At 42.3% G+C, this 287593-nt stretch overlaps 6 protein-coding genes and 1 non-coding gene across 14 annotated transcripts; 4 read left to right on the forward strand and 3 right to left on the reverse strand.

Moving 5' to 3' along the window:
• Window positions 1–23033: 23033 nt before the first annotated feature.
• Window positions 23034–78991, reverse strand: ARMH4 (armadillo like helical domain containing 4). 3 transcript variants are annotated; one of them, XM_032187623.1, is made up of 8 exons: window positions 78918–78991; window positions 72749–74144; window positions 71303–71509; window positions 69935–70153; window positions 57057–57308; window positions 31449–31480; window positions 27760–27894; window positions 23034–27548 (listed from the first exon to the last, which is right to left on the reverse strand). In XM_032187623.1, exons 2-8 carry the CDS (start codon window positions 74085–74087, stop codon window positions 27480–27482), a joined length of 2253 nt encoding a protein of 750 aa, XP_032043514.1. In that variant the 5' UTR covers window positions 74088–74144; window positions 78918–78991; the 3' UTR covers window positions 23034–27479. The 3 variants fall into 3 exon arrangements, with proteins under 3 accessions (XP_032043514.1, XP_032043513.1, XP_032043512.1); XM_032187622.1 differs by lacking the exon at window positions 78918–78991 and adding an exon at window positions 77967–78155 and having other exon boundaries at window positions 23034–27545; XM_032187621.1 differs by lacking the exon at window positions 78918–78991 and adding an exon at window positions 77967–78155.
• A 10413-nt stretch (window positions 78992–89404) lies between these two features.
• On the forward strand, window positions 89405–102896 carry ACTR10 (actin related protein 10). Its single transcript, XM_032188493.1, has 13 exons — window positions 89405–89553; window positions 91610–91682; window positions 92164–92246; window positions 93205–93313; window positions 94963–95070; window positions 95431–95498; window positions 95805–95884; window positions 96284–96319; window positions 97881–97960; window positions 98049–98122; window positions 98518–98599; window positions 100102–100303; window positions 101455–102896. Exons 1-13 carry the CDS (start codon window positions 89477–89479, stop codon window positions 101634–101636), a joined length of 1254 nt encoding a protein of 417 aa, XP_032044384.1. The 5' UTR covers window positions 89405–89476; the 3' UTR covers window positions 101637–102896.
• A 1048-nt stretch (window positions 102897–103944) lies between these two features.
• On the reverse strand, window positions 103945–104017 carry TRNAK-CUU. Its single transcript has one exon. It is a non-coding gene; the product is annotated as a tRNA-Lys (tRNA).
• A 125-nt stretch (window positions 104018–104142) lies between these two features.
• PSMA3 (proteasome 20S subunit alpha 3) lies at window positions 104143–115604 on the forward strand. Its single transcript, XM_032188044.1, has 11 exons — window positions 104143–104225; window positions 104941–105023; window positions 105804–105927; window positions 106923–107024; window positions 107151–107224; window positions 107792–107864; window positions 108814–108879; window positions 112397–112443; window positions 114600–114667; window positions 114807–114871; window positions 115409–115604. Exons 1-11 carry the CDS (start codon window positions 104205–104207, stop codon window positions 115451–115453), a joined length of 768 nt encoding a protein of 255 aa, XP_032043935.1. The 5' UTR covers window positions 104143–104204; the 3' UTR covers window positions 115454–115604.
• A 12016-nt stretch (window positions 115605–127620) lies between these two features.
• On the forward strand, window positions 127621–174636 carry ARID4A (AT-rich interaction domain 4A). The gene is made up of 25 exons (XM_032188590.1): window positions 127621–127694; window positions 128096–128164; window positions 129326–129436; window positions 131866–131931; window positions 132884–132974; window positions 143553–143632; window positions 143727–143821; window positions 144424–144556; window positions 146492–146571; window positions 148482–148558; window positions 150231–150394; window positions 158582–158654; window positions 160805–160899; window positions 161058–161155; window positions 162665–162893; window positions 164339–164589; window positions 166762–166959; window positions 168234–168318; window positions 168483–168678; window positions 168890–168952; window positions 169899–171029; window positions 171215–171319; window positions 172125–172340; window positions 173281–173427; window positions 173804–174636. The coding sequence occupies exons 2-25, from the start codon at window positions 128159–128161 to the stop codon at window positions 173905–173907; spliced, it is 3894 nt and encodes a 1297-aa protein (XP_032044481.1). The 5' UTR covers window positions 127621–127694; window positions 128096–128158; the 3' UTR covers window positions 173908–174636.
• Window positions 174637–185052: 10416 nt separating this feature from the next.
• On the reverse strand, window positions 185053–192272 carry TIMM9 (translocase of inner mitochondrial membrane 9). Of its 5 annotated transcripts, none has more exons than XM_032189166.1 (4): window positions 192180–192272; window positions 188651–188714; window positions 188207–188302; window positions 185053–185569 (listed from the first exon to the last, which is right to left on the reverse strand). In XM_032189166.1, exons 2-4 carry the CDS (start codon window positions 188687–188689, stop codon window positions 185435–185437), a joined length of 270 nt encoding a protein of 89 aa, XP_032045057.1. In that variant the 5' UTR covers window positions 188690–188714; window positions 192180–192272; the 3' UTR covers window positions 185053–185434. The 5 variants fall into 5 exon arrangements, with proteins under 5 accessions (XP_032045057.1, XP_032045054.1, XP_032045053.1 ...); XM_032189163.1 differs by having other exon boundaries at window positions 188651–188719; XM_032189162.1 differs by lacking the exon at window positions 192180–192272 and adding an exon at window positions 191947–192065 and having other exon boundaries at window positions 188651–188719.
• A 175-nt stretch (window positions 192273–192447) lies between these two features.
• KIAA0586 (KIAA0586 ortholog) lies at window positions 192448–262088 on the forward strand. Of its 2 annotated transcripts, none has more exons than XM_032189159.1 (31): window positions 192448–192504; window positions 193766–193845; window positions 194614–194683; window positions 195580–195646; window positions 196336–196513; window positions 196894–197127; window positions 197711–197882; window positions 198415–198582; window positions 200045–200165; window positions 200992–201136; window positions 202215–202256; window positions 203160–203386; window positions 204379–204451; window positions 204775–205035; window positions 205419–205593; window positions 210889–211077; window positions 212282–212469; window positions 213613–213720; window positions 214957–215037; window positions 220891–221087; window positions 221291–221409; window positions 222024–222208; window positions 224205–224364; window positions 224917–225142; window positions 225653–225894; window positions 226403–226470; window positions 227265–227399; window positions 232569–232749; window positions 234320–234459; window positions 239073–239154; window positions 261843–262088. In XM_032189159.1, exons 2-31 carry the CDS (start codon window positions 193843–193845, stop codon window positions 261983–261985), a joined length of 4380 nt encoding a protein of 1459 aa, XP_032045050.1. In that variant the 5' UTR covers window positions 192448–192504; window positions 193766–193842; the 3' UTR covers window positions 261986–262088. The 2 variants fall into 2 exon arrangements, with proteins under 2 accessions (XP_032045050.1, XP_032045051.1); XM_032189160.1 differs by having other exon boundaries at window positions 234323–234459.
• Window positions 262089–287593: the final 25505 nt, after the last annotated feature.

Consider the following 287593-nt stretch of genomic DNA (forward strand, 5'->3'; position numbering starts at 1 on the left):
AGAATGAGAAATGGGAGTGAGTAGCAAAGACAAGAACTGAACAAAACAGAAAATGTGAATAAAGAGGAGGCCAGTAAGTGAGATGTGTCTGTGCAGACACTGTAACAGTGATAACGTGTGCTAGAAAACAGTACTGCCTTCTTGATCCCGATCTTGGCTGTGGCTTTCACTCCTGGAAGGGGACCAGCTCTGACTCACTTGGGGCACTAAGAGGCAGAGGGAGGTAGCGCGTGCTCCCAGGATGTACAAAAATGCAAGCCCCCAGCTCTGTACAATGATTATAACCAGAGCTAGCAAGGAAAGAGCTTTCACAGCAGTCATTACTTTTGTTTGCAAATATCGAAGGGAGGCAGTTACTCCTCGGAGCCCATGCTCTCAATCATTTCCTGGAAACATTTATTTAGCAGGAACACTGTCAATATATTGATGTTTGTTGCAAAGAGAGGGGAAACAGGGAAGAGCCTCTCAGAGTCACGCAGAATCACAGGCTGGAAGGGACCTGTGGAGGCATCTGTCCTACCCCCTGCTCTAGCAGGGCCACCCCGATCAGGGTGCCTAACACCACATCCAGGCTGTTTGGAGCTCTCCATGGAGGAGACTCCACAGCCTCTGGGCAGAAATGCTTCCTGGTGGTTAGACAGAACCTCCCCTGCTCCAGTTTGTGCCCAGTGCCTCTTATCTTGGCACTGAGCACCACAAAACAGAGCCTGGCTCCTCTTTACACCCTCCCATCAGGTGTTTATGGACATTGATGGGATCCCCAAGCCACCTCCTCTCCAGGCTGAGCAGCCCCAGCTCCCTCAGCCTCTCCTCACAGCAGAGCAGCTCCAGGCCCTTCGTTGGGCTCTCTCCAGCATGCCCAGGTCTCTCCTGTACTGGGGGGCCCAGAACTGGACCCAGCACTCCAGGTGCAGCCTCACCAGTGTTGACCAGAGGGGAAGGATCGCCTCTCCTGACCTGCTGGAGATATTTTGCCAAATGCAGCCAAGAATACCACCGGCCTTCTTAGTAGCAAGGACACATTGCTGAATAATGTTCAACGTGGTGTCCACCAGGACTCCCAGGTCCCCTTCTGCAGAGCTGTTTCTCACCTTGGTGGCCCCCAGCATTTTGGGGAAGAGGGGAGGCTGTTGAAATTGCAACTGGCTGTTGCAGGTATTTGCTCCCTAAAGACCATCCACATCACCCCTGCTCATTCTCAATTACTCTCAGTTACAAGACTCCATACAAATGCAAATAGCACATGGGTACTGTGTTCTACATCATGGACCACAAGTCAAGATGCCAAGAAAGGACTCATTTTTGCAAAATACTGCTTTTTGCCTTGTTTCTTTGACAGCTAAGCTCATTACAGTACATTACAGCTCATTTACAGCAGCTGATGGGCTGGTTTGCTCTACATTTTCAAATTCAACCTCTTCTGCAAGGCCTGAGAATGATCAGTGTCTCTTATGAATAGCCACAACCAGGTTCTTCTGCTGTTCTCAAGAGAGCTGTGGGCATTTAGACCCACAGAAGAGCTTTGTTGGGGGCAGTGAGAAGCAGGGCAGAGAGAGTACAGCGAGACATTCAGCTTCCAGGCTGACTGCAGTGGTAGGACTGGGAAAGGAAATGGCTGTTTGTAAAGACATTGGTTTTTAATGGTTTGTTTGTTTGTTTTTATATAAATCTATATTGCTATTTCCAAGGAACAACTTTCCTGCCCTTCCCACTCAAGCCAGGATTTGATTTCTGAACAATCTTTTTGCAGTGTTTGAGAGGCACGGAGGAATTTGATTTCTACAGTGTGACTCAGAAATCAGCTGTGATGAGAGCCACACTGATTGAAAGAACGTCTGGTAAGATTTTGGGTACTTCTCCCCATCCCTGGAATTAGGGCTGGTGCCACAAGGAAGTGAGCACGCTGAGGCACTGCCATGGAAGAGGATGGCTGGCAGCCAGGTCAATACTGAGCTTATGATTCAGTGTCTGAAATTTCCTCTGTCCTGCAATCTTCTGTGCCATCTTTTTCAATTGCTTTTGACATCAGCAGGAAGCACAGCGAGACCCACAACAAGCAGCAGTCCGTGCAACTCACAAAAGAGATCTGCAACCCTGGGCAGTCTTACAAAACAGCTTTCTTGTGGATGATAAAAGTCCTGGCCCTTTCAGTACATCTGCACCTATGAAGGTTCCCAGATGGTGTTTTGAGGAGATAAGAGTTCACAAAAAGTGACATGCAAAAACTTAAAAATCTCTACTACCTCCTGGTGGCAGAGACTTGCTCTCTGTATACGTAGAAAAGATGCTGACGGAACGAGGCTTATTCACGTGGCATCATTGTACAGATTGTGGTGGCTTCAGATCAGCTCTATAACCCCTAAAAGTTCCCCAGGGATACCTAATGTACCTGAGCAGCAGCTGTCGAGCCTGTCCTCAGCTTCTCCTTCCCACCCTTCTCCCTGCCTGTGTCAAGCCAATTCCTTTAGGCTTCTCCCCGTTGTGGCCAGCTGAGCCAAAAAGAAAGATCTTGTCCTCTGCCTCCTTCCTTCTGACATATCTCGTGCTGCTGGAGAAGGTGAGCTCCTCCCCAGGCTCGCCCCGAAACACAAGGAACTTACAATAAGCGATGTGACAACCCCTGCAGCGAGATGAGTCGTGCCCCTTTGGGCTTCCCAGCTCCTGTGGGAGGATAAATAGAGCCTCAGCTCCTGTTGATGCCCTCGCTGAATCTATACCTGGTGCCTAAAGAGAGGTGTCGCCTTGCTGATCACCTCCTGAGGACTGAGCAGCTGGGTGACACAGCTCAATGCGCCCCTGGGACTCTGCAGAGCCAGCTCCTGGGGAAGAGCTCGCAGCTGCTCCCCAGGGACCCTTCGTGACCAGTTTCCCATCACACACGTTGCACTTTCACTTCAGAAGGCAAAAGCTCGTTCTTAATGTGGATCAGGGCTCAGTTCGGTGACCTGAACATCATCATCTGGTGTTGTCTGAGAACACAGAGGGCTGACAGGGGACCCAAGGATACGGTACGCTTCTGTGCTGGCAGCAGGCCACCATGCAGTGTATCGTAGCACATCCCAGATATCTCTAAAGGTTTCTACGAAGCCCTCAGTGTCATCACTACGTAATTGGTCCCTGTGCAAATTGATTTGGAAAAAAAAAGAAAGTCATCCCGATGCCTCTAAGGGCAGAGACACTTCATCCTGAGTCATGCACGCTTCCAGGAGCCAGGAGAGCAGGCTCTTGCATCGTCCCAAGCATGACAGATTTGCTGACTGCATGCCTTGAGTTGTCTGAATTGCACCTGGGAGGTTACAGAGCAGCACAACTCAGCAGAGGCCAATGGCAAGCACTCAGGTTGGCTAAATGTGTGTGTTTATGTGTGAACAACTCCCTTTAAAATATGCCATCCAGTTAGAAACATCATTACGTGAAGAAAGCAAGCTGCCCCAGACCTGGGAGTGGACCTCAGCTGATTTCTGCTTTCCCTGCTTGCCTCGGGATGCTGGGTACAGCAGTCTGGGGAGGTACAGATGCAAGCTGAACCTTTTTGCTTTGGGGAATGAGGTTCTTAGGGTGTGAACCACGTGTGAAGGTGAGTTGGTTTTAGCTTTTCTTTCCATCTGCTTGCCGTGCTGGGCTAAGTCAAGCAGATTGCAGTCCTCCCTGCCCAGTGCCAGCACCCTGACTTTGTCACATCACCAAGCAGAGCTGACAACCCCGACCCCTCTCCATAGGGACCTCACAGACCTGTCCCTGTAGAAACACTGCATCACAGCCAAAGAGCCTGCAAAGCATGTGAGCACCTTGACAGCCTCCCTGCCCATGTCCCCTCATGTAATGCAGCCCCGTCACCAGAGTATTCAGGTGTATTCCTATCATATGCCCCAAATCTAGGATTGCTCGTGATAGGAGATAATCTGGAAGGGGCTGACCCTTCCCTAAACCATTCTGAGTCCTCTCCACAATATTTTCTGCAATGCATATTTTGAGACTTCACATTTCCCACCTTGGCAGCTAGTTCGTAGCTGTGGGAGCAAGCTTCATCAACTAACACTTTCTGTAAGTGATCGGAGGGCAGACTATGGTTTTTAACATTTGAGGAAACTCCTCAGATTGGGTGCATTTGTAAGAAAGAAATCTGGTGTCCCGCTCCCTCTGCTGGTGCAATTTTTCAGCCATTACTTCGTACCAAAGACAGAGCTGTCCCAGTGCTGTTTTCCAACACCTAACATGGCTCTGCCTTTTTGAAAATTTATCACCCTGTCCAAGGAGAAAGCTTGAGAGAGATGGCAGATCCCTTCTGCGGCCAGTTTTCTCATCAAATCCAGGTTGTCCCAGATGGCACCGCATGTTTTATGGCTGCCTCTGACCTTTCTGCTTGAGCTCTGCTATTGGGAGATTTATTTCTGCATCTGCAGAGACACCTCATGCTACCCAAACTTTTCTGCTGTTATTTTTTTTCTGCTTCCACGGCCATTTCAAAATTCACATTTCTTCCTACAGGATCACCTAACTGGCTGCTATTGTCATTTTAGTGCTTCAGCTGTTGGAGGGAAGATCCCAGTGTACCTGTGTCATTCTCCTCTTCTCAATGACATCACATCAAAGAGCTTTCCAGACTGCTGGGCAATCCTTTCATCCTGACATCCTTATTTATAATGAAGCCTCCTGGCCTGTTTGGCCTATGTTGGTCAAACAATGCATACCTGTATAAAATGCAGCAGAAAATGAGACAGGCTGCCTGGCACTAATAAGCACAGGCAGGGATATCCCTTCCAGAGCCCTGAATATATTCTGCCTGGAGCCAATGCTGATGAATTGGGGACTGACCTGATCCAGGTGTGCCCCTCCAGAGCCAGAGGCTGTCCCCAGGGTTCCCAGGTCCTGAAGTCATTGAAAGCTGCACCTGAAACATCATCTCAGGAGGTTGTCACATCCAGTTTTTCTCTCAGCTGGAGGATCAGCTCCATCTGTAACCACCCTGTACCTAAAATGACAGCCACCCCACAACAGAGAGTCCATCCAGCCCCAGAGCACCAGCAAAATGGTCCTAGATGCTGTGATGTTAAAAAAAAAAAAAAAGTCCTTCTTACTCCCTCTTCATCACAATACCCAATTCCAGTTCTAGTTAGTTCAGTTTTATTATGCAAGCTATGATAAAATGCAATCCAATAGGGTCAGAAGGAAAATGGTGATCGAGTTCTTCCTTTAACAACCCCCTATAATGCATTGCAGTCATTTAAATATGGTCTTTGGTATCTACATGATCAGAGTGCGGCTCGTATATCTAACAGGCTTGTCAAATATCAGCACAGACCAACATAGTCTGCAGCCAGAACAAACTATCATATTGAAATACTGACCTGGATAACGTCAGAAATATTCACTATTCATCACATAAATTATTAAACCTTCCATCAGGACCAGAGCCAGCTGTTACTGTCTTTAGATAAATAAATTATTTTTTAAATCATAGCACTTTCTTCTGTTTTCCAAAGTACTGCAACTTGCCATGACTGCTTTCAGTGTCTGGTGGTGTTACTTTTCTGCTTCAAATAATAAATCCTTGCATCATATCAAATGCTGTTGGTAACATCAGTGTTTAAAGACAAAAGTGGTACTTGGTGTGGCACAGACCTCCTCGAGAAAGTGTCAGAGACCTCTGGCCCCAGAGAAGGGCTTTTGTTGTACGATACCCCAAAGGTATTTGACAAAAGTCACGCTGCAGGGCAGGAAACCTGCTCCCGTCTCAGCCAGAGCTGCACTGGGTTTCTGCTGGAAGCGTAACATGGAACTGGACATATTTGTTAGCATAACATCTAGGAAAAATAAGCTTGCTAATCCCAAGGCTGTGAGTATTTCAGTGTTGAAAGTTAGAGCAGTAACAAGTAGTCCCTGGCACTCTACACGAAGGATAAGGCCTTCCAGTCCTTTCCCTTTTTTTGTAATAAGCTGCCTCCCTGCTAGCTATTTCGCCGTGGTATAAATCAAATGTTTCCATTTCAAGGTGATGCCATGTGCCTCACCTTTCTGTTGTTACCTCTCAATTTATTACATTGAGAACCCATCCATTACTGCTGAGGTCACAAAGTCAAGCGCTAAAAAGTTCCGAAATACCAGGCATCAGGGCTGTGCTGGATGTGCTTTATCCACCTGTTAAATCCGTGCCCCACACCCACCCCAGCTGTTACAAAATGGCTCTGACAAATCCCCAGCGCAGGTGCTCCACTTCCAAAAGCTGAATTATTTATGCCTAGTTCAGAGCATGGCTCATGGCTCCTACACCCTTGCCATACGCCTTGATGTGGACTCAGAGCCATCCCCACTCTTGTTCCTTCCACACTTGTCTTTAGGACTTGGTAAGCAGCACACCCTCAGCCTGTACCTATCCCTCTGGCTCCATCCTCCACGACACACCAGCACTCCATTTTTCCTGCAGGTCTCTTATCTCCCGGAGGTGCTGACAAGACACCAAGCCACTATTTTTCCACACATGGCATACGTGAGAGCTGAGACCTTACCCTCCACACAGCACCAAACCACTGCACTGAGCAGAAAGTGAATAATTCCCCGTGGGGCTTTTCTAGGACACTGATCACAGGAGAAACTGGGAGCTTTGCAAAGTGCAAAAGTCACTTTTTTGACTTGATCTTCTCAACACACTGCTAACATCAAAAAGCATCGCTGCCCTCCTTTCAGAGGCGGGGAAGTAGGTGCAGAGACAACAGCCCCAGCTGCTGAAGGAATTTGCCCAAGTTCTGTTTTCAGTCTGTTTTCTCCCCTCTTGGCCCTGGAGCCACCCCATCTCGTCCTGGTCCCCTCTGGGTCTCCTTCACCTCTGTTCAGGGCACTGACTGCTGTCCCTGTGCTTTGCCAGGATTAGGCCAAAAAAAACTCAGCTTCTTGCTGCCTTGTTTGATCAGGGTTGAGCTCATCGCCTTGTAGCTGAGAGAATTTTTCTTCCTACGAGCATCGGCCAAGTCATTTCCAAGGCGAATTTGTCAGAGATGGTGAGAATTATCATCACATCTTCCGTTAGCTGTCCAAAATGTACACATCTAGACTGAACCAAATCTTTGTATTCCTCCTGTAATCAACAGAGAAAGCCAGCTCCAGAGGCTGTTCTGTCCCAGCCTGTCCAAACGCCTAAGACAAGTGGCATGACATTTTTCCAGGACTGCTTAGCTGTATCTTAAATGACTTTTCTTCCCTCATTTTTGTGAATGCCTGTAGGCTTTTCCATAAACAAAGTCCTAAAACAACGTATTATTGCATAAATATGCACATTGTGAGAAGAAATTCATTTTTATTTCTTTAAAGCCTCCCACCAGATCACTCACTAGTGCCCCTTAGTCTCCTTACTATGAGAAGAGTCTTTAACAGTTCATCTCCATGCTACTGCTGCCTTTACAAACCTCCGTCATATTCACCCCATGTTCATCGCTGTCCCGAGCTGAAGAGTTTTTTCCCCCGTAGCACAGATCTTGTTCCATATCTTTAGTCATCTCTGATGTCCTTCGCTGTGCCTTTCCCTAGCTCTGCCTGTCCTTTCCGAGGCAGGGGAGCAGAACTGCACACAATGCAAAACGCAGCCACGCTGTCAACGTGCAGAAAAGCCCAAAGATATTTTCTGATTTGTTTATTCCTGCCTAATAATCCCTCCCATGCTGTTCTGATTTTTGAGCGCTGCAGAGCCTGGAAGTGTTTCAGAGATGTTGCTACTATTTGAAGACCTCTTTTCTGAATTGCTGCTGCTAACTTAAGAGCTCATCCTTGTGAATGTCTGGTAACAACACATTGCTCTGTGTTTACTATCTTTGAACATTATCTAACATTTTATCACCTCAATATCTGAAGATCCTTTATTTGCCATTTGCTCTTGCTTTGCATGTTTACCACCCCGAGGAGAAGGCGCTTTGGTGACAGCCACAAATAGATTTCTACCTTTTAGGATCAGAGCCGAATAAGCGCTTGAAAGAAGATTAAACAAAAACCTTTCCAAACAAAAATCTCTGAAAGCAACACAACAATTTCCATGACTTGTGGCTCAGAAGAAACGTCTCGCTGCCAGCATGACTTTAGGCCAAATTTTCAGTCCTTTTGTCTCTGGCTTCCCCAGATGGAAAACAAAGATGCATCCATAGCATGTGGCAGAGGCCAGAAGACTTCACCCATCCACATGCATCACCATCAGCCTCACAGGCTGCCGGAGCTGCTGCATGCTTTTTAGAAGATATCCTGCCTCTGAAATTCCTCCTGATGGAGAATACTGAAGTGACTCGTCCAAATAGACAGTTACTCCCACTGTCTGGGGGAAAACTTTTATATAGAACCTCAGCTTATTAAACCCTGTTAAAAGTGTATTCTCCTTTGTAAGTAGCTTGTGGATCCTGTAGGTCTAAAGCATGGCACAGCCAAGGTTAATCAGCTTTCCCTGTAGGCAAATACCCCTCTAACCTGATCTCCAATGTGTTACAGGTGGTAGAGTACACAGCATCACTGCTAGCTACCTGTAAAAATAACAATAAAAAAAAAAAAGAAAAAAAGAAAAAAAAAGAAAAAAAAAAAAAACATTTCTCCTTTAAACATCTCCAATGCTTCTTACCCAGGGCATCACCAGGAGGTACCCCATCATCCAGAGGTGCTAACTCTCAGCTCAATCCTACAGCAAAGGGAGGCAGACCCTCCACCCCATTACATCCAGAAGCATTAGAAGCTTTCTAACCTACAGATTAGAAGGCAGAGTTTGCCAGCAGCAGGGGCAGAGAATGATTTACTTTCACTGCAGAATTTCATTCCTGACCCACAAGGAGTAAGCTAGCCCCTCCAGCTGCCTGGGCAGCCAAGGGCAATGTGTGAGCAGGGGATGGAGGGCAGGAGTGACCACCAGATCTCCAGTCTCCAGACCAGCTCCACAAAGACCCTTGTCTAGCTGACAATTTGTGTTGCCCAAGAAGAAATTCACTTGCACCAGCCACTGCCGAGGCCCTCAGCAGCCGACCCTTGAAGCAGAGTTAGCATCCCCAGCCAGCAAATGCCCGTTCCAGTCTGTGGGATGCACTGTGAGCAGGGGCTGAACGGCAGCATCTGGTGATCAAAACCAGCAGCCAAAGGCACAACATCAAATACGAGACAGCCATAGCCCTGGTGAAGGCAGCACAAGGGAAGACAGGAGGCTTTGAGCTCCATTTTAACCCCAATTTTGTGCGAGTGATCAAAGCCCCCTTGTCACGCTGCAGGCAGGAGCTGCTCTGTTTTGTCTGCATCGGGTGACATGCAGACAACAAGGCATTAATGTGATGCTGTGCCTCTTACCTGGAATATGAGGTGGCAAGAAGAGGAAAGAGTACAAGATCATGCCAGAAACTGGCACCCAGAAAGATGTGACACAGCCAGCAGAAGGTATTTTTTTGCTACAACCTGCCATTAAGTCTCATTTCTGCTCCAGCAGCTCCCTAGACTGGGATCTGGCTCCTCAGGGACACACCAGTACCTCACTCCTTGCCACAGAAAATCCTGAGTGTGGAGCTCCAAGGGTCACTACTGAGAGAAGGATGCTCAGAAACCAGATGTACAATGCAAGGCTGGGCAGAAAGCGAGCCAGCCTGGCTCTTGGAAGGAGCAGACGCTTTGTTCAGTGCTTTGCTCACTCCAATTAGCACGACTTAACCTATGACTGCATACAGTAGCTGAGCAAGCTTCAGTTAATGCCTTTACATTATACATCATGTAAGGACAAATGAAAGGCCCTCCACCAGTCAGAAGGGCAAGGTATAAGACAGGACTGAATTTAAGGAATAAAATAGAATAGTTCAGCTGGAAGGGCCCTACAAAGATCATCCTGTCCAACTGCCTGACCTCTGCAGGGCTAGCCAAAAGCTGAAGCATGTTACTGAGAGCAACCCTTTTCTGTCTGGGATTAATGTATTGCTCTTAACATACAGTAAATCCATACCAAGATTGGACAACAGGCTTGTTAAATTGGGCGTGCATACGTAAATACTCTCTTTGATTTGATGTGGGGACTTACACATCCGTATCCCATGTCCAAATCATCCCAACCACCAGGATAGTGACACGAGTCTTGGCTGGTCTCCTCTCTTAGAGCTGTTCTGTACAATAAGAAAATGTTCATTGGGGCACAAAAAAAAAAAAAAAAGTCTCTAAGCAAAAATCTGGGCACTCACCAGCAGCATGGGTTCAGCCCTCCATCCACCTAGGAGAAGTAAGTACAGTGGTGGCAGATTGGCTCCCTCCTTTTCACAGTGAGTTTATCCATCTCTCAGAAGAATGAGTTCTTTACCCCACCCTCATTTGGGATTGAAACCAAACCAATCAAAACGTACCACAGAATAAAATCTTACTTGGAGAAGCCAAATGCAGGAGTCCAGACAGGTCTCACTTCTGAAGTCTTGTGGTCCGGGAGGAAGAAAACAACAGGGGAGGGAGAAAATCTAAGACAAGAACAAAACAGTTGACACGGAGGCTCAGAAATCTTCTGTGACTGTCAGTAGCTTTTGCTGAAGTCAGAGAGCACCTTGTAATAGCTAAAGCCTGACTTTGGTGTGTTCTGATCTGAACTGAAAGGCTTTGTCTACAAATTGTCAGTGGGTAAGCACGCAAATGACAACTACTCCTCTAAAGAGAGGGGAAGGTTAATTCCCTACAGATGGTGGCCAGCACCAGCTTACTGCTCCTCTTATTTCTCCAACAGAAGCTGCCAAACAAAACCCTCCACAGGGACCGTATGTGCAGATTTGAAGCATTTAGCATACAACCAAAAGAAAACATCCCAGCACTGTTTGGGGAATGACAGAACTCACAAGCAATAAGGAAGGAAAGAGCCATATTAAAGCAAAGCACAAGGAGGGAGTTTGTGGTATCTCTCCAATTAACATCAAAATATCTACCAGCACAAGAAAATGAACTAAGGCTGACTGTATAAGTCACAGCTGAGTGAGATACTCGAGGCAGCAGGCTGAATTCCTCCAGCAGGAACCCAATGTGATCTTCTTTCCCAGCAATTGAGTACGTTTTGCTCAAAACGTGAGGGTTTTAGGGGCATCATTCCCAACCAGCCACTCACAGTGGGGTGGGTGGTATAAACACTGCATTAAAGTTGTGAATTATTTGGTCAAATATTCAGAAATGCCCCAAAAACATTACTGAAACTCCGACAGAGGCTGAAAACAGAAGGCTCACACTTCTTCCCCAGCAGCACCGCACGGTCTGACGAAGCCCATCTTTCTCAGTCTTTGTTTCAAGGTTCCCTTGCGCCAGGGAGGTTTGGAAGCAATTACAATGGCTTTCTCAAACCTGTAATTTTTATATTTAGAGTTCAGATACTGATAGTAAGTATGACAAAGGGGCAATAAACCTTTAAGTAATTCAAAATATTGCAGTGCTCAGAGTAAGGCGGACTGAATAAGGAGCCAGGAAGATTTTTATGCAGACCGTGTTATCAGAAACATTTAAGGAGACTGCATTTATAAAGGAAATTCGTACAGCCAGTTATTAGTCAATAAGTGGAGCAGTTCATTGGCAGAGACACTGTAATACACAGCAGGTTGCTGCAGCTCTTAGGGAAAACACAATTAACTTGATAACAAAATTAAATATAGTAGAACTATAATAAGTGCGAGCAGCTTATAGTAAACCCAAAGGGAGTATTTAGAATTCAATCCATCAATCATCACAGCACGTAACCACCCCTGGACAACATTTCTGAAAACCTGTTTGCAATTTTATGCCTGCTCCAGTTGCTGTGCATTTGAATAAAGCTGATCTTTGATTTAACTGCTACAGCCCCTTAAACTTTAACGCAGAAATGCTACTTCATGCACACCAGTTTGATATTCTCAATCTTCATATGTGTGTTAAGTGATGTAGCCTACAGCTTTACCACTGGACTGGATATTTAAAAAGATTTGCACCAAAACGTGACTGTCTCCATCTATAAAATACAGATAGTGGCATTCCCTTCCATTATGAATTGACCAGAGCCCTAAGGCTGTTTAGCAGAAACATGCTGGTAGTGCTGCAGCCAAGTCTCCTTTTACTTAACCTAAAGCAATCAGGAGTAATGCCATGAACTTATTGAAGTTATCATGGTAAAACCTCAGCAGGAAAAAAGACTGTCTCCAGCCATTCTAAAGAAAATCATCAAGAATATTATTGCAGCTTCCAGGAAACAACCTGATGTAAAGAGTTGTTGCCTACCCTGTCTTACTATGATAATCACATTTAGGCTCCACAGTGGTGATTTGAAGTTACAACACGTCCACTCAACAAGCCAGCCTTCTTTGCAGCCATTCCTCACAGGACTTGTGTTCCAGACACACCACTAAGTCTAATAGAGCTGTGGCTTTCAAATGTTATGCTGATTTTCAGAAACAGCGCCTGGATCACTGACCACATCTTCTCAATGCTCCCCTACACGACAATATCGCCCACTCACTGCTGCTTTCACCTCCCCTGGGACTCCTGCCAGCCCAGCCATTCACAGCCCTGGCTAAACTGAATTTTTCTATGAGTTTCCCTGGAAAATATAATCTCTTCTTCCTCTTCAAGATAACATTACCCCAATTACCAAATTACCCCAAGTGGAAATCTCAAGACACTGGCAAGAGTTCATAAGACCACCTTGTACTTCTGAAGCTCTCCAGAGGCAGACAGCCCTGGCACGTGCTGGCTCCCTTACCCCTAAAACAGCAGAGAAACCTCAGCTCCTAGGAATTCACACCAGGATGGGGAGACCTCGAAGGACACAAGACCTCCAAAAATGCAGGGAGAGGCAGAAAGACAGAGCATGCACTTGGAAACAGAGGAGCACTGCCAGTGAAATGCTTGGTGCAAGCTTGGTCTGAGAAGCTGCCACTATCTGCCCCCCCAGTGAAGATGAAGACCAACTCCAGCTGGAGTGGAGCAGTGGACAAGGATTTCCTCCAGCCCACAGCTTTCCCTTCCCCAGGGGAGGCAGACAAGCAACAGCTCTTGTCCTCAAAAACTTCATGTTGTCCTCTCAACAGACTGCATCTGCCCCACGGAGCAGCAGCCCTGTGACCAGGTAAAGCACTAATGCTGAAATTCCCCCAGCTGGAGCATTTTACACTCGGTCTCCACCCAAGGCAATTACAGAGAGATGTTAATCAGCATGCAGAACAGGGCAGCCTTTGAGGACCGTGTGATGAGAATTTGAGGGGCTGGAGTGAAAGCGCTTGCTCACACCGTTTTGATTCCAGGCCTGCTTTTTTCCTTCAGAAATATCAATCTAAGGCTCAACTCCCAACGTTTTCCCTTCTAGGCCTATTCAGCCAGGAATCGCCAGAGACCACTAACCAGATCACCACCAAGGAAGGTGTACACGAAAGCCACTGTTAACTTCAGAAAACATGACATCAACTTTCATTTTGTTTCCACTCTCAGGAGCATTTATTCAAGGGTGTAGGCAGGATGGATTGGCACATCTGCCACAAGCAGTGAAGACAAGAGAATGGCCAACAACACAGAGCCTATTTACACCTGGTGATGGAGAAGTTTGTTACCTGGCTGTTACCAGAGTGCAGCTCAGGTGAGGTACCCAAGCAGAGCAGCCTTTCATGGTTAATAGCACTAGCAGCTTAATCACCGAGGAGCCCCTGGGCCCTGCACATGAGACATTCTGATTTAAATAGCACGATCTGAGCCCTGCTGCCTGGCTGCAGAGACTTCCAGATGCCCTTCCTCTTGCTGCTGGCCATGAAGCTTGGAAGTGCCAGCAGAGATGATTCACATGCATGCGGGAGATGCACTGCTTCAAACAGGCTTTGGATCAGTCCCTAAACACGCTTAGTTAAGCCAGCTATTTCATTAAGTCACCGTGCCAGCACATGCATGCATGGATCTTGACAGCTTAGGAGAAAGATATTAAATTTTGATGCGGAGCTGCAGCTTCATCAGCGGAGAGCCATCTGTAATATTTAGCAGTGCTGCCACGCTGCAGCTCCCCAGGAAAGCATTACATTACATGGGATCCCAAGACCAAAAGCTGCTCCCCCCTCGCCTTATTGCTCTTTTTGTTGTTCATTGCTGGCAAGTTTGCATGTGCCTAGTGCAAAGTTCTCAGCCCTGTACAGAAAAGAAAGTTAAAAGTGGGAAAAATTCCTCATTAAAAAGTTTATTTACTACTTATAGTGCATAAACCAAATTTTTTTTTTTTTTTTTTTTTTCTTTCTTTTTTTTTTTTTTTTTTTCATAGAAAATAGAGGCTGTCCAAAAATTCCCTGAGTAAGACAGAAAGCTGCATGGGTGTTTCATAGATACATCTACATAAGGTCACATTGCTGCTCACTGGCTTCAGAGAAAGCTTGTGCCTTACTGCTCAGGACTTGGGGCTCTCCTGGTCCTGGGAGGGCTTCTGAAAGCAGCTCCTGCACCCAGAGCAGGTCTGTGGAGAACTTTGGCTGCTTTCAGCCTTCGTGGTGCTGGGCCTTGCTCTCGTGTCTGCAGGAACAGCTGGAACTCATGACAGGAGCAAACATGAGCTCAAAACAAAATTAAAATATGTTCTTCCCCTGAGTTGTAGGTTTTATTGTGTTGTGTTTTTTTTTAAAGCTTGCAATTCAGGGGCTGGAGAAAGTTGTCTTCTTTTGGTTTTTAAATATTTTTGGTGGGCCAAACAGCCAGCACGAAGACACTTTGTCAGGCTTGAAATAGAGACTGTTTTGTGAAGAGCTTAACATGGGCTTAAAAAAGGGAATTTGAAAATCCACCTTTATTAATCTGGAAACGGAGAGCTCAGCTTTAAGTCTTCTCCAGAGAGGACCAAGCACTGGCTACATCAGTACTGAAGTCCTGCCTTTCTTCAAGCACCCTCCTCTTAACCAGCCACAGCTGAGGGCAGAACAATCTTTCCCTAAAGCAACTGGGACAGTAACACCTAGCTGGGTCTCTGCTGGTGAGAATTGTGTCCTCTCCATCATAGCTGACGGAGCTGTGCTGGTTAATGAAGTGTGAAGGGAGCCGAGGAGCCTTAGATCTGGTGAACTTCTATTTTTTTCTGAAAAAATGCACAAGTGGGATGGGGGCTGAGATACACCTGGACACGTGTGGGAGGGCAACCAGGCAGCTGCCAGTTGGTGGCCATGCGACTTCTTGTGGCCAGACACAAGTGAGGTCTGTGCCCAGCCTGTGCCTGCAGCCCCTGCTGCATCACCCTCCTGCCCAGGCAGCCTTCTGCAAGGAGCTGCAGGCAGAGCACATCCTCCTTCTGTCACAGTCCAGGGCAAAAATCCAATTGCCTTCAGAGAAGGAGCAAGAATATTTATTTTAAAGAATTAATACGCATGCTCTCAGGGCTTATCAGCTGTCAGAGCAGGGTGGGTCACAGCAGCGTTTGATCTATAAGGCTCTACCAGCGGACAGCATGTTCTTTATGGGCAGCCAGATGCCTCTTTTTGTCTGTGTCAAGCAGATCTTTGCACTTGCAGCCATTTTTTCTTCCCCTTTAAGGACTCTGTGCTTTTAAATAAAGCATTAAATTAATGATTCAGGCCCCAGAGTCACCCCCAGTGGAGAGATGTGCTGCAAGGGCAGTGTGAATGGCACCTGTGGCTGCCTCGAGCCATGGCAGCTCTTTGCTGGTGTCCTGCAGCAGTGTCCCCATCCCAAACCAGAACCTCTCTGGGGGAACAACGGAGCAAAAAGGTCCAAAACGGGGGGCAGCCGATGGGTTGTCATCAAATGGTGGAGCTGAGACGCTGTTTAGCCACCAGGTAGATCTGTGTGTCAATGTGTCCACCCAGGGCTGGAGGGTTTTCCCTGTCATCCAGGCAAGAATTCCCCAGTTTCTCCTCCTGCAGAGGACAGCTGTGCCCACTGCCTCCCCGTCACCTCGATGGGTCCCAGATCAGACACATCCACAGCAGGGCTGGGATCCCCGGCCCGGAGCTGCTATGGAGCGAGGTGGAGAAACCAGGGGCAGATCCGAGCTCCCCCTCCCTAAGCAAGACCCAGCAAATCTGAAAGTCATGCTTTTGAGCAAAGAAAAGGGTCCCACTTGCCTTGAAGCAGTGGGAGGATAGATTTTGTTCAGCCTCAATCTTTCCCCTGAAAAGCAGCTGGTAGGAGAGAGGAGCTGGGGGGAGCATCAGGCAGAGACATCACAGGCACGATCCTCCCAGCACTGGAACCACCACTTGCTGAGAGGGTTTTCCCGTGCAGCCTGTGATGTGCTGTTATACCACATGAAAAGGACAGAAAACGTCAAGTTTAGAGCGGCTTGGCTGTTTCCAGTGGATTAATGCTATTTTGGCTCCGAGGTGAAGCGTGGTGCCATTCCTTGGGCAGGTGCACCTCAACGTCCAGCCATGGGGCGTGCAGCACCTGCCTGCAGAGCTGCTCCAGGACATCACTGCAGGGCTACTGAAGTTACCCTCCGTCATTCACCGAGCCCCCTGATGTGTTGGAAGGAGTCTACAGAGAGCAAAAGCTGGAGACCTGAGCTTAGAGAGGGTCAATGCGGCTCACGCAGCATCCACAGCCACGTGAAGAACTGAATATTCGTTTCCTACATCCCAGGTCAGTCCCCAGCTTCCGAATCATCATCTCCGATGAAAAGGGCTTAAAAAGATCCATTGAACCTGGTCCTTTTGTCATCCTTTATCAGACAATCCCAGTTCAGCTTCCAGCTGCTCAGGACACCAGCACTTCAACAACTTCCATCTCATCAGGGGTATTATTTTAAAGGGCAGGATAATCAAAAGCCGCACACAGCTTTTCCTTGCAGCGTTTGAAAGAAAAGTCCCTTTAATCTGAGATATAACACATCCTGATCAGGTACGGGAAAAAAAAAAAAAAAAAGCCACAACAAAACAGATCAGAGAGATTTTGCTTCCATGTGGCTCCAAGATAAATCATCGTGCAGGGCACCAGGCAGTAATTGTAACTCCCCTTTGAGTTTTACAGAGCATCAGAGGTCTGCAAGGGCTGAGATTGCTCGATAGCTACCGCTCCTTCCAGGCTCCAATTACCCTCCTGGCTGCTTCCAGTATCAAAAGCAAAAAAATTGCTTTCTTCACGCTAAATGATCCACAGAGTGGAACCAGACAGGCAAAGGGACTTGGAGAAATTATTGCGGGCTCTGCCGTGCCCAAGTCTCATCTGTTGCTTCAGCTCCTCTCAGAGGAGGAAAGGCTGCGTGGGAGGTGTGGGACGGGAGGTGCTGCTCTCTGCACCTCTCGCTGTCCCTGATGAGCTGGACATGAGCTTCAGGCAAAAAGAAAGTTAATCTCTGCTCAGAGTGTTCGTTGGACACCTCAATATATCAGAGAAGAAGAAGCAAACCCTGGAGAAAAGCCATTCTGTCTCACAATGCTCTTTCCACTGAGGCGCAATGCCTGCCCTGCAGCAGTGACTGTCAGAGCTCCACGTGTGAGCCACTCTCCCTCCTAAAGAGGGGAAACTGAGGCATGAAGCTGGTGAAATGAATTTGCTGGAGCCTCTCCAGTATGTGAACAGCAGCCTGCAGTGCTTCCAGCCCGCTGCTCTCTGGGAAGCAGAGACAGCCCCTGGAAAACTCACCATTCCCAAACTGGGTTCCCTCCTCCCGGGCAGAGCAGGACCTGCCAGGATGCTCAGCCTTGATCCAAATTGCTGTCAGGCATTGCTACTATCAAGGACACATCCTCTCTGTCTACTAAACCAACATGCAATGAATCTGGGTGCAAGCTGGCTTGGCTTTTAGCCTCGCTTAACGTTAGCTCCCCCCATACCAGTCGGCTGTGCTGTTCTGGCCTCCAGGCACCTCGCACTAGCAGTGCCTCCTGCACACACACGGACACACAAATGTTTCCCAGCACCACCAAAAACACTGCTGCTCCATTCCGATGTCCTGGGTTTGGTGAGCCCAGACTTTGATTAATTGGTGGCATCAGGCAGCACGTGCAGTGTTCAAGTTCACTTGCAAAATCCAGGCAATCAGCAGCGTGGCTCAGTGCATTTTGCTTTGCTGGAAGGTAAATGGTAAATAGGAGGATGCTTTTCTTGTTTCCTTTCTCATGAAAGTCCATGCTCGGCCATCCAAAAATATATGTTACTTTTGGCTTAGAGTTTCCACTGCCTCATCTCCTTCCTACACACAAAGTGATCATTTCACTGTTTCAGGGCAATACCATGTATTTTTAATCCCAGTAAACTGACTGCAAAACAAATATCCAATTAAAAACTCATTTTAAATAGATACTGTACAGCTTGAGTGCAGCCAAATCCCTTTACTAGCCTTCAGTTTTTAATGCTATTAAACTAAATTCCTCAGTTTCAATTTTAGAGGGATGTCTTTAGCGCATCCACCAGCCTATCCACCACCACTGAGCATTTAGCAATTCTCTGCTTTGCTGGATAGAAGGATGGACTTGGGTTACTTCTACTAGATTTATTATTATTGTTGTTGTTGTTACTAGTATTGTTTTGCTTTATTATTATTATTATATATATTATATTTACATTTATTTATTTACTTATTTATTTGTTTACTTATTTAGTTATTTAGTTATTTTTCCATCCATGTGGCACCAGGGCCACCGCCTGTTCCACGGCCTTGTCCCACCCACAGAGCTCAGCAATGTGTCACAGCCGGACTCCCCAAGGTTACAGGGACAATGATGGTGACACTCATGTGACAGCACCTCCCAGGGTGTCACTACAGACAGAGCAGCTTTCTGCTTCCGTGCGGGTAAAGCAAGGCTTTAAGCAGCTTCCTCTTCCTGTTCCAGTGTGTGGGGAAAAGGCATTAGACTTCTAGCCTTATTATTTATTTGAGATCATTATTTCTGGCCTATTTTGGTTACATGCGGGGATGTTGGGTGCCTTCAGCTTCTTGGGCTGTTCCTGGATGCCCCCTCCAGCCTCCTGCATTGCCGGTTCTCCTGTCTCCATCCCTTCTCCCCTGACAGAGACAGCACCAGCATGTTCTCGCTACGCCAGATTTGTCCTGTCCTCGTCTCTCCCTGTGCCTGCAGATCCCGCACCACTGATTTATGCACCGATATCCACACCGGCACCTTCTCTGCAACCCATTTCCCACCTGCAGGCCCAGCCCCAGCCACTTCTGTGTCTGTGCACCTCATCCTGGTGGAGCCGCTCTGCCCCAGGAGCTCACCCCAAAGGTCCCTGTGCAGACAGCAGTGGTTGCTGCCTCGTCCCAGTGCTGTGTGGGGAGCATGGCTGCTTCAGCAGCACACCGACAGGCCTGGTGTGACAGCACACGGATGTGCCATCCCCATCATTATTCCTCCCTTAGCACCCTTGGGCTGTAAATCAGCCTCATCCAGAAACCCATTTAGCACCTGAGTATATTACCCCCCCCCCCCCGTAGAGGAGATTAAATGTCATTCTTTAGATTAAGCTTGGCTTTAAAAACAATTACACTTGGCAAGGCAGGTTACAAAGTGCTTTTATCCTGCACTGCCTACAGACAAGCTTCACTTGCCTCTTACAGATAGGATTGTTCCTTGAAGACACGTCCGAACAGCCCTCAGCCACCAATTTTGATGTAGCCCACCCAAACACATGGGTCAGAGAAGCCAGAGACATGCATGCCCACAGAAAAGTTTTATGTACCCAGCACAGCCTTCTCTCACCGGAGCCCTGACGTGATGCATTTTACTACAGTCAAGTTTCAGTCTGTATCCAAGTGAGATTTAACCTGGCTGGAGTGAAACAGAAAAGCAATCAGGCGGTGGATTGGAAAAGAATCATTTGCTACTTTTCAGTATTAAAAACACAAAATGTAAATAATCTAAAAAAAAATACATCAGAGGCCCTGAATTTGGCTAAGTGCACATAAATGCAGGGTAAGTCATAGAATCATAGAAAAAATAAGGTTGGAAAAGACCTTCAAGACCTTCATCTGGTCCAACCACCCCCCTACCACCAATGTCACCCCCTAAACCATGTCCCCAAGCACCACATCCAACCTTCCCTTGAACACCCCCAGGGACGGTGACTCCACCACCTCCCTGGTCAACCCATCCCAATGCCTGACTGCTCTTGCTGAGAAAGAATGTGTCCTAATTGTTTTAACTGTTGCAGAGTAGTGCTCTTTGTCCAATTCTTGGTTTTAATTGTTGAAGAGTAGGGGCATGACGTTCCATTTTTCCACTCACCGTGAGCATCGCCTGACTGCCAGGACTTTTCAGCTATGATGGACAGAGGCTTGGCAACTCCATCAGCCAGTTCCCTCAGGACCCTGGGATTCATGTCATCAGGTCCCACAGACCTGTACCTGTTTAGATTCATCAGCTGGTCTCAAATGTGCTCTTCACTTACAGTGGGAGGGACTTTGATCCCCCAGCCTCCATCTATGAGTTCAGGGAAATGAAAGACGTGGGAAGCCCATCTACTGGTGCAGACGAAGGCAAAGAAGTTGCTGAGTACCTCAACCTTCTCCATACCTGTCATTGCCAATTACTCAGATACAGAAACTCATTCTTAATATAAGAAATTAGCCACCTATAATCACTTAAACACTTAGGCCCAGGCCCCCTGCTGCTGTATGGCTGAGGGGCCGGCCTGTTCCTTGTATCGCTGTGGTGCCAGTGATATCTCTGATACATGTCTGTGGGCCTCACACCGAGGAGGGCTGCTGCTCGCCTTGCTCTTTCTCTAGCCTTTCTCCTGCCTCAGAGGCTCTCAGAGGACCGAGTAGCTGAGCAAGTGATGGGCCAGCTGTAGGGGGGCCTCTTTTATAGGGCCAGGGGCAAAAGGTGGGGTGGTGGTGGCCACTGTGGCCTCAAAGAGCCTCTGTGATGCCCAACATGAGTGGCCCAAAGGAGGCTGTGCTGGGAGCAGCCTGGAAGATGCCCTCACGAGGAGGGTTGAGGGGGCTCACGGACCCTTTTCTGGGGCTGGCTCCTCCAGGCCCAGGCAAGGAAAAAGCAAAACCCATGGGCACAATCTCCAGAGGCAAATAAGTGAATGTTAAAGGGCATACCGACCAGTGGCAACAAAACTTAGAAAAATAACTAAAATAATAAAAATTCTAGTCAATCAATTATTCAAAATAAGGATTTTCAGCTTCCACGTTTCATGTATGATTAAACCCAGTAATAAATATTTTGACTGCAAAATCCCAGGTCTAAATTACACCCTGACCCTGGCAAATGATCTCATCATCTAGACTTTGCTTGTGTAATAGCAGCTGTTTTAATTTTCCTGCAGAAATTCGTGATTTATTTCTTAATTTACATGAATAGGGGCACATTTTTTGCATTGCTGTTGTTGTTGTTTTTAACCTTTTTTTTTTTTTTTTTTTTTTTTTTTTTACCATATTACCAATCTGTTCTCTGTTAAAGAAAAAATTGAAAAAATTGAAGTGCAGCAAAACTCTGTTAATATCAGCTTTTTCTTTGTAGCCCAATTCCGTTTTCTTTGCTTCAGGTGAAAATGAATTCATTAGCAACGATCCTCAATGACTGCAGCCCCTGCAGCTCCAGACATTTTGAATGAATGCAGTCCCATTCTGCATGTAAAACCTGGAAAATTCATCTTGAGTGAACTCCCACCTGTCAGTCCCTTTCCAAAACCCCTGGAAATATATTTTCCTGCCAAGCTCGTGGGCTCTGCTATGAGGATGCTGCAAGCAAAAGCTGTGAACACCCATGGAAAGGAGCCACCACGTTGGCCTGACCCAGCTCCCCCTGGATCTGTCCCCCGAGCACTGAATTTGGAGGAAAACCAGCTCAGACCCAAACCCTTTCCTTGCAGACAGCGGCTGTGCTGTCCCCATACCCCTGGGAGAGCATCACGAGATGGGTTCACCAGCAGAGCAGGCAGGCGATGCCTTTTGCTTTGTCCTTCCAAAACACATGGATTTAAACACCCCCAGGCTGGGCTGTCCATGCTGTTCTGCATCAATCGTGGCCTCACAGCCGACCACATGCTCGTGATTGACTTAGACCCATTCCAGCGTGACCTTGGGCTTTGCTCAGCCCCGGGGAGCCCACACCAGCAGTGCAGGGGAGGTCCAGCTCGTCCCCTCCACCAGAGCACATATAACCTTGTTAACATGTTTTTTTCTGTGGCCTCAGAATGGCTCTACACATGGTTTTCGGGGGGGGGAGAAATAAGGGGGCTGTTTTAAAATGACCTGTCTCCTAAAATCCGTGGTTTGGCCAGCAGTCAGGGGCATTAGGAGGACACCTAATGGATAGACAGACAGAGGCTCACAGCAAGGCAGTGTGATCGCAGAGTCATTCCCTTAGCGAATAAACCTATAGGAAAAAAATAAATAAAAAAGAACATTGTCATTGTTTATCTTCTTTCGGCAGGTTTTGTTTTTTCATCGGAAAAAGTCAGCAATGCAGCAAACAGCTTCATGAATACACAGATTGCTTCTGGCAGCTACCAATTAACAAAGACTGGGCTGGTTCAATCCCCACATGGATGTCTCCCTGGGAGTTTCTTGTTTTGTACAAACCATTTTTCATTACAGAAAATACACATGCTTCGCCCCACAAGTTCTCTCAAGCTTTTCTGATGCTTCTGCTTGGATGGCACGTACATGGAGGTGCATGAGACAACATTCATCTGCAGTCAGCCTGTGCTTCTCTGAGCCATTCACAGCACCTACATCTGAAACTCCAGGCTCAACCATACCATATCACTGAGGTTTTGAAAGATGTGTGCACTGACCTTTGTTCATGGGTCAAACCAGGCAGGAAAAAGTGTCCTGATATGGACAAAGAAACTTCTGGCTATATGTAAAGATCTACATCATACACATGTCAGTGTTGGGTCCCATTACAGCTACTGGAAATCCAGCCAGAGGAATTTGGGGTGTTACTCATTGTAGCCTAAAGCCGACACCTACCTCCAGGTAAACGCCCTACCCAAAACATCCCAGGCTGACACTCCTCAGTGTACCCCGCTGCAAGCCCAGCATTACACCTTGCATCAAACGTGGAAGAAGAAATGTAACATTTGGGTCTCCAAGCAATCACTTTACAGCTTTACCCGAGAGACAGAACATGCAATGAACCACAGATCAGGGAGACACGGTGCTTAAAGTCAGCTATGATGGACAGCTTTTTATTTTCCAATGTTTTAATTTAACAAAGTGCTACATTCCATAGTTACAGTATGAGGAGTTGGTCTCGTCTGAAATAGAAAACCACAAGAAAGCACGAGGACTGCTAATATCACTCTATGGAAGCAGTGCAGTCCAAAGGAGCCTCACCTAGGGTGAACATCTGGCCTTGGAGACACCTTTAAAAAACCAGCAGCTGTGGGGTGCAGGACCACTTCAGGGCAAGATCTGCACCCCAGGCAGGCTGGTTCCTCCTGCTGGAGATGGGGCTGGACACGCTGAAGGGGTGGCGCAACGCCTACAACAAATTCTGGTTTGTGCTATCAGGAAATCCCAAACTGGGCATCTACAGGGAAACCGAGGCGAGCTGCTCATCTTGTGCCAAGTCAGGAGATGGTTATTGCTGCAGCACAGTCGGCGTTGCAGCTGTGCCTTAGTGTGCTCAGGCTGCATTAGGAGTGCCGTGACCCACCTCTGTGTTCAGCATCTCGTGGGTCGCCCAGCACGGAGCATGCAGGGCCAGAGGGCACTTCTCTGCTGATTTGCTTTGTACTCTATTTTTTTCAAAAGATTCTGCTTGTTTGGCTGTTTATTTTAGAAATGCAGAGGTATAAATTAAACAGTAGTGCTTTATGAGACAAGAGGCTTCAGCTCCCACCTGAAACCCTCTCCCTGCCCCATCGGTAACCCGACAATTTCAGGCAAATGAATCTAACTCCAGGAACTGTTTATAGAATATTTTTAAGAGCCTGATCCAAAGTCTACTGGCCTTGGATAAGAGGAGAAAGAGCTGGGAGATGTTTGTGCTTTAAGGACCTGCAGAAATTTCACTGACGTCAGGGGCACTGCAGAAAACCCTGTCTGTGCTCCAAAAGCTCCTACATGTTTCACTGGCACCTGCGGCTGGTTTTGGCTGTCCCTCTTGCCTCCACTCCAAGGAGAACTGAACTGGAAGATGTAGGGAGCATCCAGGCTCTGGGGCAGCTGCCTAACCAAAAGTAACTATTATAAACACCTGTACTTCAAATGGATGTTGGTTGGGAGCTCTCTGCACTGCTGAGCTGCCCATAAAGTTGGCAAACAGAAAACTTGTGAGGGCAGCAGCTCCCAACCAAGGCACCATGCCCTTGGATAACAAACCTGGGAGCGATGCCATGGCACAGCAGTGTTCAGAGCCACAGCCAGGCCTGCGAGTGAAGCTGGACCATAAGCAAAGCTTTTGGGCAGCCTTCCCAGCCCACAAACTGGGCTCCAGCACAGACTGCAGAGCCAAGAGCTGTGCATTTGGCTGGACATCCCACTTAGCTCCAACTTGCCCACCCGTGGCACTGCTGATGTCCAGCATCACGGCCCCCCACGCCATGTCCTCGCTCTCAGAGACACCAGGACAGCCGGCCAATGCACCCAGACACCACCTTTGTCCCTCTGACAGACAGCACTGCCTTTAATTTCAATTTGTTACGTTGGGGAGGGAGAAGAGAGAGAGTGAAACTGATTGCCACTGTGGAAAGTTAGCGTTCCCCGAGCTGAGGATTTATTAGCACAACGAAAGGCCGCGGTGCCTCCCCAGCAGCCTTTCCCATCCATCAGTTTGACAACTCGCCCAAAGAGCTCTGCCAGGGCTGCGGTGTTTGCATTCAGATCAGTGCCTCACTCAGCCATCCCTCCTCCTCGCTGGCCAGGAGCCGGGCGTCTTGTCGGCCACGAACGCAACATGTGCGGTTATCACAAGCCTCACACACGTTACCCTTAGCAGGAAAGTGAGAGGAGGCCGCCCTTCACAGGCTGCTGCTGCACCAAGCTGATCTCCAGCTGTTCAGATCTCAGTGGTGCTATTTTGCAGCATCACCAGCAGCTCCTCTTTCCCAGCATTTAGCTCAGGTCTCTCCTTCAGGCACGCAGAGGCCTCGGCCCGCCCAGCTCCATGACAGACCCCCTCACACAGGCAGGGCAGTGCCCGTAGCCACCATGCACCCTCCCAGGCTGCCTGGCCACGCTCCTCAAAGCACCTTGCAGCTGCCTACGTGGTCTTGTCTGCTTGGTGCTGTACCTCAGGAGCTTTTCTGGACATGATCTCAAGCAGAGTGGAAGGGACGACCAGTCACTCCACCTCACAACCCCTGTCAGGGACATGTCATCAAAAAGCCCAAGGGAAAATGTTTCCTGGTTCCCCAAACCCCAGCTGCCAAGACGGGACAACAAGCAACGCTAACTGGGCTGTTAACACCTCCCAACCATCTCCAGGCTCTAAGAGATTTAGAAATGAGAAGGAAACAAGGAGAGATCAGTCCAGAAGGAAAGCTGTTAGCCTGGACCTGTGATGAAAACAGTGGGCTGCCAGTCAGCGGCTGTCGGGAGATCTGGGCTGCTTTTTGCAAGGCAAAATCCTGCTGATGAATTTTCAGGAATGAGAAGGGAGAGAGGAGAAGGGAGCCCTGGCTGGGAGAGCCTGTCCTAAAGGGACTAGGGAGTGGAGACAGCTCAGTGTGCTGAGGGACAGCTTTGTCCTCTGCCTCCCCCAACCTGCTCCCCATGCACTCAGTGGGATGGACGTGAGGGCCTCACATAGCTCCTGGGCTGGAAGACTAGCATTGGTAGCAGCATTTGGAATATAGGCTGTCCTACTTGGCCTTCTCACTGGATGTGATGAGAAGGCCTGCAGGGAAGGCCCTGGGCTCTGAAGAGTGTTGCTTGTCTAGAGCCAAACATCCATCTGATGACTTAATGCCCAAGAGACCCTGACCCTCTGAAGAGAGAAGTGAGCTTCAGGCTCTTCTGGTCTGGTCTTCTGAGTGTTGTCTCTACCACCCAAACCCACAAGACGTTTGCTTACCCTCACCTACATCTGTCTTTGCAACCTGACAGGCCTCTTCACCTTTACAAAGGATGAAGCCCTGCGTGGGTGCTCCTCAGACACACTTCCACCTCCTCAAAGACTCGGCGGGACTTGTCTCGGCACACATGCTGGCTGACCTTTTTTCTTTAATCAAGTCTCCTCTGGTGACAGCCGCTGTTCCTTGTGTGAAGGATGGTTCCCCACAGAACAGTGATTTCCACCTTGGAAACATGAATATTTTGCATAAATGTAAGATTAAAGAGTCATTGCACAACCGGCAAGAGAGCGAAAGAAATGCAGCCCTTTGTTTTTAGCTATTTTGACTGTGCAAAGCACCATTACCTTCCTCTGCTCTATTCCTGGAAGGCCAGACAATGGCTGTCCCCCTCTGCACCCTGGTGCCAGCAGCACAGAGGCTTGACCTCACCCCGTGCTTCACCTCCACAGCCCTCTGCAGCCGTCCATCCTACAGCTTCATCTCTTCCCCCAAGTTCGCACCTCAACCAGATCCTCCAGCCAGGGCAGCCGCTGCTTTCCAACTATCCCCCCATCAGCCATGAGTCCCTTGGCACCTCAGCAACTCAGCCGCTTTCAGTGCCTTCCTGCTTTTGGTGGCACGGAGACAAGACCCACCAGATCTCTCAAAGGTTTCACAAAGCTTTCAGGGGCTGAAAACGCAACTTGCAGTTGGGAAAGGAGGCAGACGCTCTGCTTCCACCGCTGTGTGAACGCAGCCTTGGGTTAGGGGTGAAGCAATCACTAGTACCTACAAACAGGGGGCAGAGGCTGAGGCAACCTCTGCCCCGTCTTTCCTTTTACCTACCTGCACACTGAACAAAAGCTAAGAGATCCATGCAAGACTACCCGTCAGTACGTGAGCGCTGGTATTTATTGTGCTGTAACAGACAGTGCTGGTTGAAAATGGACTAAGATTTTTGTCGTGAATCAAGTGTTGAGGCCATTCCCGTGTGTTTCCAAGAAGCGTGGAGCAGAGCTGAAGGGAGGGCTTGTAAAAGAAGGGGCGGGAATCAGGGAACAGAGCGTAGAAATGTGCTTCAAACTGTATCGACAACACGGTACTTGGGCACTTCTCAGGTGATGAGGGATACAGTTCAAGTGGATAACTCATTAATTAAGCAGAGCAGCTAATCTCAGCACTAATGAACTCTAGCTCAGGTAATGTAACATTTAAAATTAACAAATTGGACAGAAGTCATTCACAGCAAAGATTTCCATTCCCAGGTTAGGTGAGAGCAATTGTTATGATTAGATTACTGCCAGCCAAAGACCGAAATAGTACACCGGGGTAATAGGAGAATAATCATCCGTATAGATCAGCTCCCGCTGTAACAAGATGCGCTGTGGATCTGAATGAGGCGCCGGGTGCGAATGTGAAATCTCACTACGGTACCAAAACAAACATCACTGCGTGGTGCACGTAGAGCATAGCATGCCTGGTTCGCCGGGGTGGTACCAACCACTGCTCGGTGTTCGGGGTGGCTGAGAGCAGCGATGCAGCAGAAAGTCCTTCCTTCTTTTCCTCCCCCTCCCTCCTTTTAAAAGTCACTGGATATCACAAGGGCACTGCAGTTCGATTCAAAATTCGTCTTCGGAGCTGTCGGCTAAGAGCATTACTCGGTCTTGCATGCTGTTAAATTCCCTCTGCTAGGGGAAGAAAAGAAACATTAAAGAGCTCAATATGCAAACTGAAATGAGCAGTGTCTGGATCCCTCCCCCAGTACTCCAAGTGAGAAGTCCAGTGCACTTCAACCCAGAGAAACCACTCTCCATAACCAGTTGGCTCTAACATTACAACCGAAAGTTAACTGGAGAGTGGTGGGAACAGGTCGGTGGTTTTTGTTTGCAGTTGCTCTACCTTTCTTTTATGCCTCTTCGAGCCATTTCTCCTCCGGCGATTCATAATCTTAATGCTGTAGAGTGCTCCGAGGATGAAGAGGGCTCCAGCTATCCCGACTCCTACAGGAACCAGCATCCCCGACATGTATCCTGCCTGTGTTGGAAAGAAATAAGCAGAGCAACAATCACAACAGCATCCTTTCATAGGTATTTTCCACCAATCCAGGTGGAAAATATGGTTGGACCTGCTGATCTTGGAGGTCTTTTCCAACCTTCATGGTTCTATGACTGCAACACAACCCTACACTTTCATCAGACTTTACTGTATTTGTGTCCCTCTCCCACCCGCATAGGATGGGATCTACTCCCAGGATTCCAAAAAAAGCCTCAAACCAGCCCCACTGCAGGACCTGGATGGCTACCACAACTGCTCACTCACGCTCAGCTTTTTCTAGCAAATACTTCTTTCCAACAGCTGAGAGCTCAGCATTTGCCCCCTTTGGCATGGAGCTGCGAGTGCCGGGGTGACGTGTCTGCAGATACACTTAGCAGTGTCTTCCTGGACAGCTCTTATTGCTAGAACTTGTCTAACCACAACCAAACTGCTAAATATACCCTGAGATTTATGGAGCTTCCATGCTCCCCAGAGATACCTTTCATGGGAGAGTGAGTGCTCCAGGACCTGCCGGAGCCCCCTTGGCTTCATACTCAAAATCTGTGAACCAAATGCCTTTGTTTTGCATGGGAAGGGGTCACTTTGAGCAGGACAACGGTGTAGGGGGGTACTCATGCCTGCAGCTGGTCTTGTTGCAGAGCAGATGCAAATCAGCCTTAATGCAGTAGTTATGATCCATACGTTTGCATTGCCAAGAGTTTAAAATGTCAATAAATATATACATAGCACAAATAATTTGTAAACATTTAAAATCCTTCCAAAAATATCCCCACGTGATCATTACTTTACTGTTTAAATGAAAATTAAGCCAAGCTCTAAAGTGCCAAACTGCTCAGTGCTGTCTTCATTCACGCTGCAGCAGCGGCGTTCTCGGAGGCTTTACCCTTCTCCTCCTACACACCCCAAATCAGATTTTACACCTGCCGAGGGACAGATGCGCGATCCAGAGGATTACCAGGCACCTCTTAGCAAGACTCAGTCCAGTGCTCGCAACTGTGTTCATCTGCATTCCCAAACTGCAAGACGACCTAACAACACATGCTGACGCTGTAATTGCTTTTCTTCCATAATCCGCTGAGTGGGAAAAACAAAGGCAGGCAGTGCGTGCTGCCCTGGCTTCACAGGCTTATCTGGAGAATGAAAATACCTGCTCTCACCTGGGACAGACACAGATGAAAACAAGGGCTGTTGTGCCTTCACAAACCCCTCCAGAGCTCGGCTCTTTAAATAGTAACATCTTTGTGCCTGCACTGCAAAGCTGGAGGGCTCAGGCCTTCGGCTGCATCCCGCAGCTTCCCCGCGATGCTGGGGGCAGCTGTGTGTGGCACCCCAGTCCCCAAAAAGGAGGTTAGGGAGAACACAGCTAAAAGGTTGCATCTCTGTGAGGCAATTAAGGTGCCTTAATTGGGTGACCTAATTAGCGCAGCGTGGGTTGTGCTATTTCTGGAACTTTGCTGCTGGCACAGGCGGTGAGGGGAGGCTGGCAGTGCCTTTTTAGCTGCTGCCCAGTTGAGTTTCCGTACCAGAAATCGCTGCTTTTAACACGGTGAATTCTCCTGTCTGCCCGTGAGCCCTTCCCAAGCCTGGCCGGCAGATGCCCCTTTTGCAGCATTTCCCCCACAGCTGGGCCATTGGTTTATACCCCAAATGCCTGCGATGTGAGCCAGGTGCAGGGCCCGTCCTCCCAGCCCTTCTGCATCACTTAGCCCAAGCTGTGAGGGCTTTTGCACTTGCTTGATACAAAATCCCATTTCACAGGCAGCTCCAAAGCCATTTTTTTTACCCCTTGCCCATGGGAAAGAGAACATTTCTTTACAGACCCTAGGGATGCTTTTAGGATCCCTAATCCATCACCATAACCTTCCTGGCTCTGCTGGACATTGAGATAACAGCAATAGAGGACTTCAGAGGAACCTCATGTCCTTTATTTTCTGTTCCCAAGACAACATTTGCACAGTGTTTTCAGGGGACAGGACATATTTATCAGCTCACTGCCCCGTGCTCCTGGTCCCACACTGACCACACTGTTCCCTCTCAACAAGGAAGATGAGGAATCGGGGTGAGCAGGTTAATCTATGAGTGATGCGAGTGGGTTTTGTTGGGCTTTTCTAAGAGAAAAACATGATTAAGGAAAATGAGCAAGGTGAAAGATCTGCCTCCAGGTGTCTGCCATACCCTACAGGAGGGAGATATCTCTCTGGTCAGAGGACTCCAACAGATCCCTGGTTATACCAACGCTGCAAGAGGTTCAGGCCCTACAGAACAACTCTTCTGGTGAGTGGAACATGCACCCAGCTCATGGGGAAGGAAAGAGGTGACCCAAAAGATGCCAAAAGGGACGAAGTGAAAGCTCTGGCTTCAGTGAGAAGACACCCGATGCCCCCAAGCCTGTGTGGTGCCGGCCATGTAGGCCCGAAGTGAGCGGGTGACACGCATGCAGGCTGCATGCACCCCGTCTTGGTGTCTGCTTGTTACCTTCACCAGGAAAACCATTCTCTGTCCTTTCAACGTTCGCTCTGGCTGAATCCCAGGCCAAGATGCTCTGCTTTGAGCAAAGATGGTGCTAGACATGCCTCCTTCCTATTGCAGGCAGAAAACCAACTCAACAACGGCTGGGTAGAAACCCTCCTTAACCCTTCCCAGTCCTGGAAACAGATGCCCAGAGCCCTGCTCTCTTTTCAGACTTGGTGCTGCTGAAATTTTTTGGGGGTGACACTGGAGGTCTTTGCTTGCTGGGTGACAATCTGCTCAAACTTAGCCGTGTGTTTTCAGGGGCTGAAGTTTCCTATCGAGTCATCATTCCTTGAGTTTGTTGGTTTTTTTTTTCTATATTAACTCTGGTCCTATTCAAGAGTTTCTAAGCCCCGCTGAATTACAAAATGTTCTTGTCTAGAAACACTCCTGTCACCTCATTTCTAGCTTCACTGCTTTGCCATCGTCAACATAGCATTTGGAAGGTTTCACAACCATTTCCAAATGTTAATATTTGCCCTAGGGTAGCAGAGCCTGAAAATCTATCAGAGATTGTGCCTGGTACAAGTCCTGATTCCACGTACCACCGCTCTGTAATGTCAGGGAGAAAAGATCAGGAGCTGGTATCTTTTCAGTCTTCCTGTGTTCACTCTTTGTCCTTCCAGGAGTTTGCAGCTCCTCCTGCATGGGGGCAGGAGACCCAGCGGCAATGCACAGCCAAGACTTGGGCTTAAAGAAAAGGGGTGGAGGCAAATTAGAGGGCAATAAAAAATGTAACTTGGGTAGTGAAAAGAGAAGGTGATTTTCTGGTGCAGAGAGGTCCCTCGAACACCCCTGTCCCCTGTCCTGCTCCTAGCTGCTACTCATCAGGGATGTGCTGTGGATTTACACCAATACACGCAGCAGCAGCATCTGGTTCATTGTCTCCCAGAGAAAATGTTAAGCCCCTTCTCAATCATCTTTGTAGAGATAATGAACTGTGCTGGCAAGAGCTTATTTATTCCTGCAAGTGAAAATGGCTTTGCTTTTAAAGTCATTGAGAGAAACACTGAGCCTCTTACCTTATCTTTCAGCTTCTCCATCCAGCTTCTCACTGAAAAATAAGACAAAAAAGCTGTAATCATGTTACTTATATTAATTAGTAACAAATGATAATGAAAGCATTGAAATAGACACTAATTAACTTGACAAGCTGATAACATTTTTCATTAGATTTCCTCTTTTGTTCATGAAAAAGAGCAAATGCAGCAAATCAACAAGAGAAACTCTTTATGTGAGTTGGCAGGCAAGAAGCTTGCTTTTGCCTGTGCAGTTCACATCTTTGGAGTGATTAAAAGAGGAATCGGGATCCAGGAAATGGGATTTCAGGTTGGGGGTTTCCAACCAGTACTTCCCATACACACACTGGGATGGTTAATAAGGAGATCACTTTATGGCATGGCCAGCCCCTTCACTGGCCAGCTCTATGTAGATATTGCTCTCTCTGTTAGGCATAAGCCTGTAGAAATGCCTAAAATAAGTATTATTCCCTGTTTTTTATTCCCTTCCTCTTCTGGAAGCAGCGACTGCCTGCTTGGGGAAGTCACCAGGTAACACCTGAGGACTGGGAGAGCACTGGAGGTGCTACGCTACTAAATCAAGGAAAAATGTGCTGCCATCACGGAGACTTTCAGCTCTAACAGTCAGTTTGAGACCCATGAAATATGGTACCCGAGAATTAAACGCCTTTAATGGCATCTACTTGGGGATGAAATATTAAGCTGATCTCAGAGAACTGCAGGCGCTTGGCAGTGATTCCAGCAGCAGCTCTGCATTTGCCTGCACAGCACGGAGGACCAAATGCTCAGCATTTAAGATATCAGCTCTTGTTTCAAGCAAAGAGCTGAAGGTATCAGGGCTCAGCAACTGTGCTTTAAGCCCTAAGGAAGGATCCTTGGTGCTCCAGGAGGACATTGCTACAGACACAAGGGGGATCTCGGCTGCACCAATGTCTTTCTGAGGGTTATTTCTCCCAGGGTACATCAGATCCCAAACGTCACACGCTGTTTATGGCTGGAGACCCATTTCCAAGCTTGCTTTCTTACAGAAACTCTCTTCAGAGCTTTTGTTAGCAGCGTTGGAGCCTGCCTGTTGGTGTGCCACTCAGGGTAGCCATCCTTCTGCCGTGACAGCACGGCTGTGAGGGTGCAGCTCCAAGGCCGTCAGCAAATTACCTTTTTATGTCTCTGACACAATATTGAGCAGCACAGCCGTAAGGAAGTAATAAGACTCGGCCCAGACATCAGCACCACTGAACCAAACCATGAATTTGAACAAGTTTGAAGGAATTTGAACGCTCCCTTTTTTAACTGTCAGTAGCTTGACACTTTCCAACCAGAGGATCCTAAATTATCTAGAGGTGAAAAAAAAGCGTGAAACAGGCAGAGGAGCATACACACAAAGTCACCTAGCTCTGAAGGTAACTAAGGAGAAAAAAAAACTACCAAGGAGACATACTTGGACACCCACAGCACTAGAAGAGGACAAGTGGACTTATCTGACCAACTCTTCCTACCAGTTGTCCTGACTTGCATGGACTAACCCATGGTGCCACAAATACCCCAAACCAAAGGAAACCATCCCAAAACTCTTACCAAAGAGCCTTCTGATGACTCTCATTTTTTAACGATGCTGTTGTGCTGTATTCCAGGCTCCTGGGAGCAGCGACAGTGACTCAGAGGCACACAGCAACAACCACAGCTTCAAAACTGCACCGCATGTTCGGAAGCTCCTGGCTGATGTCCTCCATGCACACGTATGGACAGCTACACGTGTACCCTTGGTGTGTGCACAGAGCCACCTAAAGCTGCCACGATGCCCACCTGGCCCCAGCTCAAGCTAAGCACAAAGCCTGTTTTTGTGCCTTTCACTGTAACTGTGTCAGATCGGTGATCTCATCAGCAGCCCTCCTGCTTTCTCGTAGCTGAACAACAACAGAGCCTCTAAAGCAGCAATTAGCTCCGAGTATTTCTGACAGTTCACGTGTAGGGCTGCTATTTCCACCAGGGGATGATCTAATGACACTCTACTCCTTGCTTTCACCAAACGCAAGCTCTGGCTTCATTCCCTCTGCTCCACAGAACAACAGCAGCACATCTGTTGGGACTGACGGATGCTACGGTACGAACCCAAACTTGCTATTTATACAATTGCTTATTATTAAAACCAACCTCCTTTTCAGCAGGGTAGAGCACGTGTCAGATGCCTTCGGGAATCAGCCTAAAGCACTGGGCTGGCTGGATCTTGTGACAAGTCAGTGAGCATTACATTGAGCACGTTACAAACACTCACAGTGCTACTAAAGCACAGAATTGTTTTAACACCTTTGAGGAAATGACAAAGCACGGTGCCATTAAAACCGAGCACTTTTTGTTCCAATTATTCCCATACATGAGGACGCTAAGTGTGGGGAGGAAATAAGGCACTTTTTCAAGTTAGGCTTGATATCTATGCTAAATGGCTACCATCAGTTAAATCTGGACTGCAGCCTCTCATTAGGGATAATTATACATAATTAATATTCTGAACTTAGCCTTGGAAGAGGAACACTGCGGATGGCATCATCTCAGAGAAACAAAACACTCTCCAAGAACACCAAGAGACTTGCCAATGAGGCCAGGCAAATAATCAGTAACAATACTCCATTCCATGTGTTTTTCATCACACCCCCCCCCCCCCCTTTTTTTTTTTCCTTCCCCAGACACTGAATGTCCTGAACAAACGGCAACAGCCTCGGGGTGTGAAATTACTAACATGGGCCTGCAGTGCCAGCCCTATCCCGTGGCATTTTAAGGATCATGATCAGTACAAACTGTCTCAGCTGAATTTTGAGCCCTGGGTTTCACAGGGAGTTGAATTAGACCAGTGTGGAGCCCTTCTGAAAACGACGTGCATAATCTGACCTTTTCTCAGTGATTTATATAATGTCTGCATCTCTGTGAATGAATTTTAAATAACGTACAGCTTCAGATCACCGACAAAGGTAATCTGAGTAAAAAAAAAAAGTCTGAGCAGTGAGCTGCACAGGGAGTGAAATGCCTGTGCCAAGCACAGAGCACGTCTGGAACTGGCATCAGAGCAGCCCGGGATGAGTTCAAACAGTTGCACAGGGCTATTTTTATTCATTTTTACCCCTCAAAAGCCTGCAGACAGCTATTAAGAAGCCACGGTGCCAACAGCAGGGAAGTTATGCTCACTAAATGAGGTCCAACAACTCCTTTCACCCCTGGACTTTAAGATGCTACAAATCCAAACCAGCCCTTACAGGAGATGGCTCTGGCTTCTGCATCAGAAACCCAAAGGTCCAGGTGGCCCAGGGTGAGTTTCTCTGCTCTAGTACACATCTTCTAGCCATCCTTCAGCAAGTGGCCTGCAGCAGGACATCTCAGGTAAATGCACCACACCTCACCCATCAGCTACTAGCACCTCTTCCCACCTCATCCCACGTCTTGGCTCCCTGGAGGGGGCTGCAGCTCCTTGTGCCTCACCTGCACCTCCGGGGCTTCCTCCCACTGATTTAAGCTGTGGTTTCAGAGGAAAAAACGAGCAGTTTAAGCCTACAGATTATTCACCTTCAGGATATTTCTGAGTGTGCATTACCATCCCTCAACTTCCCTCTGCATCCCACAGTTTTGCATCCCCTGTAAGACTAGATTTAGTGTGCTTAACCAAACTACTCATATAAAGAAATATAAATATAATATATAAATATATAAAAAGAGTGATCAGATATAATTTACAACAAAGCATCATAGAGGGAGAGGTCTGGAAGCTGCTTGCAAGTTCAGCTGCAAAGGTCCTCCAGCAGTGAAGAATTTGCATGATTCACTTCAAGCAAAAATCCAGTGTTTGTCACTTCTGATTGAAAAAAAATAAAATTGGTTTAGTATGACAGAACATATTCACTGCAAGTCTCAACCACAGCCTGATGTTTTCCTCCCAGGGAAGAGCCCGACCTGGCGGTGCTGTGCTCTGGGATCTCTCAGCACCCTCACCTGACAGCCCTGCAGAGCAGAGCCCCTGCAAAAAGGGGCCTTGTTCCACATAACTCACCCAAAAGGAGAGAGGATGTCCAAAAGGAGATGGGAGATCTGGGAAAAACACACAAAACGCGTCCTCTGCAGTGACTCCTGTGGCTTTCCCACCATGGAAAAAAGTGGGTCCATCGGTACAGCTAATAGCTGGGCTCTCCTTCCCTCAATCTTATGGGTGGCCTTTGTTCACAAACTCACTTCTTGCTGCTATTCAGAGGACTGCTCACCTTCAAATATGTTCTTCTCTGTTGGTCAGGCCTTCTGAACCTCAGACCCGAAGGCTGCAGGGTGCCAGGGCCAGGCTCTGGGTTTCCACCCACTGTAACACACTGCCAGACCTCACCAGAGCCTTTTTCTGCTTCCCTCACCGCTGCCCGCAGAAATCAGGAGCACAAGGCCTCCAGGCTGCATGCTTTGTCAACTTGTAGTAATCCTCGCTGCCTAATTATCCACTCCAACGCAATGATAAGGCTGCTTAATGATGCTGTTCATTCATTCATTCCCTCCCCTCTCCAGATAAGAAAATGCAAAAACTGCACCTTCTGGTGATGACTGCGATCAATAATTTGTGCCCTCACACCACCAGTTCCAGCTCTCCCTTCCTCTCTTGGAGGCCCTGCTATTTTATCTTGTCACTTTAGCTTCCATTTTATCAGCTTGTTTTATTCATACTCCTTTTTTTAATCATCTAAAGCGACTCTGTTTTTCCATGACAAAGCAGCACATTATCCCTCTGCCCGGCACACCCCACTGCATTTTCAGATCCAGAGTTTACATTTTCATCCCAGAACTGCATGGTGATACTGATCTGCACATCCAGCACCTTCTCTTTCAACGATTTTCCATCGTGACTACAGAGACCAGTCCTGAAAATGTGGCACTCGAGTTCCTACATGTGCCCCAAAGGGCAGCGAAAAGGCCTGAGGAACGCCTGCATGGCTTACAACAAAATGCTGACCTTAGGACAAAATTTGGACCTGACAATTACATCTGTACCTCCTTAGATGCAACAGGCTGGGAGACCTGCACAAAGTTTAATTCTGAGACATCAGAAAATATCAGCCACTTGTATTCTGTCAGGGCATGAAACAATTTTGCTCCAACAGCTCCCGGTAATTGCTTTCACCTCTGTCTGAAGACAGAGCGCGGGCCTCCCTCCCTCACCCAGCTCTTTTTTTATCAGCTCACAACCCAGGTAAGACATCTCAGAACAAGACCCCCGCTGCAGCAGATGCTGTAGAGAACAAAACGACCAGCTTGGCATATTTGCAAGGATGTGGGCATTTAAAATATGTACCGGTGTGTGTCACTGCAGGGGAGGAATTCACTGCGCCCTGCAGCCGAAGCAGCTCAGCACAACTCTACCAGCACTTTTTTCTCTAAAACAAATGTATTCACCTGTTCCAGGTCTGCTCATCACCCTGCTCTTCCTCATCACCAAATGGCTGAGGTTTGGTGTTGCTCCCAGCCAGGGCTAAGAACGGGTGGTGGGGAGAAGGAGCAAACCTTGTCCTTAACCTTAAGACTTTGCTACCACCCTGGCAAAATAGCTGGCTCATCTGCGGTGAGAAATGGGATGTTACAGTCCTCTAAAGAACCTGCAACACCTCCGTGGCATGCGCCAGAGCCAGCAGCTTGCTGTAGGGAGCTCTCCTCCTCCCTCCCTGACATACCCAGAGGCACACACAAACCCCAAGCTCCGCACCTCGTTCCTGTGCAGGAAGTATAAAAATAAAGAAAAGATTGATTGCTTTAAATCAGTCTGGAGACACCAGGCAATCTGTCCTATTACCTTACAGACTTCATCTCTTTCAGGTAAAACTTTCTGCTAAATGAGGCTACAGAGAACAATTTTGCAAAAATGCTCCGTGCTTCGTCTGCTCAGCTCTGACAACTTAATGGCACAAGACTGCACCAGCTCCTTTTCCTTAGGAAACACAAAGACCAATTTACTTACTAGCACAAATAAATAATACAGAAAATGGCATTTTGCTGGGAGGCAGCATATTTTTAATTCCAGAAGAAAAACTATTTCTACTTGATGGGAAATTTGATGAATGCATTTCTCTCCATGCCCAATTTAAAAAGACTTGAAAGGCAGACAATCAAAGAGTCAAATCAACAGTTATCATTTATTTTTTTCTGGAAAAAAAAATAAACTTCTGCCAGGCAAACTTTGAATTGACCAAGGTAACTTTCACAGTTCCCATGCAACAGCCTGTTTTTGCAAAGTAAAACTGAATGTCAGGTGGCTGTGATGGGGGGAGCGAAAAAGCCAGAGATGCTGCAGCTGGAGAGAGCCCCACGCATCTTCCCTCTGCTCTCACAGCATCCCTCTGCTACTGCGGGACAGCAGCAGAACAGGCACTGTTATTGGGCTGAGTACCTTCAAAACCTCGAGCTGAGGCCACGTGTTCCTCCTGTCTACGGAGAGGAGAGGTCTTTTGGCCATGCTGCTCCTCATTCCACCCGTTCACTTCAACCTTCTCGAAATGCAAGCCACATAAACTCCCATGTCTTCCTCGCACGTCCTTATCTATCTTAAAGGATGAGCAGTTAAACAACAAAATTTCTCTGTACCTCAGTTTAAGTCTCATACTCACCAGGTCCCGAAAAAAAATCTTGGCTTGTTTTTTTTTTTCCTTCCTTTTAGAGCCAATGTACTTTTCAAAATCATTTTTCCTGGGGACGCTGTATGAGTGATCTGCCCGCAGCAAGCAATACTGAAATGGGGTACTTTCCATTTTTGTATTTAAGACAGAGGATGTATTTTTCTTATTTTGGCTGGAAAGATGCAGCGCTTGTCATGAAATGACATAAAGATCAATAAAGTACTAAATGGCTGGAAATAAAAATGATGGAGTTGACTTTCAAAGGAAAAAATAGATATCAAACCCTGTTTTCAGCAAACAATTATTCTAGTAATTAAACCACAAAGCCCTGAGCATCGATTAGATGCTCGAAATAAAATCTGATTATCTCAGAGACTCATGTTCATGCAAATACTACGGAACATCAGCAGACCGAGCAGTGAGCAGTGCTAGTCACAAGAGGAAGATGTATTTGCCAACATTTGCTAACAACAACAAAAAAAATCTGATTGCAAATTCTTTGTGCATCGAGAACCAAACTGATTCTCACCACGATGCAACGCTCCTGGGCTGCAAATAGCCAAAAAGGGGCTTAAGGTTCCTGGCTTGGACACCGGTTCGATAGCCTCGCAATTGACTTCTTGTATAACCGCAGGCAAGTAAATTAATCTCTGCTACTCCATTTCCCATCCTTACCACGGGAATATTACGGGCATACCAGATAATGTTGAGTTTGTCTTTTCTGTTTCTCTTGCTTGTGTCAGACTCCTCTTCCTACATATTTTAATGGCCTTTACTGTAATATCGCCGTCTTGGTGTGGGATGTTTTAGGGTTTGCAAGCTAATACAACACAAATAAATCTACCACATAAATCACAGTAAGACCGTGTTATTCAGAAACAAATGCTCTTTAGGAGGCCATTAGTTTGAGTATCAAAGTATCTCAGGTGCTAAGGAAAAACAAATGTATTGACCTTTCCCTGCTCTCATTAGCATGCACTCAGACAGAACACGGTAGTGCTTACTCTTGAACGCAGAACGTGCAGGGAAGTTTTTAACAAATGCTTGCAGGGAGAAGCAAATTGTCTTATAAATATAGGACCGAAGAGAGAAGAGCTCTGCTGCTCAGAAAGTGGCTCTACTCATGTTACCTGTGACAGTGCTTAATACAGAAATGGAACCTGTCCTCACTCCTGCTCCAGGGGGGGGGATAACAGACCACACTCAGCCTTCTCCTAAGTGGTGAAACTCCACTAACTTCAGCAGAGCTGCATCATTTCTACCAGGGGATGTGCCCTGTCCAGGTGTTTGCCTGTGGTGTCCAGTGATACCTGCAGTAACCTAAGAATTGTGCGTGGCACCAGGAGAAGCCCAGCTGCAGAGAGGAGGTGACACGCAACTGCTACTCATCAATCTGTGCACAAACTTCCTACCTGGTGAAATGAAGGGTCCACGAAAAGACACTGCTTCATTTAATGCACATAGGGCCTTACCTGCTGTCCACTAAGGTCAACATGACCCTGGCTGAAGACCATATGTATATGGTCTTATATATACCTTATATATTCAGTCCCAAATGGTCAATATCCATCTCCACTTACGGTAAAATTCACAAGTCATTGAAAAGGGGACAAATGAATAATCGAGTCAAATAAAGGCTGACTTTTTAAATTACTTTTTGCTTGGAGTCTTGATGGGCAACTCATATCTGCAGAGACTCAGCAATCACTTAATCTCTTCAAACGATTTCTCTTTGAATGCGACAGGAGAATCACAAGGTGCAAAAGAGAGAAAAAAAAATAATGTAGTGCTACAACTGTACAAAAATTTTAAAACTTCTGATCCAAATCATAAACAACACAAAGGAGCATCTCAAGCCCTAACAAAAAGGAACGCCATGCTCAGCAGCCTTCTGATATGCAGAGATGGTGCCAAAGCCTTCAGCTTTGCTGTCGCTAATCGCCACCGAGATGAAATATCTAGCAACGCCACATGTCAGTATTACGTTTTCAAGCAATTTTTCAAAGTAAATTATAGCACAGAACAAGCAAACCTAGGCAGTGTCATGTCTAAAACACCACCCTGCAGCACGGAGCTGTTGCACCTCCCTGCTGCTTCTCGGGCCAGCATGAGCTGAGGGCGCAAGGGAAAAGCAGGCAGCACCCCTCGGCCAGGGCTCCTGCTCGTGGTGTGCTTCTGGTGACTGCAAACTCAAAACTGTCCCGAGAGGACACAGCAGTAAAGGGAGACAACTCACAGGGCTGTGGGGACATGGTGACTCTGACTGTCACCAAACACTCCTGCGGTGAGGTCCTACCAGGCTACCAAGGAGCACAAGAGGAGAAGGCCTTGCCCTGTTCTTCTCCAAGCTGGGCTGGCCATGGGACAGGTCTCCTCAGTGGTAAAGTCCACAGAGGTGCTGAGGGATGTGACCATTCTGAAATTAGGTGCATGAAAGGGAAGATCAGACATCATCCCAGGAAAGCAGGAAAAGGAACAAGCCCTAGGTACAGTCACAATTTCTAAGCCCACTTCTGAGCCAACTGCAATTGCTGCAACACCACAAATGAGGTGTCCTATTACCTTATTACCTATTAACTGCCTGCAGTTAATGCTCTGGCAGCCCTCACACCTTGTCAGGCCTGCCGTGTTTCACAGGCTGCCTGTGAAACAAGCCTGGGTTGGGATAACTGAGAGCAGATTTATCCTGCTTCAGACACATTGTGTGCCATCTCCTCGGCCCTCAGCTTGCTCTCCAAAAAGCAGGAGCTGAGAGTATGGAAAGGAGTGAAGGTTTGCCCCATTTGGGGAGGTTGGAGGGAAATAAATCGCTAATTCATTATATATCCTGACATTGAGGATCATACCCTCACACTCTGCACTGGAATATCTGTTCTGAAAGTGAGCACGTGCCTGTGGCCCATGAGATGTGCTGAACCCTGATGATATTTGTAAAGCATCTCCTTGTTGCGGGTTTCCCATGGTATTTCTGAGAGTTGCATCCACGTTCCCTAATGGGCAATGAAAAGCCACGTACAGATGTCTGTAACAGGCTCAGACAGTCTCAGTGCTAGGACGCAGAAGCAGAAACTCTCTTACAAGTAAAAAAACAAGCAGATTTGCTTATTCAGCCATTAAAAAAAAAAAAAAAAAAAAAAAAAAAAGGAACAGCACAGAACAGCACTGACTTCTGTAAGTACATCCTGCAAGCACCAGGACAGGAAGAAGAGGTATGGAGAAAGGTAAAGCTAAATTGTTGCTCCAGGGACAGAGGGACCATGGACACTCAAGACCAGAAAATGAAAGGCTTCTCATTCCCAGAGCAACAAGGCTCTCTTCATTGCGTTGACCACACCTCAAAGTAGCTCTGAGATGGAGCTTGCCAGCAGAGGAGAATGGTATGGGATGGCTGCCCAACACAGAGAAGTGAGGTGGTCACCAGCATCTCAGGTCAGTGAGCTGGGACCCCTCCCTCTCATCACACCAAAGCTTCTCAGTGGTGTGGCAAAATTGTCTTTTGCCACCCCACGGAGAGAAGTCCAGAAATGATGAAATTTTCCCATCCCCACCAGTGAGAGTCGAACCTAGCCTTGATCAAGCAAAATGAGGAAACAGTCTCAGGTTGCGCCAGGGGAGGTTTAGATTGGGTATTAGAAATAATTTCTTCATGGAGAGGGTGGTCAAGCACTGGGACAGGCTGTCCAGGGAAGTGGAGGAGTCCCCATCCCTGGAGGTATTTAAGAGATGTGAGGTGGTGGCACTGAGGGACAGGGCCTAGTGATGGGACTTGGTAGGTCATGCTGATGGTCATACTTGGTGATCTTGAAGGTCTTTCCCAGCCTAGATGATTTTCTGATCCTATGTTTCTAAACTGTCTGCAATATGCCTGTGAATGGGGCTTGGGGATCATCTTCCTGACTGTGGCAACATCTGCTATAGCACTGACCAGAACAAGCCTGGAAACCTCGTTTAGAAAATGATAACACACTTGCCATCAGCACAGTAATTATGTCTAAAACTTCATTAACATGGAAAAGACAAACAACAAATTAGAATCAAGCATCTACAATTAAACTAAAAAGCCATAGCAAGTCATTGTTCTTTGCAAGAAATCATTTTTCATACCATTTACTGTGAATGAGGTCTCATTACGTTATGGTATTTAGCTCTTCCACCACTTTTTGGCTTTGCAGCTCTATTAATTGCACTCACAACAGTTCTCTAACATAGGCAAGCACTGATATCTTCATCTACTGACTGGGAGTGCAGACCTGATGGATCCAAATACAGGATTTGGATATCTACAGCCAAAAGGAGGCAGGAAGACCCAAGGCCAATGGAGAAAGCAGGGCCAAAATCTGCAAATATCTTGAGCACAGCCGTAATCCTGTTCCAGCTGAGAAGAGGAATTTCTATTTCAACACCAAGAGGTTCAGACCAGTGCTGAGCTCTGCCAGTCTCACCCAAAGCCCTTTTTTACTGTCATAACAAAATTACCTAGATGACAATTCCCATCCAGCTAATAGCAAAGCTTCTTATTGCAAGTTGGGCCACGCGAGGCAACGAGTGCTCAAAGTCAGTGGGTATTGCTCTGTAATAATGACTCACACACACGATGACAATCACCAAAATGGTTTCACTCAGCCTCTGCCGGCTGACGATAAAGCCAGCCTGACAGATGAAAACTCTGCTGGGAGGCAGAACGTGACAGCCTTGATGATGGGTTATCCAAATGAAGGAGCCCCAAATATATTTGGTAGATAAAGCTGGAGAAAGTAGCTCCCTCTTCATGGGGGGGAGATGTCTGATCTCAAATATGTTCACACTAAAAATTCTCTGAAAGAGAGTGCATTGAGGGAAAGGAGCAATTTTCATTTCTGGCTGCACTGGCGACTTCAAGGTATACACCTTGGGAGGCTGCAGCTTTTTTTTATTTGGTGTTTTGAACCAGCATGAGGCCAAATTCAACCTCCAAACATGCAGGCCTGGTTCCAGGGGGCTGATGGTGGAAGGCCCTTCTGGCAGGCCTCAGCACTGTGGAGGACAGTGGAACAGGGCCTGCACCTCCTGGTTCCCCCCCAGATTGCACCTATAGCACACAGAGGTGCCCTGGTTGGAGACAATAAACTCCAGACCAAGCACCAGCCCTACCTCCACATCCTTCTGGCCTTGCACCTTTAGCCAGTTAAGCATGAAGCTCTGCGGAGAAATGAATGTCCCAAAATCCTGTTGAAGTTTGCTGTCACCTGATGAACCTTGAAAACTTATCATCACCTCCCAGCCAGCTCTGCATGCTCCTACAAGTGAAAGGGTTAATTCATCCTCAGATTGTCTGTTATCTGCATTTTCCACTTATTTCAGTAATGGCACAGAGCACCGTTCCTGCCCAGCTGAGAGGTTAGATAAAAGTCTGGGTGACTCCAGTCTCCTTGGGGTTTGCTGCTGTGGCACACAGTCACTGGTGCTCCCTCTGGAGAGCCCAGCCTGAATGGTGGCAAACCCACCCAGCTCCCCAGAAAACATCTCTCAGAGCATCAAGATGTGTTTCATAACAAAAAGAGATGCAATTTTAAGAGCAATGCTATCTGCAGAGCACACCAGCTCCCCTGGTCTTACCCATGCCAGCCTTTCAGAAGAGAAATCTGCCCAGGAGGACGGGGATACAGCGAACAGGATAGGACGCTCCTGTGCTGTTTACATTGATGGTTGTGTCCTTGGTCTTCAAAATGCCTCAACACAAAGTCAGAGTTGTCAGAGGATGCTTTATGGCATTTTCTGCCCCAATCCTTCTGCTCAGAAATGAATGGATCTGGTGTTTCTCCAAGCAGATTAAGATAATCTCTAACAATTTACTTACACTGAAAGGGCATTACCCTGATTGGAGCTGGTCAGAGACCACTCTCTGATGAGGACAGCAATGAGATGAGGCTCTAAGAAGACATTTTGGAAAATGAACATTCCTGAATAACTCCTGATTTTGCTGCCATCATCTGTTCAAATACCAAGGAAGCGGTTTGACATGTGAGAACCTTCATGAAATTATCTGGATAAAGCTCACAACTTAATCTGCTTTCAAAGCAGCAGCAAATGGCTATTGTCCAAACACTGATGGCCACTCTGTGCAGCTCAACATGAAGTGGAACAAAGTTTGCTGTTCACCTGACAGGTGTATCAGGGTCTGATCAAGGCTCCCTCCTCCTCTGTGGCCCCCTGCAGCAGGCAGGTCTCATTCGGCCCGTGCTGATCCAGTGCTTCGTGCTCACCAGGTGAGACATGAAGAGGGGCAGAGCTCAAAGGGGGCTTCCCTCCTAGCTGTGGGGCACACACTCCTCCTGAGACCACCAGGTCCTTGTCAGATGATGGGATGTGTCCGGCTCATGTGCTCCATCACACGCAGAGACTCAACTCATTCCCTGAGCAAGCAGGGAGATCTTTGTCTGAACTCACTGCAGGCAACTCTCACCTCTGGGCTGGAAGGCTGTTAGGGCACAGCAACACCCACCAAGGGAAGAGGAGGAAACAAAGGTCAAAAAAGACAAGAAGCAGCAGCAGGGGAAGGCACAATGAAATATTAAAAGACTTTTGCCAGGAGTCTGTGTCTCCCGGTGTGCAGATAAATCTCCACATTACATGCTAAAAGTAATCAGCCTGGAGAAAGACACAGGCATTTCATCAGGCTTCAAGCAGGGGGCTGCTCGCTTATCTTCCAAAAAGTCTCGCAAAATCCTGCAAGTAAGTCAGTGAGCAAGCTCTAATCTCAAAGTCAATGCTAATAGCCTTCCCTCAGAAGGAAATTATTATCCAACAGCACATTTCAGAAATACACAAAGCCAAAAAAAAACAGGTTAGGAGCCAGAATTTTCTTCTGCTTGTTTTGTAAGTATCACAGCCCCTTGGTCAGGAGAGCTCTGGATTGCATTTTCTTTTCCTTTTTCTTTTTTTTTTTTTTTCCTTCATTTAAAACAGCAAACAATATGCACAGGGAATTTCTTGGGGAAAGATTTCCTTTTCCACAGCATGAGCAAAACCTCTCTGGATCACCTAAAATCTGCAAATCTTTGTAGGTACAGAAAGAGTAAAACCACTGAGCACTTCTGAAATGTAATTCTACACATGAAAGATAAATTACTGGCCTTGTCCTGTAATGCTGTGAATTGCTTGACAGATTCAGGCAATTACTGATCAAACCCAGTTAGAGGTTTGATCGACAGACCAGCTGAACTGTTGACTCAAATCAGTTCATCACAACAACCCGATTTATAAATCTGTACATTTACTGAGAAATTTACTGAAAAAGCCATTTTCTAAGAGATAACAAACAGATCCACTAAAGCCAAGAGCTGACAGACCACACGTCACAGGACAAGCTTTTGGACCCACAACCTAGGCAGCTATGGGAACCCACAGGCATTTTATGCATACAAGAAAATTTCCATCCAAATATCCATGACAGAGAATGAGACTGTGAAACAGAGAAGAGAAAGCCTACCTGGTGCCTTGCTGGAAAGGCCACTACTTTCTGTGCTAGTGCACAATCTTTTCTGCTTTGAGGACTCAAGTTATGATCCTGGCTGTGCTGCAAGGGGAATTAGTTCAGTCCGACAGTCACAAGCGCTGCAGGCAGAGCAGCCAAATACAAAAATGAGTCCTCAGCAAGGGAAGGGGACAACATGAACTCGCACTGATGTCTGTACTCTGCTGCACGTCTGGCCCCTGAGCTAAATTATCAACAGGCTCACGCCTCTGATTTCCGAATAACAATGCTTTATGTGGAGCTCTGTGAACCTGAAAGACACTGCACAACAAGAGCCTAGGGAGGTGCCTTGGGTTACTGAGTCACATCTCCCTGCAGCGAGCAAAACCAGCTGGTTGCTGGGGTTTCTGTCCTTGGAACAAGGCTAAGGGCTTCAGGGCAAAGCTTGTGCCGAAGGAAAAGCACATAAGAGCGGCTGTACTGGATCAGCTTCATGACATAACCCATCCCTGAACGCTCACCAGACAGCACAAAAGCAGGGCAAACTCACAGGGACACCTCCCTGGCTCACTCTCCAGCCTGTGGCCATTTACTGCTGATCATGTTGCCTCTTCAGCCAGCTTCAGTACACACTTTTGTCTCAGCAGCTATCAATATTTTTGTTTATCAGCCAAAAATAATACAGAGAGAAAACAAAGGAATTTCTGGTGAATTATTCCTATCGTTGTAAGTGCTGAATGCCCACCTGAGATACTATATTCATGTAATAAATGCTCTATAAACTCATAAAGAGAGACAGTATCTGCTCTAAAGAACCTGAATGAACAAACCACAGAGAAGCACTGATACCAGCCTGTTTATGGATGCCAGGACTCAGGAAAAGGAGAAGTAAGGGATTTGCTCAAGGTCACATAAGAAAGAAGTGGTACTGCTTCTTTCTGAAATTAAGCAGAGGAGAGCAGGCTATCCTTTTGGTTGCCTTTTGGTTCTTCTTCTATGTACTTTTTCCAGCTTTACTATATCGCCGTCTAGATGGGTAGAATGGCACAGATTATTTATGGTCAGAATGATGGCTGTTATTCTGCCCTCTGCTCCTTTCCCCCCCCCCCCATCCCCCAGGCCAGGGTTCTCTCTCAGGAGGATCTGGAGCAGAGGATTTGCTTTAATTTCTACTCCCTGCCAACCCAGCCTCCAGATGACCATCCCAACTCCCTGTTACAGTGATAGGACTAACAATAAAAATAACTCTCAGCTTAAATTCCCCCCACCCCTGGAACTTGACTGTCCCTAAAAGTTTCTCAAGGATCTGTTTTGGAAACGTTCTCTAGGCTTTCCTCCTCACCCAGGCATAAATAAATCCTGTTTTCTTCCATGATTCAGCAGGGATATTTACTTTGAGTGTTCACACCCACCCATCCCAAGCTCAAGGTGACTCAGGAGAGAAGCTCTGCATCGCTACCCAGGGCCTGGAAAGCTCCAGCCCTTGAGGACCCCGTTAGCAGAGCCTGGGTTTAAGCACCACAAAGCACAGAAGGGAAAGAAAAGGCAAATGACCATCAGGTTGTGAGGAGCAAACCAGGTTCCAGACAGGCTCTGGAGCATCTGTGCCTCATTTGTAAATCTCCCTCGTTACCTGCCTGCAGAACCACAAGGTCGTGCACAGAAATACTGAGCCCATGACACGGTTTTTCTCTGTCCCAGCGTTGCTGTCTTCAGAATGGGATAGGAGAGCGAGTGCCGTAACGGATGCCTTGAAGCAGATTCAGAATACATGAAGAATTATGAGTTCCACTGGCTTTTTAAACCCTCATATCCATCTTCAGAGCCCACACATTAGTGACTACTCAGTGCTTAATAACTACTCATTGCTGCTGTCAGTTAGCACCACTGAAGCGTGCGTTCCCTGCAGCAGGTGATTCAGGTCTGGGGACGCCAGCTCTAGGCAGCAGATACCTATTGGAGGACTATATCCCTGCCCCAATAAGCCCCAGAACATCTCCTAAATCAGCAGCATATTATTTACAACCAAGTGAAACCCACCCCTCATAAATAGCATCCCCAGAAATGTGTTCCAGCTACGGGAGAGCACATCTCTTCATCAAGGCTCTCCTTTCACTCCAATGCTTCACTCAATCCTCTACACAACACTCCCTACAGCCAAAAAAAATAAAAAGAAACTGCATTTAGCCACTTTTTCCAGATAGAAGAAATACCCAAGAGGAAGGTATTTTCCTGGCAGGCTGTCACCTGCCAGGCCATACGGGTGGTGTGGGGAGAGGGAGGTGACCCAGAGCCCTCTGAGATCCCCCATGGGTGTTAGATCCATCCCTGAGCACACCACAGAAAGAACATCACGACCCCAGGCGTGCAAAACTGCAAAACTGGCCTGTGCAAGTACCTGAGCAGTCAGCAGGAAGCAGGGGAGGTGTGGGGGAAGCAGCCTAGAAAAGGAACAAAATGGAGAAAATTGGGAGAGCTCCTGGGCTTGCTTCACATTAATAAATCCTCAGGCACTGATGGCATTGCCAGTATATTAAAAGAAATGATAGGTTATTGGGAACAGCTCTGCTGAAACCCTTTATTACATCCCAGGCTTGGATGAGGCTATGATTAGAGTTATTCAAACACAAGGCAAAAAAAAAATAAAAGGAAGCAAAAGCCTCCAGTAATTCTCACCGTATCGACCCCTCTTGGTGATTAATGCTGATACACAGCATTTTTGCAAAACACCAATTGCTAGCAGTTTGAGGTAATTATTTTATTGTCAGTCAAAATCCAAGCACTTTACTTATTTCCAATACGTGTCCCTAACTCGCTCTCAGGCAGGGCAGGATTTATATGTTTATCAAGAGAGCATCCTTCCAGGAAGGAACTTAGATCTCCTTTGATCCTCAAGTCATCTTAATTTGAGCAAACACCAGCGGGGAGGCAAGTTTAGCATCAGTCATCTGTGGCTTGCACTGCCCAAGCGGAGAGAGAACATATCTACTTTCTCATTAGAAAGGAATATTTTAAAACCATCTTCTCGATAAATTACCATCACTCTTCCTGGTACTAGTCGCAACGAGCTCTTTTCCTCCATTTTTCTCTTATCACTCTGCGATCGGAGGCTACATTTTAACCCAAAAGATCAGGCTCTGACGCAAATCCCCAGAAGAGGAGAGGAAATTCAAGGCCAACGAAGCTTTACATTCCCTCTCTCCATTTTTTTTTTTTTTTTGAGGGCTGAAATGTCATGAAAACAGATTTTTTTGCACTGTAGTATATATGTATCGCTACTAGAAAATAAATCTGACTTCTCCAATGTAAGGACAGTCTCGTTTCACGAGGCAAAGGCCACCTAGACGAGCACATCAAGCACAAATTAATAACTCTGACCCAGGGAGAGCTGCTAGCCTGCCTCTTTTTCTTCAATCAAGCTAAGTGACTGCTGCAGCCCAGTGGGAGAGGGGGCTGAACGCCATCTCCCCTGCCTGAACAGAGCTCGGATTTCTGACATATAAAAGCCGGAGGATAGAGGGCGAGGCAAGGCACGCTGAAATGTGACACACCGAAAGTGCAGACTTGAGAAGGAACGGGATTACTGCAGATTAAAAAGACAGCCGAGACACTTGGGTTTCTGTTACAGCAGGGCTGACAGACAGCAGGACGGACAGACTGTGCCAAAGCAGCTGACAGCACCGTGCACGCACAGGTGGTGCTGGGCTGCTCCAGCCTCTGCAGCACAGAGCAGTGCACTGGCTAATGGACCTTACCCCTTAATTCAGGCAGAAAATTAAAAATTCAGATAAATTACCTGGAGTAGTAAGTGCCGAGCCATGCTTCAAGGCAGACACATCCAAATTGTAAGACTGCCACTAATGGATGGATGGAGCCAGACAGCTGGAGAAGGTCAAAACGTTCAGCTGCTGGTGGGATCCCACACTTTGGGCGAGGAGGATGGCAGAGCCAAAAAAATAATGCCCTCTACACCTGCCCCCAGCTCCTGGGGGCAGTACTTGAGGACTGATAATGAGTAGGCTTAGCTAATCTTACCCTCAGATGGTTTTAACTAGAGGCTCATGGCAGGGCTGCTGTTTCAGTGTGATGTATCAGAGGAGGTGACAGTGCTGCTGTTTCTCAACATATGCCAGCAAAAACGTCAGGGCTAAAATATCAGCTTGAAGTTTCCTGCTAGAAGTTTGTGTAGAAAGGCCCCTGCTGCCTTCCCCTTCCTTTTGATAAATTGCAGGCACACTTTCTTTTACCGCAAGCTTTATTTCACCTGTTTCTGACAGCTGTTTGCTTCCAGAGCTGGGTATGAGTGACCAAGTCTCATATCTTCAGTTCCACTCATTGCTACCCCCTTCTCTTGGTCTTTATTTCTGCTCTGAGGACAATGTCAGAAGAGCTCCCTATAGGAAGAGCGTGGCACTGCCAGCTCCTCACCTTTAAAACACGCAGGCTGCATTGGCAGTGGCACAGCAGCCTTGTGCCAGATGTAAAAACGCAGCAGACACGATCCTCAAAGCACTTCAGGACGAAATTTGACAACAAGAAAAGGCTGACTGATGTGAATTATTCTCTTTTGGGAGCTGCTCTGTCATTATAAAAGCGTATGTCACAACAAGCCAGGAAAGAGGATCGCTGTTGCTGAGAGATATTTGGATGCAAAATTTCCCTTGACAAGGCAAGCCTGATTGAATATTAGCTTGCTGTAGGACTGAGGTAAAACCATGAGCAAACTCTTAAAACAGTTAAAACGAAGTAATTCCAAACAGCGCACATCCTTACGAGGAACAGAAACCAGAGATTCATGCACAGGCTGACGATGGGAGCTTTATTACCGACCTGGAGAGGGAAGGAAGCTAGTAAGGAGCATATGGAACCGTATAAATTACTTGAAGCACCCAGGAAGACAGTAAAAATAATCATCTCTATCGCCGAGACTGCTCATTTAAGTCTGCAGCCGTCTGGAAGACAGACCTCGCGTGGCCAATGCTGTGCGCAACAAAACATCCATAAACACACACGGGGCAAAGCTAAAAGGGCAGGACTGCTGCGAGCAGCCACGCTTTGAACAAACACACCACGAATTGCAGCTGCTGCTTATCCTGGCTCCTGTCAGCCACTCTCATCTGGGACTTCTGTGTGCTCGGTCCCTTCTGTTGGAATGGTGGCTCCGTCTTACCAGTGTATTTTCTCCCATGTGTGATCCCTTGTACTTTATCCAGGGAGAAATGCAGGTGCAAAGTCCTTCCTCAGGCACATCAGCTGGAGAATGGCAATGCCCAGGCATTGCTTCCTGCACCCAACACAAATCCCTGCTCTGCTAAAGGCTCCCTGTGAAACCGCTGGGGTCACTTGGCCTCTCCGTGTTTTTCCTTGGCACCTGTAAGACATGGATAACCTCCCCAGGGTAATTAAGAAGATAAATGCGTTAAAGATTAAAAGGCCCTCTGATATTCCAATAACACGAGCTGTAAGAGTGCTTAAAATAGATCCATTTGGGGCAGCAATTAAAGAACACACTAACTTCTGAGTCTCAGATTCTGTCTGCCTAATGCTGGCTATTTTTGCCCACAAAAGCATTAATCCCAGCTTCCTGTAAAAATGTCATTTCAAAATTTTACCATCTTCCGCTACTCTGCTGCTGCTGTTCTGCCTTACCACCACTAATCAAAGTGATATAGGTTGCATAGTTTATGTAGTATAATTTGCAGCCACAGATCTGCAACACAGCTATTTTCTGTTAGTCAGAGCTGCGAATATGTTTATTCCTTAAAAAAAACACGTGCTTCCAGTAGCGTGTGTTTATTAGGTAGCGACAAGGCACTTGCATAACGGAGACAGTTTTATGGCTTTCCATTATCGTATGAACCAAGATCACACACACAAGTACACGAAACAAAGAGTGGGTGTATATTTTGGAAACTGCATGTTGAGAATGATGTTGACACACTTCACAACTTCTTTATAACTCTGCTGATTTTTTTTTATATGTTTAATTTCCCATCTACAGCAATGGTCCAAACTCCTCCGTGTACAATATCTACATGGGCAGATGGAAACCAGTAACAGATGCTGTGGTATCTAGCAACTCATGGGACTTCTCGTGAGCTGCAGCACGATCACATAGCCCTGTAACATGGTACTGCTGTTGCCTTGCTATGAGGTTGTAAGGCCTCAGGATGGAGGCTTGTCAGGCTGTCTGAAATTTCCTTGACCTACCTACAGCTTTGCTTTTCTTGATTTAGCTGCAGCAGCATTTTTTTTTCTACCCAATGGTGCCTATGGCTATTATGTTTTACTTTTGTTTATTTTTGTGTAGTACTGAATGGTTTTAGGACTCTAACATAACAGTTCCATATGGGAAAACACATGCCAGGTATGAAAAAAAAATCCTCAAGTAATGGAGATACAGTGCTGAGCTCTGCCATAAGACAGGAGAGTGCTGGCACTGGAGTCCCCATGTCCATAAGCAACACGCCAATGGTCAGCTAAAGAAATATAGACCTGGACAAAAATGTTTTAGGATAAAAAAAGAGAACATAAAGAGTATCTAAAATACATAAAAGCCACCATAAATAGCTAACTGAGATGTAATATGGAGCTGCAGATCAATAAAGAAAGGGCAAGATGAAAAATTGTATCAGTAAACGCATAAAAATGACTTTAAGTGTATCCTAGACTGAGAAAGAAGAAACTATCAACATGAACATTATATTCCTCCAGGCAAAGGACTGCAGAAGTTGCTGACCCCACGCCAACGAGCCCACCACTAACCCCAGAATGAAGCCACCAACCTTAATGCTAACAGATGCGAGGGAAGGGTGAGCATAACACCAGGAAAAGGCACAGAAACCAAGAAGTGTAGGTACAGCAATTGTACCAGCACAATTATTTCCTTTTTTTTTCTTTCTGTTATAATAGCTATATCTAGTCTAATAATAATTAGATAGTTAAGATTTCATTTATATTAGCAGTAAATTCTTGGTTTTAGGTATAGATGAGATATGCCTTCTCTCTGCCTATAAAACAAGATTTTGAGCATAGCAACAGGTTCCTCTGTTAATGTTTTTGGTTCAAATCCATTTCTCCTCTGTTTACTGTTACCTCATATTAGTGGTGGCTTAGGATAAGCAACTGCTGGGTTTCAGTCAACATCTTTAAGAACCAAATTCCACCATAACCCTTTACGTAGATGATGTGAGCCATGCATTCAAAAAGTCACAACCCTGTAAGCCTCAAGAAGCAAATCCCAGCGTTGCTCCAAACAACTCCATATGTTTTGAATGCACAAAGCAAACTCACTTTAAGCCCCAAAGCAGCAAAGTTAGAGGATTAGCAAATTGCCCCGGTCCTCCTCCCCCTACCTGATTGTGGACCAAAAAATTATAAATTTTTATTCATTCCCAGAAAGCCCAAGTTTCCTGCCCCTCTGACGTTCTCCAAACAGTTTGTGTTCACCTGCTACATGCCACCCAGGTATGAATCAAAAAAGCAGACAGGTCATCTCAGAGGGATCACAAAGTACTGCCAACATGTCCTTTGCTAGCAATATCTGGAGACAAAGCATTTGAACAGGACACCAACAGAGATCCCAAAGCATATTGAGACCTTCCTTCTCCAGAGACACAGGCCATCAGAGCAGCGTTTGGAGGATCAACTTCTTTTTTTTTTTTTTGGTCTAAATATTGCCGTTTAGAGTCAACTGATGTACTGTAAAACTGACAGCCTCATTACTGGTGGATATAAATTGCTTTTGCTCAGCTGGAGTTAATGTAGGACCATCTGACTTCCCAGAATTGACATTTTTAATGATCCTCTTTCTCTGGCATTTTTTCATTGACCACTACAAAAATCCAAACTGTCTCTTGCTTTGCCAAGCTGTCTGTGGATCAAGTCACTCATTCTCTAGGGATTTTCAGCATGTCAGCTATCAAAGTAAACTCAATAATAACTGACCTGAGTATAGCTACTCCGATACTTCTGGACTCTTCTGTGCTATGGATTTTAGAGTTAAATCTCAAAATTCTGAAGGCCAGAGGAGAGCTGCACCCCAGGAGAAAGATGTATGTGCAAAGCATTTAAACGATGGAAGATGCCAACTGTAAAAGTTTGATGTTTAGGGAGCAAAAGAAAAAAGAGAATCCAGAAGAAACAAACCCATTCCTCTTCTCCATTTAGCAGAACAGTGACAGAAACAAACACAGGGGTAGAAAAATTGACTGCAGTGTGTGTACTGTAATTTACTCCAGCAGAAACATCTTCAGTTATCTCCTAGAGAAACCAGTCATTAATAAAGCAGACTGCAGTAACTTCACAGGATCTGTTGCAAGATATTGAGTCAATAATCTGCAAAATGAAGTATACAAATCCACGTTGTCCTGGTCACAGAACTGCATTGCCCTGTCTCCTCTGGTGTACCCTTACCTTGTACCTCGCTGGGTACTGTTACCTTTCTTCAGGACTTCCCTTACTGTGCCATATCCCAGGTTAAGCAGAATAACCTCCCCTCTAAGCCATATTTCATTTACGCAGAATGGGAAATTCTTCACTCCTCAGCACTGCTTGTGGATCCCAGGGAAGAGCTCTGCACCTCCCTGCCCACTCCCAAGACTCACCGTGGGCTGAGACAGGCAGGTGCAGCGTGCCCTGGCCCAGATGGATTCAAAACTGCAGTCCTCCCTTCTCCAGAGCTGTGACTAGGGATGTACAGTGGTTATGAAGCTGTCTTAAAATGAAAGTCAAGTTAATTTTAGCTGTAGAAGAAAAGCACTTAAAGGAAATGGATTTCAAAGAGCTACCTTTGGAAGAAAAGCACTTAGAGAAAAAGGGTTTCAAAGAGTCTATGCACGTGTCCAGCACATCTGAAGTTTTATGAGCCCTTCACAGTACGCCTGGTCTCCCCACACACTCCAGCAGAACGATGTGGGCAGCTCTTTTGGCCTCTTGTCAGGTTTGGGGTATTTCTTTTCTTCTTAACAATCCACCTCCTGCTGGCACAAGCTATATATTTTTTTCCCTCCTGTCTGTTCTCCTTTCTGAGCACCCCTGCTAATGTGCACCATAAAGAAGCATGCAGCCAGGACCAGGTACACACAGAGCACCAGCCCTGGCTGTGCACACTCACCCTGGACAAGGGACCTAAGAAAAAAAAACCCACTTGGCACAAGTGGGAAGAGGGGAGAAGGAGCCCAGCACCGCTCACATCTGCCGTGGAGATGCTCCAGCCTTGTTGGTATCTCCTGCTCCCCATCCACTCCCAGCATAGGACACTGTGAACACATGGGTTCAGTTCCTTGCGTGGCCTTGGGTTTTCCAGGTGAGCTGATGCAAGTCCTTGGTTTTCTTTGTGCCTCTGTCTAAAGCACAGATAATTTCCCTTCCTCTTAGGAGCACTGTAGATGGGGAAGATGAGCACATAAGCACACTCTAGATGGGGAAGGAGCCGATATCAAAAAGACGTTTAGGTCATCTAGCCAGAAAAAGAATAAATGGCTCTTTATGAAAGTGTTTACCTAGTAGAATAAGAGAGGTGAGTCAAAGTATAGAGTGATCCCACTGCTCCCCCTCCTTTCTCCACACCATCTCAGCACAGAAGTCCCACCCAGCCCCTGAGGATGAGCTCTGCTCACCCCCTCCCTCATGGCAGTATGCACAGACTGTAACATCTTCAAAATGAAGGCAAGCCAAACTATTTGGAAGCAGTGATGCATAACTCAGTGAGGCACTTACACAGAAAGCAGAAATTCACACCTGCCCAGTCCTTCAGGTGCCTGGGCTTTGACACTTTGCAGCTGAACTAACGTGACAGACCTCACAGCAGGCTCCTCCAATTTGCATGAGGGTACATAAAACACATGTGAGGGACAAAAACCTTGTGTTTTGCTGCACAGTCAACGCATTCGAAGTCTGAGTTTTTTGGAAAGACAACCTTGCCAAGGTCTAAGAAAGACAAAAGGTGATAGAGGATGAAGGCTGCAGGATGCAGTAATAATAAACATCAGAAACAGAACTGGGTCCCATACGTTCAGAAAAAGATACCGTAAGGAGCATCCTGCTCTAGGATAAGGACCCCTCCTAACAAATAATAATACAAGGAGTGTTAAAGCTACATGTTGTTTCACAGCCCAGCACCACTTATTTTCTGTGCATAGTTATTAAAGCCTCCCCAGGCAGGGAGGTTTGTTGCACACCAGGGTACCTTCAGCCTTTGGCAGCTGCTTATTCTCCTGCCTCATTATGAAGGTACCTGATGGGCATCATAACCCCGTGTTTCCTGTGCTTTTCCTCCCAGCACTGTCACATATCTCTCTAATCCAGCTTGCCAAAGCCGGCCAGAGAGCCACTAAATATTAGAATTATTCCCCTGACACAGCTCCTGTCCAGCCTGGTGGCACAATGGGACATGTGAAGCAGATCTGACACGAACCACCCGAAACAATGCTTTTCAGGCAAGAGTTAGTGGGACAGGGAGATACCAGACTTGATGCAAACTCAGCCCACAAAGGGCAACCCTCCCACAGGGCTCTTGAAATAAGTTCTTTGATTCATTTCAAAGGAAGCCAATAACACTCAAGCTGACTGGAAATAGGACTACATAGGGAGAAACATCAGGTTATGTCACATTTATAAATCCAGGGGAGGTGACAGTTGATATAACTCAACATATAAGAGTTTTGGGGTTTCTGCGTTTGATGAGCCTCTCAAAACAGCTAGATCACTACTAGTCACACAGAGACTTTCCCTACAGATGTGGTTCAACTCCCACTGATTCACCTGAAAGGTTCCCCCTGCTTTTGATGGAGTGTGGCTTGGAAATTGAATATGCTACAAAATGATCCCAGTACCCTTCCCAAGTAGCCAAACTGGGCTAATTCTACCTTGTCCCACACCAGCTTTGACTCACGTCAGATGGACAGCACACATGCAAACAGGAATCAGCTAATTCTAGGCAGAATAAATTAGTCCAGCCATAAAGCACAAGGTCTATACATACAGTGGGAATAAACTATATAAAGTTTTATACAGGCCTTGCAGGTCTGTCTTGCTTAACCACCACGGGGTCCCATGCCTGGACATACAACACTGAAGAAATGTCAGAAAAATGGCACAAGAATGCTGCTGAGCTAGCAATGGGCTGATTAGCAATTACCCTATTTGCTTCATCCTCACAGGACTTATATGCCCGCACCAACCCAACTCAGGCAAAGGGCGCTGAAATTTCCCCAGGAGTCTCACCTGAGCAGTATTCATTTTTCAACCCTTGGAGCCACACAACACTAAGCCCTGGGAATGAAGGAACAGGTCTGGAGTATTCAGAAAGACTCTCCCCAAACTAAAACCTCAGGGCACATCACCTGAGACCCATCCCAGTTCATCACTGGGGGACGGGGTTTCCTCAGAAACGCTGCTGCTCTGTGTTTAGCGACAGAGCTTGAAGGCCAACCCATGAGGCCACCAACACAACAGGATGTCCCATGCAAAGTGAAGAGCAAGAGACATGTCCACCATGAGGATAAGGGAAGAAGGGACCTTTCCTCTTACCCAGACCCTGGTTCTGCTGCTCCCACTCGATGGTATCGGGAACCTGGTAGGATACCCCAGCCAGCTGGGCCGCGGGGTTTTCCAGGCCAGCTATGGGCTCCTGGGAGGTCTCGCCTGGAAGCGTGAAAACCGGCAGCTCCGTGTCACCTTCCAAGCTTTCATCCATCGAATCTATGTCTTTGTCCTCTTCATCTTCCTCTTCCTCCTCCTCTTCTTCCTCCTCCTCTTCATCCTCTTCCTCCTCCTCACCCTCTGGGCAGAGAAAGACAAAAGTAGCATCAGGAAAGGTCCCACAAGGCAGAAGGTTCTTACATCTCTATCAGCGAGCACCGAGACAGCCCACTGCTACCACCTCTCCAAAGGCAAAGTTGTGCCTTCCCTTTTAGTTATAAAGACTCGAGGACTTCTGAAGCCACAAGTTCTGTCCAAGCTATTTAATAGCTACTAAGGGAACCACCCACTGTGAAAAAACAGTGCCTGGAATAATGACATAATTGAATTTTCAGCGGTTAATTTTTCAAAGCTAAAAAATAATGCATAACGTTCATGCACTTTACCTAATTTACACAGTGCTCTGCTCAGCCCTTTAACAAAAAATTCCTGGAGCACCCAACCTTGGAGAGCCATCACCCAGCAGCTGAGGAGCTGGTTTAGCTGGGGGTGGGGGGGCGAGGACCAAATTAACAACTAATCGCCCAGCCAAAGGTCAATAAGTTGGAGCAAGAAGTTGGAGCAGCTTGGGTGGGACACCCCAGGGGCTGGATGTGTCGAACCTGTTGTAAGTAAAGCAATCTGCACCTTATCAATTGTGTGATATTTCACCCTTTTCCCTTCTGCTCTGGGATGCAGTGGCACTCCAGCAAGGCTGCTCCCCAAAATAACCAAGAAAATAACTAGGGAACTTGGGGGGATCTATTTAATTGGTGGCTATCCAGCTTACTAATTAACGGGGGGAGATGGCCTTTATTTCAGAGATCAGGACACCTAGAGAAATCAATGTACATCATAAAATCAAGGAGTTCACAGTGCTGTTACATAGCATTTCCTTTCCTTCCAATAAAAAATTTGCTTTAAAGCACTGCATGTTTTTTTCCAGCTCACCAGACAGGACAATTCCTCTTGCCACCTTTCAGTTTTAGCCCTGCATTTCATACAAATGAGCTGCTACTTGAATTCCGCTGCATCATTCTGCTACAGCATGTCTTTTGGTATTTGGAAAGGAATGATCGCTCCTGTAAACAATTACACCATGCAGAGCATCTAATGGAGGCTGCAGGGATGTAGTTCGCCACTTAAATTCCCATTACATTTTACAGACAGCTTTTGTCTTATAATGTGCCCATCATTTCAAACCAACGTCGGAATTTTCTCTCTCAAGCTGCATGTTTCCATACAAAACACACAGCCTCTGTACACACAAGAACAGCAACCAGAGAGCGCTTGTAGGAAACCTGCAAAGATGACTTAAAGTAGGTCTTTTGCCTCTGTTGAGAGCAACACAGCTATAAACAAAAGATTTCCAAACTTCAATAGCAAAGATGCTAAACAGCCAGCACACTGGAGAACGGGACCACGAACACACTTTCCCTAGATGGACTGGATGAAAAAGCAGTTAAGAGAAAACAGGGATCAGATTTTATCTCTGAAAAACTAGCTTGGAACAACGTTTTCAAGTGATTTCTTGTGATTTTAGCAAGCTAATTGGAGGCACCTGCCAGGAGCTAATTTTGAAGGAGCAGATATCCATCTCTGCACCTCCAAACCCTAGCAGGCAGTCAAGCTGAACGCCTGAATCGAAGTGCCAAGGCTGCTTATCACATCTAAATCACCCAGCCACATTAATCATCCCACAGCCACAGCATAAGGATGAGAATAATGCATAACCCTCACAGCACAGCCACGGCAAGGAGGAAAAAAGGGCTCTTGACTCGCTTCTTTTTCTTCTCTATAGCTCGTTCACATGCCTGAAAACAGCTTTTTAACCCCCCATCCCAAAATGCTAACAGCTTGCCTTCCTGCAAGGTGCAGCACAGAGCACCACTTGGTGGTCACAAATAGGAATTAATGCTTCTAAAGAAAGGCAAACTTCACAAATGTCAAGATTTCAGGTGCAGAGGCACACCAGGAACCTGGCAGGTACGGACATAGCACCCAACAGTACTGTGGGATAGGAAAGGGTGCACACACCACAAAGCTGAACCCCAAAAGCTGCAGGTTTATGCCTCAGACCAGAGCCTTTTTACAAAATTACGTTTCTCCTAAACCACCCTCCTTGGACATTCAGAGCCCTCAGCAGCTGCTTCAAAGTTAACAAGAGACTGAAAGGACCAAAACCAGAAAGGCCAGCAGATTCAGAAGGCACGTGGGTTTCCACCTTCACATTCAACCCCTTGTGAATTACTTTGTGTATTGTGCTCGTGTATATTTGCAACTCTTGGCTAAGGTTCTTCTTGCAAAGGAAGCAAGATAAACGTACAATGAAATGTATCTCACGGTCAAGGCACTAATTCTGACAAAAAAAAAAATGCAAGTATGTTTTTCCTGGCTGCATGACTCTATCCAAACCAGGCACTTGGGTACAGAACAGGTGTATGAGCTCTTCTGAACATCTGGCACTAGTCACAGGTGGCCCCTTGCCCACTACAGCAGACATGCACACCACACACAGCAACTCATACTTGATTTTCTTTGCTTGCATCAAATTCTAACTTTTACTTGTGACACACAACATGAATCTAACAAAGCTCTGGAGAGATGACATCCTATCTCTTCTCCCTGTGACCCCAGGGCTTCAGCACCAAAACACAGTCCAAGATGCCCACAGTTTCTCCTGCAGTAAGGAGAAGGTATAAATAGGCTAGGAGAGAATTAGTCTCATCTTCAAGAGTGGAAAAATGAAAAAATTGCCACTCTGACAGACTAAATAAGCAATATGTTCTGTAACAGTGGCTCACTTTTTCCTTCTTTTACCCAGGAAAAAAAATATCAAGAAGTTTAACACCTCCCTGCTGTGATAACAGTGCAACCTAAGCAGCAGGAATCCCCATAAAAATGAGATTCCAGCTTCATCTGTCAAAGATTTTGGCTTTAGAGGACCTGACAACCCTGTAACAGGCATTGAAGTGCTTGGTTGTGGAGAAGGTGTAAGAGAGCACCAAGAAAACAAATTTAAGACAATAAAAAGTTTTTAGGACTGTTTGGTGAAAATGCCTTTATTAATAGTGTGCAGAAACAGCAAAACAACAATGGCTGGGCTTTATTGTGGGGTCAGGACTGATTCATTAGCATCCCTGATAAAATCCACAGCATGGGATTGGCTAGCCTGCGGTAGCAAGAAGTCCTTTGTGCCCTCACAACCCCTAGGTAAAGAAGGGTGGGGACCCAGGACCTATCCTATGACAAGGGGAGCATTGGGCCAGTTCTTCCTCCTGGCCCTTCCAAGTGGGAACAGCCCCTCCATTCTCCACAGATGGCTTCAGCCAAGCTTTGTACTTTTTACAGTCTTCATACAGCTGCAGAAAGCCACACTCCCCCAAAGCAGGAGTAGATCCACGTTATTCAGTAGTAATAGCACAGGACAGTTGCTGTAAGCCCAAGCTGCTGACTGACACCATCAGCAAGGCAGTGGAATGTACCAGCAGCCCTCCCAGCAGTGGAAACAGGCTACAAAGGCATTGACAGTTTGTGTTTTTTTGTTTGTTTTTTTAAAGTATAACACCATGTAACAAGCTGGAACAGAAGCACCCTTATCATAACCCCACTGTAGTGAGCGGGGCTTTGAGGTGAAGATACCAGCACTGAAGATGGATGTTCAGATATTTTCCATTAACGTTTACAAATGCTTTTATTCCTTAGAAGACTTTAGAACTCATTATTTGTCAGATTTCATGCACAGGAGAAATATCTGACTATTCCCTGAGCAGCAACACTCTCACCAAACATTAAGAGTCTGTTAGGCTGCAGTTTTATCTGTTACCCAACACCACAGGGTCTGAGTGCCTAAGAGCATCTAATGAGTGCCAACTATGTTGTGATTAATCAGAAGCCAATGCTAATTGGTTTCTAGCTGTGAGCCCACTTCTTGCATAACTTCTCAAGAAGGTGGAGCATGTGGAGCCCCCTCCTGTGCCAACACCAAGCAAAGCAGCCCAAGAGCTGAGTGACTGCTGCAGAGAGCTGAAGGAGACCTAACACCTACCTGCACGAGGTTCCTGAGAACAACACACATCAGGGAACCCAGGGGCTGCTTTGACATCTGCAACTGCCCCAAAGACAAAGGTGGCACACACCCCACAGCTCATTTTCTGCCCTCATCCACTCCCACCCACATGGCAGCACTGGGCCTTGGTCACACACACAACATAGGAAGCAGAGCTGTGTAAATAGGGATAGGGTTAGGAAGGCCCATGACTACCTTCTCTTGCCAGAAAAGGAAGAAGAGGCACTAAAAAGTCTCCACCAGCTCTTTTCTGCCCATGTACTTGCAGTGTTGGAATACAGCTCATTTTCTGCACTGCTTTTATGATCACAGCTGACTATCAATCCACAAAGACCTTTCTAGGAGAACTTTCATCATTAATCTGTTGCTTTCCTGTGATCAGTAATAATGTCACCATCTGATATTTCCAAAATGCTGCCAAGAGCAATCAGTTGTGACAGAACCCAGCATGGAAGGGGAGGGCTGGCAGAAGATGGGCTCTGCCCCTGCCCAGACAGCTTCCTGAGCTGGGTATGAGTGCCCAGGGGTGCACTGGGCACAAATCTACAGGGGTTTTGTCCTGATAGTTCAGCTAAACCCATCTACTTCCACGTAAAGCTGCCTAGGATGCCTGCAGACTCATTACATGACTGTAGCCGCTTTTTGCTGTAGAAGAGGTGTTCACAGGAGGAATTCAACACCTGGCCTGCTGTACAGATAAGGAAAGGGAATACTGGGAAGAACACATCTGTTGAATGGGATCCTATCTCACAAGGCAGGGCACTAATCCTACTACTATCCTAAGTTTCAACAGGAGAGGAAACATCCCAAGTTTTTCTGTAGAAGAATGTCCTTGCAACATCTAGGAGAGGCAACAGGGCAGCAGTGCTGAAATTTGGAGCTCCAGAATGTCTTCAGCAGCCACTTGCCAAAAAACACTCCGCAGAAACTGGTCCCCGGCAGAGGGCCCTATGACATTGCTAAGACAGTAAAAGGAGAGATTTGGATTCTGATCCTAACCTACCCCCACCCAAATCTGAGGCAATTCACACTTGCATTCAGTCCTGGTTCATCTCATTGCAGTGAAGCTGAGGCACTGAAGAGCTCTTGAGGGGAAAAAAAGGCAAAAATGTGCAGCAGGGACCATGGGTCTGCTTCTGCATTAAGATCAGAAATGATCGTTCCTAAAAGCTGTATTTCCAGCAGCATTCACCACAAAATTGCTTTCACACTGAGCCAGGCTAAGGAGTAGATTTAGCAACGCAGTGCTATTTTAGAGAAAAAAAGATGAATACTGCAGAATAAACAGTACTGACTAACAAGTTAGCTCACTAGTTCACTGCAGTACAGCTCCTCTAGTCTGGGGTAGGCAGTCGCTGAGCTGCCAACCAGTTAAAAAAGAAAGGTGATTTATCAAATTTTAATCAAATGAGGGTAGGTGAATCAGTCCAGATTTAACTACTGTGACCTGTAAGTGGATAGACCAGAGGAAGACAAATAGAGAGTTTACTTCTCTCAACAAAATGCTTTTATAGTGAAAAGAGCTGTGGGCATGGCATTCCCCTACCCCAAAGAGGTCTCAAGCAGAAATGTTAATCACACTGGAAGTTTTGATGGTGCCTCTTTAGAAGTCTAATTCAGCTACACTACTTACTAAATGCTTTCTTTACTCTTGGGCTGTTGAAGCTTCATTTTCTAGGCAAATCCATGGATGCAATCAGCACAGATCCATCACAGATGGATCTAGGACATGGACTGAGGGTGGATCTGTTATTATGGGCCACAGCCTCCAGGATACCAGTTACCTCAATTCCTATCCCATGCCATAAGGTAGGATGACTGCAAGCCCACTCCACTCATTTCTAGTCAGAGCTTCACGCCACTGAGCATGAAGCTCTAGGATTATCCTGACAGAGGCTATAAACTGTCAGAGAGGTTTCGAGAGAGCTAAAGCAGTTCAGCATGGTTTGCCTTGCACCTGATGCCCAAAGCTCCACAGAGAAGCCTCATGAGCAAGCCTCCTACGTGTGCTGATGGACCCCAAGCATCAGTGGCTCCAGAGAGAAATTTGATAGAAGTGATCCTTGCAAAGCCCTCAAAAGAAACTGCCGTACACCTCCTTACCTGAATCTGCCTCCCCAAAGCTGTGAGGGTGAACTAATCCCCAGATTAGAAAACAAGAATTAAAAAAACTTTCACCCACACACTCCAACTACCATTCAATAGCCACTGTAGGGGGTTCATCATTTTTGTTCTAGCTGAAAGACAAGCATGGGAAAGCTACAACATTTAGCTGGTGTTTAAGTGAACTCTAATTTTCTTGGACAAAATAAGAAGTCAGATAAAGTTAAGAAGTTTCAAGCATAGCCTGGCCAGAACAGCAAGCAGAGAGGATCAGACTGAACCAGGCCATCTAAGCAGCAGGAGGCAGAACAGTGGCAACCAGGATCATGCCTCTAAGCATACCAGAGCAAACACAATAACAAAGACTCTTTCCTCCTCAAAAGGAGACAGCATGCAGCTTATTTTCTGCCAGAGAGCTGGACAGACGTGTGCTAGCTCCCAGACATCTGAGAAAAACAGTGACATTAAACCACTCCTAGCAATTCGTACAGGAGTTGCTCTTAAAAAATAAGCACAGCAGATACAAACTTCTTGTACTTGGAAGTACAAAGCCATAAAGTGCATCTCCTTTGGCATACCCAGTCACTTAAGAAGAGATGTGTTTTTTGTGGTTTTAGTTAAACTAGAGCTGCCAGCACACCTGCAGCAGAGCAGGACAGCTGGGCCCATGTCTGCCTCTCTCTGCAGGGAGTCACCAACAAGGCCTCACGCAGCAGGAGTTTCCTTGCTCCTCTTCTAGCTATCCTTCAACTAGCCTAACATCCTCTTAGCTGTTTACCTGAAAGTTTCTGACTTTAAGGGCTTGATCACCCTCTACACCCCTTGATTTCATGAAACAAAACATCACCAGATTTGATTATTGCTGGTGCTTCAGTCAAATAATGTACTTGGGGTAAATATTAAAAGGCTTGGTTTTGATATAAAAAGCTGTCACAGCTTTTTTCCTCCCCAGTTTTTCACTACAAAGGAGAATCAGGGATGAACTATCATCTACTGTGAAAGACATCAAGGTCAACCTGCACCAAAGGGACAGTTCTTATTTAGTAACAACAATATACTAGAAGCAATAGGAAGTATGTACTAAATATTTAGTTACTAGTTCATCTTGCATGTGCTTTCTCTTAAATCTTCAAATTCTTGCCAATGTAGTTGATACCCAAATGATTGTATCAGGCTAGTTAACATGCTGGGCTAAGTACCCTTCTTATTTACACCCCTGCAAACTGATTTAAATTTTTAATGGGGTTGCAGAAGTTTAATGAGGCACATCTTAATCCACACAATGGTGATCCACTCAAAGCCTTAATTTTCATTAAAAGTTATTCTTCACACCCAAAAAAAGGTTTCATGTACTGCAACACAGCTCAGAAGTAAGAAGAGTGAAGTTTAAAGAATAAAGTTTAAGGAAAAAAAAAAAGATGTAAGCTACAAGTTCTGAAGTGTTTTCCCAAATAAAGGCAACTACTGCCTTCACTTTTAAGTATTATGCACAGCTTGGATGTCTCTGCACAGGAATAAGACCAAGTGGAAGCACAGAACTGCCAAAAATAGGTAGAGAAAGGGGAAGAATAGAAGAGCTCACTGAAATTAGCTAAGCCCCACTGTATGCTGGAATACAGGTACATAGATCAGAGCGAAGTGTGACAGGAAACGCTGAAACCCAGAGACCAAGGGGACATCATTACAATGTCATGAATATAAGGTCAAAACCTAAAGCTTCATACTGACCCTGTTCTGGAGCAGCCTTTATTGTAGTCAAAGCATAAGAATTAAACCTGCAGCCAAGATTCAGCAAAGGGGTGCCCTACAAGTGCAGGACACTGGATTTGCTAATATCAAAGGCAGGTCCAGCCCCTTGTCTCAGTACAGCTGAGGGACTTTGCATTAGGCAGGCATACAGCAGCTCACAGGGAACACTGTGGGCTGTCCTACACAGCAGGGACCTGGTACTTGTTAGATGGTTGATCCAAAAAAAAAAAAAAGTCTACCAACTGACTGGTGTTTTGTGTTTTCCTATAGAGGTCAGAAAGCTTTTAGAGCAGTCTGAGGGAAACACTTCCCTTAAGTTATGTTACAACACCCAGGAGTGCAGCCTCCCCATTGCTCAAGACAGGTTCCTGAGCCTGTACCTTGCTCCTCTGGTGGCTACCACCAGTAAGTGACTGTACAACAGACCCAACCCCACTGCTCCTTGCATTTTCACACCAGCACAAACTGGTGTTAGGAACCATGCTCAATTTATTTGTCAAGAAAAGCAAGGTGAAATTCCACCCTGAGGCAGTTGTTACTCAGCCTTGACTCACAACTGAACTTCATCTCCATACTTACACACTAGGACTCACCCAACACAGCTCTTGGCTGAACCTTAGTTTCTCAGCATGCCTTCCCAGCCCTGGGATCATGCCTCCACACTATTGACAAGGACTTTGCCAGCTACATGGTGAGAGCCAGCCTGATTAATCAGGAGCACCTCTATTCAAGAGCTATGACTACATTCTCCTCCCTCCAGAACAGAAAATTTAAGTTGCCTATTTTCAGAGATGTTCCTGACACCATACAACAGGCACTAAGTAGAGCATCTTCTACAAGTATCTTCCCCATCCAGCAGCCTACGTGAAAAGCTGAACTGTGAAAGCAGCTCAACCCCAGCAGCTATACTTGAAGCAGCCTAGATGACTGAACTGAAACCAGCTGAGGGCTTACACACTGCTGTAGTCATCTGGAATTTTTTTTTTGAAGGAGTGCATGAAAAATGCAATGGGCATATGAGCCTGCAAAAATACCTGCATAAACAGACCCTTCTTTTTAATTACCTTTAAAACCCCCCCAAAAGAATATAGTAAGAAACAGATTGTATCCCTCCCTCCATCCCAAAAACACCACCACAAGTAAACAGCCTCTAAATCCCCAGTTAATACTGGGGTGGGCCAAGCTGGAGCTTATTCAGCTGCAGGGAGTGGGCAGAACTGAACTTGGGCTGGTTTTCACTGTTAAATTTAGATGTGGCAAGGGTTGGTCTAACATGCAGGAGTCTAACAGCTGAAGAACTTGCAAGTTAAAAGAGAAGCAGCCTAGGAAGGCAACCCAGCACTGACATGTCTGCATCTCAAAAGATATTAAACCTTGCAGTCTGATGAATATCAAGATATTACCTCCTTCAGCCCTGCACATCTTGCTTCACAACCACCACCCCCAGCTGCCTAAGCAAGGTTGCAGCATGCAAAAAAACCCACCCTCACCAACAGCCACAGGCAGCGGTGCTGCGAGCTGTCCACACTGAACTGTTTTTTGGATGCAGGTTGTGATGGGCAAGGCATCACTCTTAGCACCAGGCCAGTTCTGTACCTGCTGGTTTAGGGTTAGCACAGGATAACATGACCTACAAAGTTCTCCTAGGATCTTCTGCTTTGCTCCGATGCATCTCCAAGTCACATCCTGTATGAACCAGTGACAGAAGCTGCTTGATGAATTGAGGGGAGCCAGCTGATGTTGTGCTCTGTCCCTCAAGGGCTTCAGCTAAACACTGCAAGGACCTTGCAGAACAGAGACTGTGACAGACTGCTTGCCACTTGGGGAAGTTATATCTGCCAAGTGCTGCCATGCTGAAGGAGTACAGCATCCCTGCACAGGGCTGATGTTATGGCCAAGGAATCTAGCCCTGAAGTAAAATAGTTCATTTTAAAAGAGCCGCTTCAAGAAATATGTTGGGAGGTTTACACAGTGATCCTGAATAGGCAAGTTAAGCTAGATTTTCTCTTTAGACCCTAACAGCCCCACAGAGAAAGCTACAATGTTAAGCTTCCCAGAGAGATGCTCAAGTTCTGGGCACAGGAACAAAACATAGAATTAAGTCTCCCAGACAAGTAAGGCTCATCCACTGCTGTGTCCTATTCCCATACCCTGTAATCCCTTTATAGGATTTCCTTGGCTAAGAAGGGCAAGTAAAACCAGTCTCACCGCACAGTCAAGGTAGGAAGACGTTTGGTACTCAACTAATCTCTCCAGAGCCCACTAGAGATGAGGATAAGCTCATCTAGAAAGCTATTCAAAGCACCTCATGTTTGTCTGTGCAACTTGAGGGTTTTTTTTTTTTTTTTTTTTAAAAAAAAGCAGTTTTGCATCCAAGCCAGGCAGGTGAATATACTGAGGCAATTAACTGCAGGCAGTTTAGCACAGATGGTCCCCAAGAAACCACACTAGCTGCACAGCAGGAGTCCATATTTAATGATGAACCAGGCAAAGCAGCCAGCCCCACTGAGGGCTGGGAGGCCAGCTGATCTCACTCAGCTCCTTGCACTTCTTCCACAGGTCAGCAAGGCACAGCCTGCAAGGCACAGCCTCCCTGCAGAGGGTCAGAGTCTCTCCCTGGGGACTCCACTGTACACCTGCAGTGGTGTCCAACCTCACATCCAAGAGCCTGGGCTGGAGCTCCATAGGAAAGCACTCCCAAGCATCTCATCTGTGGCAGCACATAGATATTTGAGTAAGCACTAGGTACTGAAATTCAGAAAGGATCAAAAAGAAAAACCAAACTTCCATACACCACTCCACCATGTGAGGGAGGTATCCACTAATTGCCACTAGAAAAAAAGAAATATTAGGAAAAAAACAGTTGCAGCTCCAAAGTTTCCTCTGTACTTAATTGGAGCAGCAGCATCCCCAGGCAGAAAGCCTGTCCCCAAGTGGTATTTGTCCCATTTTACAGGACGTAGATTGGTGATGATCCCTGACACCATGGAAAGTTCTGGCTCACTGCACTAAAGTCCAGGTTGTTATGAAGAGTTTTAGACCACAAAAAGCTGTGCCAGTTGTCAAAAAACACACAGCATGCCAAAGAGCACCACATACCTTGGATGACAGGTACCTGCAGAGCCTTGCCTCAGAGCCAAGAAACCCACAGGCTCCAGTTAGAGCCCTCATTTAGGAAAGCTGGTCCTAGCCACAGCCTGCACCTGCCCTCAAAGGGGCTGGGGGCATATTCAAGAGCAGAGGAAACAGGCCTGCAGCTGCACAAGAAAGCTTAGCAGGAATGCAAAAAAAAAAGTTAGTCCTATGTATGAGAAGGCTTTTTTTTTTTTAAGGCTATGCAGAAAGCCTCATTAACAGGAGGACCAGTGTGCAGTTAAAACAGAAATCCTCTTATCTTCTAGTGCAGAAAACCAGGCTTCCACAGGAGATCCCAGAGGACTCAAACTGTTTAGCTTCCTGAATCACACAGCCCTGGCTAAGCAGGGACCTTATTTCCCAGCCTGAAGATCACATTTTCATCACACCTCCCTCTCCCCCTGTTGCCACCATCAGGGACACATCCCTGCATTGCTGGATGCAAGGAAGATTCATCAGGGCACGGAGCATGCGCTGTAACTCCTGGAAGGAGTCAAAGCAAGCCTGACAAAGGGCAGGAGCTGCAGCATCTCACACATACAGTGGGGAGGGCTCCCTGCTTCTGCTGCCCTCTAAACTTACCAGGAGTTAAAGTTATCGCTTCACATGGAGAAAAGATGCTGATTAGCTGTTGTCTGTGGCACCCTACCTCTATTCAGAGGAAAAATACCATCTGGCATGCCACCCCTGGAGGGCTGCCAACCTTTGCAGTAAAATATGAAGGCAGGAGAAGGTCAAGATAAAGGAAGGGGAGCAAAACAGGCAGAAAGATTAATCCCTGCCAGGTGGTGTCAGCCCAGACACTGGAGTGCAAAATTGTAGATGGATGAGCAAGCAGAGAAGAGTTTAAGTAGGAGAAAGAGCAAGAAGAACAAGTGAAGCAGTTCTCTACAGGAAAGTTAAAAATGAGCTGAAGAAATATCAGGCCTGAGTTGCAGACAGGCTCCAGAGTAGAAATCACTTCGAAAACCTGCCTGTCAAATACCCATCAAGAAAGAATTTGCATCACTGAGTTCCAAGCACCTGAAGGCCAGCAGACAGGGAGCAGAGACTCCAAACCCAGCAGCAGGCAAAAGTAGTTTAAGAGAAGGGAGACCAAGGGGTGAGGTACAACTAGAGGAGCCAGGGGCAGGAGAACAGCTTAGCAGGCAGTGCCAAGATGGGAAAATATCTCAAAGGGGCTGCATTCTTTACCCCTCCTAGCACAGAGACATAAAGACCACAAATATTGTACCACTTGCTCTGGTATGGTGAACACAGGCATCCATCTCCTGCTGAGCACCCCCATTTGGGGTGAGGGCTTCAGCAGTGTGGCAGGGCCTCTCCAACTGTCTGAACGTGTTTCTGTGACTGCCTGCCTGGTACAGAGATTCTGCACACACCAGCAGTTAGTGGTGCACAGACCCAGACCCCACTGCAGCTCCCCCTCCAAGGAAAAGCCCACCCCTCCCACCACAACCACCTGAATTTCAGACATCTTCCACAATACTGCTCACTGCTAGTCTCCTGTACCACCTGGAAAGGGGACAGGTTGTCCAACAACTTTATTAGGAACAGCAACATATGCACATAACCGTGTGCCAGACAGACCGACTGGGGAGCCCATGCTGTCAGGGGAAGCGTGCCTCCCCACACGAAGCCTCCTGCCTTTTCGGCTGGGGAACAGCAGTACCTTCTGACTCCAGCCGGTCCAGCCCGTAGGTTACAGCCGTGCTGATCTTCCTCACAGCTGGAAGAGCTGTCCTCCTGACAGAAGAGGCCACTGATGCTGGAGTTACCAGGACCACGGTTCTGCTGGATGGTCCTTCTGTATATCCAGGCTGTGTAGCAGATGGCCCACCAGGAGCTGAAGCAGTCGTCTCGCTGGTGACCAGGATCACATCTGCAAAGTCTACATAGGACAAGAAGCAGCAGCATTTTGGCACAACACTATTAAAATCACCATTTAAGAACAAGCCCCTTAATGAAAGCTTCGCAGCTCAAATACTTGCATCTTTTGATACGTTTAAGTGACTGTACTGTAATGAAAGCTTTTCCTCCAGGACAGCCAGCTCAGGAGGTTCCCCCTCAGTGAGAGCTCAGCTAGGAATTACTCCCATTGCTTTGAGGACTGCCAGACACCACCCCACAGCAGGGTCAGAGCACTGGGTGAGCACACTGGGTGAGTTCTGAACCAGTGACAGATCTACATGTTTACCACAAAGAATCACAAATTCAGTTAATTCTTAAGTCCCAGAAGCAAATTAGTGGTAATTGCTGGAGGAGCCTTCTCTCCCTCTCTCCCCTGCAGAGCAACCCTACTGTAAGGGATACATTGCAAATGAATTTCTTCCTTTGATGCTCTGCACTATAAGAACTACCAGAAAAGTTGCCCAGCAGCTGTTTCACTGCAGTGGGACTACAACAGAACTGATCTCAAAGTCAGCTTTGTGCCAAGGGAACCCTTGCTACACTCCTGTCAGGGCTCCTACATGTACCTCTCAAGGTGACACCAAGCTAGTAGGCAGCAGCTGGAGGAATATAACTACTTAAATTATGTCTGTATGAGTTACATCAACCCTGTACACAACAGAATCAAGAACTCATTATTGCTCAGTGTGAGCTAGATCCTCACAAGAAAACCCCCTTATACCACTTCCATATTCTAGCCTTAAACTTCTTTGCTCCCTTAGATTGAGCATCAAACCAGAAGTAATCCCTCCACAAATAGGAGCTGGCTTAAATGATTAAGGCTAAAAGTCAACTTGTTAGCAAGAATAGATGTGGAGGTTTTGCTTGGTATTTCTAAGATCTCTACTTCACTGTTATTTGGAGCAAAAATTCTGCTCTGCTGGTGTATATCAACATGATGGATCTGCACAGTCAAAACTCAGCAGCAGCCCAAGGCTAGATGCAGCCTGTAGAAAGCTAGGAAAAAAGCAAGTTTGAGTCTGGATGCTGTGTGTTAAGATTTCAGTGTCTAAGCATCGATACTGATTCCAGATGTAGTGTTGTGTCTTGTGGGGGAAACAAGCCTGCAGAGCAGGAAGCAGAACCCTACCTTCCACATCAGGAGGCTTTGCTGTGGAGCTGCCAGCTGCTGTCAGCATCTGGGTGGCACCAGGAGCAGTTGGCATCTGGGTGTCCTCCCCACTGGTTTCCTGGGGCAGGCTTGCAGCTCCTGTTCCCTGGGGAGCAGCGGGTGCCAGCGTCACAACCAGAGCAGCATCAGCCTCCTGGGCAGCAGTTGTCACCTCCTGAGTAGCACCTACAGCAAGAACAAGCATCAGCACCAGCTCATAGGACAGCTGCTGGTTTGTGATCAGGCAGCAACAGAATTAACACTTGAAGGATCAACCCCATACATTAGCATTTACCAAGCCATGGTGCAAGCAGCAGGTGCAGCTGTTTTACAGTGTAGAAACAGAAGAGACCCCCTGTATAACAGAAGGGAAAGCAGCAGAATATGTCCACTTGGTTAGCCAGCCCTTAGGGACAAGTGGACCTACTGTTGAATACAGCACCACAGGCCCATGGTGAAACACCCCTCAAAGCAAGCAACGCTGCCAGAAGGGTACTTTTGGTGGCCAGTTCTTAGAGCTAAACTCCAGCTTTGTAGAAGGGTTTATTTTCACTACAGAAGTCTTATTGATAACTGCTGTTTCCCCAACACCTGGGAATGGCACAGGGGAACCTGCTGACAAGTCAAGTGGTGATAAATTAATCTAGAAATTAATTGGTCTATTTTCAGCACCAGCATGCAATTAGTTTTCCATCTTTTACAGCAAGAGCTATATTTGCTGGATGCAGCAAGGGGAAGTTTGCCCTTGCCCTTCCCTTTGCCCCCGCAACCAAAAAGGCAAGATTAGAAGTGTCTAGCAATTAAAATAGAGTCCTAAGCCACAGCTCACATCCCTCACCAGCCTAGAAATATGTTGCTGCCCCACAACTGCCCAAACATTTTCCCCAGCATTTTAAACACAAGTGGAAGTGTTGTCAGTGGGCTGAAGGTGCCATGTATGTAGGTAGGGCAGCACAAGCACTGTAGGGTCAGAGCCTGGCCACAGCTTTGCTCTAGGGCAAGGAGACAACCAGGAACTTCAGACACATCTTTCATCCCCAGCTACCACAGCCTTTTGAGGCCCAGCTTGCCTGTTTGGTGCTAAAGCTGTCCTCTCAGCTTGAGGAGGAGAGCAGGCAGCTCAGAGCAGTGGCTTCACATCGCTCGGGGCAGTGTAGCACCCAAGTGACCGTGCCAGCCTGTGCTCTGGGTACAGAAACACCCTACAGCAGGAGTAGGCAATGGATGCAAGTTACCCATTCAAGCTGTTACCACCAAACAGAAGTTCACAGCCTTTCCCCTAAAGGCATGTCCCACCTCTGCTGCAAGTAGGAAGATCACACCTTTCATTGCTTTTATCTCGATGAAAGGAAGCACAGACTCACAGGAGCATCCCTCCCAAACCTACACTTAGAAGCAAGTGCCTGTTAACAAGCAGGTTTTTACCTTTCATTGAGCTTTCCAGAGTAGAAGAGAGATCAGATGCGTCTGTCATCACAACAGCCTCTGGCTGCGATGGAGGGATGCTCTTCTCCTCTGCTGTGACCACATTTATGTTTTCCAGAGAGTTCAGACCAGCAGTATCTACACCTGGCAAGTCCACTGTGAGGGGAACATAGCTGCTGGCTGTGGAAGTGACCAGCTCACCATCCCCATGCACTGCTGGAGCTGTGCAATTGCTCTCCTTGGTGAGCCCTGGAGTTGGTGGAGCAGATGCTGGGGATGGCACCACTCTCACCATGCCCTCCTCCTCACTTCCCAGGGGGGTTTGGGATGCTTCCATTGCCACTCGGTCCTCTCCCACCTCCTCATACTGCATGCTTCCCCCTTGACTTATATTCCCCGGTTTTGTGTCATCCCAGTCAGGCAGCACGGAGCTGGTAGGGTGGCCGGTGATGGTGCTAGCTGTGGTGGGCAGCTCTCCTTGCCCAGCACCCACATCTGCCTCCAGATGTGGAGAGGCCTCAGTGGTCACAAGCGGGTGGCTCGCAGCAGTGGTTCCTCGTGCAGACAGCAGCCTCAGAGTGCTCCCTGTGGTTACTTTTAGTGTTCCTACCTCAGAGCTTGCACTTGAGGCCTGTGGGGTTGGGATGAGGTGGTCACTCACTATCTCCAGGCTGGGAGTGCTGGGGTGCAGCGTAGGCATCCGCTCACTGTGGGGTTGGGGTGCAGCTGAGGGGTGCAGGCTGCTCTCTGCTGTCCCCTCCTCTGCTGCTGCTGTCACAGAGAGGGGGTTTGCCAAGAGGCTGGCAGAGCCCTGCCCTACCTCACAGTCCTCTGTGGTGGCCTTGCTGATGGGGCCACTGACAGATTCCTCCTGGACAGAGGGGTTCAGCGTGGTCACAGCTGTGGTCAGCATGGCCTTGAACTCTCCGCTTTCATCCAGCTCTGATTTTGTAGGGCTGAGCTCCTTCTCTTCCTCAGCAGCCACTGCCCCAGCAGGGGTGCTAACACCCAGGCTCTGGCTGCCAAGGAAGACATGGCTTGGGCTTACAGGCTGCATTTCTCCTCCTGCAGTGAAGGCTTCATCTAAGGGCATCCCAGATGGCTTTGCTGACACTCCTGACGGCTCTTCAGAGGCAGTTTGCTCAGAAGGGCCCAGGTTATTTAAGTTTGGCATGCTTGTCCATTCGTCTTCTACCCCATTCCCTGCCCACAGGCCATGCTGGACCTTTGTCACATCGCTCTCCTCTGGGAGCGGAGAGGCAAGGCATGGTGGCCTGGAGGACAGGAGCAAGATGCAGCAGGTGACCACACAGATGTTAAATCCTATTGATCTACTCATCGCTGAACAGATGTGTGTGCAGAAGTCCACAAGGCTGACAAGTCCAAAAAGCAAGACCTAGAAAGGGGAGAAAAGAAACCCAGATTACACATGTTCATGTTTGAAAAATCATCTGGTTACTCAGGGCATGGGGTCAATAGAAGGTTATGGAAGTCCGTGGCCAGTTCTGTGCAGATCCCTCCCACACATTCCAATCGATGGATCCCCATGTCTCATTTTATTCTTCCTAACCCTACCAATTCTAATACCTTCCTAATTCTACCAATTCAAGGTCTTAAGTAGACAAAACCAAAATCTCAAATTGAGGATCCAGACCTTGCCAAGCTCTTGCCCCCATGGAATGCTATGGTCCACCCAGCAGGCATCAGACTTGCAAGTAACCATTGATGATGTTTGTCCTTCACCAAGTCTAGAAAGGAGATGTGAGGCTTGTCAGGGCTGACCTGTTATGGAAAATCCTGCCTGTAAGAACTACTCTTCCCTTCAAGCTGCAGGGGGATAAGGGATATTAGTGAGGAAAATCTGTGGCTGTCGAAACACCCCCGGTCCTCATGGAACTAGGCAAAGGTTACCTTTGCTCATGGACACCAGGATGAGTCATCTTCCCCAGCTTGCTATACTCCTCCACACCCAAAATGTAGGTAAATATTATTTACATTTGTGCACACAGTGCAGTAGCAAGCTGCCTGGCACTGCTTTGTTACACAAGGGTGCATCATCCCTCCATACCCTGTCACACAACCTGGTGATGCTGTGCAAGAGGCAGCCTCTGCCACAGGGTGAAGGACTTCAGAAATACCACGTTTGTGCTAATGCATCTGACACAAAGACCCGGAGTCCTGCTGTTCATGTACATTTGTCTCTTCTTGTGGAAGGAGTTATTGTATGTATCCAATCAGCTAGACACAACCAGGATACTAGAAAGCTTATAATAATAGGTCACTCAGCTCTTTGAGCATTTCCATCAGGAAGTGTACTTCTTACTCCACACAGATTCCCCCAGCTGAAGGCCCCCACAAGGGCTATGCACCTTACAATCCATACACCTGGCTGTAGCACATGCAATAACCTCAGCATTACCAGCCAAAACAGCTCACTGGAGTCAACTACTGCATACTTTATTATCTGATTGAGCCTCCTAGGCAGAGACATTTTTCCCCCCCACTCTCCTCACAGCCCTGTTCATCAGGGGTTGGAGCTGCTGGAGTAAATTGCTGTCAGAGGCCACACACATGCACCAGGTGCTCAGGCTCCAAGCAGAAGCCACCAAAAAGCTGTCCACCAGCAACAGCACAGATGCCTCCCGCTTTTTCAGCAGCTCTTTTCCCCAGAGAATGGGTGGCCACCCATCCATCTCCTCCACCCTGAGGGGAATATAGTTGAAAACTGATAGTATTCAGCAATTCTTCCATGTTAGTCCTTTACATGCTTTCATAATTCAAAAGATCTCAGAATATATTCTGCAAATGAGTAGTGCTCAGTAACATGCATCAGCCTCACTGTATGAATTTAAGTGATATTCACCTCACACCCCTTTAGCAAGTGACAGCTGAGATCAGACACTGAAATATCAAGGGGTGTTTTTTTTTTTTTACCCACTACATGGATAGCGCTCAGTACAAGCCTGACAGCACAGTTCCTGGGGAACTTCAGACAGCCTCATGCAGCTTCTCCCAGGCTGAAAAGCACTGCATTTGTAGAGGGGAGAGATAGCAGTGGAAAGTTATTTGCTCAGGAAATCCACAACATCTAGATCTAAGCTAACCTAGACCTCTGCACTCAATAAGATCCAGAGACCGTGGCACAGAGCTTGCTGCAGGATAATGGCACAAGTTCATGCTTCAAAGAAGATTAGTCAGAGCTTAAGATCTACTTAACTTTAGGAAGAGGCTGGATTACAGTGTATGAACAGTAGTGACCTAGCTATCTACTTAAACAGAGTTTAACACCTTGCTGTAGTACTCCCACTTGATACAAGTGATCCAGGATTTAGCAGCTGAACAGAGGTGTTCAGCAGCCTGTTACCCAAGCTGTTGGACTACACATTTCTCCTCCTGTCTGGCTGTATGATCAGCCTGCTCTAACCAAGAGAAAGCAAGCTGGAGCATGCTGCTTTGACCCAGCACCTCTGCTATCGTGGGCTTAAGGTATTTTATTTCTAGCTTGAAGCTGGGGATAACCTAGTATTTCATGCTGCAGGAGCTCTTTATCCCCAGATTTCACCTGGCATTCTCCAAGCTAAAGCCCTAGAGGACAGCTATCAAGCAGTGGTCAGGCTCTGGGGAAAACTAATCTTCACTCCAAGTAGGAAGCACACCCAGGGGGCAGGAGACACCAACCAGCTACTTCCCTGCACAAAGCATATCCCAGGAGATGCCATCCCCCTGTCTGCAGAGGCAGCACAGCTGCAGAGAGCCAAGCAGCTTCACCTTTAGCACAGAAAATTCTTTTTTAACTCCTGGTGAGCTGGAAAGAAGCACAAAGGGCTGCTAGGCTAAAAAAAAGCGCTGGAACTGGAGGGCATCTTTCAGAGATGCTCAGACAAAGAACTGCCTGCTATTGTTGGCTAGTCACCAAGCTGGGGGACAATAAATACAAATGCTTCACATGGTGACAAGCCTCACAGACCCAGCTAGATCTTCCTGAAGCAGGCTGCTTCCTTTCTCCATACAATTAGCCTTAGCAGTAGCTATTAAACCATCAACTCCCCTCCATCAAGTTTAGAGACCCATTTGTAGAGTCAGCCCTCAGGAAGCCTGACACAAGTGAGCTCAGGACGAACCCCAACCTGTTATTATCACTCCAACAGCAGGCTTGAAGGGGACAAGCAGAGATTCATCTAGTTCAATAGCTGCTCCTGACATGGAGCAGCAATCCATGAATGCACACTGCAATGGATTAAACTTCCCTCTCCACCCAGCTGCATGCAGCCATTCCCTCAGACAGTTTTCCACTGTTTTGTCCAGTTTACTTGATGTAACACCCAAGAAAACCATTTGCTGTTATTTTCTGCTGTCAGGAAAATATAGCCAGAACTTGCCAAATTGTTGAACCAGCAAGAGAAGAGGATCAGCCTTTTAAGTCACTTGAATTAATAACCCTGTTCTAGCAATCCCTCTCCCACACAGAGAGAACACTTGTACTCCAAAGCTGAAGAGGCTGCATACATCACATAGCAGAGGACAGGAGATTAACAGGTCAGCTCCAGACACATCACTGCCCAGCCTGTGCAGAACACAGCCTTTTGCACCTCCAGTACACGCTTGGATATGCCAGCTTTGACCAGTTGAACAGTCGTAAGCATGCTTTGCCCTGCAATTCTTCCACCAATTGGTATGGGAAATTGGACAGAAACACTGCAAATCTTTTAATGCAAAGATTTAGCCAAAGTGTCCAAGTCAAGTAACCACCAGCAATCGAGTGGTATGTTACTGGAGTGCTAATGTATGCTATCCAAGCCTTACTGCTTGTGCTGAATGCAAAAGCCAGCAGATAAATGATCCAACACCGCAGAGCTCCAACTCCTACTTTTGAGCACAAGCTGAGAAAAATGCCTTCATTTCCTCTTACATTGTCCTCATCCAGTTGAATCAAGTGAATTGCAGACCGGTGCTCTTAGAGCACATACTTCAGATAAACAGACCTCAGCCACCTCCAGCAGCTCACCACAAAACCCCAGCAATAACCACCCCATGCCAGCCACTAACACAGCCCAAGCTGGGTGAGCAAAAACCACAGGCACAACTGTGTATCACTCAGAAGGGCACACATCTTCCTCTAGCTTTGAGGACACATTGCTATAAGCAAAGAATTGAGATTATTCAGTACAGCCAGCTTGCTGCCAGCCCTAGCGAGGCACCTTAATACATAATACATTACCTCCACTCGGAGCATTTGTGTTCCAGCGGCAGCTCTTTGAGAAGTGAGAGACATGGTTCAGGCATTATTCCCCCCGGCCATTAAGCGATGGCTTTGTTCAGAAGGGCACAGACCACCTATGTCAGTCCCTGCTTGGATTTGAGAGCAAAAGCTGTGCACTTCTTCAGGGCTTCTGACCCGCGCCAGGTCCCCAGCAGCACACAAGTCAGAGGTGTGCGGAATTGCTGAGCGATTAAAAGAACCTGGAGGAGGGCTGTTTTAAGAGGAAGCCCAAAGGGTGGAACAGTTTTCAAACAGCAAAGGCACAGAGATGTCATTCTCCGGATTCACCGGGCACAGGGAGGTAGCACTGGGGTTCCAACAAGCAAGAAACACTCGGAGATTTCAGTGCCCAGCGAGCCCACACAATAGACCGCAACTCTCTGCAGGTGAGGATTTTAAACACCAAGTAAACCTCATCAGGCCATTTTTAGGGCTGATCTGGCTTTTCGGTGAGGGAACAGGGTTCAGGGTGGCTCAAGCCCCGATGCCACCCAGCACAGCCGCTCGCTGCGGCCCCGTCCCATTGTCCTCGCCATAACCGCAGGGCAGCGCAGAGCCCCCCGCCCCAGCTGCCCCCCACCGGGGCTCCCTGGAGACCCCCCGAGCAGCCCCAAGAGCACAGCAGGGGGGTACACACCCCCCCACAACGACGACTGAACCACCCCCGAGCCCCAATTTGGGTTTTCCATAGCAGGGTGCTGCTGCCCCCCCCCCCCCCCCCCCCCCCCCAACAAAACGGGTGCAAGACAACGCCAATCAATTAAAATAATTAAAATGAATGAACACAGTGAACCTCCCACCCCCTCCCCTAGAACAAAGGGGGTTTTGTTTATTTTTTTTAGCCACCCTCCATCACCCTCCCACCCCAAAAATCACAGCCACCCCCCTCCACAATGTCCCGGGGCTCACCGGAGCAGCTCCGCCCGGCCCCCCAGCTCCTGGCCGCGCTCCCCCGCAGCATCCCGGGGCCGCACGGGGCCGGGGCGGGGCGGCCGCGACACCGCCCCCGCTTGGGGAGGAGGAGGAGGATGGAAGGAGGGATGGATGCAGGCAGGGAGGGAGGGATGGATGCAGGCAGGCCCGGCCCTGCCAGCACCGAGCCGCGCAGCCGTCGTGCTGAAGCCCGGGGGGGTCCCCAGCCCCTTCCCCAAAGGGCAGCTGCACCCCGCCCGGAGTGAGGGCTGGAGGAAATAAGGGGAAAGAATAGGAAATTTTTCGCTCAGAGAATGGGGAGGTACTGGGAGAGGCTGCCCAGAGAGGTTGGGGATGCTCCAGCCCTGGGTAGCATCCCTTCCCCCTGGTTGGAACTAGGTGTTTTTGATTTTTAAGGTCCCTTCCAGCTTAAGGCATTCTATGACTGCTTTGGGAAATCAAAATTTTAGGGTCAAAATTAAAAATTATTTAGGGCTTGCAACATAAGACCATGTCTTAGGGCTGCCTGCACCCCTTAAGGCTGCTTGATGGAGGTCAGCTCACCTGCTATTCACTCCTTGCTGAAGGGAGTTCGCATCCAGCCCAGTGCTCAACACCATACACAAACCAAGCACTGGCTTGATTTCCAACTCTCCTACAAGAACCAGGGTCCAAACCCAACCAGGCAGGCTCCCTCCCTTTCCAGGAGGCTTGCAAGAAAACCTAAAAGCAAGGCCTGCAGTGCTGTTAGCACTTTTCCACCCATTAGAGATGCTCCTCCACTATCTTCAGCTTTAGAGGTCACCTTCCCCTAACACTCTCTCTGCAGAGTGTTTTTTTTTTTTAAAGAAAACAATACCTCACCTATACACATATTAGAAAGGGCTTGTTTCATTTTTTGTTGTTGTTTTAAACACCTATTTGGCTAGGGAGGAAAAACAAAACAAAACAGTTTTACTCCTGCTTTCTTCTTCCCAGATGTTTTTTCCACAGGGATCCCTGCAGCCAAACCATCATCAGAAATAGAAAACCTTTACACCACCAGCTCCCATGGTACACACCCTCTCTTCATCAAATAGCAGAGAATTACTGCAACTAACAATTTCATACCTTGTCTCCAAAAAAAGAGAAGAAAGCAGCTTCTCCCCTTCCCCTCAGCTAAGCATCAGGGGCACCACAAGGACCCAGCTGCACTCCCAGGATTTTATACGCTCCTGGGCAATGAGTCATTGGAAGCGGTGCTGCAGCAGGTGCAAACCCTTCTCGTTGGGCAGGGACAGGTGAGGAGAGACGAAAAATAATCTTCCAGAGGAGGAAAGGGCTGGGGCAGAGAGGCTGGGGGGGGGGGGGGGATAGCTAGGAGGGAATAAAGAAATAATGCAGGAGATGACAAGGAAAGTCAAAATCTTGACTTTGCTATGAACATGAAGCAAATGAGCAAATTCTTCTGTGCTTCCACTCATAATAATCTATAAAATGAGGCTTCATTTTTCAGGTGGGAGTGAGATTTCACCTGCTTGCACCTGCCAAACACTTGGCTCTCCAAATAAATAACTGATGAAGGAAAACTGAGCTATTCCTCACCAATAAATGCTCTGTTTTTGTTTGTTTGACAGTTGTTTTTTCCTCTTTGTTGTGCTCCTGAAACTACCATTTATATCAGTGGTTTCTTCTCTTTGCTACACTCCCCCAGTGCTTTACCTATCTAATTTTACACAGTGTTTTCTACTGGAATTCAACCAAACTGGAAGCAACCCAATTCATTTTGCTAAGCATTCTGCATCCAGTATTTAAACTTTAAGAGACAGATTTGTTGTAGGTCAGGGCAATTTCTTTCAGAGTAATATTGCTAACCTCTGCATAAGTTGAAAATAAAGTGTAAAAATGCCTGGATCAGCAGTAAAGGCAGCCATTGCAAAAAGGCATCAAAAGGAACTCCAGAGCTCGGTTTGGTGGAGTAAACGGTCACACAAAGTGATTGGAACAGTCACTTCTGGCTTTCCAGCTATGAATTGTAAAATCTGGAAAGCTATTCATGAATTAATATTTCTAGTGCTGCAAAATCTTTCATTAAAAAAAAAAAAAAGGATAAGTTTTGCATTCTTGTGGCCATTTTAAACACCATTCAACACCAGATTAGGGACCCAAAACTTTCTGCAGGTTTATCTTCATTCTCCTCATCTCGTTTTGGCTGAGGGCTCTGCTTCAGCAGAGGGGATGGCTTGGACACGGAGGGGGCACCAGCTCTGGAGTTACCCGTGTAGCAAGACCTTACAGCAAGCTGAAATCAATGAGGGCTTCTTTTAAAATGCAGCAGTGCATGTTGTGGTGGTTCAGGGATTGATCACAGGCAGCTCAGTCACCCGTGTACGGGGAGGGGGAGATGCCCCTCGCAGACAGCAGAGCCGCTGGCAAGGAGGCCACCAGGCTGTAGCCAGAGACTTGGCTTCAGTAGGTACAAAATTCACCCTCGGTGTGAACCTGTAAGTGCAAATGAGGGGTTTATATTCAACCAGTTCCACTTTTCTTCTAACCTTTAAAGTTATGGGGGCAATTTTAAAATTGTAAAGCATGTGTAGCTGATGCTCTGCTGTTCTCTAAAGTTCTTACCAGACTGGAGAGGTTTTTGCTTTCCCCTCGTCATTTCTCTGGGTAACCAACTCTGCACCCAGACCGTCACTGTGTACTGCCAAGGTTAAATATCTCACTGATAAACACTGTAACCAAAATAGCTGTTTTTCCCCCATCTGAAATTGCAAATTCCCCATACACTGCAAGTTTTTCTACCCCGCATAACCTGCCAAAATCATGTGTTTCTGCACGATCAACAAAAATTCTGCAGACTGAAACGTGATGGAAGGATGCACGATGGAACAGGCAGACTTCAGCTCAGAAATCAAGGAAGAGCACTGCTTTGTTATTCATTTCTATGGTTTATTAATTGGAAATGCTGGTTTTTAGCTCAGCTCAGTATGCTGCAGAGCATATATGCAACCAAGCAAAACCCACCCAACTTCACAGCAAGTTAAGAAATTTCCATTCCTTCCCCTTCTTACCAGTGCTCTGGTTAGAGGCACTTCAGTTCCAGCCTCTATTTATTGGTCTCACCCTTGAAAGATTTCCCACAGGCTCAGGTGAAATTCAGAGGGATGGAAGCTGTTTTGTTCTTCCATGCGGGTAGCACAGCTATAAAAATAGCAAGGGACTCCTGTCCCATCCCTGGCTCTGAATTGTTAGATGACTTTCAAAACTCACCTTTGTTGCTCTCTGCCTTCATTTCTCCTTCTGTAAAATGGAAATGGCAATACGTAGTTTTTGTCAGAGTCCCCTGTAAGATCTGCATGGTATTATAATAGCAACCCCTGCTGTAGGAAGCAATAACACAATGCAGCAGATTTCTTCAGAAGATGACATCCCTGTTGCAGCCTTATTGCTCAGCCCCAGAAGTACAAATAACATGTCCTAGTTAACAGACTGGGTCACCTCAAAATTTACATGAAGGCACATTTTGTATGCGTATGTACAACATGAACCGAAACATCATTTGTCCTGACAGCAGCTTACCGCATCTTACAACGCAGCTCCTGACATCTGTGGTGAGACTCTGTCAGGTATCCTAAGTATGTCAGGACATGCCACAGAAGGTAAAGGCAATTTTAAAATAGTTAACACTAATTTCTCTGCTGAACAATGTTCCCAAATTGAATATTGGGGACATTCAGCACACAAAGCAGCGCACACCTCCGTCTGTATTTCTACTTCACCATCCACCTTTATATCAGCTGGCAGCACCTGTTTAAGGGGACCTACTCTGCCCATTAAACAGGAGTCACTGGAACAGCGCAACAATGAGTCTAAATCAGGCTGGTGTGAAAGTGAGAACAGTATCCACATCTTACAGGCAGGGAACTATGTGTAAAACAAGCCCACTTTGAAAAACATGAGGAAGTTTATGGCCCATCAATGGTTCTATTCGAAATGTGATCATCTTACAGATGAACAGATTTTATTATTATTATTATTATTTTTTATTTATTTATTTTTTTTACCTCAAACTGCAAACCCAGTAAATGTGATCTGCAATCAGAACTGAATCAACAGGATCCCCTTGGATCCCTTTCTTCCACATTCATCACCACTGGCACTAACAAAAGCTGTGCAAGGCCAAGCGATGCCAGAGCAGCCCCACTGCTGACTGTAATTTTTAGCAATCTGTCCTACAGGAAGGCTCAGGATCCAGCTTCTGCTTTCCCAGCTCTTGCGATACTGCAGTGCTCAGAGAGCAGGAAAGCCATAAAAAAACTTATTTTTGTCACTAAAGTCAGCAGATGTGACTTGGAGCACACACAGCGATCAGATCTGCTGAGTAGGAGAGTGCCATTTTTACCCAGTCACTTTTAAGGGCAGAACCACGATTTTGCTGACTTGTCCAAGGTCGCTGGAATCAGTCTCAGTTGCTCTGGGAATACAGCCCAGGAGGACCAGTGCTCGTGGCCATAACTGAATGTTGTACAACCCTCACTCTTCTCCATACCCTTTAACAAAATCAATGCAGTTAGTGCACTGCCTGTTACAATTTTCCCAGAAATAAAGTGCTGAAGAAGCCGTCCCCATGCATATTGGAGCCTCAGCTAAAACGTGAACCATCTGTCAATTCCCTGTAGCACTTGGATATTTTTTTCCCCCGTCCTACATACTCCACTATGAAATTAGGCTGATAATAAAAAAAGCAATTGACACGCCACCCCAAAGCAAGCTAACCCTAAGCAGTGTTCTGACATTAAACTCCCTGCTTCTTGATAATCTTAAATGGAGTCACTTTGAAAACTTCATCTTTGTTTTGCTTCCCAGAACTTGAGGTTAAACCGAGCACCTGGATCCCCAGGATCCTGCAGCCCACGTTTCAGCCCTGCCACCCCATCCCTCGGGGTACAGCCCTTACTAAAATAACTCAGAAGGGCTGGAGTGGGCAACCCCAAGGAGGAACAGGGGCTTTGCCATGGGCAGGCTGATGGTGTCAGGGTGCCTGGGTGGGAGGCCGGCTGCTTTTTATTGAGAAACAACAGTTTCAATCCAGACACCATCAGTGTTTTCATTATTCCTCCACTGGGGGGATTTTTAGAGCAATGCAGACAACTTTTTGGGTGGTTATGAGCAAAATATATATTTATATTTTTATTGGAAATTAATATTCAAAACAAAATGAAATCCTACAGCAGGAACCAGTTCCAGCTGTTCACAAAGCACCAAGCGGTAGAAAGACTGTGGGATTTCTTCCTCTTTCCCTCTTTGGAAAACAGATATGTGGATTTCCATGAGTTGTGCTGGGAGAAGGTGAGGAACTGTGAGCTCCAGGAACTAGACTACATCTCTGAGCAATTGCTTTTATACTGTGTTTAAAGCTGACCCTAAGTACGCAACTATGTGATTCTTTGAGAAAAAAATGGGTACGTGACTCAGTTAGCTGGTATATAAGGATTAAGAAGGCTTAAAGGCAAGCACACAAACAAAGCCATCCAACGTGGGGACACAAAGGACTGTTTATTTTGTGCCCAAGAAAAAATTATGCTTTGCCAATGAAACATGCATAGGGGTTTACTGAAATCTGAGTCTCTGCGGGGGTCCAGATAGGCATTTCTGCACTAAAGGCAGCAGAATATTAGTTGGGCAAGGTGCCTCCGTGCTCTACCCATTTGGGCCTGCAGTGTTTACGCTGGAGGACACGTTCCTTTATGCCTGCAATGTTTGCAAGGGCACTGTGGGGATTAATTCATCCAAGAGCTGCCGTGTTTCAGGACTCATACAGAAAAGTCATTTTCTTTATGAAAACTGCTCCCGTTTAATCCTCCAGGGCAGTTCTTGAGCTGCCACCTCGAGGCACCAGCTTCGCTTTCACCACCGCTCCCCGCAGATGAGCGCCCAGTGCTGCTTGTGACAATAACTTGTCTGCAAGATATTCAAAAAGATTATTTCTGCCAATGGCTTGAATACTAACAGTCTTAAAAAAATGAAAAGCACTCCACTAGCCAAAAGAAGTGTCTTATATACTTGATATGAACTGGAGAATTTTCACTGATTTCAATAGGCTACAATTCATTCCTTGTATTTTTATATATTTATGCAAGCTCTTCCCTGCATGCCAGAGCATACCACTACTTAACAAGAGTTATAGGAGCCGGCTGCATTCAGGGAACATCATCTTACTGCGTTAAGGAGATCCTGTGTTTTCCTCCCCTCAACCTCCTGCTTAGCAGCAGGCTTAATTGTCCTACCATCTCCTTAGATTGTGAATAATTATCTTCATTTATATTGTTATCTTGAATGTATTTATAGCCTGATTCTTATGGGCCAGCATCACCATCTGTTTCTTCAACAGTTAAATATTCGGGATAGCGAGCGTGCTTTCCACATTATTATGCAAGCAGCTTCCTTGATTAAACCAGCACGATGTGGATAGATTTTGTTATGAAACACTGGCACACTTCTAGGCTCTCTGGCTTCTATTATCAATAACTGCTAGGCTCTGGGAAGACCATCCATTAAATTAAGCCACTTCTAAGCTGCAGCTTGCATTTCAGAGCTCGTGTTAACTGTGATTGATTAATGTAATTTAAGGAAAGATTTCCAATGGGCTATAAAGGCAGTGATGTGATTAGCAGCAAGCTCTGATCTTTCCTAACCCAGTGATAATGTGTTTAGGAGAAAGCAATGGGCTATATATTTCAAGTAGAGCCTGTGACCTCTAAAACATATCTAAGTAATATTTTTTTTTTACATAAAACATTGAATATAGAACATAGACATGTTGTAGGCATAATTATGACACAGTAATACACCATAAACAGGTGAGATATGGGGCTAAAAATGGTCATGAAAACATCATGCTCAGATTGGACATCAGTCATTAAATTAACCACATATTATTTAATTTTTTTAGTCCCAGTTTTAGACTTCAAGTATTTCAAGAGCCTCAACATTAAGTATTTTAGGTTACATCTTTAGAAGATCCCTATCACAGAGATATTCAGGAGCATTATACGGAATTTAAAAGAATGAAAATTCACACATCAGCATGAGCGCATTCTCAACAGGCCCAGCAACCTCGCGGGCTTCCTCCCACTGTCCTCAGAAGAACCCGGGGCAGCAGGCAGCACTCAGTACATGAGCTTGGGAATTCCAGGATCATTTTCCTGACAGGAAACCCGAAGAGAGAAAAGCATCTGGCATAAAATGCCCAGTTCAGTCAGGGATAATTCTAACTGAACGTGGCTTCTTGGTACACTGGGGTATTGCTCAGACACGGTAGAGCTAAGGCTCTGTTGTGAGAACGACATTTAAACATATTTGCAGGCAAGGCTGTTTGCATATGCTTTAAAGGTCAGCTGCATTTCCATATTTTGGAAGGGCATATAATGTAACTATAAAATATAATAAGAAGAATGTTAATAACATAAAAACACACAAAATCAGAAGGCAATTTGAATCGGGTCTTGGAGCATTTAATTGCTACAGGGTTTTGTTTGTTTATTTTTTAATGTGTTGGCATCCTCTTCTGCTGCCTTGGCAGTGCTTCCTCCTACTCCAAGAGCCCACTGGTTGTGTGCTGGTCCCTTCGCTGTTCCTGCATCCCACATCACCACTGCAAGCTTGTTCCTTTTCCTCAGTTTTCCTTGCCAAGAAGAAGCAGCCGACAGGATATCAAAATGGTCGTATGAAGAGTGCAGGGGCTTATACTGAATTATGGGACAGAGTTTGAACAAAAGATATACAGACTTTATGAGGAATATACAGGATTTGCGAGGAGTTTCCCCTGTGTTTGTCACTGTAGAGTTCCCCTTCTTTACACCTTTCTTGCACTCCCTCTGCAGTGCCTGTATTCCTTGTGTTTCCTCGAAATATACAGAACCCTTCCAGGACGCTCCAAGTACTTCAGCTCCTTAAGTTTCCAGTCCTTCTCCACACACATGGACCTTCTCTTCTCAGCTCCATATTCCCGACTCCACTTTGTGACCCAGTTACATTTAGGGCAGCCAGAAGGGGGGCAGGTGCCAGGGCTGTGACAGGAGCAGAAGAGCTCAGGGATTTGCAGAGCTGCTAGTCCAACAACGGGCCAGTGCTGAGGTTTGCTCAGGCGATAGAGCAGATGGTGGCAGCATCTTTTGCTGACACATCTTTTGGTGTCTCACATCATTCCCGTTTATCGTCCAACTCTACCACACAGCTCCACCTTCACAGATCTTAAATAGAAAGGGTGGATGTGGGACAAACAGCACTCCGGCAAAGTACATGAAAAGCATCTAGAAACTAACAGCAGCTCACAGCTCACATAGCTTGTGTTTGGGGCTACAGAGCACACCAGTAAGAGCCCTTGAGTTCACTGTGACAACAGCCTACGCTGAAATCTCACTTCATTGAGTGCCCTTGCTGCATATACACACTTCAGTCTCTTTTGCTTGCCTATCTGGCATGAGCAAAACCACAACCCACCAGTTCATAGTTTTTCACTATTTAAAAAAAAATATTTATTTCATTTTCCTGAAAAATGAAATGGGTCCCACGCATTCATTTGGTACAAATACCCTATGACAGATCTTTTGGGGTTGTGATCATGCCGACGCTCCTGGGCATGTATAAAAATGCCTGAAGAGCGGCTGATTTTACAAATCTGGTTATTGTGGGGAAAGGAGCTAATGGGTAGGGGAAAGGAGGTTGTTGATGGTAGTGGGATAAACGTTACCTTAGGAATCTCTTTCTCAAGTGATCCCAGATTTGCATCACACTAGCCAACATCTGTTATAAATTTCCTTTTCCCAGAAAAGTAATCAAGTCACAGGAAGTCATATGTCACAACCAATATTCATTAGAACACCTTTTATTAATTAAGCTCTATTTATAGTGCCAAGCTGTTATGACTATTAGTAGTTAACTAATGACAAACTTCACTCACTTGCACACTTGCTCTCATTGGTTTCCAGCTGGATCAACAGTTGCAAGGCCCAGCTGTTTATCCAGAAAATGACAGCTTGTCAAAGGACACCTTCTTTCTTTGGGTATACAGATAATCCTGCTGTCTCTCTCAGCACAGAGCAGCCTTTGTGGATGCTGGTGGATTTACACAAGCTGCTGCTGATGTTGGTGTGTGCTGGGAGCTTTGGGCAGATGCAGCAAACTCTTGGTGTCCTGTATTACTTCTTGCAGACTCACATATTGCCTTTCAGCATGTATCTTTCCTCTCTTTGGTCTGTTTCTGGGTAACAGCTCTTCCATCCACACCAGTAGGTACCTACAGAACCCATTCACACAAACTCACACTAAGAGGCTTTCATGACACGGCTGTTACCAACCAGAAATGCCAAGACCATCAAAGCAAGGCTGCGTATTTCAGAGACATCAAGTAACTTGTAAACAGAAAGTGGTGACCAAGCTTACCTACTGCAGAGCTGGCATCTACCTACAACACAAAGATTTAGGATTATTTAGAACAACTTAACATTTCCTAACCTTGATGGAGTTAAAGCCTCGGTACTGGGTCAAAGTATTTTATTAAATACGGTCATATACAAACTTGCACACATACAAAATACACATTTTTATTTTCTCCAAAACTGAGTAAGATCTTGGTTTCAGTGGCTTGTTATTTTGTGAGGACTTGAGGTGACACAGTGTATTCACAAACTCTGCAAAATGCTGATGTGACTCTACGATTGAGTCTGAACAGTAATTCACCCCTTCAAAAAAAAAAAAAAAAAAAAAAGGCTGATGAAGGCAAACCCCAACTGCACTGGCACAATAAACTTTCATGAAAAAGTAACTAAAATAGAAGTAAATCAAATTACACTTTTAGCACTTGGGTCCTTGGGTCTTATCAGTCATCTCCCACCAGGGCTCACCACCTGTGGCCACCAGGCAGAGGCAACCCAGTCCTGGATGCATGGGGTAGCATGGGCAGGTTTGGTATTTCTACCTTTGGTATATTTGCAAGTTTTTATCTTCACTTCCTAATTGCCATTCTCTTGGAGTAAAGAGGTGTAGTTTATGTTTTTGCTTGTTTGGTTGTGGTTTGTTTTGTTGTTTGTTTGTTTGTTTTCCATGACAGTTCTGTTATTTCTGTTGGAGAGCAAGGCTTATTGTATCCTAAAGGGTTACACCTAGCACTTCGGTACATTTACATGCCATCCTAATAGCCTCCTAAGTGATAGCTTCCTATAATTTCCTTCATTTATCCCTGCCCATGGCAGGAGGGATGCATCTAGGTATCCTTAAGATCCCTTCCACCCCAAACCACTCCGTGCTCCTCGGCTTTCTCCTGCCCTCCTCCTGTCCCGCAGCTCCCCGTGAGGGAGCCGCCATGAGGCGCCCCCCTCAGCCTCCTCTACCCGGGGCTGACACCTCCATGGCCGGCCGGGCAGAGCTGCGGGGCGGAGCGGCGGGGAGAAGGACGGCCCCGGTGTGGAGAGGGAGGGAGAAAGGAAGGAAGGAGGCAGGGAGGAGGCAGGGAGGCAGGAAGGAAGGCGGCTCCGCCATTGCGAGGCTGTGGGAGGCGAGGGGAAGCCGCCATGCCGCTCTACGAGGGGCTGGGCAGCGGCGGAGAGAAGACCGCCGTGGTGATAGACCTGGGCGAGGCTTTCACCAAGTGAGTGTCCCTCCTCCCCGCTTCTGTCGCGACTCGCCGGGGAGGCCATGTTGCGATAGCAGGGCGGTCCTGGCGCCGGGCGGTTGCTTCCGGTGCCCGCTGTCGGGAGAAATAATTAGTAAATAATGAGCTTGGTGTGTTTTTTTTTTTTTTTTTTCCTTCCACCCCCTTCCTATGGCGGTTTGCTTTGTGTAAAGCCGACCACAGCATTGCTTTCCGATCTCGTGTTTTGGGTTAAAAAAATTAAAAAAGCGACGTCGCACACGGGTGTTGCAGAGCCACCCCCCGTGTCCCGGGCCAGAAGAGGCTGCAAGTGGCCCTGAGGTTTCAGGAGCCTTGCACAAAAGGAAGAAAAAACAACACACAAACAAACAAAAAACATTACATTGCAACAAAACCATCTCTTAATAGACCCTTGTCTTTGTTCTTTTGGGGCATTTACCTGCTCAAAATCCTGGTGCTGTCTCACCCCCCCCCGATGAGGTACACTGTAGGAGCAGGGTTTCATCCCCAGACGTGTTTTTGTATTACATTGTACTTGCTTTTTTTTTTGAAATGGTTGTATAATTACATGCTTGAGGCCTGGCTTTGTTACCTGGAGGTCACTGGTTGTGGAAAGGATTTAATAAAACCCAGCCCAGGTGGAGACAAGTAACTCCCCGAGTGGCCTCCTGTGGCTTTGTCGTGTCACTGATCACAGGCTTTTCCCAAATTTGGGGTGCTTTTGTACTTTTATCCCATATTCTCATACAAAAGCATTTCCCTTGAATAGCATGTTCTTAGGGTCTGTTTCCATCCTTTGTTCTTACAGAAGTGGTGGTAATTTCATTACCTGTGAGTTACCTGTCGTTTTTAAGTATGACTGAAATTAACAGAAAGTTCAGAAGTTACTAGGGTGACAGGTAAATGCAACCCTATGCACACACTGGGACTTTTGTATTAAAAGTACTTGAATTCCAGCAGTTTCTAGCTTTCTACTAGTGTTTTCTACTATTGTTTCTTCTGACATTTGTACTTAATCAAATCTTGATTTTCTTTTGTTTTTTATATGGTTTCTACAATCCATGCTGCCTATGTATTTTAAGGTGTAATCCATTTATGAAAACCAAATAGGTTTCCAAGAATTTCATTTGGGAGTTGTTACTATTTGTATTGTTGTGTTGTATCTAAATTGGATGCTGAGTTCTTGTGTTTTGTCAGGAGTCCTGTAGTGGTGACCAGCCATCAGGAGGTGGTAGTGCCTAAAATTGCCCAGGGTACTTGTAAAGGGAGCACATTACAAAGTATAAAACAAGCTGGAAAAAAGAGTCCATGGGCCAGTGCTGGTCAGCAGTGAAATGGGCTGCAGGACCTTTATGATTGTGGTCATCAAGTCTGTCTTCTGTTTCTGCCGAATGTGCAGCCAGCAGGGTGAGGGAGGGGATTGTAGATTAGCTATTTGGAAGAAATTCTTTACTTTGAGGGCAGTGGGGCCCTGGTGCAGGCTGCCCGGAGGAGCTGTGGCTGCCCCATCCCTGGCAGTGCCCAAGGCCAGGCTGGATGGGGCTGGGGGCAGCCTGGGCTGGCAGGAGGGGTCCATGCCCATGGCAGGGGGCTGTAAGGTCCCTTACAACCCAAACCATCCTGTGATTCAATTAACATCACAAAAATTGAGGATTTAAAGAGGACGTGATGACTTGGTGCTGCCTGTGTTTACTGAGAGCTTCAGTGAAAACTGGGCTGATATGGAGGACACAGGAAGGTACTCTGGAAATTTAATAGGTAGCAAGGAAGGTTGTAGGGGATTGTTGTCAACAAAAAGTTATATTCAGTGGAAATTAGGAGGCACATCAGAGTTGAGCTTTACAGTCCTTACAGGTATTTCACTTAATGCAGCTGAGAGGGAGTCACTGAAGAGGTATATGATCCTTCTCATTCAAAATAACTAGATTAAAAAGTCATATGTAAAACACCTCCTTGCAGTTACAGAACTTCTCCTAATTAATTACTCTTTGGTGCATAGGCTTGTCTGCTAATAGTGACTTCCAATGATAAAGTTTTCCATGTTTTCTTTTAGGTGTGGTTTTGCAGGAGAAACAGGACCAAGATGCATTATTCCTAGTGAAATAAAGAAACCTGATGTCCCTAAGGTAAACTATTTTAGTTTTGCAATGTTTAGTATGCTATAATTTTCAGGGGGAATTTTCAGATATGTCTTCTGTTCATCATCAGATATTTTTCATTATAACAGCTGCTATTAAATATTGTAACTAGATACAAGTAAGTGTGATACCAATATGTGTAAGTTGGTACTCATTGCTCATGTGTCTTATTTTGGGCATTTATTGAGACATTTCTTTGCCTGTGCTCTTTTTTAGTAGAGAATGGCAGCTTTGGAAAACTAATGTTGAGATAAGTTACCAGTATGAAAAATTAGTTTGAATAAACTCCAGAGTTTAGTTATAGGGTGAATTGTGAGGTGCATTAAGTACATATAGCAAAACAGGCAAGAGTGAGTATTTCTTTATATGTATCAGTTTATATATATTCAGATGTATGATTGATCATATCAAAAGAAATATATCTATGTCTAATATTTATGCTGACGATGGATATTTCTTTTCTTTGCAGCCTATCAAAGTTGTCCAGTATAATATTAATACAGAAGAGCTATATTCATATCTGAAGGAATTTATTCATATGTTGTATTTCAGGTAAGGGAAACGTGGATGTTAATTATTCATGCCTTCTGCAGCTTTTTTCTGAGTGCATCTAGAGGTATTCAGGTGTCACTATAGACTTCTGTCTAGTTGAGTAGGAAAATATAAGATCTTGCAGGTAGCTTTGTGGTTGTATTCTTGCCAGAGAAATTTAGTGGTGCTGAGATTTGGGTTATATTACAAAGAGTTAGGGGTCTGCAGCATCAGCTTCTCTCTAGAAATAAAATATGTTTGGTAATTTGCCTTTTAACTGTGGCACTCATAAAGGAGTAGATGGGGAAGTCATTACCTGAGGAGTTGTACTGATTTTGGTAAGATAGAAGCTCATCCTACATCAGTGCAGAACTCATTGCCACATCACCATGGTTTTAAGGAGAAATCTTAACATATAGGACACTCTTGCCTGATTAATACATGTTTTTATTGTATTTTTAGTATCAGTGAATAATGAATTCGGAGCTGGTAATTTTCTCTTTATTTCCAGTCTGTACTTTTATGCAGCTCATGCAGCAAATGAGTACTTAATGTCTGTGCCTCAGACCTCCAGTGTTGGGTACTTTTCTGTATCCCTTATTATTGATTTATAATTGAAATCAGGACATTTGTACCCTCTCTTTTATGGCTATACTGTATAACACTGGACAAGCCATTAATGACTACAGTGCATGCCTATTTTTGCATTTCTTTATGTTGCTTTAGAAATGTATAACCTTTGCAGCTACAGGCTGCTGGCAGAGAGCTCTATTACATGCTTTCTATAACTTGATTTCCTAACTTTCTATTGGGAATTTGTTTTTTATACTTTAAATTTGGGAACAAGACTTTTAGATCTGCCATGGAAAATGCTATCTAAATGCAAATTATGATTTTCAGCAGAACGGAATATAAAGGTAGGGCTTGTAATATGCGCATAAACTTGCCAGTTTTGTTTTACACATCTTGCCTTTTTCAGACATCTGCTGGTGAATCCCAGAGACCGTCGTGTTGTGATCATAGAATCTGTCCTCTGCCCTTCACACTTCAGAGACACACTCACAAGAGTCCTTTTCAAGCATTTTGAGGTATGTGTTTCACTAAACTACTGTATGTGCTAAGCATAGCACTTGACAGTAGAAATCTTACAGATGATCACTACAGTATGTGGACAAAGACATAGAAATAACGCCAGAAGAATGAGAGAGAGATAAAGAAGATGAAAAAAATCTGATGGTCATCTGGGGAGGTGAAGCTTGGAGATCAAACTAAAGCACCTTAAAAAGGCTGCAAAAACCAGCAGCTATTAAGAATATGAAAGGTTTCTCTGGCTTGTATGAAAATACAGCTCACATCATGCTGTTCCAGACAGATCCAATAATTTCTATTGAGCCCTGCCAGAAGCCAGAATTTATATTTAAACACTTCTTAGTGCTCTGTCATCAAATCCCATGACTTTTATCAGAGTCAATATCTTTGTCTAGCACATGATCTTTGGCTGTACTCATTTAGAAATGAGAGCTTACCTGAAATTCATTATCTCCTCAGCTTAATGAGTCTTTTTGATAGAGTCAAGAAAAATCCGAACCTATCTCTTGTTTAGTTCTAAAGTAAAATGTATTGGAAGGTGGTTCCATAACTTTTCCAATTCAAATAGAACAAAAGTTGAAATTCTTCTATAAAAAGCAGTAAAAGTAGTTTGTCTGCAGTGCTCCTCCACGACGATTCCACAACACAATTTAATAGCTGAAGTTGAAATTCTGCATCATTCTTTCCCGTGATGGATACAATTTTCTGACTTGAATTCACTGAAATACTTGTATGTGTTTTTGTCCCAGTCCTTCTGTCTCAAATCCCTTTCTGGGGAAAAAAAAATGTCCCCAATAAAGCAAATGCACGCAGACTTGGTTGTCTAAAGTGACTCATGACTTGGAGAATTATATTTTGATGGAGAGGCTTTGTAGCATGTTAAGAAGCCAGTTAATACTGAAGTGAGGTTAATTCTCTCTGGCTAATACTTCCATCTGGTGCAACGCATAAGAGTGGCATTTTAATACACGGTCAATATTATAACTTGTCTCTGGGCCAAGCACCAGTAATGTTGCCCTTTAATGCAGGCTTTATTGAAATTGCTTCTTTAATTCACACTTCAAGGCATGATATTCAGTAAAGGAACAGTCACAGTCTAGGAAATTTGTTTTGTAGAATTCTAGGGGAAGAAAGTAATTCTTATGTAATCATGACTTGAGTTTCCACGTAGCTTTGGGAAAAGCATTTTAAATCGCTTCTTCTGGGAGATTGTGTGCACAGAATGTTGTAGGGCACGCTTTCATGGTTTTTCTGTCGCCTTTAATCACATCTTCAAATCTTTATGCAGCATTTCAAGTAGTCATGTTTGTTTCTCTAATTTCTTTTCAAATGACAATAGGAAACTTGAACTATGACTTAAGATTAATTCCATAATTAACACTTTTCTTATGAGTCCATTCCAAGATAAAATATTACTGAAGTGCCTTGTATGTACCATGAATTAGATGAATATAGATCTTACTATCCTGTTGTATTTTGTTAATTACTACACGACCTTAAAAACTAAACTAAAAATTTATATCTCAAGATACAATTGCTTGGATTTTGATTTTAATATAACATTTAGGGAAAGCATCATTGCTTTAGGTGTTTCATGTTGTTTGTATTTTTCCCTCTCCTGTCAATTGCCCTCTTGGTTTCCACGTAGGTACCTTCTGTATTGTTTGCTCCAAGTCATCTGATGTCTCTCCTGACACTTGGGATCAATTCTGCCATGGTGCTGGACTGCGGATATAAAGAAAGCTTGGTGCTGCCTGTATCCTTTAATAATACAGAACGAAAATTTTCAGCAGTAAAGCTATTATGACAAGCTGCTATTTTATAGGCTTTCAAGTGTGATAAAAAATAATACAAACAGATTGGCCAATGCAGCTTTTAGTTATAAGATATCATGATGTGGGGAATCTTTTCACAGCTGATGTGTTAAGTCTGTGTTCCACCGAAGCTTGGGAAAGGTGGTATGGGATTCTTAGGTGGTTCATGACTCTATTTTTTATATATTAGTATTTAGTTTTGGAGAAAGGTAGCTAATGTAAGAAAATGTTGGGGAGAAGCAGCAGTTCCAGCAGACTGAAAATTTGTGCCAAAAAAGGAGAATTTCCTGATCTTCGTGTAGATATATGAGGGAATCCCGATTCTGAGCTGCTGGGGTTCTCTGCCATTGGGAGGAAAGGCTATCCACAAGTAAGTTCACCGTTACACGTCCCAGGCTACTTTTGATTGATATGTGGAAGTTACCCTTTGATCAATGACCAAAGATTCCTACTGAACATTACTTAAATCATAGCTGTTGCTCTGCCAGTATTCCATGTTTAAGTTACCACTTTGTGGCTTTTGTTGATGTAGTAAAAGTTGTGGAAACCTCATCTACTTCAGCCTGTATTTAAAAGAATCTAGCTGAAGGGAGTAAATAGTGTCCCTTAAGCATAATACAGAGAATTGTCCCGAGTTAATAGCTGCCTTTACCTAACTTAATTTGCAATGTTCTAGGGAGCTGGAATATCAGTTGTTGGAACAGTGCACAGTTGATACAGGATTAGCCAAAGGACAAAGCCTTCCGTCTGTGATGGGTAAGGTCTGTTTGCTGCAGTGTAAGTGCTGTGAGCTTGCACTGGGGAAAGGGGATTAATACTGACAGTGCATTAAAAGATATGCATATAGTATTCATCGTATCTTACATGATCATCTCTTATGATTTCTTTCCATATTAAATGAGTATATTACTTCTCTAGTAAGCTACTCATAACACTAAGTTTAAATGAAAGCCCAGATAAAAGGTCTGTAGTGTTTTTTCAGTCTCTTTTGAGAGTAGGCTAACTTTTTCTGTTCATTATATTCTTCTACTTAGAAATCTTTAAAGGCTGCTGTCCAAGTGGAACTGTCATAAACGTAACTCAAAGTTAGTTTGTTAAATTCTCTTTCTACTTGAAAAATTTTTGTTCTAACTGATTTTTCTGTTCTTGCTGCAGGCTCCGTTCCAGAAGACATAGTAGAAGATATAAAAGGTAAAACTTTCTATTTTGTGAAGCTCTAGTTTATTAAATTGTGCAGTAGAGGAGAGAATGGTAATAACAAGCACACAGAACTTTGTATTCAGGTACTTATTTTGGCTTCTCTGTTTATTGTATTTCTTACCTGCCAAAAGGACTTGCCTTGTTCTCCCTCTTTGAAAGCGAACAGAAAACCACGTTGAAATCCTCTTTCAGGTTTAGCCTTTGTGTTGTCCAGAGAGCTCATATTTTGGTGGAGTAGTGCAGTAGGAGTGTTAACACAATTATATATCCTATGATCAGCAGGTCAGGTTAACTTGGTGTTGTGTTTTTTTTTTTTTTTTTTTTTTTTAACTACCAACACTTTGTGTATGAATGTGTACAGTCTGCACTGCACATGGTACAAAGTTAGCAGATCTAATTTCAAAAATTCCCATCGTAGAAATGTTTTGCTTGTAAATGCAACATTTAAGTAATTTTAATATCATGAAATATGAATGTTTTAAACTGATTTTGTGTAGAAATTAACAAAGGGTCTATTTGCCTCAAGATTAACTTTGCAAAAAAAAAAATCAAGTGTGTATAAAAGACATCTTGATATGTTAATAAGTAGGCAGGAGGAGTTGAGGACTACATTTACATCAAAAGAAAATAAGATATCTCTTTAGGCAGAACTTAAATGGGCTCCTATGTAATGTTTCATGTGATATAAAAATAGTTATAATTGCAGAAGGTGATAACTAATATCTATCTTCTGGACCAAATTAGGAAGAAATCCATCAATGAAATGTAAAATAACTGAAATACAGCTGGTGCTTTGTCAAATGGAAGCTCCTTTTCTAATTCCTGGACTTGGAACACAGTTTCCTGATTGGTTCTGGTTTTGATGGAATCTCTTGGAATCAGATAATAATGTGTTAGGGTTGAAATTAGGATTGCTTGTGTATTAAGGGTTGTTTCTCTGTGTCAACCATTTATGAAGAAGATTCTTATTATATGCATATTATTATTATTATATGCATTGATTCTTTTAATATAGCACAAATTAATAGTAGTAGGCATACAAATAAAATTGTGGTCTGTCAGTGCTGCTTAGAGGAAAAAAAAATACTTCTGGATTTCTTAGGAAGCTGAAGAGTTGCACTAGGAAAAATACTGATCAGTGATTGTTTAAAAGAAAAAAAAATACGATGTCGTATTTGAAGCCATAGTGCAAGACCAGGAATGGTGTGTTCGACAATGGAATTCAATCCCTGCCACCTTGTGGTAACTGAAAACATGATTAATAGCATCTTTTCTCTTCAAATCTTACGTAGCTTGTTTGAGAAAGAAATCTTGCCTGTTCTTGCATAGTTCTGGTGTCAGTTTCACTTAAATATATGATCTAGATACATCTGAATTCAGATGGAAGTGTAGAGGCTTGTGTTGTGTTTTTTGTTTGTTTGCTTTTTTGTTTTGTTTTGTTTTCTACCAGCAGAGCCTAAAATGTGTTCTCTAAGTTGAGCAGAATTGTCTGTTTTATTGATGAAAGGTTCCAACAAAGTCTCTCTTCTGCCCCTTGTTTTCTTATACAAAGTTCGCACTTGTTTTGTGAGTGATCTCCAGCGTGGGCTGAAGATCCAAGCAGCCAAGTTCAACATTGATGGCAGTGCTGAGGTGGGTGGAGAATGAAACTTACCCTGGTCTTTTGAAGTGGACGTAGCCATTTTGGCCTTTAAAACAATGCTCGTGTTTTTATTTCTAGCGTCCTCCGCCACCTCCAGATGTGGACTATCCTTTAGACGGAGAAAAGATTCTCCATGTAGTTGGCCCCATCAGGTGAGAAATACTGTAGTGAAGCGTTTGTCTTTAGGAGGACATTGTTTTAACTCTGAGAGCACATAAATTTTCATAAAACTGAATTGTAATGAAGCACTTGCATTTGGGAAGCACTTTCTGCTTCCCAAAGAGCTCACAACTGAAGATGAGCCAGCAGATGAGAGGGGTGGGGGAAAACAGAAATGGAGCATGAAAGCACGATGGCGAGACAGGTTTAAGTGGAGTGAATGAGACTGTTGCCTCCCCTTTGGCACTGCCTGGTGCATGCGCTGCATGACAGAAGAAGCTGTGATGTTGTGCTGTCGGCAGGAAGTCTGTAGTTATTTCCAGCCCTGCTGTTAGCTCATGGGGTAGCATTGCTTCTCATTAACACTCATTTCCTGTCCTTTCAACAGAGATTCAGTTGTGGAAATACTGTTTGAACAGGATAATGAAGAGACATCTGTTGCCACTTTGATCTTAGATTCGCTCATTCAGGTATCTTTATCTTCTGAACAATTGCTCGAGCGTCTCCAGAGTTAGGGAACCTGCTCTTAGAAATGTTTCTTTTTAGTGTGATGCCCCCCTGACTGCAGGTTAGTTGGTTTCAAAATCTCAGCACAGCGTGACTCCTCGGGTTCTGCCACATGATGAATTACTGTGGGGCAGCAAGGCACAGTGCGTCATCCGCTCTGTGATTGTTTTCATACTCCTGGGTGTACAGCAATTTATTTAGAACAGCTTTCAGTCGAGAAAAGAAGCAATGCAGTGCTTGTTCCTCAGCAAAAGGGAGAACCTAGCTTGCGTTTATTTTGGTGGTGAAGCTCTGTACATACATACATGCATACAGACAAAGGAGTAGCTAATGCCTTGTTGGTACAAGAATTACACTGCTTGAACCAAAGTAACAGGTATTCTATTTCTTCGTTTTTCAAGGTGTTTTGCTCACATTTAGACTTCCTGCCTCCTGCAGACTGCTTATTTGCCTGAGATAGAATAAAGTGAATTTGGGCATCTCTGTTACAGGCAGTATTTTAGAAATATTATGGAAAGTTTTCTCAGCATATACAAACACTTTATTTCTAACTAGATTTAAGAAAAAAATGATTAGAAAACGAAAATAAATGGAAATTTTCATTATGATGCGTTGTAAATTTCATTTCCTTCCTGTAGTTACTAATGTCATTTAAATTAGTTCGCTGAGACTTACTTTACTGGAGAGTGACAGACTTTGATGGCATGACAACCATTTCAGTTACAGCTCCTGATGTTTAAAAAGATCCGTTCCTGGATCTGTTCCCTCCCCTCTCTACCTCCAGGCTTTTACCTTGCATCATTCTTTGGCTTGCAAAGGCAAATGTTAAATTTAAAAATGTCAGAGAGTATCCAGTTAACTTCTGCTGGACAAGAGGAGCACAGCACTCTGACAATTGATTTTTTTTTTCAAAGGGACTGCACAAATCTTGTTGAGGGGCAGAACTGACAAAGCTTGGTTTTCTTGTGCCTTTGTGTCTTCATGTTGGATTAACTGATACAAAGGCAAGCTCTAGCTTTTCTGCCACGGAGGCTTCTGTAGCATCTTTTTCCTGTATGAAGCTAAAAAGAGTCAAGCTCACGTTTAACGCTTTTCTCTCCAAGAGCACTGGTTGAGGTTTTGTGTGTCTCTTCTGGCACATCTTCTCCCAGAACTCAGGGGAATCAGTCACTGATACCTCTGTCCTCTCTTGTCCTGGCCCGTCTTAGCTACAGGGCTTTACAGTGACTCACGGCGTGCTCATGCAGGCTTCAACTGGGCAGGTCCTTGAACCTGGTTTTCTTTGAAAATGTGGGTAAAAAATGATGTAGATTGTTTTTCAGAGAAGTAATAGAAAACAGTGATTGAAATGCATAGGAAATCTAGCTGAATTACTAAGACACCTTTGAATGCTTACACATGCAATTTCAATGAGTGTTGTGGGTTTTTTTAATGCGTTTTTTGTTTTAATTCTCTTTTGCTTTAGTGTCCAATAGACACCAGGAAGCAGCTGGCAGAGAACTTGGTAGTTATCGGCGGCACTGCCATGTTGCCAGGATTCCTGCACAGACTCATGGCTGAAATCAGGTACCTGGTAGAGAAACCAAAATACAAAGAAGCGCTCGCCACTAAAACCTTCAGAATTCACACTCCGCCTGCCAAACCCAACTGTGTGGCGTGGCTGGGAGGTAAGAACGAAACTGACTGTTAAGCACAGGTACAAAATGGATAAACAAACCTCCAGGGTGGGATTTGTCATGAATAAAGGGCAGTAAAATTTAGGTGAACTATTGAAAGTAAGCTGCACCTGAGCTCTGTGGAATTGTTCTGCCCTCCTGGAAGGAATCGTGCAGGCTGCAGCTCCCTCGGGGACACTTGGAGGGCAGAATGGCACCGAGGTTTGCGGGAGCTTTAAGCAGGTGACGGTGCAATTTGAACCAGCGCTGAGTTGAGTTGACTCGAGTGCAGTGCATGGCTACTGCCATGGGGTGGCACCAGGGAAGAAATTAGGGAGAGCAGCGACCTGCAGCCTGCAGGAAGATCTCGTTTGAAAAACGAGGAGTTGGCAGCTGTGGCAGGGCTCTTAACCTGCCTCTGAAGCTCCAGGGTGCCAATAACAAGTGCGTCAACTGTGCAGTGGAGTTTGGATGCAATACAGACAGGACAGGGAAAAAAGCATGGTCAAGAAGGGCTTTGCATTGCTAGCAACTCTTTCCAGAAGGATTCTCAGACTGGAAAGAATTCTTGCTTCTCTAAACTTCTGGTTAGTAAGCTGAGACCATCCGTTATGTATGAGGAACTCATTTTGATTTTATTTCCTTATACTTTTGGTACGTGTTTATCATATTTTAGTTTCAAAACTTCTTGAGTCTCATTTCAGGATTAGCAAACAGGAATGATTTACATGCACCAAGTTCTCTGAGACTTACTTTCACTGGCAGTGCTAATCAGCCACTGTGCTCTAAATCTTCTCACAGCTTGGGGAAATTTCTTGTGCTGCATCCTTTTTTGGGAGAGGAAATCTCCTTAAACACATGAGGGTTTGTTTGAAGGGCTTAACATCAAAACTTGTAGAAGGCTTATCATAAGAAGGGGGTCAACTGGGCCAGTTTGTTCTCAGCAGAAACTATTCTTTTTTGTTGTTTTCACTTAGTTTCAAAGGACATTATTGGAAGCAATTTGAGACTAGCTGGGCTACTAAAAAGGAAAGTGACTAGAGCCTTTCATTCCTTTATTTTTTTCAGCTTTGTCCAAAATAAATAAGATATGTGATGAGAAGTAGGAAAAGAAATTCAGTACAACAAATAAATGCTTTTTTTTTTTTTTTTTCTCAATGTAGGGGCCATTTTTGGAGCGCTTCAGGACATCCTTGGGAGCCGCTCTGTGTCCAAAGAGTATTACAGCCAGACGGGCCGCATACCTGACTGGTGCTGTCTCAATAATCCTCCACTGGAAATGATGTTTGATGTTGGAAAAGCTCCCCCACCGCTGATGAAGAGGGCTTTCTCCACTGAGAAATAAGCACCTAAGTGCTGCGCAAGGATTCTCCTCATCTATTTCAAGTACACACACGCACACACACATTGGGAACTCTCTTTTTTTTTGTATTAAGTAATTTATGTAACACTTCAGTATGACCAATGTGGATGGTTTTGGGTAGTAGCATGCTACGTACTAACGCTGTATTTAAAACCATGTCCGGTTGTTGTTCAGAAAATTAACTTTGGCAACTACTACGCTATTCTGTCCTCTTCTGAAAAGATGTGTAGTGATGAGGTGTAGCTTACTGAGTTCTGTTTGTACAGTAAATGACATGGTTGAGATTTGTTTTAAGATATTTTGATTTAAAGTTTGCTCAGAAGAATAACGGACAGACTCCATTGGGAAACACCTGTCAAAGCTTTTCTGCCACATTCTGTATGAAGTATTCCACCCTTGAATCACCTGTGAGGACTGTTAGGAAATGGTTTGGGGCTGCTTAGTAAAGGTGCTGGAACAATATTTCCCCTGCACAGAGAGTCCTGCTTGCAGAGTTTTAGCAGAGAACTCTTCTGCCTGTAATTCTCAGCTAACAGCTCCCCCAGTGCCTCTCCTCCAAGGAAGGATTCAACTGTGTAAGAATTATGAACAGGCGTATGAGGAAATCTTGAACCTGTTACTGAAATGCCCAGTTCAGGAGTCACTCCTTTGCCCTCCTTCCCCCCATCAGAAATATTAAAACCTCATTGTACTGCAACAATAAGTATTAAATGAAAATACACTACAGAGAGTTAATTGCTTCAGGAAATGATGTACATTTTGACATAAACACTGTATTTGGGAAAGAAGCTTGTTGTAGCTGATTTCTCCATGATGTCTGCTAACTACCTGCTGGGGTTCTCATAGCACATTTCTAAAATTTAAGCATATGTTAAAAGAAACATTCTGGTGGTGAACCTGAACAAGAGGCAGCATTTAAATAAGCTTCTGCATGACTTTGCCGTTCTGTTTCAGATGTTTTATTTTAGCATGTGGGGTTATTTGACACACGGTAGTTAAGATAAAAAGAAACATCTCCTGTTTTTGAAATTAAAGAAAAAAAAAAAAGGAATCACTGCTTAAAGTGTTACAATCTGTCACGGGGGAGATTTTACTGGTTGGTAACAGTCCGATAAGCATTAGAACAAAGGATTTCTTTCCAGTGGTGTTGGCAGCTGTATCTTTAAATCTCCTTCTTCCTACTTCAGATGAGCTGCTTGGCTGTCGTACAGGAAACAGGAAAATAAACAGACGTCGCCGTGAGCAGGTCTCAGTGCTTGTTTTACATTCCCGGGACGAAGCTGTTTTTTAGCGGTGATTTCTCAGCCCTCAGAGCACGATGGGGCCTGGCCGGTGCCTCTTTGAACTGACATGAGAGCCTCCAGTCCAAGCACTGGGTTCCCAGGTGAAGCAGGTTGTGATCACCATGCACAGGAGTTTTTTCCGTGGCAACTTGTGGACAGTAAGAGTCTGCTGTGACAGAAATGGGTTCTTCAAAATGCACTGTGGGGTTTTACCTCTCAGGCCACAGCCTGGACTCAGGCCGATGGGTTAAACACTATCGATAGCTGCCTGCATTCCCATACTGTGAGGTATTTGCAGTCTTTTATTTCTTAGAGTTCTTTTCTTGCTTGCTTCTGTAAACCTCCAGTGGTTTAATGGTTTAATATCCTTGGGGCTGCTTGTTGCTGAGCAGATTCTTGAAATACCAGCGTTTCCCCTCATTTTGTTACGAGTTCAGAACCTTTGCTCTAACTGCTCTTGTTCCAGCTCACCCACCCCTTTCTCTCTCTCCTGCATCAACACCAAGCACCTGCTGGGTTGAGGCGCTGCTGTGCGGTGTGCGGCTCTGCCCTAACCCTGCTCCCAAGGCTGATGCCTACATGGCTGGCTGGAAGACTTCAGGATTTTCGGCTTCTGGCACGGAAACTCAGGGGTGACAGCTTTGTGAGGGAAGAACTACCGAGTATGTGAATTTGCTCCACCTGGACCTAGCTTTCAGCAAGTATTTGGGATACCAGGAGTTTTGTTGAGTTCATAAAGCGTGTCTGACTGCAGCAGCTACGCTGAAAAAATCCAGAGGCTCTCCGATCTTTACTCGGTGCCATTCTTGAGGCTTTGCTTTAGCCAAGCCGGGCGCTGTTGGCAGGACACTACTGGGTGCTGCACCTGGAGGAGCAACTGGTGGCTGGAGCAGGGGTGGCCTGAGCAGCTTCCCATCCTCTCCCTTTTGCTGTAACGCAGCACTCACTGCGATAATTAACATAATTACACGCACCCTGACCTCGATGAAGGGGAGGCAAAAAGCCGCCGCCCAACGTGGGGCTCGAACCCACGACCCTGGGATTAAGAGTCCCATGCTCTACCGACTGAGCTAGCCGGGCGCTGGGGGAGCACCTCCCACCGCCTGCCCTTCACCGCCGCACAAGCGCATGCGCGCTGCCTCGGAATGACGTCGCCGTGCCGCCCCTCCCGCCCAGCCTTCCTCCAGGCCGTAGTTTTGGCCAATGGGAGCGCGGCTTGTTGGGCGGTGGGGAGCGTGAGGGGGCTCGGTCGGGCTGTGGTGCCGCCATGAGCTCCATCGGCACCGGGGTGAGGGGAGGGGGGGACGGGGACCGGGACCGGGAGGGGGCGGCGGGAGGAGGCTGCGCGGCCCCGGGGAGGCTGCGAGGGGAGCGGGGAGCGAGGGGACGGGGCTGTGCTGAGTCACGGCTGGGCCCGCGGCTCCCACAGCGGCTGTGGGGCCGGGCCCGGGTTTGGGGCCCTCGGAACCGCGGGGATGGGGAGCGAGAGGCCTGAGGGGGTGGGAAGAGGGGGCTCAAGGCAGAGCTCGGTGCTCTCTGCAGGTACCTGGAAGGGGTGGGGAGCTGGGGGTCGGCCTCTGCTCACAGGTAACTGGTGATGGGACCAGGGAATGGCCTCGAGTTGTGCCAGGGGAGGTTGAGGTGGGAAATGAGGAGACATTTCTGCTCAGAGAGCAGGCAGGCGTTGGGACGGGTTGCCCAGGGAGGTGGGGGAGTCCCCGTCCCTGGGGGTGTTCAGGGGAAGGTTGGGCCTGGTGCCTGGGGACATGGTTTGGTGGTGACACTGGTGGTAGGGGAATGGACCAGATGATTCTGGATGTCCCTTTCAACCCTATTGATTCTGTGATTCCTGCACTGTACTGCACGGAGCACCCTCCTGATAATACTTAATCCCCACAAATGTCCCACAAGTGTCAGTCTTACGTTTTTAAATAGACCTGCTCTGAAAATAACGGGATGCTGTAATAACACCCTTTTGCTGAGTACCGCGTTTTCTTCCTCAGTATGACCTGTCAGCTTCGACGTTTTCTCCCGATGGCAGAGTGTTTCAGGTTGAATATGCGATGAAAGCTGTGGAGAACAGTAGGTAAGATACCACTGCCTGCATTGCTGCTTGTTGGATGGCCGTTATTAAAGCGATGTAATTGGATTAGGCAAGCATGATGGCATTGCAGATGGAACTAATTTTAATGTCATTTTAAGCAACAATGTCCCTAGCTTCATTTTACAAGGCATCAAATTAGGCATAAAAGTAGAATAACAGCTTGTGCTTGCTTTGCAGTTTGGTAGGAGTGGGCATCTTGTGGAGAATGCAAAAGAAGACAGTAAAATTGCTCATCTGTGTTAAGGCAATAAAATCCTATGCTTTGGGGCAAAATCTGGATGCAAACTGAGTCACTGAAAGCCTGACGTGCTCAAAGCCTCATTAATTTTTGATGCCGCCTTTGCATTCATCAAGAACTTGAGGACATACAAGTTCTCTGAAAGCTACTTCAGCTTCTTTGGGAGCGTCTGTCTTCTTTCAAGTACATGCAAGGGAAAGCTGTGAGGCAAAAACTCCAACTGCGAGGTAGCAACAAGAAGCTGATGGATTAGCGAGGCATGGGCTGGCTCACCCGAGTGCCAAATAAGGATCAGTGAAACGTTTGTGTGGGGACTTGTCAGCCAGCTCTACCTTCCTCTGAGGAAATATTGATATGCTTAGTCTGCTGTTTTCCCCCTCCTCCCCCTTGTTGTCTTCAGTCGTGGGGTTGTAACAGATCTACTTCTGTGGAAATTATGTTGCAGTTTTAGTATTTTGTGAATTCTTCACTAGTTACACTACGGTTTGGTTCTGTGTGAGACTTCCATTTCTCTTGTCTTTCAGTACAGCAATTGGGATAAGATGCAAGGATGGCGTCGTTTTTGGAGTAGAGAAACTGGTTCTGTCCAAGCTGTACGAGGAGGGTTCCAATAAACGTCTCTTCAATGTTGACCGACACGTTGGAATGGTGAGTTACAATTTAATTTCTCATAATCGGAAAGGGACTTCCTGCTTAAAAGGAGAAATAGATACACCTGAGAATCACTAATGAAGATAGTAAGTTATGCTAAGATTTGTGTCTACATAAAAACGCTGTAGAGACTTTGACTGTTTTTCTGTAATTTATTCTTGATTGCACACACATAAAGTTCTAAATGTAAAATAGAAAACTTGTACGTGTTCTGAGGCTGTTAAAAATTTCTTGGAAGTTTTTTTCAGCAGTCCAGTTGCTCAAACTTGAATATGAACATAAATCCATTCCTTTTATGTAGTAAAGAAAAGAGGTGTGGTAAGAGGGAAAATACTGCAATAACACTTGAGTGCAAGATTCTTTTCCTTCTTAATGGTCTGAGAGTCAGCTGAATTCTGTCAAGGCTGACAACAATTACTGGCTAATCCGTACCAGTGATGTCAGGATGACACCCAGTAGTGGCTGCTGGGTGACAAAAATACACGAAGCTGTATTTACTGGTGATGTCACCGGTATCGGGGAGAGAACTGGATTTTTTTTCTAATCTAGGCTGTCATACAAAACGGGGACAAAGAAAGGACATTGCTATGGATGTCTTGTGAAGTGTTATATGAAGTATTACACCAAACTATATGTTATGTATAATACATGACATGTTGGCAGTTAATACTCATGTTATGAATACTTCGTATGAAATATGAATATCAATATCAATACTTCATATGAAATATGAAATATTGCTTGGATTAATATAGTCCTGGCAAATCAGAAGACACTACTTAAAATGAAGATAATTTTAGTTATTAATTTTTCCTAGAGAAAAATTCTATACTGTGTTAGAATCTAATCATCTTGACATGGCTTGATTGAACTCAGCTGTAATAACTAATACGTAGAATTCAGTAAAGATCTTAGTTAAGTCACGTGATTAGACTTCTCAAAAGTTTTCTGTAAGAAATGGTTGGGCTAGCTGTTGGGCATTCTCATTTCAGGCAGTAGCAGGACTTCTGGCCGATGCTCGCTCTTTGGCAGACATAGCCAGAGAAGAGGCTTCCAACTTTAGATCTAACTACGGCTATGATATCCCACTGAAGGTAAGAAATGGGCACAGCTTCTGTAGGGTTCTTTGTTTTCTTTGTCTTGACTCTGAGAATTAAATTCTAGTACTTGAGGCTTACTTACTCCTTCAAATAAAGACATTAATTTTTGTTTCCACTTAGCATCTTGCAGACAGAGTGGCCATGTACGTGCACGCATACACTCTGTACAGTGCCGTCAGACCTTTCGGTTGCAGGTAAGTCTTTTGAAAATGTTTGTAAGGATCTTGTTTCACACCTGCTGGAACTAGTTAGACCAGCTGAAGCCTTTTTCAAACTTGGTGTTAGTAACCTAGGAGTCATTTTGTAAACAGATCCCTCCTTTTTTTTATGTGTGGAAAAACTTATGGGATAAAATTCATGTTCGTATGAGGGAACACCAAGCTTCCAGGTGGATCACTTGCCTGTCCTTCAGTTTTAAAGCTGAGGCAGTTTAAAGAGTTAAATCTGGGGCAGTCCTGAAAGCAGAACTTTCCTCTGTGATCATCCTGCTTACCCTCAGAGATAAAGAAGAGGTTAGAGCTGCCATGCAGCTACAACACAAAAGGACTAATAGGCTGAGATCTAGTTACAGATCGAGTAAAATGTTTCTTGCAAGTTGCACATGCTTTGGTGTCGTGATCACACTAAGCCGTTCACTTAATAGAATGGAGCAGAACAGAAGGAGTTAGGCACCAAGAAGAATGTAGGAAACCTGGTTTAGTCTTCATAGTTGTGTGCGTTGGTAGAAGAAATGTCTCTAATTTCCCTTTTTTCTCAATCAGTTTCATGTTGGGGTCCTATGATAACGATGATGGTGCGCAGCTGTACATGATTGATCCATCGGGAGTTTCATACGTGAGTGTGTCAGAAATATTTCCATCTTAGTGTAAGTTCCCCCTTTAAAAGCTCCTAATTTGGAAACCAGTAAGTGCCATTCCAGAAGTGCTCTTAATTGTTGCTATCTTCCCCTGGGAAGATCTCCAGTGGATCGCTGCCTAAGATGAACAGAGCTGTTGTTTTTTTTTTTCTTTTGCATGCCTTTGTTAAACAGACATTGTCTATTTATTGTAAGTAGCGCAGTCTCCATGAAACTCATTTTTTAAAGCTTGTCTCTCAGAAATTTGGTAGCTCATTCTACCTGGTTATATCCAATGAAAATCCCCACACGTTACCCCAGAAAAAATGAGTATTGTAGTGATGCCCCGTTCACAAAATACTTTGTGTATGAGAGAGGTTTAGATAAACAAGGGCTGCTGCTCTGATGCTGGCTGCTAACAGCAAGTCAAATCAAAATGGGTACTTCTCTTTGTCTCTTCAACTTTGTGTTACACACAGGATGGTACTTTTTTTTTTTTTTTTTTTAATTTCAATATGTCTAATAGTGTAACTCTTGAGAGGAACAAAAGTGCTCAATTTTACGTGCTTACACTTCAATGTATTTTCGTGGTAGGTGGGGTTTTTGTGTTTGATTTTTACACACACACACACACACACCGTGGAACTTCTCTAGTTTGCTTTTCTTTTTAATTACAGTAGATGATCTGTTGCAACAAATTGAACAGACTTGTTTCTGCCCAGAGCAACTACTGAGCAATTTTCTGTCAATGGTGGCAGTATTTAATCTAGTAATTGGATTCTGTTCTCCAGTTTAGAAATCTTACTTGAAACAGAATACCAAGGTTTACGGTGTATTTGCCTTATTATTATGGGAGTGGGGTTGGGGGGTACATATGTAATGGTAAGAACTGTAGAGGACATAGTATTTAACTAAACTTTTTTGTTTCTTTTTTTTTTTTTTCTTCAGGGTTATTGGGGGTGTGCCATTGGTAAAGCCAGGCAGGCTGCAAAAACAGAAATTGAAAAACTTCAGGTACGATGTTCTAGTTCTATTCTGTCATTTCAAGGCAAATATTCCTACCTTATTAGTTTTTTGGAATCCTAACATATGCAGGATACAAGAGAAGCAGAAGAAATATCTTGTAGATTGTTTTGGCCTCAATTATAATATTTCTGAAGTCTTGCCCCTGGGCAACGGGTAGTCCATAGGGAGTCCACATTTTTTAAATAGGAAGCATGACCATACACTGCCATGCATGCCAGCAAACACTCATTGAATTCATATAAAAACACAATAAAGTTTTCTAGTTGTGAATGAAAGCCTTAGGGCAGCATTGTACAGGGTGGTGTATCTATTTTTTTCCCAAAGGTTTTAGATGATCTTTTTCTTTAAAAAGTTGAAAAAAGCTGGTCTCATTAAGGACAGTGAGTGAAACTGCAGAATATTGACCAACCACTGGAATATTATGACTTGAAAATGTTAATGGAGAAAAAGAAAATCCTTGCCAGCTAAGACAGTGTTTCCCAGCTAGCTGATCTTGAGGTACTGTCTCTTATCCCTTTCTGTTTTTTCTCCTTTTCTTCCTTTTTCTTCTCCTTTCCTCTGGCTGCTTGTTGTTGCTGACAGTAATACACTCCCCAAAACATCTGTTATATCTGATGAAGAGGACTTTAGTGCTGTGAATGCTAGAGGGAATAAACTATGTGGCATGCTGTCACGGACAACAAAAAGGGCAGTTTCTGTTCAGCATTTCTTGCTTGTGCAATACTGTAATTAATTTTGTGAAGTGCTACAAGAAAGTTCTGTGGATGCACACTGAGAAGCTGTTTCATAGCCTTCTGAATGAGCGTGTAGACAGTTAGCTATGTGAAACTGGTCCATGGAGAGAAGCTGACTGAAATGTATCAGTGTGCCTTAAGATGACTTAGAGTTAGGTTGGAACCCTGGAAGACTTCTGTCCTCCTCTTGGGTTGTAGCATTTGAATCGCTTGGAAGCAGAGACAGCATGGGGCAGTTCTGCTCTTGGCCTGTTTGTTGTAATTCTTATTAATTCTTACTGTAATTTTTGAGTGTTATTTATAGTTTTGATCTACAAAAGTACATCACAGCTGTTCATTGAAAAAATCAAGTTCATCTGGTTGTTACAGTCTTAAGAATAGTCCATTTCTGAAAAATAACAGGAAAATTGAAAATATTCCTAGACACGATTCATTCGATCTTGAATGTGGACAGGTGCTTTAACACCAAAGTAAAGGTTGGAGTCCTATAGGATGATCTGATCTTGATACTGGAATCATGGCATCTGAGAAATCATTGTTTCAATTTCCACATGTGCAAACTGACATAAAGATAATATGCTGAGTAATAGATAATTTACCAAAAAAAATTCACTGCAGTGCTATGATTTTCAAAACCTTTATTGCTTGATATTCGTGCAGCTAATTAGTGTTTCCTATGAATTGTAGCACAAGGAAGAGTGCTGTGCCACACAGCACAACTGCGTTGATTTATTCAATGGCTTGTTTGCAGAATGCCTTCAGTAAGGCGTGTGATCCTGTCAGAGCAGTGTGAACCAAGCGCAGTCTTGCATGCTGATTCTTTTTGTTAACTGTAAACTGGGCAGGTTCCCAGGGCAGAGTTAATTTTGCTAAGATGAATTTCTGATCGAGTGACAAAACTGAAGTGGGAAGACAGATGCGCACGAGCTTTTGTGGGGTGATTTGCCTATTGACTAAGACTCTCACCCATGGAAGAAGTGACTACGGGTGGGAAGTTAGAGGCATGCATGTAGGCATAACCTTAAAACCTGCCTTACAGGTACTGCGGAGCAAAGGCTGTATCTGGGAGGGGACGTAGCATGCGAAACCCTCGTGTGCAGCTTACGCTGCAAGTGAAAAACACTGCAGGGATCACACCTATTGCGTATTACGCAAACACTTCCTAATCTTCAGCTGCAGGAAAGCCTGTGATCACATGGAGAGGATTTGAATCTTTTCATCTCTTCTACAGTGCTTCTCAAACATCTCCAGATACTATTTAAAATCTTTTAGTATATAGACATAATTGTAATTAACCCTTGTGATAAACCATTATGGTGTTTCCTATTATTGTCTGTAGAGTTAATGTTATCTAGGATGGGAAAAGGATCATGGCAAAAGATTAACTGAACCTCCAAGTTTTGACTTGTAAATGTGCATGATGGTAACAGACCTTTGGGTTTTCCTGGTTCACTGCCAAGTTCATACGCATAAACGCACACGGTCATTTAAATGTTTGTGTAACGCAAATTGTACTTGTAAATAGCAGAGTGTCAGCGGCTGCGTTACAGATTGAGTGTCACAAGCGTAAGGGCTGGCACAATGGATGTCTGTTTAGGAAACTTCTTGGAATGCAAATATGATGGCACGTCCGTCTGACCAGGCATGTTCCTTTTTCCCTGCCCATTGCTTACTCAGGCGTGTGCTTTACCCCTAGAAAGTGCAGTGAGCTTCAACGTGAACAAAGGACTGTTGTCGTCTTAAGTCCTTCACCCATGTCTCAAAACTAACTTCTGTACAGGAGCTTTGAAAACTTTTTGAAAGTCTGACAGAGATGGTAAACTACATAAGTAGTGCGTTTTACTCTGAGCTCAGTGTAGATAATGGGAAAAAACAGAAATAACTTTGAACTTGAATATCACTTTATGCTAGGGAAAGTGTCAGTAAAATGTGTAATGAATTGGTCTGTATCCTGTGTCTGAGGGCCCATGGGTTTCAATTAAAACCACCAGGTGTGTTTTTGTGAGTGATAGATCAACAGCTGATGTTTGTTTGGTTGGTGCAAATGAAACATTGAGAAAGGAAATAAGTTTGAAATGAGATTAATCTTGCATTAATGAAATACAGTGGTCCAAAAGAGTTGACTGGCAAGAGATTTGATCTGCAGAATATGAGTTTGTCACAGAAATTGGGATGAGACTTTATTCTGATTAACTATGAAGCTGTCAGAAGACTGAGAGGTAGCAGTGAAAAAATACAAAATGAGTTGCCGATACCTTCCTCAGCCACGTAGTTGGTTGTTAACACCCTACCAGTATTCCCCTCTTTGGGCATCACTTACAAGTCAGACTTGCTTGCAACAGTATGTTGGTAAGAGCTAAAGTATTAGTGTGCTACCTAGAAAGAGTATGGATGTTGTACGTGAAAATACCATGCCTCCTCCATACTGTATGTGTGGGGATTTTACAGTAGTTTATCAGAAAGCATCTAAGAATGAGACAAGCTTTGATCATGTTACAGGTAGTTGTTACAGGTAGCTGTTCAGTTTCTAAGCTTCCAGATTAAGTACTTTAAAGTGGGGAGTCTTTCACACTCACATTTTATTTAAGGAACATTCAAGTATAAAATTATTCACTGGAAGAATGGCTTGCATGTAGTAGGTTGAACAAAAGTGAAAGATGCACTTGTAGAGAATAACAGCAAGCCCATTAGGTATGTGCGCACTCATTTTCTGGCCTTGTGGAAATGAAAAACTGGACGTTCTTTTAAGCTGTGTATTTTTTTGCCCACAGATGAAGGAAATGACCTGCCGTGATGTTGTTAAAGAGGTTGCGAAAATGTAAGTCTCCAACCTGTTTTTCCAAGTTGACAAAAATTGGTACTGCTGAACTTGCTATGGTTTCAAACTGAGACTGTTCCTTTTAAATGTAGTACCAGGTTTCACTTCTCTTAGATGCGTGCTCACGTTGACTCTAGTATATTACTATTTTTCCTCTTGTGAGGTGGGACATGCTACCCAAATACTGCAAAATGACAAAGGATGCAAAAAATATGCTTGTTATCTCTGCTACTCGTTATAGGTGCAGTTTTGTAGCAGCAGTGGGTTAAAGCTTAAACTGTCTGAACATAGTCACTGGTTTTAAAATACATAAACTAAGTGACAGCTGGGAGAAACTCAGTGTCCTGGTCCTGAAGAGGTGCATACTGTGTTGTGCAGATTGTTCAATCACCTGGGGCTTCAGACATGAAGTAGCAGGCCAAAAATGAAACTGAGGTCTCTGACGTAGCATTCTTATTTTCCTAAAAGATTCAAGCGCTTGAAAAAGAAACACGGTAAACTCCTTGTTTAAAGAGGTTTACGGGGTATAGCTGTTTTCATTTCACTGATGAGGTTCATACCACATGAAGATGCGGGAAGTACTGAACTTGCTAACCTACTGGGCAGTTCGTTTACTGATGCAATTTAAGATGATGCATCAGTGACCTCATCACCTGAACTTGCTAATGCCATTCCACGAACTCAGAGTATAGCATGCTGAGTGGCATGGTTGCAAATCACATACTAGTAAGGGGAGAAAAGAGACCAGGAAGACTTGTGCTAGGTAGTGCACGAATTGGCCAGTAGTAATCTTGAAAATACTTTGTGAATTATCATTTTCAAACAAATACAAGTATCCCTCAGCTACCTACAACGCTTAATGTTTTCCAGAGACATGTCTGTGCTTGTCACATCTGATACTGATCTCAGGCGTTTTATGGCTATTACTTAGAAGGTTATAAGGAAGGAACAAATGTTTCCATCGTTTGTGTTGCAGCCTGTGAGTGTATTGCAGTTTGTGTCAGAGGCCATCGTGGTAGCAGCGAAAGGAAAGAATGTGTGGACTCTTCTTGAAACCTAACAAGGACTGATTCTAAAACTGTACAAAAGAGGCACAGATTTTCAAGTGCTCAGAAGCCTTCTGTTCTTTAATTCAGCCTCAGCTCAAAACTTAACAGCAATTCTAGGTACAGTTCAGTTTTCTTCTAGCTTAAAGCTAGTCCCTAGTAGCATTTAGCAAGATACCAAACAATTTAATCATTTTTTTAAATCCCGAAGTACTTGCCAGAGTCCAAAGTAATGATTTCTTCAAGAGCTCATGGTAGTACACTTTATTGCATAAAGCTTGTAAGCAGTGTAACACCTAAGAAAGGGTGTAGGTGAATCTTGTAGGTTATCATTAAGTGCAGTCTGACAGCGACACAGGGGTGTCAAGAAGGTAAGCATATAGTATTTCCTTGGACACCCCCATTAACTTTGTTCTCCTATATATTTGTTTCACAATACTTTTATCAAACTTTAATTAGAAGTAGTTATTGTGTCACTAGAGGCATCCTTACTTCTTCCCTTGTCTCCCAGCTTTCTGTGATGATGGAAATAGCTGGTATCATTCAGCTTTTGGCTTCATGCTTTCTGAAACAAGCTAAGGAGCACTGCTTTCTCAATAAACAAAGCCTGAAGTTAGCATTTGCTGTAAGCATAGCAGTCAGGATGGAGAGCTCAATGTACAGGTTGCTAATTAGATACAAGATATGATGATGTTCAGATTTAGTCTTAAGTGTAAACTAAAGTAAGATTTACAGGAGAAATATATGATGCTGCTGGGACTGATCCAGCAGGAACAGACGATGCTGCCATGGTTTGGCAGTATCTGAATTCTAAATATCACTTTCTATAAAGGGCCTGCTGTCCTGTTTAAGATAACTTAAGCATCTCAACTAGATAAATAACTTGCATTTTAGCTGTATTAATTTAACATCCTGTTATGCTAACAGCCCTAGAATACTCTCTGATGTGCTCTTGTTTTTGTGGGGGATACACATAAGGGAAGGGTGAGGGAGAAAGCAGAGCATGTATTAACTGTAAGAACAGTTATTTCAACAGAACAAGAACTCTGTGAAAGGAAGAGAGTATATTTGACGTGTTGACAAATCTGTTCTAATATTACTTCTTTACAGAATCTACATAGTTCACGATGAAGTTAAAGATAAAGCTTTTGAGTTGGAACTCAGCTGGGTTGGAGAAGGTAATTGATTTCTAAACTTCTATAAACACTAAAAACTAAGTTCCTGTAACTGAAGTAAAATATTTGCTTCTTAACTTCTTTCTGTACATCAAGGTTTCTATATGAATTCTGCTTCAAATGCACCTCTTTTTATTTGCAGTAACCGGTGGAAAACACGAAATTGTTCCCAAAGACATAAGGGAAGAAGCAGAGAAGTACGCCAAGGTAAGATCCAACATCATTGTTGTCATCTCAGGGTTCCACTAGCCAAAGCTGGAATGGAATCAATCCACAGTAGGATTCCAGCATTGTGATGGCTGGAAAATGTAGAGTCATGCATCACTTATGTAGTAGCTGATATTCTGAAGAGAGAATTGAGACTTTTGCAGTGTAATCTAGAGAACTCTTTTAAAAACTATACTTCAGGAGGCTTGCACAGTTATTTCTCTTTCAGAAGTAAATATATTCCTCTTCAATAATGGTGTGAGTAGGAAAGGTAAAGTTATTGCAGTCAACATGACTTATTAAAAGACAAGCAGCTGGAGATAGCTAGCCCTCCAGCATTTAACAGCTTTATATTTGTTCTAGAAGTGGTAATGGTGCTCAGTGTTAAACTCCTAAAAATAGGAACTAGCCTGCTGAATACCAACCTTTGTACAGATTGAGAGGATTGTAAAGCGACAGCACAACTCCCTTTGCTTATTCCAGGCAAGCTGTAGAACAGCCATTAAACTATTCTTTTCATCAATTTGTTTTAAATAGGAATCTTTGAAAGAGGAAGATGAATCAGACGATGACAATATGTAACACATTGTTACTTCAGGACAAGTTCAACTTTTTTTTTTAAACTTAGTACAAGTTTGTTTATAATGTATTAAGCATGGGATGCTACTATGTACTCGCTGGAAAAAACTGAGTGACCAACTTGCACTAATAATAAATTTTCCATTTTACTGTCTGCTAGCTGTTATTTCAATATAGTGTAGGTCAGCGTTATCAAGAGGCAACTGTATTCCAAACTGTACAGTACTTCAAAACAGCCACTAGAAGGAAAGATGTTATCAGGTTGGCGTTGCTTCCTCTTACTTCAAAGTTTTGAGCTAGGCTAGGTACTGAAAAAGTCATCTGCTTAGAAATCTGATGAGTCTCCTGCTTACATTACCTAGTTTAGCAAACAGCAGAACTTGGTTAATCCTGCAAGTCATGATCTTGGTTAATCAAGTTCATCTGTCACCATAGTCCCTGATTCTGCTTGGCAGGAGACAACATACCTAGCTGTAAAAAAAAAAAAAAAAAAAAAAAAAAAAGCAGCTGCCAGTTTTAGTGATATACCCAGCTGACAACTTCAAACAGCCTGTGTAACAAACAGAAACGCAGGGGGAGAAAAAGCTTTAATCTGAAGTGTTAAGACCACACTAGGAAAAACAAACAATGTGAAGCACTTGAACACCAGTGCTTGTGTTAAGTTGTAAGGCTGAGATCTACTAAGCTGTGTAACTGGAATAAAAAAAAAAAAGTTCAAGTTTTCACAGCTTTATTCAGCTATGGTTACTTAAATCAGTTCTGAAGCAATAGTTAACTTTCCCGGGAACTGAAAACAAGCTTTCCTGCCCATTTCCCACACCCCTCCTCTTTCCTAGGAAAAGAGGCAGTATCTAGTCTAGTCACTTCAAAGTTTTCAAAGACAAGGCCTATTCACCACTTTAAAACTCTAAATGCAAGTCTTATACATTAAATTAAAATTCAGAGGTCATGTTTAATCCAAAAATGCACACTTTGCTAACAAATCAAATGCCTCAGCTTCAGTACTACATATTAGTAATGACAAGCCTATTAAAATGTTTCCTCCTAGTTTTTATCTTTCTGTGCTTCTGCTTTCTCTTTTCTAAAGGAATTATAGGATACAGCTAGTTGGTTTTTTTTTTTTTTGGCAAGGGAAAGAAAATGGAGATAGATGGGTCTGCATCAGTGCAGAATGACCATCGCAGCTTATGTTTGCTGCAGTCAAGCTGCATGAACTTTTGCTTCTGCCAGGCACAGCTTTCAAACTCTGCTAGAACTGTCAGGCCTCCCTGCACGGACATGAATGATGAGCATGATGGATAGCTTCAGTCAGCATTGTCTCCTGAGGCAACAGTGCAGTTGTTACACTGAGTCAGGGCTTAGTTCTGTATTGCATTCAGCTGGAATTTACTACTGAAGCTTGCTGCTGATTCAGCTCTTTGAGTCAGTGAGAGCCAGTTAGGGAACTAATCAGCAGTCTAAAGCATTTGCTGAGGGCTGAGCTTCCACTCACCATATGTAACAGGACTCCTTGATTCTCTTCAGGCTGTCTTTATTCTGCACCTGAAGTATTGCTGAATGGAAATTAAAAGCCATCCTTACATGGCTACAGGTGTCCCTCTAATCCTTTTAGTAAGAGCCATTCAGAACTAGGCCGAGGAAGTACAGCAGCCATACAAGTTCAGTTTCTGTTTTAAGTGAGAAGAACAATATCAGTCCTGCATGAAAAAAAATATTTCACCATGTTAAGATACAGGCAGGAACACAGCCACTTTGCTACTCAAGTTTCAGAGTGGATACTTATCAGAGAACAGAAGTTCCTTTGACAAAGCATGCTCTGGTTTGTTGCTTGTTGTGTAGAAAAGCCCAATGAGAAGCAATTTAAGAGATTACATGTTTCCAGTGAACTTACCTGTCATGGCAACGTTCAGTTAAACAATTCCAAGCTGAGTGTTACTGTCAGGTTTTAAGTTATCACAGAGAACTGACCTTCAGCTCTAGCAAGGAAAAAAGCCACTCCTCTTATTTTTATTGGCCCCAGATGGGGAAAGATAAAAAAGGCAAGAATTAGAAGGATCTTTTTTGGGGAAGTATATTAGCATTTATTCAGAAGCAGTAAAAATCAGAAGAAGTAATTACTGAACACACTGTTTTAGTAATACAATTTTCCTTAACATTTAAAAGGAAAACAGGAGAAACCTAGCAGGCTTCCAATGCATTAAGAATTGCTACCTTTGAGCAATAAGGCTTGTGGAACTTCAGAACTCATTTCTAGGCTAGAAGGATCCTCATTTCAGCAGAGAAACTATTGCAAACTCATTACAGCTACTGCTGTAGCCTTCACCTAGCTGCAGAAGTGCCCGCTGGGATAGCCAGTGAGACAACACTGCACTTTAATACTTAAGTAACATGCTTCAAATTAATAAAGAACACAATTATATACATTTGTGCAGTATCACTTTTCACTAGTTTAGTTTACAGCTGATAGGCTAAATGCCAGCCTTTGTGGATTCTGCTGCTAAGAATTAGTGTTGTTGCTGTGTCAAACAGTAAGTTGAGCAGAGGAAGAAGTCTTCCAAGAGAAGAAAATGGCAACACCAACTACATAAAAACTTGCAAATGCTGTAGGACAGCACAGCATTGTTAAACTTTGCTTAAATTAAGACCAGGTCTTATTTCTAAACATACAGAGCTGAGGCAAATCATTTGGTTGGAGCTAAGCTTGAGAAGGGCTAAAACTAGATGCAAGATCATCACATACACAAGGATTTGTTACAGAAATAAATTCGTTACAGTAAAAAAATCTGTAACAAATTTGTTACAGAAAAAGAGAGAGTATAAAAAACTCAACAGGAAAAGAACTTCCCTTTAGTAGGGGCCATTTCTTAAATACAGGCCTGGAAAAAACAAATATCTGGCTGTGTTATAGACACTCCATGAGAGGCCTGGAAATGGTTGATTTTGAGCTTAACATTGCAATGCAGAAGTACACTGCAAGGCTAAAAAATGGTTCCATGGTAAGGTAAATTTCTGAATCACAGGCTTAAATGAGCAAGAGGTGATTCTTAGCACTCATTTTGAATATTTCTGCCAGGAGTACTGGGAAGTTTCAGTTCTGAATTTAGCAGAAGAGCCTAATTAGCCCACACCATGGCAGCATTTCTTGCTGTGGGCTTAACAAGTAACCTTCTTGGTCTGGGCTCTGGCCATTTATGGGAATACATAATAGAGCAGAAAGTCAGATCCGCACTTGGAATGCATAACTGTAGTTCTTGCCATGCTGGAACACAACTTCAGAGTATTCATGGCAAATACTGTTGCTCGAGACCCAAAGCACATGCCCTAACAGCACAACAGAAAAGAGACTGTACAGAGCAACTCATCTCTTAGCTTAAAGTCATCCTTCCACCACAGGAAGGTTTAAGAAATACATAGATCTAGCAATGAACAAGAACGGATGTACAGTATAATCCTGCCTCTCACGTCTCACACACCCACTGATAGTTGTTCAGCACCTGATGAATCACTGCTCTGATATTTAGTACAACTGGGTACGTCACATTCCCTGTTACAATCGGTTAGTCAGCGAGTCCACGTACAGAGGCCTTGCTTGAGGAAATGAAGGGGACTGCAGGTGACAAGTTTGAAAGTAATCCATCCAGTTTACATTTATCTCCATGACTGCACCAAAACAGATTTTAGGATATGCAAATTCACTTGCAATGTTCAAAAATCAGATCTAAGCTGTACCATCAGGGTAATCAAATTCCTTTTTTTTTTTTCCCACTGATTTACATGGCCATAAAAAAAAAGTGTTTTGGGTAATATCTTCATTAAAAGTGACTGATATTACTGATTAAAGCAAGGTAAGATTGAGCTGTTTGAACATCTCAGACATAACCCATCCATAAAATCCAGTTTGGCAGATAGATATACATGAGGATATCTCCCTAATACCTCTTACTACGCCATAGTTGGTGTTGACTCAGAAGAAAAGCACTTGAAACAATTAATTCCATGCGGATCTGGAGCATGCCAAGCATCAGGTCGCTTGTTACTTCTCATAACCAAAAATAGCGTGCTGGCCTAAGGTTAAAAGTCCCCCACGCTGCAAGTTACTGACACAGTAACGCTTGAGATGCTATTTGGCTCTGCAGTCCAAGTCACCCTTAAGGAAGCAGCTTTGGTCTAACTATACAGGTGATACTGCAAGTCTCCTCCTTAAGACAGAACTGTAACAACATGACAGAACACAAAACAATGACTTCCACAACATAGCTTAAGCATTTATCAGCGGGAAGGCAAAATAACGTACATTATTTTGCAGTCACCCAAATCATGCAGAACTTCAAGATACAGAAGAGAAAAATAGCTGTAGTTGTCATGACAATTTTGAGGCTGTACCACCACCACCAAAAATTCAGTAAGGAGTGTTCGCTCCCCCTTGCTTCCTTCTTTCAGTTGTCTCTAAGACAAGGACTAGTTTTTCCTCCACCCACCAGTTTTTCAAGTTACGTACAGCAAGGAAGTTACTTTTACCTACAAATTGGGAGCTATTTTGAGACATTAACTGCTCCTAACTTTCCATATTAGATGATCATCTACTTATGCCCAATTACAGAGCTGCAGAAACCACGCTGCAGAAGAGGTAGGGGTGTAGCCTTGCTGTCTATCCAATAAATACATGTTAGTATGTGAGAACACCAGACCTACAACCGAGTTCAGACCAAGTCTCCCATTTCCAGGAGGGCTAAACCACCATGCAGTGCTCTTCATCTTCAGTACGCTGCTATTAAAGGACTCTGAAACAGTTGTTTAAAAACGGTTCTTACAAATTGCTGTGCCAACCAAAAATGGACAACTAGAATAAAGCAGGCAGCAGCCAGGCATAGTTTATAGTCCAAACATGTGCATATAATCAGATACAGAAGAAAAAGAGGAATCCCCTGAAGTTTCCCCTAAAGACAATATAAGAACTACCCACCAAAAAAAAAAAAAAAAAAACACAACACATTTTGGTTGCCATAAGACAAGACAAGTAAAAATTTAGAAAGAAGTTTTTTTTATTGTGTAAAGTTAGACATCATTTGATAGGACGTGTATAGCCTGCAAGCCCCAGCTGCATGCATTCAAAGTCACTTTCACTTTCAGCAACAGATCGCTAATGTCCCCATGGGAGGGTGGAATCAGCTCATATTTAAGACCCCTTCCAACCCAAACCATTCTATTACCTAAGGGTAGGTTAACTTAACAGTGAATCCACCCAGAAGCTGATACATTCTGAACACACACACACACCAAAAGCAATGGTTAAATTAACGCCAGGAAGCTTTTTAAAGTTTTGTTCGCAGAGCTTTCAAAAAAGCAGGAATCTGCTGCGTTCATTGTTTGGGGGTAGGAAGGAGACTACGTTAACAGGTTCCAACAGCAGCAGCAGAAGTGCGAGGTGACTTTAACAGCACGCTTACATAAAGCTCAGTCTCAGCTCTCATTCCATGCATTTCCACTCTAAAAAGATCACCACTTTAGGAAGTGGTTTTTCCCCCATGCCCATTTCTCAATACATCAGGAATAGAAGAAATCTGAAATACTGACTCAGGAAGCTGGATGAAAGCATAGCTTGATTTGTTTCCAGTAGGAAAGTTCCAGTTTAACAAGCAACCATTCCACCCAGCCCAAATGTTCCTTTCTATTCTCACACCAGTTTGTACCCATTTTGCTGCTCGCAAGGAGGAGACCACTACCACACTAATAAGACACATTTTATTGACCCAAAGTAATTAAACTCACAAGAAGTCACAAATTCTGTTCCTTGACAGTTCTGTAACTCAACACAGCTCATTTCAGCGATTCTGTTTACACTGTGCTGGTTTTAACTAATGGGGTGGCAGCGTGCACAGCAGAACTGGAGCTCCTGACAGGAGAAAGCTTACCCCTGCAGGTACCAGCCTCCTGCAAACAGTGTGATCTTGCAATTAATTCACAGCTTAACTGTGCTAACACAGTGCTGGCTGGTCAGCTAATTCCCTCACCACTTGGAAATTAACTACCACTAATAATATCCTTCAAGCAAAATACACAAAGGGAAAGAGTAGCTTTGGAAAAAAGGCCTAAGCAGGAGGAAAATCAGAAGGTAATCACTGGCCAAAGCGATTCTCACTAACAGCGGCTACTTAGAGCTAATAACATTTAATTCAAAAGACTGAGGGCATTAATGCTTTTAGAAAAGAATCAATACTGACGAACTGCACTCTTGTTAGCTGAGGCTGAAAAGTAAATTAACCAGAAGTGATTAAACTAATTTGGACAAGTAAAAGCCCTAGAAGAAAGGGCATAACTACTGCCCTCACAGGCTTTCTTTTGCTGAATATCCCTGCTTGCACAAGTAGTTTTGCTTCTTTCTGCTGGGCTGCATACTAATAGTGGCATACACATTGCTTTCTGGAACACTGACAAGGAGAGAGCGTGCAGCCCTAGCCCTGAGCCAGCTGGGTGATGGTGCTTGACACCCTGCATCTGAAAATCCCCCCATTTTAGTCAACAGGCTTGGAGGGGGCACCTGTGCAGGTGGGTAGACCATGTCTGAGGACTCACCTTCAGTATTAGAACAGTATTTTCTTCCTCTGCAAGTATGGAAACATGTCTTAGTAAAAATCCAAACAGGGCAAGAAAAAGCCTGTGCATGTGAAAACACAGCTTTTAAGTTTTATTTCCTCTCATACTTCTTAAACGAGTCCTTCTGCAGAAGGAAAAAAAGCCTGTCAGGATATAAACTTGCAACAGGTAGCATGAGCAAGGTGGACTCCTACTTCAGACTGGCTGTGACAAATCACTCTGAAAATTACTTTGAGAGCAAAAAAACCACTGTCCTCAATATTCTAACACAGGTATTGAGAAAAAATTCAGCTGGAGTTACTTCTCTTTACCGAAAGAAAAAGAACTGATTTTAGCTCTCCAACTTCAGCATCAGTCAACATCTTAGATACGAACAATATGAACAACAGACACCCACTCAGTGTATGTTTGCTCCCAATTTGGTTTCACCAAAAGCTGAAGAAGTGAATCTGTAGTTGCTCCCAAGCAGGTACCAGAAGTTCAGTATTTGAGGAGGAGTATAATCTACCAGAAATTTAACTTATTTGGAAGATTGCAGTAAGATTCTTCAAACACAGCATGCAAACTCATTTAAATATTAAAGTTTAAATTATGTAACTACAATTCCCCAGAGCAGTTTTTGCATTCAAGTCTCACCCTGTATGTTTGATTTAGATGGGAAGCTACTCAAGCTCTACTATTTATAAACAAGATTTGACTCTGTTAGGAAGTATTAGTGTTATGAGTATCTAGAGTTTCACATGCAAGTTTAAAAAAAAGTTTTCAACTTGAGTTTATTTCAGGAACACTAAAACCATATTCGCTCTGTAGACTAGTGACTAACTATATTTACAGAGAACAACTCTTCCAATCCCATAGAAAACGTCTCTTCTCACTTTGAAAGATAAGAAATTGCTCAGGTAAACTGTTTAGACCAACAATAAAGCACATTGGAGCCCAGGCAAAAAAACAAAGCTACATGCAGTAGAGACGCTTTGGAAACCAATTAGTTTTATTTTAAGTCTGTGCTCATTCGGTTTACTGTGCTAAAATGGTTGATGCACTGGCACAGGCCACGTGGATATACACACAGGATACATTTCTAGTACCAAGCTGTGTCTGTTGCAAACAAGTTATATGGAAGGCTGAAACAAAGTTTGATTACACATGACTGACAGCTAGATCTAATCTTTCACCTTTACTCCTGGCATTTAAATTACCAGTTAGCCTGTGAAAATGTACGTAGGAACATTCTCCTTCAGCAGCCACGTGAAGTAACGTTACCACCCAGAGCAGTAACTGAACCCATGCTTGATCTCAAGCACTTACTTCAAGTTTTGGAGGACAGACTGATCACTGGGATCCAGGTGATGGCAACCAAAGCTCTCCGCCACACTGAAACAGCAGCTGCTGCACAGGTCTTCAGCTTCTAGGATGAAAGCAGCAGCTCCATCAGTTGAGAACTCAAACTTCTTCTCTTGGTACTACGCTGCTAATAACAGACCAGCCGATGTGTCACTAGTTTCTGCACACATCTTATAGCATGCAGGGCTGTAGTTACGAAGTGCAGCCACAAGCACAACAGAGTCTGGATGTAGTTTATTCAGGAAGAGCGGGGCTGCTTCTCCCTGGAGATCCCTGAAGCCACTAACAAGATACACTCTGACAAGCTGAGCACGTAGCAGCATTTTACTCCTGTTACTGGAAGGAGAAACTGCAAAGCGAGTACTACAGCTGGGTCAGAGCTAACAGGAAAGCTGACTCAGATTTTTTTTCCCTCTCCCCTCATACAAAACGCTACGTTAGAAGTATTTTCATGATTATTCACATCCAGAACTTACTGCACTGGTGCAAAACACACCTCCAACAGGTTCAAGAACCCACCAGTCAGATTTGGGGAATGTAATGCACTAATTCAGGTTGAAGGGTTGCTACACTTTCTCCAACAACACTCACAACTAAGCATTCAAAGACAGCATGCACATTTCTGTTTGGATCACTGCATACCCATTTTTTTGGGTATGAGAACAAGAAAGTGCCAGTGCTGGGGTAGCAAAGCAGTCGGTAATAGTTTAATTTATTTTTTTTAATATAATATACACTTTTTAATCTACCTATCTCTATTTATATCTATAAACACAAAGGAACTTGCTGCTGAGAGCAGTAAAGCACAACTTCTTCCATGAGTAGGAAAGGTTTGACCTTTCATTTTTATGGTGCAGCTATTAAGAACTGATCTTTCTGGTGTCATCGCTTTTCTGTGAGGTTTGTTCCTCTCCCTCCCCCCTTTTTTTTTCCCCTTATAAAAGTATACTAAGTACTCCAGAACTCCTTGACACACTCTTTTGAGCCAGTTCCAGAGTCAGAGCACACATTTGACCTTCATTTGTGCAGAAATTCAGCAGTTCCACACAGACAGGTTCTGAACCACAAGGCAGATGCTTGCTCAACCACTGCTGGAAAAATATCGCCTATTTACTGGCAGCACAGAAACACCAAGGGGAAGGGCATCTAAAAAAGGAGAACTAAACACTAGAAACAAAAAGTAAAAGAAGCTGGCAGTCCCTGAACATCTGTGAAGTTGAACAAAGTAACATAGCGTTTCATTATATACAGAGAAGCTCAATTTAGAACAAGAATCAGTATTTTTAATACTCCTTGAATGTTTTGGCGTGATTGTATACATATTGAGTTTCTAATTATATGTAAATGCAGTACATCGAGAGCAGTATCTGACTACTGAAGAGAATTAAAACACCTTACTTATCCCAGAAATCTCTTCTCATTATACTCTCTTTTCCTAAGGAATCCACACTCAAAAAAAATATATTAAGATGCTACTCATAGTACTAAAAAAATTGCAAGACACAAATTACTGTATTTACTTTTTCCTATTGAATGCCACATATATGCAAGGCTGAACAACTTCCCTGTGAATTCTGCAACTATGACACCAAGGAAATTTGAAGTACGTTAACTTTTCTAATTTACTTATAGGACTGAGCCATCAAGACCAGTTATTCATTTAGAGTATCTTGATGCCTCGGTGTTGTTTTGCACAAACTAAGCACAAAACACACACCCAGAAGGTGATTATTCTGTCCCACAAGGCCTTTGGTGCTAACAAAGCACACATCATACAAGTGCCCCTGCTTTGAACAATGGTGTTAAATATTTTTATTTCTTTTATCACGTCTATTTACAGAGAGATTAGATAAAAACTCCTACTGATTGTTTCACACTATAACTCAAAAGCAAGTGTTAGCTTTGTAAAGTTAAAGGGGCTCGCACCAGAAAACTGCTGCTCATTTTTTCCACTCCTGTCAACTGTTTCCCTGTAAGAGATCACATGGTGGGGGGAAGGGGCACAACTGCAAGGATACAGTATAGCCAGGCTATATTTAATTCTCAAGGGCTAGTTCACACTGACATACTTTTAGATGCAAAACCTCAATATCATAGTCCTGCTCCGAGTTCGGAAGTTCATGTTTCAATGAAAAGTTACTTTAAACCAAAAATAGGAGTGGTCTCCAGCATGCCAAAAGCGCAGCTTTTTCATTCCATTATACCAGACATCATCCCCAAGCTGCGTGTGAATGTTTATGCTCTCTGGTGTGCTGCCTAGCTAGACATTCTTAGGTGCTTTAAATGCCATAAAAGAACAAGTCACCTCCTCTGATGACTAACTACATAGAAAAAAAAGCTTGCTCACAGTAGTTAGATGGATGATGTGCCAAGAGCTTCCTAGGCACGCCAGCTGCAACAGATACACCCAGGTGGACAGAGTTTTTCTGCTAGAAATCAGAAACAAGACTGATTAGTTTTGTCACAAGTTTATTTATTGAGTGGTACTGTACTTAATACAGATATAAACTGTTGCTCCAAAGTCTGAAGTCATGATTCAGCTAATACAATCCACACTGATACCGTACTTTTACATTCAAAATAAAATCTTACAGTTTTGCTACCAGCAGAGTTAAGTTTAATGTATTCTAAACAATTGACTGCTCTTCAGATTATTCACTGCATCAGCTGGAACCACACCACAAAAATCAAAATCCCCTCAGCATTAAAAGAAACGCCCCAAGCCTTCCTCTAACTTGTGCATGTCTTCAAGCATCTTTACAACGAGGATCCACACACCAGAAATCCAGAGCTACGCTTCTAATGCGTTAGACATGATCTGTAGTCAATTCTAAGCATTCTTTGCATGCATTAACCCTTACTAGAGATTTAGGGCTTACCTGTATTAAGTGGCACTTAAGCTCAGTAGAGAACTGTCTCTTTGCCTGCTGCTTCCTAGAATACCAAGTTTAGTTTAAAAATAAAATAATCTTTAAATCAGATCTCACACGGAAGATACAGATAAGCTAACAATCCGTTTATTGCAGCATTGGCAAAACAGGCTTTGTAATTACGATAGATGATACTGATAGATGCTATCAATGCTGCTTTAAATAACCCTAAGGTACGGATGTAGCTAAAAAAGCTACCGAAATCAGATAGATTTTCGTTAATCTGGGGAAAAATAACGGATCTGTGCTAAACCTGAGCGCAGAGCGGGCTTCACGCACAGGACCAAGACCATTAAAACACGAGCACGGCCGCGTGGAGCTGGTTCCTGTCAGTAACCGGCACCGGGAGCCGCCATCCTGTGGCGATGCAGACCCCGGTAACGGCCAATTACCCCCCAACACCCCCCCCTTCCCCCCCCAACCGCCCCCTACCTGCAGCCACCTCACAGCCCGGCGGCCGCCACCAGAGGCAGCACCGCCGCCACCACCGCCGCTTCCCTTCCCCGGTAGCCTCCCTGCTTCACCGCCAACCGCCGAGGAGACGCCGAAACCGCTCCGTGACGAGGCCCCGGGGCGCTGAGGGGGCCCCGCGGCCGCCATGTGAGGGCCGAGCCGGGCCCGGCCCTGCGGCGCCGCCACCTCCCCCCCGCCCCGCGGCCGCCTAAAATGGGCAGGAGCCGCGCACAAAATGGCGCCGGCAGCCCCGGCGCCGCTGCGCATGCGCGCCGCGCCGCGCCCGCCGCAGCCTCCCCCCTCCCTCCTTCTTCCCGCCCCGCCCTTCTCTTCGTCCCCCCGCCCCTGCGCGGCTCGCGGAGGCGGCTCCAGCCAATCGCGTCGCGCCGCCGCTGTTCCTCGCCTCCCGGTCGCAGCCAATCGCCGCGCTCGGAGGCGCATCCGGCTCCGCTTCCCGCCAATCAGCCGCGGGGGGTTCGGTGACTTCACTTTAACTGCCACCAATCGCGTCGCTCCCTGTCGGAGAGCCAATCAAAAGTCCGCGTGCCTCTACCTGCGTCGACGCTTGACCAATACCCTTCGCCGTCCTCACTGCGACCAATCGGAGCGCCGTCCGCGGCGCCCAATCCGGGCGGGGCAGAGCCCCGGGGGGCGTGAGGAAGGGACCAATGGGAGCTCGAGCAGGCCGGATTCTGCTCAACAGCTTGTTATTGGGCTCGGCGCTGCCCGGCCGCTGCCAGTCCGGGCGGGCGGGCCGGGGGGGGCGGAGTGGGGCCGCGCTCAGCGCCGCCGCTCACGGGTAGGGGGGGCGGGGGGGGGGCGGTGTCGGCGTCGTCGCGGCGGGGCCGAGCCGGGCAGAGCCGAGCCGAGCCAAACCGAGCCGAGCTGAGGCGGGCGCTGCCCACTTCGCTCCCACTTTCCAGGTACGGAGCGAAACCGGGGCGGGCGGGCGGGCACAACTCCACCGCTCCGTCCCCATAGAGAGAGAGAGGGAGGGAGGGAGGGGGGGCTCGGAGGTGGGGGCCGCCCGTTGCTGCCCCCCCCCCCACAAGGATCCCGAAGCTTGGAGGCGGCGGCGCCCAAACTTGGGAGGGGCGGGGAAGGCGGCGGCGGGGCCCCGGGTCCCCCCCGGTTCCCCCTCGGTCCCCCCCGGTTCCCCCCCCCACAGCCTCCCCGTGCGGTTCCGGGAGCGGGAGCAATGGCGCCGTGACACACCGAGCGGCCCCGGGACGCTTTTTTCCCCCTTTTTTTCCCTTTTTTTTTTCCCCCGCCGCCCCCTCACGGGCAGCCCCCCCGCCCCTCAGCCGCTCTCGTTGTCTTGCAGCCCTTCCCCTGGCCGCGGCCGAGAGGAGTCCCGGAGCTGGAAGCCCTCACGTAACGGCCGAAGATGAAGGTGAGCTGCCTCACGGGCTCCCTCCTCCTCCTCCTCCTCCTCCTCTGGAGGTTTTCGCTTCGCTTCTGCCTCCTCTCGCCGCCGAGCTGAGGAGGGAGCCCCGAGCTGAGGGTCCGCACCGTGCCTCAGAGTTGTTGTCCTTCGGGCTCCTGCCTCGAAACGCTTCCTGTAGCAGCAGCCGCTGCTGTTGCAAGTTCGCAAAACCACAGCTTTTGTCCTCTCTTCTGCTGTTGCCGGTGTTGTTTTTTTTTTTTCTCATCCTACGTAGCCTTAACTTAACAGGATAACTCGCAAAAAGAGGGAAGAAACTTTTCCTGGCTTCCGAGTTTCAGAAATAATAGCAATTAGACAACAACAACAAAGCAGCGTCTTAATATTCCACGCTGATTTCCTGTCTCGGTGGACGTGTTCAGCACGGGGGTTTTGTCCTTGCCGATCTGTTGCTACAAGCACCGTAAAGCGAAACGTTAAGTAATAAACCCAGATTAAGACAAAAAAAAACACACATTGACAAATATTCCTCTCAAAACGCAGAAGCGGCTGAACTTTCATAAAGGCGTCTAAAAGGAAAAAGAATAACAGCTAACAACTGTTTGAAAGAGCAGAGCGAATTTCTCTAGAGGCCTCCTTTTAGTCCGCAGGAGGAAAAAAAAAGTCCTATATATAGAATGGTACAGACTTAATTGTAGGTATTGGGATGATAACAGTCTCAAATGCTTTAAATAATCTGTGTCGTTGAATTGCTTATAGCTGAGAAAAGTGCAGCTATCTTTTGTACTGCAGGTCTGCAGCTGAAGTATTTTCCTTTTGTATGTTGTACGAGAGTAACTTGAATTAATTGTCATTCTTATACATTATTACCCTGTTTTTTAAGAAGATGTTTGAAATACCAATTTAAAAGTCTCAAAGATATTTTTAGGAGAGTAATTAGGCTGACAGATTCACGGGTCGGCGACACTATGTGAAACAAAACTTCCTGTAACTTGTTTGTTTGTTGTTTTTTTTTTAATTATTATGGGAAGAGCAGCCTGATTGCTGACGTTGTTTATCACTTAAGGATCAATAAGTCTCAAAGTTGAGATGAAAAATCAAATATCTGGTGCTATAGCTGTAAAAATAATTAAGAGCTAAACTTTCTTCCTATTTTTTGTTTCTTAATAGGCAGCGGATGAGCCTGCCTACCTGACAGTGGGAACTGATGTCAGTGCCAAGTACCGTGGTGCCTTCTGTGAGGCAAAGATTAAGACAGTGAAAAGGCTTGTGAAAGTCAAGGTAGTATGCTGTGCTTCTTGGTGGTGTTATTAAAACACTGTGTTGAAAGGGTTATTAGAAAAGATCAAAATCCTGAAGATTAGGAAATGTTCATCAATCTAGTATATGAATTTTAAGAACACTTAAATGCTGGTGCAGTTATGATTTTCGTGTGTTTTTTTTCCTTTTGTTTTTTTTTTGTTTGTTTGTTTGTTTCCAAATTTTTGAGCTCACTCCTGTTTCAGCAGGAACAGGCTTAGAAATTACCTATTTGTGCTACTTACTTCCTGATCACGGTTGTCTTCTGTTTTGAATGCATCAGTTTCACAGCAATCAGTTTTGATGTTACGAATAGAGGCTTATGGCTTTACATGTGTAATGAGAGACAGAGCAGACTCTTCAGAAGCAAAAATTACATTTCCTTCCAGCTGACATTGTCAGTTTTACTTAAGAGACAATGCCAAAATAAATCAAGGTTAGAATGAAAAATATGGCAATGGTTAGTGTTTTAGGTCAGGTTTTAGAAGTGTTCAGGATGATACTTTGTTAGTTTTGAGCACCTTGCTACCGCCTTTAAAGTAGTTTCCTTTAGCTGTAGCTGAGCTCCTATGCCAGTCTAGAACTGGCACTTAGTACTCATTTACATTTACAGGTCTTATGCCAAAACAACCAAAACAGAAAGTCATTATTTTGATGTTGTAGTACTATTGTTAATGCTAATGTGGGAAAACAAGAATAAAAACTAGTTAAATATAAGTTAAGGATGCAAAGTAAATATAGAAGTTGTTCTTGTACTTTGTTCTCTCAAATTCTTCCCACTTCGTACTTTCTAGTCTACTGTCCAGGATATGTAAATAAGGCACTAGCGACCCAATAAAACTTACCAAATAGAGTTGAAAGCTTTTTAGAACACATCTAAGTTTTCACGTGCTTTAATGCTTAGATCAAGTAGAACAAGCTATCAGTCTCTTCAGTTACATATATAGATCGTATCATTTTTTCTTTTTAAATCATGAAAAGAAGTCTGATTTAAAAAAAACCTATTCAGATATTTCAGTCTTTTCCCCTGTTCTTAATGAGTACTTCTAGAAATTTGCAATGTTCTTTGAAATCGGTGTTAACGAGATGCTCTGTAGGAAGCAATGTGTTCCCCTTCCTCGTGTGATATCCTTGATTTTTTTATCTATTTCTTTGGTCTGAGCATTTAGACTGTTCATGGGTGTGAGTTTCTTTTTACTCTATAGCTTTTAAAGCATTTAATATGCTTTATTGCTCCACGGAAAGACTTTTAAGTATAGGACTTGGTGGAAATTCTTGTCACTGTATCTCAGTTGTAAAATAACAATTGAAGTTTTAGCAAGCTAAGCCTGATATTGTAATTAAGAGTGTGTGGGCACACCCCGGCGTACTTCCCAAGTCCAAACAGTCCAGCAGTCTCTTCCTGAGTAGCAGAACTACCTGTATTTATCTCAATGCTGATTAAAAAAAAAAAAAAAAAAAAAAAAAAGTAAAAACGGCATGAGCTGTGTTATTGTTTGGAATTCATATTACTACAAACTGCATGTTAGTATGCAGCTGCCATGTAGCCTGTGGTTGAATGATGAGGGAGCTATAAAACTGGGCATCTTTATAGGTAGAAAGGAAGTTCCTTGAATTTTTGGATCCTGAAAAGAAGTAGGAATTTTTGATTAAAACATGTTTGACACTTAAGTAGCTCTTTTTGCTGCAGAAAAGGGCAGAGAAGCAGTTAATAACTATTACCATTAAATATTTGTCTTTAATGTTTCTAAATCCAAGTCTCTGCAAATTTAGGGATTCAAATTGCATAGGCTTATGCTCATTCTGTGTCATCAGTGTTACTCTCTCAAAACACAGGATTTTAAATCAAAAAACATGCCTTACTTGCAGTGTAGCTGATCCTTATTTTAATTATACTTTTACTGGTTCACATCTTTACCATAGAAACTTTCTCTTGTTTGAGATAGCAGAGGTGGTGGTATTGTGGTCAGTTCAAAGATTTTTTTATTTTATTTTATTTTTGGTATGTTTTAATATAGAGAGCTTTGTGTTTTGGTTGCAGTTCAGTACTCAAACGATGTGTTGTTAATGAAGTGCTACAATTAGAGAGAGAGAAAAAGCCCATTAATCTTGTGGTCTGCAGACCCGGTTCCAGGTATACCCTGGATTGCATTGATATTCAAACTTGCATCAAAAACTTGATAAACCTGGTGTTTGATTTTCTTGAATTATGATGTTTCAGGTTGAGTGTTAAGTGTGATACTTGGGGCTTCCTGTGAGTAAAATCAGCCACGCCAAAGGTTTTGCGTTCAATAATGTTTGAGTACGTTTGATAAAGATCTTATTTTCCTAATTATTATTACCCTTTCATTTGCTTCTTATCTACCATTAAAAATAAGATACGTATTAAAAAGTTTATGGATATCTTTCAGGTGGTTCTGAAGGGGGATAACTCAACTCAGTTAGTGCAAGATGATCAAGTGAAAGGACCTCTAAGAGTATGTATACTGCATGCCTTTTTTTTTTTCTTAATCAACGAAGTTGATTCGTAAAATTGAAAGTTTTGATGGTGTTTATCTGGGTACCTGATCTACAGAATTGAAATCAACAGGAGGTGGCCCACTACTTTCAATCAGATTGATTCTGTACTGTTAGCATCAACTCTGATAATGTTTGGAGGCTGTTAACGCTTCTTTGTAGAATATTTCATACGCAAACAGTATCACACAGGCTGTTTTTTCTAAACTTCTGGTAAGTAATGGAGATCTTGATTCCATGAGGCTGAATTCAAGCCTGCTAGATAATAGTAAATAGGATTGTTCTAAAAGTGTTTTTAAAGTAGTTAATGTATTTTATATAAAAAATACATGTTGATGTGTATTCTTATGATACCAAACAGTTTTCTACCAGAACAGCTACATTATAGAGCAGTGACTGCATGTAGAGCTCCTTTTAGATCACCTTTTTTGTATTTTTCTTTGTAGCTAATGCAAGAACACTAACACATGTTGTAGGCTGATCCTTAGATTCTGATCTAGCTGATGGTACAACAGTGAATAAACATGTTTGAATTTAGAGAGAACGGTATAAGTGTTTTAAACTATAAAAATCAGTGATGATTGTATGCACATCAATAATAAAGTACCAGTTACTTTGATTGAATAGTTGAATATTTATTTCCAATTAGCTTTCTATTATATCTTGAAAGTCACGCTGAAAGTAGATGTTCCAAGTTCCTTACTGCTTTACTGTCTACTTAGAGTTCAGCTTTTATGCCTAGGAACCTTTGTTCCTACCAGCCATATGACTACATTTCACAGAGTAACATACAGCTAAAATGCATCTTAAACAAACAAACCAGCTTAGTGGAAGAATTCATGCTTACATGAGTTTTACCTCCATTATTTGAGTTAGAGATTATACGTAACCTTGAGATACTCCTTTCTGCAGGTCGGTGCAATGGTTGAAACAAAAATGCCTGACGGATCCTTTCAAGAAGCTGTTATCAGCAAGTTGACAGATGCGAGTTGGTATACTGTAGGTGAGTAGCCACATGTTTTCATTTATGGCCTCTAATCTTTGAACAACGTATTTCTAATTATAGATAATAATGTAAGTAATTATATCTTGTGTCGTAAAAGCTGAGATTTTGGAAGGGACTTTGTCTTCCAGGTCTTGTTGTGCTTTTCCTTTTAAAATAGAATAGTAATTATTTGATGGTGAAGGAGGCTGTTGCAGAGATAATTGCAGAGCTCAGCAGTCAAGTGCTATTTGGCACAATGTCTGTATACTGAAGCTGGTTTCACTCACTAGAATTTGAGAGAGTTTTTGCAGATTTTAAGACATAAATGTAAAAAATCCAGTTCTAGCTGAAAACTCGTGACATGTAATAGATGACTGACATGCAAGCATTCTTTCACTGGATGCAATCTCATAAACGTGAAAAACATTAGTACTACCAGTAGCTTCTATGTGTTCTGAAGGGATTTCTCCATTTTGTGTAGAGTTGAGGGTCATGTTTTGTATGAAAAAAAACAGAAGAAAGGATTTTTATTTTCTTTTAAGGAATTGCCTTTAATAGAAAAGTGACGACATTCTTTTTTAACTTGAAATTAACCATTGGTTTAAATCATTAACAAGTAATGAGTATATCTAAAGTAAAATAGAAAACAGCGTTGCCTTTTGTGCTGAATGCTCATGCGTTTCTCAGTTATGGAAACAAACCTCCAGAATGCCTGGTCCGTGAAATTTCAAAATTGAATGTGGATTTATTGCAAGAGAAACTTCATTATTTTCAATAATTAGAATTGTTCGTTACGATATCTAGATTTTTCTGCAATAACTTTAAAAGTAGAAAGACAACAGCCAGCAGCACTCAAGTAATAATCCTAGATAAGCAAGTATTTAAAACCCCAGTAATTGAATCAAATAGTTTTGGAAGTACCCGGCTGAGAGGAAACACTGTACATTCTAATTTTGTCCACAGCTTTTGAGATAGGTACTTGTAAATTTAAATTGATATTTGTTTCTTCTTACTAGCTGCGTTATATATAGAATGTATTCAGGTTTTACTTTATATTCTTCAGTACCCTGCTGAGGCATCCCATACAGCATGACGTGTTGATTATTTTAATTCAGTAGCCTTTTTTTTTTTTTTCCTTAAGTTAGAAGGAAGGTATTTTCAGTAATCCAACCTTTCCATTGCAGTGGGTGAGACTATGTAGTCTTCGATGGGATCAGGATAAGACTCACAATCTCAATAGAAGTAATTCGGAAGGATTTATCGCGACGTGATTATTATTATTGCACACTTTAAATGTAAGCCAGTCCACTTATCAGTTGACAAAACCCCACTGCTCTTTGCATATTCATATCATCATATGTCATTATCTCAAATATCAGGAAGCACTTCTTTACTGTGCAGGTGACAGAGCACTGGCACAGGTTGCTTAGAGAGGTTGTGGAATCTCCTCCTTGGAGATCTTCAAAAGCCTCCTGGATGTGGGGTCCTGGGAACCCATTCTTTGGGCTTCCCTGTTTGAGCACAGGGTGGGACCAGAAGACCTCCAGAGGTCCCAGCCAACCTCAACCATGCTGTGATTCTGTAAATTTCCTTTAACTATATACCACTGCTATAAAATTCTAGATTTAGCTTTAAAATTGTAGTGTGTGTCAGGTGAGGGGGAAAAGGCAGGCTTATTTTGGAGTGCAGTTTTTAAACCTGCTTGGCCTTGCACTATGATGTAACACACTTTGTGAAGAACGTTGGACCTTTTCTGTGCAAGTCTGAGACTTTTGCCATGCAGGTGCAGAATAGATAAGAAACACCTTTCTTGCACTAATACTTCTATGGTTAATGAATTAGCATTTCCGTTTTGAAAACTTTCCTTATTTTAGTTTTTGATAGTTGTTTTTTTTCCTAAATCTGAATTTGACCTGGAAAATTTAAATCAGTAAACCAACCACATTCCCACTTCAGTGATTAAAAATTATTTTTTAATTGATTTAAGAAGTCAGATAAATTTAATTATTTTTCATTTGACAGGTGAATTTCAAATCCCCTGTTTTGGGGGATGGGTTTTTGTCTGTTTCCTTTTTTCTTTTGAGCAGAACGCTTCTGTCAAAAATCTTTACTTGATGAGTGGATAATTTGAAGTGTGAATACATATTTTGCCTTGTTTTAGTGGATTGTTGTTTAGATTTAACAAGTTTTTGAACACTCTACAATAACAGATAAATCATGCATGTCGTGATTTTTACCTTATACATTTATTAACTGCAGTTCCTCGGAAACTCAGAAGCACGGCTTGATTTATTATCCTTTTTTTTTCCCCCTGAAGAAATATCTTTTGACAGCTAGAATAGAGAAAATAAGGTCTTATGTTTTCCATATGCAAATGTATTAAGACTGCTAGGACTTTGTCAACATTTGGAACTGTTAGGAGTGGAAGGGGATTTAAGTAATTCTATGGTAAGTTAATATGCAGTACTGTAATATGGCACATAGAGCACATATACCTTTGACTATAAAAATACAATTGTAACACACTGGAATTGTATTTAGATGTTAAGAACGTTTTTATGAGCAGTATGTGGTTGCAGGTTTATAGGTATTGAAAGCCGAGGTAATGTCCAGATGAAGCAGTTTATGAAGTTTGTATCTTAATAACGTGGTTACTTGAACTTTTAAAGTTGGGGAAATGCTCTAGCTTGAGTACAGAAACATTGAGGTGTGAAAAACGAGCCTTATTTTTAGGCTGTTTCTCCCATTGTATCCTTGTAGAAAGCTTTGGATAGATATTGAGTGTGTGTTTATGTTGCTGTCAAGTAAACAGAGTTGAATTGGTTCCTTCTTAATAGATGGTGGCCATACTACTTGGCAGTCTTATTGACTGATTCAGTCAAAGCTAAAAGCTGAAAGGAAGTGGATTAAACAGCTTTTCCAGTTCGAGAATGTTTTCTTGAATGTGGTCAGGCTTGAGTTGGAAAGCACAAGGGAAAGCTTGCTTTTAAGTAGCGCTTTTCCTGTGCTATTTATTTTCTGTTTTATGTAGCATCTTGTTCGCAGTGATTTAAAAGTAGTCTGATGAGGATAAAGAAATCAGTAATAAATACTCGTTAATAAATAAATAAATAATTTGCTGTGGTCGGCTACTTTGTCACCAATAACAACAGAGACACAATGTCGATGAGTCTATTTTAACTGTAGATCTCCTGTCTGTTACTAGTGTTCTGCCCAAAATACATCAAGGTTTTCTTTCCTTGCTAGCTGCCGTGGAATTATTTCACCTCTTATTGCATAGTAATGGTGTTTCTGTAGCCATTTAGTCACTGAAGTTTTCAACTGTGATGTGGAAATACCTTCAAAAGTCAGCTCTTTAAGAGCTTAAGCAGGTAAAGAAGTATAAGCAGGTAGAGGAACAAAAGCTTGTTGGAGTGAAAGTTTAGCAATGTCTGAAGAACTCCATCACACGTCTCTGCCCTCTCGTCTGCTCAACAGAATGTAAAGAGGGATGACAGTAATAGCAGTTTAAGTTCTGTGAGCAACAAATGGCTCGGTTGGATGTTTTAATCTTTTCAAACTTAATTATTTTAAATGAACTTACTTAAAAAATTTGAAGTGCTGCCTTGATGCTTTTGAAGTGCTGAATATTTTACTAGGTGATAATTATACAGCATTAGAACAGTCCATCAGATCTGTTTTCAGTGGAGCCATGTTAGATTGTACGCTCAGCAAGCAGTAATTCAACCTGATTCTCTGTTAAATTGTAAAATGCTGCAGGTAAATACTGCAATAATGTCTGAAATAACTTTAAAAAAAAAAAAAAAAAAGGAAAGAAAGAAAATGGGCCACACCTAACATAGTACATGGTTATATTTTCCATCCATAACCTTCTCTGGAATCTTAGAATTGTTACCATAATTTCAGAAAACAGAAACCGCCGTGTATATGTTCTTTAAGGAAGTACTTTTATAAAACTTTTCAGAGGGGAAAGCAATGTGGTTTTTATATAAAAGTACAAAACAGTATTTTCAGGAAGCATCTGAAGAGCTGCTGTTAAATCAACCCTTTTTTTCTCGTCTCATCAAAACAAGTATCATCTTTCTTTTGACAAGGCTAAGGCCAGCAACGTGCGTGTGCTTAGATCTGTTGTTGAAGATGTGTAATTTAACCATACCTGCAACTTTAAATGGAAGTAAAAAAAACAGACCAAATACATTGTATACGTACAAGCCTTGTGCCTTGTCTTTTGAGAGACAAAGGCATGGAAAAGTTCTTCTGAAGAAAGAGAAAAGGTGTAGCTAACTATTATTTTTCCCTTGAAATGAAAGGGAAATAGGAAATTAAAAATATCGAGGGGTATTTGCAGTTTCTAGCAGACCTTGCTGTCCACAGTAGGGCTTATACGTCAGAGTGCAAGAGAACACAATTTTTTTTTTGTCTTTGAGAACTATGGTTTTCAGGCTTTCATGCAAGATGTCTTTTTTCATTTCAAAATTAACCTGAAATGACAGAATATTTTATTATAAATAGTAAATCATTTCTCTCGTTCTTTTCAATGCCCCATGAGAGGAAAAGCCAAAAGGGTTTTCCTCTTTGGCTTTGGTTCTGTATTGTACATCACCACAACCCAGCTTTGGCTGTGCTGTGGGCTGGGCACCGCTTCTGAGACCTCCACGAGCCCTCAGCTCCTCCTGCTGCCGCTCTCCAGGCTCCTGTGGTGGTGGTGGTGGCTTCCTCCTGGCCTGTGGTCGCTGCAGGGTTCGCAGGGAATGCTGTCGGCTGAGTGAGTGTGCTGGGAGGAGTTGGGCACCTGATGCTCGTCCTTGTGCAAGCGAGGTGTGGGGTGGCACGAGTTGCTGGGGAAATGAAGCACAGCGTGAGCCACAGGCTGTGTCACCCAGGGGTATCACACTTAGGAGGGCAGGTGACAGAGATGACAGGTGCTAAATATGTTCTGTGGGTTTTTAAAATTCCAGTTGACAGATCTGAAAACATTTTTCATAAAATGAACTGTGATGTCCCAGGACTTGCGGTAGCAGGAGTAACAGGAGCTATCTGTCTGTCGTATTTTCCTCACCTGTTCCTGAGTGGGGATATTTCTGCTTAGATGAAAAATTCACTTGGTCCTGTCTCCACTAGAACTTGAAGCTCCTAACTTCCCTAATTCCTTTATGAAGGATCAGAAAAGCTCTCAGAGCCACGGCAGACAGCTGATTTTATCCTTGCCAGTTTGTCTTTTTGTAACATCAACAGCACAGCACGCTTCTCGTAGTATGTGCGCGGCGCTGGTCGTGTTTGTGTGGCTGGTTCGACCAGTTCGCCTTCCCTGCATCCTGTTGAGTACTACATCCCAGAAGCATCACTTCATCCTCTGGCTGTGTGTGTGTCATCCCGGAATCCTAAATGACGAGTGTGGCAGGGGAACTGTCCGGTTGTCCCCACCTAGCCGGTGCTCCGGACTTCCCTCACCTCCCGTGAGTTTACTCTTTTTATCTCCAAAATGTTGCTTGGGTGGATTTGGAAGAAATCCCATATTTACCTGGATATGGGGCATATCATGGAGTATGGGCACATAGAAAACTGCGTTCCTTGCTTTCTGAAGAAGCTGAAAGAAGAATAGCAGCACCACGTTTTGTACTCAGGCATGTTCAGGAGGTAGATTTTTTTTTTAAATCTCTTTCTATGTTACAATAGTAAGATTACTGTAACATCTCAGGAAATAAGAAACAGTTTCAGGCAGTAGGCTTTTGTGAGGACATAGTTTTATATGAGTGCTCTCCAAGTTCGTTCTTCGGTGCGTTCAGTCATATTTCTATACATTTCTGCAAACAAACTGAAGCTCATTTAAAATAGTTTTCTTCAAAAAAAACAAACAAAACACTGAATTCTGTAGTCTCTACGGTAGCACAACACTCTGCAGCATCTTGTTACAAAGATGAATCATTGATTAGCGTAATCCCTGGCTCCAAGGTCATTCAACAAGTATTGCCTGAATCCTCGTACTTCCTATATTGTTTCCACAGTTGAAAAACAAAAACTACAAAGCTTTCACAGGTTTATGGATGCATTCATGGATAGCATCTCTGGTAGCTCACAAAGTATTATTTTGTCATTGTTAAAAATAACCAAGTGTGCACAGCGACACAGGAACAATTTCCACTTGTTGGTGTGCATCTTTGTTGTCTTGGGAGACTTAAAGATTTTTCAATGGGAGGGGGGAACGAGATAAAAGTACTTGCTATGCTGTATAGAACCTCTCCTCCTTTGGGCAACAACAGTACCAGAACTTGTTGGATTTGAAGTCAGCAAGCAGATGCAGCCTTGAGGGTTGTTCTCCATATTCTCTCGTCTATTACAAGACTGCCTTGTTCTGGTAAGAGTGATCGCTCTATGTACGAGTAATATTGTAACTCTTATGAGGATGTTATCGCTAGTCTCCTGCTTTGTTCTGCTTTTTCTCTCTCTTTAAGTAAATGAGAACAGATGTTGAGACAGTATCTTTGTGAGAAAAAGATTAATATTATTTTTGTTAATGGCATATGTAGGCACATACAGGCCTTCTACAGAGCTCATCCAGAGGGTGTGGGAAGTTGCACTTTAAAGCATTTTGGAGGTACTCAGTTTTTAATCAACTGAGAAATTCATCCTGGTACTTCCCATATTGTTTGCACGCTTGAAAAACAAAAAGCCACAAAGCTTTCACAGGGTTGTGGATGCCTTCATGGGTAGCATCTCAGATAGCTCACAAATTACTAGCACTTTGGAAGTATTGCATTGATTCTCAGTGGAGAGTTTTGTTATTCTATCACAGCTTTGGCTTGCCTAGGCTTCCACAAGTAGAAAAAAAAAGGATTGCTGTTCATTTCCTGTTGTTATTGACAAGGATGCAGTGAGAGTTTGCATTTTCCATTTTGTTTCCCTGTTTACATGTTCTATATGGAGCATATTCAGCTCCACATAGGACATCTTGGGAATGGAACTAGAACAAACGTTATAACAGAGACAGTTCCTCCAGGCCGTGCTGCTTAGTCATCTTTTTTTTTCCTTCTGTCGGAGCTCTTCATTAAATAACACATATTGGAAGAAAGGCCTCTATCCAGCTTCACCTCCTGTCATTTCTACTTTGTTAGACTGACTCTTCAGTAGCAGGTTTAGGTTCCTGCTCGTGCTTGTCGTTCTCTCTCCAGACGTATCTGCTGCTGCACCCCATCACCACAAGTACGTGCCCACTGAGGTTAGGCAACAGTGGTACGTAAAGGGCTTCTGCTTTTTATGACTTGCTTCTTTGGAAGGACAGGACTGTAAGTTCCTCTTCTACGATAAATATGGCCCTGTAAACACGTCCTCTGATGACTACATTACATGTGTATGGAGAGATACCTCCCTGTCTTCCATCCCCATTTCTTTCCTTCCTTGACACAACTGATTCTGTTCAGTAAAGTCTTTCTTAGGGAGTACAACTTGTAGAATTTCAGAGAATTTGGAGTTACAACAACAACTTGTTTGGGAAATGAAAAAGCATTAATATTAATACAATTAATTGTATTATTATACAACATATATATTGTATAATAGATTATATATTGTACAATATATATAATTATACAATTAATACAGGTTGTTCAACATTAATTTATCAATTTTTTAATTTGTCTTTGTTAGTACTAAGCATTTTAACTAGAGTTAAACACTTTTACTTCTGGGCGTGGTTAACAGTGGAAGGAATTTGCAGCTTATACCATATCCTGAGTGCATTAAGTTCTACCATGACTGCTGTCAGACTGTCAACGTACTGAATAGCCAAAACCACTCTGCTGTCTCACCTATTCATGAAATCCCTAATATACCATCTTGTCTGTTGAAAAGACAAGCCCCTCGGACTTGCTTTAAAATGTCGTGCAAAGGGTGGCAGCAATATGAGCAGCACTTCTTGTGAAGTAGAGTTTTCATAAATAGCAAATGAGATGGAAACCACAAGGCCTTTACTTAGTTTTGGAAAGGTGTATATATATTAAAGGTGCTAACGACATCGATGCGTGGTTCTGGTTACCTTTTAAGTAAGACTTAAATACTTTTCACTGAAAGGGAGTGAAGTTTAAAGTAGCTACAATTACAAAATATTTTGTTTATCGCAGTTAATTTGTGAGACTTGTTTTGCCTCACTTTAGAAATGCAACTAAATGATATTTTGATGTTGTTTTTTTTTAGAAAAATCATCCCATCCTTCCTCTGTTGACATCATATAAAACACGATCGCTAATTTCGCTAAGGAAATTTTTGCCTCTTTATGCTTTTCTGTAATGTACGTTGTTGTTCTGCAAGGATATTGCCTTCCTCTGAGTTGTCCAACTATGCTATCAGCTGCAAATGCTGTTGCGTATGTCCACAACAGAAATTGCTGTAGAAATTTCTTAGGTATCAAAGAAAATCTTGTCTGGTCAAAGAAAGTTTCCTTTTGTCCTTGAAGCAATTAATAAGCATGGCTTTGAAACATGAAAAATAGTAGTGCCCTCTCATGCCTTTTCCTTGTTTTTGAAAATTGTTCCAGTTTATGAATGGTTTGCTTGATTTCTTTGTATACTATACTAGTTTTAATTAAATAGAGCTTCTGGAAGTGGGGAGAAACTAGGCGGATTTTTTTTTTTTCTTCGCTGTCATGTATCAGTCTCTGTTTGCGGTTTCCAATAAAGTAACTTGTTTCTAATCCCCAGACTTTTGTCCCCTAAAATTTCTGAAAATTTATGAGTCCTTTGACTGAAGTTCAGAATGTGTTTGGTAAAGGATAATGATAATCTGCTTTTCAGCCTCTTTAGACCAATGAGAAATGCCAAGCACTGCAGGGTCCATAAAATAGTTTTGAGGGGAAGGCCTCGTTTTGTTTTGCCTTTTAGTGCAAAGTGTATCGGCGGTGGTTTCCTGAAGCTGTAAACCAAACTAGAGGATTTTGAGAGTAGTGTATTGACGTTGGGGTTGACAGGTCTTCATGGTTGCTTAATTTTAAAGTTTTTGAAAAGATTATTGACTAGTATAGCTAATTAGGCTTATAGCTATCTGTTGTTGTTTTTTTTTTAATATTAGCGTTTTGGAGGGGGAAAAGTTAATTGCTTCATGTTTACTATTTTATGGTTGAAGCCATTAAGATTATTTGGTAGTGGAACATGGCACAGCAGTATCTCTACTCCGAAGAGGTAGGAACCTTGAAGCTAAGATAAGCTGTAAGTGTAACCGAATCTGTACTCACACCTTTTTCTATAATTATTACTGTAGCATTATTCCAGTGTAAGGGTTTAATCTAAGATTATGAGAAAGTGGCTATTCTATTAATTTTTTTGACAAATTGTTTTTCTTGCTGTAACCGAACTGTTCCTGCTAACAATACCTGTGTATTCCATATTCCTGCTAGACCATGGTTTTTCTTTTTTTTCTTTTTTTCTTTTTTTTTTTTTTTTAGTGGAAGTAAGTCAAAGTTATTGTATTGATAAACACAACAATCTTTAAAACTTTACTTTTTTTTCAAAAAAAGGTTCACTACTGAACAAAGCATGTTTCGAGTAGTTTAAATATAGAATTGTATTCCGCACTTTGACCCGGACAAATAAACTTTTACCTTACTGAAATGCCAGACTGCAGCCACCTGGTCTCAGCTCTCCTTGTGTGTGTGGCTCAGACAGAGGGGTCTGAACCAGAACCGAGGGATGTAGGACTGCCAAAATACCATGTGCATCTTAAAATACAAACTCTTTCTGTGACTTACTTTAGTTAGAAGGAATATTATTGCTGACTACAGATTGTAGGTACCAAACCATTTAAAAATCTTCAAAATAAAATTTTGGGATAGAGGTGGAGGGAATGGGGGGACTATTATATTTTCTTCTCTTAAAGGAAATCTTTGTGAAAATGTTTTATTTAAACCTACTAAAGAGTAGACATTTCTTGGCCAAAGCTTGTAATAAACTCATTGTATCCTAGACTTCTTCAGCTGAACATTATAAATTGATGGAACTTCCTTTTGACTTATCCTGTTCTGTTAAAACTCATGTTTGTCTGACTTTTCTTTCTGTATTCCTTCTAAATCGGTCAGACCTGCAGTTGCAAGTTTCTCGTACTCTCAGGCTGTTGGTAGCACAGTACTGACAGTGTAGCAAAAACTGTCACACTTGTAATTCTTCTCATTGATTTGTCTTTTTGATGAGTTGTTTGTAGGAAGATAGATAATTCAAATGAAGAAGGTATGAAATAAATGGATAGATTAAGGAAGATTGTTAGATAATAGTAACTGTTGTGCAACCAGTGGCTATGGTATGAAGAGGTGCAACGTATTGATAAGTAGGACGTCTAAATTAGACTGAGACTGTTGCCTCCAGAAGCCTTACTTTGAACTGACTTTGTGAAAATTGAACTTCTTTGTGAAAATGTTATCTGTTCTGAGACTGAATCTTGAATACCACCCTTCCTTTTGTTTGTGAACCAAAGAAACATTAAAATGAAGGTCTTTGAAATGTTGTTTTAGAGAATATTCTAAATTGTGACATAAATAGTAGCTGACTTGTTTTGTCAGCTTGGGAAAGAGATCTGATCATCATCTGCCATTGTGTTTCCTTGACTTCATTCTAGTTTTTGATGATGGTGATGAAAGGACCTTGAGACGAACTTCATTATGCTTGAAGGGAGAAAGGCACTTTGCAGAAAGTGAGGTAAGGCGATGAACATACATTGAAAGCTAAGTAGTACAAGCTTGCTTTTTGATATAATAAGAAATGGCAAATTATTTTTTCTTTTTCCATGTAGACACTTGACCAGCTACCACTAACCAACCCAGAGCACTTTGGAACTCCAGTTATTGGGAAGAAATCCAATAGAGGAAGGAGATCTTCTATTCCTGTGTGAGTTTTGATAGTGCTCTGTTGCTTTCCTTTCTTTTGGAGTCCTTTGCTAAAACTGTAGTGGTACCATTGAAGCTGTAATGGTCTGAAAGCTGTATCGTGCAATCTGCATGCACAGGTTATGGACTTAATTCAGTTCATTTAGATGTGTTCATATCTTAGCAGTAACAGAGAATTGATGTTTTTTCCCTTGTAGTAGCCTTCAGAATGTTTATACTTCTTTCATATAATAGGAATTTTTTGTCAAGATACATAGGATTTTTTAACCTTCTTTATACTGCACAAAGTAGGAAAAAAGATGCTTTTAAATTTTAATGGTAGAGACTATTTCTCTTTGTTTCATATCTATACACAATCAAACCTGATTCATGCCTCCAATTCCAACATCTGCTCTTGCAAAATGCTACTACTTGGAAAGATTTTCTACCAAATTCCTCTAAGATCACTTAATATTCAAGAGTATTTCAAGCAATTTCAGCTCTTAAAATTCTGTTTGTGAAGCTTTGCAGAAGAGCAAGAAAGATCTGGCTGTAAGCTGTATTTGCTCTCAAATGTGAACTTCAGTTGAAAACTTTAAAATACTGTGTGTTTTAATAATTCAGTACTGAAGATGAAAAGGAAGAAGAAAGTAGTGAAGAAGAGGATGAAGATAAAAGGCGTCTCAATGATGAATTGCTTGGCAAAGTTGTGACTGTGACTTGTAATTCTGAGAAGTCAGACTGGTATCCAGCATTGGTAAGTGATTTAAAGCATTGACATCTCTGATGTCATACTACTTAATTTATTTTATTTTTACAAGAATGACATCTGACTTGTTGCGTTGTTCTTATAGTGCTTTTCCTGGATAGGAAAGTTTGCAGAATTCACAACTTTCGTAGCAAAGTTGTGAATGCAGTCAGGCTAAGCTCTGCTGCTCGTATTCTCTAAAAATCTGAATATTCTGCAGTATCTGTGAACAGTAGGAGAGTAAAGATGATCATCCGTGTATAACTTACAGTTTAGTGGCTCTTAAGTCTTTCAAAACTGAACATAAAATGATTGGTATGCAAAGATATTTTTCTACTAAAAATAGAGTAACTTAGGACTTGCGCTCCCAGGCAGTTAAAGAGCAACTAGTTTTATGAGTTTTAAGTGCAGTGGAATTTTTATCTTTTCGTGTTTAATGATTGCCTTTTTCCTTAGACTTTCAGTTTAAGTATTAGTTCCTTTCATGCTTAAATTTATGCGAATCTCCAGTTTTTCTAGCTCTAGAGATTGACAGTCAAATAAAAATAGTAGTCAATGTAGGATACAGCTGTTCATTGCTATTACTAATATTAAATATATTTTGAATAATTTTGAGAGACTAGGCTTGTACTGTAAAGACAGACACTTTGCAGATTGTTTACAAGCACAAAAAAGTTTATAGATGTATATTAAAAGTTGATTTCTTTAGTAAACTTTTATTAGACAGCTTTAGTATTCAGTTTATTAGACAAGCTGAATATGCATCTTCTGTCATCCATCAGGGATGTGTTTATTTTAAATAAAAAGGTACTTGGAATATTAAACAGATAGGCAGGTTTTGTTCACTAGCTTTTACAGATTTCATTTACTTAATTGAGTAAACCATAGTCCTTCATTTTGAATCTTGTTTTCCTTAGCTGGAAAGGGCTTGGCTTATAGCCATCTTCCAACTTAGTTTAACATTTTAATCCCTATGTAAATCTAAGATCAAAAGGTAACGAACTAATCACTGGCTAGTTGTCTTCTTTTCCTTTAAAGAACATTACAGTGTAATGGAGGGTGAGTAGCTGACACTGCCTCAGCCAACTATACCACAGTTAAAAATGTGAAATGTGGTGGTGTTATAAGTGTTCTGGTTGCTGTATATCCCTTCACTAATGGCAGATTTTAACTTCACATGGTTCCAGCTAGGGATTAAGTTACTTAGAAGCTGTGTACCTGCTGTGTTCTTTGCTTGCTGAGAACCCGTAATGTCTTTTTGTGGTTTGGGGATGAATTTCTGCCGCGTTGGAATGAGGTGGCACAGCTTCCACGGAATCCTGGTAGATCAATCTGCATTTCATGGTTTTTGTCCATACATGGTCTAGAATAGAATGTAAACGTGTTTGTGGTAATACAAATACTACAAATGCATTTGTATCACATTTTTAGACATCTGGAGATGGTACTGCTGTGAAACAATGAAATCTGTGCTGGTTAACATTATTCACACCTGAAAAAGAAAAAAAAGATACTTAGCTCTCAGTTTGAGTGCTAAAGATCAGACGCTGGTATTAAATAAGTGGGTTTGTGACTTTCCATTTTAAATAGATGCTTTAAACAGTTTTTATACGAACAGGAGAAAAAAGCTGAGTGCATGAACAGGATTCCATGATGTCACCCCCGTAGAGTACTTTTTGAGTTTACAACTGAAATAGTAAACTATTCTAGCTTGTACATGACAAGCAGAGTAAATAAATAGTTTGAGATAAACTGCTTCTTGAAATTTGTTATTGTTGGCTTTAGTAATGCATATTGAAGTATGTTTCTTTTCTCAGATATGGGAACTATGATAGAAGAAACAGGAAAACAGCTATTTTCCTGCTGTCATTCTTTTCAAGATAAGGTTTTTTGGTGTTTTTTTTTTTTTTTTGCTTAAAAAAAGTGTTTTATTTGAAACTTCAGGTTGTATCTCCCAGCTGTAATGATGACGTCACTGTGAAAAAGGACCAGTGTTTAGTTCGATCCTTTGCAGATTCCAAATTGTAAGTAATAGCTAACTTTTATTAGACTTACCAATTTTTTATTTTTTTTTTATAAGACATTCCTTTTGAAGATGTTAACATTTTTCCAAAATTTCCAAAAGGGTGCAATTTTATATGTTGTTGCTTGTAGACTGTTGCTGTTTCTTACTGAAAAGTGCAAGCAAATGGCTTACCACTTAAGGGCTAGAAGTATTGCATGTTTTGAGAAACATACCTGGTTAATGACTGATTTCAATTTAAGAGAATTGAAATACATTTTTTTTTGTTAACCCTTGTCATTCGTAGTCATTTCCAACTCATTTCTTCTATGTTCCCCATCTTACCCTTTACATTGCATTTGTATTACAGATTGGTACAGTTTTGGTGTCTTTAAAATCAACAAATTCAAAAAAACAGCTGTTAACATTATGTGTTTTCCATTCTGTAACGTATTTGCAAAGTGTGTGCTTTGGTTCTAACAATTAGTTATTACAACTTTACAGGCCCCTATTGTAGTAGTTTCAATATCTGATTGTCCTATTACCTTGAATGCCCAGATACACATTGCTGTTTAAATGGAAAAAATCAAAAAGTGGTTAATCTATGATTTTTTTTTAAAGAAGGGAATGTAAAGTAACTGTTTAATTAAAATGTTTATAGAATCTGGACCAAAAGTTCAGAGAAAAGAAAGAAAGGTCCTTTTAATCTTACTTTTCCCATTCCCTCTCCATCCACCCACCCCACCCTCCAAAAAAAAGGTGGGTGGAAGGAGGAGAGAAAGAGAGGGATGCATGTTACTTAAGGAATAACATATTCAAAAGAATACCAAATCTGTTTTTCAAAGCTGTTTCCCCTTATTTGTTGTCATCTTTTTAAAGCGTTTCTAATGCATCTGTCTCAACATATTGTAACTAACATCCTTGGTGAAGGCCACCTGTCCCCCTCTTTCTCTTTTTCAAAGTGAACAGGTTGTGATTTTTAGTAGTCTTGATGTTGACTAGAATGTGAATTTTTGGTTAGTGAAACATGTTGCAGGTAGCTGAAGGCTTTCTTCAGTCTTGTCTCTTAATGTAGACTTACATCATCAGCCTTCTAGATTCGTATGGTTCCTTAAATGCCAAAGGTAGAGTGTTACTGGAAAAATAAGCAGCCTTGCTCTGTTTTACTCTTTTCCCCATAGTATTATGGCTTTAACTTCAGAAAATGGCGGCCTCCAATTCCTGAGGTTTTACTCCAGATTTCTGAATATAATGACAGAAGAAAAAAAATGTTATTATAATAACTCACTTGTAAGGCTTTCCTTGCAGGTTGGTTAACATTTCCATTGTAGTAATTCAGTAACTGAATATTTATTATAACTTTGGAACAGAGCAGCTCCCATATATTTTGCTATGGAAGCACTTCTGTAATTTAAAAACAAACGTCAACCATGTATCAGTGCAGATTCATGAGTTTGGCTTCACTGTGAGTTTGGCTTCACTGTTCTTTTGTGCTATTAGAAATGCATTTTGAAAATTGAGGGTTTGTTGCCTTTTAACTCAATTGCTATTTTGGGTAGCAACAGTTGAATGGTGTGAGTATTTTAAATTTGGAAAGTGTTTTCAGCCTGTGTCGGGTATTTTAACTGCAAATTTGTGCTTCTTTCTTTTTTCTTTAGATACAGAAACTTTATGAACTTTTCTTAATTTTAATTATGAGAGTTCTTTCAGCCTCTGAATTTCAGAGGAATGCTGGAAACTGTCCTGGTTTTGAGTCTTATATTTTGGCTTGCAATGACAAATGCCCTACGCATTTAGTTGTTAGAAAGGAGCTTGAAAGCAAATAATAAATTTTAATAATTTTTAGAAATTGCTGTTTCTCTAAGTCAAACACTTGCTTTACTGTGTTTGCTTTACTGTTATGAAAATAACCGAACCTTCTTCTTTTTTCAGTTACTCAGTAGCAAGAAAAGACATCAAAGAATTAGATGCTCTAAACTTACCAAAATCCGAGTCCTCCCCTAAAAAAGGTAAATTAGAATAAATTCTAGATTATAAAACAAAAACAAAAACAAAAAAACCCTCATACAATAGTAATTTACCTTTTGCAAATTAGTAACCGTGTGTTGTTTTGAGATGAATGCTCTTGGATATTTCGTAAACAATTTTAAATGTGACAAATTAGAGAAACTGTGGATACAGCTGCCCTATTAATAGAGCAACTAGTAAAAGTGTTACTTGATTTGACTTTCTTCTTTTGTTCTGCTGCAAATTCATGCAAATTGAAGAGAATATTTTGAAGGTACAGTATTTGAAATGTCATTAAACAATGGAATATTTAGTTACCTCTCCTAAAACCACAGTTTTGTGCTATAGCTCAAAACACTTTGTCTTTCTGTGAAAAATACCCAGGCATCAACTTTATTAGAATAGCCTCTGTGAATAGCCTATGATTAATGTTTAAGAGTATAATTACAGAGGTTGATTTTTCTGAATGCTTGGATGATGTGACTACAATATTCATGTTTTTAGTGAGTTTGTAAAAGGCCAGATTCTCACCTTAATATACATCATTCTAAAAATTGTAGAGCTATTCATTCCAGTTGCACCTCAAAATGTAACATTTTTTAAGGAAAAAAACTTAAAACATGTATTTAAAAAAAAAAAAAACAACAACAACAACAAAAAAACAACAACCAAAAAACTGCCACCAACAGTTCCTCCATTTTGGGTCAAGGTGTGGAACAGCTCCTTTACAAGTAATGATTTAACATAATTCAAGGAGGACAGTGTGAGGTGGTTTGATTAAGATTTCCTATATATCTTAATAACTATTTCAGAGTACAGGAACTTCAGAGCAGCCAGAAGTTTAAGGTAAATTGGAGAAAGGATTGTGTTGTTTTGTTTTGTTTTTTTTAATGCAGAACATAGTTGGCTGTGAGGGACATTGAAGAATGAAATGTAAAAATGGTTTCGAGAAGGGTGCCGACAAGTTTGTGAAGGCTACTATTTATCAGCAGCTGTTAAAATACATTGTTAAATATTTTCTTCTCCAGAAATATTGTGAATGGCTCATTGCAGTATGTCACTCTTTTGGATGCTCTTCTGATTCTTCTTCATTAAATAATTTGGGGTATTCCCATTGTACAAGTTCGACCTTTCCTCATATCATCACTTCCTTACTATTTTTTTTCTCTGTTCCAACACAGTTCTCTTAAACAAAATATGTGTATATCTAAACTTTATGACATGAATAACTTCTGAAAACAACAAAGAAATTTATGGTACTTTAGCTGTGATTTTTTTATTTTTTTTTTTCCGTAGCTTTATTCCAGTATTTGTTACTTTCATACAGAAATAGAACAGCTTCACAGTTGCACAGAACATATGTGAATAAGTATAGGTGATTGTCTTTGCTGTGTAAATAAACAGGTGTAAATCTTACTAGTGTTCGTGAGGACATATGCCTTGAAAATACAGATGGATATTCTCAATCTAAGCTCCTTGATTTACTGGCACTTGATTTTTAAAATTTGACTGTCTTGAAATATAAAGCATGTAGACTGATCGTTTAAAACTGAAGTACCTACTTCATCATTTGGTTTAAGTTAACATTGAAATGTACAAGAACATGAAACTTAAAAATGCTTTGTGACTATGAATACTTCAGATGAGGTAAAAACAGGGCCCTTTCTTCTGTAGGGCTACAGGAAGCAAGCACGTTTCTCAACACAAAGACTGTTCCTCGGAACTGGAAAATGGACATAAGTGAAATTATGGAATCCTCTAGCAGCGATGAAGAAGGAGCTACGGCAGAAACTGATGAGGAGGAAATAAAAAGAGAAGAGAAAAATGAAGAAGTAACGGTAAGTCTGGACAATTTCAGTCATTCCTCCAAGATAATAGAGTAATGTGTGCGTCCAACATTTTACCCTCAGACTTACTCACTTCAACATGTTTTTAGACCTGTTCATCTTCCCTTTGCTCCCATCCTCTTTGTTGGTACTTGTGAACAGTGGTAGATTTCCTGCTATTATCTGGTAGATAAAGAAGTACGTAAAGTAAAAAAAAAAAAAAAAAAAAAAAAGTTAAAGGCGGAAAAGAGTGATAGAAAGAATCTGGGTGAAAGAGAAACGTGAACAAGAAATTGACGCTGAGCCAAATAGTAGTAATCTTAGCATTAAATAAAAGTAGCTTTGTATTTTTTTCCTCTGTAGTTCATATGTATTTTACATAAAAAGTAGCTTGTTTCTGAAAATTAGTTTGATAAAAGGTTGAATTAAACTACTGAGGCAAAAATAGAAGCTTGACAAAGAGTGAGGGAGTGCGTAATGGCTGGTAAAGCTATTTGCTTTCTAAGACACTGAAATCAGTGCAGTACTTACCTTAGTGAGTGAGTCACAGTGGGTTTTCTCCTCGACATTACAGGTTATATTACAGGTTAGGAATGGGACAAAGTGGATGAATATTCTGGTTAATGTTCAATTGAAACTTATGGTAAAATGTTTTTCTGTGTTGGAATATTTTGAGTTGCTCCTTTCTGATGACGGTTTCATGTCAACAAAATGTATTTGCATATTTTCCTTTTATTTCTGCTACCTGTTTTTAACCTCAATGTTAAATTTAGAAATAAAGCGTGTGGTGAGGGGGCAGGGCATCCTCGGTTGCGTTTGGGTGCGTTTTTTCGTGGTGGTTTGTTTTTTTGGTAATTTTCACAGCGCGCTTGGCAACGTTTGGTCCTTTTCTCGCAAAAAACACGGCGAAGTTTGTCTTCCGAGGAAGGTCAGATACCGTTTCCCTTTCACTTCCCCTGTAGTATGCGGTTTGTCACAGCGAAAACAGAATGGCTGTTCATACTTGGAGGCTGCCTACGGTGTTGCCTCAGCAACACTCTGTTGGTTTCCAGTGAGCATGCTCGCCCGGAGAGGGAAGATTTAGCCGAGGCTTGGCCGCCTGCCAGGGGAGGCTTGCCAGATGCTTTGAAATGGGCTGTCTCTTTCTTTTTTTTTTCTTTTTTTTTTTTTTCCCTTTCATGTAATGTCTGATTTTTTTTCTTTTTTTTTTTTTTTATATGGAAGAGAATGTAAGTAATGCCGTGTAACTGCGGATGCCGTGCAGTGCGAGAGAAAGCAAGGAAATATTTGGAAGGCAGGCTGAAATTATGTCCAGGCACTGGGCAGATTAGATAGAAAGGAAATAAATGCATTTTTACATTTGAAAGAATGCAGCTCATAGGTAAGGACGTTGTGTTTTAATCGGTGATGTTAACATTTTCGTTGAGAATGGGGGTTTGAGGTAGATTTTACAGCTTTCTGATCTGTGAACTGTCTGGTGGAGCATGCAACCAGGGTAGATCTTTCCACGTTAAAAAAAAAGACAATAAGAATCTATTTTTGGTGTTAATTTTATGCCTTAATAACAGTGTTCTGCAAAATGGAGTGGATGTCTATATGAAAATGCTGGTCTGGTTAGATAAATGTAAGGCTAAATGTGTGTAGAATGTAAAAAACCTTTGGGTTTTTTCCTCTGTTTGCAGTGAAAAGGACTGAATAGGCCACATTTTGCAGGGTGTGAACTGTTGCAGTCTGTACTGGTCTGTTTGTATTAACGTTGGCTAAAATTGCAGAATATCAGGCACTAAAAATCAGGGATTGCTATACTGGTTTTCTAGTACTTGTTTTTAAAATCATTTTTCATGGCTATTGCATAAAAGTGCTGTGTGTTTCAAACAAAGAAGGGGGAGGGGAAGCTTGGTGGCTTTTCTTAAAAAAAAAAAAAAAAAAGGCATTTCTATAAAAGAAATAAGGATATTTTTAAGGAATAATCTAAACGCAAAGTAGTGAAGCAAAGGATTCCAGGCAGGTAGGTGTGCTGATAGGAAAAGCTGTGGAATCCATTAATTCCAGGTGACAGGCAGAGATAGAAAAATAAGGTGAGCATCTTCATGCTGAAGCCATGTAGCAGGGGATAGATATTAATCTTTATAGATTGTCAGAGCAGAACTGTCATTCTGGCCCGTTCAATCAAATTCCTGATTCAACTGTTACCATACATAATCTTATTTTAATCGTGGGCCAAGCTAGATACTGCAGTTAAAGATCATTTCAAGAATTTGTCATAATTTCCTTTTTTCTTTTCCCTTAGAAGGGCAGTGATAACAGTTGCAAAGAGAATTGTCAAATGAATGATATTGCCTTCCCTGTATTTCACAGCAAATGCTGAATTACTCACGTTTTGCATTTACCTTCTGTAAAGTTTCTCCTTTATTATCAAGGTCAAAACAGCTTCTGCCCATCCTCTGCCAGAATACTCTCAGCAAACCTTTTGTTTTAGAACTGCAAGGTGCTATGTAGCTGAAGATGTGACGGAGATTTTCAAAAATGCTCCTTTTTCCTCCACGCCCTGCGCTCCCACTGTCTGAAATACACAGCAGCTTTGCTGTCAAGGCTTGGCCTGCTGCTGACCAGCCATGATAGGCCTTCATCACATCAATCAAACGGACCCAGGCCTACTTAATATATAATGAGAGCATAAAGTCAGGCAGAAGAGCCTAATTGTGAGAATGGAAGGGATCCTGCTTTTCTGGAGTAGAATCTTTTATAATGGTAATGGAGCAGAGACCTGCTGTAGCTGGTGATAATAGATCCTACTATTTTTCCAGTAGCTGGGTTAAAATCTGTAACTTTGTTTTGACAGAGACTGTCTTTCTAATTATGCTGCCTTCCATGAAATATGCAGAGTATGGTAGAATTAGCACGATTAGAATTATTATTTTCAGGGTTTACGTGGTTTTCTGTGATGTCTTTCTTATTCTGAGGAATGGGAACAATATGGTGATGGTGGTGAAATGCCAATCCTCATTGCTAGTAACTGACTTGGGTGGCCCAGAGTTGACTGTGACAGAGGAAAACGTGGAAATTGCTCATCATTGGCTTTAACAAGAGTTGTATTACAGTGAGTTGCTCAGCATGTTCAAATGGCTGGATTTTTGGCAATAATTGCAACATATGATGCAACTCAGGATAGCTTTTGATTCACAATGTGAGGTTTGAGCAACAGAACAGATGTTGCTTTTGTCACAAAAGATGAAAAATGAGGAGGTACTGTAGAAAAAAAAATTCATCAAACAAAAGTTTTAAAAAAATCACTCTATTGGGTTGACTCCAGATAAGAATCTGGGTATATCTTGGTTTTTATCCAGTTTTCAACATGGCAGAATAAGAGGGATCGCTGTGTTTTCAGGGCACATTTGGCAGTCAAATAATACACTGCAGTTAGAAGGAAGGAAAAAATCTGAATTCCAATATCTCCACATGGAAATAGAAGCTTTTGGAGTATTACTTGATTTTTATTATAAGTCCTATTACATATATTACTGTATTTGTTTCTACTTAAGTTGTTCTGTCAGGGAAGAAATTACACCTATTTGTTTCTGGGGATTAAGTAATTAAATACTAGCTAGCCATTTTACAAGGTAATATGTAGGCAACATTTGGTCCTCTCAGTCTTCCTGTTGTAGGCCTTTCCGTTTCTGAAGGAATCAAGGTTTCAGCCTACAGTTATTTGAAATACATTTTCAGTACTAGTTCTTAATAGACGTATTTACATAAGATCAGAATGAAAGTAAGGAGGAATTTGTTCTTCAGAGTTTGAATTTTGCAAGTTTCAAAACTGTATCTCATAACAACACAAGCTGGGAAAGGGGATTTCTGTCTTACTGGTAGAACTGGTTCCTTCCTGGAAAGGCTCTTCCAACTTGTCGCTTCAGTAGCAGTTTTTTCTTCTTTCACTTTATCCCCTCCTAATTGAACATCCCGAACATCGTCAGAAAAAAAATAATCTAGCTAGTTTATCTCCAGGCTTCTCTTGCCATTGAAAAAAAAAAGAGTTGTAGCACCTCCGTGTGTGTGGTTAGGGGAATTTTCGTTCATTCTTCATATTGACTGTCACCTGACAGACACGTGCGTAGTAGGTTTAATAGTGTGCGTTAATGTAAAGCATTTAGGGTTCTTCTATCACGACAGCAGTCAGAATTGCTTTACATTTTTGAGCAAGGAAAATGCCTTGCTATGCCTTCCAGTGTAGCCATTCTGCAAATAAATAAGCAAGGATCTGACTTCTCACGATAATCGTTAACATATATTTCATTAGCACTAAGTTCGTAAAAGAAGGATGAGTGTATGAAATCCATGGTGTGTTTTAGGGGTCTTGAGATTCCTCCAAATTTCCTTTCTGTTAGTTAAAATACTTACACTTCTTAAGTAGTTATTTTTTTCCCATGTAGTCTTTTCTCTTCAGTGACTTTGAGAGACCAGGTAACGCCTTACCTGACCTGTGCATTTCTGCTGCAACCTATGTGTGTGTAAGAAAATCTTCAAAGTTAACAAAGTCTGGCCTTTGGAAAGAAGTGGTCCATGCATTTAAAAAAATAAAAATAAAAATTGAAACGGGCATGTGTAGGAGTTTGGCTACTGTGAAGCATGGCCTGTGTTATACCATGAGCAAACGTTCTTAAAAAAGAATTTCTCGCTCCCAGTTTTGTGCTCACAGCCATTCTCAGAATATTCTTCAAAGGGGAGTGAAGAGGTTACAAGCTGAGGTGCAGCTCCAAGAAAAGCTGCTGCTGAGGATGGTTGGATTCTTGGTTCTTCCTGGTAGAAATGAATGCTTTAAGACTCCTCTCATCATCTCATGGTATAAAGCTGTTAACTTGTTGCAGTCAGTTTAATTCTTTTCATTTCCTTAATTAGCGTTCCAACTCAAGTGTTAGAAAGCAAATATGCAAGTGACAAACGCAATTAAATACTCTGAAACAACACAATTACGCTAATTCTGACACCTTATCTTGGTGTTGTATTCTTCTGAACTCCAGATCCTGCACACATTGTTCTCCCTCTTCGATTGCATTTCTTTCAGACGAGTTTATGGCATTGTCAGCCATTAATAACATAAAAGAAAGATCTGTCCCTGGTATCTCGGCTCAGTGGTGATTGAGCATATCATGTAGGTAGGGATTTGTTCTTTGTTTTGTAAAACAAACTGGTTCTTCCTTTCTGCTCCCACTCAGCTCCACAGGTTAGCATCCACAGAAGATTTAACAGCTTCCTGGAGAGTAAATGATGAGTCAGGGTAATAGAGCTATATTCTTTTTTAAAATGACACTAAAAATAGAGGGAAAGCTCCTGGTAAATAAAGGGGCTTGAAAGCAAATGAAGCAAAACCAATTACAAGTTTTCTGCAAGTTTCAGTGGGTTTTATGTAGTGCTTACTTTGATAACAAGAACCACCAAATACTTTTACAGGATACTTACGAGTGCGGTTAGTATTACTTGGAAGGTCATATGAAATGGAAATGGGAAATCCATTATACAGAGATTCTGTTTTTATTGCTGCTCTCATTTTTCAGTGTTTACAGTATTCTCTAACTGATGCGATCTGCTAGTGAGAAAGGAAGATCAACATCTCAAGCACCCTAAAAAATAGTTTGTTTTTTTTTTAATTATTACCGAAAAAGGTCATTCTGATTTATTTTTAATGAAATTCAAATGTGCCTTGCCCCGAAACAAAACAAATTTTTTCACATTGCATTTAGTTACAGATACTGGATGAACAACAAAAAGATCTCGCTTTTGAACTCCTGCCACTTAAAAATTTCATACTGTTTTGCCTCACTTGCACTTACCTTTGGGTAGTGTCTCCCTTTTTTGCAACATCTATATAGGGAAAAAATAAAATGGAGAGTCAGAATGCTCTAAAGAAAACTGATTTTGAAGAATCGTCACTGTGAACTTATGCCCAACCTAAAATGGGGATAAGTGCCTGGATACAGAAGTGAGTTTGGGAGGGGAGCAGTGTCACCCCAGTGCTTGCTGGAAACACATTTGGGGAATATTAGCTCTCCAGTCCCTCACTGATGGTGATGGCAGGTTGTGACACCAGTGTTTCTCAGGGGTTTTCTTCACTTCAGGTGCAGCTTTAGAGAATGCTGATTCACCATCTTGGATGATGGCTTGTATAGTTAGAGTAAGGAAGAGCAGACACCCCTGGGAGGTCCTGTGTCCAGGTACAAATAGGAAATAGATGACCTTGATGAAAAAATGATCTCTTTTTAAAAAAAATAAAATCCGTGGGTCTCAATGTTGCAATAATAATGTATGTGAAGGGTTGATCTCTCTGGTGAGTTTCTCATCTCTTTCTCTTTTTCTTAAATATCAAATCTTGGTCACTAGGGAAAAAAAGTATGATTTATTCCTCTGGAGATAGCATTCGGGTTATATTCAAGTCACCTCTCAGGAGGAGTCGCTGTCTTCCCTGGCGTGGGCACCAGGCACGAGTCAGACTCTCCGGGTCAAGGGGTGCCAGCCTCGCTCATGCTGTCACCAGAGAGAAGGAGGTGCAGCAGTCAGGATGTCTCACGTAGGTGAATGAATGTTGCAGGCAGGTTTGCTGTCCTGCTTCTATAAGGATGCAGAAGCTTTTCATCTTTCCCTTTTTGTTCTTCTTCAGGTGAAAATTCGTGGTGTCAGTGAAATGGTTAACGCTCTGTCTGCAAGAATGCTATTCCTAACCTCCATTTCTGCTGTTCTGACCTACAGCTCTGGTTTGGCATTATGCCCGCGTAAAAGAAATGGTTCAAGTACAAGTATTCAGAAATATTTCTGAATGTTTACTGTTATTTAGATAGATTGAGTTAGTGTAGTGTGAGTTGTATTGACTTCAGTCAGTAAACATTACAGTAGCTGTTAGAAATTTCTCGATCGTGAAGTTGGTTCACAGTCTAGATTGTTAAGAGGAAAAAAAAGCTGTGGTTTCTATAGCAATAATTCATTGCTTAACCTGGAAGAACATAATTCTTGAGATAACTGTTTCTCTTTATGTAATTTGTATAATACACAGCATGAGTAAATGGGAGACGATCCTGTACAATGTTCTGATTCTTCATTTAATTTCCTCAAGTTATTTCACAAAAAGAAATGGGAAAATGAGAAACAGATACTGTCTCTGCCTGACTACAGGTGATCCCTGTTGGGCTTTGAAGCTTAGAATTCGCTGAAGCAGAGAGAGCTGAAATTCATGATGCTTGGCAGATCGCTTTCTGGTTAACAAGGCAGTAGCATATACATTTACATTTCACTGCATATCTTCCTGCCTCGAAGCTTCAAGTTTATTGAATGCAGAGAAGGCTGAAACTGAAGTTACTGTTCTGGTTTCCTTCTGGAACTGCGTGTGACTTTGCTGTTATTTTTAATAATGTAATGGTAAGATTTTTGACACGTACTGTATGTCTTTCCTTTCAGACAGCTGCAGTCTTCCCTGAGCAAACTGCCTCACCAGCAATCCCTGTGATTGCCAGGCTGGCAGGAAGAATGTGGCATGCGTAAAGTGTTGCAGGGAAAATTTTTTTTTTTTTTTTGGCCTCTGCTAGAATTTCAGAATGCTGTTAAGTGTATATAGATAAGTAGAAATTATTTCCTCTTGCCTTCTGTCTTCCCCCCTTCCCTCCCATCCCCAAATTTACTTTATTTTCACCTGCAAAGAATAAAATCTCTATTAAACAGTTTAGGTTACTTCCTATAAAGTTTGTAAGAGTTTCTCTCTTTGAGGATTTATGTTTTAAAGATAAGATTCAGGTGTTTATAATACTAAATTATAGAAGATACATGGTCAGGAAATTGTGGAAGTGACTGTAAATGTGTTTCCAAATATGAGCTTGAAAAAAAAAGTAGCATTCCTGTGAACTGCTCCAGTCCTGTAAATAAGAGATCTTGTCTGTATTAGAATCAGATATTAGCTATATTTTCATTTTGAGGATCACACTTGTGCTCTTTCTGTCATGGATTGAGGCTTTCTCTGACCTGCACTTCCTTTTTATCCTCTTGAGGTACGTGCTTCAGTCTCCTGAGGAGATTTTGTCTTCTGGATGTTTCACCATTGCATCGGTATAGGGCCAAGTGGAAAGTGGTTTTGATTTAGTTTTTGCCATTTTGCTTTTGTACAAATAAATTATTACTTTGCATGCTTTGTTTTCATTATGACTGCATTTGTTTTCACAGCCCGAGGAAGAGCTTGATCCTGAAGAGAGGGACAACTTCCTCCAACAGCTTTATAAGTTTATGGAAGACAGAGGTAATAGCAAATTAATTATTTAAAACAAACAAACAACAACCTTTAGTCCATTTTTTCTGATAGCTTTAAAAGTATCTTGAAATGTAATGGATGTTGTTATAAGCATATTCTTATATCAGTGAACCAAGAGTAAGAGGCAGTCTGGTCAAGGAAAAACACTTTTCCCCATTTTCACATGTGGCAGATCTACTTCAAATACTTTGAAGCACAGTGCACAAAGGAAACAGAAATCCTCCCTGAGGTGTTCTGGTTTTGTTTTGCTTTTACAAAACCTTTTTTGTGTTAACAATCGCTGTTAAATAAGCTCTTGGTTGATTTCTTGTTGTGACAGCCACGGCTGGGAACTCTGCTGCTGTTAATCTCAGGCTGGAACCTGAGGCAGCTATTCACGGATGATGAAATTCAACCAGCAGATAATAGGAGATGTGCCATCTTCAGCTCCTTGCAGAACTGTCTTAATCATGATCCTCACCTGAAGAAACAAAACTCTGCTTTGTCCAGTAACTAGAACAAGAAAACAGTGTATTTTAAATGCTTTTCTTTACAGAATTAGGTGAGACTGTTATAAATTGGAGCAGTTAAAGTCGTGGGGTAAGACATCCGTTGGTAGTACACATGCAGTGTATAGGCAGAGAGCAGGATGTACCTGCTGACTTGGGAGAACTGTTACATAAGCTGTTCATATCTGAAGTTGTGATAGGACTGACACTACAGTGGGATGCAGGTAGTGTCAGAATATTTCTCCTTTATTTCCTTTTAAAGTACAACATTTTCTTGGGTTTTAAAGTGAAAATAAAACATCAGGTTAACTTTGTTAAAGAGGCTCTGCATCCATATGGATGAGGTCTCTTCTCAACCACTCAATAACAAAGGAAGAGTTCCAAGTCTGTTCAATATTGCCAGGTGCTTATCACAGATCATGTATTATGGCAGAGTATACTGCAGTACAGCATTGTGAGGCCATTTGTGTAGAACCAGTGTTTTTAGAGACAGCCTGTTATTCTTCCAAGACAGGTTATTTCAGGAAAAATAATAATAATAATAAGAAAACTGTTGGTGGTGTAAAATCTATACTTCTGGTAGACTGGTTCTTCCCCCTTTTCTGTTTTCTTTCTTCCCTGCTCCCTTTCTTAAACACTTACCAAACCTACTACAAACCAAGTAGAGAGATGATGCCAGTGATCTACAGAGGAGAAAGAAGAAAGCATTTGTGCACTGAATTTGAAGTTCCAGTGTAGAAACTGTTCTTTAAGCTAGCATGTTGATTGAGCAATATGCACGTCTTCTTCAGGACAGGGTCTTTCTCCCTGACCTTTTTTCCCTCTGCTTTTATAGCAACATGTGTTCCCACCAGATTTGTTCTACATTCTCTTCTCTCATTAAGAATATTTTGATTTATATAACTATGCCAGTATTCCTAAATAAAGTTATTTTCAAGATTCCAAATACAATTGCATGAAGATGAAGGAAAATGACAAGCAGCAGGAAAGAGGTTTGATGTTCCTCCTTGCTGGGATGAATACTATCTACATAGGCAGCTGCTTTCCCCAGTCACTTGGTTTCTCCTTTTGAAATTATTATTTTTTATATAATTCCCACTCATCTGAGAAAAGGAAAGAATTTGACTCAGAATTGTCCCAAATGTTCATGTCCTGTTAGGACTGTGCTGTTTCACGTTCTGCCTGAGTCTCTTCGTAGTTCAGCATTTCTGCTTCTTTCCCATTCCTTTCAGACCACAGTGTTTTGAGTTACTGTCTTCACACGTTGCTATATTCCAGCATTTATCAGGCACTCTGCAGAGCTTGCTGCAATTCTGCCTGCCCCCACCCTCAGGAGAGGAACAGTGGGATGCAGCCAGTTGGATAGGGATTATCGCACAGAACTGGAAAGGAGATCAAGAAATCGTAGTTATCAAGCAGCTGGTGGCAGTATGCTAATAAAACAGTCAGAAATATGTGATGTATCCAAAAGAGGGGTTGGAAACTACTGAACTGCAACATACAGAACTATTAAAGAGAGATGTTAAAATGTAGAGAGGTGTCAAGCGTGAAGAGTGTGTATCCAGGTAATCAAGTGGGTGCTGTATGAATGGAAAAAGCAGTTTTGTGTTCTGTGTGATAACATTTTATTTCTATCTTTGTTTTATTTAGGTACTCCTATCAACAAACCACCTGTTCTGGGCTACAAGGACCTTAATCTCTTCAAACTTTTTAGACTGGTATATCAGCAGGGTGGGTGTGACAATGTAAGTGTCGGATGTTTCCTAAAACTAAACATGTCTCATCCTTCTTAAAGGTCGTGAACTGTGTCTTTGTTAAGTGTCATTCCTTAATGTTCTTGGTAAACAAAACCTGAAAACTTACCTTTTTTTTTTTTTTTTTTTTCTTTTTCCCCCCACCAAAGATTGAGAGCGGAGCTGTATGGAAGCAAATTTATATGGACCTTGGCATTCCTATTTTGAACTCGGCTGCTTCCTACAATGTAAAAACTGCTTATAGAAAGTAAGTTCTCCTATTGTATAATGGTGAAAACATTCTTAGTTGCTGTTTTTTTTAATTACTTGTACAATATTAAAGCAATTTTTGCTAGTTTAATGAAACAGTAGTTGACATTCTTCAGATAACGAGGAGTTTTGAGCGTTTTCCAGTGCCAAGGATTGAAATGATGGAGAAAAGGAGGAGTGGTCAGGACTGGATAAGTTCTTGTTGCTGTAATACAGTAGAATCCTGCTCATTTTCTTATCAAGAAGCGTTTATTTTCAGCAGGTGATGCTGCCATTTCAGAATATAACAGTCATTTAGGAGCAAAAAGGTTTTGGCAAACTCAGCTTTGCAATTTGTGGTTATTGATCTCAGTCGCATGCTCTTTGAAGAAGCCTGTAGATTCTGCATGCTGTGAGCAGAATTTTATACCAGTTTCTTTAACTTCCTCACAAATGTTGGTAGAGGAAGATGTGTTTCAGGCAGCATGTTTAAATGTCATCTTTGTGTGGCATCTGTGGAATAATAGCTTTAGAGCATAACCGATGTACATTGCTATGGTGATGTGACGGTATTGAGTAGCAAAATTACTACTGTGATTGAAAATGCATAACACTTTTTATTCTGACCTCTAGTTTCCAGTAAGGTTATAACTGGTGAAACGGAAACCTTTTAGGAATTACATTTTTCAGTCTCGTTTTCTAAATAAAGGTTATTTTAATTATTTATTCTCCTGAAAGTTTGAGCAAGAAATGATTGGGCTTTTTGAGTAGAAGGATAGAATGAGGTTCTCTTGACTCGAACCTATGGAAATTTGGCTGATTGAATAGGGATGGCTAATGACTCAACTCACATTAATGTTGATGAAAATATTTAGACTGTCTTCAGTGGGATTTGAACTGGGCACATATTTAAGGTCTGAATTTACAGAGAAGAGTATGTATGATAAAAAAAAAAAATAGAAATGTTGCACATATTTATTTATTACAGTGGAGGTAATGATGTTGTATGAACACATGATGGTGTGTTGTGATTTACATACTTACTCTTTGAGGGATAAGCTAGTTCATACTTCTCTCACCTGTAGCTGGATTAGAGTGTGTACACAGGCAGTTACCAGAGGACAAGCTGATGCACGACAATTTGTTACCATGTGGTAACTTGTTTGTATGCCCGTATTATAATACTGGGCTGATCTTAGCTGTCAGTGTACGTTTGCAAAACAGTGTACATATTCGTAAGCTTTACTGTCATGAGTTCTTAATTGGACAGAGATGAAGTTAAATGTGTGAGAAGCACCTGTGTGTACATGCAGAGTTTTCCTTTTTGCTGCTTGACTTGTGTGCAGAACTGTTTCATTTCAGAACCTCCTCTGGCATTTTTGTTTCCTGAAGTTACTACTCCTGCTTTTCCCTACAAGCAGAAAAAGAGCTTTTTTATTTATTTTTTTATTATTATTTTTTTTTTCACTTCAATGAATTAAAAAACACAAGGTGAAATGTATAAATGAAACTTTCTTTCTACCTATAGGTATCTTTATGGTTTTGAAGAGTACTGCCGTTCGGCAAACATTCAGTTCAGGACCATCCATCACAATGAACCAAAAGTCGTAGAAGACATACAGAAACACGAGGAACCAATGGAGGAAAGTGTGAAAGAGGAGCAAAAAATGCCTCCAACAGAAGTAAAAAAAGAAGCAGAAGAAAATTATTCCAGCAGTGAGAGTGAAAAAGAAGAAATAGAACTAAGATCCCCAAGGGTAAGTAGTTCGAACTGATTTCTATTTAGTACTTAACAAAACCCCTTTGTATACTAAACAGTTTACATAATGAGTTTTCCCTTGTGGAGCAACTGTACATTTGAATTAATGTTCTTGTATGAGAGCGTAGGACAGTGTTCAGTGAACGAAGAGTTGGTGTTCAGTTGTTAATTACATTCTACCTGTGAATAGAATCGGTTTTCATTATTTCTTTGTATTCTAAACCATCCATGGGATTTGCTAAGGCTGTGTTGATGTCAGCTGTGTTTCTATTCGGGGATAGTTTGAGAGCTACTGAGAGCTGTGTATCATCAGAACAGAGAAACCCAGCAGGACAATCCTGGTTGTGGGTGGGAATTTCCCCAGGCACATGGAATTCAGAGCTGTGCATCAGGAAGCAAGGATATTGAGGGACTGCTACAGCCTAAAGAATCAAAGGAAGTCCCGTTTCTTTGAGTTGATTTTTATCACGATATCTCTTTTAATTGAAGAAAACATGCAATTTTACAGTACAGAGACAAAAGAGGAGAGGGAAGATTTTGTTGTTTTTTGTCTTCCTCTGTCTTTGAATGCTGTATAGGTGAGGGTTGTGTTAGTAGTTACATAGATAAGAGCTGTGACCCATCAGCTGGTAGAAACTGGACCTGATCAAGAATACAAGAGTACTTTAAAGGTATTTGAATATGACTGAATTAGGGTGCTGTAGCACTCCCGTTGGTTCTTTTAAAAAGTCATTATGTGCTCTTTAGAAGAGAACTGTGACTAAAGGACAAGAAAATGCAACTTTTAAAATTGTTAAAGTTGTAAGCATCCTGTTAACTAAAATGTAATCCTATTGAAGTACCTCTTGTAAATCAATTTTTCAAACAAGGATATGGCCTTTAAATCACTAGTTGAAAGACATACTGTAAACATAAGTTTAGATTTACATTCTGTATTCTATCTAAAGTGTTTTTTCCAAACCGTATCAGCCTTGATGAAGTTCCTGGCATGACACTAGCTTTGTTTTTTTGTTTTACCTTGACAAACTTTTTTTGGTTCTTGAGATGATAAAGGAATCAAAGTTATTTTTTTTAATTGTTTGTTGTTGATGTTAATTTGTTAATAACTAAATATTACTTGATCATATATTTTATTACTTTATTAATCCGGTCAACAACTGTCTGTTTATGAATGATTTCAAAGTATTTACTGTTTTACTGTGAATCATAATTATAGTGCCTTCATTACTGTTGTCTTTGGATTGCCTCCAAATAACTAACCTTGCATTCATAACGTATTTTAAATGTTCTGGTTACTATGCAATGTCTTTATCAAAGATAGTTCTAGTAGTAAAATTGTTAATCTGTACTAGACCCCCCCAAGAACCTGTCACAGTGCCAGACAGCAGTTGTCCAGCTACTCAAAGTACCTTTTAAAAACTTCTAATTTTGTTTCTGTTCTAGGGACGAAGAAGACTTGCCCGTGATGCAACGCCTGCTAAAAGAGAGAGTGAAGAGGATAAAACACAAGATAAATTAAAAGACAGTAACAAGGAAAACAAAGATATAGAGGAAACACTTGAGAATGCAGAAAAGAAAGAAAATGAAACTCCACTAGGGAGAAAAACTACACCAAAGCAAAAAGAGAAAAAAATTAAAAAACAGGAAGAGTCTGATAAAGAGTCAGATGAAGAGGAAGAGAGGCAGAGGGAGAGGTAAGAATTAATTTGTAGCACCTCCTTAGGAGTATATCTGTGTCCTGATAGAGCCATATTCCAAGCAAGAGTATCCACAGAGCTGGAGATCTGACCAGTTTCTAAGATGTGGAAATCAGAGACCTTAATTCGCTCAGCCAGACAGGAAAAAGAAAATACTATTTCAAGCTCGGAGAGTTTACTATACTTGAAGGAGTGACCTTTTTTCTGGGAGACGGCTGGCAGTATTTTTCACTTCCATTTCCGTGAAAGTCCTGCCAAGGTTGTCTTTGTGCTTTATCACACTAGTACGTGTAGGTGTCAAGTAGAGCAGGCAGCTATATGGGTGGTGAGCAACTGGGCAGTTAAAATACAGATGGAAAAAAGCCCCTCTTCTGTGCTTAATGCTGACCACTGAACCTACAGCTTGCATAGTTTTGTTGTTACTTAAATGTATTGTAGGTAGGAGAGGATCTGCCAAGAAGGCAGAGGAAAAAAGAGTTTGAATGAAACCTAAAGGTAGGTTGAAAAGAACGGGATGGAGATACGTGGCAGGCAGCGACTGAGTGACTGAGTAGTGGATGGGTGAGGAGACAGCAGAGGAAACAAACCATGTGCTGAGGGCTACCGGGTCTGGCTGGGGTGGAGTTAACATTCCCTGCAGCAGCCCCTGCAGTGCTGTGCTCTGCACCTGTAGCTAGAACAGCACTGGGAAACACCAGGGTTGTGTCTGCTGCTGAGCAGTACTGGCACCGCATCAGGGCTCCCTCCAACCCGGGGTGGGCAAGAGGTGGGGAGGGAACATCACCAGGACAGCTCACCGAAACCAACCGAAGGGATATTCCATGCCACGTGATGTCACACAGCAACAGAAGGTGGGAAAGGGGAAGGAGAGGAGAGGCTCTCGTTACGAAGACTTCTGTCCTCCCAAACAACCACTACGCCTGTTGAGTCCCTGTGTCCCAGGCCATGGCCAAATATCACTTATTCTGGGAAGTAGAGAATTATTTTTTTCCTCTCTCTGTGCTTCTTCATGGCCTTTGCTAGGTTTTTTTTTTCCCCTCTTCCTTTACCCTTTAATCAAATTCTTCCCCTCTTCTGAGGGGGAGTGAGAGAGCAGCTGTAGTGGAGTTTGGCTGCCCAGCAGGGTAAAACCACCACCCAAGGGAAAATTGCACCTGGAGACCAAGTTTGACAGCTTGAATTGGATTTACATTCCTGGTTAAAAACAAGCTATGACCGGGTGTCTGAGTTTTTACCAGAGTAGATGTCTTCTATCTAACAACTTCTGTCTGTGGTCAAGGGTAGGATTTTAATTGTTTGAGCTGTTTTTCCTGCTTTGTTTTGCTGATCCATGTGGCCAAGCTGTGTGGGACACAGTTGCTAATTAATAGGATTTGTTGAGTTACAAGCAGGGATATTGCATCTTTTCTGCTAAAGAGGTTTGAGGAATGGAAGCAACAGTTATTTTAAAGAAAATGTTACTGTGCAGCTCAAAGAAAAATATTGGAGTAGAGCATAGCATGCAAAAATGCCTCAAATGTGCAGGCACAGTGTGGGTGTGTAGCAGGTTGTAGGGGTATGTCAAATGACTAAGACATCAAAAATAGTTTTCTTTTAAGTGATACGGGTGGTGCTTGTCAGCTTTGTTTTTCTTTCAACTGTTTGCCCCAACAGGATAGTTCATCTTTCACTGAGGGCCAGCAAAAATATTGTATTAAAAGAAATCCGTAGTCTTTCAGTGTTTTCCTTCCTGGGGACTTTTTTTTAGTTTAACTTTTACATTATTCTAAGTTTACCCTAAAAATGGGTTAGACTGATTGTTGGAACAATGTTTTGATACTGTGTTTAAATATTGGATATAACTAATAAGATGTAGATGTAGCTAATAAAAGCTGTGTAGACACCTAAATTTGGTTAAAAACTGCTGTAATCAAGATTTGTTGCAGTAGAATGGTGTTCATATCCATGAGAGGACATCATGTTTGGCCATCCAAACTTCCATATGCTGTTAGTAAGCTATAATCTATTAATCAAAGTGTAGATGAAAACGAAATTTTTACAAAGTAATGTGTCAAAAGCAAGTATGTTTTAAAAGTAGAGCAGGATGCAAAAAAGCTTGGCTGTGCTAGTTAAATGTTAAAATTTTGATTATGACTAATTAGTGGGTATTTTGAATATACTTTACTGCAGGGAGGAAATGGAGAACAAAGGAGAATCAGAAGGTGAAGAGGATGAGGAGGACGCAGAACCCTGCCTGACTGGAACCAAAGTAAAAGTAAAATACGGACGTGGAAAGACTCAAAAAATTTATGAAGCCAGTATTAAAAGCACTGAAATTGACGATGGAGAAGTTTTATATTTAGTTCATTACTACGGTTGGAATGTAAGGTGAGAACACATTGCATTTCATTTCTTGATTCGTTAAAAAGATTATTACTTCCAAAACAGTGCTTGTTTTGGAGAAGATAGTCGGTGACTTGCCTCTGAGTTGAATTATCAACATGGTAACAGGATCTGACTCTTCTACTTTTCAATGGTAGTAATTTTGTTCATGGTATGACGCTGTTGCATTGAAATCTCAGAATAGACTTGTATGTTTCCAAGTTTCCATCCTGCTTGAAGTGAGTAATCCTCTCTCCTCACAGGAGTATCCCTGTAATTTATTGTGTCAGCTAGTGTTAGCAGCATCAGACTTTTAAATAAGAGTCACTGGGAACAGTGAAAATGTCTGCAATTAGAAGATTATCAAGTACTGAGATTTTGGCAACAAAATTTATTCTTGCGTTCAGTGTTAACTGTGATTATAAAGAATGGTTGTTACATGTAGAGAGGGTAGGAGAGAGCTAAGCAACAGAGAACTACAGGAAAAAAATCATCAAAGCTTCTCTTGGCAGCCACGCTGATACTGCTGTAGAAATTGCTGTTTTTTTGTTTTTTTTTTTTTTTTAAGAGCATTGTGATTATACAGGCAAACATATCACAAGTGATATTTAAAAAAATAAAAATAAAACACTTCTGTTGTATAACTTGAGAATTGATAAAATCCGTAAGTTTTTAAGTAAATTAAGCAAATATATTTTTGAGGCAACGTTAAGTTTGGGCGGGAGGAGAGAGTGGTATTCCCCCAGATACGTACATGTTTCTCTTTGCCTTGATAATAACTCAGGAAATTTTGATAAGCACTAGCAGTATATTTTACGCTTTTCAGAATCTTTCTGTTTGTTGCTATAATTTAAAAACTCAGTGAAAAAAGGTATATTTTATCTGTTTTCACCAAATCATGCCTCAGCAACATCTGGTATATCATGTGACATTATTCAGAAATTGTGTAGCTGTCTCATTTTCCTGACTTGTAGTGCTTTGCAAGCAAGAGATGTGGAGCTTTGTACCAACATTCCCCCATGCCTCTGTTCACAAATTTTCTTAAAATCTTAGAAGGCAAATTAGAAATTATTATTAGAAGAAAAAAATAGAATATTAATAATCAAATTTATTAGAAACTTAATCTTTCTAATGCCAAAATACTGCTTGTATTCGTAAATATATGCTCTACTTTTCTACCTCTCCTTAATAAATATTTTCTGTAATTCAGTCTTTTAAACATCATATTGCAAACAAGTTTTTATATGCCGTAGTAAAAGTATGTTGTTTTGTTTTTTCAGGTATGATGAATGGGTGAAAGCTGATCGGATTATCTGGCCTGTGGACAAAGGAGGACCAAAGAGAAAACAGAAGAAAAGAACAAAAGTAATATTATTTCAATAAGTTTCTTATAGTACCATACTTTATGATTATGATAGTTCTTAATTTTAAAAAAAGATTATTTAGTCCGTAGTCTAGCTTTTTAATTGATGTATAGGGTTAAATAAGAAAAGGTTTCACGTTAATAAATACCCAATTCTCTCCCTCAGAATAAAGAAGACAGTGAAAAGGATGAGAAGAAAGAGGAGGAGAAACAAAAATCAAAGCGAGGGCGGCCGCCTCTGAAATCTACTCTTCCATCAAACACATCTTTATCCAAAACACCTAATAGCGAAGGTAAATCGGGAGCCAGAAGTGCACGGAACAACTTGTCAGATTCCTCACCATTGCCAAATGGAACAGAAGGTACATCTGATGCACTCTTGTTCTGGCATGGAAGTGCATGTAAACAGTGATGTAATGCAGTGCATTAACATGACAACTTCAGGGAACAGAGTGCTTTCAGCAGCTTTGAAGTCCTACTTAACCAGTCAGCGTGCAAGCAGTAAAACAACAACAAAAAAATGCAGTGCAGATTTTACTCTATAAAAATTAATATTTTTGATTTTGATTTTAGCAACCCCTTCCAGGCAGACGAGACGTAGCTCAGGAATGTTTGATTCTGATAGAGGATCAAACGGTGAGTGATCTCAGTCCTGTGTATGTTTTTCAGGTTTTTTAGTACCTTTTTTGAAAAGAGGTTTCTGTTTATTTATTTTTTTATTTATTTTTGGTTTCCCTCATGAATTTTACTGAGGAAGTAGTTGAACTGAAACTGCTGAAGAGCACAATTTGCTCACAGGCAAGCTATGGCATAGGAATGACAGTGCAAGTCACCCTATCTTCTTTAGCCACAGCCTTTCAGTCTTAATCCTGAACAGACCAAATCTAGTGGTATAATATTAGTTTTTATAATGGTAATTAAGTCCTCAGCCTCAGTAGTGCATCATCCAGTAAAGTTAAATATATACAAATTACAACAATATTTTTGATATTTCTAAGCCTCTGTGAGAAAGATCTGAAGTGAAATCAACACCTTTTAGTACAGGTCCCTTGAAAAAATCTGGTCACATAATAGTGCTTGCATTTTAAATGGTATGTGATTGGTACAACAGTTTAGCAATGGACTGTCCATATTGTGGTGTGGGAGAGGTGTTTTGTTTTGGTTTTTTTTTTTCCCCTGATTGGAGGGGTGAACGTGAAAAAAAGTTTCGGTTTGGTTGTTGGTTGCTTGGTTTTGCTGATGTCAGATTGGGTGATGATATCTACAGGTAGATAAACAGGTCGTTGGAATATGTAAAATCATTTTTGCTAAACTGATTTGTTCATACTGGATAATTTGGGGAATAGGACTGCTGCTGTTACAGTAGTTAATAGGGGTTTTTAGTAACAATAAGAACTGTAGTAAGTGTATTCATTAATACACATTTTGTTTGTTATTGAAATTTGGAACTGTTTATTGTAAATCGATTTTAGTAGCATGGAATTCTTGTAAACGTTTTTGTGTAGTTGACTAAAGTAATGGTAATTGATGATTTAGGGTGATTTTCCCTTCTGTTTTTTTTTTTTTATTTTTATTTTTGCAGACTCTGGCTCATCTGACAGTGAAGCAGATGAGTCATCTGAGAAGAATTTGAATGAAGAATTTTCTCCAGAAACTTCAGAACTGGAAAAAAATGAAAAACTAAATGATGAGAAGCTAGATGAGGAAAGCCCAAAGATCCCTCATGCACTGAGAGAAAATGACAGGAGTCAAGTGCAGCCATTGGAAACACTGAAACTGGAAGTTGAAGAAAGTGAACAAATTGTTCAGATTTTTGGAAATAAATCAGAACAAATGGAAGAAATCAAGAGAGAAGCTGAAAAATCACCTAAAGGAAAAGGGAGAAGGAGCAAGACAAAAGATCCCTGTTTAGAGAATGCAAAGATTTCACCAGGAAGTCAGGAAGATGTGGCAAATGAATCTCTTACAGAAAGTGAAAGATTAGACATGTCTTCCTTGGACTGTAAAGAGATTTCCAGCACTACTGAAAGTGAAATGGAACCTTCTACAAAAGATAAGAAGCTTTTGAAAAGGAAAACTTCAGAGCAGGCATCACCTGAGAAAAGGAATCGACGGGAGAGTGAAATGGAAGTCCCAAATATTGTATCTGATGAGAGGACCAATGAATGTACCGGGGCAGAGGAATGTAGAGGGCTGAACGCTGAAGAGTCTCTCAGAACTGAGAATGAAGAAATGCCATCCCTGGTGGCAGAATCGGTTCAGCATGGTCAAGAGATGAGGAATGAGAACTTTGAATGTCCATCTGAGGAAAACGATAACGTTCCCTTAAAAGATGAGGATGATGCAATGCCTCAGATTGGTCCGGAAACTTTGCTCTGTCATGAAGTAGACTTGGATGACTTGGATGAAAAGGAGAAGAGCAGTAGCGAAGACACAATATCAGAAAAGCCAGACCCAAATACTTCAAATTCAAATCCGTCTGCCTTACCCCCTGCTGCCCAGTCAAGCTTTTCGGTGGCCTCGCCTCTTACTCTCAGTCAGGATGAGTCCCGCAGCATCAAGAGTGAGAGTGACATGACTATTGAAGTCGACAGCGTGGCAGAGGAATCTCAAGAGGGGCTCTGCGAAAGCGAGTCTGCTAACGGGTTTGAGGCCAGTACCACGTCAAGCAATTGTAGCATAGCGGTGCAAGAAAGAGACATCGGAGAGAAGGGTGAGCGTTGCCTCTGGAAAGGCAGTTTAATGGTTTCTGAAGTCATCTTAAGTCTGGTATTGCTTTGCTAAAATTGACTGCTTTGTTTTGTCTTCTAGCTTTACATTTCTTTCTTGCTTATAAAAAGAGTTCATTTGTAGCAGAAATGTTTGAGGTGCATTTTTATTCCTTTTCCCCTCACGTAGGTCAAAAAAGACCCAGTGACAGCAGTAGTGGAACACTGGCAAAAAAACAAAAGCGTACTCCAAAGCGATCAAGTGCTGCAGCCAAAAATGAAAAGAATGGAACAGGTACATTCCTGAGGGGGGTGATGGGGAAGGGTGTGCTGTCATACAGACATGTATAGGGCCCCCTGCTTTCATTGTTACAGACAGAATATTTCTGTTAACTGGAACTTATGTTTCCATACCTCAATTTTGGTAATCATTGTTACCTTGATCAAAATTTGAAGAAGCCAAATAGAATGAGTCAATATATTTGGGCCTTGTGAAAGCTTTGGTTTTTTTTTTGTTTGTTTGTTTGTTTGTTTTTTTGTTGTTGTTTTTATTATTATTATTTATTTTGAATATCAAACTAAAATGGTTAATTATCTGACATAGAATATTCAGAAATTTTCCAGCTAATGTAGAACATAGAAAGTATTGCATGAATCTAAAATGTTTGCATATGCTATAGCTTGAAATGTTCTGTTTCTTGTTAAAGCTTTTATGCTATTAGTTGTGTTTCACAAGTGTTCTATCTGTATTAATACAGTCTTAATCTTTAAAAAAGGAGTTCTAGCGTCTGCTTTATATTAGAACCCCAAAATATGTGGCTTAGGATAGCTTATCATTGTTCCTTATTAATTCTGTAGCAAAAAATGATTATTACTCCTTAACTAAAGGGCCTGGTCAGTCCTTGACTCTTCTGCATTAAAGATCAGTTCACTTGAGAGTTCAGCCCATGTTGTATCTGATGATTCAAATTTTCCTGTGTGTATTTTGGAATTTTCCGAGCAAGGAGGAGCAGTTCTTTCTTAATCCTTTTTGTAATTTATATAACATTTTTAAAATGTCAGTGTTTGTTTTGAAGTCAAGTATATTTCTCTTACTGCAGGACAAAGCAGTGACAGTGAAGACCTTCCTGTCCTGGACAGTTCCAGTAAATGTACTCCTGTGAAACACATGAACTCATCCAAACCACAGAAGATTTCTCGATCACCTGCAAGAGTGATGTCACCTCACATCAAAGATGGAGAGAAGGATAAACACAGAGAGAAGCACCACCACCAGAATGCTTCTCCTAGAGTACACAAATGGAGTTTTCAACTCAGTAAGTTGTTTTTGTTGTTGTTGTTGTTGGTTGTTTTGTTTTTGTTTTTTTAGTTTTTTTAGTTTTTATTTTTTTTTCTTAAACTGTGAAGCATAAATTTTGAGGTGTAGGATCTTCAATATTTTAGAAAAGCTTCAGCAAAGTCTTCAGAGTGAATGCTTGAATTCCTTAGCTACATTCACTATTATTTCTGTGCTTTCCAGCTTTTTTTTTTTTTTAAGTAGACAGAAATGTGATTTTTACACACGCACATATTCCTCTGCTTGTTGATCCCAGATGATTTTAAGTAATCTTCAGTAAATTTTGGGGTTATGAAGTGTCTGTACGCTGCAGTCCTAACTCTTTCATACTCCCCCAAAAAGTGAATGTAGTCTGAATGTAGTTTTTGGTGCCATGATCAAAATATTAAAGTTCAGGAGTCAATGCTGCTAAAATTGAGATTGTAATCTGAACAGGTAGCGATTGGATGAACAGGATGATAAGAGATTACTTGGTGTATTTTATCATGCGTTTCTTTTCTTTTTCTCACTTGTCATTTTTTTAAAAAGGCCTAAAACTAAGGAAGATAAAGACATTTTTTTGAGTGCCACTCTTCCTTCTTTCACTGATAAGAAGAAGAAAGAAAGATCTTTCATTAAGAGTGCATCTAGGAAGGATAGTTAAATATCTACAGTGTAGCCTTTCCTCATGGGCAGCATGATTCTTATTAGTGTTATCTGCCTGATTTAAGGAGCTTGGATTAGAGGGAATTTACAAGAATATTTTTTTTCTGAAAGAAGAATATGTGAATTCCTGTATTCTAAATCAGTCACAGGCCTTTTTGGTGTAGTGTTACGGAAGTGTTATCTTTCACACTGCGTCTTGTATACTCTGAAAGCTGCATTCATTTTTCTAAGATCACCTTAATGAAGCTTTTCTTCCTTTTCTTCTCGCTTTTAAGATGAACTGGACAATATGAGCAGTGCTGAAAGGATCTCTTTCTTACAAGAAAAACTACAGGAAATCAGAAAGTACTACATGTCTCTGAAGTCAGAAGTAGCAACCATAGACAGGAGAAGAAAGCGATTAAAAAAGAAAGACAGAGAAGGTAACTTTCAAATTTGCTTTTTGCTTCCCCTGAGATGTTCATTTTCTTGCAAATACACAATCTGAAGCAACTGAAGTTTGACAGTATTGTTTTTTTGGGGGAAAAAAAGTGTTATATGCTTATTCTGTTCATATATATGTATTTAGAAAGAGTATCTGTGGCTTTTCAGAACTCGAACGTAACAAAAACACTTACTGATTTTTTTTTTTATAATTGTCCATTGGGAATTTGGACTTCCTAGTTGCAAGTATGGTCTGAGTATATCAGTTTCTGTGATGTGCAAAATCTTTGAGGTCTTTTTAATATAATAACTACAGAAACCTTCATTATGATACGTACTTGGACAGTCTGATGCTGATATGTTCTGTATATTCAGTGTCTCATACAGGAGCGTCCATGTCATCTGCTTCGTCAGACACTGGAATGAGTCCATCGTCGTCTTCTCCTCCCCAAAATGTGCTTGCTGTAGAATGCAGGTGATACACATTTCTCTGCCTTGCCAGCAACTTGCTGCCATGGACTTAAATCCTGAAATTCAACCACAGAAAGCACTCAACTGGTTTGACATTGCCAAGTATATCCTGTACACACTTCCACTGCTGGACTATATCTGTTCTACCCTCCTTTTTTTTGTTGTTTGTTTGTTTGTTTTTTAATTTACTGTTCAGAGAAATTAAGCTCATTGATAACTGAAGGTTTGTAGGCACAATGTGACATGCTTGTCATTGTGTTTGTTTTTGTTTTGTTTTTTTGTTAATGCAGAGAAAGGGCACTTATCAAATTTGAAAAGTTATGTCCAATGAAGCATTCAGGTGTTCTAGGGAAATCTTAGAAGAGCAAGTGCACCAAGTAGACATCAGAATATTATCAAAATGAACTGAGAAACTGCTGCACTTTCACCGAGCTGTATATTGACTCTTGGTGAGTAGTTCCTCTTTGTGGAAGCACTTGCTATACAGAACTGCCAAAGTATGTGTTCAGCAATGTGCCCAGTTTTAAAGATGTAAATGGGACAAAATAAATTGTGAAAGGAAGTGTAGTTGACTGAAAACTACAGTTGTAATAAGTCTTCCACTTTTTATAGGATTTTTGAGCACACAATTATGCAAATATTTTAATGTTTATTAATGTTTACAGTGGAATTGTGAATAGGTTTTCAGTGGACTATCTTATCCCTTGACAAAAATATTTTGTCTTTTTTCTATGTAATTTCAGAGTTTTTATTTTGTTACAAAAAGACAAAAAATGAAATATATAACAACGATGAAGTTATTTAACAAGATTTCTAAAGCTGAAATTTTTGTGTAAAATAAGGTATCTTGCAACTTGTTAAATATATTTATTCAGACATTGGATGTTGTATTTTTATGTATTTTTTAAAATATTAATAAAATTGGAAAAAAAAATCTAGGTTAGTTCACTCTTTCGATAAAACATACCTATCAGTTATGGCTCTTACAGGAGGTTTTATCCAGTGGCCATGCCTGTATTAAAAGTGGGTCCGTCGATGTGTCCTCTACAATATAGATCTGTAAGCGGGCATCTGGATTAAACTATGACTTTATTTGGAAACTTTGGCAGTCCTAGTACTTAACCTTGTTTTGAGGAACAAAATTTTTTGGGTTGCCCTTAAGATACTTTGTCACAAGTTCTTGTGTTTGCTATACTGCCGAATGAATTTATATCTCCCAAAGTTGAGATGCAACAATAAAGTAAAGCAACTGTGTCTGCTTTGTCTGTGGATTGTCCCACAGACAGATACATTTTGTAAATAACTCTTCCAAAACCATGTATTTAAAGCAGTTTGCATATACATTATGTATAAAAGTGATTTTTTATCAATTTTTTTATTCATGTTTGTACATTGGAAGGGGTTCTTAACCCCTTTTTCTGTGTTTAATATGCTGTAGAGTAATAACATAGATGCTCTAGACTGTATATCAGGATATTCTGGTTCACACAGCAGAAAGTCAGAACGAAACACTAGTGATGGAGTAGCATTACTAAAATTGATGTTTCTTGAAATCTCATTTTACAACATTTGTCAACTTGTGATTCCGATTCCTTCCATTTTCGCAGAAAATTAAAGAAAAAGTACTCTTGTAACTGCAATTTTTCTGTCTTTTCTTAAGCAAAGCAGAACTATTTCAATGTAAGATAAATATGGAGCTCACTAGACAGCATTAATAAAGGCTATGTTTTAAACATAGGCTTTAAATTCTATTTTTATTTAAACGATTGTTCTTGTAAATGTCCAGACTTATCTAAATAGGGAAATTATTCTCCATGGATTGTTGTAAAGGCTTTTTTTCAGAGTTAGCTTTCACTGTTAACCTCCTAGTAGCTGTGAATAAAATAGCAATACTCATTTTAAAGGAAATAACAGGGTCATGGTCTATCAGATTATCTTCCATGATTAGTATTTATAGAAGTAAATTTTAAATTCAGCGAAACAAGACTAATTTATGTTTTATGCAGATATCTAACCTCTGTCTACATACTGTATGAAGGTTTAAACAGATATATACACACAGTCAACATGCATAAATGATGGATGAGCTCTCAGCCACCTCCGTTTTGGCATTGATATTCACTGTATGTACACTTACTGCTTCTCCTTATCTCTTAAGAATGTTTAAAATAGCGCATGGAAGATTTCCATGAGACATGGAAATCCAGTCTAACTGATTGCTGCTGCTTCATATAAAGAAAACTCTTCCCCATTCCCTGTTTCCACCTGCTTACCTCACAGTAGTACTAATCAGAGCCATGGAATAACAATTAACATTATTATCCTGAGAGAAAGTTAACCAGCAAGAAAAGATGGATGAGTTTACCAGCAAAACCTCTCACGTGTCTCTGGTTTCCTAGTTCTGTCTTTTTGGCAAGAAGTATATCAGTTAGCCATGATTATTCAGTAGATGTTTAAAGTGATATTTTTTAATGTCATAAACTATAGGGAAAAACAGATTATAATATGGGACTATGCTGCTCTAAAATTGAAATCAACAAGACCTAACAGGTCTTTTATTTCTAACTGTTATAATCCATTCATTTCTGTTTTGTTGCCATAAAGCAAACTCCAAAGTGCTTTCCAATGCCTTGAGTTAAAGTTCATACTGTTGAGGACACAGTAATTATGATTACACTGAATTGGGATTTTTTTTTAAACAAGAGATTACATATCATGTTTGCAGGAACAATCAAAAATAAAGCACCCTCTTGGCAGTCTTCCCTGTTCTGCCTCCTAATGTGCAGTTTTTGACAAAATGATACACGCTATTTCAGGCTTAGTTAGGAGGTAGCAAAATTGCAAAGGATTAAGGGATCAAACACTTACAACTGCTATAAAGGTCTCTAAGAAAATTCAGACCTTCCCCTACCACCTACAGCTGATATGAATAACTACCAGATTTCTGGCAGGCTTATTACTTTAGATTGTATCAGTAGATAATTTGAAAGTTAGAAAACAAAAATTCTGCATGCAAGGAAAAAGGGCAAAAAAAGGTTTGCTACTTTACTCGAGTTCTTTCTTTTCATGAAAGTGTGTCCAACTATACGTATACTAATGAGTTTTTATTTTATCTCTAAGGTGTAAGTTAGGCAACACCCAGTTTAATCTCCTTGTTTCTGGTTCCTCCATCGGACTGCTTGTGTTTGAGAACCCACTTAATCACTTTGCTTCTGCCTGATCTGTTCAAAGATGTCGGAACAAAATAACAAAGCATTGTTTCAACAGAAGTCTTACAGACTTATGGTAATAACTGGAAGTAAAAGCAGGAGTGAATAAAAGCGTGTATATTCATGAAACATAATGCATTTGACTTTCACAGGGAGCAGCAAAGACCTTTAATTTGAAGGATGGCAGTAGAGGAGAAAGTGAAATCACTTGCTCACTTTGAGGTATTTTGTACAAGTTCGACTGAGATTCTTAATTTATTTTAATACATAGTAATAGATTAATGTAGACAGCAGTTTTTGAAGTGGGTTCATATTCTTATTTTACATGGTAAGGGACACCAGAATTGCACAGAATGGCTTTGGTGTAGAGCTGGAAGGAGAAGTGGAATGTTTGGATTCTCAGCTCGTGTCTCAGTTAGGCTATCCACTTGAGAGTGCCTTCTTTCTCCAAATAGCTTTGTCAAGAAGATGGCATTTCACACAGAAAAGTCAATGTTAAATTCTAATGAAATGTTCTTTTCTCTGTTAAAAATGTTCTTGGATATCTGAGGTGGTCAAATGGGTTTTCTGGGCAGCATTTACTGGAATCTTTTACAGCAGTAAAGTCTAAGAAGTAAGTCTAAGAAATGCTGTTGTGCTCTTTTTCAAGAGCATGTTTGGTTTGATCACTTGAAACAAAACTGACAGTTGGACTAGAAGACTGATTCACAGGTTGAAACAGAAAACCAGTGTGTTAAAAGTATGTTGAGCTGTTTATTTCACTGTGCCCTTGTGTTTTGCAGATACTGTGCACTAAAACCTTGGTTATTTTTAGTTCTCTGTACTTGGAATTTTATTATTTGCTACAAAGTGCAGGATAAAGACTACCTCTGAAGATGTAAAACACGACAGAGCAGTGTAACCAATGGGGATGTTGCCAGAAACTGACTCATTTTAATTCCAGGGCTTAGGGAAAAAAAAAAAAAAAAAAAAAAAAAAAACAACTTTTTATAATTAGCTCACACTCCTACCAAGCTGTTGCCCTCAAATTTGGGGAAAATCTGTCATTATACCATGTTGTCTCCCTACAGCCTGATGACGAATACTCCCTGCACTGTCGTTTAAAGAAAACTGAAACGATAAGACAATCTTAATTATGAAAGCAGACCACTTCTCAACCTTTCTAAGAATAGGACTTTGCTGGCTTCCTCTGTGTTTTGAATTATCTCACCCCTATTCCTGCTGCTTCCCGTTTTCAGAGATCCTACTTTCTGTTCTGGAGTGGGACTGTGCTGGTTGGTTCAGCTTTAGGTCTCCAACTGCCTGCTATTTATAATAGTACTACCATTACGCTGTTGCTTGTCCTATAGTAATAGCTTTTGAGGGTGAAAAAGGGTCTTGGTTTTACAGTATTTGGCTTTAATTTACCAATACAGCTCACACATTTTGACAAAAAAGCAACTATTGTGACTGTTACTTTCTCTATATGTCGTTGTTTGCCAGCAAAGAAAATCAGCACTAGCGCTCCATTACAGCTGTGAAAACCTGCAGGATGTTTATCAGCAGTGCATTTGCCTAACTCACATTGTGAGCCTTGTTCTCAATAGACACAATTATTATGTGCTATTGGCTCCGTCTCTCTATTTCCCTGGTTTTCAGAGTAGCCCAGCAATATTTCCATTCCAGCCCTGTCAGTTTCTTCAGCTATTTCTAAACCACTGTTTCTAATCCCTCATCTGGGTACAGCTTGACCTAATTTGCCACGATCCTGCCAGCTATGCCAGTTACATAAGGAGGGGCAAGATGTGGAATTTGTATGAAATACATTGTTTGTTTCGCACAAGGGTGATTATTTCTTTTTTTTAACAAGCCACTTGTTTACATCTATGGCCAGCTTAAAACCGTATCTCTTGATGGTCATTCATTTTGTGAAAATTACTTCCTCTAGGGATTGGTAAGGTTTAAAGTTATTTTTGAAGAAGAAAAAGAGATGAAAAAAAGCTTGATTCCTTCTGCTTACACTTGGCACAGAGGAGTGTGGGGGGGGAACTATCTCACCACGTGGGGTGCAGTTTTTCATAGTGCAACCACTGATCATCTCTGTCTGCCCACGTCAGGCCCAGTCTCTTAAAACTGTTATTTATTACGCTGTTCATTCTTTTCCCTTTCAGTTTATTGCCCTGTACACCCAGTGGCTCCGTCTGCGCTGCCTTTCCCTGCTCCCTGCTCCACCTCAGGGCGAGGCCGCCGCACTCTGTCACCTGCAGCATTTCTCTGCCCTCCTCCCTACATCTCCTGAAGGCAATAAAAAGCCATAGGAATGTATTTTTATTATGATTTTCCTCACGCACTGACCGCAGGACCTTTCCCCTGCACGGGGAGGCCCCGCCGGCCTGCAGCACCTCAGGCTCCACACGCGTGAGGGGCCAGTTACCAGCGGGGCTCCCGACCTTCCCTCAGCCTTGCCGCCACCTCAGCCCCTGTTCAGGCAGTATTTTAAGGCCCAAATGGAGGTGCAGGAGCTCAGATGTAGCCTCTGAAGTGACTTAAACCATGTCTAAGGTGGCTTCAACCACCGCCCCCGAGACCAAGCTGTCCTGAGGCGGGCGGGAGAACCCGCCATCGCGCTGCAACCTCCCGCCTGCTTCCCGCAGGGCAGAGGCGCTTTTTCCTGAAGAGATAAGCAGGCCCCGCTGTGCAAACACGGTCAGAGAGGCGGCCAACGCCCCTTTCCTTACCGATAAGGTGGTTACAGTGCACCCTTCGTCTGAGGAGGCTTGAAATCCTGTCAGCTGTGGCTCCTGGAGTGTCCCTGGAGTCACAGTGCACACAAATCTATCACGTGCTTGGGCAGAAAGTGAGGAAAATGGGTCTTTAATCCCACACCCCAGTAAGGGCAGGATCTGTCAAACAGAGAAATAGCCACCTACTGGATTTCTGCTTTATTTAAAATTCAAATAATCATCTCCCCTTCACGTTACATGCAAAAAATGACAGTATAGCAAGTATGCTACCTTAGTAAATACTTACACAGTAAGCCCAGCTCCCTCAGCACTCCTCTCCCATTCCTTTAGAGAGGACCCAAGTTACAGAATAATAATTATAAAAACAGCCACTGTCAGTTCAAACATTGTGTCCTATTAGCCATGAGGGTAGTCAAGCACTGGAACAGATGTCCTGCAGGTGGTTGATGCACTGTGGGTGTCAGGGTTCAAAGGACCTTTGGACAATGCCCTCAATAACACACTTTAACTTTTGGTTAGCCCTGAAGTGGTCAGACAGTTGGACCTGATGATTGTTGCAGGTCCCTTCCAACTGAATTATTCTGTATTTTTTGAAAATGTTGACTTTTTAAAGAGCAATTAGTGTGTTTCTTGTGTCTTTCAGTTGCACCTGTTTCTATATTTGAGACATCTTGAGCAAACAGCGGACCATCATTTTACAGTCCTAGTCCTGAACTACAAAAGCTTGAATGTTGAATGCTGCCTGCTCTATTTAACGAAAGAAGAACCAAACACCAAAAGTCTAAGTATGTTCCTCAGGTGAAATATATATATATATATATTTAATTGTAATATTTAGTAAAACTATAACAATTTAGAATCCTTTTGATGCTATCTTAAAATTCTGGGTACACGCAAGGTGTAATTTAAGTGTCACATTTCCAAATTGGGCCAGACTCGTTCAAGAAATTGGGAGCCGAACTGAATGGACTCCCCAAGATTTGAATGAGATCATTTGGGTACTGTGTGCTGACTTTCTAATGTAGCTAACAGAAAATGCTGAGAAAATGCTTGTTGCTTAAGCTCCAGTTCTCCAAGTCCAAGTTTCAGTATTTAAGAGTAGAGAGGAATGCCTCCTTGCACTGAAGTCACAGTCGCACTCCTCCTGGCATTATTGTTTAGCCCTCACTTTTCTTACAAAAGATTGCTTTTGCATCCTTTGCCTCCCTTCCAGCTAAGAGCTCAAGCACTCAGTGGGGGTTACAGAAATTAGGACTTTGCTCCCATCCCTGAAAGAACTCAAGGACCCTCTATTATAATCTTCCAGATGATTGATGTGATCACTCTGCCAGCACCGCTGATGCACAGGGCATTCTGCAGCAAGGCTCTTATTTGACCTTTCCTGTTGAAATTGTTCCACTCTCTGTGGGCTGACCAGTAATTGCATGATTTTCTAGCCTTTTGGTTCAACGCTCGTCTAAAGAGGAAGGACCTGTGTTCTATGCTGCAATGAATGTCACCTCCAAAGAGTGTCCATTCACCAGCCCAGTCTCATCAACCCCCTTTTAGGCAGGCTACTCAGCTGTTGCCTTCTGTCCCCTCCCACCTCCACTCTGGCTCCTTTTGTCACAGCTTTCTTAGTACTCCCTCCTCAGCACCACTCCATTTTTCATCCTTTCTCCTCTTTCCACCAGGATTGTTTCCATTCCTGCACTTAAACTAACATGCTTCAGCAAGGTGATTCACTTACCCTCCACGCCACACCTTACCTTTAATATTGTTGCCTTTCATTTAGGAACTCAGGTAGGAACCAGAGACTATGTTGTAGTCTCTTTTATTATTATTTAGACTGTGCATGCACTATCCTGTGCAGAGCTGAAGCTCTTCCAGAGGAAGAATGGAGAATATACACAATTAAGCTATGTCATGGAGGTTTGAATACTCTGCTCGGAGAGAAAACGTGTGGATAAGGTTCCCACCAGCAGAAATGGGATCTCTGCTCATTGCACTTAATCACTGGGATAGCTGAAAAACCTGCATCTATCATCCATACGCAGTAAGCAAACCCCCAAAATACATACAAGATAATCTTGCTGGCAGAATCCTACTACATTTAGGTACAAGATAAACACCGGTGCTATCAGAAGCCAGGCAGTTAGATATGTGACTACTGATACACTTTACACACAGAAGTGTATTGCAATTCAGTGGGCATTTTGTGAAAACCAAAAGGGACAACTGCTAGAAATCTAGCCTTATGTTTGTACCTTTGACTATCTTCCTCTTTAAGAGAGGCTTGGGATGTACAATACCAAACGTAATTTAAATGAACCATTAGCTAATTGTACTTCAATTTAATTCTATCCTTTAAAGACTAACACATGGTTGAATCTAAAGATAAGGCTTTGAGTTAGCAAATCTGTAACCATTGCAGCAGCTCATCTTCAGGCTACGAGGTTCTGACCTGCTAGACATGATGAAGGAGGTGGGGCAGGACTTGATCCCTTAAACAATAAACTGTTGATTATGAGTAAAAACTTTAACCTAGCTTGCCTTTGTAGACATTCCCAGCCTTCTCAGTGGGTATCTATCCAGGCACTCCTGAAATACTGATTTTGCCTTCGCAGTTTTTTTTTGAGGACAGAGCACTGGCAGCAACCTGGTACTGAGGAAAGAACAGCTACAGCCCTTTGCTAATACACGCTAATAAATACATGCATAATGCAATAATATTAATAAAATGCATGCGAGGCACTAAAACACAGAGCGACTCTTTCAGTGCTGTGGATCATTCCCAATCCCCAAACCCAGGTGACAAAGGCTTACGGGACACCATTTTCCGAATAACATCAGTTAAGCTGTTTGTCAGGTAATGCTGCCTCACCAAGGAAGCAAAGGGAAGTCAAAGTTCAGCAAAACAAAGTAACCTCTTAAGAACATTTTCACTGTTGCTCTGTGTGCACCACCCCAGGGGCTTAGTTACATTGATGCACTTTATTTCCAAGCTGAAATATATTTGTATCATCATTCTTGGGTGCAGAGACCTGGATTGAAGATGTGGGAACACTGTGACATCCACTAAAGAAACCCTAGTCAGTATAACCATGCTGCTCCCGCTGCAGTCAGAGCTTTTATCCAGGCAGGATCATTTCAGGGTAGCAGCTATCAACAAAACGTTCAATCAGCGACACTTTAATCCCTTGTTTGCTTACAGAGCATGGGGAGGGAGAGGCAGGGAGAACTGGTGCCTGAATAGATTTTAAGAATGTATGTTTTCCCTGGATAACAGTGGGTTAAGGTGGCTTGAAAACTGGAGTCCAAGGAAACTGGGGAGCCTGAAAGTAATTTATTAACTAAGTCTCTCTAATACTTGCCTAACCTTTAGTACGATAAATCTGTCTTAACAAATATTTACACATCTTCCTACCCCCAAAACCTAAAACATGAGGGAAAAATATGTATTTTTTTAATCCTCCTCACTTCAGCCTCAAGGAAATTTGCCCCAAAGACACGAACATCCTCCAGTCCCATAACTTAAAACTCTTAAATCACTCTTCCGATTAAGTGTTCTCTTTCCACACTAAAATGCAAGGAGAAAATGGAATATTTTCAATTATATTACCTTAAAAAGTCTTTTTGTTAGACATTCAAAGAAAAGCCTTAAATATTTAATATGGATGCATTGCTTCTAAGGGCCATAACGTTTATCATCGAAGCATAGCAAACAATCTGGATGTTATTAGTCTGTTATTCCTTTGAAAAAAACCTGGACCTTCCAGTCTTGCTGCCTTATTTGGGCTATTTTTCAGCCTTTACCATTTTAGAATTAGCTGTTAGCCATCTCCAAGGTAACAAGGCATGGGCTATGTAGGAAAAAGCAGTGATGTGGATACTACAAAACACGTCAGTGAGAATATACGAGCATATTTGTTTCCTCCACCTTTGAAAGGCATACAGACAGATCTCCGTGGAGAGCTGGAGCAGCTTTGAACAGCAGCAAGATGAGCAGTGTCCAGTGGAAGGGGCAGGTGTACTGTGCTGCAGTCAGCGCCCAGTAATCCACAGCCTGGGCAGCTGAGAGTTATAGTAGTAAAGAAAAAAAAAATTCAAAAAGAGGCAAGGCAGGAAATTATGTTTTCAAACTGCTGATGGAATTCAAAAGCTAGAGACAAGCCAACAACAACAAAAAGGCACGCAGGCAGGCCTCCTGCCATTTCTGTTCCTTGCTGTTGCCTATAGAAGAGCTATTTTACATCAGCTGCCAGTTTCTGTTTCAGTCTTCATTGCTTGATATCTCAATGTACATGCTAATTCTGACATCCAGTTCCATTTGTTACTGTGTTTTATTAGCGAGAACTGAAGCAAAATGTGTGCGCTAGCTATCAGGATGTTACAGTGGTTACTGACGAAAGTGCACTCTATTTTTTCCTCTGTTCTGTACTCCAGAACGCAGCTATTTGATAATGAAACAGGAATGAGCTGTCATTCGACTGTACTAACAGTGACTACAGAATCTCAGCTATCAGGAGCCTTTCAGCAGAGCACAGTTTTTTCCAAACCAAAGCCACATCATCAGGACAGTCTTCACAAACTTCTCTGTACCCATCCAGCAGCAAGAGAGGCACCATCCCGTGCTTATCTTGTACTTCAGTTGCGTGAATGCCACCAGAGAGGAGCAACCTGCCAGCAAGCTCAGTGCTCGGAGCGATTCATACTTACATCAGGCAACGAAGCCAGTTTTACAGGACCCCCAGGCTTCCCAGAGGGAAACAAGGAGAGCACAGGAGCTGCCTTGGGCACAGGTGCTGCTAATGACACACTCATTTCACTTGTCAAGGAATGACCTGGTAAAACACGAGGCAAACATAACCTAGGGATACGCTGGCAAAGCATCCCTGCCTACCTGAGCTCATTAGCTGTAGCAGTTGACTGCTGTTTGCAATAACCCTCGGCTCCATGCTCTGATAATCAGCAGCCAGCGCTCCAGGAGGCTCCGAATGATCACAAGGCTCTGAGAGGGTGGCTGGTAATGAAACAACTGAAGTTCTTCCTGAGTTAAGAGATACAGCACATCCACAAATACCTCCCTGCTGAAATGAAGTCATCAATCTGGTTATCTGTCAGCAGCAACAAACGAACGAGACTCTAAGAGAGGATGAGAAGTAAGACTGCAACACGAGGTGGCTCTCAAGTAGCCTCCTAAGAAGTATCTTTGGAAAGAACATACATACAACCATACCACACGGGTTCATTCATTTTACTTGAATTAAATAAAAAAGTGCATTTCCATATTACACTTTTATTTTGCCTCTGAATCAGTCCTAACAGAAGAAATCCAACTTTCCCAACCCCCCCAAATTTAAACATACCAGCCTGCAGGCCCTGAAAGAGGCTGTATCAGTATTATGCCATTGTAGAGTGAGAAGGACCTCAGAAGCAGACTCCATTGCCAGCCAACACTCGCTAACTTCATGTGTGACCCTTCATGGCTTCCACTTTCCAAACAGCATCTAGAACTCTCTTCGGAGTTGCTGGACATGCACCTTGACAGTAGAAAATCCAAAATGTGTTCCTGCCCAATGAACACTGGCACTGCATACAAAGTCTGAACAGAGGGCTCTTGTCTAACGAGGTTGGCCAAGCAGTCCTGCTTTAGCTGCCAGAGCTTCGTTCTGCTGAATATGATACTCCTGGAATCTCATGGAGATCCTCTGTGTCATTTTTAAATACTTCTGTAGGCAGTGGTCTGAGCAAGTCATCTGGAGGAAAAGGAAAACAGCAAGCTTCAAACAGTAAGTCAACCACCTCCCTAAACAGGACCCAGAATATAATCATCTACAGGGATGTAAGACATGAGATGCAGTCACCTAACCTGTGTTTAGTCTCAAGCTGAGGACTTAATAGGTCACAGTCTCTCTGTGCTGTAGAAAATATTAGGTTTAGCTTTCAAGGAATGCCTGAAACATCTTTTAATATTCATTCTTAATAAAACATCTTAGAACTAGGAGATATTACCATTTTACCCTCGGACAGCTCTTGTGAAACTGAAGTACATAAAACATTTTATTCTGCAGTAAATACTAGATCTATTTTTCTCTCGTTTTCCCTTTTTCTGAATTTGTTTTCACAAACACCTATTTTTGACAGCCAACTATGGTGCAGTGTGTTAGCTCAGTTTAACCTTTCTTTGACCTTGATCCTTTTACCTCTATCATTCTTCTTGTACCTGCTTGGTTAACCTTCACAAGAAGCAACCAGGAACCCTCTGAAGCTCTGTCAGCCATCAAGCTGGACAGGGACAGAAATAACAAGGCCTATTCCACAGGTACTGTTATATATTTATTCACTTTTCTGTAACTGTAGAGAAAAAGTTAAGAAATCTAGTTCTGAGCTCCAGTTCTACCAATCAGATATTCTGTGTCATGGTTCCAAACCTTGCTATCACTGTAAAAGTCAACAAACTCAGATAAGAAGGAAAGACAACATCTTTGCATGCTTACTAGAAAACCAGAAATTGCTTTGATTCTGCTCAGTATAAAGGGATGTGAAAAGCAGAAGGGCTGGAAGTGAACAAGACAAAGAACCTGAGCACCCTCTCAGTTCCACTCTTCTCTCTCTGCCCGACCTGGCACCAGTTACAGCAAAACCTGTTAAGCAGGAGTTAAGTCTGAGTAGGAAACCAAAGGCTGCTGAATTCTGGAACTACCCCAAGCCACATCTTCCCGAGGGCGTGGTATTTGTGATACGGTGCCTGGGGAAGTCTGGACTTGCACTGGGGACTGCTGTAAGGAAAGAGGTCAGGAGCTGCTTTAACAAATGCAGAATCTCAAAGGAAATTCACGGTGGTATTTGTCTTAACTATTTAATAAGAAACTACAACTCGAAATAGGAAATAAGGATTAGATCAGACTAGTGACCCATCTAGACGAGTTTGCTGTTTCCAGCAGGGGCCACAGCCAGATGCTTTGCAAGAAAATCCGTAACAGATAAGTATGGAACAAGCTCCCCTCCCGAATATTTCTTCCTAGCCTCCACTTTTAAACAGATGGCTCTTCTACAGCCAAACACTGCTCCTTTGCAGATCATAGAAGGGGAAGCAAAAAACAGACGATCAGAGGCTAAGATTTTCTTTTTTTTTTTTTTTTTGGATGAGCTAAACAACCTTTACAATTAATTCCTCTCCAATGAGCATTCTTTGGTTTTGAATCCAAGTCTTTAACAAAAGACAATACGAACCCTTATTTTTCAAAGAAATATTAGTAACTCTTTAGCAAAAGAAAGAACTACAGTCTTCTGCTAGAAATCAAATGTCATCCCTCAAAAAATAAAGAGGTTGTGCCCCTAACACTTCTGTCAGGTCTGGTACAGTTCAAACCAGTTCCAAATGTGCTGGTAAAAGCCACTGACAAGACCTTGCTCAGAATTACTCTGACCACCCATAATCAAGAAAAATTCCACTAAAGCAGACACTGAGATCAGGGTAACAAGAAATCGGTCTTGGAAAGCTAGGAGAGCTTTGCTTAGTGCAGCAAAACAAAAGCTGGAAGGAGACGTGATTTTTGCCTGCACTGAGGGGCAGTTGTTAAACTGGTTATTAGACTTGTAACCAACTTAATTAGGAAATGCTGGAACAGCCTCCCAACAGGAGAGAAAAGGTAAAATAAATAAATAAATAAATAAAAATAGGCAACTCATCTTTTCAGATGAGTTTCTAATCATTTTTGCAAGTGACTGTACGACAGAGCTCCCTGCAATGCAGGGAACTGGATTAAGCAGCCAGGGTTTCACAGGCCTGTGTTTCTTTGACTCTACAATGCAGCCAACGCAGGTAGGATTCTGCCTGTGGGGAACCGGGTGCAGACTGCAGAGGCATGCAACTTCCATGCCCCTAAAGCTATCACCCATCTGCACAAGAACTTCCTCTGATAGCTCAGAGGATAAAATACACAGAGCTGCATGAAGCAGCCACTGCTCACAGTTTCCTCTGTGTATATACACCAAAGAGAAGGACAAAACCTAAAGAGGCCCTGGTTCATTATTTGTGTGTAGCTGATGATGCAACACATGGAAAGCATTTGGCTTTTTTTGTTTATTTTGTCTTTATTTATTTATTTTTTTTTACAGCAGACTGTTAGGGTGCAAAGAAATATCTGTTATCACCTTTGGACGTGTTTACAGAACCAAAGCTACAGACAAACTATTTCCTTTCCTTCCACTAGCACACTTCTTTTCTCACTTGGAAGCTGCGTGCCACAACACCTATGCTCCTCCAAAGACCGCTAGCTAGGTTTTTAGCTGGTTGAAAGACCAAAACCTTCTAAATTACTTTTGAAATTTGAACATAGAACAGAAATTCTACCAAAAGGTAATTAAAAACATAGGAAACATTCACATACCTCTTCTGGTCTAACTTCTCTGCTAGTGAAATCCTTTACACAATCTAGGAAGCAGTTCTCTGTGATTTTATTGTATGTTCCCAGGAACTCCTTGAACTATAAATAAAAATTGAACACACAATGAGTGTTAAGAATCTACATCAATTTGTCTTAGACACAGTTTCATGAGCCATCTGGTGACATTAAGATTTAAATGACAAGTCACTAGAAGATGTTACTGTCAGTCATTAGATTCGGCACAAAATGCTGTTAGTGCTCAAATAAACCAGATGTTACACAGTGCCAGTGGTCAGACGTTTAAATGTTGGTTGTTACAGAACAAATCTCATCTCAGAAGACAACTGAAAGATCCTTTTCTCCTTCTCCAGGCCCTGTTGCTTTTACTCTATGGGACAAAGCAACACAAGATCTTCAAAGCCACTGCTCGTGAATACAGCATCTTACCTGCTTGATCTGATCCGTTTCTGATATTTGTCCAGCCATATTCTGCTGCCTGTGATTCAGTCACCTGTTCTGAAGACACAAGTTGAGTTTGACACAAAAGCACACATCCTGACTTCAACGTCTTACAACAGAATGGAAATTTATACATTCCCAAAATGTATTACAGGCAAAGTTGCTAGCAAACTTTCAAGCCACCCACTTGAAGGAAAGTTACCTATTTGAAATGTATGCAATTAAAAGAACATCCCAGATAATTCCGGATACTAAATCTTCACAGATCCACCTCGAACTGCTGTCCTTTAAACACTTTAAGTATTTCAAACTGTTAAAGTGACTATGGAGGGAAGAGAAAAAATCATAAATGTTTTCAGACACAAAGTAAAAGCAGAGTGGCGGAAAAGCAAGCCCTAACATTATCTAGCCTTGTAATTTCAGTGACTTTAGATGCCATTTGTAAAAACTGTAAGAAAAAGTATAAAAAAGTAACAACTCTGAATCGGTCAGTGTGGATCAGAGAAGCAGACACACTGCTGCTGTGCAGCTGCATTCTCACCAAACCCTTCAACCACAGTGAACGTGCCAGTCTTTTATACAGCAAGTTAAATGCAAGAAATCACAAAGGAGTGAGAACAGCCTTAAAGGAAAACAAACAAACAAATATAAATGGAAGAGTGAGCAGCCAGGGATGCAAGAATTTAAGCAAGCATCCTGAAGGAAGGCTCACATTCCTAATTCGACACCGTAAACAAGTTAAGGCTTGAAAATGAACCTCCAGGCTTCCTAGAACAGTGAAACCTAGTCATTTTTTCCTTTATTTTACATATTACCCAGGACCTTTTGCAGATGATAGCACAAGTTAATGTTATACCTTGAAGAGAACAAGCTCCTTCAGTTTTATTCACTATAGCCAGTGGAAATAAAAATAGTACCAAAGTGTAAATTGTGAAGAGTTCATCTAGCCCTGTAGCAAGGGCAACTTGTAATTATTCTTGCGTTATGCTTTGTCAAATTTTGAGCCAGACATCCGTATTTTAGAAAGCTTAAACTATTCCAGTCCCTCGGCAGGAGTAGGGGGGGGAAGGGAGAGGGTAAGCAGCCTTCTGAACAAGAACAAAAAGACAAAACTTCTACAAGAGAAAGAAAACCAAGCAACTAAGCAGCACTATGGAGCTCTTGCAAGTATGCATTCTCCCTCCTCCTCCCAGTAGCAGAATAATTATGATATTTCCCTGTTAAAATTCCACTTTATCACTACATAGGAAGTGTGTGGCGATAGAATTCAGGGACTAAAGATAAGGAACACGCATGAATTTTGCATTTAAGATACCTGTCCCCATGACCACGATTTACCATGGGTAGATAAACTACACAGGCTATTCTTTTAAAAAAGAACCTGCAAAATAAGGTTACTGAGAAGAAACAAAGCATTACTTGGGTTAATGTAAGCTCTAACTTGTTTTAAGAGAAGAGGACGCGATTATCCTCTGGGACAACTAGTGAAAATGGATGGCATCTCCACTCTCATTTCCCAGTCTGTTACAAGAAATGAAAAACAAACAAAAAAACAGACAATTCTGCCAAGTCACTTTAAGGAGATTATTAAACAGGCAACTAAAACACACTGAGAACAGAGAAGACTTTTGTCCTCTCCCAAACACAGAGAGCAAAAAGCTTCAGCTCCTGTCAGTGCCATTTTCTCACACTGTGTATTGCTTCACTGTCTGTTTATAACAAACCTGATCTTTTGTTCTTCTGTCACTGCTTTGGCAAGCTTGAAGTTCCACCAAGCTGTCACACTTGGGAAATAGCTCCGATTCGAAGCAGCCCAATGGCACTATCTGGTTTTAAATGTCTGAAGCACTAGTCCCTCTACAGGTATTTTACACTTTCTACACTGCAGACAGTGGAATTATATGGCTGTAGTGCCCTGTGAAACACCAAAAAAGTGATCCCAGAGCCCAGAACAGAACTGGCACAGGACCCAGCTCCTTACCTAGCTGCTCAAACAGCTCCAGCACACCTCGGGTTTAAGCCCACACAGTCTGCCTTACTTTCCTCTAGGATAAATGCAATTTCAAAATTCACCATTGCACCTTTCAACACCTGACACCGAAGGAAGCAGACAGCTCTGAAGGGCAGTGGGTGATGGTGTCAGGGGGCCTCCCGGTCCATGTGCTTTGGATCATGGGGAAAGCAGCAATAGCTGGGGGGTCTCCCTTCTCAAAGGGCCCTGGTGCTCCTCCAGACATGTTTTTACGTACAAGAGAGATGTACTTTGAAAATAAGACTCTCTGAGCCTAATTAACAATTAAGGAGAACTTGGGGTTCAGCCTGTTCAAACCTATTCTCTGTGAAAGCCCAACCCCAACTCCCCGCCCTGTTTGAGAACCTGGAAAGCACTCCTAATATTTCTTTCTGCTGCTGCCATGGAGACTTGAAATCACCAGGTAGTCACAGCTTCTCTTTAAAAAGGTAAAGGTACTTCATTAAACAAAAGCAGCGGTTAGTTTAAGGATCGCTAAGTATGGGTCAATCATCTACCAGGAGCCAGAAATACAAATATCAGAGCTCTCCTAAAATTGTGTACAGGTGAGAACATGATTTCCCCAGCTGTATCTGCAGACTTTTGGAAGCAGAGGGCTCACAAACACAACTCCTAAGCGATAATAACCAAAAATTATCATTATGTACAGCTGAGGAGCCTGCCTCCATTTACACCCAGCCGTTCCTACATGAGACACACGCTGCAAACTCCACTAAGGAATTTGTGTTTTCTTTCCCCACTCACGTAATGAACATTTGTGCCAATTACCTAATCTTGAGTCAACAGGACTCTTCCCATGGAAACTAAACAAGCCCAGCGTTGTGATTTTTATTTTTATTTCCCCCTCAACCTTGTCGCTGGGAGCTGAGCACTGCTGGGAACGGCAGGACGTGGTGCTGCGGGTGACATTGGCAGAGGAGGAAGGCTGGATGAGATGATCCTGAAGGTTTTGTCTTTTCCACCCTTCACGATTCTGGGGTTTTACTGAGGGCGAGACCCAACGGCGAGCGCGGGGCGGGCACCACACACACGAGGCTTTAATTTCATTTTTATTTTGTCCTCTCCCCGCTCTAAGCGCACAACACCACGGAGGCGCCTCAACACGCCTGGAAACGGCACAAAACGGGGCAAAAACCCCACAAACAGCGGCGGAGCCCTCACAGGGACCCCATTCCCGCCCCCCCCCCCCCGTCCCCTCACCACAGCGCTCCCCCCTCCCCCCCCCCTTCCCGCCGCCCGCGCGCGCACTCACCCGCCCGCCACGAGCCGGCCACGCGGGGAGGGGAGGGAGAGGCGCGGGATCCGCCGATTCGCCACCAGGCGTGGCGAATCTGCGAGCGCGACCCCCCACCGCCAGCTTTACCTTCCCGGCCCCCCAGCGCCGGAAGTGGCAGCACCGGGCGCTGTTGCCATGGTAACCGGGTGCGGGCCGCGGCCTAGGCCCGGCCCTGCCCTGAGGGGTTGTGCCCGGATCCTTTTTTTAACCTTTTATTCCCAGACGCAAAACGCCGGGAGCCGCGCTGCGGGAGCCTGATGGACGGGGAAAGCGACTCCAGCATCAGCCAAGACTCCTCGGGCAGCCTCACGGCCGGCGACGTCCTCGTCCGCTCCACCAGCGTCCACCGCGAGCAGCCCCTGGGGGCCGGCGGCCGCCGTCAGGCAGTGGCCGTCGCTGTGAAGAAGCTTCGCGGAGCGGCTTCTGCCGGCCCCGCCGCCCGTGCGGCTCTGGGGAGAGGCCCCCCGGCCTCGCTGCCCGGCCGCGCTCCGTGCGGCAGGCCGGCTGATGTCCTGGCCGGCAGCGCCGCACGAGGTACGGGTGTGGTAGCTTCGCGGTAGGATCATACCGCGTTGGTTCCAGTTATATGGCGCTTTATAATTTAGGAAGTTATTTCGTCTTCTCATCCTGTCGACATCAGCACTTTGAGGTTGGGCTAAGTGATCGTGGAGGTCTTTTCCAACCTAAATGATTCTGTGATTTTTACAGCGCTTTTTCAAAGGTTGTGTTTGCTTTCTCTAGCTTTTATAGCTATAACTGTGTTTTCCCTGTGGAGGGTGACTCCTGCAGGGTCAGAGCTCCATGAACTGAACTCCAGTCCTGACCCCGCGTTCAGAGTCTGTCTAATCGGAAAAAAATCATGGCCATCGTCAGAGCATCACATTTCAAAATATGTTAGGCAGGAAAGGTGGTAGCTAGCATCAGAGGATAAAACTATCTGTGTGCAGGGACTTATATAGGAAACTTATTGACCCTCAACAACTTAACCACTAGATCAAGTGTCTTTACCGACGAGTCTTGTGTAGACAATGTAAACAAAATGAAAAAGTATATCCTTTGCTGTAACTTTTAAAAAACTATTTGTGGTAGCATTAACTATTTATTTATTTTTAATAAAATAATCGTTGTACCTTTTCTTTGTCACAAATTTTACAGTTAAGATGTCGTATTCCCAGCATATAAAAAGCTGTAGCGCTGTACCACGTGCTGTTCAAATTCAAAACTTACACATACAGTGCTGCTGATCTAGCCAGCTACACTATTCCTTGTATTTATTTACTGACTTTTAAAAAATCAATTAGTCTTTGTAAATTACAGTCTTTGGAGTTTAGAAAGGGATTTTTGTAAGTTTTTGAGGATCAGGGCTCAAACAGCTTCAACAGGTGTTAGTTTCATAGTGCTAGGAAGGCAGACTAGTCTGATAGTAATAAATTGTGTACCGTACTCAGTGTCATTCTGTAAGATGTGCCATATAAGTATTACTGTCTCTCTAAACAAGTAATTTTCTGTGTTCCTATGATTCTTAGACTTGATTTTTCACTAGACATTGTTGATTTTTCAGATGCTCTGTTTCTTCAATGAGTTTTTAGTGTACTGTAGAACAAGCCTATAATCCAGTTTCACAGAATCTGTTGACATTTGGAAGTTTCAGGTTGATGACTGTGGTCATTTGTGTTAGGAAAGTCATTATATTTGGATATTCAGCGATACAGAGAAGAGCTTGAGATTTGAGTTAAGAGACAATGAGAATGCATTCAAAATCATGGTAACTACAATAAAATTGCTTTTATTTTAGGAGTCCAAAGTGCTAAAGGACACCTAGAGCATCTTCCTTCAGTAGAAACTGCTGCAGAGCCCCTGTTTGTATCACAAATGGTAAGAAAAGTTACCGTAGCTTCCTGCAATCTTGGAGTAAGAGAACAGTGTTTTTCTCAAAAAGTTGCAGCTTCTGTAAAAGCTTAGCAGATCTTCCTGCTGAAGTGTTTGGAGGAGATTTATTTACTGCACTGCTATCTGTTGCATAGTTAATACCCAGGTATAGTTTTAAATGTTAGTGCAATTCCTCCTTTGAAAATGCTGTTGCACATTGCACAATATTTGTTAGAAAAACCTAAAGCTTCTTGTTTCGTTGGTGTTGTTTTGTTTTCCTCTTCATATCATAGGTATTGAAATAGACATCAGTTTATTTGGAACTCTTTAATGCTTATAATTAAAAGATTAACTTTTCTTTGATTCATTTATTGTGTCTTCCATGCAGTGTAGACTTGTCTAGAGGGCTTCCATTCAGTAATGAGCATGCCTGAGGATAAAATGAGTCTGCAATGTGAAAAGATTGCAGCAAAGTCCCCTCATGGCTCAGTAGACTTAGTAAGATGAATGAAAGTTCTCAAAAGGATGGTGCAGTAATGTTTTAAAATACAACACCATCAAACATGGTTAAGGAAGAGATTTTTACCTTTCTAACTTAGCTTTCTGACTCCTTGGTGACTGATTATTGTATCTTGTTTCATGACCATGTGTTACTACTGTGGAATTCCTTATACTTAGGTATTCAGAAATTCCATCTGCTTGTAAAATTTTGGCTACTGTTACCCTGTTACCACAGGCTTCGATGTGTGCTTTTCTGCTCTTCTTGTTTTGAAGGGTTATCCTAAAGAAGCTGCAGTACAAGAAAATTGTTCAGTGCTGCTGGAAGATAGCAGAAGCCCTAAAGGTAAGACAAGTTGCTATACTGAGACAGCCCTTTTTTCATAGGAAGATTGATTAGAGGGAAAACAAGCTTTAATTTTATCTTGGATATTCTTCAGTATAGAAAATTTTGAGTGCAAATATTCAGAGGTGTCTTTGCTAAAAATGGAGGTAATTGTAATTTACATTTTTAAATGTTGCAACTACAAATGTATGTGTTCTGCAAGCAACCTACACTATAAAGAATATATTTTTAGCTGCCTAGGAAATCGCATTGTTGATGCCTTTCCCTTGGATAAGGGAAAGTTCCCTTTGGTTTCTTGGATATCCGTGGCTGGGTAGAGAAAAGGAACAAGAATTGTTACGTCTGTATAAGGCCAAGAAGCAGTACTTTAGTTTCCTCTTCTGTGACTTGCAGAGGTAGCGACTGGCTGGCTTATCAGCATGGCTAATTAGCAGGAATGAAACTGTGAACCTGCTGCATCTTGGGTCAGTACCTCTGCTCAGTGAACAGTAGATGCAGGAGAGACTGCAAACTTTGTAGCATGATTAATAGCTATTAAAATATTTTGTTGTTATTCATGACGACTATGAGAAAACACATTCACAGTTCTAAAATACCATTTTAATTACATTAATTTCAAGTTGAAATTTGCAGCGTTTTACTAAATGGGTAGTCTGAGCTCTAGCTGCCTTTTATATAGCAATCTCTTTAACATTTTACAAAGTTAAGGTAACGTCATTGTCATTTTCAGAGCATAACAAAATGTGTTTTAGTGATAACGACATTTGATACCATGTAAAAATGTTACCTGAAGCTTACTGCCTACCTGTTACTTCAAAAACACTTTGTGTCTACTTCTACAATAGATGCTTTGTGTCAGTTAACCTAACAAAATGTTTTTTTGTCCTTCCACACAGATGATGTTTTTATTTCTCAGTATGCTACTGGACAGAAGGAGGCTTTGAGAGCAGTATTAAAGCAAAAGTAAGTCTGTGTTGTTCTATTTTTGTGTGTACAGTACATACTTCCTCAGTTTCTTCCAAAATATATATAGCTGGTAAGGAAGAATTATTATTTATTTTATTATATTATTTATTATATATCATTTATTTTTCTCTGTTAGCATTTTTCTGTCTATGAAGGTGTTTTCAGTTTATTTTGTCAATCAAGGGTCACGAAATATCTTTTTTATTTTGCATATCTTTGTAATGTCTTTAAACTACTTGAATTAATGTTTTCATGATACAAGAGCCAGGCAAGATTTGTTCCAACGGATAAGCCATCTAGTACCAAACTCATATAGGAGGTTTTTAAAGACCTATAAGAATATATGCTGTTTATCCATAGGCTGGAAATCTTCAAAATCAAAAATTATTTGGGAAGACTACACAAAATATAACCTGTAAACACATCCTTCGTTGTGGTTGCAGTCATCACATGAAAGTGCTTTTTATACTATAAACCATAACATAACCCCAAGAAATTTCTTGTGCCATACTAAAACATCAGAAAATTTGTTTTTTCTTGGATATCAAGAAGAAGGAAATGAAGGAGAAATGCTTATATATGTAGTGATTCCAGTGCTAAATGTAGGAAACCATTTGCTTGGAGGGCATTTTGATGCTTTCTCATTGCTTTCAATGCTTTTTATAGGAACTTGTTTATTTTTACAGAACTCAGAATACTCCTGTATTTAAGGAGGTGAAGGTACAGCTCTTAGGAAATGCTTCCACTGAAAGAAAGGAAACTGTTACTCAAGACACCAGGCCAACACACAAGGAAGCTGATTCTGCAACAACCATCGCAGCAGCAACTGCTGCTGCCATTGCTACCACAGCTCCGCTTCTCAAAGTAAGTAGCTTGTGGCAATATTAGTTCTTTGCCCACTTTGAAATAATAGATCTTCTAAGGAAGGTTGAAGTGATTGATGGCAGAACCAAAGAAAACTGAATATTTCCTGTGCTAGTGATTTCAGACTTACCATTACAGCAGAGAAAGCTAACTTGGATTTGACCAAGCGGGTTTTGGCTGACTATGGACAGAGACCATTTAATTTATCCTTTAGAAGAATTTAGTAGTACTGCTAAGCCACCAGACATTAAGGCCAACTGGTATTTTTTTGTGTCTTTTGGGAAGCAAATCCATCCGTGATGATGGGAAGGGTGTTTTGCTCTCTTCACGCTTGCACCTCTTTTACAGTAAGGTGGTTTTTGTTTGTTTGTTTTCCACAGGTTCAAAATGATTTGGAAGCAAAAGTTAACTCGGTTTCAGCATTACTTCATAAACTACAGGAGACTGACAGACAGCTGCAGCGTGTTGTTGAACAGCAAACAAATACGAAGACTCAGTATGAGAATCCCCAGTGCCATGAAAGAGTTGGTGAGCTTGAAAAACAAATGAATACTTTAATGCAGCAACGGATCCAGCATTTGGAAAAGTTACAGGAACAACAAATGAATATTCAGGTATCTATGTAAGGTGGCAAAAGCTTTTGCTTAATCATTTCTTCCATATCTCAGTGTTAATATTATAACCATTTGTTTTTAAAATTTGATTTAGATCTTAGTTTTAGAAAGAAAGAATGATCCAGAGGCCAGTGCATAAGCCACAAGCTTTCTGGGGAAAAGTTTATTTCTGGTTCTGGAAAATCTGAAATCTACCAGTTCGAGATTGCTGCTGCACCCCTCACCCCCAGTAATGCTTCTGTCTGCAGAAAGTTAATGCAAAAATTGCGGGAATGAGAACATTTCGCTAAGAAATCGGTTAGACCTTTGCTAATTGAGGGAACTTTCATTTAATAACTAGCTGGTCAGACTAAAAATCTAAGGATAACTACAGTTTGTTTCTTTGGACAGTCTTGCATGCTTCTTTGAAAGGAAGAGATATGCAACCATATCTGTGTTCTGTGGCTGCTGTAAATGCTTTTTTTTTTTCTTCTAAATATCATGCCAAAATCTGATTAATATGATTACATGATAAGTGCTCATGTTTAGAGTTTTGAGAAACTAATGTATGTATAAGAAATTCATTATAAATCTTCTCTTTTAGTCTCATCTCATTAGCTCTGCAGTCAACATGGGTGGCTTACAGCAAATTCGCCTACCATCTTCCAGTCTTGTGACAAAACAGCCTGAGAAGGCAGAACAGCAATTGCTTACTAACAGTGATGTATCTTCATGTCAGAAGAATTTATTTTCTACCAGAGGTCCACCTGTCCCAGGTGAAGACAAATTCTTAATATCTTAATGTCAGTGTTAGTTTTGCATTGATTTTATTTCAGTTAATACTAGATTACACACTGCACTAGCAGAGAGTAGTAAACATTTCTTCTGTATAATTGATTTCACAGCATAATATAGTATATATCATAAAACACTTATTCTGAAAATGTTCCAGTTTAAATTAAAGAGAGATTTTGGTGCTTTCTAACTGCATAGTCTGCACCAATTTGATTTTGTTTGTGAGGCCTAGATTTACACAAAATAACTTTTCTGAGAAGTAAACTTTGTAGAAGCTTGTATTGGGCTAGCTCATAGTATTAGTGTTTTTTTTCTTGCTTTGATCCTTTTATGATAGTACTTGGAAATATGACATTTTTTTTCCTGTTTATTACAGAACTAGATAAAAAATTACTTTGCATTTCTGTGAAAATTTCTTAATGTTGGCATGCATTTTTTCTCCAAATTTGTTTTCATATTAAGAGAATTCTTAACATATTTACATAACTATATATATTTTTCCCCCCTCTGAAGCCTATTCAAGTCAATTCCAGAGTAGTGGCATTCATACACAAAAATCTCCTCTAAAGACACCAGTTCCTCGGAGTTATGTTCCAGAACCTGTATCAAAAAATGTGAAAATCTCAAGGAAAGAAAACCCTATAACAGAAAAGGAAAATGTTCCCAAATCCACACATGAAGGTATGGTGAGTAAGTTACTCCTGTCCTTCAGTGGCATGAACAGTATGGTCTGGGGTTTATTCTGTGTGTTCCTCCCTTTTTTGAGGTGTTGTGTTGCTAGCACTTAGATGCTTACACTCAGAATATTGGAAAGTGCGTTTGGGAAAGGTTCATGTTGGAAATGTCAGCTACTCATAACCAACTAAAGATTTAATGACAGTACCGTGCTATCCTATAGCTTTAGACAGAATTTGTTGCCGAAATATACTGTGACCTGAAAAGTTAAAGACAATGACTATTCATTGTCAGGTTTAAAGAAGATGATATAAAATAATGTAAAATGGGAAAGCTACTCAAGAATTTCGTTATCACCAGCTTAATTTACTTTTTTTTTCACACAAATGCATCCACAGGGTCTCTGGGTTACGGTAATTAAAATAGTATGTGCAAAGCAAAATGAGTCATTTTCTTTTACTAATTGAGATCAATTTAGTGGTGTGAAACTTGGTTTTGAACATTTCGTCAAAAAGTAAAGCACCTTTTTAGGTGGTGTTTAGAGGAATTGCTTGAGGATCTAAGACAGAAGAAGGCCATTTAAAAGATCCAGGCATTGTACTTGTAACATCACGGACAAAATGCCAGTTGGTGTCTTCATCAGATTTTTCTTAGATTGCTGCTTCTGTCTCTCTTTTTTTCAATGCTGTTACTTTGTTCCCTGGGCCCAAGAATAAAAGAAGCCAGGTGAAGGAAGAAGAACAAATCTGTGACCCTATGGACAAAATGTTCCTCTGTGACTCTGTTAATTGCTTGTCATGGTTTCATTTATCTGTTTTTTGACCCTGCTAATATAAAGCAATCACACTAAGATAGATCTGTGTGAATGTTTTTATGTGATTTATCATATCTAAAGTAAGCATTTATTTAAAAAAAAAAAAAAAAAGCAACGTTATTTTTACTATCCTTGTTGGGTGTTACAGAATAATTAAATATTTGGAAAGGAAAAGAAAAAGTCGATCAAAGGGCTGGAGCACCTCTCCTATGAAGACAGGCTGAGGGAGTTGGGGTTGTTCAATCTGGAGAAGGGAAGACCTTAGAGCATCCTTCCAGTACCTAAAGAGGGCCTACAGGAAAGCTGTCAGGGAGTGTAGTGATAGTACAAGATGTAATGGTTTTAAATTAAAATGGGAGATTTAGATTACATCTGTAAGGAAGAAATTCTTTACTAGGAGAGTGGTCAGACAGTGGAACAGGCTGCCCAGAGAAGCTGTGACTGCCCCATCCCTGGAAATGCTCAAGGCCAGGTTGGATGGAGCTTTGAACAAGCTGATCTAGTGGAAGGCATCCCTGCCCATGGCAGTGGGGCTGGAATTAGATGATATTTAAGGTTCTTTCCAATCCAAACTATTCTGTGATTCTATGAAAAGAAAGTATTATATGTATTGAACAAACTTAACGGTACACATAACTTTTTCTTCTGCTGTAGGTGGAGGGAGACTTCTTGAGCATATTCTGAATCCTCAAGAAACTCTAGTAAGACAAAGGGATCCTTCTGAGAGGGAAACGTTAAACAATAATCAAACGGGCTGGCATTCCATGGTAGACAGGTAAATAACTGCAACAACCCTAAAATGAGGCAGATTTTTTTTGTTTGTTAATTTTAACGAGATTGATGATGTAACTGAATCACTGGGGTGGTTCTTGAGTCTGATAAAGCTGTGCTTGAAGTAAAACACTGGAGCCCAAGCATTTCTGTGATGGTTTTGCGTTTCTGTCATACTGAAAGCAGATGAAAGCTAGTTGGTGGGCAGGTTGTAACACCATTCTCAGAGGTGAGTGGGTATCACTTGGAATGCTTTTCTGCCTTCTGAACATATTTCTTCTATCCCAGTGGCTTGGGGAGTAGTGTGAGGAAGCTGGCTATGCAGAATTCTCTTGTCAGTGAGACTCTAAGCTGTCTATTTATGGGAGCTGTATGAGAATACTTTATTGGGAAGGAGCAGCATCAGTTTCCAAGCTTTAGAATAGGTTAAGAAATTTTCTTAGCTATCAAGTCTGAAACACATTTTTCTTCAGGCAATAGTTGGATGTCATGATTTCAGTAATATAATGAGAAATACCTAAAGATGTACTGCCTTATGATGGTATGAACAAATATATGAATTGTTTCAAATGGACAGGTTTTCAAAGATAAAATGCTGCTCTGCTAGATCTGAATTTTAAATGTAGTTTCACTGTTCAAAATGCAAGCATACAGCTCAAGGTGTTAAGCAATAAACAGAGAACTCGGTAACCTGTCTGTAACCTAAGATGAAAAAGCAAATTCTGTTTTGCATAAAGGTTTGGTAAGTTCATGTGCAGTGTCAGTCACGTATTTTTTTGGGCTATGCGAGGAGCCAAGAAACTTACAATAACGAGTATTTCTCCTATCAGGCCTACAGCTTCGCATGTAGACTCATGCCCTGCTTTTGAAAGACCCTTCCAAAATTGCAGTTCGATTGAGAAAACGGTGAAAAAAACAGAAGATTTACTTGAAGATCTTGGCCAGTTAAGAGAACAAATGCACAACATTGTACAGGTAAAGTACATTGTGTTAGAATGTCCCAGAGTTTGAATAAGGGGAATAAAAATTGATGAGAAAAACTTACAAGACTGACATTTGTTCACAATAGCATGAAATAGTGGTTTTTTTGTTTGCTTGTTTTGTTTTGTTTTTATGTGGAAGGGATTTGAGCCTGGGTAATGGTGTACTGTAGAGGCACTTACTGACATTCTACCATATATAAGATAGTGGGGAAAAAAAAAAAAGATTTATTCATTTTCTTCAAAGGTATTTGGATATTTTCAGTGCTTGTTTTCTGATGGTTCTCTTCCTCTGATGTTAGAGCTAGAGCTGATGTAACAGCTCCATTTGGGAAAGCTTGATGTTCTACTCATGTACTTTAGCATTAGGGATGATTTAAGCAGATTCCTTTCTCTTTTTGCCATTTCTTTATGTAAAACGTTGCTGTATCTTCAGAAAACATAGCTTAATCTCATCGTGTCTTACAGTATAGTTGATACAGTTGATACCCCATTTCACAGATTTTTGTAACATGTTAGTGGATGGCATTTTTAACTTTTCTTATTAGTAAGAGAGCCAATGTCATTTGCCCCTTTTACATCACAAATATCTGCATGTCACTACTCCTAAAAACTTCAGTTGAATAACATACCCTAGTATAGGCAAAGAACAGGGTGAGACAGGAAAAGGAAAGGTGGGTAAGAAAGAGGGGATGTAAATGGTTTCAATTTTTTTCTTTCTTTTACAAAAAATGTCACTAGGAAGACAAAGATGACTTCAACAAATGTAGTGTTGAGTCAACTAGGTACTTAGCTAATGACTTTTCATTGCTTGAGATCTGTAGAGTTACAAAATAAATGCTTGGGATGAATGACCACTAGCTTACCATGAGCAACTGGAAGGTCTGAAGTAAGTGAGATAGGTGGAGATGGATCAGAAGGTGGTGCTCTAACCCAAAAGAAGTGTTTAGTGAGGTTTAAATGTTCACAAGAAATTCATTGTGCCCATTTAAATTGATTGGATATCCACTCTAGATTTTACCTTGACAGCTCTGTCTTTTACATACATTTCAATATCTCTTCTGTCTTTTTAGGAAGCAGATTTATGGAAATCAGACATGAATGATCTTATTAAGGTATACTTTGAATTTATTTTTTTAAGAGTATAGTACTGAATCTGTTTTGAATATGCTTGCAATGAGATAACGCTATGGTAACAATTGCATATCTTTTTTTTTTTTTTTTTTTTAAACAGTTGCTATTATGTACAGATTACATTACTCAAAGTAAGATGTAACTTGTTCATTGTCTTGTCTTATTCAGCCCTCATGAACTATCTTGAGGGAATGATGTAGAAGTCAGAAAATTCCCTCCTCGAACAGGCATGGTGTGGAATGCTAATATTGCTAATATAATTGCCATTTCATGCTCTGGGTCTAATATGCAAGTCTACATCATTTTAAGGTTGAATGTGTATCTGTATTACTTAGATGAAATTCATAAGAATACATAAGTAAAAAGCTGATAGTTGCTTCATTGTTTCTTATGAAAATTAAAAAACAAATGGAGAGAGGATAATAGTGAATGCTGAGGTGTGGTGGTTTGCTCTTAAAACTTAGATATATTGCCTGGTGCTTCCTGGGGCAGCAATGCCAAATGAGTGCATATATTTAGCAGACTTCTGTTTTTTACTATGTTTTTAATTATACTTTACTATTATGTGGATAGATTTCCATGTAGTACCTCCTGCATATATCCAAAGTGCCACCTTTTCACATACTTTGTTTGCATTGCTTCTCCTAGTTTCTATGTTATAGATCAGCATCTGAGACCTTTTAGTTCTCATCCCACTTGACTGTTAAATGTATTTGCAATCTACTGGACATTCTTGAGTAATTGAAGCTGCTGATAGTACACGTGGACAGTATCTCATCTGCTGGGACTTGAACAGATAACGGATTAATAAGAATTCTGATCAGTGTGTAGCAAACTGAATTAAAAGCTCTGATTAAAAGGTAGTGGTTCTGTTTCAATTTCAGTCAAAAAAAACTGCCATTGCATCTGATCTTCCTGAACATAGTCAGCTCGTTAAACCGTCCATCCTTCAAAATGTTAAAGCACCAAAATCTCTACTGAGGGATGCTGAAAGGATTTTGAGAGGAGTTCAAAGCAGTAAAAAAGTTCTTGAAGAAAATTTGGAAGCCATTATTCGCGCAAAAGATGGGGATGCCATGTATTCATTTATTAATGCCTTGACAACGAACAGGTTAGACCCTATTATTCAAAGCTTTGTGTGACTATTCATTCCACATGCTCACCTTTTATTACCTCTCCTACAAATTTTTGAATGCCATTTATTGAAGAACTAGTGCAGTTCCCTGGGGGAAAGAAAGTATGTATTGATTGACTCTTCTTAGGAGTCATAATGTGATACTCTTAAACTTGAAATGTTTTTTGAACCTTGTGATGTGAATTTAATTTTTTTGATAGGTACCTGTTACTTCTTTGGATGTTCTGTGCTCCGGAACTTGAAGCTGAATTCTCAGACTGACAACTGGACAAACTGTTCAGCTGTCAGTAGCAGGGACTAAAAAACTCACTTAGCTTTTTGTAGACAATTTGCAGTAATAGGAAGACAAAAGAATAACATCATCATTCAGAGCTGAAGAGGCTTCGTAAGCCTGTAAATGTTAAAGAATTAGTCATCACACAGAAGATCTTTTGTTTTTTGAACTTTTGCTTGTCAATTGGTAGTCAGTTGTGTTAAATACATGTATTTCAATCAATCATAGTTTTCCAACTGAAATATTGAGGAAGGTGACTCTTCATGTAAAGATCTTTCAGATATGATATCTGCTATAATTATCTTTTAGAAGAAGTGATAATCTTTGTCATCTGCTTTTTATCTTTTGAGTAGAAATGTTTTTGTAGTCCTGTTTTACCAACTTCTGATCAAAATAGGAACTGACACGTGGCTTCCACTTGTTCGTAGATCTTTGTAATAATGTTAGTATGTATCAACAGGAGAATTTTTGTAGGTGGCATCATTTAAGAACAGATTTAGGCTTAGGAAGTTCAGGTAAAGTATGCTCAGTGTCTTTTGGAGACTGTAGACATGCATAATCCTACTTTCTCTGTGTTCTGGGTTTTTGTTTCTATCATGTTTGTAGAAAAGGAACATGTTCTGCTACATTCCCAGGAATGGATCAGTGCAATTTAAGAAGCACTGTCCTAAAATATTTCCTTCTTTTATTTCAGAGATATGTCGGAGGAGATTCGTATCAGAAAGACTGTGGATGAGTGGATTAAGGCAATCAGTGCAGAAATCCAGGTATGGCTGGGGAAAAAATCAGTTCAGGTTTCTTGCATCATGCTTTTACATCTCACATTGTTCTTTCATGTTGATAATTAAGCATGATTCATTCACAGCTTAAAAACATGAGAAAACTGCTTATAATTACTGGTGTGTAGTTTGCTATAACACAATATTTGCCTCTATTCAAAAACATTCATTGCTTAATGAAAATCACTTGGTCGCAGTTGCTCGCTAACATAAAAAAACAGGCCACTTCTTAGATCTTCAAAGTTATCCACAAACTCCTCTGATAGCCTTGAAGATAAAATCTCCTTTTGCTATGTTTGTTTTATCTTTAGGCTGAAATGGTAAGAAATGATATGGAGCAAGTGAAATATGATCAAAAGGTCCCATGGATCAGGAGAGCCCCGAACATGAAGGCTATGAAGACCAATAAAGAAAGTAAATCAAAACCTCAGAAAATTCAAGGATGCTCAACAAAGAAGCTTTTATCTGTAGCTAAGCCATTGCAGAAGCAAGCAGAAGATAAGATGAGCAAACAGAGTTTTAGAACTTACTTTTCTTCTGAAAGTTTGCAGAGGAAGGAAAAAAGGGCAGATGTGAGTTCCCAAATAATTACTTCCTTTTTGGTAATGACTGCTTTGCTTTAGGTTGTAGAATGTGTGTGAAAAAAATGTTTGTGTGACTAGTAATTTTAAATGAAAACGATGGTCCTGTACAGTGTTTTTTTTTCTTGCCAGATTTGTCCTTGCATAACAATGTAAAATTCATTGTTATGTTACAAATTTGGATTATCCAGAACCTGCTATTTCATCTGGCTGTTGGTGTTCTGTATACAGAAGTTTCAATGTGTGCATGCAATGTCATTTTGCAAAGCTTCTTTCTTTTTTTATCCCTAGACTTTAGTAGCACTACTCTTGTTTTCAAATTTTCATACATTAAGAACTGTAAACACTTTTTTTTTTTTTTTTTTTTGTGATAGGAACCTGTTGGTCAAAGTGCAGTGGTACAAAATGAAGAGTATCTCAGCCAAATTTATGGAAAACCAGTTTACCAAGGCCATCGTAGCACGCTTAAAAAAGCACCGTATCTGAGATTCAACTCTCCCTCTCCCAAGTCTAAAATTCAAAGACCCAAAGTGATAGAGTGTGTTAGAGGTAAGTGATTCCTAAATGTCAACAATGTGTTCCTTCCCATTTTTTTTTCTATTAGGAATTCCTTATATTCTTTGTGTTTCTCTGCTCATTCTTTGTGTTTCCCTGCTCTTTAATTTAATGCTTAAGCAAGTGCAGTAGGGTTTTAAGATACTCCTTTCAAAGCTAAACAATAACAGCAGGTCTTCAGATTGGTTTGCCATGTACCTCGCTTATTTTGGATTGTCCAATTCATGCTTACACTACTGTGTTCATTAAGTTTAGAAATATATTTATTATTGCACAAGTCTTAAACTGAATTGCTGAAAGTAATTACATGAGTGCCTGGAAGTTGAGTGTGTTGAAAGACTAACCCAGCTTTTGATAAAGGTTAGTGAGGGATGTGTATTCCTTGTGTAAGATTTATCCAGTCATGTCATTTAATTGGCTTGACTTATTCAGAGTTAAGAAAATTTTGGAGATTTGGAAAATTAAAGAATCCTGATATTGCTTTTTCTACCTCTAATATGTGAATTAAAAAATGCAAATTGAAATTGATTGGGATGAAGGTGACATCTATTAACCTGAAAACATTGAAAGACATTAATTAGAAGCATTGTTTCAGCTCACTAAATAGAGAGAACTCTTCTTTTGTTACTCATCAGATGTAAATGCAGAGTATAACTTTTTTTGTACTAACTTGTTGTTTAATTGATGAAGGTTATTAGTTGATAATGAATGTTATTCATTAGTTATGTGCAAAGTGTTAAGATCAGAAGATTCTAATTTATAAACCTATTAGGAATGTTTAAATTAAAAGAAATGAAATTGTGTCTGTCACAGGTAAATGTAGATAATTCTACTAACTTAACATAAAGTTTGAATGCATCCTCTAGTAAGATTCATCCATTCATTAAAAATAGTCTTTATTTTGGTTTTAAAACAGTTGATATCTTTTTGGAATTTTCTCAGTAACTTTTGCTGAGTCCTTCACAAATCATTAACAGTTTGAAATTGTATATCTTAAATTTGTCTGTTTTAATGGGATCTGTTTTATTTTCCAGTTATCTTTTCAAAACATACTGTTTCTTAATATGGTGATTAAGATTAATCTGTAATAGATCCATCAGAAAAACTAATGTGTAGGATTAAGGGGAGACTTAGAGGTCATTACTACTGTTACTGTTAATAACTAGAGTGCTTGTTATGAAGGATGAAGTTTAATCAGTGAATTTTCTGAAGTGGTTGTACTGTTATTTTCATTATGACTGAAGCAATGGAGAGTAACTACTCTTCTTCTCTGTATCTGTACAGAAAAGAGTATAGTCAAGATATTCCTTTATTGAAAGTTGTTAGGAGATGGAAAAAAAAAAGAGATTACAATCCTAACACATTGTTAGGAGGTAAAAAAGATTGCAAGATACCAACAAAACAGCAAGGATTAGAAAATCTCAGCAAAGAAAACAGCAGTGGAATGCAGGAGGAAAAAAAAAAAAAGATTTTTAGTTTCTTCTTCCCGCATCAGAGAGCAAGCAAATTACATGATAAGGGATCATCATCAAGGGAAATATTGTATTAAATGTAAGAGGCAGTTAAAGTGATGGTGGGCACAATTAAGATTATAGGGTGAGCATCAGTGGAAAAAGAGTGCAGTATTTGTTAGCTTTCCTATTCACTTCTTGTTCTCGTGCTGATGGCACTCATGCAGGAAAAATACACTTGATGCAGTCTTTACTGTCACATTTTTTAAAAAATAGTGTTTTCATTATAACTGTCAAAATATTATATGCTGTATGAAATAAGACATTAATATGACAAAGGCAGCCACTTAACGAGACCATGTTTTTAGGTCATAAAAATGTGTGGTATTAAACATTGAATTTATGTCTCTGGAGACTAGCACTGCTATTATTTTTTTCAGTTATGGTGTACATCCGTAGTGTCAAATCCTCAGAATAGTACAAGAATCTATTGTTAAGCACAGTGTAGTCTTTAGGTGATTTCCTGGCACTCTTATGACTGCTGTATAATTCAGTTGTGATCCATGAAGAAGAAGTGTTATTGGTAGAAAGTATTTGCAGTTCTCAAAACTCCCTTGAAAACGTGTTGTGTAGTCTTGGTAAAGATCAAAAAGACTTCTGAAAACTTAATTTATTTTAAAATAGGGAAAATTCAGTATATGAAAACTGCTAGTCCTGTTGCTTGTATTTTTGATTTGACCTCTCTTGAAAGATCTGCCTTGTTTTTGGAAATGACAGGGTGCTCATTTGAAGGATCAGTATGATATATCACTCTTTTTGACTCTACTGGCAGTGCTGCACACCTGTAATTTAGTTTATTCTGTGCATACATTTTTGAATAAAATGTGTGTTACTAAGCACTTAGTAACCTTATAGTTAATGCTACACTACAGTGACCTCAAAGATTTGGACTGAGAACAGACACTCCTTTAAAAATATTGAATCAGCAGTTCTACTTTTGCTGAGTCCTGGATGACATTTTTCATCTTGATTTATAGCGTTCTTGTCTTTTGGAGGTCACAACCTTTCCAGGGAGCCCAATCTCATCATTTCAGAAACAATACCTCGTAAAGAGACAGGACAAGTGTGTTGGGTGTTGTCCCCACATCCCTGCCTACACCCCCACATAAATCCAATTATGCTAAGAAGTTCATTTGATCTTTTGACACTAAGGATGTCCTACTGCTGGCATATTTAATTTGGTAGTGGCGATGAAATTTAAAGATAAAAATTGCATGCAGTTGTAATAAGCTGTTGCTGTGTTTTAGCTTGTTTTCTGTTGGAGGCAAATAGTAAATGAAAGAGAAAACTACCTACTGGATCCATGCTGCATTTAATCTTCCAGGTCTCCTGAATGTGGCAAATACAGTTTAAAAGGTATTTGCTTGAAAACAGAATGAACTCTGGATAGCCTTTACCCAAAGTAATACTGTTCCAAGTCATTAAGTCATACTACAGTGGTGCAGCCACACGTGTGTTTGCAATAATAAACCCATCATAAAAATCACTTCTCCATTTCACATCAGACTGCAGTTACAGAAAACTGCATTTATTTTATTTGCTGTCAAGATGCAAAATAAGGCACTCTTGTATCCTTATCTGAGGGAAGAAAGGAAGAAGCTGGAATTTCTTTTGGCATATCATTTACAACAATAGTGCTCCTATGAATATTTAACCTATTTCCAAATTTTCTAACTTTGATGGCTTAAGGCTGAGGTCAGTCTTTGTTTTGATACCAGCAGTACTTGTCTTTGACTTTTATATGACAGTTGGTCGGGTTGCTTAACTTTTGTGCTCTCCTGCATCTTGCTAATAAAATGGAAAAGTAATACTGCAGTGTTCTACATGAGTCTCATGATAACAAAATTGTTGGATGTTTGTGTGGACTGCTATTCTGAAAGAGGCAGTTACGGCAGGAAAGTATAACTAATAAAATTAGAAACAGATCCCTACTCCTCTATAATAGGAGTGTAAAAAAATGAAACAAAATTGAGTAAGCACTTTAAAGCATGAGGTTCTTTAAGAAACCTTGCATGTATTAGACATGGTTAGTTTCTGTCTTCATGGAATTGCACCCAGAGATTCCCTTCCTAGCCTTGATATACCAGGTGATAAAAGGCTTTAAAATAACTGCAAGTAGTTGGCCTTGAGCTTGATTGGCTGGAAGATCCAGACTTATTAAATGACTCTTTTTTGTTAGAGCAGTCCACTGAGCTTGTTTTAAATTACTGTTAGAATAAGGATGTTTATTTAAGACTGAAATGGCCATCTGGAGAGCCTCTTTTCAGTCATTTTATAACTTTCTCAACCATTTTCTTTGCAAATAAACTGTAGTGACTAGTGCTGTAGTGCTTGGCTTCTTCTGGAAAGTTAGGAAAAAGAATCCAGCTATTCACACTTTAATGAGCAAGGGAGAATTTCTTAGAGGAAAAAAAAAAAAAAGCTGGAGTTGTTTTCTTGCATAATTCGAACTAATAAATATATGTAAACACCACTTTTTTAAAACTAAGTTTAATTAAATGTCTAGTTTCTGCCCAGTGCAAATAAACTTTTCAGGGGGAAATGAAAAGTTGAAAGCAATTAAAATGAGGTGCTGCGTGTATACAGTACTTAATCATTCTTACTGTGAGAACCTTGTTTTTACAAGTTGGCGGTATTACAGATACGTTGCCAATTTCTGTTTTTACTCAAAAGTTCAAGGCCAGGGGAGACTGTTAGATCATGTAGTACGACCTCTCCTAAATCACAAGCCACTGAACTGTATCTATTTATGTTACTGAGTCCAGTAATTTGTCTTTGACTAAGGAATGATTTTTCTGGCTAATCTATGCTTGAAGAAAGGCATGTGTGCATCATTTAAAGACATGAGAAATTCTGCCCTTAATTACTTCTTCCCGTGGCTAGAAGCAACCTTATGGTTCAAAAGTAAATGGGACACTTTAAATTTAGTACCTGATTTGTAGTGAGCGTTTGGATTCAGTTTACAGCTACTTCAGTTTCCAGTTGATTTCCCTAAAAAAAAAAAAAAAAAAAGGTCTTTTAATGCCCAATCTATTTAAATATTTACAGAGATACAGGGTTAAAACTGAACGCCGTGTTGTCATAGATAGAAGTCATGTGCTCCACCTTACTTCTGTCTTGATGAGATATCTGAGGACTACGTTTATCCACTTGACCACAATATTGTATTGTGATTTCTCATTGCCTTGCTTATCCAACATGACCTTAAAACCTTTCTCAGTGACACTTCTTTCTAATCTGCATTTTCTGATTGACGAGTTACAAGTTGCTGCTCTTGTTTGTACGCTTATAACCCATAATCTTTGTGCACTAAAAGGCCACTCTTTTGGGTGGATTGGCTTAATTCTGTGTCTGTGTTCTTAAAAGTCACATTATCAATCTTTATTATCCCTAAATGTTGACTTTTATTATTCAATTAATTAGAAATCTATTAAGTATGAACAAAGCTAAAAAGTGTTTATTGATGTGTTAACTGGTCATTTATACACGAAGGGTGATGATTAGTAATAACAAAGGTCTAAGATATTTTATATCTATCTATCTAAAACAGATTTAGCTACTCAAAAATTATATTTTTAACTCATTTACTACTGTCAATACTAAGATATCTGACATAGCACCATTAGATTCTGCCCTTCTAGTCTTGCACCCTCATTCCCTCCATATTCCACTGCAAAAATTTGTAGCTGTTCCAGCTGATGGGTTATTTTAGTAGTGTGTGATGTTACTGCATTCGGACATGCATTGATCTGTGCAAATTATCTGGCTGTTGTTACAGGTACAAAGGTAAAGTCAGCAAGAACGCAGACTTGTTCTCATGCACAGAAGGTAGTGACCAGTCCCAAAACCCAGCATCCTTTATATGCACTTTCTCAAGAAAATCAATATCTTTTTAGTCCAAATAAAGATGTAGCAGCTGCCTGTGGTCCACTTGAAGGTCACCTAATTCCTATGGCTATTCCACTAGGTAAGAACAAATAACCTGTAAAAGGGATGTGTGTAGGTTAACACATGCAATTTTGTGGAAATGTAACTTCCATCTCAAGTCAGTGATTTGCCCTGGTCCGTGAGATTTACATCTGCCTTTTTTGTGGGAAGTGTTTGTGGGAGAACATTTGAAGTGTGCTCGTTCTTTTAATTCTTCATGCTGGATATCACAAAATCACAGAATTTCTAGGTTGGAAGAGACCTCAAGATCATCGAGTCCAACCTCACAGCTAACAGTCCCCACTAAACCGTATCCCTAAGCTCTACATCTAAACGTCTTTTAAAGACTTCCAGGGATGGTGACTCCACCACTTCCCTGGGCAGCCTGTTCCAATGCCTAACAACCCTTTCGGTAAAGAAGTTCTTCCTAACATCTAACCCAAAACTCCCCTGGCGACCTAAAACTCCCCTGGCGACCTAAAACTCCCCTGGCGTATATCATATCATGCAGGATATACACCCTGGCTGAGGTGTATATTATTTGTATAGCTGTAGATACTTTCCTCAGTATGCTTTCAATTTCTAGGGCTCATATTCTGGCTTTAAGCTTGTTATCTGTGTAAGTAGGAACTGAATCATTAGGGCTTGAATTCAACATTTACCATGACTTCAGCTCAACAATTTCTGCCAAAACACACTAATTAATTTTCACGGCTTCTGTATTTCTGGACTTCCAGTAGAACCTCTTTACAGGCCTTATTTCAAGAAAGGTTACTATTACGTTAGCATTTAAAGATGATAGTTATTAAATAAAAAAGTAAGGGAGTCTCAAATCAAAATTTGATAGATACTAACCTAAGTGTAATTGTATTTTGAATATTGTTAACAAAATGTGAGGGGAGGAGGAGCATGGTATGTAATTTTTGACTGACAAAAACAGTGTAGTTATTCTTATTTTCAGCAATAGGTGTCACCCAAGTCAAGTAAACTGAATAGCTGCAAAAAATGGCTGTGGCAAGTTTACAGTTTTTGCTCAGAAAGTCGTAAATTTACTTGGTGAAGCATAGTGTGTTAGTCAGTGGTAATGGGTAAAATACAGGCTTGTTCTGTATTTGTGCATGAGATCTTAGTCTGTTTCATGTAAAACACTGACAATTTAATTTTACTTAGTTTATTAATTTACATTTTGTTTTAGAGATTTTTATTTAGAAATATATATAAACATTTTTTAAAACTTTTCTTAGGTCAAACCCAAATTAGTGACATCTCCTTGCAGCCTGCTGGAGTAGTTATAGGTAAACCCCATCCTGTTACAGTTATGACATCTCTTCCTCAAGTACCACCAAAGCCTCCAGTTGAGATAAAAAAAACAAACATAGCTGTGATAGAGATGAGATCAGAGAAAAAGGATCCACCTCAGTTGTCTGTGCAGGTATGTATCAAGAGTGATGGTTATTTGTTTATTTTAATAAATAAGTGCTAAATAAAGACAGTCTCATCCACCAGTAACTTACTCTGACATCAGTGGCTGATTTTTCTGTAAGCATTTGAAATGTGCAGAATGGAGGGACCAACAAGTTGTCACATCTTAACAACGATTTAACCAAAATAGAATAACTGTTTCTTTTGTAAGTTAGCTATGTGTTTGTAAAGTAGTTCTATGTCATGTCATATTTCACTTTTTTTTTTTTTTTTTAATAAGACTTTCTAGCCAGAACAAACTTTGAATAAAAAAGTATTAATATAAATGACAATTTTCTTGGAAGGGTGGTTTGACCTTTAAGACTTCCTTCTCAAGCATGATATTCAACCCAAGAATTTCACTCCTGATTAATCAACCATTGAAGTCCTTACCTGTCTTTTCTTATTTTCACATAAGTCTGTTGTCAAGAAAGTTCATGTTTCTTACATGTTGAGTATCTTGGATTCAAATTATAGAGAATATATACATGCCTACCTGCACCTTTCAGGTACAAATGATACAATGATACATAGAACTAAAGCTAAACACAGGTAGAGCATGGGTTTGTCCCCTTACTGTATCACGGGATTCCACTCACATACCTTTTTCCTGTTGTTCTTCAATGGGTACAGTGATTTTCCCCCCACACTCCCCTAAAGAATTAAGCAAGTATTTATCATTTATATTTTTGTTCTCCAAAAAAGAAGTGTTGATGCTGTAATGGACATGCCTTTATAGCAAGATACATTGTAATAGAATTATCCCTTTATCTTACCACACCAGATATATGACAACATGAAGCCAACAACCATCCTTACACAGCAGCTTGTAGATCAAATGAAATAGATTGCATGGCAAACACACATGCTATATGAATAATTATATTTATCTGTCATAACATGCAAGACATGCATCGGGGAATTACATAACAGAAGATATCAGGTAGCATGACAAAAAAGGATAATATTTCTGGGGCTAGGTTGTTGGTTTTGGTTTTTGTGACTTAGTAGCAAGAGGAAGATAATACAAAAGAAGTGGAAGAATATAAAAAGTTCGACAATAGTAGCTGAGCTAATACATAGTTTTTCAGACTGGTTATTTGTTCTGTCCTAGGTGTTACCAAATGTAGATATTGACAGTATTTCAAGTGGCAGTGGCAGTGTAGACCATGTACCTCCAGGCTCCGAACCTGCACTTCCTCCTGTTGATGCTGTAATCCAGGTATTGATTGGTCTAAATGAATGTGTGAGTTGAATTTTGTTAAAAAAAGAAAAATCAGTCAATTATGTTAAATTTCTGCAACATTATCTCATATTTTGTTTTAGGTAGAGAAATTAGGAAATTGCAGTTCCAGGAAAGATGGAGCAGTTATTTTTGAAGCATTTAGCGTGAGGGATTTGTTTAAGAAAATGAAGAACTGTAGCAAGATGTTCTTCCAAGATTAAATAATCGCTATTGTGAAAACCTGTGCCTTGTTAAGAGCTGTAATTGCTTATTGGCCAATGTAATGTCCGTCTTATACTGGCTTCAGTGTTTTCGCATAAAGACTGAGGATGTTCTTCATTCCTCTGTTCCTTGGCCATATTTGAGTGGTTAGTGACATGCATGTGTAGCCTGTCATTGGTATTCTTCTATGTGTGGATGGGTGACACAACATGGTTAGGCCATGGACCTGGCTGGTTTCCTCCATTCTCTTTCCACTTACCTTTTCTAAAGTGTTTTAAATACAATCTAAGCAGTAACGAAGGCTTTTGTTCAACTAAAATGTTTACTGCTGTGTTTTGCAAGATAAGGTTGTAGACTAAGGCACATATTTGCAGGGTGGCACGTCTCCAGTGGACATCTGTCTTGTCCATCGCACAGACTGGACAGTGTGAATTGAAGAAAGCATGGAGATGTACTGGTTGTTTAGTTATTGTACCTTCTGCTTTCTCTGTGTCTCAGATGCCATTTTGGCTTAAGGAGCTCGGTCCTCCGGAGTCCTGTGGTCGTGCTATTCACAGGATAACACAGAGACTAGTGGCAAAAATAACAATGATTATTTTAAAATTTAATTATTAATGTACACTGTAAAAATTGTACATAAGCAAATTGCTTAAGACACTTTCAGATTTTTGCATGCTATGTTTTGCAGTAGTTTGTGTTACTGATTTAATTTTTTTTACTAAGATTTATAGGTATTGCCCTAGAGCTTTTGATGGTGAGATACTCCATTAGATTCAGTACCAGTAAGGTTTAGTTGTCAGCATACAACAAGGAGCTATAATAAGCTCTCTTTATGCTATGCAAAGAAATTTCTCGTAACTTTTAAGATAGATAAAGCACTTTTCCTGGATTCAGGCTGTTGACAAGACTGACAATTTAACTGCATTCTCGGCATGAAGTTTTTCCTGCTAATGCATTTCTTTCTTTTCCGCCAACATGAGATACTTAATAATTTCCATCTGTCTTTTTAAGACTCCAGAAGATTTACATAGTGAGGAAGAAGACGCAAAGTTTCCAGGAACAAATTTAATTGATGTTACCGATGGTATGCAGGTAATTATATTGCAAAGATGTCCTTTCCTTTTAAATGTTTTTCTGTTTGCTTTATATTATTCTATCATAATGGAAAATACAGTTTAGAAAATTAGTTTGCTTTATGAGCAACTTTAAAAATACCCATTGTGAGCAATACTGAACTGTTCACAGTGCTATAAATAATATCACAAATTCCTGTATGTTAGTGAAGGACCTTTGAAAAAATTACAGTAAAAATTAAAATTAACTTTTATTTATATGTGTTAGAATGCACTAGAAATAGAAGTAGTCCTCTAAAATCAGTGGTGATTATAGCACTTTGATTTCACAGTTTCAAGCTCTAAGTGTAATACATATATAAGAGGCTCTTAGAGATTTTAAGTGAGATGATGGAAACTTTTAAAATGCGAAAGCATTTTCTGAGGTTCCCATTTTAGAAAATTTTAGTATAAAACAATGTGTATGTGTTTTGGAGGTCCTAAAATGCTGTAGTATAATATCTCATTTCAGTCAGAAATTATTTTAATGCCTTTTTTAAGTGATACACATATATAACATGTACTACTTACCTCATTGGGCCCATTAAGAGATGACAAGATTCTGTTTTGCTCAATGTCCTGTCTTGTTAGGATGTCTGTGCGTATTTAACAGCATTGATGTTTCTTGAATATGATGGCATGGATTTATTGGAGATACTCTTTTACAGTTCAGTCTTTTTAGGTAACAAGTACTCTGCTTGTCAGTCAGAGTGGGAGCTGACAAACACTCGAGTTTGGTGAACCAGGCTGTATTTCACTTCTCTGGATTAAGAGCACAAGCAGAAACTCCATGGTAGCTGAGAAAGGCTGCCTCAGAAGGCAGCAAGATGCTCTTACCCAGTTCTTGTGTATTATCTTGCCTCTGTGGAAGATAGCAGCTTTTGTCTCCTGCTGTGTTTAAGTCTAAGTCAAGTCGTCAGGAGCTTGAAAATTTGGTCTTTCGCTAGTACCCTACTGAAGTGATTTTTCCTCTTTCTGATGAGATAGACTTGTCCTGTTCTAGTCAAAATGTACCCCAGTTGTTTTTGTTGTTTAAACCTGTTCTATGTGCTCCTGACCCCAGGATTAGAGCATACATTAAATATTAACTCTGTAGCCTACAGGTGACTACAGTTGATTTTATTTTAAATATTAATTTATCATTTAAACTTGTCAGTTAGTTAAAACATTTTAAAGGTGTAGTTTTTCTTTCCAAAGTGGGGAAATGACTTATTTTTTTTTTTATTCCAACATTACCTATATTATTGGAAGGGAGGAACTGAATCTATTTGGACAAGTTTCTCTTTTTAGCACAGAAAAGATCTTTAAGAAACCACAGAATCACAGAACAGCTGGGGTTGGAAGGTACTTCTGAAGATCATGTGGTCCAACCCCCCTGCCCAGCAGGATCACACAGAGCACATTGTGCAGGATAGCTTCCAGGCAGGTTTTGAATATCTCCAGAGAAGGAGACTGCCCAACCTCTCTGGGCAGCCTGTCCCAGTGCTGTCACCTCACAGTAAAGAAGTGCCCCTCATATTGAGCCGGGACCTCCTGTGCTTCAGTTTGTGCCCACTGCCTCTCGTCCTCTTGCTGGGCGCAAGTCCCACACAGTTTTTTAATGTGAATAACAGTTATTTGTTCTTTATTTTTTCATTTTTCTCCTGGATTGCTTTTAACTTTTATTTTTGGCAATGGGATATATTTTAACCACAATACTGAAAAACATTCCAAGTGAAACATGTTTGGCCTATGCCCACACAGACAATGTGGAAACATAAAATCAACCTCTGGAGTGGCAGGAGTACTTAAGACATCAAAAGATACAACAATGGATTTATAACAATACATAACAATATATTTTATAACAATAACTTCGATTCAGATGCATGAAAGAATGCACACAAAGTGCTATATGGGAAAATAACTTCCTGTTGTCTCCTCCCCTCCCTCTTTATGGAAGCTTAATTCTGTTAGAATGGTAGAGAGTGTATATTTGCATGAATTTTTATTATTTATTTATTTTTTTACAATGATGGATGTCACAGAAAAGCTTTAGGACCTTGGCCCAGGCATTTCCCTTTCCTAAGCTTTGCTTTACTTTTCCAACCAGAAGGTACACACATCCAAGAGCTGCTTAGGTGCTGAAATACCAATTGTTAGGGGATGCCAAGTGGGACAGCCTGAGAAAAGGAAAGCTTCTGCAGCACCTGTTCCCATGTCCAGCCAGGAAAGAGACTGATCATGTATTGCCAATAGGCACACGCCCAAACACAGGTGTGTGATACACAAGTGCACGTATCCAAGCACACACGGGTGGCTGCACAGATCAGCACTCAGACAGCACCACCGGGCTGATCCCATTCCCCTTTCCAGCAGCTCAGGGTGGACTGATTCTAACTCCTCTAATGTGTGCACACACATGTATCCTGCCCAGATGTAGGATTGTCCCATACCTGGTTCCCAAACCATTTGTCCTGCTTGGTGGCTGTTTTGGCTTGGTACTTGCTGGTGCTCACTGCTGGCACCAGAAGCACTCAGGCCCCAGGACCTGGGGGTTGACTCCAGTTGCTGGTACTTTGACCTCCTTATATTCACACATACTGGAAAGCCCCTTTCTGGTTCCTTCTGGTAAACAACGCACAAGAGGTTTTGTACTGTCCCAAAATATTCTTCCCTACATCCTTCAGGAATTATTCTTCTCCCTACTCTCCCAGAACATCCCCATGGAGCCTTAAAGGATCTCTGGAGGGTCGTTCCAGTGGCTGGGTTTCACACCTGGACACTGGGGCTGATTCCTCTCCTGCAATAGCCCTGGTAAGGGGTGCTTGGTTCTTGTAGGCAGATGCACTGTTTCCCAACTTGTAAAATGCAAGTCCCGCCACAAGCAGCAATGATGGATGTGCGTTGTTTCCCCATTGCAACCTTGCCATCTGTGTCTAAAGACCCCGAATTACAGTTTCCAAAGCAGTTAACTTGGGTCCTCTAATTTCATAATAAAACAAATCACCTATGGAATAAAGCAGAAAGGGTTGTTACGGCTTTGCTTTACACACTTCTTTATTTTTAACCAATTGTTGTACCTACAGGAGTTATTCAGACTGTCTGCACAGAAGAGATTTCATAATGCCAACCCTTGCATGGACACTGTCCTATTCCAGAGTGTGATACTTGTTCAGTTAATGCGTGCCCCAAATGGACTTACAAATTTATTGAGTCTGGTCTCCAAAGCATGAGCAGCCACAACTGGCAATAACTTTAACAAGTTTACAAGGCTTTTATGTCAGGCAGACATCCTGCTCTTTCTAAACATTTCCTAATTGCAAGGCGGGGACTTTTTTCTCAGTATTTTTGCTTGAATACCACCCCAAAATGCGTACCCTGCGGAGATCATAGAATCATGGAACAGCTCACCTTGGAAGGGACCTTAAAGATCATCCAGTTCCAACCCCCCACCATAGGCAGGGATGCCACCCACTAGATCAGGTTGCCCACAGCCTCATCCAACCTAGTCTTAAACACCTCCAGGGATGGATCAGAGTAAACATATTCACCTTAACCCTGGTTTTCAATAAATGCTCTGTGGGACAGTGCGATTGTGATTATTCAGACATGTAACTCTTCAGGTAGAATTTCACAGATGGCACCTGCAATGCCATCTCACCTTGCTGGGAGACTTGCTTTAGAAATCCGTGACTAAGTTTTGGATAACTTTTATAAGGGACTACACGTATACATGCTTGGTAACAGAACTAAATTAATCCATACTACCTAATCATCTCAAACATTTGTTTTAATTATCTGAATGTAATTTGGGAAATATCATTTAAGCTTGATACTTTGTGAGAAAGTATAGTGATTAATATTCCAATCGTATCTCTGAAAGACTTTCTAATTTATGCCATATTTTGATTGGGAATTGTGATAGATATTTTCAACGGTCTCCAGGGAGTTAAAATGCAGACTTGAGTGCAGATTATTCAGGATTGGTCTACAAGGTGATATATGTGCATGTTCAATCTCTATAATTAAATGCTGATTTCTTTCATTTTTTAAAAATTTCAGCAGAGATCATATATCACCCCCATGTAAATATAACCTTCTTTTGGATTTGTATGCCATTAAACATAGCATATTTTATGCTCATAATTTAGAAATGCAGGAGAACTGCGAAAGTTTGTCAGAAGTTACTAATTATACGCAAGATTTATTGTATGTACTTGGTTTATTTAATCCAGATGTTTGCATCTTGCATACTTTCAGAAAAGATTATATTAAATAGGCAACATCAAAGAAAATATATGGAGTAGTGCAGTCAGAAGAAAATGCATAATGAAACACTGGGCAAAGACATCTTTACGTTTGCTGTCAGAATGAGTTATGGTTATGAATACATACATGCTAACAGAATGAACTGCTTATCTGCTTGCAAGTCATCCAGTGCCATTCTGAGTTTAACTTTACTGTCTTCTTTCTGAATGAATGCACAGAATGACTGTGAGATCTTTGTTTGCGATTCTCCAAATATACATATTCTGTTTTGTCTGCTTTGTAAGTTACAGCTTTTATATGAAAAAAATATTACTCTCTAAACTCGTTAAAGATCCAGAAGCTCTCCAGTAGCTATTTGTTGTAATACTTGTCATGGAAATCTGTCTGACCTTTCAGTTTTAAAGTATGTTAAGGTAGGAGAGAAGCATTTTAATGCTGGATTGGGGAAAGAGAGGAAACTGTTAGTCATTTTTTTCTCTTCTCTCCTTTCTTTTTCATATTAAGTACTTCATTTAATTTTTTATTGGTTAAAAGTAAATTTATTTTGTAGAAAAAAAGAAAACCTTTCTTTCCTTTGTGTGTTGGAGATCATTCTTACTAAATGTAGATTTACAGTGAGCCTTTTTATGCACCATAATACGCTTTTCACTCATAATTTGGGGCTCAGCTCTTCATCTCCTTTTAGCATGCCCAATCTTCATAGAGAATTATTTTAGTTTCTGAGATGTTTGCTTCTAATTTTATGAGAGATGGATACAGGTTCTCATACATCAGGGGACACTCAGTACAATATGATGGGTTGGTGACTGTGCTTTTTGGGACTTAATGCTTTCTGTGCACACAGGAGGAAGAAGGAGGGTGATATCTGGGGAAATACAATTTAATGAGCACAGAGTCGTACATTAAGGTTAAATTCAAAACATCTCTGGTGAATTTGTTGCCCAGAAATGTCGTCTAACTTTTTAGCAATCTAAGTTAGTTTAACTATAAACATAAAGGGAACATACGTATAAATTATTCATGTCTGGCTTCAGTGATGGCAACTTTATTAGAGCTTTGAATGACTGCACGCTTGTTCTGCACACTTCTGGCAAGGTATCTTCCAGCCAGAAGGCCAGAAAGTTTAATTTTTAAAAGCAAACCAAAACAACAAAACCCAGCAACAAAACCCACTAATTCAGCAAGTAACTGTAAAAAGTTTCCTAAGCTCTTTTTTTTTTTTTTTTTTTTTTTTTTAAGGAGGTGTATTTCTCAAATATGTATTTCAAAAAAACCCCAGAGTTATGTCATGAGTTAATTAATCCCATATTAATATTACCATTGGCTCCCTGCCCTGTGTGGGAAATAAAAGCCAAATCATGTTATTTTACCCAGCAGTTCTTATACCCTTATACCTCTGCAGATTTATGATTTGCTAGGTTTAGAATCGTGTCAATTAACTGCAACATAATAAGAAGGGAAAACGTAGTTTGTGTTCTGTGATATGCACACAACTATTTCTTGAGAAACAAAATCTGATGGTTACCTCAGTGACATTGTCTTCTAAAAATATATTATAATTTAATTTACTAATTATTTTTAGGATCAGGAAGAGGAGAGGGATGAAATTCCAGAATTCACTGAGCCTCTTCTAGAGCTTAATGGACATTTTAAAGTTGCCTCGCCAACATACAGTGGTCCTGTGTTTCCTCCAGTGGCTTCTGCTCCTCAGCAGTCTTCTGATGTTTTGGATAAACTGACTGAAAGGAGAGAAACTATAGAAAACAGGTTGATAAATTGGTGAGTTGCAGTTTAACAAAATATCAGGAGAATACGTATGAAAGAAGGAACAATCTGTACGAGTACTTTCCCTTTTTTCCTCCCCTCTCTTCCCTTCTCCTATTTTCTTTGAACTTCCTTATATTTTGTGACAAGAATACTGTTTTCTATCCTTACAGGTGTCTTGATGGTTACTGATAGTTATACACATTTTATTTTTGTAGGGTCGAACAAGAAATAATGGCAAAAATTATCAGTGAGATGTACCCAGTTCAGAAAGAAACAGTGCCCAGTGTTAGCACATCAGAGGGGGAAGACAGCGAGAGTGTAACCTCTGACATTGGTAAGTAGGAGTTAATGTTCTCAGAGGATGGATTTTCTCAAGCATAGGCTAATTTTAACAAGTTCTCTAGATAGCTGTGCTCAAGAGCAGATTATGCTGTACCAGTGAAACTCTTATTATACAAAAGAGCATGCTTTAATTTGAGACTGAGCAAGTGTTATAAGGCCACTGAAATTAAAAAGCAAAACAACAACATAAAACACACAAAATGCACAAATAATTGTGCAAAAATTGGCCATCTAAATTAGATTTTGCATGTGCATTGCATTTTGCTAATCCTGTAATGCTTCTTTGCTTTTCTTTTTTTTAATAGATAAATCCAAAAAAAAGTGATAATCTTATAAAAATGTGATAATGAGAGAAAATAAATCTTATAAAAATGTGATAACGAGAGATAAATGCATTTTTCCTATGATGTCACTGCTGTTCACTGGCTTCTTTTGTGACCCTGATTTGATTCTCTACTGTTGTTTCTTTTGTCTATAAAGTACAAAAATCACTTTCTTCAGAGGAATGTTTAAAAGTTCATAGGGGATATAATGCATGGCTGCAGTATAGTACACAAGTTTAAAAACTGAGGCCTGTGTGTGTGCTTTGTGTTCCTTCATTTCCAGTTCAAGTTGCAGGTGGTGGAGGTTTTCAACTCTTTGTCGATGCTGGTGTACCAGTGGACTCAGAAATGATTAGCCATTTTGTAAACGAAGCTCTCAGTGAGACAATTGAGACCATGCTGGGTAACAGGCAGCCTCAGAAAGCAGTTGCTGCTACAAATATTGTTCCAAGTACAGCAATTACAACGGTAAGAGTGTTTTATTTAAATTCTCCTACTGAAGTTCATAGAATCATAAGGGTTGGAAAAGACCTCCAAGTTCATCTGCTCCAACCATCACCCTACTACCAATGTCACCCACTAAACCATCTCCTAAGGGGTAGTTTCTTGGTAGGATGGTGGTTCTAATATGGACAAAAAAAAGACTGAAGCTGAGCATGTGTGATTTGCATTTTCTGATTGTTCCTTATCATACCCCAACAAGCAACAAGACAAAACCTTCCTTACTTTGTTGAATATAACATAGCTATGTTACTTTTTTGCAAAGTTGCAAGAGTAAAAAATAAACTGATCTGATTGATATTTGTGGTCTTACGGGCTGGCAGCCTGTAGTGAATATGTGTAAAAATAAGTTTTAATTCTTTCTAATGTTTAAGTTCAGTAGTTTTTAGTAAGCACTTAAATGATTAGTAGAGCTTCCTGTAATACAGAATAATTTTCTGTGTTCCTTTTGATAAATGACAGCTGTCTCTTATTTTGATAACAGCATGGCTGTGCTACAATCCAGTGTTGTACAAGGTCTGCATTCAAAAGGCTCTTCTTCAATCCATTATGGATTAAAGAAGGCTGTTCTTTGGATCTTGTTCTTCTGATACTTAGAAAACCTCTCCCCCCTCATTACCATTCTTAATTAATTAATGGCCCTTTTAAGTCTTCCTGTTTCAGTACCAACTTAAACTGAAATGTCCTTAAGTGAAATGGTTGTTTTCTCTTTACTATATATATTCATTTACTTACTTCTAGTGATTAGTTTTGTCCTTTTTGGCCTTTGATTAGGTTAAATAAAACAGTCATCCATACGGATACGGATTTTGTTTTTCAGCTCTTACTGATGGGCAGTGCTTCTGCGTTTTCCATTTTAGATTGGTCTTGATAATGAGTAACTCATATGCTAATACACATTTTTAATAATAATATAGTATGCAAGATGGGGTTTCCTTAGTGCCTTGTGCCGTAGTAGCGATGGGTGCCTGCCTTTATTGCAATCTCAGGTAGCCTTCTTTTTTTCATTTTTATTTTTTTAAAGTCTTTCCAACAGTCTGATGGAAAGTATTAGTTAGAAATAGTCTTTCTAACGGTTATCCTTTGGCTAACTTGTACATTCATAATTATTCTCTTCCCCTTTTTCCATTTATTCTTAGTTTATAACAGAAGTTCTTGAATATGTAGTTGTGTGTTTGTGATCTACCCATTTTTTACTGTGAAGTTTGTTTATCTAGAACTTCAGTCTAGCTACCAGGTTCTTCAGAGTTCATGATTTCATGTGTTTGTGTGTGAACTGCTAAATATGTTAGCATGTTTCGTTTCCCATAAGAGTTGTTAATAAAAATATTCAGTTTCAGGGTTTATTCTTCAGAAACTAGCCTGGAAACCGTCCTTAGCCTGATTATCTCATTTTCTTTATGAAATACCAGAAAACAGGACTGGAAAAAAACTGGAGAGATCCATCAGGTTCCTCCATAGCAGGCGGAATGAGAACCAACAGCATACTTGCTTGTCAGATTCATCTCCATCACCGTCGTTTTTTATTTATTTTATTTTATTTATTTATTTAAAAAAAAAAAAAAAAAAAAAAGAACATCACGACTCTTCCCGTGCTTATTTTAGTGCTTCACAGTTTTGGCTGTTGCATTGTTTGTAATCTTACCTTTAACTGATTTTTCTTGTGGTAAATATATTAATTCAATTTTGTCCATGTAAGGATGTATTTTCTTACTGAACATTGTATCAAATGCTTTCTTAAAAGTCATATAAGATAATTTACTTAAGATATTTATAAGATAATTTACAAGCAATGACTGTTCCTGTTTTGTGATAACTTCTCTCTCTCTCTCTCCCTCTCTCCCTTCCTTTCCCCTCCCTCACCCGGTGCTAACTCTGGGGATACTTGGAAGATGGGAGTTTTGCATGGAGATAACAATTTCATTACTTTTTTTTTTAATTATTATTTCTTTTTTTCCCACAGGAGTCTCTTGTGCCTACTCCATTGCCAACACCCCAGGCCACACCACCACAAACCCCACCTTCAGAAAAAGAATTGCCTCCAGTCAAAACTCCGGAGTCTTCTCCATCTATTACAGAAATTGGCGGAGATGTTCATGGACAAGAAAAAATGAAAGAAGCAGGTAGTGAAAATAACAATTGAACTTTAGAAGGAGCAAATATGCTTTAATCTACTGCCTTTAATTTTCTTCTTCAAAGACATGTTATCTCTCAGGATAAACATTCTTGAGGCTATGATTCAAGTGGGGACTCATGTAATACAAAAATTATGAGCTAATTTGTATAAAAAGCAAACATCTATCTGATAACAGTTCTGTTTTCAAACATAATGCACATTGCTACACTGTATGATTTCCACTCCCCTAGTCCCCCCACCTTTCACATTAGAAAAATAGCTGTCTTTTGCTCCTTCCTGTGTTCCTAGTGTTATTTGAGCCAAATTTACACTCTCCAAGTAAAGCAGCTTAGTTTTTAAAATGCAAAGCAGTTTCCCTTATTAAAGGAAGTAAACAATTGAGATTTTATTATAGCTCTTTCAAATGCCACCACCATACTTAAAAGAAGCTAGTTTTAATCTAGTCTCATCTCCATAACTATCAAACAGATACCACAAATATTACAAGTGCTACTTCCTGCTTTCCTTTCTGATCTGCAATTTGGCTTCACACATGCAGGAACTGATATTCCAGCTGCTGCTAGTCTTGTTGGCACACCTGTGATCACTCCTATCAATACACCTCCTAGAATAGCCACGCCAAGCTCTCCTGCCTCAGAGGGGGTCTCTGAAGCTGCAAAAATGGGGAAACCAAAGCTTCCAAACCCATGGGATGATGCAGAGCTTCCTTTGGAAGAAGAGAAACCCAGTCCTGTAGCTGAAGAACCACTCCATCCCAGGGCTGTGTGAGTTTAACAGGCTACGTGGTTTTCTTGTTTATTAAGAAATAAATATATCCTCAAAAAGCCAGTAGACAGAACTACTCAAAATATATTTAAGGAGGCATTGAGATAAACCAGCATTTTTTTTCTGAAATACTTAACTTATATTTTGGGAAAAATGTAAAATCAGGACTTTTCTCAGAATGTGGATGTCATTATACACTGTCATTCTAAACGTGAAACTGATGGTGTTACACATCATTAATAAATGTAGTGACAATTTAAAGCTGTATTATTAGCGTCTTATCTTTTCTATTGCCTCAATAGAATGCATGTGGTAATTTTTATTTATGGCTAGAAATTCGTTAATGTTATTTAGGCATGTTGATTCTTGGACTAGATTGTAAAGTGCTGCGCTCTTCCATTTGAAAATAATACTTGCAAATTAATTTCTTTTCAATATTAATTTAAGTTTTTACTCCGTAATGTTCGGTGCTTTTTGGTGTGTTCATGGTGTATATTCTTACATTTTAGTGAGATGTCAGTGGCTAATGATGAGGAACCAGAAGCCTTGATTATTCCATCTTGGCAGTCATCACCAAGGCCCTTGGAATCGCTTCCTTGTGAACCACAGGTTCCATCAGCTGCATCTACAGTTAGTTCTGAGCAGTCCACACAGGAAAGTAGTCTTACCCTCACCGAAACAGAAACTGCAGACAGACCCATCTCAGAAGGGGAGGTCGTGTTCAGCTATGGCCAGATGCTGGCTGCAAGAGGTAACTAATGAAACAGATTTGTGGAATTTGGCTATTATTATTATTATTATTTGATTTTTTTCTTTATACAATTCTCATCCAGTCTACTGGAATTACGTTTCATACATTATCAGATAAAACTACAAACCTGACCTTTAATTTTCACTTCATGTTTTTGGATGAACTTAAGAGATGACATTGTTCTTTTTCAACAAAAAACCGAAATGAACCAACTTACTAATGAAAAAAAGATTAAATCTGCTGCTAAGTCATAAAATCAACATTGAAAATAATTTCAACTGTCTTGCATAAGTCCCATGTGGTACTAAATTGTTATTGAAAGCATAGTGTAAGAGTGATTTTCTGGAAGCTGGACGTCTTTTTTTACACTACAGATCCGGTAGCAACAATTTCCAAATTTACTAAAGCACTGTGTTGCAATGATTGAAGAAAGTGGCATTAGCTTTCTTTCATACAAATAGTATATTTTTTAATATTTCTAACTTAAAATATTTTTCAACCTTAACAGAAGGAGGACTGCCTCTTCCAAATATCACTGAGAGCTTAATGAGTACTTTACAAGATGCCAATGAAATGGTAAGGAAATGTCTGATGGGAATGGATTTCACGTCGTAGTCTGCCTTGAGCAGCTTTGTAAATTGGAAGACCTTTAAGCATTTTCACTTACAAACTTACAACTTAAATTTACACTTTTAAACTCTACACTTACAAATATCATTAGAATTTCATAGCTCCTAAGAAAAGAAAAAACACATTATACAAACTAATTTCTAAAAGAAAAAAAAAAAAAGTTGAAAGGTTTATATTCTGTAGGTGAGAGAGAGCTAATATGCATTTTAATTTCTAGTGCTTTTAACTTCAGGACAACTTAAACCAGAGTATAACATGGTTATGCTCTACTGCTTCAGTTTTGAGCCATCTTTTAATTGCTTGTGTGCTTAATTTATTAAAGTAGATTAGCTGAGACTGAGTTAGTTAAAGCTGCTTAAAACATCTGTTTTTTTATCTGATGTCTGATGGTGTAGTGCTTTGTCTTGGAAGGTTCAGAAGTCAAAGTATTCACCACTTTTTTAACTGTTCTCTGGACTTGAAGACTTAAAAGATCTTGTCCTTCACAAAGTATTGCAATCTTAGGTATAAAGCTTTTTAAAGACTTTGCGTGTCTCTTGAGTAAAAGAAGAAAGCAGTGTGTCACTTTGCTTACTTTTAGATGCCTGGATCATCATGACACAGGTTCTGAATGTGGAAACTGTAACAACTTCCTTTGTAAAGAAAAAGCTTAATTGTGAACTTAAGTAAGAATGATGCAGATTCCTACGAAAAAAAAATTCAGGATCAAGGATTATGTGGATTTTGTTTCTTTGTTTTAGGATTATGATCCTCCCAGTGAAGGGCAGGTGGTGAGAAGACACCATAAAGGCTATCACAGGGATCCTGTCCTGACCCTTTTAGCCAAATTAAATCAAGCACCTGTTGCTGCACGAGGACAAATGCACTATTTGGAGGTAATTTACTGTCCTTTTTATTGCAACACAGAAGCAAAACACAAGCACGTGAAGTTTGAAGGAAACTATTGTACTCAAAAGCGGGCAAAATCTTAAGTTCATGAAGTTTCAAGCTTATCCTTACTGTTAAGTTCATACACCCCAATCCCTGCTGGAAGTCATTCACAGATGACACCAAGTTAGGTGCGTGTGTCAACCTGCTCAAGGGTAGGAAGGCTCTGCAGGAGGATCTGGACAGGCTGGACCGATGGGCTGAGGTCAACTGCATGAAGTTCAACAAGGCCAAGTGCCGGGTCCTGCACCTGGGGCGCAATAACCCCAAGCAGAGCTACAGGCTGGGAGAGGAATGGTTGGAGAGCTGCCAGGCAGAGAAGGACCTGGGAGTGATGGTGGATAGTCGGCTGAATATGAGCCAGCAGTGTGCTCAGGTGGCCAAGAAGGCCAACGGCATCCTGGCTTGTATCAGGAACAGTGTGGCCAGCAGGGCTAGGGAAGTGATTGTCCCCCTGTACTCAGCTCTGGTGAGGCCGCACCTCGAGTACTGTGTTCAGTTTTGGGCCCCTCGCTACAAGAAGGACATCGAGGTGCTTGAGCGGGTGCAGAGAAGGGCGACGAAGCTGGTGAGGGGCCTGGAGAACAAGTCCTACGAGGAGCAGCTGAGGGAGCTGGGCTTGTTCAGCCTGGAGAAGAGGAGGCTCAGGGGCGACCTTATCGCTCTCTATAGGTACCTTAAAGGAGGCTGTAGGGAGGTGGGGGTTGGTCTGTTCTCCCACGTGCCTGGTGACAGGACGAGGGGGAACGGGCTAAAGTTGCGCCAGGGGATGTTTAGGTTGGATGTTAGGAAGAACTTCTTTACCAAAAGGGTTGTGAGGCATTGGAACAGGCTGCCCAGGGAAGTGGTGGAGTCACCATCCCTGGAGGTCTTTAAAAGACGTTTAGATGTAGAGCTTAGGAATATTGTTTAGTGGGTACTGTTAGTGTTAGGTCAGAGGTTGGACTCAGTGATCTTGAGGTCTCTTCCAACCTAGAAATTCTGTGATTCTGTGAAGGGATAACAATACCTTTTGTGGGTTAGCTTTCCAGTTTCATTTTATTTTCAAGATAGAATGTTTTAGCTTTTTGAGTTCTTCCCAAAGAAATTAATTCTAGACATGTGTAGGAGCAGTTTAATATTTTGTGCATACAAGGGATTGAAGTGTAAATATGGCCTCATGGCTGAACAATGGGTATTAAGTTTCCATTGATCTTTGTGGGAGAACAGCATACAGGAAATCAGCAGGAAACAGCTAAAAGATACTTCATCACAATTCATAGTGGTTCTCAAAATTACATTTTATTAAGAAAAATTCTTTTATTAAGAACAGGTTACAAATAGACAAGTTCATATAGCAAGTATGGGGTGTTGCAGAATTGTTGTCCGCAGCTGATGGCACCGTCTGCTCCTCTGTAGGACTGTCCCGTAGGATATTGATGTGTCTCCAGTGGTGCGTCAAGGAGAGGCGGCCAGGAGCGTGGTGTCATGGGCTCGTGTCCATGTCCAGCGCTGAGGCTAGCAGAGAAGCAAAAGCACTAAAAAGCGAACCCCTGTGTGTTGTGCCACCCCCCTCCCGGGCCCACCCTGTCACCAGCCCCACTGTGTTGTGGCCGTGACATCAGTGGGGCTGGTGCCAGCGGCACAATATGGGAAGGGACTGGGTGTTGACCTTCCTTATCATGTGGCCATGGAGTCCAAGGATCTGTCCTGTAGAATGTTGTCGTGTCATGGGCTCGCCTCCGTGTCCAGCGCTGAGGCTAGCAGAGAAACAAGAACGGGCAACAAGAGAACCGCCATGTCTAATACCAGGCGTCTCCTGGGCCCACCATGTCACCAGCCCCACTGTGATGTGGCCTGACATCAGTGGGGCTGGTGCCAGCGGCACAATGTGGGAAGGGACTGGGTGTTGACCTTCCTCAGCATGTGGCCATGGAGTCCAGGGATCTCTCCTGTAGAATGTTGTCGTGTCATGGGCTCGTGTCCGTGTCCAGCGCTGAGGCTAGCAGAGAAGCAAGTATGGGCAACAAGAGAACCGCCATGTCTAATACCAGGCCTCTCCTGGGCCCACCCTGTCACCAGCCCCACTGTGATGTGGCCTGACATCACCAGGGCCTGTGCCAGCAGCACAATGTGGGAAGATTGGGAGTTGACCTTCCTCAGCATGTGGCCATGGAGTCCAAGGATCTGTCCTGCAGAATGCTGACGTGTCATGGGCTCGCGTCTGTGTCCAGCGGTGAGGCTAGGCAACAAGAGAACTGCCCATGTGTAATACCAGGCGTCTCCTGGGCCCACCGTGTCACCAGCCCCACTGTGATGTGGCCATGACATCAGTGGGGTTGGTGCCAGCAGCACAATGTGGGAAGGGACTGGGTGTTGACCTTCCTTAGCAAGTGGCCATGGAGTCCAGGGATCCGTCCTGTTGAATGTTGACATGTCTCCAGCGGAGTGCTGGAAGAAGGCTGTAGCCATGGTCTTGCTCTGTCATTTTCCAGGATTCTATCTGTAATAATAAATAATAAATAAAAAAAAAACAGCTGGAGGGGAGCAGCCACCCTTCATTGCCCTGGAGGGCCTCTCCTCTCCCTTCTCAGCCCCAACTCATCTGGCTGCTCCTTGGCTGGACTGGCCGGCCTGGCCTGCTGCGGCCCTTTTATAGCTGCTCCCCCTGTGACACGGCCACCGCCAACATTCTGTCCCCTGTGACATGGCCATGGCATCACCAGGACCAGTGCCCACTGAGCAGAAGAAGCGGTTAAATAAAATAAAGTAAAATAAAGTAAAATGAAAGTATAACAACAAACACCAGCCGCTTGTAATTCTGGGGAGGGAAATTCAGCAGCTCAGCAAAGATTAAAAGAGCATCAAATCCTGCAGGTACTGCCTTCCCACTGCCACATTTTAAAGATTTGTGTGGTACTTGCTGCTGAGATTTGTGGGCTTGAAGGCTCAATTGCAGCAGAAAAATGTTTGCTGTCTGGAGGTGATACTTCACACTGTGGGTATGAAAGATGTCCAGTGCCCAACCCTGTGTCTGCAAGTGCCTGACAGTGCTGAGGATGCCTCAGCCAGAGCTGTAGACTTGCATCTTTCTTTCTCTTATGTGAACCAAAGATTTTGCCAGTGGCTGTCCTGTGCTGCACACTCGAGTGGGACTCAAGAACAAAACCCGTAAATCATCTTCCATCTGCTTGATTCATTGCAGACTGTTACATCCTCTATAGAGGATGGCAAGAAGATGGCAAGAGGCAGCAGGCACAAAGCGAAACCCGGGGGGGTTTCCTCTGAACATCAGGAAACGTTTAGGTGCTGTGCACGGGCTGCCCATAGAGATGGCTCAGTCTCTGACCTTGGACATCTTCAAAAGCCGGCTGGGCACGGTCATGGGCAACCAGCTCTAGTGGTCCTGCTTGAGCAGGGGTTGGCCTCCAGCCTCAGCCGGTCTGTGATTCTGCAATTTTGGGAAATATCCTAGAGACTCAAAATGCAGAAAAGATGCAGTAAATCCCTAGTGAGAATGCATGGATGCTGCCTTCAAAGAAATGTAGTTGAATCACTAATAGAGCTTAGGGATATGGTTTAGTGGGGACTGTTAGTGTTAGGTCAGAGGTTGGACTTGATGATCTTGAGGTCTCTTCCAACCTAGAAATTTTGTGATTCTGTGATTCTGTGAAGTGACTCCACTTACATTGTCTCTTCTCATGTAAAACTTCTGAAACCACTGAAGGTTACATGTCTCTACAAATAACTTAGCTGTACATAGTGTCACACATACCTTGTTTTCTAGGTGTGTATGTGACTGTTTCAGTATATCAGATTTGTCCTTTTGAACATCAGGGAAGTGTTTTATCACTTCAGCGATGTAGTTGGTATGTTTGGCAGTTCACTGCACTTACCTGCCTAATACATTTGTACAGCTGTTATGAAGAATAACCATCAGCAAATGTTTTCATGCTCTTTTGCATATGCTGTTGATACCGATCTTGGAGCAAAACCGCAAAATATTCATATGTGGTTGGCAGAAAAAATCAGACTAACAGAAAAAATACATCTACATCACAAAGGGCAAATGTCATTGTAACACATCTAGGTATTTTCTATGTGGAAAGTAGTGGTTTGGATTGAGTGTCTATCCTAACTGACATAGCTGGAGGAATGTTTAAAGGAAGTGAATTTTGAATACAGCAACACAGTTCATGAGCACCTTTGTTTAGGACAGATCTTGCCTTTTGTGATTTTACTGGTGCATATGCAGTTTCTTCCTTCTGTCTTGGTCAGTTTAGTTTAAATAATTACTGACTTCACTCGCCTCCTTAACTGTTCGTTTGTCTGTCTTCATTTTGCTTAATGAGCTCTGGTGGATGAACTTAGAGAATAGATTTCTGCAGCGTCAACTCTGAGCCTAACTGTAGTTGTAATGGCATTTTCTCATCAGCACTGCCAATTAAAAAAGCATCTCTGATTTGGTTTTTGGCTTTCCCATAGCTACAGACTGTTCAGTCTGTCCATACAAGACACTAATAAATTCCTCCACAGATCTGGCAAGGTGTGTGCAAGCATACCTTCCTGTGTATAAGAGAATCTCTTGTAGATGTTACTAGTATTGCATTAGAATGATTCCATGTGTGTATGTGTAGTTAGCCATCTTTTTTTTCCAGTATAGAAACAAATTAACTGTTTTTTCGTTGTTTTGTTTTGTTGTTTTCAGCTGTGAAAGTCAGAAGCCAGAGAACCATCTGCATTTACGTGCCATCCAAACATATTTTAAAGTTTTTCTCTGACATGCTATACAAAGGCATGCAATAGCTTTTATGTGCTTCCAGTGTTACAGGCAGTCAACAACGGACGTATCTGTAATGCTAAAGACTTCTGTGCCAAAATACAACTTAGGTTCTTATTACTTTGGGACATAGCTAACAAAATAAGTGGTGTTCTTCAGCTCCAATTCTTTTCAGTCCAGTGTTAATAAATGTACATCTTGCTTTCAAAGCCAATTAGACGATAGCTTTTCAGTTTTAGCTTCCTTTATTCAATGCTAGTTGCATAGACTTAAGTTTGCCTGGTTTTGGAATAATTTTTTTATTATTTTTTCTAATTTTTTTGTCTACCTGCTGTTCTGATGTTGCTGTTCTATGCAGGATTCTGATGACAGTGCTGGGGAGCTCAGTGAAGGTCAAAGACCTAGGCTGACCAGAGCAGAAGAGAGAATCCTAATGGGGCACGCAGTTAATATGGACCATGCAGCTGCTCAGACCTCTGAGAACAGACCATACCAGGATTTCCGTTCTCTGTCACCAGGGCAGCTTGCCCAAACTGCAGGTATGATTGAACTGTTATTTCAGAAGTGAAGGCTCCTGAGAGATCTTGTAGTGGCCTTCCAGTACCTAAGGGGGCCTACAAGAAAGTTGGAGAAGGACTCTTTATCAGAGAGTGTAATGAGGGGACAAGGGACAATGGCTTTAAACTGAAAGAGAGTAACTTTAGATTAGGTATAAGGAAGAAATTCTTTATTCAGACAGTGGTGAGGCACTGGAACAGGTTGCCCAGATAAGTTGTGGATGCCCCATCCCTTGAAGCGTTTAAGGCCTGGCTGGGGCTTTGGGCAACTTGGTCTAGTGGGAAGTGTCTCTGCCCATGGCAGGGGGTTGGAACTAGGTGATCCTTCAAGGTTCCTTCCAACCCAAACCATTTCACAATTCTATGATTTCTTCTCTGGGACATTTACATAGATTCTAAAAAAAAACTTAGTGATTGTTTATTCTTTTCTTCCAAATGTTCTGTATCCATTCAGTGGTTTGTCAAGTTGCACGTCCTTCAGTCTAATGCAAGTCAGAACTAAGTGCTATGTCCCAACAGCCACAACAATTAGGGTGCAAGTCCAACATTTCATTTGAGAATTGTTTTTAGGGATGAAATGAAGTAATCGTTGTACTGATATAAAAGTTCATATATTTCAGGGTGTATATCTCTGTACATAGAGCCTTGTAGTGTAGTTTCTCTGTCATAATGAATCACTTACTTGCAGACACATCTTGTAAGAATTCTAGGGATTGTATGGGACCGTATGTGTATGACTATTTTCAGGTTTTCACCCTTTTTATTGTATCATAGAAACATAACATCCCTTTGTAGGATGTTTAAGGTGTTGCTTATGTAGATGTGTAACAGCATCTTGATTAGCAAACTTTCATTTTTAAATCCTTGTTTTTAGTGCTTGAAGTTAAGGATATAAAAAACCAACATGCAAATGAGAAGTGGCACATGTAGTATTTAAAGTGAACAATAATTACAGTTAATTAAGCAATAATTGTAGTTAATTAGATTTAGAATTCTTTCTTTGGCTCTGTATGATAGCAGAAGGGTAAAGTTAGTTCATGATCTGTCAGTGTATTTCTCATAAAGATGCTTTACACACTTGCAGGCTGTGAAAGCATGCTGAATGCAAGATTATACAGAAAATTACCCCTTTAAAAAAGCGTATATACAGGTTTCTTTTCATCCACACAGCAGAGTGAGCAGAGTGAAACATTTTCATGAAGAAGCCTTTCCAATCTCTTTCTAATATGTGTGGTAAAGTGCATTAAGCCTATAATGGTATCATGAACTTTACATCTCTGAAGCTACAATAAATGCTTGCCATGTTAGAAATCTACAGGTGATGAGGCTGATTTTTTTCTTCTGATCTCCACAGAGATGCATTTCCTTCTTCTTTTTACCCCACAAGGACAATTAGAGGGATATACGAAGCACCATGTAAGGAGGGAATCGTTCTCTTTGACAGTGCATGTCCATTGTTGAAAAGAATCCACATCCTGTCACATGAGCTGTCTGGGAGATTATTGCTCCAGCTCATCAAGGATCTTTTTTCTTACTTATTTTTCTCTCTCAGCAGAAACTCTTGGAGATGCTGATACAAGTCATGGTCCAATGCTTATGGCTGAACTGGAATCGCAACCCATTTCAAAACGTGTTCTGCAAGCAGCCCAACCAGACTGCAGCGTGACATCTCTCTCAAAGGGTCCCTCCCAGGTAAACTCAAACAATCTTTTCATCACTAGTCAGAAAGTGCAAAATGAAACCTAGGAAAATAAATGTTTAATTTTCATGTTTAGTGTGAATACTGACATCACAGAACTGATGTGTTTGAAGTGACACCTCCAGCTTGGAAGCTGTATGTGAGGTACACGTGTATAATAAAAAATGATTTTACCGTGACAGAATCCAGCAATATGTTTTCTGTTAGGCTCAGATCCCTTTTTTACCTTTGCCATACTTCTTCACTGCTTCACCAGTCTCACAGGACCTAGGAGTATACATACTCAGTTCAGACAGGCTACGCCAATGGTGGAGGGGCACAGTACTTCAAATATAGAAAAATAACGTGCAATATACAGGAAAGGAAGTAATAGCAGAGGTTCAGCATGTAAACCAATGTTTTTAGCATTTTTAGCATTGTAAACCAATGATTTTAGCATTTCAGGAGCTTTGGCTATAATAGTAGGAGCAGGGTTCGGTAGGCAGTAATGGTGATGTACCTTAGGATACTTGAAGGTAGAGAAAGATCCTGTTGATCTCTGCTTGAAATCTATAAAGTTAGTCCTTTGCTACTTTATTAATATGTGCTGTTACCTAGAGATGATGGTTTTCTCACTAAGGGTAAATTTAAATAGTAAGTGGCAAAAAAGTACAAACGAGCTCTTTAATGTGTTAAGCTTCACAGTGTGTTTAAAAGTAATAATACATTTACCATGGTTGGTATGTTCCTGGATGCATTCTGTCTTTACCTGATATTCTGTATTAAGAATAGCCCAAAATATCTTATATTTATCAATCTTATGTTGTTGTTTTGTTGTTGTTTTTGAGGATAGATCTGTATTGAGCTATTGGTTTCTGAGCAGTTCTTAAATATGTCATCTGATGGGATGTGTTGTATCTTGAAAGAGGTTTTTAAATGGTATATACCTCTTTCGCTTTGAGGTCATCAGATTATTTTATTTCTTGGAATGATTGTTCACGGACGAGACTGGATTCTGTTAAACATCAGTGGCTGTTGAGGTGAAGCTTGTATCCTTGCTATCCTTTCACTAGCCAAAAATAACAGGGGCAGGGAGTGTAAAGGGTGTGTTTCCTTCTTTTAGTACCAGTAGTTATGATGAAGAACCCAGTGACATCTGCATCACATACTCTGAAGAATTAGCTGATATAATTGATTCTTGTGTGCCAGGGTACAGGCAAATGGTAATGTACTGTGTGTAAGATGACCCATGTTACATACAAATTTATGTACATGTATATATGTGTATATCTCATCTTTAGAAACCTATTTTTGCACCTAACCCTTAGTGTGGTGGGGTTTTGTGTTTGTGTTCTTTTTCTTTTTTGCCTGCTGGCATAAAAAACTCACCCTTCCTCCAAACCAAACAAACAAATCCCCAAACTTTGTGTGTGTGGTTTTGTTTTGTTGTTTTCCCCCAAATAAAATATATTCTTCCTGTATGTGGGTGTTCCTCACGTAAGACTCTAAATCACATTTTTTCATGGGCTAGATTTTTAGCTATCCTATGATGTGTCTACCTATAAGTGATAGCCAGAGTAAATATCTGCCTGCATGGGACAAAGCCATGCTTCATGAGACCCTCCACTAGATCTGTGCATCCTTCTCCAAAAAAAGAAACAAAACTTGGTAGCAGGTAATTTGAAAGCAATTTGAAACAAGAGGTACTCAGGCGTTCAGAATGAGTCATTCTATGAAATGTTTTAAGGTGATAATCACTTTAAACTTCTTAAAAGATTTCCTCCCAAGTTATTGACTCTGACATCATTCATTTCACAATTTGTTTTTCATCTCTAGGCATTGTTTTGCTTTCTTTGAACTAAGATTCTATCGGCTATGCACGAAGCAAGAAGACCAATCCATTTAGGAGCAAAACTAGGCTTTTAGGAGTGTTTGCAGAGAGGCTAGAGAAAATATTTCAGGTGGCGTCCAGCTGGGCCTTGAGTTCTGTAGAGCTTTGTTCTGATTTAACTGGGAAGGCACCTTGTGGACGTTAGGATTTTTATGGCAAAGCCTGGGTGGGTTTTTGTAACCTACCCTGAACGGGATCTTAATTTCAGAGAGGTTCTGGGCAGCAGTGTGGAGCAGCCATACATGTACCACTTGTTTGCTCCGTGTCACAGGTGTCTGGGCCAGATCCTGATCAATAGAAAGAGCATTGTGTTTTCTTATAGGGCAGGAGCAAATGAATTCCTTCTAGTCATGAGGAGGGAAGTCTGTGTGGTCACTCCAAAACAAATGACTTTAGTCATACAGGAATTTTCTTATCTACCCAAATTCCTTAGCTGCTCCTCCATTTCTGGCACTGGACTTTTGTGAGATTTATACGTGCTTTTAGCCACTGTTAGACAGAATGCCAGACTAAATGCATCTTTGGTTTGACCCCTTCAGGCCTTTATTGTTTAACAATATAGGAATGAGCTGCTGCTTGTGGCCACTTTACCCCTGTGTTCTTACTCTAAGAAGCAAGAGAATGACTTGGAGGAAGCTGGGCTCCTCCTGTTCTAGATAAATCATTTTGTGCTCATGGGAGGGTTATGAATGTTGATAATCCTAATTGTGTGGCTAAACATTTCAAAGATGGTAAATCTAAATCATTGAAAGTCCCCTATTCATTATTAGAAAGTCGGTTGCAAAACATTTTCATAATGTTCTTGTACAAGTTGGAATGTTTTTCTACAATCAACATTTTTTGAGTGGGATTGTCACTTTGGTATTCTCATTAGCTTTCATTTTTGGTATTTCAAAAGACATGTTGTGTTTGTTGTTTTTTTTAAAAATCCTCCAGGAATGCATAATTGTAGGTTAAGAATCTCTGTTATCTCTCAACTTCTGCTTGCACCTCAGTTAAGTTTAATTTTTTTTTGGCTTGTCTTATTAAAAAAAAAAAAAAAAAGACACAAACTACAAAGAGACAAACAAACAAACAAACAACAAAAAAACACACAACAAAAACACTAAATGACATTACAAATGAACTCTCATGGGTATACTTCTCTGCTTACATTTAATGTTCTGTAGCATTGATGGCCTTGCAGCACATTTCCATGAGACTTATGGCTAGACCTGTCTGCTTTCAGAAAATCATCTTAAATCTTTCTAATCTTGTCAGCTTCAAATTGTGAACAGTGTAGGTCAGCATCATGTTGTGTAGAGGTGCCTGAGTTCGTGCCAGTCCTCACCAGTCCATCCACGCACACAGTGCCTTGAGAAGCTAGCTTGATCTCAGGTGCATGTATACTTAATTTGGCCAACCTTAGCTCATTGCTGTGCCGAGTGTTAACTTGGCCATGCAGCCAGTGAGGAAGAGAGTGAGTGAATGGCTTGCCTTTTTGTTCCTCCTGATTTCTGCAACACTGGCTTAAACTGTCACTGAGTACATGACAAGCATTATCATTACTGTTGAGATGCCCCTTATAGGAGATGGTTGTCAGGAAGCCCTGATTGCATGGTTGGCATCATGTTTATTGTGTGACAGACATATATTTTCTTCTTTTCATCTGTATTTTTGGCTGACTTTTGTTGTGGAGAGTTTCTCTTGCAGAACTAAAGTATACTTTCCTTCCTTTTTATGTGTGGGGGAGCAAAATACTGCTGGTACTTTGTCATCAGGTCTTCAAGATAATACCCATGCTGTTGCTTCTCAGGGCGTATAGTTTTCCCAGAAGTCAAACAGCAATTCTATCCATAGATTCCAAATGCCCTATGATAGGCAAAAAAATATATAATCTTTTTTAAGAATTTCCATTAAAAAACTTATATTCATTTATGGAATCAACAGAATAACTGATTAAATCAATTTTGGCTGTGCTAGAGAACACCTAAGTTTTCTAAGTCTCCATGCATCGTTCTAAGTCTTACAGAATCATATGAGCTTCTACAAAGAAAAGAAACTATATCCCAGCCAAAATCAGGACAACTCTGTTTTGGGCTTTCCATCTTTCCTATGTGTATGTGGTGGAATGTTCTTGGGTCACAATTACTGTTCCAGACAGTTAGCACACAAGACAACAAGCATATTTGGCCAATGTGCTGTCTCTCTGTTCAACAAGCAGTGTGCTTGTTGGGTCTAATTAACTGTTTTCCCATAGGCATTGATGCAGACATAGATCCTCATGAAAATTTAAGAAAGAGAGGAAAATTAGTTTAAAAACATTGTCAGGGAAATACATTTTAAACTAGGCATGCATTTTCTAACGCGTGCTGAAATGTTTAGTTATTTATTCCCCTTTTTGTTCAGTAGGATAATACCCATGGAGAAGTCCTGGGTATGGAAGAAAGCCAGGGAAATCTTCAGTTCTTTCTGCCACGTTCTTCTAGTAGGAGTTAAAGGTCTTCTGTGTCTTCAGGTCTAAATGGCGCTTTGCCATACCTACTTCTGCCAGGATGTTAGTTGAGAGGAAGTAGAGTTGCAATAAGCTAATTCAGATCTGAATTCTTTTGAAGCTGAAGGGAAGCTGCACAAGTGCATAACCTTTAATGAATCTTTAAAAACCTCTTCCAATGTTTCTTGAAGCCTCACATAGTTTTACTGTGCTTTTAAATTAAAAATCAGGTTTCTGACATGATTTTAATGTATGATATGTAGGAGGAGAGCCAAAGAGATGCACAAGTTGTGAGACCCCGAGTAATTCATGTGAGAAGGAAGTCTGAAGAGATGCAGCAAGAAGGTAAATTGTCAATAACCTAACACAGTTCTTTCAGTTAAGCACTTAACTTCTAAATGTTGTTGTATACTCATGTATACTAAAGTTCTGATTTTAAAAATTTTGTTTTTATTACTGTGAAATTCCCAAATTTCTGAATGTTTGTATGCAGTACAAATCTGCGTACATACTTTTGGTAATTGCTGGGGTGCACCAAAAAGGTCGGAAATGCATCTGTCTGTATATGTCATCAAAATCCTTCCAATTAAGGATTTATTTAAATTTTTATTTGTCAAGAGCTTCACAATGTGCATATTATGTAGTCACCTGAATCATTAATTGCTGTTCTGCAAACAAAATACTCATAATGTGGTGATAGATGGCAGTAGTTCATACGCATGAGAAAATGCAGGGGTACTAGAAGAGAATTGAAAGACAATACAAGGTATTAGGATCATGCAAAGGTGAGAAAAATAGAGATTTTCAGTGTTAAAATGGCCTGGGTTAAGATGGGTTTCAAGCTAGTGTGTAACAGATGTATCTGTCACAAAAGAAAACCACTATCTATGCATAACCATTCTATTTCAGAGATTATTTAACAGTGTTTGATAAAAGTATTAATGATACTGCATGGGAGGCAGAGAATTTTTTTGTTTATTGTAGTTCAAGGTAGTGTTGGAATAACATGAACTATGCATATGACTGCACTACTTAATTATGTTAGCAGATAATAAGTTTGTGGAGGTGATAGAATGAGAAATAGCAATTTTAATCTCAAGTGTTAAGAACAGGAGTCTAAAAATCTGCATGTGTACAATATGTGAATTATAATTGCTCCACCATAACATAGACAAATTCTTCATGCAAGCCCTTTTAAAAATAATTCTTTGAACTTCCATTCTGTGTGTTTTTTTTTCTTTAAAACAAACAAACAAACAAACAAAACAACATCTAATTGAATTATAATTCTGACTGAATTATTATGCTTCAACTATCTAAAAGTGGTAAGAAAAGCCTTCGGCCAATGTTATGGTCATGGCACTTGGAACCTAATTTCAAAACCATGGTTTACATATAAAGAAGAAAGGTATGAGTAATGTAAAACTTAGCTTCCATGCACAATTAGTGGAAAAGCTTACAGAGGTGGCATACCTTAGTGCATGTACAACTTTTGTTGTAGAGACATTTATCAATGTGTTTTTTAAGGTGGGTAAATAAAAATTTAATTTGTTAAATGAAAATAAATATAATTTATTAATAAAATTATTAATGAAAATAAAACCTCATTTTTTTAATATTGGTGGAAAGTGTTTCAATGGCTCTTTCTATACTACATCTTTACAGTTCAGAAAATCAGAATTGTCTGAGGGAAGTGAATTTCCAATAAATTGAGTATCACCTCTGTATTGCAAAAAAGGAAATTATGTGCCAGGTCTGCCTCCTAGGATTGACCTTACCCAACATTAAAAGCAGTCTTCCTCACTAGTGGTTATAGTTATGTCTTCCTCTTTTTCTTCTACCCCACTACTTCCTAGTAAGCGTCAGAGAGGAGGAAGAAGGGCGAAGTAATCTTCCTCACAGTACTTCAGGCTTTCACACCACAACTTTGGCTCAAAGTCTTAACAAGGCAGCACGTCCAGTCTGTATCATCGAGTAAAGCATTGGAGACAGCTGGAGTTGAAATAAAATATTTTTATCAAATCTGTTGCTTTCTAGAGTATTTATCTTAAAATAAAATATTACCTGGAGTGTAAAACAAGGTAATTGAGCACAGGACAAGATCGTCAGATGAAAATGTTTGGCCACAAGATGGCAGTAGTCAATTTTCTGTGAGAGGAACTCGAAAGAAAAAAAAGATGATTTATATACAAGGATAATTTAAATCTCATTCATAGTATACATATTTAATGAGCCAATAAAAGTCTAGAGGATTTGCAAATGGAAACAACTGTCTGTCAGCTTTAAGCAGAAGGTCTTGCCTGTCTAAGCTTTACCACGTTGAACTTAGTCAAAAGGTGGAGGGTAAAAATTAGTAAGAATCATTTGAAAGACAAAACTTGCAACTTGATAAGAGTACATGGGTTTAAGTAAATACGTTTGAAAATTAAGCACATCTGTTACTGTAAGATCAAAGCACCGTGTTTGTTAAACTTCATGTCAGTTAGTTGTCTTTACTGAGATAGCAAGGGACAATGAGTACTTGCCTGAAAACGGAGAAGCATTCCAGAGGCAGAATCATTTAGGTATTTTTTTTCAGAGTTTCAAGGATAAGTGGTTTTATCAATAGTAGAGATCAGAAAATCTGGAGCCCTGATACGAAGTGTGAATTCAGGGTGTTGTGAGGAAAAGAGAAATTGTTTTGGACTTAAAATGGGATGTAAATTATCCCTTGCTTTATTTAATCGATAAATACATGACAAGGCTTGATTTATCTTTTGTCTACGGTCATAAATGTATATACGATAGAACTTTCTTTTGTTGTACAAGAATTTTTTGTGGTTTGCAGCGAACATGTGTTTTTACTGAAAGAAAGTTGATTGATGTCCTTTAATGAAAGTTGAAGTTCAGTAGGACTGTTACAATATCATGCCTGAAAGGGTAATGTCTCCTGAAAGTTACAACTGAAAATAAAGCCTGAATGTATTATTAATTGAAATGTGTGCCTTCTCTAGACATAGTGGAGACAGTGGTTTGAAAACATATATTTGTAGTGTATAATCTACATGCATATGTATTTTTGGCTTTATAATACCCTTTAATCTTTATACCAGTCTTTCATATATCTTCATAAATTTAATATGATAATAATTGTTGTGGTTGGTGAATGTACATATCTCCAGAATACAAGCATTTCTAAGGTTTGCATTAGCATAATTCAGAATTCTTAAATTAAAATGAAAGAACAGGTGACAATGCTTGACTGCAGAGCATTTTTAAACTTTAATATGAGCAGCTCAGAACCAAGAAGTGTAGATGTTCTTCACTTAATTATTTTTTCTATAGCACAGACTCTCAAAATGTACCTAGAGAGCATAACTCCATGATAATAATTCCTTTTTATCTCTAGCTAGTGCATTATATTCAGGCAGCCGTAAGTACATGGGAAAGTAATATTGGAAGACTGAGCAATTGGCTTTATTGCCACAGAGAGATTACACAATTGCTTGTGAGAGGAGATGATCTGTGCAATAAATGAAAAAGAGGGCAAGAAGCCCTTAAAATAATCTCTCTCTGTATATATATATATATGTTAAAGCAAACAAACATACAAAAAAGAAAACAACAAAGCAACCAAACTTCCAGAATCTTTGCTTGGTTTTAAAAATGGGCTGCTACTTTGTTCTCATTGACATAATGTTGGATTGAAAAAATAGATATAACTAAATATTTTTCTCTCTTCTTCAGCCAGAAATTGCTCTGAGTTAGCTTTGGGGTTATTTTTTTTCCTTAAAACTACTGTGGCATGAGGCAAATATCTAACAGATGCTTCAATAGGAAGGAAGAAGATTAGGATAAGGCTAAAGGTCTTTATTTTTTTTCTTGGAACTGGAACTGTTTTGGTCAAACCCCTAACAACTATTCTATTGAAAGTTTACTTTCTCTGTAATATCCTGCTGTTTCTTTTTTTGGACTGAATCTCTTTCAAGACTTTTGCTAAAGATTGTCCAAAGCACCCTGAAAATGCAGCTAGTGAAGCAAAATAGAGCTGTTCTTTCACACTGTAGGCAGAACACCACCACAACCTGACAGGTAGGATTAGTTTGTGTAGCCTACGTTGTTCCTTGAATTGGACTAATTTCTGAGGGAGAAACCTGGAAATTAAAGTCATGAAATCAATTAGATATAATTATGCCATTTGACAAGCAAATGTTTGTGCTGCAGAGTTCTACATGATTTTCTTTTTTTCTCTATGCTTCTTCAGAACTCTCATTTCTGGATTATTTTGACTCTGGCTTTCCCATGCAGTTACCTCCCCATGCTATCAGATGGCTCATTGACATAATTCAGTTAATACATTTTACATTCAAGCAAGTCAGGAAACACAGAGCAGTGTTTCCCACAGAAACTCTGCCTTTTTTCTAAGTAGCTTTTAGGTGATCCAAGTGCTCAGAAACACCAGTTCTCAAACAGGGCTCATTTGCTTTTTCTTCATGCGCTGTTAGCTTTTTCTTCATAGCTGTTATATGCATTAGAAATGTGCATCTCTGTAATACGAATGCATTTTGCATAATATCCCCATGTAAAATTCTCAGTCGCAAACTTCAGAGTCTCTAGTTTGAATTACCATAAGTCAGTATTTGGCTCTTAGAGTGTTTTGAACAGTAGATTAGAATTGCTCGGGTTTTGTAAATATTATTTATCTGTTATGTGTCATTTATACCTGTTTGCTTTTTTTTTTTTCCCCAGTGATTACCTCAACTATTTTTCAGACAAAAGGCATCTTAGTTAATTGAAATACAAATAATCAGAGAGAAAAACAGAAAATCAAAAAAAAAAAGTTTATACTACAGAAAGCTGAGCCAAGCAGTCTCATACTGCCTTGCAGGATGAGGATCTGCTAGAGATTGACATGCTCAAGAAGAAGATGCTCTCCTCTCCTCTGTGATCCTTTGCACACCATGTATTTAACTGGCCCTTTTCATTTTTGATTTGCATGCATTAGGTTTTTGGTCACTTCACAGTTTCCTTCAGCTTCTCAGAAGTTGAAATTATTTCTGAGAGTTCTCCTCTTACTGCATGCCTCCTTAAGTGGCACGGAGGGAGACAGCACTGCCTCACTACCAAGTATTGCCAAGGCACTTCTGGCCTTGTGCTGAGGCTAAGTCCCTCCTTTGGTCTGTACACGGCACTAGAAATTTTCACTTAAATTCCAGCACCAGTTGTTTTTTTTTCAGCAGAAAGAGAAAGAAAAACTTGTTCATACTGACATCGTCACTAATTAAAGGGTTTCTTCCTCTGGAGACTGTGAAATACTTGGATTTTTACTTGTCTTTTTTCACATTTACTGGGGCTCAAGTTGAATATTTAGGAATTTTCATCTGATTCTCTCCCTAAGCTTAGATTTTAAAAAAGTGCAGGTGATCTAATCCAGTGACATGTGGTAACCCTCAAAGCACATTTCATGTATCATAAACGTGAAATTCAGGGTAGTAACAAAAATAAGCTTGGTACTTGATTCATACATGGGGTTATGGTGTGCTAGTAATGCTGGACTGGTCCCTTTTTCATACTGGGAACCTGAAAAATGCTTGGAAATACTACACCGAGCATCCTTGTGCACCTTCTGGAGTTTGTATGTCCTTTTTGCCTCAAAATATCGTATGATACCTGGTGTGGCTGAATGCATCTCATGGCAGAGACACCAGCGGGTTCTTTGGATCTTCTGTTCTAAAGTGTTTCTTAATAATGTGAAGGATTTTCCTTCCAATTTTACTGTTTTTTTTTTTGTTTGTTTGTTTGTTTTGTTTTGTTTTTAGTTTAGTTTTTAAATTTTGTAGATTTATAGTTGCATTTGCTTTTTAAACTCTTGTGGCTACCTGCTGGAACCAAAGTAGTCCACACTGGCAGGCAGCTCTGTTAAGCTGTATGTGACAGCCACTCCCTGCTTTATCCCTGCAATGTGGATTTCTCTCTGTTTTTCCTTTAAAAAAAAAAATAAAATAAAAGTTTGTTTATTCTTTGGTTATTCTAGGCGGAATCCTCAGCAAGAGGAGAGAACCTCTTGCTGCTGCATATCCACTCTTAAGAGAATTGTAACATACCAGCTGAGAGCTTGAAATTGCTATTTCCACTTTGGCGTTCTACCTTTTGATTTTCTTTTTTTCTTTTTCTTTTTTTTTAACCAGTTCCACTTTCTAGTTGTGCAAATCCACCTACTGTAAGCCTGTCTGGTGGCAAAGAGGGATTTCATATAAGTAGGTTACCGCAGCGTTGCTAATTTCCCTGATGCTCATCCAGCCAGGAGCTAAGCACCAAAACTAAAATGCGGTGCTCTTTTCTTTTGTGTATTTCTCATGTGCTGGTGAATCCATCAGAGGTGCTGTGCATTGCAGGCGAGGTATGGCTTTGATACAGGCTCACATCTCCTGGACACTAACACACTCCTCACCAGGCTATCCAAATAGTTGTGCCAAAGCTGCCTTTCTCACAGCCTGTGGAGGATGTGTAAACACGCTGGGATCTGACTGAAGCAGCTTTGTATTGTGTATTATGATTTGTATGCACTTTTACAAACTTACAGTAATTGCTGTTGCCTTCATTGTAAAGAACAAAAAATAAACACACACAATAAACCTCCTAAATGGGCACCGATCCCACTGGCACTGATCTTGAGTAGCTCTGAATAAAAGCAGATGGTAGCAAGCCGCCTGGGCTGACCTGCTTTCCCCTTTCATGCAAACATTGCTTATATAAAGGGGGGACACACAGAAAAAATTAATGGGCTTGGGCAAGCCACCTAAGGACAGAGACTCCCCACGTACTTCATGCTTACATCAGCCTGAGGGCTGTTTCCAGTTAGCTCTTCTCTGGAGGGAGAAGTTTCTCGCAAATTAGTGGTTCCACAGCCCTGTGCCATGGTTTATAAGAAGGACCTGGTGTGTGGCTGGGAGGTGAGCATCCTGAGCTGCTCTGTGTGCCGTGTGTGTTGCAGCAGGTCGTGGCAGGTGTCAGAACAGTCTCTCCTGAACATGCTGCTCAGTTGTATAGGGCCTGAAGTCCCTTTACACATCCTCTTTGTGGTAATGTGATCGGCTGAGCAGCCCTTAGCACCCGTCCCAGCCATCTCAGCTAGACCGACTCCCAGTTGGTTCACTCAGTGGGTTTCACTGTAGGATCCCTTAGGATGACCATCCTGGACTGGGTTAGTAGGCATTTCAGAAAGCCTCTTATCTCATGTTTCCTTTGTAGTGTGGAAGTTGCATTTCTTTTTTAGAAGGCACTGGTATCAGGCCAGGAAGTCTTTAAGGCTGGTGACACATTGTGTGGATACTGAATGGTGACAGAAGAAGACAAAGAGCATTACAAGCACGTATTTCAGCTCGAAGAAACATTTACAGCGCAGTAATAGGAGAAACGTGGGCTTTCTCTCCTCGGTACAAAGGGTTTGTTTTATTTTTCTGGTTGGCAGAGGAAGCAGAGATTGCCCTTTATAATTTCGTGGCTTGTAAGCATCTGAGAGAAAAGCACCAGGATGAACAGCTTCTGCTTTCCTGGCTGTGCTGAGCCTTGGGCAGGGGCAGCTGGACACCCTTCAGCTCTACCTGTTCTTCAAAGGCTCTCGGTTCAGCTTTTTAAAGCACTCCATCAAAATCAGAAGGAGCCAGCTGTTTGTGTGAGGAACGCCTGGGTAGAGGAGAAATTACCAGGACAACGGTACATACAGCGTGTGGAGGTAGCTTAATGCGAGCGATGAATAATCCACAGTCTTTGCCTGCAAACCTCTTTTATAAAGGGAATGAGGGATTTACAAACGCTGTCATTCTCAGCCATTAAACTTGTTTCTTTTTTCTTTTTTAATGCTTTGTAAATTTTCCCCCTGCTAGCCGAGGCAAGGCATAGCTGTGAAGTTGTTCTTAATAAAACCGAACTAGCCAATAAAGATGGATATTTAGATGATTGGTGTCCACAGTCAAATCGTAACATTATTATTTTTTTAATTTTACTGCTTATTATATTGTGAGAGGGTTTGACTTACAGGCAATTCTCATGTTCATGAACAGTGTAGTTACCTACGTATTTTATTTTACTCATTTCTGTGGATCCTTTAGGAGTAAGCAGACCTATTCCACGCATTGAACAGAGGCCAGGCTTTTCTATCACCTTCTTCTCCATACAGTGATACAAAGACTGCCCATAATGGAATATGAAATCTTTGCAGTGCCCACGTTAAGATAGGCCATGTCAAGGTTAATTGCTTAGAATTAGGAGTAGAGGAAGCTTTCAAGTAAGGCAACAGGCCCTAGAGTAAATGTTATTTAGGAAGTTTTCCGAATCAGGAATACTATATAAATAATTGCACTGCTCCTCTTTGATAACATGCTGACTGGGAGAAAATGCAGTCTGCCAAAGTAGCTTTCTTCTTCAAAATGGGGTAAGGACTGGTGAGTGAAGATTGAAGATGTAATGTGTGACCTGTTGCTCTCTGCCGAGATTGCATGTGGGACTCCATTTTATAAGGGTTGAATATGTGCAGATGTAAGGCTTGGCTAAAGCACTTTTTATCTTCCATAAAACTCATTTTGAAAGTAAAATAGCAGAGTTTCTCGTCCCTGAAATACCTGTTTCAAGTATGCTTTCGGTGGCTGCATTTGCAAGGAACGGTAGTAAATAACGGGGATGGGTTACATTTTGTCTGTGGGCTACTGTGTTCTGGTTCTCATCATGAATGCTGTCTTTCAGGAAAAAAAAAAAAAAAGTACACCTTCAAAATCTTAATTTAGATTTAGAACCTTTGTGTATCTCTTGTCACTTGGAGACTGTTTTTCTTCTCTAATGTAAAGCTTCTGCTTTGCTTTTAAAGCAGGAAGAGCTGTTTTTAAGCACGCTTCTAAACAACTTGAGTGCAAGTCGCTGAGTGTGACACAAAATTCGTAGCAGTTCTGTAAAATGTGTTTTTCCCCAACGCTTTAGCTGCAGGGAGGTGACTGTTTCTCTTTGTGTACAGCATGACTTTGACTTTCTATTACCACTTTCTTCTTTAGTGTCAGATAGGCACGCGTCTGTAATGCAAAATAATCCATCATCAACCATAAGCAAAGAATGAAAATGTGCATCTCACAGGCCACGCAGAGTCAGGTAGAATCACATTTACGGTTTGGGTCAAAATTATGCATTCAAAGCAGGTTAGGCTTAATCTGGTGCGACCTGCTGATCTGCATCCTACCTCTGTTGTTACAGTAAAGCAATCATCTCAGCGTTGCATACTGTGGCCTCGTTTTCTGCACTGCACCTATTGCAAGACTTGGGCAGAGCTGTGCTTGGTTTAAAGACAGCACAACAGCTGCAGTTTCTGTCCCTGGTCAGGCCACCGTATCTTCAGTGGACGTACGAGGCATGGAATTTGCTGGCAGTTGCTTCATTTCTGTTGTTTTTTGGTGTTTTTTTTTTTTTTTTTTTTTTTTCAGTTTGTTTTTATAACCCTAAAACCGTAATTACAGATCTTGAGAAAATTGTTTTATTTACTTAACAGCTGCCATTGTGCGCTGTTATGTAAATCACAATTAATAAATGGGAAATATTTACTCGCTTGTGTTACAGTGTAAATACACGATTAGCTTCTTTAAAGTGCATGTTGCTGCTTTCGGTAATTGGAACCGATCCTAGAGGCATGCAAGCAGCGAGATTACACAGGCAACGCTTGTTTCTGAAGATGAAGCTTCCTTCCTGAGTTGTTTTTTAAAAAAAAAAAAGAAAGAAAAGAGGGGGGAAAGAGTTTCCTGTTGAGAGTCCTCACGTTAATGGACGGCCAGTCGTGCCTCCCCCTGCTCCAGCTGGCCTTTGCATACAGCCCTTTGTGGAGGCGTTCTCTGACTAACGCTGTCTAAAACCATTTTTACAAGAGCTATAGAAGCATTGGGGTTTGCCTGTGCAGGCAGACATGGGATTTAGAGAGATTTTTGCTCCTCTCTCATCTGCTTTTAAACGCGAGGCTAAGACAGTCGGTATCTCTGTGGTTAGGGGCTGATAAAGGCTGCTCTGTTCCTGGGGTTCCTAATCTGGAGAGGGCCTAACGAAGGGACTCAGGCCAAAGTTTCAGCTGTACGTAAAAAGAATGCGTTCTGACCCCGATATATATGATGTGCAAAATGAATAATAGCAGCACTGCAGGCGAAATCCTCTCTGCTACGATGTGACAACCCGCCCCTTCATCGGAGGGTTCAAGAATTTGGCTGCGCTTTTGGAAAGGAGCCTCGTGGTCCTGCTGGAGAGATGTCTGAGCTCAGACAGAGCGCAGCACACAACGGCTTTGTTAGAGTGTTGGCTCCGTGCTTACGGCAGGAAACTGAAGGAAAAATGTCCTTTTCTACCTACAGTCTTTTCTGAAATAAAACCATGCTCACGGGCTCGAGCTCCCCAGCAGCTAGAAGTTAGAACCACTCAGGACAACAGCGAGCCCCTGACCCCGTACTCTGTTAATTCAGTAAGTCCTTTCCTCCCTTTTAGGACAAACTCCCTAGCTCTGTCTATCCAGAGTTGGCTGTTAAACGAGAGCCATACACTCAGCTCTTTAACTCAGCTCTTTTTGCCAGTCTGTATGGGAAGTGAAGCACTAATAAAGAAGAGTCGTCTCCATGCATACCCGTTGTAGGCCAGAGCGGTATATTTAGAAGATGTTTACTTCATCCAACACCGCTCAGAAATCCATGAATCAAGCCATCTCCAGCAGTAGTGGAGCTCAGGAGATGTGTGGTGGTGCACGGAGGCTGACGGATCCCAGGACGATGGGATTTAAGGCATCCAGGACGTTTGTCACCACATTTTGTAGGTACGCTTGCTTGGGTACCCCGAGGATGTGCTGTCCAACCTTACATATTGAGCACTGCAGCACAGAGCTTGCCAGAGCGAGCATTTTGAAGTGTATGAAAAGAAAGTTCAGATGTTTTCAGTCTGAGAGTGAAATTGCAGAAGGCCCTTAGAGGTCTGACTTATTGTGCAATCTCTGTAAGTAATTTGTAATCAAAATACCTTTGCACATGTCACTTTTATATTTCCTGTAATAAAACAGCAAGAGCAATTAAGATTTTGGACCATAATCTTCTACAAACATGCTTCTCAAACTGAAAGGGTTGGGGATTTTTTGAGTTATGGCTGAAATAGCTGTTTTTTAAACTTGTGATTGTTTCCAAAAAAGCTTGATAATAGCTTTTTTAATAGACTTTCCACTGTAGCCTGACAAACAAGACTGTTATGTGGTAACATAATTGATCTGAAGTTTACTTCTGAGAAAGTAAAATAAATAAAAACACAGAACTCTGCACAAAACTAGAAGACATCTGTATGCCAGTAACTCAGCATGTGACCTAGTGGGCTTTATTCATTTAAAATCGGAACGAATCGGTAAATATACTGCTGTATTCATGCAAATGTCTCAGAGTTAGTGTGTCTAATAACACGCTGTGTGCTGTTCATCTGCAATGTTGTTTGACACAGTTCAGAAAGTTGTCTGAGGTCTTGGCATTCTTCAGGAAACATTAGATTAATACAGCCTTCTTTGTCATGTAATTTTTTTCTGTTTAAGTAGGTGTGTGAAGGCTGGTGCTACATAAATGAATTACACGGATGGCTTTGGAGGAAGAGGGTGCTTGTAAACTGGACTGAAATTAATGAATATAAGAATTAGAAATCAAAACTTTATGTTTAGTCTGAGGAGAAACAATTCCTTAAACCATAACCACATGGCTGTTTCTTGTTTGCATCAACTCTGGTTGACTGTTATTGTCTTCTGTTAATTCTCTGGGGCAGTGGCCTGACTTTGTTGAATGAGCCAATTGTTTTCCTTTGTGTTGCCCATCAAGTAAGTCCCCATCTGGTTTGTATCAGACTGTTTTCACAGCCAACAACTGCTGCCTTTTCTATATCCTGACACTTAAGGGCCCCATGCTATCAAAGCATTGCTGTGATAGCCTGTCTGGCTGGGCCTATACAGCTGTGCCTTGCAGCTTGAAGCTATTACCCAAGTAATGGTAACTTAGAACTTGAACTGGCTCTTATTCCCATCGGTGTCGTGTGTACAGTGAACAGAATACATTTTTGTTGAACTCAGGCCTCGACAAAAAATTCTTTAAAGCTCTTACTTTGGTTTATATGATTGGTTAGTTTTTATTTTCCAGCAGCTTCCTGTATCTAGAGGCAGTTACGTGCTCTTCTAAAACATTAATGAGTACAAGACAAGCGATATTTATTTAAGGCACTGTTGTTATTACTTACTTTTATGGTACATTAAAGCTCAATAAGTGAAAATTAAACAAGCAAATGATTCTTAATGGGGATTTTTCTTATCAGATTTAGAATACATTTCCAGCAGTAGACAGGAAACTTTCTGGGCATGATAAATGTAGGTTGTATGAATAATGCTGCACCTTGGCTACTACTGTACTCACTTTCAAAGCAGTTCCCTGAAAATAAAGAGCAGTGAACACTGAGTCTGCATTAACTTGTTTATTTCTCTCCTGAAGGAGCAGGGAAGGGCTGGAGAACTCACTGTAACCTGGGCAGCAAAGCTGTGCTGCAGTTTGCATTACAGAACCGTGAGGGGCTCCAGGTGTGATCCAGGCCCCTTTCTGCCAGGCTTCCCGTGTCGTAGGAGACTGCCCTGTTCTCAGAGACCTTAAAGATTAAATATATATATATATATATCAAATAACAGTGACATTGAAATGTTGTTCTCTAATGTAGATGTTCTTTTCTGCTCTTGTGCAGGCAGTGCAGCCATATAGCTCTTAGTGACAGAATGGTCATGAGGGGAAATGTGTTCCCAAACTTGTCTATGTAGAGAATTTTAAGTGTATTCTGGAATTGGTTCTTTCATGATAGCCCATGTTTAAGAGAGGGAAAGAAAGAAAGAAAATAATGGATAATGTGTTTAAAATTTCCGATCCTTCCATGATTGTGTGCAGAAGCTGCAGGAAAGCAGACCGATGTATCTGGTACTTGCAGAGTAAGTGTTCCTACACCTAGGAGTGTGGAGGTATGTGTGTAATACATATGTGATATGAATTAATTGGCTTCAAGTAAGTTACTGGAGAGATGTTAAATTCCATAAGATGCTTTAAAATCTACTTATGGACCAAAATGACTCATACATGATCTTCTTCAGTATTAACATTTTGTATAGCCTTGCACGCACATGAGGTACATATGTAACTAAGTTAGATCCCAATTCTTCACCTGCAAATCTTGTAAGTCCCAGGCTTCAGCTACTGTTTTGTGGAATTGTGTGTTGTGTGCGAGCTCATCTCAACTCGAGGCCTGCAGAGCTTTTCAGGAGTTTTTGTACCTTTGTGCGTTTTGTACTGCTGCACAGTGTGTGTGATTGTGGCAGATGGGGAGTGTTCAAATAACTGCTTTTATGTCATTGCCAGAAGTTGCTTTCTAAGGGTAATTTCCACAATTGCTCTTCCTACAAACACCGTACAAGTCGTGGATCAGGAGGTGCAGCGTGTGCTCTAGCACCGTGCACAGATCAAGCACCTGTGCTGCTCACCTGCACGAGTCGTGGAGCACACAACATCCTGCACCTCTGCAAGGAAACCGCTCCCACACACTCCTCCTTGCTTTCCCTACGCATTCCTTTCCACTCCAGATCGTGGCCAGGAATATTTAAACCCAGACAATTGATAAATGAATTTCATTCAGGCTGCTTACGAGCTATATTAATCACGCAGCCCAAAGCAGTGAAGAAAGCTGTTGGTGAACTGAGTGCGAGCCAAGTTTGGCACCACCACTTTGGACTGGGAAAAGCGACTGTCAGAGAGAGCAATGCTTTCTGAAGGAAGTTGGCGCTGGGCAGGGAAAAGAATTACCACCACCAGGTAGCAGAGCCAGCTTCTTCGAAGTTTCAAGTTTTGTGTGTGTGCAGTTTTGGAGGTGAAGGACATCTGCCCAGGTGAGAAGCCAACCTGCCGGACTGCTGCTGCTTAGGGATCTGTGCAGAGCAGCATCTGGGTCTCTCGCAGCAGTCCTTGGTTTCACTGCTGCTGTTGGGACCTTTGGGCAGTGCAGAAATCTGCGAGAGGCACGGTGCTGCTGGGAGTATCAGCAGTGTTTTCCCTGCTTCTAACAGCAGTTAGCAGAGATGGAAGGGTGTCATTTAAAATAAGTAGTAAAGTGCATGAAGGGTTAAGGAGTATGCTAAGTAGGCTGCCTAGCTGTAGAGCAGTGTGTTTCTGCAGTTCAATGACTTTATCGATTTAGAGCTATTTGTGAGCTCTTTTATAGAATCAGAATGGCTCAGGTTGGAAGGGACCTTAAAGATCATCTAGTTCCAACCCCGAACAGTCAGAGTCACCCAAGTGTTCCAAGGGGTTTTGTTTTTGTCCTTTCCCATGTAACAGGTGCTTGGGTTTTTGTTTCTCTCTCCTCTCCTCTTCTCCCCACCTTTGTTTTTTTCTTTTAGGAAGAATGCTCATTTCTATTGCACAAAGTTTAAACATTTTAGACTTTAACAAATGTCAAAGTAGCACATTAAAAAAAGAGGTATTTGCTGTCAGATTTTTCCAAGTGTCTGGTCCAGGGCACAAGGTTGTAGAAGCAGTGTTACCCGTCATCGTGTTGGTATTCATTTCAAGAGGAGGCTTAGATGGTCTTTGTAAGAACAAGGTCTGGACACTTGTGTATGAAGTGTCTCCCAGCAGATCTTCCAGTAAAGACATTTAATATTTTTATTATTTTAAAGTATGCCTACTTATGTAGGTTAGTATGGTATTCTTTTTGAGCTATAGAAAAATTATTTACCTCCTTAGACTTCCTAGAATTGCTTATTGCCAATACTTCTTTCAAAGTTAATTGATAGGCATAAATGGTAAGATCTTCAGTGGCCATCTTCTGCTGTTTAACAAATGGCTCGAAAGGAGGTCTTTTAACTTTGACTTTGTCAACATGCGTGCTAGAAATGTGTGTGTAGAGATGTTGCAGTGTTTATTGAAATAAATCAGAGAAATGCTACCTGTATAGGGCTGGATTGGTTCTGCCTTGCTTTGCTTTGTTTTCATGGGGAGGGGGAATGATCTTTTTAAAAGGTGCAATTACCAAACTGGATTAATTGTGCTGTAGGTATAGGTTTTTTAATAAGGCACATTTTTGTAAGGATAGTACAGTAATGGCAAACTGTTTCCATATGGAGAATCCCATGACTTTGAAAGTGAAAATCACCAAAACAAATGCATGAGGTTGTGTGAATGTGCAAGTATGCAGGATAGAGAACTACAACAAGATGAAGTGGTCATCTAGAAAAAAAAAAAAAAAAAAGGTTGTTACTTGAACAGGTTTTTGTTCTGTGTGTATCTTTTATAAGTTTTTATGATAAGGATGCGTTTAGTGACTGCACTACCTGTGGAGAGTGATTTGCAGTGAGGAAATTCTGCCCTGCAGCAGAGCCTGAGGGGCCGTGTGGTACAGAAACTTCTCTCTTTTCTTCCTGATGTCCATCCCAGAGCCTTCATTGTGACCCGGGTGTGCGTTGCTGCTGCCGTGGCTGCAGGGGATGTAACCTCCTGCCCAGGAAACCCTCATGTCTGTGTGACAGAGCGAGCACATGAAGGGCTCCCATCACGTTTCAAGTGACAGAAAGCAGCTTGTGACTTCTCCCACATTCACCGAAAGTTGTTCTCTTACATTCCTAACAATTGTTTTAATAGTCACGTAGCTGAGGAGTTAATGGAGCGTGCCATGTTTAGTAAGCAGATGCAGTGCAAACACCACTGTGGAGAACATGCTCGGTCTTGACCTGCGATGTAGGGAACCTGTCTGATAAGTAGGGATCGTCATTTGCCTCGAACACACGTCCCAAGTGCTACGGACACCGCATGGCAAAGGCTGTGTGAGAGCCATCCTACTGCTGGTGACCTCCTGCTTAGGCCAAACTGATCTGAACAAAACTTCTGAGGCAGAAACAGGTTCTGGAGGAACCCAAAATGCGTTCTGGCCACTATGAAAACCTATAAGGGAACTTCATTTACTTAGGGAATTCCCTCCCTGGGACACCCATCGTTCATTATCCTGGAAGATGCTCGTTTTCAAACCCGCTGCAGCCCTGATTTATGGTGAAACATGATTGCATTTGTTTGTTCAGCTCCAATTGCACGTGTAAATTACTGCTTAATTATTTTAAAATAAAAACAAGACGTGTAACTTTCAAGAATTAAATAGGTGCTTTGGTTTTTTCCCTTGCCACTCCCCATGTAGGCTCTGAATGCTATTATGTCTAGCGCTGTGGTATGATGTAGATAAGCTGGAGGCAGTATTGCTGGCAGTATTACTGCAATTAATATGTAAAGATAGGAGGTCTCAGGGGAGCCAGGCCTACTGCTAGGACTGTAGTGAATGATTCTGCATCCTGAGGGAGGTCTGTGTAAGTTCATTTTACAATTTGCTCTGCGTTCCTGCTATCGATCATATAAGTCTGTTTTCTTTTGGGCTTCTTTAATTTGCTTCAGCACCTGGCATTTTGGATCCCCAAACATGAAGGTGTGAATAATGGAGCTAAATATATTAGTTCTATATCACCATACTTTAAAATTGCCTTCCCTTCCACTTGCCTGTTAGATTTTGCAGAAAGTAGAAAAAAAAAATAGTATCTAGGAGATATTTGTTTTTTAATTATCACTTGTCAGATTTTCCCAACTCCACCAGCTGTTACCTAGGTTCTCTTGTGGGTTTAGAGATTGCTCTCCCCCCCCAGCCTTGCACAAGCTACGTGTTTTCCTAGTGATTTTTCAAAGACTCTGGACCAGTGATGGGCTGGCTCCTTCTCCTGTTTGTTCATTGTCTCTTTTACTTCTGAATAATTACAATTTTTTGGATACCTGCTGCTTCAAGGTTTACTGCAGCCCCCTCCTCTCCTTCTTCCACAAGAAAATGGTTGCCATCAAGAAGCAGCAAGGCTAAAAAGTTCCCAAATGATGATTTCTTTCCAGCTGCTCGCACGTCCAAAAAAACACAGGCTTCCATACGGACCATTGAAGATGACTTTTAATATTTCTTCTTCATATTAATAATGTTGTAGCTATATGGAAAGATCATTACACAGCTTTTGGAAGTGGTTTGCTGGGAAGCAACAGCAAGAGATATGGCTGGGGAACCTCATTGTTAAACAATGAGATATTCTGCAGAGCAAACGATGCCAGATCTCAGGGAGTAGAGGAGATTTTAGTCACCAAAAGGAAATATTTATTTAGTAAACTCTGCAATCTCATTCCTAGATGTTTTTGGAGCTGCTTTCTGTCTGCCCTTCCCTACCGGTCTCTTGCAACTGTATTAGGATTTTGAAAAATCTGGTTCTAGTTTATTTTATGTATTTCTAGTTTTTGTTCTGTTTAGTGTTGCTGGTGGTGGGAATATAACATGTTTTGGAAAACCACTGAACCTTGAACTCAGACTTGAGAGGAGGAAAAACCATTTTCAAGTATTCTGCTTTGAAATATTTGTTAGCTGCTTAGCCTGGGTCCCACCCTCCTTTACTGACTCGGGATCTGATTTATTTTCTTTTCAGCAATGTTTATGGCTAGGATATACATTACGGCTTAAACAAACAAACAAAAAAAAAGAAAAGCCTGTGTGTGTGTGCGTGTTTATTCTCTGTGCGTTAGTACACACGGTTTCTGTAAGTACATTACACCATGTGAAGATGGAATTTGCCAAGTTTAGGTCAAAACTTCAACTGAACTCGTACTATATATTTTTCTGTCTCCTCTGGTGGCTGTAGCCCACTTATGGGGTTTATGACTTGGCTGAAGCCTCTGAGAATGAAACTGTGTTTTTTCAGCTCAAGCAGTCGACTCGTGCTTTTAGATCCAGACATTTTTGGCTCCGGCCCTACAGATGTCAGTCCATTTTTGTAGAATAACTGATGGCTTTGAGTTGTAAATCTATCCCTTTCATGTAACTCAGCCCTGGAAATTTGGCCTAAGTTTGCCTAGAGTCTTTCCTGTTTGTCATGAAGCTGGTTAAGCTGGGGATAGGCTGTTTGGGGGATAGAGAACAGAGTCGCCTGCCCTTGCAGAGCATCTTGTGCTCTTGCTTTTTGTGTTTCAGTCCTAGCAGGAGCCAGCGGTCTGACCTGCAGCCGAGGGCCTTGTGTAAGCAATGTGCTTACACAACGAGAAGAGTCCCTGCCCTAAAAAGCACACGTGCTTAAACATTTTCGCTTCGTTTCTGGCAGAGCTGAGGAAGGACATCTCCATAATAACAGAAATATGCATATGACTTCAAGGTGGAAGCGGGCCAGGGCTGGAAGAGCGGAGGACCTATCGTGTCTAATGAATGGAGAATAATTTCGTCCAAACGACCGGGTTATTTGAGAAACTGTTGATGGTCGTACTCATTTCTGAGAATGTTGTATTCTTTGCCATCTTGAGGCCGTGTGAGCGGTCCCTTACCGTACCAGGTTTCAACTGTGTAAACCATTAAATTCCAGAAACCCTGAATTATGAAGCCAATGTACGGGGTCTAGCTAGACCTGAGTCTGGACTGGAAATACTGCTCCTTATAATTAGTAACATGACTGACACTGCAGTGTGTTTTCTCTTTCACTTTAGCCTTCAGAATTGCTTACATCAAAATATGGGTGTTTCTTATCAATATACGTCAGCCCAGCAAGGCTGGAATAATTTGGATTTTGCAGAAGATCCAGCTTCTTGTGTTGATATTCTTGGTAGTTTACTTCTATGAGCAGGTATGAAAACGAGTGTGTTGGTGGGTTTTTTTGCTACCCTACAGAAATCCATGGAGAAATAGACTGGGGACACACTGTGGTCCCCAGTACATATCTCACATCTTGAATTACAGGTAAAAGGAGCAGATAAAGTGTTTCTACTTGTAGTGGTTCAGTTATCTTTGGGCTCGTAGATATTCTTCTACTTACCAGTCATTACCGTAAAGAATTTCTGACAACTCTGTCTTTGCAACTATATCGCAGATGTAGAACTTTTTTTTATAGGGAAAAAGCAAAAGGGGGGGAATGACAGAGGGAAAAAAAATATTAAGGCACTTAATTGGAGGTTTTGAGATGCTGAATTATAGATCTGCAGGTGCTCCGCTGTCCCTGAACACTTGAGATAATGCCATCTGGAGGAAGTTATTTGTCGGGACAGGACAGCATCTGAAACTTTGAAGTCGGTAATAAACAAAGTGAAGCAGCTGGAAGCTGGCAGAAGAAGAAACAAGCCATTGAGATTACCCCGCGCTGTTAAAGGAATGAGAGTGCTGCATTCTCGTTGCCTTTTTTCATGTGCTTGGAAGTTTATTCTTGCTCTAGAAGTTAGCTGCTTCAGTTTTTACATCAGATAGAGAGTAGAGGGAGGGTTCTGGGGGGTGCTGGTTGTTTATAAATGTCAGGAAGTCATATGCAGGTAATTACAGTAATTACAGCTCCGGTTTTATACTGAAACAATAACCCGGGTCCTGGTCCTCACTATTCATTGTCTGTGAAGATAGCACTCATCGTCTATGAGATAAGGGTCTGCTTTACCTCCCGACAGATTAAAATTGGAAGTTTTATTCAACGCATGGACACCGACCTTAAGGAGTTAAAGCACATGGTTTTTATTTGGCTTAAAAGTCAGACTTGTTTAGTCTTTTTATTTTGCCAAATAGAAAAATTTAAAGAGAAAGATTTAAACATTTTTCTTTGTTCTTATTGTTGCCATATGGTGTTGGTAACCAAGCCTCCCTTCGGTGTGTTTCAGTTCCTTTTCCATTTGGCACACATTCACGGTGCACTTGCACATCGCATGCTCGCTGGGTGACGGTACGTCGTAGAGGAAAAACTCCCTTCACAGGTCACCGGATGGTTGACACACCATTAATTTTTATGTTTCTGTTAAACAAAGATCTGGAAATTTAGTACCGTACACGAGTTTGTTATAGATTGCCGAGCCCGGGACAAATCCCTAATCTGAAACCTGACCTTTTCCATCCCAGGGTCACCAAGATGTTTCCAGTCACCGCTGAGTTTCCACCAGCCGAAGACCCTCGTGCACTCAGGAGGGGTGTTGGCTTTCACAGTTTATACGAATGTATCCTATTAGATGGTGACGGGGAATTTGGAGGAACGGAGGGCACCTTAGGTCCCGCGTTCCACTTATTGGATTTTAACAAGGAAAATTTTTATAACTACATCGACGTATGTGATTACAGAATTATATTGAGTATTTCCAGAGCTTCCAAAGAGGAAAAAGCTGTGAAGATTGCCCGTGCCTTGCCTTGCTTTGTAAGCGGAGGAATTTTCCGTGTGATTTTTATGGCATATCAGGAGATTATAACCATTGCTATTTGCATATCTGCGGCTGTGAAAAGTTCAGTGTGTAAGAGGAAACCGACTTCGTATTGGTTATGAGCTGCTCTCTGATGGGCGGGGGAAATAAAGTAAAATATCACGGTATTAAAAGAAGGGGCTGGCCAAAGGCTGTGCAAACTATCACTGATGTACAGCAAAAGCCCACTACAGACATCAGTACATATGCATGCTTAAAAACACGTACGTAAACATAAATATGAGCATTTAAAAGTGTGCTAGCGTTTGTGTATTTCTTCACAGAGACATCTCTATGTATATATGGAAGTGTTTTTTAAAACGTTTGCACTGTGCATGCCAGAGGGTAGATTAAGTGAGAGGTGACGATGATAAAGTGCACATGAAAGTAACGTCATAGTTGCATCTTTGAGCCCACGTAGAGCGTAGGACTAGCAGCTTTCTGTCCTGGAAAGTTACAGTCATGGAGTAGAGGCTGTTGAGTAGCTGAAATGGGATACCCATCATTTTTTATAGTTAAAGTGCTGAAAGTTGCGTATTTTTTGCGTGTATCTTACAAAGTCAAAGACTTCAGATTTCTTCCTTTAGAAAAAGGAAAGTGTTTGCTTTGGGTATTTTTTTAAGCTTATCTTTAAGGGTGTTTGGATAACGTGGGACCTGTTGATTTTTCAGTTGAGCAAGCAGATGGAAATGCTCTGTTGATTTCTCTGTCCTTCTAGCATTTTATATCTATCAAAAAATGGAACTATACTATATCTGTAAAACGGAGTAGAGTACGTGTTAAGAAGAATGTAGACTGATATGATATGGTCTTTCAGCACCCCAGAATCAAATGCTCGTGAAGTTCCTACTGAGCCTTGGGATAAGGAAATATTCTTCTTATACCTCCCACCCCCTTTTTTTTTTTCCATAAACCTGAAAACAGCTGTTGAAACAATGACCTCATGGAATGTGACATGACTGGAAATTATGAACGAAGTCAAGCTTTGAAAGCATCAAACTCCATATAGTGTCAGAGGGTTGCTTTAGCGTCTAGGATGATTTACAGAGCTTCCTTGGGCATTACACATCCACATCTTTTACTGTGTGTCAGCTTCACGTCTGACCAAATAAACCCTTTGCTTTTCTTCTGTTCCTGGTCTGAATAACCTATTTTTGCATGGTTACAGACTAAGCTCATGGAATGACTTCTGGAAAAGCAAAACACATACGTTCCTTGCACATCTTTGGGGTGTTACCGTAAATGTGCTTTTGAGTAACGTTCAGAAGATGCTGAGCTCCTCGTGGCTTCTCACTGCCCGTGTGTTAATTTGCTCGGGCCCATGCCAACGCAAACTCTGGGGAGGGTTTCGGGCTGGTAATGAAGAAGGCAGTCCATAAAGCGAGGCTAGGCAGTGAAACTTTGGATGTTGCTTCTTGCAAAGTGCGTAAGTCGCCGAGGCAAGGAGGTGGCGTGGTGGCTCCCAGGGGACACAAAAATACTCTGGTGCTCCTGCTACCTCTGCAGAGCCTCCCCGTGCTGGCACAGGGTGCTCCGTGGACTGGCTTTACCATCTCTGGCTTCATTCATGTTTGACTTCCTAGGCTGTTGGCAGCTGCTCGAGCATGAAAAACACCCAATGAAACTTTATTTTTGCAGTGGGGTTTTGTTGTTTTAATTAGTCATTTGAAGCGTGCTTCGCTACAAGTCAGATGAAAGCCGATTACTACTACAGTGACAGAGTAGATAATTAACTGGGGTGAAAGAACTTTTTTTCATTGAGAAAATAGTGTTTTAATTACCTAGCCTATCATAGAGGAAGGGAGAATTGTTATGGCTTACTGGAATAAGAACAAACACCAGGAGAGCCTTTGCTGTTTTACACTGACTTGTGTATGTTTGTTTTGCTTGTAGCTGCTGCATTTAAAATAAATATCCCAAGGATACCTGAAATCTCCAAATACTCTTCCTGTAGCTCTGTGAATGCTATGCTATTCATCCAGTGCCATTATTCCTGTCCTGCTTTGTACCTTTTCTCTAGCCTGATTTACGTCTTGCTCCTTCAGCCCTAAGGGTTGATGCACCTCGTCTCCTTCCCGTGGCTAAACGCAGGAGCTTTTGCCTGTCACCCTTCTGCCTTCTCACCTCTGGTGTCCTCCATAAGCAGTCAAGGAAATGGGCTGGAGCTGGGAAAAGCTAAAACAGCTTCTTACTTGTGTTTTGGGCAGCCGAAGCATTCACAGGGTGTTTTTCTTCATGGGACTTGTAGCCAATAGCTTCAACCTAGGTTGCTTTGCCTTTTAGGATGGTATAAAGCTATGTGGTATTGAACAGCCTTACTGTTTTCTAAGGTTTGATGCAAACAGACAGACAGATATCGATGGATTTTAGAGATTCTCTTAGTGTCTGCAGATCTCATTTGTTTTGTTTTGTTTTGTTTTTCCTGTGGGGAGCTGTATACATGTTTGAAGTTGCTCCGTGCCTACTGGAGATCATGTATGTATACGTGTGTGTGTACATACAATATATGTGTATGTAAATACATCACATTCTGTGTATGTCCAGATATTCATCCCTTTATTCTCTGATAAAGAGAACTGAGGTGGCTGAACATGCTGAAATGCCCCAAAGCTGCGGGCAGCAGGTGTCTGTCTCTTTGTATTTCCCTGAAGTGATGCAATACGGAGAGGACTCCAGTAAAGTTGTACCTGTTGTAGACTGCAAATAATTTGGTTTTGTTCTGCTCTTTTTTTTTTTTTCTAGGAGAAGATGTCCCACATTTAAATTCACACGTTTCTGCAGCAAAGGTGTCGGTGAAGCTGCCTTCCATGAATACAGATAACCCAACACAAAGTACGAGCAGCATACACGGGGATTCGGATTCTTCAGGGACAGATACATTTTAAAGCTTGACAGTCACTGTCTGAAGGTTTTGTTTGGTATGTTTGTCTGCCTGGTGTGATAGTCTGGATGTTTCATCACAACACTGGTTTTTCAGTGCTGTTTATTTTGTACTGTTTTTCTTACAATTTTTTGTTATGATTATGATTGTAAATTTAGGCAGTGATTCTGCTTGTGAATATATCAAATATTTTTAAGCAAATAAAATACTTTTTGGAATCATTGACTTAGCACAATGATCATGAAGGTCATTTAAATATTTATCGTATGTACAAATGACTGGAAGGGATCAGTATTAAAATCCATGACAAAGGTCTCTCTCAATGATGGGGAAAAGAATGGTTGGCTCAATACAGCATCAGTACTATTGAAATGTGGAGCCAGAGGAAAATATATGCGAAATCAAAGTCTGCAAGAAAATTGTTTCTGGATACTTTCAGAGCTTGTTCATCCTTCGAAGACTGCTATCACAAGATAGTAATTCAAAAAGTGTACGTAAAAGAGACCTTAGGGTTCATGTTGTTACTGCGAGACACTTCTATTTGTAACAACCACAGGTTTTTTTCAGCATTTTGATAGTTATTTCCCTAGAGATGATTTGTCTCGTCCTTGTTGAAACATGTCTGAATGGAGAAAGTTATTTGTTTACATTCGTTTTATGTAAATTCCTCCTTCTCCTGGGACAGAGCTAGTTGGTAGTCTCAGCCCTTCGGAAGCTCGGTGATCTGTAGTCAGAGCTGCCACACCATGATTAGCAGCAACGCTGCCACCGCCAAGGGACTGCTCAGTGTGCTCACAGCAACGTGGCCAGTCCAGCAGTGGGGAGAAAGGTAAGATTGCCTGCCCCAAGCAGCATCTATGTGAATCAAAAAAAAAGAGAGATTCGGATGTGCTCCAGCAGGAAAACCAGGAGCTTTTCTCCAGACAGGGCAAACACAGCTTTTGCTCTGTTCCTTGTCCAGTCTGAGCTTTTCATGGGGTTGTCTGGAAAATCAGAGAAGCTGTGGCACTTTCAAAGACATGGGACATGCAGGCAGCTCACAAAAGCTAGGGAAAAATACTCCTTTTTGGTTGACTTGCACCTTGTTGTGACACTGGAGCATATAACTTCATCTGAACAGCTCCACTGCATCGCTTAATGGGAGGCGCTTTGTTGTTGCAGATAGTCATAACCGTGAGCAGTTCCCATTACTCTTATTTTATGGAGCCTGCACTGATTTCATCTCCCTGTAACTGAGAAAGATTAAAAGTTCCCGTCGGTTGTATTTTGATCTCATTGACACGAGGTTTGGTTGATTTGCTGCAGAATCTGCAAGGGTAAATGGAAAAAGAGAGAGCTTCAAGCGTTCAAGGTCAGTAATATCCAGGGGATTCAATTTTAGAGGAGGTCTCCTGAGCACGTTATAGAGTTGTGTTCTTGTTTGTCTTGACAGACGTGAAAATAGCAGATTTGGGTTGGGGGGAAAAGCGTGGCAGGCTTCATGCAAAATGCAACAGCACTTTAAAAACAAAAAAAAGTACAACTGTGAGAGCATTACCAGGAGCTGGCTCCCACCATGCAGTGTCACAAACATGTTGTCCTTCAATCAGACCATTGACATGATCGATGCTCTGAATGGCAGCTGTTTTGGGGAGGGTGGGGACGTCCTTTATCCTGCGTCAGTTTGCTTCAGCACAGCATCAAGGAGCTGCACTGGAGCTACTGACAGGATAACAAAATGCAGTGGAGAGGGGGGAGAGTCTTAAACCAGCTTCCTAGCAAGAGAAAAACCGTCATGAAACTACGCTCTAAGTGCTCTATTAATCTGCCAGGCTTTTTAGGATGCTCATATATAATTTAAGTTCCCTTTGTTGCAGCGTAAACAGCAAACGAGCCCGGAGCTGTAGGATCAGGACTGCACTTTGCTAAACAAAGTTGAGAAACAGAATTGAGAGCAGGCAGACAGCTGCCAAACGGGGTGAGATGAGATGTGGCAGATGGATGGACACACGGCGAGGAGAGTGCACGAGGAGGTGACGGGACAGTCCCGGCTGGTGGGGGAGGCAGTTGGCATACCAGGAAAACAACCGTGTCAGGTTTAAATACCTTTGGGTCAAAGATATTTTCATTGACTGAATCACAGAATCCCAGGCTGGTTTGGGTTGGCAGGGATCTTACAGCCCATCTGATCCCAGCCCAGGCTGCCCCCAGCCCCATCCAGCCTGGCCTTGGGCACTGCCAGGGATGGGGCAGCCACAGCTCCTCGGGGCAGCCTGTGCCAGGGCCTTACTGCCCTCTGAGGGAAGAATTTCTTCCCAATATCTAATCTAAACCTACCTTTATTTTAGTTCAAAACTATTACCCCTCGTCCTATCACTCCACCCCCTGGCAAGTCCCTCCCCAGCTTTCCCTTAGCCCCCTTTAGGTACTGGAAGGAGTAGAGCCATGTGGAAAGGAGCTGTGTATTTAAGCAAATAGGTGAGAAAAGGCCCAGTGCAGACCACTTCCAATCGGTTTTGAAAATTGCACCTGGAGTTATGCTCTGTTCCACCTTGGCATGACTGACGGGTGGTTTGGGAAGCCTCTGGATGCCTGGTGGTGTGACTCAGGTGGTGCTGGTGGGGATCACACTGCGGGATGTCCTAACTGCTCACCCCACTGCAACCTCCCACTTACCACTCAAAGAGAATTGTGAGGGTGGAGGAACTGCAAGCTATTTGCTTTTCTTTCCCCCAAACATACCCCAAACAAAGTATCCTGCCACATAAACATAAGGGGACCTCTGTAAATCCGGCACCCAGCGCACAGCTCATGTTACAAGTCAGTTTTTATAATCCTAGGAACAAGCTCAAGGCTGTGGGGGGGGTTGGGATTTTGCTTTGTTTTTAATCAGCCTCTCCATTTTTTCCTTTGAAATGGAAAAAAAAATCATCTTCTAGAAATTTATCTATTTCTTACTTTGGGCTCAGTCTTGTATTTCAGATTCCTGTAAATAGTTTTCCGGAGTTTGAAATGGTAAGCACATGTTCGGTGAGCGCAGCCAAGCTGCGATAAGGAATTCATCTGTCTGCGTCTCCAAGTTCCATTTTGTTTCTACAGCTTTTGTGATTGAAAATGCACATTTCTCATGGGCACTCACAGAACTGAAACAGCGTGATTTGCAAGCTTGCTAAATGGATTTCTTCCAAGCAAGTCATTGGGGTATGTCATCAAAGCTTAACGGCATCAAATAGAATTCCATCCAGGAAAAGTATTAAAACCCCACCTCTCTACGGCTCTATTTTTCAGCAGCAGAGAGGTGGGGGGAGGAGGTTGTTGCTCTATTTCAGGATTGTAGCGTGGAAACTGAAAACCCTGGCTTTATTTTTTGGTTCAGCTGCATCCTGGTGAAGCTGGCCGGAGTGTGACATTAGGAAAGGCACCAGGACGAGGGTGTTTGTTTACGGATTGGACTCGCGCTTTATGAAAGTGCAAAGCTGAAATGTCCGAAGCATTATTTGCTGACCATCGTTTTCTGATTTTTGGTAAATAAAATCTGGCAGTTTGGAAGTGAGGGGCTCAAAATCTGATTCTGGTGAGGTAAAATCTGGCAGTTTGGAAGGGAGGTGCTCGGAATCCAATTCCTTTCCCCTCCTCTCCCACACCCCTAAGAAAAAAAGAGATGCTGCATGATGAGGGCACCAGAAATAAAGGGACTGATCCGCAGGGACAGCACGCAGCTCCTGGCACAGGCAGGAGCCCCTTGGGACAGGACTCCAACCACGAGCTGGTTTTTGGCTTGTCTGGTGCCAGCAGCACCCTTCCCCTACCCAGCTGAGTTATCCTGGCTTTCAGTATGTAGGAGGCAGAGCACTTCATGTGCACGATTAATCTTATCTGAATTGTGGGAAATTGGATGAAGTGAAGTTTTTATGACTGCTGCTCACCTGCATCGCTCAGGGATGGAAGCTGTCAAAATTAGCTGCTGAAAACATGTGCTGACCTTCCAAGGTGCTTTGCAGATCAATACAGGATAACGTTTCTGTCCTGACTTGGTACAGATGTAAGTGCCAACCTTCTCCCCATGAATTAAGTACTCACATGTTTAAAATTACACATGTGCAAAAAATTGCTGGATCTCACTCTGCAATGTATCCGTTTCAGAGCAGGAACCCTGCAGCTATTTAACAGCTCACTGTTAACGCTAGACACAAGAGTTTAAGACAGAAGGGCAAGAAGGTTGCATCCTACTGAATTGATACAACATGAGAAGTTCATCCTTTCCGTACAGGTCTAACAGGGTTTTATAAGTGGGCTGAAAGCTACTTTGTACGTTTATAATATTGGTTTTCTGGCCAGCAGGTATGTTCCTATAGATTTCTCCTTTTTTTCTCCATTTCTTCTGCTGCACTCCTGATTTAAATATGTCTGTCAAAAGCTGTCTCTAAAATATTCATTGTTAATGATCGTGTGTTGATGGCTCCCCCACCTTCCAGGACGAGGCTGTGATTTTGCCTCGTGGTCTTGCAGGTGTGACCGTGTCATTTACCCAACCTGATGCTGTACCATCTTTAAGCCACACCACTGCATGTCTTAGCCTTCTCTTGCTTCTATCAGGAACAGTGGTACAGTTATTTATGAAACGATTAGATAATGCCAGAAAGAACTCTGGCCTCTTCTTTATAACTTCTTCAGGGTTGTCCTTTTTTTGAAATCCCATTACAGGAGCAGGTGAGAGAGTTGCAACAGATGCTTTGTCAGAATTCCCCAAGAATAAAATGAAATCTCACTACACTCACATGGCCAGTTATGCAGAAGCCATAATAATGCCCTACTCCTGTGAGGGCAATAATACAAACCCACAATTCTGTGTCCATGCCTACAGCTTTTGTTATATCTTGGGGAGAAGGCGAAACCTGCTGTTGCCTGTTGCTCTCATCCTCTGCTTTGAGAGATGAGGGAAGAAAGTAGCCTCTTGTAGTTTGGGGAGTATTTTTTCCTCATATATTGCTTCATATTTAGGTTAGAAACCAGAAGGTAGAAGAAAAATCAGATCAAAAGCGAGCATGTGAGGCGCTTTGTTCATGGAGGAGGCAGAGCTATTTAACAGCTCACTGCCAGGCAGGTGGCACAGCGATTTGGGATCTCCAGGCCCTCCCTCAGCTCTCTCTTTTGCTGGCAGGAGTGCCCAGCCCTGCAAATTAGGGTTGGTAACGTTTTATTTGCCCTGAGCTGGCCGCAGGCAGTGCCCCTGTGCAGGTATGTGCCCCTATCACACCGACAGGGTCGTTCCCTGCTCTGCCAGCTCAGCACACTCATTTCTTACCAGCCCCTGAACGACATTCCCTTGATTGGTGCCTGTTCCTTAATATATATAAATTTGTACTTATTCTGCAGCCTGTTATCACCTGGGTAGCTCGCTGTTTGATGGCTATGTGTAAATCTTGCCACCGTAATGATGACTTAGAGCTGATTTTTAATGGGTTCCAGGAGACGCTTCTTGCAGTGACTGGGGATTTTGCTGGCTGAGTGGCATCCTGTCATTTCTCCCCCTCCCTTTCTTTTTATTCTGACAGTCTTGGAAATTGTGCTCTTCCTGCGTGATGTGCCCTTGGAGAAGGGCATCCAGCATCCTGCATCTGTCACGTAAATGCCGCCTTCCTTCCCTTCCGTGCTGCAAATCCGCAGCTCCCTCCCCGCTGCGTTTCCTTAATCAGCACCTGTGGCACCGAGGCATGAATCAGACATGGTACTTGCTGTGAAACCCAGCATCTGCTTAAAACACCACTTAAGTCTGTTAATGCCAGTTGTTTAATGCAGCTTTCTAGGCAATGGGATGCCAGGGAAGGGATTCCTCTGCCCCATAAACTTTGCAGCTAAAGACTGATGAGGATTTCCAGTTCTGTGCCTCTTTGTGCCAAACTTTATCGGCTGATTTTGTTCTTTTTCCCCAGTTCGGCTGGGAGGGAGGGGATCAGTTAGCTACAGCCATCTTTGCAGTCACTGTCCTCCTCTGGTGCACAGTTATGCTGCTGCCTCCTTTAATTTTCGTGAGTGTATTTTTCAGGGCAGGGATGCAGGTGGTTTTGTTCAGGTTCTTGTCGATTTTGTTGGGAAACAAAATTTTTGCAGAATCTTGGTGTTTTCTGCAGGTCCTGCTAAAAGCAAGAGGGCAGAGAGGGATGAGATGGGGACCTCAGCACCACGAGGAGTCCTTACAGACAGCTGAGTGCAGGAGCACAGACAGGAGGGTGACAAACTCCTTGCTGCTCACAGGAGCAGATCTGTAATTTGCTGTCCTGTTTGACAGGTAAAGATCTTTTAGGGAGGCACTGTTGTTTTTTTTTCTCTGCACTGGGCCAATAAATAACAGGAAAGGACCATTCATCCCCCCATACCTGGGCTATTTTTGTTGTTATCTTAATTGCTTCATTCTCCCAACCCACACTCAATCTTTTCAAGCAATCGGAGCCTTAAACTCCATTCCAAGAACTTGAGGAAATCTCGCGTCTCCCTGCCATTTCCCAGCACTGCTCATCTCGGAGAACAAACCCTATCTCTCCTTGCCTGATGCAGCCTGAATTTCCTCAGGGATTATCTAAACAGTGCCACATGATCCATTTCTCTCAACCGCTCTACAAATGGGAAAGCATAAATCATGTGTCCCTGCAAATAAACACAACTGGCAAGATGTTATTTTTCTTCGTCTGAAGTAACACCAGCTCTTTAATCTGCCGCCTCCTGCAAGCATGTCTGCTCAGAGAAAGTACAACCACTACAATGTATACACAATGTTCTTCTGCCACTTTTCGTTGCGAGCTATAATGGGAACTCTATGCCAGAAACATTTAAAGTAAGGCAGCCAAATGAATACCTCTCACTGTTTTTGCTTCTCTTCTTCATCTTGGCTTTGAAAGCAGAAAGCATTCCTGCTTGTAAGGAAATGAACGGCCCCGCTACGAAAGGGAAAATCCTAACCGTGAAATCCTGGTGCAGCTTAATTTTCAGACCTGTGACTTTCTTTTAAGCATCCTGTTATAGTTAGGGGGCTGTTGGGACATTATTAATTCTGAAAATATTCTTTGTAAACTGAAAAAAAAAAAAGGTGCGTTCTTGCTTTAACTAAAACAACTCCGAGCCGAGCACTTAAAAATGCTTCAAAAACTGGAGATGTTTTTACAGTTAAACCTTGTCTGGAGTTCATTTAAAATAATCATGTTTACATGGAGGTGAATTAGTGAGCTGAGCGCTGCCAATGCCTCACTGTAGCTAAGAGTGCACAGCCAAGAACTATAACGGCGGTGGTTCTGTCTCTGCGTGTTGCACTGCAGGGTGGCTGCAGGAATCCAGGGGAAAAAAGCCCAGGTTTGGAGGGGGCTGGAAGCTGAAATTGCTTTAGTCAGTGATGAACCTCGTAGGAATATTCCAGGAGGAATAAGTGCTGGGTCCATGCTTTACCTTGTTATTTTTTTGTGTGTGCAAAAGGCAGCCAGTACAGAGGTCCCACTGACCAGTTTGCTGCTCAGTGGAGATCACAGAATCGTAAATCATAGAATCACAGGATGGTTTGGCTTGGAAGAAGCCTTAACGATCATTTAATTCCAACCCCCTGCCAGGGGCAAGGACACCTTCCACCAGACCAGGCTGTTCAAATCATCCATCCAAACTGGCTTTAAACACTTCCAGGGATGGGGCAATGTCCACACTTCTGCTAGTCCCCTGCTTCTCCTTGTGGCTTTTAGAACAGGCCTTTTAGGATGTGAGCTCTGCTTTTGGAGACATCTCCCACGTGGGGTAAGGTGGCTCTTCCACTTCAGTGGCTGGAAGGGAGGCTTGGTGGCAGGGAGCAAGGGGTGGTAGAGGTGAATCCACCCCCAGGGTCACTTTGCAATAGCACTGTTGACCTGAAAGCCTCATCTTCCAAGCTTTCTTTGTGGAGTGCTGGGTGTTATGTGTGTATTTGGAGTTAGCAGGCACCCACATGGGTCCTTGAGAATGTCTGGCCTTCGCTTCTGCTGCTCCTATTTTAGGGGCTGTCTGCTAGAGATTAAAACATCCTTATGAAAAGAGTTATGTATCAGATACCTTGGGATGTCTCTGGCATGTCTGTGCTGTGTGGTCCTTCTAGGAGCTTGAGAAAGCATTTCTCTCTCTAAAATGTTCAGTGCCAAGATCACTTCCCAGCTAAGGTCTGTGAGCAATTGCAGAGACCAAAGCCTTTCGGTTTTGCTTTGATGGTCGAAAATGCGGTTGCCTTGAGTGTCACCTGATAGGAGAAGGAGTTTTATTTCAGGCAGCCTGCGCTGTTGTTTTCTATTACTGAAGCTCATGGTGGTTGCAAGCCCCCTCCTGACCCTCAGCTCGTCCCCTACCTCCATCTGCTGACACTGAGCTGTCACCAGAGATGCTGGTCCTGCCGTGTTCTCAGCCTGGTCCTGGCACACTGCACCCATCGGTGCCAGGCGGCCTGGCAGCAGGGACACATGGACACGGGGACACATGGCCTGGCAGCTGCTGCCTGCTGGGGACTCGGCCGTCACTGCCTGCCTCACTGCTGAGCCCGTCGACATCCCACAGCGCCCTGTGCACGTGCCCCAAAGAAACCAAGATTCAAATACAGGCTAAAAAAAAAAGGTGATATAAGGTAAAAGGGCAAGAAGCAGGGCTTTAATTTATAGCAAAGATGGAGGAGACAGAGACGAGCAGGGGATTTGTGCTGTTAGTAGAGCAGCTCTGTGCTGGGTACTTGCTCTTGGTCTGGATCTGCATGACCATGGGAGAGGATTGTCCCCCTCTGCTCTGCTCTCCTGAGACCCCACCTGGAGCCCTGCACCCAGCTCTGGGGCCCCAGCACAAGGGCAGGGACCTGCTGGAGAGAGTCCAGAGGAGGCCACGAGGATGTTCAGAGGCTGGAGCCCCTCTGCTGTGGGGACAGGCTGAGGGAGCTGGGGGTGTTCAGCCTGGAGAGGAGAAGGCTCCGGGGCAGACCTCACAGCAGCCTGCCAGGGTCTAAAGGACAGCTGTGTAGTGATAGAACAAGGAATAATGACTTTAAACTACATGAAAATCATAAAATCAAAGAATATCCTAAATTGGAAAGGTCCCACAAGGATCATTAAGTCCAACTCCAGGCTCCACACAGGGCTACCCAAAATCGGACCATCTGTCTGAGAGCGGTGTCCAAATGCTTCTTGAATTCTGTCAGGTTCAGTGCCGTGCCCACTGCCCTGGGCAGCCTGTCTCAGTGCCCGACCACCTCTGGGTGCAGACCCTTTCCCTAACACCCAGCCTGACCCTCCCCTGTCCCAGCTCCATGCCGTCCCCTCGGGTCCTGTCGCTGTCCCCAGAGAGCAGAGCTCAGCGCCTGCCCCTCCGCTCCCCTCGTGAGGGAGCTGCAGGCCGCCATGAGGCCTCCCCTCGGCCTGCTCTGCTCTGGGCTGAACACACCAAGGGACCTCAGCTGCTCCTCATACGTCTTGTCCTCCAGACCCTTCCCCATCTTTGTAGCCCTCCTTTGGACACTCCCTGATAGTTTATGTCCTCCTTATACTGTGATGCCTCAAACTGCACGCAGTGCTGGAGGTGAGGCCACACCAGCACAGCACAGAGCAAGAAAATCCTTTCTCTCAACCAGCCATCAGTGCCGTGCTACCCAGGGTACAGCTGGACCTTCTGGCTGTCAGGGCACGTTACTGATTCATGTGCAGCTTGTTGTTGACCGAAATCCCCAGATCCCTTCCTGCAGAGCTGCTCTCCAGCCTCTTGTCCCCCAGTCTGTACATACAGCCAAGGTTCCCCCACCCCAGGTGCAGAATTGCTCTTGCTCTTGTTAAACTTCATGGATGAGGCTTGGAGCAACCTGATCGCGTGGAAGTTTTCTCTGCCCGTGGCAGGGGGTTGGAGCTACATGCTCTTTAAGCCCTTCCAACCCAAACCATTCTGTGATTCTACAGCTAGAGGAACCTCAACAAGATCAAAGGGAGATAATTTCATCACAGTGGCTGTGAGTTCCTTTTTTGTGGGTATTGTTGCCACTTAGTGTAGGGGACCAAATTATTAGCCGATATAAATCTGGATGTGGCTTCATTGACTTCTGTGGTGCTACAGCCGTTTACAGCAGCTTGTGCCTTGCTGGGTTTGCATTAGCATCCCGCTCAGATGGTTCCCAAGCTGTCATCTGTAGACAGCCACCACCATGGGTATGTGGCTCTCAGCTGTATGCAATCACCTCCAGAGCAACTTCATTTAAAGGCTTAATAAGGAGACTGCCTCAAATTCCACAATAAATTTTGTGTGTTGACAGTGGTCTGTGGTCCAAAAGCTATGGATGACATTGCTGAAAGCACTTCATGCTAGTTCATTAGCTTTAAATTCATGTAAATTTGTGTAAAGATTTTTATTTTATTTTATTTTATTTTATTTTATTTTATTTTATTTTATTTTATTTTATTTTATTTTATTTTATTTTATTTTATTTTATTTTATTTTATTTTATTTTATTTTATTTTATTTTATTTTATTTTTGTCACTTGTGTGACTGAGGAAGCTCTTTGCCAGTCCTGGCAACTTTACCCAAAAATTTTCTTCTTCAAATAACAAATCTCAGGACCGGCAGCTGAACCGGGACATGCTGCCATTTTAATGAACTGTAAATTCAGAGCATCTTAGCACACTTGGAAAAAAACATAAATCAGAAGTTACTTCTGATTTTTTTTCCCTCATTTCAAAAGTGCACAGGCAGCCAACATTAGGTTTCTTTCAACTGTGGAGGCTAATTGTTTCAAAATGGGGCCGCGTCACCGTCAAGCGCTGCGATGCGGGATCAGCCTGCACATCTGTTCCACGGAGGAGCATCGCCTCCAAGCAGAGATAAGCCCCTTTGAACAGGATGTGAGGGAACCTTGCAAAGCTGAGAAAACTGCTGTCATGGCAGCTGTGAAACCCAAACCTCTTGGAGCTGCAGTCCAGGAACATCGCTCTTAAACAGGAGCGGAGAAAGGCAGAGCGGGGAAGCATGGCAGGGAAGCATAGATCCCTTGAGAAACTCTTATGGCCATTGCTTCTTCCAGTTCCTGGCTGCAAAGGCATTTTATGAACTACAGGATGGCTTAGAATGCAAATTTCGAATGAGATAATGAACTGGAAATTCAGATCATTTTCAGTAAATGCAATACAATTGTCATAGATTTCTTTTTCCTGCTGTGGGCATCTGCTGGTGGCCATGACCAGAAACATAAAGCAAAGCTCAGTGGATGCAGCACAGCTGTTATGCTTCTCCAATCGGTTATTTTCATAGCTATTTCTGTGTCTTGTTAGGTATCTCTGGCAGGGAAAAAGATTTTTCCCCTCCCCCCCCCCCTCCACACACACTTTCCTTTTTAAATCTTTTTTTCCCAATATGCGTTTGGAGTAACAGGGATTTTTAGCTGTGGTACTTAGCTTTAGCATGGCAAACGAAACATCTGAAGAACACTGCTCAGAAACTGAATAGTTTAAGGGGTGCAAAGCCAAACTCATGCAGCAAGGAATAAATCAGAATAAAGGTGACGCAGACATTTCTGACACAGTCCAAGGATCTAATCAAATGTTGCTTTGCCCTTACTTTCTTCCTAAGAGTCTTTGAGTTGCTGGGACTGCTGCTGCTGCTCGTAAAACTGACACAGTATCCACACAAAATGGAAAATTTTCACGTGCAAAGATTTTTGAGCAACTTGAAAGAAGCTCTGAAAGGAGTCGAGCCTGGGACAAGCTCAGAAATGTGAGAGTATTGTGGATTACTGTGCCCAAGCCTCCAATTCATAAGATATTTAAAACACATGCCTGCATTTAAACATACAAATACTTGCACTGACTTCAAGGAGACCCTTTTCCAGGGTAAATTTAGGCATAGGCTCCCTAGCCTCACGGAAAGAGAAACATAGAAGGAATCCACATGCTTCCTTCTCAGGTCCCAAATAGTCATGGTGTGAATGTAGATTAGATCCCAACTGAGTACATGGTGCAGATGAGTGCAAAAACACTCTGATAAATACCACACCAGTCCTTAATTCTCACTGACCACTAACATGATAACCTTCCTCCCCCTGACAGACTGATGTACATAGGATTTCAGCTCTCAGCCCACACATTGGCACATGCAGAGCATTTCTCCCACTTCTGCTGCTGCCCTGATATGTCTGTGATGGGTTGGGGTGGGCAGCAAGCCCCTTCCCTGTGCACCTCCCATGGGCCACAGTCAGAGCAGGTGGCTCAGGAGCTGCTGGAGCAAAGCCACTGCGAGTGGGGAGCCCTGGAGTGTGCAGCAGCACAGCCGGCTCCTCGCAAGGAGGATTTCACAGAAGCCCTGGCTCCAGCTCTGTGTTGGACTCGGGCACCGGCAGTTTCCAGAGCTCTCCCCAGCTTGGGGCTGCTCACGGACCAATATCGATCCACTCGTGCATTTAGTGGGGGTCATTTGGCTGCACCGGCTCCAAATATTTCACTGATACCACATTAATCTGCCTGCACGCTCCTCTCCTGGCCGCTTTGCAGCTTTGCCCAAGGCAGGAACACATTTCTCATCTTCCTGCTGAATTTGCAGAGCTGCGGATGCCTGCTCACTGCCCTGGCTGCAGCAGAGATGTTGCTACCTTTAGGTGGGAACCCAGGGCTCAGTTGGTTTCTCTTGTTTTGCTGATGGGCTCGCTGCTGGGGCTGCTAGTTATAGCTTTTGTGTTGGGCCTTGATGTCCCTGTCGTGTTCCCACAAGACGCTGGGATCTCGTGTTCTTGGTGCAGGCCAACAGCTCAGGGAGGGGTGAGTTGAACCAAGCAGATTTCCCACCTTCGGGAGCAGGGAAAACACTGAACTGTTGCATAAATCATATTTACTGTGTTTATTTCTCTGAAGAGAGCTGGCAAAGAAAGGCTTCTGCCTCTGTCTTGCTGCAGACCCAGGCACTTTGCTGGGTTCCCGGGGAGTTGTTCGGGAGGGGTTGTGCTTGCCTTGTGCTCTGCCAGACTGCTCCTCGCTCCTGAACAAAGAAACCCCTGCTACTCCAAAAGAAATGTCTTTAAACAGTTATGAGGCTATAAATAAATAAATAAATAAAACTTTGGGGGAAATTTTGCAGATCCTCCAGTGGCCAAGGATGGAATAATGCCCTCCTGCAGCTTTGGCCAGTGGGTAGCTCATGGCATGGCCAGCAGCACATGGCTCAGGTACCTGTGGCAGCCAGACCTGCATGTAGATCTCTGCTCCTGGATCCTTTACAGAATGGGAACCAGAAATGTCCATTTTTTTCCTTTGTAATTGCTTAATTTGCAGTGCAATTGCTTGGTTGCATGCTGCTAAACTAAGTTTTTTTTGACAAATCGTGCAGCAGGTCCTTGGACAGAAGTCCCCATTTCAGCCTCTCCCCTGGCCTGCAGCAGGGAGCGGGGAACCATCGCCTTGCAGCAAGGGCTTTTTCCCCAAGGTGCAGCTGTAAAAAGCAAAGTTTAACAGCAGCCTCTTTATAACGTTTTGCACAGCCACATTCTAATTAAAAAACAAAACTCGCCAGCAATCGCTTTCCAAAGGACCGACCCCAAGTGGGGACCGAGAGCTTTTGCCATGCAGCAGCCAGAACTTTTTAAAATGCTGTTTTGGGCGTGCAACAATTTCAGCTCATGGGAATTGGCTATTCCCTGCCTGAGAGCACTCAACGGTGCTTTGCTGAGGACAAAAAAGTCTTAAACAAGTGAAAAAAAAACCCTTCAGCTCAAGGGTTCAGTGCGTGGTCATGCTGGAAGGGAAGCATCAGCAGGGAAAGATGCTCCTTGATGTCTGGTGGCACCAAGTGACATTGGTTGCTCTCTTTGGCCAGTGGCTGCTCTGGGGAGGTGGTGACAAGGTGGTCCTGGGACAGGACACTTCATTAGTGGCATGGTGGCACTGTGGTTTTGAAGCCACTTGGTTTGGAAGGGTTTTTGTGAAAGTCCTAAATCCCTGCTCCAGCACTATCCCGGTGGTGCAGAAGTAATACTGGATTTCCAAAATGCTCTTGGCAGGATATGTGGGAGGGCTGCTATTAGCTGAAAAATACCATTTTTAACATGGTGCAGTGCCTCATTAAGCTTTTTTTTGGAGCTGAAAATTCATCTATCCACATGGAGAACTTCCCCAGTCCCAGGACAGGGCTGTGGGACTCTGATTCTGCCACCCTTCACACAGCAGCACCAAAGCCCAGGGCTCCATCCTGGGGCTTCTTGCAGCTCTCAGGGGGCTTCCACACTGCAAAATGCCTGAAGCAAAGCCCCGTGTCAGGGCCCTCAAAAGCCAAGGCTGCAGCAAGCAGGGGAGGCGGTGGAGCAATTGAAGGGCTTAACCCCAAATTTCAGAAATTGTTTCTGATTTGGGGCAGGAGAGGGAGTGGGTTTGAGATGGGGAGTGATGTGGATCCATGCTCTTAGATACCCACGTTGCATGGAGTTTTAAGGCACCACACACACACACACACACATATATCTATATGATAAACACAGCAAACCAGCCTGCCTGCAGGCACTTTGTGGAATAGGCTGTCCATCTCTCCCTCGGGGGGGAAAAAAAATTGAGCCAGGCTCTGCGGAAAAGAGAGAGAGAAGAATATTGAAGTCAATTAAGAAAATTAAGAAAAAGAAATAAATAAAACAGGATTGATCTGTGGCTGGGGATGTGGAGGCACAAGCTGCTTTGTTTTCCTCCTGGTTCCTCGCCTGTGGCTCTTGCCCCGTCCCTTTTCCTCCTGGCTGTGCCTCCTCCCTGCCCAGGCTCCCTCTGGGCTCACCCCACACTGCGACCCCTTCCCACCTGCCTCGTCCCCCTCTTGCAGCCCCCTTTTCGCTGCCCCTGTGCTCCCTGCAACCTCTTGCACTTCCCCAGTGCTCGGGAACCCCTCTCGAAGCCTCTGCCCAGCCTAGTAAGGGAGCAATGCGATCCATGGGGCTGCTGGCGGCCGGCGAAGCAGCTCTGCTGGCCGGGGAGCCAGCATGGAAAAATCCCGTTGCACACTTTCTTGAGCCCTGTAAGCCCTTCCTGCCTTCCCTCCCACGACTGTTCCCATAAATCTTGCCTCCTGCTCACACAGCCCCTGCCAGCACAGAAAGGGAGAGAGCATCGGCCATGAGCATCGGCAGAAACAGCCCCAAAAGAGATGCTGGTGCAGAGATGCTCTGAACCTCTCTAAAAGTGGGTGCTGAGATGGGGCGGGGGGGAGGCATCAGCCTGGCTGCCAGCTCAGAGTCCCCTAGCTGGGGGCTTGAACTTAAAATTTTTGTTTGAAACTTGTGTTTTCCTTGAAATAGAGGCATTTTGCCCAATAACAATAGTAGTAATGGTAATAATAGTAATAATGGTAATAGCAATAGCAATAGTAATGGTAATAGTAATTATAGTAGTAATAATAATAGTAGTAGTAATGATAATAATAACAACAACAGCAACAATAATAAAATATGAAAACAATGATTCCTGCCAACTACCTTTTGTTTTCTCTTCCCAGTCCAGCCTGGAAGAGTTTCGATCAATTCCATCTCAAACACAGCCCTGGGGGAAATGCTGTGCCCAAGTGCTGCACGTGTGATTTGCACCGAGCCAGCCCCTGGCCTGCTCTGTGTGCCCGCACTGAGCTCACCCCAGGACTTAAGCCCAAAGGTTGGGGAAAACCCATCACTTCTTAAAAATTTGCACTTTTTGGGTGTCAGCATTTCTCTTGGTGTGTTCATTTTCAAACCAGGACCAGGCAGGGGCACAGCTGAACCAGCAGGAACCTCGTCCTACAGCGGCATCATTCATTTTCTCCCCTAACTACTCATCCTATTCCCCGTTTTTAGGGAGTACAAACTGTCTCCCCATGCTATTGGCAGCATCAGGCTTGTCGGTATGACTGATGCCACATTTTTGTTCCGGTCACCGAAATTTAATCTCGGGCTCGGAGGGAGCTTTAGCAGCCACCTGTGCGGGGACACACGCCGCTCATTTTATTGCGGAGCAGAGGGAAATGCCTCCCGCGCTGCTGGGCTGCGTGCTTCCCCCAGCCGATCTATTATTAACGATGCTCCTGCCACCGAGCTCATTAAGACAGACTTCCCCCAGCTCTCTCTTGCCCGGCCCTGCCTCTTTTAAAATGGAACCTTTTAATTTGGATGAATCTTTAATTTGGCTCTGTCTCCTTTTGTGCCTCTGCCTGTAAAGAGCTATTCCCCCAGCTGCTTGGGATGAGGAGCGATTTGATCAGGCTGAAATGGGGAGGTGCAGCCGGGGGATTGATCTGATTTTGTTTCTGGGGCTGCGGGATTTCATTGCCCGCTCCTTGCGGGGATGCGCAGTCATAAAAGGGCAGGAGGGGGGGAAGTCCTGGGGTTTCTTCATCTGCTCCACTCATCTCCGATGGATTTAGCACATGGAGCAGCACAGGGAAGGGCTCACTACTGTATTGCTTTCCTTGGTTTCTCTGGGGGATGCTTCGTTTTCAGCCGTGCCTGGTTTGTGCTAGAGCCCTCCCTGCAACAGGATGCTGGGAGGAAGGGGAAAGGGGCGAGCAGGCTTAGCAAAGAAAATGGATCCATGGAGCTTTCTTTTTTTTTGGTGTGGGGGGGTCTAAAGGCTACTTTTAAGTCCCGATCCTATTTCTGTGAGGCAAACAGCTGTAGGGTTTGGAACTTTTGTCCTCGGAGGAATGACCGGAGCTGGGGAACAGAGCCAGGCTGGAGCGTGGCAGCGGCTCTGCGGGTTTGGGCTACAGGTGGGGTGTGTTTGGGGTGTGACAGGCAAAGCCCTGCTCCGGGCAGCCCCTGCCTGCTGTGATGGGGAAGAAATCCCTCCCCTGGGAGGATTTCTCCAAGAGCAACACCAGCCCTGGCTGCATTTGTACCAGGACCAGCAGCGTTCGCGGTGCTGGGAGGACAGGGGGGCATGAAGCAGTGCCGTGTTCCCAAGGGACAAGGACCATGCTGCCCTAGGGGGTTAAATCACCCCTAAGCCCCAGGTGTGGCTTTGTGCGTGAATCCCACGAAAATCCTCATCTGCCAAAGAGCTTATTTTCCGTTTGGGGTGGACAGCGTGGGGTGAAAAATGCAGCTTTTGTGCTGCCAGATCCCAATTGCCATCTGTGTTTAGGAGCTCAGTACCTAAACACGGGCAGTGGGACCTGGTTAACCTGTGCTTGGGGTACCTGGGAGCACTGGCACCCAAAATGTGCCAGGCTCTGGGCACAGGGAAGTGGAGGTGCTCTGCTCTCACGTGAGATACTGGTGATAGAGATAAAACCGAGATTGGGGCTGATTTAGCTGAAATCAGACCAGCAACAGCCTGGTTTTATGCCTCCTTTCCCCTCCCCCTCCAAATGTTTTATGGATTATGCAGCTCCTGCCAAAGGATTTAAGTCTGAAACCATACCATAGCTTGGCCCGTAAAGATGTTGAATGAACGATTTAAAACTCTGAGTCATTAAAACTGTCCAGGAGAACCTAATGAATGTTATTTACTGTGCTTCCCAGCTCAGCTAAAATCTTGCCTTTTCTTCTCCTGCTTTCTTTGCTTTCCTTTTAAAACCGGCAGCCAAAATTGTCTGGAAAGCATTCCTTGCAAGAGACAAACTGGATCAGTAAGTGGAAATGTCAGTTTTTAAGAATCTCTGCTGCTGCTTTGAAGTAACTTCATTTTTTGTTTGATTGCTCCGACTCAAAAGCTTTATCTCCTGGGCTATCTCTTAAAAAAAGGAAATTTAGTGGCTGCAACCAGTATTAAAGAAATAGAAAGCAGCCAAATCCTGATCTTTTGATGGTTGTTTCTTCAGAGGGCTGCCTAGGTGGGCTGGCTCCTGGGCTCCGCGCTCTCCGGGCAGCGCTGCCGGTTTGAGCGCTGCTACTCCCGGCTCCTGCCATGCTGCGGAGGTGGGAATAGGACCCCCCGCTTTAATTTCTGTTTGTGTTGCCGAGCTTAGCCTTGGAAATGGAAATCTGACTTGAAAAGGAACTCCTTGCGATTAGAGGCTGCGAAAAAAAAATAATCTAATGAGTTGCTGCTTTTAATTCCACATCTGAAAGGCAATCTATTACTGTCTTTTATCACTTCTGTCTCCTATTAGAGAAGCAATCTCATGCTGGGACTCTTTCAACACCCAGGCAGTTAATATACATTATAATTATTGCCTAATGTATGAATAGCCTGGTGTGCCCGAGCTCTCTGTTCGTTTTTGCTTGGCTCCTGGAAAGCTCGTGCAGTACGTAAGCGGGGCTGGAGTAAGGGGCTCGTGAGATTGATGAGGGGTTTATTTTAAACTATTTATTTTTTTTCTGCAGCGAGCTGTCACCTCAGAGGCTCTGCTTGAGAGCAAGTGCAGAATACACATGAGGCAAGAGAGTGTTCCCGAGGCTATGGAGAAATAGGTAGAAGAGGGAAGGGATGGGGAGAAGTCCCAAGGGATCAGCAGGGGATGGGGCTGAGCACACCCTCTGCTGTGAGCCTGGGAGGCCTGGGTTTGTGGGGGGCCTTCCAACTGCTGTTATAAACCAAAATATATATATATATATATAAAGGAAAACATCCCCAAAATTTAATTTCAACCCCAAGAAAAATATTTTATTTTGTCCCTGATTGATAAACCTACATTCACATTCAGGCTATTTAGCCTGAAAAGCAGAAGGAAAAAGGAAAAAGCAGAAGCAAAAAAGCAAAAGGCTAGTACTTTCCAAGCAACATGCTCTGTGTGCGGATCAAAGCAAAAGCTCCCCCCACCTTCACGGGGAGCTGACTTCAACCTCGTGCTCCAGCTGCTATCTGGGTGCCAAGAGGTGCTCAGGACCAGCGCAGGGCCACATTCAGCACCCTGACCGACAGGCAATTCAGCCCCAGCCCTGCTGGCACCAGGTGCCTGGGCTTTGGGACATGGCAGAGGGACATCTGCTGCTCTGCACCACGCTGGGTGGCTCCATGGTGCTGCACGGGCAACACCTCAGTAACCCACTAGCAGCCCACACAGCTTTATCCCTTGGGCTTTCATTGAACCCTCTCCCACGGCCATTTGCAACCTCCCGCTTGCCCCTTTTCCCCAGGGCAGTTTCCCTGAGGACCACCCACACCCGAGGATGGTGTCAACCCCAAACCCGGTTGATAAACCACCCCACAAACCACCACCACCAGGGGACCAAGGCCTGGGCTCTTCCTTCCTACAGCAGGGATGCTCGGCCTGGTCACAGCACCAGGGCCAGCTGCAGCGGCCCAACCCTACAGGATAACTCTCACCTCTTCCTAAAATTGCTCTCAGAGCGCAGTTAATTATTGCCAAGCCTTGACGCTTACAGACAAGCGGACCCAAGGATGGAAGGGCATTAAAATTCCACTTGATGCTCACCAGGCCTGACTAATAAAATAATGTCCAACAAGGACATCAATTAGCCGCCGATTCGCTAACGCTTTGCGAGGCTAATGACAGCTGGGGCGAGGAATTTGAAACCCGAGTCATTTCTCCAGCCTGCACCAGGGTGCCGGGGATAAAAGGTTACTCATGTGTACCAAATGCAGCGTGAGCTCCTCCATTATTTATGTGTGTCAAACAGACAAGGAGCGTTTCAATGCCTGCAGTCGCTCTATGGTAATTTGTATTGTATAAACAGATATAATCTGGTCATTAATACACATAATTCTGAGGGAGCTGACAGTAATGAATCTGGAGTATATTATTGCTTTGACTCGCTCCCTGGCTACATAACAGTCGGTATTAATAAGAGCTGATGTCGCCAGCAGCACCCAGGAGCCTGGTGGGTTTCTTGGTGGACTCAAGGTCTGTGGCTTTGCTCCTTGCTTCTTGTCCTCAAGTTTTCAGCCAGGCCGTGCTATAATCTGATGGGATTTGGCATCCTCTTTCATCAAGCCAGGTCTCTGCTGTTTCCTGGCTTGAGATTGCTCACGTTGCATCAGTCCTGGCTTGGCAACGCACGCCCCGCATCGCTGGCTCTGGTGAGCTGGGTTGGGCCCATCGGCTTTCCTGTTCTCTCCCACCTCTCGGGAGAATGTTTTTGTTCATCTTTAATAGCTGAGCGTTCATTGCCATGGTGGTGTAACAGGCGTTTTCTGGGAAAGTGGAGGTGGGTGTGTGCGGACATTGCTTCGAGTCTTGCCTGACCACAAACATGACAGGTCGGTGCCACCCTGCGTGGTCTTCCTTTGCTCATGGGGCCTGGAAGTTGAAGGTACAGCTGGTGCACACCTCCACACGTGCACCACAGCTATTGACTCAGCCAACAGTGGGACACGTTTATTTGGGGTGATTTCGATGCAGCTGCAGTGGAATCAGGGACAGCATTTGGGGTCGGCAGCTGGGAAGCCACCAGAACATAGCAGTCCCATGGGGCAGCACTGTCCCCATCCTGGCAAGGGGATCTGGCTGCCTTCCTGGGCTGGGAGATGGACACCAGAGCAGTGGAAATGAGCCTGCCCTGGGCTCACCCTTCCTCTGGATCTGTCTCCATCAGTAAAAGGTTTATAGGTGACTAACTCTGCCTTCCTGGGCAGCTCTAAGGATGTTTGGGGAGCTCCCAGGAGGGCTGGAGTTCTGCTAAACAGCGGGGAAGAGGCTGAGGATTACGGAGTTTCCAAATTGGCTTTGCAATAAGCAATCTCTGTTAACAAACCCGGATGAGGTGGGTGTGGGAGTGTCCAGCTGGAAAGGCGAGCACTTGATCCCCCTGCGAGCCCAAGCCCAGGATCTTTAGGGGAGCGTCAGCCAGATCCTGTCCCACCCAGCACCCCGGGACCTTCTCGCTGCTCCAAGGGGCTGTTGTTCTCATGTCACGGGGCCAGCAGCAGCACAGGCTCCTCACCAGATTTAATCTGCTCTTCGTGAGGACAGGAAAGAGCTGTTTCCTAGTGCTGGTGCAACTGGCTCATACCTACCAGTGGAGATATGGCACAGTTTTACTGTAAGGCTGTTCCCAGTGCCTTAGCAGTTGCATTATCTGCTCTTACCCAACAAGCTTCTTGGCGGTGCCCCTGCATGAAAGCTCCCAGCACCGCTCACGTCAACAAAGCAGCAATGGAAATGTCAAGGCAAAAGCCTGGTATGGACAGTTCTGCCTTGCTGCAGGTTGGAAAAAGCCATTTATTTAGGAATATCAAGCCTCTGTCTAATAAAAAATGACCACCTTAGCTACCACTGGGGTGAAAAGTATGTCATCAGCCCTGTATGATGTCTCCAGGCCATCTGGTCACTCTCAAAAGACACAAAACTAAAAATGGTGCTCATCCCTTGCTGCCTTTTCTGCAGGGTTAGTTTGTCCCCTGCATAGAAAACAAGAAGTTCCCCTATAATTAAAAAAAAAAATGCTGCAATTGCCCTAATTCTTTTAACTGTCTCCTGCCTCTTGTGCCCCTTTGTTCACCATATGGACGATCTATAGGTCCTACCTTCTGATTTGTATTCACTGCTGTTGGCTCCTCTTTCCCTACTTGTTTCCTAAAGGGTACATGCATTTTCTGCTTGAGGAAGAAAGGCTTGTAGATTGAACCCATGTGATTGTCTGTCCCCGTTGTGGGATTGTAGCTTTTGGTCAGTACAGAGAAGTGTTCTTAAACACCTCCCCAGCTATCAGTTTTGAGCATGTTTGTTTTTTTTTTTTTCTTTGTTGTTTTGTTTTGTTTTCTGTTTAAATTCCTTCTCTGATCTGATTTGGCTTGTGAGTGCTTTCAGGTTTGTAGCAGCAGCCTGGGAGAGCAGCGAGGCAATCTTTCTGGGTTTGATTTTGTTCTGCCTGCACATAACAAATGTTTTCAAGTGGCAATCACTTCCTACCTAAGCTACTGCGCTTTTTTTAGTCCTGTGATCAAATTCTCTGTATCTGCCAAGAAAAAAGGTCTAATATACAATTCCCCCCTGTTGGATGTGAGAGTTCTTTTGAGATAGGGAATAATCACCATCATCTTTACAAACACGGAGGCTGTTTCAGTGCTGGAGGCAGCTTTCCTGCAGAACTGACTCCATGTGAAGTTTCCCTGCGACAATCTGGCCCTTTTCCCCTCGGTGCCTTTGGCAGGCACTCAGGAGATGTTCAGCTGGTGCGCAGGTTTGATTTTGTGCTCTGCTGCAGATACCAGTTGGTCTATTTTGTGCTTTCTGCTTTAGACGATTAAGCCATCAATTTTCAGATTAATTTACTACTGAGTCCAATGACCTGGATGTTCATGATCCTATTTCTAATGCTTCCCCTTCTTCTCCCCACTTCAGCCTTCCTAAAAGCCTTGCTTTTAACACTTCAATCAGCTTCCCACCAGGTTTTCATCATTCCAGCTATGCCAAATTTATGCCTGTACAAGAGCGATTCCCTCTGTTTATTAGCCAGGACCTACCTTTGGTGGGTAGGTGATGAAAGAATTTCTCTGCACTTCCTTCAGTGCTTTGATTAATTTTATTCTCAGCACCTTCATTATGTGCTAAATGAGTTTCCATTTGTTCCCTCTTTGCACCTTTCCCTTTTGTTGTTTGTCTAACACCTCCTTGCCTGAAGCAGCCTGTCTTTCCCTCAGAAAATCATTTTCCAGTTTGGGAAAGAAGCTTCTAAAATCCTCCAAAACTCTCTCATGGAGAGGTGAGAGAAATGCTTTGCAAACGACACTCACCTTGCCACTTCCATGGTCAGCCTTCCCACCAAAAATCTGGTATTTTTTATTTTTATTTTATTTTATTTTATTTTATTTTATTTTATTTTATTTTATTTTATTTTATTTTATTTTATTTTATTTTATTTTATTTTATTTTATTTATTTTATTATTTTTGCACTTACAGGAGAAGCAGCATCTTTTAAAGCTCTTTGAGAGAGCTTTGATGAGGCCTAGCAAACAAAAGAGAGGCTGTGATTTAGGGGCATTGGAGCAGGTATCCAGCTGCAGCTGGGCTCCTGGATTCCCATCTCAGTGGTGTACCTGCCTCGAGCCATCACAAGGTAGCAATGGCTTTCTTTTTGAATGGATCTGCCCCCTTGGAAATCAGGTTCAGCTTGTTAAAATAGTAGAAAATTGACTGAAGGAAACAAAACAAAAATAAATAAATAAATAAATAAGGAAACCCAGCCAGAGACCAGTCTTCCTGAAGCATCCAGACATCTTCCTGGGGCCGCCCTCTTCACTGGCAAGCCAGATTTACTTCATTTCAGTTTATATTTGCAATGCAATTAATTTCACTGGGTTTATCCCATTGATTTTGACTCCCATTCAGAAAAATGCTTCCCCTCCCTCCCAGACTATACACATCTGCAAGCATCCTATTCACCAAGCACTCCAGCAGATGCAAAGCATCCCTTGGAAACCACAGTGAGAGCTGCACACACACTTTGGTGTTCCATGGAAGCGGGGCCTCTCTAAATGAGAAGAGGCCATTAGTTTTGGCTCATTAGCTTAACAGAGATGACTATTAAATCCCACTCCTCCCGCCACTTTCTGTAAAATAAACTTAGAAATGAGCCATCTTTGCAGCTGTGACTGGTAATAAATCCAATTAATTTCCATGTCTTTAGTGTTAATATATGCATTAGACGTGTCAGCTCTGCCTTCCTGTTTCCTTCATGGAAAAGCTTGTCTCAGAGACGTTCTATTAATTAGAGTGGGAATTTGCTGCTTTCTGGATTTATTCCTCCAGGAAACCACATACTGAGATGCAGCATCTCCAGTCTCAGGGAGTGGTGTTACTGTCTAAATAAATAAATTAAAAAAAAAAAAAAAAAAAAAGAAAGAGTATATGACAGCTAGTATTACAACAAATTCATACTTCCCTTGCTAATTTAAGGGTTAAGGAAAAAGCTTTGTCCTGTGAAGGTGCGAGCAAACAAACAAAGCAGAACCCAAACACACAGATGTGCCTCTCTTTGAAATCTGCATAGTAATTAGTGTTTACAGTCCTTCCCCCTTTATTGATGACTCTGGTACAAAGGGTACAGTAAACAGCTGGGTGGGATTCGTGGTCAGATCCATTAGCAGAATCACCTCTTGCAGTGGCAGCGAGTCTCACGCCGGTCCTTTGAGACTAGATAACAAGCCGAGAGGAAAACCACACGGGCCACCACTCCGTATTGAAGTCTTTTAGGAAGCGTTGCCCGCAGTGCTCTTAGTGATTGCAGGGAGATCAGAGATCCACACTGACGGAGGGGCAAAGTGCACAGGCTCCAGCCAAGCCTTTGAACGTTTGTCAGCCCTTGTACTCCAGACCTGCCCGTGGGTGCCTTGTACCTGCGTGTCCTGCAGGTTGAAGCTGGAACTCGAGGCCTGTAAAGAAGCAGCTTTTAATTGTAGCACGCCCAAGAAAAAATCAGCCCAGAAGCCAAATTCACAAACTCCAACCTCCTGTCCTCCTCCTGCTGCCCCATGACTAACCTTTCTTCTCCACCCTTCCAAACAACGCAAGCTCCCGTTCCCCGAGCTTCCCCAGAGCACGGCGGATGCTTGCTTTCTCTCTTGTGTTACACCCAGGAGTGGCTATTTCTCCTCGCAGAGGTTATCTGCGCTTGAAGCCTCCTCCCCACGGACAGAATCATTAGGTCTCTGCTGACGAACAGCAGGTCTTTGTTCACCCCTGACGCACTGGGCTGTAAATCCTCCGAGGGCGACCGGGGAAACCGAGAGCTTGCTGCCTTCATAAATCAGCCAGGCATCCCCTGCTCTCCATGGTCTCTGCGATTGCAGGGTAGAAAATACGCCAGTGGAACAGGGAGGCAAGAGGGAATGATGTTTTAGGTCAGTTCAGGGATAAAGTCCCCTGGAGGAGCTGCTGGGGGTGGTTGGGAAAGACAAGGGAGTGTAGCGGCCTGTGGAGCCTCTCCCCTGCTTCTTGGCTCAGCCAGCGTTGATCATCCGTGCTCCTCGTGGCCCTATTTGCGTGAGCTAGCTGGCAAGAAGCCTGCTGGGGTAAAATCAGGGGCTGCACCCACATTTGGGGTTGGTGCACCCCTGTGGGAATGGGCTGTGAGCTGGGGAGTGGCAGAGAAGGCCTGGGTGGATCAGCACAACCCAGGCAGCACCCTGCGCCTGGAATGCAGCCCTGGGGCCGAGTCCATCTGCTCCCCACCCTGGCTTTGGAGCAGGACAGGAGAGGACAGGGGATGATCTCCAGGGTGGCGAGTGACACCCAGGAGCCCAGCCCTTGTTATTGCACCAGCACTTGGCACCTGGGCCTGACCGCACGCAGCCCTCTCAGGCACGCCGTGGTCAGTGCCTGCATCCATCTACCCAGGCAAGATAAAGCTCTTGCCTCATCACAGCGGTGTGCTGTTTGTCTCTTGCAAGGCAGTGGGGTAATTTTGAAAGCTGGTTGTACCAGGGCATCGCCTGTTTGTAAAGGCAGGGAAATCAGCTGGAGTGTGGCCACATCACGCCTGGCAGCACAGAGGCGACAGCCCCACACCCAGGCTGAGCCCAGCCGAGTGTGACAGGCTCCAGGAGTGCTGCTGGGCTGCAAGGGTTTGCTGTCAATTTTTGTTTTCCTTTGAGTTTTCCAAATCTGATTGATTTGTCCCAGGAAGAATCCCTGCTTTAACTGTGTCATCCAGTGCTGCCAAGGAGCCTGGTCTGGTGGCATTAGCACCAGATGGTGACAAGTAAGACTCATGTGTGTGGCCAGCTCTGTCCTCATCGTGGTGATGTAGCTGGGAAGGATGACTCGTCTCCCTG

Source organism: Aythya fuligula, chromosome 5, assembly GCF_009819795.1.
Source record: "Aythya fuligula isolate bAytFul2 chromosome 5, bAytFul2.pri, whole genome shotgun sequence".
Lineage (NCBI taxonomy): Eukaryota > Metazoa > Chordata > Aves > Anseriformes > Anatidae > Aythya > Aythya fuligula.

Excerpts from the sequence above, each read along its gene's own strand:
- ARMH4 (XM_032187621.1), bottom strand. The coding sequence starts at position 78,020 with ATGTCTCTCACTTCTCAAAGAGCTGCCGCTGGAACACAAATGCTCCGA. Across the intron at positions 57,309-69,934 it reads GGACCGGCTGGAGTCAGAAG|AGGGTGAGGAGGAGGAAGAG; the intron begins GTACTGCTGTTC and ends TTCTCTGCCCAG. Across the intron at positions 27,895-31,448 it reads TGGAGAAGCTGAAAGATAAG|GCAGGATACATGTCGGGGAT; the intron begins GTAAGAGGCTCA and ends TTTCCAACACAG.
- ACTR10 (XM_032188493.1), top strand. The coding sequence starts at position 89,477 with ATGCCGCTCTACGAGGGGCTGGGCAGCGGCGGAGAGAAGACCGCCGTG. Across the intron at positions 91,683-92,163 it reads AGAAACCTGATGTCCCTAAG|CCTATCAAAGTTGTCCAGTA; the intron begins GTAAACTATTTT and ends TTTTCTTTGCAG. Across the intron at positions 93,314-94,962 it reads TCCTTTTCAAGCATTTTGAG|GTACCTTCTGTATTGTTTGC; the intron begins GTATGTGTTTCA and ends GTTTCCACGTAG.
- PSMA3 (XM_032188044.1), top strand. The coding sequence starts at position 104,205 with ATGAGCTCCATCGGCACCGGG. Across the intron at positions 112,444-114,599 it reads GTTAAAGAGGTTGCGAAAAT|AATCTACATAGTTCACGATG; the intron begins GTAAGTCTCCAA and ends ACTTCTTTACAG. Across the intron at positions 114,668-114,806 it reads ACTCAGCTGGGTTGGAGAAG|TAACCGGTGGAAAACACGAA; the intron begins GTAATTGATTTC and ends TTTTATTTGCAG.
- ARID4A (XM_032188590.1), top strand. Across the intron at positions 164,590-166,761 it reads GAAGAGAGGCAGAGGGAGAG|GGAGGAAATGGAGAACAAAG; the intron begins GTAAGAATTAAT and ends ACTTTACTGCAG. Across the intron at positions 171,320-172,124 it reads AAATGAAAAGAATGGAACAG|GACAAAGCAGTGACAGTGAA; the intron begins GTACATTCCTGA and ends CTCTTACTGCAG.
- TIMM9 (XM_032189166.1), bottom strand. The coding sequence starts at position 188,689 with ATGGCTGGACAAATATCAGAAACGGATCAGATCAAGCAG. Across the intron at positions 188,303-188,650 it reads AAACGGATCAGATCAAGCAG|TTCAAGGAGTTCCTGGGAAC; the intron begins GTAAGATGCTGT and ends TTTTATTTATAG. Across the intron at positions 185,570-188,206 it reads GAGAAGTTAGACCAGAAGAG|ATGACTTGCTCAGACCACTG; the intron begins GTATGTGAATGT and ends CTTTTCCTCCAG.
- KIAA0586 (XM_032189159.1), top strand. Across the intron at positions 196,514-196,893 it reads CCACAGCTCCGCTTCTCAAA|GTTCAAAATGATTTGGAAGC; the intron begins GTAAGTAGCTTG and ends TGTTTTCCACAG. Across the intron at positions 212,470-213,612 it reads CACCTCAGTTGTCTGTGCAG|GTGTTACCAAATGTAGATAT; the intron begins GTATGTATCAAG and ends GTTCTGTCCTAG.